The sequence below is a fragment of the Pectinophora gossypiella genome, chromosome 18 (genome assembly GCF_024362695.1).
Source record: "Pectinophora gossypiella chromosome 18, ilPecGoss1.1, whole genome shotgun sequence".
Classification (NCBI taxonomy): Eukaryota; Metazoa; Arthropoda; class Insecta; order Lepidoptera; family Gelechiidae; genus Pectinophora; species Pectinophora gossypiella.
This window is the reverse complement of record NC_065421.1, coordinates 7,409,171-7,697,528: the sequence shown is the minus strand read 5'-3', so window position 1 is coordinate 7,697,528 and position 288,358 is coordinate 7,409,171. Positions and strand designations below refer to the sequence as shown.

At 37.1% G+C, this 288,358-nt stretch overlaps 1 protein-coding gene, 2 long non-coding RNA genes and 2 other non-coding genes across 6 annotated transcripts; 3 read left to right on the top strand and 2 right to left on the bottom strand.

The window, feature by feature from the left end:
- The first annotated feature begins 50,927 nt into the window (after positions 1-50,927).
- Trnav-uac (transfer RNA valine (anticodon UAC)) lies at positions 50,928-50,999 on the top strand. Its single transcript has one exon. It is a non-coding gene; the product is annotated as a tRNA-Val (tRNA).
- A 15,932-nt stretch (positions 51,000-66,931) lies between these two features.
- Positions 66,932-68,793, top strand: LOC126374819 (uncharacterized). 2 transcript variants are annotated; one of them, XR_007567494.1, is made up of 5 exons: positions 66,932-67,087; positions 67,204-67,402; positions 67,762-67,898; positions 68,005-68,092; positions 68,393-68,793. It is a non-coding gene; the product is annotated as an uncharacterized LOC126374819 (long non-coding RNA). The 2 variants fall into 2 exon arrangements; XR_007567493.1 differs by having other exon boundaries at positions 66,940-67,402.
- A 426-nt stretch (positions 68,794-69,219) lies between these two features.
- LOC126374820 (uncharacterized) lies at positions 69,220-70,397 on the bottom strand. The gene is made up of 4 exons (XR_007567495.1): positions 70,233-70,397; positions 69,959-70,150; positions 69,461-69,526; positions 69,220-69,381 (listed from the first exon to the last, which is right to left on the bottom strand). It is a non-coding gene; the product is annotated as an uncharacterized LOC126374820 (long non-coding RNA).
- A 58,842-nt stretch (positions 70,398-129,239) lies between these two features.
- Positions 129,240-242,909, top strand: LOC126374782 (hemicentin-1-like). The gene is made up of 18 exons (XM_050021495.1): positions 129,240-129,353; positions 154,396-154,656; positions 165,003-165,144; positions 177,269-177,477; positions 186,754-186,864; positions 194,262-194,468; positions 195,763-195,908; positions 196,787-196,937; positions 206,576-206,706; positions 211,001-211,160; positions 220,766-220,927; positions 226,350-226,484; positions 232,203-232,382; positions 236,388-236,549; positions 239,408-239,665; positions 240,085-240,156; positions 240,238-240,311; positions 240,589-242,909. Exons 2-18 carry the CDS (start codon positions 154,566-154,568, stop codon positions 240,898-240,900), a joined length of 2,703 nt encoding a protein of 900 aa, XP_049877452.1. The 5' UTR covers positions 129,240-129,353; positions 154,396-154,565; the 3' UTR covers positions 240,901-242,909.
- Positions 202,005-202,076, bottom strand: Trnam-cau (transfer RNA methionine (anticodon CAU)). Its single transcript has one exon. It is a non-coding gene; the product is annotated as a tRNA-Met (tRNA).
- Positions 242,910-288,358: the final 45,449 nt, after the last annotated feature.

Below are 288,358 nucleotides of genomic sequence, written 5' to 3'. Positions count from 1 at the left end.
GTAATATTATGTATATTTCACATACAGAAAAATGTAATGTTGCTGATTCCTGTACACATCATCTAATTTCATTTTAAGTTATACCTGTCATTTTCTTATCCATCGAAAAGTAAAGAGGGACGGGTAATCGATAAGCATAAAATATTTTATATAGAACGCAAAATCTGACATTGGCCAATAACTCGACAAAATTAAGTTCTCAGCACACGTCAAACGGATTGTACTCGTAAATACCCAAGCGCGATGATTGTTTGATTTTCCCGCGTTATTCATTCCTTCACTCATTCATTTTATATAGCTGTCAATCATCCGTCCCTTTCCCTTTCAGCGGGTAAGAAAATGACAGGTAAAACTTAAAATAAACATATTATGTGTCTGTTGGGGTCGGGGCAAATATGTAACTATTTTCCATTTATATCAGAATAATTTTAAAGTGAACATTTGCCGTCAGTTTTGTGATTACCTAAACTATTTTATTGTTATTGGGAAACACTTTACGTCGGAGAGAAAAAATGTGGTTTTTTTCAACAAAACACGTTGTTTTTTTACCTGGAATAAAAGTAGCGTGTTCATAAACATAATTATGTTACAAAAAACTGTCATCATAAATGTTTACCTGAATTGAAACCAGCATATCTTTTGCGAGGTTTTATTAATATTAAATGACATCTGAGTCTGATTTTTGAAAAAGAAACGTGTTTTTCACCATAAGTCCGCGATATATGTATCATAATGTCCTTTTCTAAACTCTTACTCACATAACCTCAACAATTTTCCTACTTTTAATAAATCCAATAATTTCAGTCGTACAAAATAGATTATATTTTGATGCCCGCCAGTTTAATATTAACCGTGCGAAATGAGACACGTCGATGTACCCACGTCCGTTAAAATACATGAATCGATCGTGGAAGGTAAGTGCGCCTGGGGCGAGAGATTAGCAAATTTTACCCGGACAGCTATAACGTACCATGTCCGTGATTAACTACGATGATTGAGTGCGCGTCCCGGGTACCACTATTACATACATTAATGCTTTCGAGATTGAGCTGTTAATATCATGTTTGTTGGAGTCGAGTTATAGAAACTTTGTGGATGCTGGTCGCGGATGAGGTTAGGTTAGATTAGGTTATTATTTATCTATCTTAGTTCTGTAACTTTTAAATTAAGAATAAAATAGTGTTGTTATTTTTATTTCGGGTTGCTGTTATTCAGTTCGTAAATGTGGCACATTTACAAGGCACAAACGTGGCTGGATCAAACTAATCTATAGTTAATACGAAAGAAGAAGAAGTAAGTGATAGCTGTAATTTTGGCTTTTAGTAAATACCTCGAGTTTAGGAATAAGTGAATAAACTATGTAGGTAAATAGCGACACACCTAATTGTGTTTTCATTACCAACATTCCACAGAAATAACAGATTCCAATATTTGAACATTTTCTTTTGATAGATCTTAGGTAGGTATTATCAAAAAATAATATCATCGACAAACGCTAAAAGATGAATATACAAATCGTCTTCATATCTTAAAAAACTCCAATGTAAAGATCTTTCAAAATCATTTCGCCTTTTGTGCACGTTAATCTGTACTTTTACAGAGGCTGCTTTGAAACGTAATAAAAATCGGCTTACTCACGTATGAGGATACTAGTGAATGAGAAAAATACGACAACATTTTTTCATCCTTTTACAATTCTCAACTTTCCCACTTGCACGTAAGTGTCAGTTTTAAAAAGCGTTGGAAATGTCAAATTCTAAGTCACGTTTCGCAAATACGTTTTGAATATGCTCGCTGTTTCATTCCACCTCTAAGTAAACATGTTCACAGACCTTCAAAGATGAATTTCTTGCTTGTCATACGAGATGCAGTTTTTTAATATTTTCCTATTCGTCTGGCGGAGTGAAGGCATGTCTATATATAGGAACATTTTATTATACACTTACTACACATTTGTCAAGAAATGTGGTTCTACTTTATGATTTCGTCTGACAAAACGACAATTTAAATTGCTTTGTAGAATAGCAAAGGTAACGTGTTGTCGAGCAAAACAAAAACGAGTTAATTAACATAATTTGTTTTGTTTTGTTGTCAAGAATGAAATCTTGTTTCTGTAATTTATTTACATTCTTCATAAGTGTAAAACATCTGGTATAATCTTGAACAGAAGGTTGGAAAGCAAATTAAAATGAAATTAGGATACAAGAAATGGTCCTGTTATACCTCCGTACCGTCCACAATATTCTGAACAATCTGCGAATAAAAACCGTGATCAGAAAACCCATATTTTACGTAGTTCTTGAAAAATAACAGATGTTTATTTTGCCTTGCCAATAAGAAGTTCAAGAGTAAATTGCGCGTAAATCGAAAATAAAGACACACAGTTACATCATTCAGAAATCAGAATAATTTATCCAAAGTAAGTAGTTATCATAGATAAACTTTTGGTTTCTTAAAGGTACCTTGTTTTTCCATCATCGCATTGGGCTTGCCTGTAATGGTGATGTGTTTGTACTATTAGATATAAGTATAAATAAATAAATAAATAAATTTGTTTCGCAAGGTGTTATGGGTGAGGAGAAGAAATGACACTAAACTGCAACAGCAACACATCTTTGAAATCAGTGTAGGTTACATTATAAGTTATTTAATAACTAGAGGAACACATTGAATACCAGGCATTTGTTCCTTGTATCATCACTTCACACCCCAAACACAACAGCAGTACATCAATCCCCTCCTAAACCCTGTACATTATGACGTTATTCCCGCAGCGTCACAGTAACATGGGCAACAAAAACAGGCTATTTGTGAGGGCATACCTCATTACCGTTGTCAAAGCAAGAACAAGGGAGGACAGAAGACGTATGAGAGGAGGACGTGCCCTCCTCATCACTCAAGACACTGCGACTTCCGAAGCGGATATTATACACTGACCGGACTATGTCTGCTTAGTGGTATACTTAACTCGGACACGGATCTATGACGCATAAATTATGTTAAAACTGGATGTGGCTCAAGAAGAAAACAAAAGTGTTAGGACGTAAGTAGGTAAAGATCCTCGATAGACTGCTTAACACTTTCAAGGACAGAAGGTCTAATGACGTACTAACCTATCTAACGGGTGTTCATACCTATTATGAACATGGTCTCTTTCCGTGAAAGGGTTAACAAAAGAAGTTAAGGCAAAAACAAAAGCATCAGTAGAAATACTGCTGGTCTAATCGATAGTAATATTATTACGTGACATACCAATTTGAAGTCTTCGCGAATAAGCGATGGTTTTGTATCATCTTTACATTTTGGACATCAATGCCAAAAAGTTTCAGCAGATTGCGTGATAGTGATTTGTGACTGGCGTATGGCAACATAATGGGGGGGGGGGGTTGATGATTTCACCTCAGAGTAGAGTCACATATTGTGTTTTTCTTTTTTTGTTAATGATTTTTGATCTTGGTGTTCTTTTTGTTTTCGTTTTTTTTTGTGTATTGATTTCCGTGTGGTTTCTGTCCTGTGTTGAATGTAATTAACCTGTCTGTGTCTGTGGTGTCCGGGAGTAATAAATATTTCTTTCTTTCTATATTATATCCAACAAGTCACTTCTAGTTCCGTACTTCCCTACAAACTTGCCTTTTACAAAGAGACTATGTTTCGCAAGTTTTGGTCATGATAATACTCTCGCAGTTTCAAAACAAGGTTATGAATATACTACAATATAATATATTCATATTGCATACTTAATTAAAATTACGGCTTCGGCACCACTATGAAATATTCTGTCTAGAATGTAGAAAATGCAACGTTAGTCGGGAACAAGTCTCATTTGACTACGTGGTGGGGTAATAATGTCAGGCATCTTGCAAAAGAATTCAAAGTAGATGGTATAGAAATAAGGTTTTCAACGACGGTTCTTATTGGCGTTATTGTTTTTCTAGCTCTTAGCAGGCCATACGGCGTATTTATTACTAAACTAGCTTTTGCCGGCAGCTTCGCTTGCGTTAAATTAACAAATATCCTTACTCGTAATTATCGTTATACGCTCTTGTCGGCGTTGCATTCTCCATGCTACTTTTTTAGGGAAAAATAGGGCAGTGGTTTCCCTCTTGCCTTCCGCCCCATGTATATACTAACCTATTATCACATAATATTTTAATTTATATGTTATTTTATAATATTTATAACGGCCTCTGTGGTCCAGTGGTCGAACGTTGGGCTCATGACCCGGAGACCCCGGGTTCGGAGGGGACATATCACAAAAATCACTTTGTGATCCCTTGTTTGGTTAGGACATTACTGGCTGATCACCTGATTGTCCGTTGATCCCGGTTACTACTTACTGATGTAAGTATATAGTCGTTACATGAGCCATGTGACGGCCCTTTGGCGGCCCAGTAATAACCCTGACACTAGGGTTGATGAGGTTGGTATTCCACCTCACAACCCATACGAACAAAAAGAATAATGTTTATTACTTAAATAATTTAAATATTATGATATAAGATAGCAACTGAATTCGCAAACCTAATTATGATATTTTATCACAATATTGAAGACGAGTGCTAGATAGTTCCCCAGAAACCCAGTTACCTCAATTAAGTTCTATTTATATATTATATTTTACAACTCAAGAGTTAAAGGCTACACATGAGCAGCAATTACGGTTCATTAGGAGCTGTATTTGCGAGTAGCTATAATATGTGTACAAAACATTAAATATAATGTTTTCTAGTTGTCAGGTTTCGTGTGGGAATGGAATGATTACGATAATTCTTTATGTTATTATTTTTTCATTTATCTTTAAATCTATAGCAAATTTGCAGTTACTAGGTAAGCACGTACCACCTTAGGTCACATCTTCACTTACTATCAGGTGAGATTGAAGTATAACGTTGTCACTTCGCGAAGTAAAATAAATGTATACAATATAATGCATATCAATTTAAAAAGGGCGTATATTTTTTTAACGTGATTTATTGTAGATTCGCCACAAACAGCATTAATTACTTGGCCGGGCAAATGAGAGCGCTGAGGGCTCTCACACGGTATAAAAATTAAAACAACAGGCCTGAGGGACTTTTGTTATTCTGTTTAATGCAACTAAACCAGCGTTGCAGCGTGTAGCAGCGTAGTCCACTACGCTAAAACCACCTCTGCTCCGGTTGTTTGAGAGAACGCATGTACCCAGCAGTGGGATATATTTAGGCTGTTAATGTTTATTACTTATAGCAATTTATGAAGTATTACCCTAGCTGTAGAGGCGGCCACTAGCCATAGACGCGGCCAATCAACTCGCGACACCAAACACTTCAAAACCCCGATACCGACCCCGCTGGCGCGGTCGATGATTTCCCTCATTCAGCGCTTATGGCTGTCGACCCACTAGGATCGATTAATTCTTTAAAATATTTTTCCTCTCAGATGACGCCCTGAGCCGAGCTTTGCGACCAACTGGGCACCCTCAGGCCTGTTGTCTTAAATTTTGTACTGGGTGAGAGCACTCAGCGCTCCTCATTTGTCCGGCAAGTAGTTAATGCTATCTGCGGCAAATTTACAAGAAAAGTGAAGTATTTTCGGCGCCAAAGGGTCAGTGAAAGTTAACGGACAACTCAAATAAAATAATTCAATTAAAAACGCTATATTGTTATTTGACATTTGACGACATTACGAATTTTCTTTTATCTGCAAACATGTCAAATTTTAATACTGCTTTTTTAGATGATTTACTTCAATGTAGCCTTTTTAACCCCTCTGGTAAAGTAATGAGTCATAATACCCATTTAAGGAAAAGATACAAGCAACAAAAATATTACGAGAGCAAGACGTGACGATACGGGTCATATCCGGGTGGCTGAGCGACGGAATATTCAGCCCTGCACCGACTGGGACTTTGTTAGCGATGATTCATGGTTTTCTGGTACTCCGTGACTGATATTCTATGCGTTTCCTTCCATAAATGTGTTCCTTTCCCTTACTTTTTAGTTTTAACATAAACACGGGAGATATCCCGACTCGGAGGTAGAGCATTGGTAGCCCGGTTTGTAGAACGCTTGTACTTTGAGGTCGCATTCGCATTGATTCATTGGTTTAGACCAATGATTGTCGAATTTGTTTTGGCATTCATGTTTGGATCATTAAACACACTTTCCCAAGAAATGCATTTTCGGGGGTATGTGACCAACCAGTATTAGGCTATTTCTACAATCAATCTACAATAAATGACGTCAAAAAATATGTATTGGGTTGGTTTTCCCTTCGCGGGTTGAAAGGTCAGACAGGCAGTTGCTTCTGTAAAAAAACTGTACCTGTCAAATCTTCAAGTTAGGTAAGCGGACCCTGTGAAAAAACGGGAATAATGCTAGGAAGATGATGGGGTAGTCAGAAGTACATCGCAAGATGAACTAAGTACCTACACCTTATCGAGCTTCGAAACGGCGCTCCGAAGCAAGTCGCTGTTTCACAGGACCGCAGTGTTCGTTTTTACATAATCTCATAAAAGATTTACACGCCACACGCCCACTAATTCAATCACGCCTGTAAGATGGTAAAAGTCACAAGTCATCAATAACCGGCAGACGTTTCCGATTTTCGTTATAAAATTAATAGAAACATATATTATAAATAAATATTTTAATTTTAGTGCGCCCACTCAAATTCAAATCTTGTCGCTCGTGTAAGATACCTTTAAATAGACTCACTTAAAATACTTATGTAAGTAAGTTTAATTTTAAAAGGGCAGTGTGCAACGTAAAAGAATAACATTGTAAAGTGGAGCAGCAATATCACAGAATAACATTCAGTGGAGAGAGCTATGTCTCTTGACCACAAGTAATATTAAAGGTATATAGGTAGGTACTTACCTTCTTATTTTCTTCCTCGAGATATCTACTTACAGGTAATGTCACTATCGTAATGAGACATTGCGGTGGTACTTCGTTACAATACATTTAATTGTTATTTGTTTTTTTTTAAACAGGAGACATTTCTTGTTATGTCTTCTGCTAACTGTAAATTAAACTTGACTACAGAAAAGTAAAGTTTTATTTTATGTGAATTTTTCATCATTATTTGTTTATAGAACAAAAAACGTTCACTTTTTTCAGCTTTACGATACTTTTATCTCCCCAATCAAAATGCGTCTATTATGATATCACTCGATAATTGTCGTTTGACTTCAATCCGAACGGGCAGGTATACGTAAACGGCTCTATTGAAAAGTTCCCTTACATATTGTGAATTGGCAAAGAGCCAGAAGATTATCCCGGCTTCCCAGCAATATTTGTGTCTCACGTACTATTCAGGGGATCGAAAAACTTTTCTAATATTCTGGTCGCTACGAAAATAGTTTCGATTGAGATTTGCTTGCTGATCAGCGTGCTTTCCATTTCAGTTCGAGTTTGATGTTTGAAACTATCTGATCAATCGGCTGCAAGTTGGCAAGTATGCGGGTGGATATTCAAATGAATATAATGGATTTGTTAACAGTCCGGATAGTGGAATTGTGGGTCAGGTAAGTTTTGTAATTACGAAAACAAAGTTCGATTCCCCAGAATAGAATATTGTTATTCTGGAGAGACTATAGTGTCCAGTTTTGGACATGGCGTTTCTGTTCTCAATCCGGAAGGATAAATAACTACTTACAAAACAGACACAACTCTATCACAACCGTAATCCCTTTAGGACTGAGCGACGACATTTCCCTTTACATAGAAGACCATCAGGAATGACAGTCGCTATTCCTCCTGGGTATCCTCAGGCCTGTTGTCCTAAACTTTGTACCGATTGCTCCCAGCGCTTTGAGGTAAACATTTATTTTTTTCTTCTTCTGTCATGCAGGTTATGAGGTGAGAACGACAAACCCATCAACCCTGATGTCAGGTTTACTGACCCACCAAACGCGATGGTTCATGTAATGGCCTAACGCTCAACCACTAAACTAAGACGCCTACTGTAGGTACATACCTATAAGATAACTAGATGTTGCGTGGCGGGCTCGCTGCTAAATCCTAAAGCAGCTTCGCGTGTCCTGTGTTTGTTCGAAAGTGACCAACCTACTTCTAACGGTTAAAAAAGCAAATATAGAACACTTTGAATGGCGGCCATCTTGTTTTACACCGGCGATTAAATTTGACAAAGATTTCAATAGTTCTTGTAAAAAGAAAAGTTCCAGGTGAGATCGATTTGCAGGGCCGTAGGGTGTCTCCCTGATGCGGAGCAGTTTTTTAAGATCAGAAAGTATTTACGTACTATATATTGTAACTTTTGGCCTTATATGAAGTGATTACAAACAGCTACCCGCTGATAATTAATTTTCAGACTTGCAATGACTGATGCCGCCGACAAGGTCGTCGACATTTATGTCGCCAGGCTTAATACTAACCCGTATGACTATTCTCATTGTTATAAATTATCAACAGACTCGTACATTTATCCAATCTCTGAAAAGCCTTTGTGTAGTGTGTAAATTGCGTTGGAATTAACAATTAAAATAAACATTTATCTTTCCATAAAATTGCAGTTTGCGTTCGTTTCGCGTTGGGAGTTGAAAACCTTTTTGGGATTTATACAAACAGTTCATTTTGATGAGTGACTTGATGGGATAAAATGAAAGTACATTATGGTTCTGTTTGTTAACATAAGTGTTTTTGGTTACGATTCGTTTAAAATTCGAGTTCTCGACGGTGCATCAGCTTTTAAATTTCCATGTATACCATCCACTTGATGGCCTACAAACACATAAATTCCTTCCAAATACATGACCTTTGGCTTGTCTTCTAAGGCTATAACATAAGGTTTTGATTTTTTAATATAAGTAATATTTAAAGATAAGGTGAACGTCGTTTCTTATAAGGAAGTGAAAGAATTGGCCTTTGATTGACAAGAATGGAGAATGCTACACCGACAAGAGCGTGGCTCTTAAATTAGAGATCATAATTATATAACGAGTTTACATAAATTCTTTATTAAGTAAAATATTATATAGTATACCTTTATGTAGGTACATCAAATCAAATGTCAAATCTCCAAACACAGAGATAGATCGGAAAACCTATTGATAACATATTGCGATATCTTAATTATCAAACATTTGTAATTAAAACGAACATTGCGATGTCAATCTAATATCCATTGCAACATAGCTGAATTTACCCCATCAACACATGTTTATCTTTTATGCGTTTATTTAAGTACGTTGATTGTGCTGCAATTATTTATTGACTGGCCGCGATAGCCGCTTAATTAACTAATATACCGTAGTAAAACAGACTCCAGTTAATTCTGTTTCATTTTCACGCCTGATAAATTGGCTGGAGGGAGCCTGGCGAGGGCGCCCAATATTTTTCATTACTATGCTAATTCCATTGTCCCAATAAACGGGGCTCGGGCTGTACCGCAAAGAGGTTAGCCAGTTGCGAACAGTTTTACCCTGTCCACCGAAAAATTTGAATACGCCCGAAAAGCTTGCTTAATTTTAACAAGCGGACATTTTTTGCTTGTGGATCGAAAATATTCGATGTGGGACGACAGGTGGGGCTGGAAAAGATTTCTACAAAAAAATAAGCTGAAGCATTTCATTGTTTTGTGTGTAGGTACGTACCTAACAAATGTATAAGAATTTGGTACATAGCTACTCTCTTTATTTTTTGTCGTATATATGTACAATAAATTGTTGATTATAATGAATAAATATATAGACAAGTGTCAAAAGCAATCATCATCACTAATTTCAGAGCCACGCTCTTATCGGTGTAGCATTCTCCATGCTACTTTTTAGGGAAAAATAGGGCAGCGGCTTCCCTCTTGCCTTCGGCCCCCAAAGGGCTGCAAAGGGGTACCATTTGTTAAGATAATATTGTACAATTTAACACGCAGTAAGAACGTTATTAAACTTAATGAGTCATTTCACACTATTTAGAGTTATAGCCTGTCGCAAGTGTGCATATGCGCATATTGTGGTTAAGAGTATTGTGTGAGGATGTGAGTGTGTGTGTGCGTGTGTAGGTGCATTCGTGGATGCGTGAAAACACACAAGAAACATAACATATTTCTGGGACGGTCTCGAAAAAAAATGCGTATCATCTTTCTGTGGTAAAAAAAAATAAAAAAAAATAGTGACGTCGTAACGAATACTGAGGGGGATGATTCAGACCATTTTTTGATTTTGATGATGGAAAATTCCACTTGATATTTACTCAGAATACTGAGCTGAAACATCTCTCTCAGTATTCGTTGCGATGTCACTTACACCTCATACAAGTACATACAGATGTCCATACAAGTAGGTATGGGTGTTAGTGAGAACATAACGAATAGTGAGAGGGATAGTTCAGACCATGACTCTGAGTTAATCAAGTGGAATTTTCCGTCGTAAAATTTATGATTTTTTTTTGTGTTTTTTGAAATTATTTTCTGTTCTATAGTTTTGCGACGGAAAATTCCACTTGATGTCAACTCAAAATCATGGTCTGAATCATCCCTCAAAGTTTTCGTTAACACCCTGTATACTATCTACTAAAGGACACCATTATTCCATACAGCATCTACGAGTATTTGAAAGATCAATAGTGGCGAAATTTACCGCAGTAGAATCACGTATTGCCTAGAGCGGTCTGTCCGCGGTGTTTGCTCAATATAATGTACTATCCTCTTTTACCCTATGAAACCTAATAATGATGATTATTGAATTGACTCTTGCAATTAGTAGTCTTTATTATTATTTACTCGTAATACTGTTTGCCACATGAGGAATTGGCTCGTGTACTATGGTTGACTAGTTGGAATCTAGCCTTATTGTGCAATCTTTGATCTATAAGAGAGAAATTGTACGTTATAAGTACAATAATTTCTTCACCGCGAACTCAAAAAATATTCATGAGCTAACAAATCTCCTGTCCTTCTAAAAAAAAAAAACTCGGATGTTTTCCTAGCTAATGATGCTTAGCTTAACATTTTATTTAACCGTGTTCAGTTTCCTACATTGCGCGTCTCTCGAGCTACGAATTTACTGAAGTTGATTTACTTTATTAAGTTTTTTAACTTGATGTTTTGTCAGTCACCGTTCAATGTCTGACCGGCACATGATATTGTGTTGATTCTTTGCTTACCTTGAGAGTGAGATTTGCTTCGAAAACAATTCTGCATTTGTCACTCTGATTTCAAAAGGGCCCTATCTTACTGGAGACCATGGTTACGCCTCAGCAGTAGAGCTAAGAGTCGTATCTCATTTGACACCACGGATACGGTAAATTATTTCAATCAAAGAGTTTTTTGAAGAAATTTCTGTTACACAACCACAGATTACATAACATAACATATACTCACGAGCACGACTATATCCCAATTGGTGTAGTCAGGGATACATCCATCGTAAGGTGAACTAAGTACCCATGCCTCACCAAGCTTTCTGTTAAACCAAGTATAATTGTCGAGCGAACTGTTTGCTAATTTATTAAGCAATAAAGCCGTTGATTGAACTTCGGTTGACAATTTCTAATAGTCATTTATGAGTGAGTATGTTATGTAAAGTGTAATAAAGGTTTTTTGATTGAGTTTTGTCTAAGTAGTTCGTCCTTTTTTTTAATCTTTATTTATTTTAAGGGGTTTTATCTATGTGAACATGCCAACCCCATCGTAACTAAAATTATTACAATAGCAACTACAACTAGACATTATTACTAAGTAATTATACACTCACTATGAAAGGGGTCCCTGAAAATATTTTATTACCAAGTTGTAACAAGCCAATGCCACCTCAGAAGTTGAAGCACTAAGGTGGGTTTTTATGTAACCTACGTCTAATAGGTTTAATTTAGAATATTTCATTAGCGACTCCCTTTCATTCCGATTCTTGACATCATCATCACCAGCCCATTAACGTCCCCACTGCTGGGGCACGGGCCTTCCCCATGGATGGATAGGGAGATCGGGCCTTAAACCACCACGCAGGCCCAGTGCGGATTGGTGGTTATTAACGACTGCTAATGCAGCCGGGACCAACGGCTTAACGTGCCTTCCGAAGCACGGAGGAGTTCGAGATGAAAACTTTTTTTTTGTCACCCATCCTAAGACCGGCCTTTGCGAAAATCGCTTAACTTCAACAATCGCAGACCGAGCGCGTTTACCGCTGCGCCACCGAGCTCCTCAACACATATTACACATATGACACACATATACACTATTATGACACATACGGTATGACATTATACACATATGACATATTCTATCAAAATATGCGCCACATCTTCAACCCTATCACAAACATTATAGTTCGTCCTCTAAAATTATTCGCAGCTCCACAGAGATAAGGCTACCCTGACACGTCCAACAGCGCCCTCGGGCATACGGTGCACCTCACATGTATTTATATGCTCCATATGCTTTTATTTTAAACTTTTATTAACTGCACGTGCTTTTTATACTGTCAGCTCGGAACCCTGACGAGAATAAACGATTCAGTTTTATTTGATTGTCGATCCTGTAATTTTACGAGTAATATTTTAAAAGTAGACGATGATTTATTTTTTTATTTAATCTGTTTGTCGGATGGATATTTTTAAAATGTAATAATGCTTTGTCCCCACTAAAACGTCGAGCGACGTGCATGACATTTTATCTCGTGATTTTCGTAATTTTGTCATATAGTTGGAGGGAGGTAGTCGTCTCGAGTGAAGTCTGGCAACATCGTACGAAATCGCGCGTTGACACATATCGCTCCACTTTATGTCCTAGGGGACAAAGTGTCCCCACCCTAGTGGGCCCGAAGCATTAATTAATACAATTAAAATATATATTTACGTCAAATGTGTGCATTTGTTATAAATAAAAAACGTTATTTAATTAATTATTCGTAAAAATACAGGAGTAATATAAAGAAAACTATGTATTGGAAAATATAATTATACCTATAAATATAATATTATGAGCAAAAAATACTTATAAGTACCATAAAAATATAATACAAGTACTTAAATGGGATTTATTTATTATTTTCGTCTACTTAATTGTATTTTTCCCTTTGTTTCATGTTTATTGTAAGTAATACAGTTTTATTATAGTTACTAACAGATATTTTCCCAATCATACACGTTTTGCTTTCAAACTAATACCTGTAAAGTCCATTATTCTATTGATTTGTCGAAACAGACTAAGCCTTGTAAGAGAAAGCCCATACGGGATTCTAGTCCGTTGCGTCGTCGCAACACTTTGCTTTCAATGTTCTGAGTGCTACATCGGCGTCGGAATTGTATGTACAACAGATTCGCTATATGCGTCGCCGCACAATCAACGCAGTGATGTATCGTATGGCTTCACTATTAGAAACTTTCCTAACAACGTAATTCGAAATAGCATATCAGGACAAGAGTGCCATTATTAGAACACAAACTAAAGTAACAAGAGTTCGACGTTTGACCACAAATTAAACATCTAGGTTGTCATCTACCCAATATAACAACGCACTATGAGGCAAGTCGCTTACTGGTATCGAATTTCGCCAGAATTACACGTGTATTATAATCCTAAGAATCATTACCTACTGTAATATATTATTTTTGTCTGTATTTTTATGAAAGTTTTTACTTAGATAGACACAAAGTAAGTCATAATTAACACCATAACCATGGCACAGTATACGTCCTATATGTAGGTACTTTACTCACACTATTTTCAATTAAATGGAGGGCGAAGCGCGCGCTATTTAGTACATCATAAAAATGTTTATTATGAATCCACATAACTTATTGCCTACCGAGGATGTCCTGAAGATTTGATATTGCACCCATTTTTTTCGTTTTATCAATGTAAATTGAATGTATTTTACGTCTGTATTTCGTGTTTGTGATGGACGTATTTTGTTTTGCGTATTTATTTCAATTCTGAAAATCGACACTGTATTAGAATTCACTGTATCAAAACACGAAAACAAACATGACCGATTTTTTTTTAATTACCTCTAACATACATACATACATAAACTCACGCCTATTTCCCACCGGGGTAAGCAGAGACTATAGAATTCCATTTGCTTCGATCCTGACACACTTCTCTTACTTCCTCCACATTCATCAATCGCTTCATACACGCACGCCGGTTCAGAGTAGATCGTATTGAACCTTTTCTAAGGACATCTCCAATTTGATCATCGTAAGTCCTTCTCGGTCTTCCTCTGCCAGCCCTACCATCAACTTTCGCTTTATATACCGCTTTTGCAATTCTATTATCCTTCATCCGCTCAACGTGTCCAAACCAACCTAACATTCCCTTCTCAATCCTAGTCACTACATCATCTTTTACACCACATCTACAATACAATACAATACAAAGACTCTTTATTGCACTTGAATCACATTAAGAATACATCACACACACACACACACACCTCTGACACACACACACACACATCTCTCACACCTCTCACATCTCTGTCTTATCACACTGTTTCTCACTCTATCACTCAAAATTACCTCTAAACCTGCTGAAAAACAAAATCTCATATTGTATAGCGCCATAAGAACCAGTGCATCACCTGATATCAATCAGGATGACATCGCAGGTAACAAGAACCCGGCAAGATCACGTCCCTTGTACGACATCACGCATAATCCGCCGCTTTAACAATGACTTTCATAACAGCTATTTAGTTATTGTAAACAAGGTAAGAATTCATTAGCACACCTTGCTACGTGACTCACAAGTGATAAAACGAAAAGACACCGTTTAAGGGCCTCTCCTCGGCTTAAATTATTAAACCAGGGGAACTTTCTCATCTCGTGCAATTTAATGCCACGCAGACATTTTTTTTTTAAATTTAGATCTGTGCTGAGCACGCGTTCAGCTATGTCGCGCATTCCATGCCGTGAAACATGCTATCGGTAACGGCCCAATTCCAAATATTCCAAGAATTGTTTCTTATACCCGTTCACGACTCACAAATAAACTCGCAATCTTTTCCGCTTCACTCAAATTGAATTTATAGTCAACAAAGCTGTTCCCACCGCGAAAAGATAAACTGAGATTTGCCAGAGAGCAATTAAAACTTTACCTTAGAACTAACTTCGTTAGCAGCTAGTGTTTCCCGGCGAGGGATTATAAACGCAGTAGAGAAATATGTCTGCTCTTACTTTTCAAAGGGAAAGTCGTGAATCGAAGCGGCCAACTGGCAAATTAAAGCGGAGAGTTAGTAGTGTAATGAAAGAGCCTTACGTGAAACAAACTTCCTGCGAGATGAATGACATACTGGTGGAAATTAATGAATACATAGTTAACAGGGAACTTCTACCGTGACACGTGGTTACACAAACAAAGTTAAGACGCAAACTAATTATATCGTAATCATATTACAAAGGGAGTAGGTTGAAAACTTTATTAACTAAACCAAATTATAGCCTAGAAACATCTCGACTTGAAGTTGTTAAATAAATCAGTTTCACAAAAGATACATAATAAATATTTTTATTATGATTAGTTTTAGTATAATAATCTATCTATAATATTTATTTATATCAATTACAATATAATATTTTCAAATTATCAAAATATTAATCTGTTATTATTATGACTGAAGAAATTGTTGGAGTGTAATCAGTCTTGTAATGATTATTGTAATCATGTAAGTAATGTAATAAATCAATCTTTGTAATCATTTGAAAATTCATGCAAAAATATCAATCAGATCGATATTGTAAGACAATCGAAAGAGGTTAGAAACGACATAGGATACTAAGTGACCTATGCCAAAGAAGAAAACATCGACACAAATCTGTTTTGGTTTAGTAATTTTATAATCCAATTTATGTGAAACTAATGAAGTGTTTTAAATAAGTTAAAAAAGTACTTTCTTTAAATCACGCAACAAAGAAAAAGGCTTGATATCTCTCTCATCTCAAATATAACGCACTGTCCATCCATTTAACATCAGACTGCGTAGTAAAGTATTATAATTATTGTGCTAGAAAAGATGCCTACATGATCGCCTATCAATATTGCAGCTTTAGCGATATTTTCACTAAGTATACCTAGCAGATTTTTGTTGTATTCATCAACTTCTTTTGTTTGTCTATTTTGCAACTTTATCTAAAAAAAATAAAAATTGTCTTATGTTAATAAAAAAAACAACTTTCTTCTTTGATCTAAAAATTCTAAAAAAGTCAGTTAAAATGAAAGTAATCTGTATTATTATTCCTGAATCTCTCGTTTAAGTAGGTAAAAATACATTTGCCGACTATAGACACAAAACAAAGTGAGTCTATTGATTTGTTCTTGTTTAACAAAACAACAAAGCAATGGTACTCTTGAATTATCCTATAGTCACTCACGCATTTGCCAGGATTCAATAGTCATATATCCCAGGCAAATACACGATCCCTATGGGACATAACATAACATAACATAACAAAATACTTTATTGCACAAACAGGAAAAAACAAAACACAAAACAAAAAATAAAACAAACAAAACAAATAATATTATTATTATTATAAATTCATGCATTTTCATGGTAAAACTTGATGATATTATGTTTCATTACCACGAAAACTACGGTCTATCGCTCTATCGATTTACGGTCTGTCATGAAGCCAACATTAATTAAAATCTGGCCTATATTGTAACTAAATTATTTTGTAAGCCTAAACATAAAATAAACGTAATCGTACTAAAAGGATTAAGTATTCGGAATTTATATAAAGTGTTTCGCTTTTTTATAAAGTAGCTCAAATCAATCTTGGAAATGTTTTACTTTAGTAATCCCTAGGTGTAAGCAAATACTGATTATCTAAGTATTTAGAATTGGTTTGACCTTCTCCAAGATAAGATTTATAACTAGTCTCATCATAAATGAAACTCACTTTGAACCCGAAATGACATACGTACTCTTGGAACCTAAAACATTTTCTGCTCCCTGGAGATTTACTCTAAGAAAATAGCGTTCCATGTTTCTCAACTAGGCACTAAAGTCGATTCCCCTTTGCCACCTCACTTCCGAACATAATTCAAAGAAAAATCCAGGATTAAAAATCACCAGGAGAGAGCGCTTGAATTTATTTCATGCGACGAAATTGGTGGCGGTTGGCCTTCCTTCCGCCACCTTCCTAGTAGGGATATAAATAGCATGAAATTTCTCCCAGGCACCTCGATTTCATGAATTTTTGCAGCTTCATATTTCGCGGCAAATTGTTAAGTGTGGCTTCTGCAGTCCTGTGCCAAGATTGGATTTGGCGAGCTTTGTGAAGAAGATGAAGTTGTATAAAAATATCTGCTGCATGTCTCCAAGTGAGGACTTGAACTTGTTTCATTTCGTGCCACTTGAGATTCTTTCAAAGCACAAAGATGTTGAAAACTTTAATATTTTAAAAATCTGTTTCAATTTTAATTATTTGTATTTAAAAATATATTTTTGTAAGAAGGTTGATTTACCGAAGTCAATATAATATTGTTTAAAGGCACTCGCTTTTTAATTTGTTTCCGGTTTTATATCTTCGATAAGTATCTACACTTACGAATTTCTTTTTGAAATTACTTACCTTTTTTTTCTGAATAATTCTAGTACTAGGACCGAAAAAGTTGTTAGTTATACAACAACAAAACAATTTATCCCGCATCCAAGTTGTTTGTAAATGTTTATTTCCTTTTGGTAGTTGCCTGGAAGAAATTGCTCTAGAGCAATAAGGCCGCCCAAATTGTACTGTATTCATGTGTTATATCTGTTTGTTGAAATTTAGTTCTGTGCAATATAGTATATTTTGATTTGATTTGATTTATCGCGTTAACACGCTCTCTTGGATCTGTTTTGGATATTGGTGTAAATTAGATATAAGAACTTGTTCTAATGTCTGTCTACTGTCTTGTTGTTTTAAACGTTGTATCGGGTGAGAGCCTTCAGCGCTCCCCATTTGTCCGGCCAAGTAGTTAATACCACCTGCGGCAAATCTACAATAAAAAAATGTCTTGTTGTTTTAATAAATAAATACCAGTTAAATGAAGAGCCCGTCCAAATAATACTAATACTTATGTAATAATGCAACAGATTGCGATGTGGCGGCGAGTGACGCGTGCGCGGACGAGCCTCCAATATCAATGATTTATGGCAACGTGCGTAATTGTCCACTACGTGACGCTGATTATTGATGAGGGAATCCACTGTGCGGCGATGGTACAGTGATTCTACAATACAATACAAACAATTTAGCAACTAAGCTTAGCAAACCCGGCAAAAGTGTGATTAAAGAATATATTTCAACTATCGTAAAACATGACCAGGGGGGTTAAAATGGCCACATCGAAGTAATTCATCTAAGAAAGCAATATTGCTATTTGACATTTGTTTGCATTGCACACTTACTTTTACATGAGCAAATGTCAAATTGCAATATTGCTCTTATTCTTATCGTGTGGGTTGTGAGGTGGAATACCAGCCTCATCAACCCTGGTGTCAGGGTTATGATTGAGCCGCCAAAGACTGACATGGCTCACTCCTTCATGGCTCATTTTTTTCATGGCTCATTGCTTTTTTGGATGAATTGCTTCGATGTGGCCTTATTAACCCCCCTGCACCCATACTTGATAATAACATTCCAAGATTTATAGGCCATTGATGGACCGTTTTAAAAGTCGAACCATTTTAAATGCTCTTACCTACAAATTGACATCTACTTACGCAAAAGTTACTAAACGGTCACCTATACGAAACCGATACCAAATTAATCAATTCAACTACTACCTAAAATTGACTCTTCCTTTGCTAACAGCGGTGTAATCAAAATATGACATGGAGACAGCGTTAAAGTTCGTCTAAACATGAAACTCCGCAAAGTCTAGGTTATTTCCGTTGTAAGCTATTTTGAATTCGATACAAACCACTATTGTTAAGACTCAAGCTTTAAAAACACTCCGCAATACGAGCAAAGCGGCTTTATATACTGCTATTCAACCCGGTTTTATAGAAATATCCAGCTGAACTCGGCCCATTTGACGCAAAAACTCTAACGGAAATATATAGCAAATTCAAAATATATCCTAGGAAGTAAAATCCAATTTAAAACATGAAAAATGAAATAACTATTTGCCATATTCCGATTCGCAATATTCACAGGTAGGTTTGCGTAATCGTTAAAAACTGAAATTTAATTTCGGTTCCATGTATATTTATATTCAGCTGGTAAAAACTTTTTTTTTTTAAACTACCCGTTTTAGGAAGTATAAAGGCTTAATGATTGAAAGTTTTAAAATTTCAATTAACTGTAAAGCGATAAACCATTTTGGATTATAACGTACGAGTGTATTGCATGTTTACGGTATAATATTACTAGATTTTACAGTATTAGAGTCTGAAATCTGGGCAGTTAAAAATACCACATCAAAGCAATTCATCTAAAAAAGCACTATTTTAATTTGACATAATTTGTGCGTATAAAAATAAGTGCGCAATGCAAACAAATGTCAAATAGCAATATTGCTTTTTAGATGAATTGCTTTGATGTGGCCTTTTTAACAACTCTGTTTGTCAATCTTAAATCGTTTTCCGAATTGAGAATTAGATCATCGCTGAGGAATGAATTTAGGCTAAAACCTTTTTAAATGTGTTCTAAAATCCTTGAAATCTGAATACGTAGCGTCGCGTCTCCATTAGTCACCCAACCTGTACGTAAATCAACGTCTATTTCATCTGAATCCGTTTCAAGCAACTGAGGTAGCAATAAAAGAGGAAAAATTAAACCTAGAAAAACTTTATTATGAGTTCAACTCCTCTCTCCCTAAGCTTGTAAAGTGCCTGTGGTTATAAGAAAAATTCGAGCCAAGAATACTGGAACACTCCTTGAATTTATAGTGCTACAAGAACTCAGGAAGGAACTGTATCCTAGATTTTTATAGTTTATAATAAAAGAAATATAGAAGTGGTGTCAGCAGGATGACTTCCAACCTGTAATGGAATCCACGTTCGCTGAGAAGTTTCATAAAGAATACCGAAGGTGAGACCGCCTTTTATTAAAGCTGAAAAGGATACCTTCTAATTCTAAAGGGAAACCAAGACGCTCAAAAAAATATGCATCAGAAATTACACGACATCCAGTCTTATTTTGATTTAAATATTTTTTGTTTTTATTATAGCACTTACCCGTGCTCTTTATTGAAACTCACAAAGAGAAAATTAAATCGAAAAAAAAACTCTTACTCGGACGGGACTTGAACGCACAGCTCTTGTCAAGTCGGGACGAGCGTGTTAACCATTACACCACCGGGTTCTCCTCCGGTTCTTACTAAATTATTTCGATCTATGTATCATTAAGCCGACGCCAAAAAAACGATGCGCGACGGTATTATTTTATTTATTTAACTTTCTCTTTATTTTGATTTCTGAAAAAAAGCTATTTTTTATTTCATTTATCTAATCAATGCTCAAACACAAATTAATTTTCACTTGCTACTATTGGTAACGACTTGCTAAGTGCTACGACATTTGCTACAGACTACGATATCTGCTACGAACTACTATTCGGACAAATTGACGGTCCTGACGTTTACCCATTTTATGGATGTTATTGCGAATAACTGCACTTATACATTTAAGTTTTATATTCCTTTCTTTTTATAGAATTCAATTTAAAATTATACTTTCTACATATATATTCTACACGATTTTTAAAAGCAAACTGTACCTAATTATAACGTAAATAAATGCTAACTCGATGATTTTTAAAATGCAATAATTTAAAATAATAATAATATTAAAATATTTTTTTTTTTTAATTTTTCTATAGTCTCTGCTTACCCCGGTGGGAAATAGGCGTGAGTTTATGTATGTATGTGTATGTAATAATTTAAACATATAACCACTACCACGTATCACAGCTCATCACCTATCACGTTGGCCTAACAGGAAACTCGGTGAGGTCTGGGTAGGTACTTACTTCATCTTCCGATAGTACCTCTGATTACCCCAATCGGGATATAGTCGTGAGCTTATGTTATTTATACCTACTTGTTTATGTGTTTCACAAAAATTTAAACGGCTGTATGTATTTTACTCACGATTTGTGGCTTTGCTCGGAGGTAGGGATTACGGAAGTATTACGAAACTTATGTGAATAGTTTTAGACTTATAAAGAATAATACTACGTATACAATGGACACTCTTCGCCCCGAGCTAGATTTACCTCACCCCCTTGTCAAGGCCCGCCTCAACCGCTCTGCCGACGCTCTCCTCTGGCTCCGCAGGGAAGAGTCGCTGCCGCAGCTTCTTTTTTTGGGTTCTTTATGAAGTAAAGGCGCCGGTATCAACTTTATATAATTATAATCCTACTAAGTTAATATTCACAAGGAAGTCACAACGTCTGACTCCTAGCACAGAGTAAACAAGAGTGATTGTAGATGGCGTCTCGATCGTACATACTCGATTTCATTATAGAATTGGCAACATACAATTACTAAATCAGTTTTTTGTACTTTTATTTAAATATAAATCCAATAGCTAATATTTAAAATCAGTTTCTTTAATTAAATCACATAATAACGGCTTCTTGCCGCGTAAAAGGGTAAACAGATATGTCTGCCCGTAGAAAATTATGGATCTACCAACTCCACTCCAATCTCATCAGTCATCCCGTGATCATGGTACTTGCAACAGTGTTGAAATATCGAGAGTCTCATATCCTGTTATTATGTGTTTTAATTATGATAATGGTGCTTATTAACACCTTCTCATTATAAACTCCATCTAATTTTGTTTTAAGTTATATGTGTCATTTTCTGATCCGCCGAAAAGGAAAGGGACGGGTAATCGACAAGCATAAAATTTATGGAACACACGTCAATTTTAAGCACAAATCTAAAACAACCATCTAAAAATTTTACACCGGCCAATAACCCGACATAATTATGTTGACAGCACACGTCAAACGGTTTGCATACCAGCGAGATACCTTTTTGATTCGACCGGGTTATACATTAATTTACTCATTCTTCCTAAAATTAAGAGCTGTCAATCATCCGTCCCTTTCCTTTTCGGTGGATAAGAAAATGACAGGTATAACTTAAAGTAAAATTAGGAGATGTCTATAGGAATCGGGGCTAATAACCGCGTAAACTTAAAACAGTTTCTTTAACATAACTTGTTCCGTATATTCGCCTCGGAGCAAGGAATATTCTTTCAGCCACTATTTTTCCAAAAAGCAAACTCACTCAGTACACAATCGGATGTCATTAGTGTTATTTATGTGTGTGTCGTGCATCGGACACGCCGGAACGAAAACGTGACTGTAATTCACAACACATACACACAGAGGGATAGGCACATTTATACGTTTTTCATATTGATTGCTTCGTACATGCGTTTGACCACTCTATTCATCTCTACATTTGGAGTGAATAAAAATAAAAAATGTAAATGTATCTTCCCAGGCATGTTATAAAACCAAAGAGATTGTCCTTTCGTACATGAATGTTAAATATTCTCATCATCAACAGTTTTATTACAAAGTATTTACTATTACTTACTACTATTTCTAGTCTACGTACACTATCTCACTGGAGGGCAAAGACATCTTCCCGTTTCTTCCACTTCTCCCGATCTTCTTCTATCGTGTGGGTTGTGAGGTGAATTACCAACCCCATCAAAAAAATGGTAGGTATTCTACTTCTATCGTGTGAGTTGTGCGGTGGAGTACCCATCAACCCTGGTGTCAGGGTTACTATTGAGCCGCCAAACGCCCCTGACATGGCTCATGTAACGACTACTTACTTACATCAGTAAGTAGTAACCGCGACCAACGGCTTAACGTGCCTTCCGATACAGATCATCTTGCTTTCGGACAAACAGGTGATCAGCCTGAAATGTCCTAACAGAACTTGGGATCACAAAGTGATTTTTTTGATATGAACCCGGGACCTCCGGATCGTAAGCCCAACGCTCAACCACTGGACCACGGTGGTCGCGAGACACAATAGTTAAACAGTGAGTTTTGGATTTTAAAAGGCAACTGGGCCTTACAACCTTATGAAATACATAAATATATATAAATAATAGATTATTTTCAAAGGACGAATAAAAACTGTATTATGCTTGGTGCAACGCGTACCCATTTTATGGATGGTATTGTGAAAAACTGCATTTATAAAGCATCTCTCCGTTTCTTCCACTTCTCCCGATCTTCTTCTTTTGTGGATTGTGAGGTAGATTACCAACCTCATCAACCCCGGTGTCAGGGTTACTATTGAGCCGCCAAAGGCCCCTGACATGGCTCATGTAACGACTACTTACTTACATCAGTAAGTAGTAACCGGGACCAACGGCTTAACGTGCCTTCCGATACGGATCATTTTGCTTTCGGACAATCAGGTGATCAGTCTGTAATGTCCTAACCAAACTAGGGACCACAATACCACAGACCACTAATAGAAAGTTCGGTGAGGTGTGGGTACTTAGTTCATCTTTCGATGGATCTGACTACCCAATTTGGGGGGTCACTAATATAGTAGTGAGCTCATGATCATCATCATCAGCCCATTGTAGTTCACTGCTGGACATAGGCCTGACCCAAAGCGTTCCACAAAGCCCTATCAAACTTTAAAACTTAAAACCTTCACGATTCAAGACTAAAGTATGTCAAAGGGGGGTGAGGTAAACTTAACTGAGACGTTGGTGGGGAGCGGAGAGTTGCCGTACTATACGTACGAGTAGTATTATTCCTTATTTTTCTAAGATATGAGCTCATGTTATGTTACTCGTATATATAACAAGCGTTTAGCTTACGATGTGAAAGTCTGTTATACCTCTAATAATATTAGCTATATTTTTTAATTCAACATAATATGTAATGAATATAATATACATATGTCGAGATAATAAATTCACCAACCACCCAATATAACATACAGCAACCGATGAAAAGTGAAATTCATACAACATAATTATGAAGTTTCTCAGTGAAAGAAAATGGGAGTAATTAGCTTGTTATAATGGAATCTTCATTATCAACTGATAATTACTTTTTAATGAGGCTCGTGCAATCATTTCACATACTGTAAACAACCACTTTTGATACGTAACCTACTTGAAATAATAATTATTCTCGTGGTTCTATTTTTTTTTTTGTTATTATGTAGTATTCTCCTAACAACTTCGTAGTGTCGCTACACTAACTCAACTAAACTCAGCATTTAGATTAAAAATGTTGTGTTCAATATAATCCCTAAAAAGGCCAATTTGCCATATTTCTGTGGCCTTTTCAGTCTCTCAGCTTATAGTGAAACAAGTATCAAAATGCTGTAGCGAAGAGTGTTGTGATCGACAAAGGCTAGTAATCCGCTGGACAAATGTTTGCGGTGCACAGCCACTTTGTGTTCCTATAATCTCCGCCTCTGATATAGGTACAAACAACGAGAACACTCTGTCTTGAAATGGACTTTTATTTAAGTCGGCCTCCGTAGTCTATTAGTATGAGCATATTCTCTCAATCTGGAAGTTCCTAGTTCGATTCCTTGTTGGGGATCGCTAGTTTGGATAGAACGTTGCAGGTTGATCACTCGATTGTCTGAAAGAAAGATAATCCGGGTTGTTAAGCGATCCGGTAACCCAGACACCATACACGTATTTAAATCCTGTTCAATGGATGTTATCAATATGATGTGATGGTGAGAATTGAGTCAATACAACCTGCAAACTACTTAACCGCGAACCGTGTTTTGCAGTGTCGTGAGAGAATCACCTAAGTAACTATCCCGGAACTCGGAAACCAATATTAAAACTACTTTGAAAGCTTAAATAGTATTCTAAAAATAACATGATCAAAGTGCCAAATGCAGTCTATCTGTTCAGCGAAATAACATAAATAAAATAAAATCCATCTTTGATTACTTGCAATCGACCACCAGTTGGAAATACTAAAGAGATTCATTTGAGTCCGCTTCGAAATATTTTAAAACATCAACTAGCGCTTCCCTTCACATTGGCTGAAATATATTTAATACCTTCATCGGTAAATACTATCAGACCAGTTTTAATCGGTTTCGCTAAAATTGGTGCAATCATTGAAAATAAAATCGTTTCTCTGTCACAAAGCGAGGGTGGCTCACCAATTTATGTCTCAACTCGCAAATGGAGGTGACTATTATGCAACTATTGTAATTATTACTAAGCTTGAGTACATCATATCCATCTTAGAGAATTCAAATTATTTTATGGTGCTTTGTATTTTTTAGCAACCTCAATAAAAAATGAGTCTTCTTCTTCTTCAAGTGCCAGCTCTATCTTAAAGGTCGACACCCATTTGTTCATTATGTTGTTTTGTCTGTAGTCCTGCGAATTAGTTAATGTGCTAGCTATCGCACGAGTAACCGGCGAGTACCAACCAGGTTCTCGACAGCGGGACTTTAAAAATTTGCATATACACACACGCACAGTACATACAGTAGTATATACGCGACAGTTTTGAGGTGATATAACATAAGGGGTTCACCTCCCTGATGTGGCGAGTGCGGGATAGGACAAGCGGGCTCCTGGAATCCATACCTGGTAGGATGGATTACACATTAGTGAAACACTGGAATGGGATACATTATGGGTTCCAGAACAGTAATGGTGGTGTATATAGTGTCGGTGTGTTAGAAAGGGAAAGGTGAGTGGAGTCAATCCGTCACTGTCGTATTGAGTAATCTTGTAAAGCGGGTGGTAAATCCGCGAGGCGATGACTTTACCATGATTTTTGCGTTTCCCATTATTCCCGTAAACACTTTCTAATTTTATTTTTAGTTATATCTGTCATTTTCTTATCCGCCGAAAAGGAAAGGGACGGGTAATTGACAAGCATAAAATTTATGGAACACACGTCAATTTTAAGCACAAATCTAAAACAACCGTCTAAAAATTTTACATTTGCCAATAACCCGACAGAATCAAGTTGACACCACACGTTAAACTGTTTACATACCAGCGAGATACCTTTTTGATTCGCCCGGGTTATTCATACATTTACTCATTCTTCCTAAAATTAAGAGCTGTCAATCATCCGTCCCTTTCCTTTTCGGCGGATAAGAAAATGACAGGTATAACTTAAAGTAAAATTAAAAGGTGTTTGCAGGAATCGGGGCCAATTTGTAATTAATATAATATTATGGTCCTTAAACTGAAATAAATGTTTTTATTAATACCAATACCAATATACCAATTTATGGTACCGCAGTGTGGTGAAGATTATTCCAAACGGTACGCGGGAGTTCCTACATTGCAGCTGCCATATAGGCAGACAAATTAATCAAATGTATACATGTTATGTTTTCTGAGAAAACAAATAGTGTGCGCATACCTTTGATGTGTATGTCGGATAAGACAGAATAATAAATACGATCACGGTCGATGTAATCAGTAGGTCTAAGAAACCAATACCTTGAATAAACAAATAATGTCATATCTACCATGCCAATGCTCACTTTAGAATGAGTTTTTTTACTGTAAATTTTGTATAAATTTGTATACAATAAAGTATTTTCATGGTCGACGTTATCATTAGGCAGAGTACCAGTATCATAAATATACAAATATCATACCTACTGTGCCCTTTCCCCACCTTTGGCGGCTCAACAGTAACCCTGACACCAGGGTTGATGAGGTTGGTACTCCACCTCACAACCCACACGATAGAAGAAGAAGAAGCAAAGATTTCATGGATGGTCGCCGGTTTAGAATTCTCTCGATCTGCCCTTTCTTTTTTAATTTATTTATTTATAAAAGGTACACCAACAGCTTATGTAATAAAACATTAAATAAATTAAGTTACTACAGGAATTAGACTGTTACATAAGTCAATTATAGGTGCACATAACATTTGCAGTGGTTCTTTAAAACATCCTGGATCTGATCGCGGTACTGCAACTAGGACTAAAACAAAAAGCAGCTAAGTATAATTTATATACAGCGTCAAGAGAAATAATAACATAAATAGTACCAAAAAAGTACGCATAAAACATTACAACAACGCAATTCCGCAGAAATCTCAAATAAACCAGATTTTTCTGGTACATATTCATCAATCTTGCTGCATTAACATCCGTCTAGATAGAGTCTCGCCACTATCCCGTGACCTGAACAAATGCAGGTGCTGGCTAATTACCTACACGAAAGAAAGAAATGGGTGTATATAGTGTCGGTGTGTTAGAAAGGGAAAGGTGAGTGGAGTCAATCCGTCACTGTCGTATTGAGTAATCTTGTAAAGCGGGTGGTAAATCCGCGAGGCGATGACTTTACCATGATTTTTGCGTTTCCCATTATTAAATCGGGACTAAGAAGCCTGATTCATTAACTTTGGTGGACCTGACATGTATAAATAAAGGATGACTTGTGATGGACGTACCTATTAGATAGAAAATGAACAGAGACTCACAAGAAGAGTTTGTGTGTGTCTGTGTTTGTACGTGTATGTGTCGAATATGATAGTGCGACAGGGTTCTAAAGTGGGTACATGATAGTACTCATGACTGTACGTGTGTGCTTGCGTGTGTGCGTGCGTGTGTACGTGCGTGTGTGCGTGCGTGAATGCGTACGAGCGTGCGTGCGTGCGTGCGTGTGTGTGTGTGAAAGAAAAAGAGAGAGATAGATAGAAGGAAAAAGGGAGATCTCCACAAGTAAATAGACTCTTCTTTGCGTATAATTTACGTTAGGTGCTCTCTCCACCATACTGAACTATTTGAACTGATAAGGAGAAGGAATAAAGTCAAACTGTTGTGCATACTTTTTTCGCCCCCGCCCGTCTTTTGTTTTTCATCTTGTCTCTGCAGTGTACGATGTCGTTTGTCTAATGTCGCAGTAAACAAGGCGAACTAGTGTAAACTTACAAAGGAACGCTTTTCTACAACAAACACTTTCATATTTGTTTCGACGAGAACTGTATTTTAGTGGGAAAATGGGACCTTTGTATGCAAACATTACATTATAATTTTGTACGTATATTTGTGAAATGTCAATAAAAATAATATTAAAATAAAGTATAACTTACTAGGCACAGGAATCCTATTGTCAGAAAGGGTAAGCACAATATTCCACTAAATAAGCATCTTGGTAAGTACCTTTTATTAAATAAATACCATATTTATAAAATACACATTTACGCTTCCAACTTACTTCCAAAATTAATTATACATTTGTTTCGATTAACTAACAATTATCTTTCAATATTTATTCAATACAAATAATTATAATGAAATATCTGTAGTTCAGCAACGACGGACCTTCGCTTCCGATTGTCAACTGTATTCTTTGTTTTCTTTTTGAATATTATCATCTCCCTAGCACTATCCCGATTTTTCACAGGGTCCGCTTACCTAACCTGAAGATTTAACAGGTCCGGTATTTTTACAGAAGCGACTGCCTGTCTGACCTAAGGGAATACCAGCCCAATACAGGTTAGCACATACCTCCGAAAATGCATTTATCGGGAATGTGGGTTTCCTCACGATGTTGTCTTTCACTTTCGACAATCATTGGTTTAAGCCTGTGCTGGATTCGAACCTGTGACCTCAAAGTGAGATGCAAGCGCTCTACCAACTGGGCTACCACGGCCCGTTCTTTCGTCTGTTTTCTTTTTGAATCGGACATATTCATTACAATACAATACGCTTTTTGAAGGATCGGGGATATAATGTATGCGCCGCCTCACCGTACCAATTAGCTATGCTCGTTAACAAACTAGCCTTTACGAGTTTCGAACGGTTAATTCGTACTTCTAAATACTACAACTGGAAATAATTTTGACCAAAGGAGTATTTACTTCATTCGAACGGCAGTATATAACAACATAAATAAAAAATAAGTGATGAAGCGTTCACATAGAAGTGACGCACCGTGAGTCTTGCCGCCGCGCCTCCCTGAACGAGTCCTAATCGCCTTATGCCTACTTAAAATGAAAACAGAAGACTTTTGACATCAACAGTATATTCACCTTTAATTAAAGCTATGCATGCACCGAAGCGTTTCCTAAATCAAGTTAATGCCTATGAAGATGTTTACAGAAGAGTCGTTGCGTAAGTACAATCTGATTGGCCGTATTAAGGCAATCTGATTTGAGAACCAGCTGTGAACACTCCATGTGAGAAGGGAGGGGTTTTGTTTACCTAAATTTAAAAAGGTGTAGATACGCGCGTCCTTTAAATTCACGTTGAGATTTTGACGCAGAAGTCGGTGGCACTTACGATTATTTAATATGAAAACGCCACATCAAAGCAATTCACCTAAACAAGCAACTTGACATTTACGCATTATAAAAGTAAGTGCGCAATGCAAACAAATGTCAAATAGCAATATTGCTTTCTTAGATGAATTGCAACAATGTGACCTGTGTAATAAAAGTAAATCGAATAAAACAAAATGGATAAATGTTTAATCTCAATGTAATTACGAACCGAACTTTCTCAGATCACGATAAGCGAAGGGAAAAAATAAAAATAATATTAGAATTGCTTTTTATTGTTTATCTCGGGTTATTCGAGACAGCGTCGTCCAATTTTAAGATAAGCGTAATCTCAGTGTTTCAGGCAGTTTCAGGACAAGAATTTGCCGCAATGCGCATGGATACTTTTGTTTTTTTTTGTGTCCAAATTACCTTCACTTGTAAAGATCTACAACCTAACGGTCTCCGTGGTCCAGTGTTTGAGCGTTACGGTCACGATCCGAAGGTTCCGGGTTCGAATCCCGGTGGAGACAAATCACAAAAAATCACTTTGTGATTCAAATTCAAAATCAAAAATATCTTTATACAGTAGGTAACATAGTTACACTTTGAATCGTCAATTTTTACATAACGAACGTCTCATCCGCCTAAAACTACTGCAGCTTCTCACAACCTGTATAGCCGGGGAAAAGAAGCTGCAAGAAAAACCTCGGCACATGGCCCTAGACGTTCTTTAAAAAAATAAAAATAAACATCAAATATTGATATACAATTGAGTAATTTAGCTGCCTAATATCAGTTCTTTAGTTTGATTAGAACATTACATGTAGATCACGTGATTGTCCAAAAGTAAGATGATCCAGGCTTCGAAAGGCACGTTAAGCCGTTTTCTGGTTATTACTTACTGATGTAAGTACGTAATCGTTACATGAGTCATGTCAGGGGCCTATGGCGGCTCAATTATAACCCTGACACCAGGGTTGATGGGGTTGGCAATCCACCTTACCACCCACACGATAGAAGAAGACCTACAACTTTAGAGGAAATGTAGTTGTTCTGCGAATAAGTTAAATTTCAAATGGTCAATGTGAGTTTCTGATTCTTGATACGTGCTATGTGACACCATCGGGGATCTGGGTTATCTTCCGAGACATGTCGTACCTACATATCGACGAAGAAGTCATAGTCATGAGCCATCATGACTAGTAAAAAAATAGTCAGACGGTAAAAAAATACTCATTGTTAATTTTTTATCCGACTACAAAAAAGGAGGCGGTTCTCAATTTATCGGGATCTTTTTTATGTTTGTTTCTCGATTATTCACTAATAATTGTATTCGTGTTTAATTTGTAATTATATCTATTATTCACTAATGGCATTGGATCAGTCATTATAGACGGCGATACTGGTCACCACCTATCACGGTGTGTTAATAGAAAGCATGATGAGGTGTGGGTACTTAGTTCATCTCTCAGTCTCAATTATGTTACGTTATTTTTTATCAGTTCACTTATACCAAAGCTTTAACCGCATTACTAACCCTTTAGACTTTTTGTTCCTGTGCTATAATCTCTTTCATCATCATCAGCCCATAAACGTCTCCACTGCTGGGGCACGGGCCTTCCCTATGGATGGATAGGGAGATCGGGCCTTAAACCATCACGCGGGCCCAGTGCGGATTGATGGTTATTAACGACTGCTAATGCAGCCGACTTTTTTTGTGGTCACATCCTATGACCGGCCTTAGTGAAAGTTGCTTAACTTCAACAATCGCAGACCGAGCGCGTTTACCGCTGCGCCACCGAGCTCCTCAATAATCTCTTTATATGTACTTAACTTTATACATATTCAGTACGGACTCAATTGTATGCATATGATGTTATATATATACGTCCTTAGACGATTCCTTCGCAAAAGTCGGCCGATGTGTAACTTGCAAAGTATTGATAACTTGAGCAAGGCAAACAGCCACCGCCGCTATACGGACCATGAAAGTTGCATCTCATTTCAACTTTCACCACTATATTAATTTATGGAACACAGTTTGATGTTCCATCGATTCTTGACACGACTCGCTATAATTATTCTTGTGTTTACTTATGGTTTAAATTCAAGAAGGTAATAACAAAATCATTTTGAAGTATTTTAATGTGTTAATGATCCCGATTTCAGCAGACATATCCTAATTATATTTTAGTTTATACTTACCTGTTATTTTCTTATCCTCCGAAAAGGACAGGGACAGATTATTGATTATTGATTCATTTTAAAATGAATGAATAACCCGGGCAAATAAAATAGGAATCTCGCTCATACGCAACCCAATTGATTTGTGCTGTCAACTTAATTCTGTCGAGTTATTGGAAGGGTTTTTTAAATTTCTGCCTAATAAAAATTATGCCTGTCGTTTACCCGTTTCTTTCTTTTTTAATGGATAAGAAAATGACAGGTATAACTTAAAATAAAATTAGATGATAGTACAGAAATCAGCACCACTATATTATATCTAGGCTAAGATATTTTCAGTGTTAAATTCACCTATCGTACAGAAATGATCATTAGCAGTCGATAGTTGCATGAAATATACACTACATAGTGTAACCTCGATTATCAATCATTCTGTATCATTAAATTGATGGTATCCTATGTTACGAAACATTTTATATGTCAATAATGATAATAATGATACAGGTGATTAAATATTTAGTAGCATTTTGCACATTAATGATATCACACAAAAAAACATTTACAATGATGTCACATCTAAGACAACGACACGACAAAGAGTTGAACATAAAGAGATTTTAAACAAAAACAGATTGCTAACTAATATTTAGAACACACTTTTTAGCACGAGTTGTTACATGGCCATGTCAGGGGGCCTTTGGCGGTTCAATCATAACCCTGGTGGGTAGATGAAGTTAGTAATCCACCTCACAACCCACACGATAGAAGAAGAAGAAGCACGATGAAAAGGCGAAGTTAGAATTAATCAACAATATCAGTTATAAACTGCAAACTAATTGGTTAAAATTTCGCAAACGCTTTGTTTTTGACAATGAAAAATTACATTTCGCTGTTCATAAAAGACAATTAACAATAACAAATTGAGTTGTTCATTTAAACGCAGTACCTACTTAATCAAAACTTATCAGGCTTGTGATAAAAATATTGAATAGCGTGTCACTCTTTTAAAATCTTCTTAAAACTTGTCACATTATAATCAAACTCAAGAGCTCAGACTAAGCCAACTTCACCCAGCCAGAATGGCATACTAATCGGGCCCGAATCGAACTGAAACGTCTTTTCAACTTTAAAACAGTTTAATAAAGAGACGATAAATTAAGCGGTTCATTTGAACAAACGAATGGTGCCGTAATAGAGTGCGAAATGTCGCCAGGCCTCCCCACAAAAGAAAGAAAGGAGAAAGGAAGAGACGGGAAGCCTTTCCTTTGTTCTTAGTAAATCGAGTACCACTAGAAGTCGTTTGTCGGCCCTATATCACGCTGATTCGACGTTTATAGCCGCCCTGCAGCGTCCAACTGTTACTCTTGATTTGGACGTACTTACGTTGTTATTATTATAAATCCTACCGGATGAAGGCCTGCGTTGTTTATCTACTTGTTGAGCTAACTATGTTAAATGGGGCTAGGTATTTTTTGCGAAAACATATTGGTAATCCCGCTTCATTTCTTTATTTCTTAAGACACTTAAATCAAGTCACCAATTTCCGCCCTACTTGTTTTGATATCTTTACTTAAGTAAACGTAATATATTACGTAATTCATAAAAAATATAAGATGTTTGTGGCAGTCTGAAATCATTGTCTGACATTAATAGTCCTAGTTTCGATATTGATATTTGGAAATTAGCACATAGAACATCCAAAGTAGCACTCTGGTTTTCTTTAACGTCTTTGCAAATCTTCTTCGATAACTTAATAGCAAAAATATTCTACTTCTCTACGCTGTACGGTCACGAGCATTAATATGTATACACTTTGGTACCATGTCACATTAACTTTTTTGACAAATTGAACTAAAAGTCTCACTAAATGTCAAATATGTTAGTACGACAGAGTCCTAAAGTGGGTAAATTATATTGCTCATGACTGTACATTCTGATGTTTACGTCACTACACAGAACAACACTGGTAACTTTATCGAAAAACAAACACTTCTATCGACTCTTGACATATTGCCCAAACTGTGTCAAGCAATTCGCTGTTTTTGTACTCATTCGTCTGTTTGTCGCCGTGGGTCTTCGGATAGTTTCGTAGCTTTAGAATTGAAATCAAAACAACGTTAGGTAAGACATGTTTTGTTAGTGTCTTATGACCGTCAATCGATGGTATTGAATGTTAACAAAACTTTGGGGCGAAGACGAGTCATTTCCTAATTCACTTATAATTTACTGCCATAACATAACATACATAACATAAACAGCCTTATACGTCCCACTGCTGGGTACAGAAAGGGTAAGGAGCATACTCCACCACGCTGCTCCACTGGGGGTGGTGTGCCACTAAATATAAAATCTTACATATAATTAGCTGGGTGAATTAGTGCCACCAGAATAGCCAACATTTGGGTAGCGCGTTTTTTGCATAATATTTCTAAAGTGAATTTAAACCATCGAAATTACATGTATTTCGGTAAATTCACCTAGGTGCAGTCCGATTTCTATAGTGCAGTGTATTAATAAAAAAGCAAAAGGAGTACCAGTATTTTATATGTGATCTATGAGCTACTTTAACGATATTACTTTTATATCATTATAAATAAAACTGGCGAGCATGCATGAAGCGAAAGTGGTGTGTCAGGGAAATAAGCGTCATCTTATGTACTTACTTATGTATCATTATAAATGTGCTGTAACTCCAAAACTAAAATGAAACCATGCTGAAATCTAAAATGAAATATGAGATTGATAACAAAAAGTAATATTTAGAATAGGTAATTGACTAATTTGTACCTCATTTAAACGATCTGGCCTAGGTTAGTTTGGACACGTACAGAGGATGAAGCATAATAGAATTGCGAAAGCGGTGTACAAAGCGAAAGTTGATAAGAGCTGGCAAAGAAAGACAAGAATATGATTTACACTGAACCGGCGTGCGTGTATGAAGCGATCGATGAATGTGGGGGAGGCAAGAGAAGTGTGTCAGGAAGCAAATGGAATTTTATAGTCTCTGCTTACCCCGGTGGGAAATAGGCGTGAGTTTATGTATGTATAGACGACCTGCCGATTGCTGCACGGGTACCACAGAGGTCGTTACATATGAGAGCATCGATATAGTATCTATTAATCTAACAGACACAGATATTTTTTCATTCAAATTATATCTTCGATATGCAGGGCAATGCACCGACACAATACGGGTGGCCGGGAGAGATAGCTATGATAAATTACTCTTTTGACACACTACGCTACGTTCGGCTACGATCGATTGTTTCGATAAAACACACTTCATAAATCAATTTCTAACTTCGTACCGGATTAAACTAAACCTAACGCTTGTTTTAATAAGATAAGCGATCCTTTCAGTTCGTGTAAATAAGCTCCAATTAGTTTTAGAACACCGAACTCTTGTAAATTGGGTTACGATCAGTATGTATCAGTGGATCCCTTTTGTAAGTTTACTTAGTAAAATTCCTTGTACGAGTACATGTATTATTCCATGTAATGGTTGATGGTTGCGATGATTGCGAGTGTGGAGTATCACCACAAACTATGGCTCACCTTTTGTGCTGTCCTAAGTGCCCTAACATATGCACTATTAAAGACCTGTACGAAGCCACTGACAATGCCGTAAGCGTGGCCAATTATTGGTCAGCAAAAATTTTGTTTCGATCGCCATCGACTCGCAAAGAAGAAGAATGTTCGGTTTCGGAACGGAAAGAAAATAGTCTATTTTCTCGTACAAGGGTAAAGTTCGATGCTCATTAATATAACGTGTTGGTATGTCATAGACTAAGATCACAAAATTTATCCTCTCAGACGTCGCCCCGTGGTGAGATTCGCGTTCAACTGGGCACCCTCAGGCCTCATCATTTACCTAGCTTTACCTAGCTTTAGGAGGAGCTCGGTGGCGCAGCGGTAAACGCGCTCGGTCTGCGATTGTTGACGTAAAGCAACTTTCGCAGAGGCCGGTCATAGGATGGGTGACCACAAAAGAAAAAGTTTTCATCTCGAGCTCCTCCGTGCTTCGGAAGGCACGTTAAGCCGTTGGTCCCGGCTGCATTAGCAGTCGTTAATAACCACCAATCCGCACTGGGCCCGCGTGGTGGTTTAAGGCCCGATCTCCCTATCCATCTATAGGGAAGGCCCGTGCCCCAGCAGTGGGGACGTTAATGGGCTGGTGATGATGATGATGAAATGCTATCCGAGGCAAAACAACGAAAAAACATGCCTGTCAAAAATAAAATTCTTGGCAGTTTTCTTCCGGAAAAATACCGTTGATATCTGTTCTAAAGTAATGATTAGCCATTATACTGACAATAAATAAGTTGGTCGGTAATCCACATAAAACTAATGGGGTGAACGGCGTCAACTGGAGTGAAAACTTGCGATAAAAGTAATCAAAGAGCCGTTAAATAATTTTAGCGCCAATAGCCGCCCCATTCAACTCAGAATAATTGATTCACTAACTTATTTATTGCGCAGGAATTGCTATAATTTGAATCGCGTTTGGTAAGTAGTAAGGTTTTCTTGCAGAGTACTACGGAGACAAAAGGATGGCGTCGAATTTCATTGATTTTTTTTTTATTCAAACGTGGCTGACGGAAAAAGAACAATCGTAATTTAAACAAATAACAATAAATCAAATGAATAGTCTACAACAATTTTAAGACGAGTATTTAAGGTCTCATGACCCAAAAACTTACCTGTGTTGAAACTACTAAACCTATATGCCGTGTCAGGAATAGATCCCAACACTCTTTGTTCAGGAGATGGCAAAATTTCCGAGTAAACTTATTATAATAATACTTAATTAACTTTTACTTCTATAAACAGAGTAATAAAGCAACATGAAACACTGTTTAATATTAATTTGTAATATCAAAATATGAATTCAGAATGTAAATTTATCGAAAGTCCGTGCAATGAAAAGGGGATGCACTGATAAAATTGGAAAAATATTAAGTCCAATTTTCTGTTAATTTGTTTTTCAGACAATATGAAACGATTGTTAACAAGTGTGAAAGTCACTACCGTAGCTTTATTTTACATGTAGGTAATAAAATGATGAAATGTTGACTGTTACGATAGTCTACACACGGGACAAGCGAACTATGGCGTGGGCGGGGTTTAATACAAAATTCAAAAGCAAATTATATCATTGAATACAATAAAAATACATAATATTTATTTAGTTATTATATTTATTTATTTTCCATATATTTTTTTTCATTATATCCTTGATCTAAATACGAGTACGTGGTTTGAATGATGCCGTTAAACCACAGAGGTTTGTCTCGGCACCCATTCGTCGCATTAAAACAGAAAAAAAAAAAATAATACAGAAAACATTGAAAGGAGTATCTTTTTTTTTTTGACGTGACTTATTGTAGATTTGCCGCAGATGGCATTAACTACTTGGCCGGACAAATGGGGAGCGCTGAAGGCTCTCACCCGGTACAACGTTTAAGACAACAGGCCTGAGGGTGCCCAGTTGGGCGCGAACCTCGGCTCAGGGCGTCGTCTGAGAGGAAAAATATTTGAAAGAATTAATCGACCCTAGTGGGTCGATAGCGATAAGCGCTTAATGAGGGAAATCGTCGACCACGCCGGCGGGGTCGGTATCGGGGTCCTGAAGTGTTTGATGTCGCGAGCTGATTGGCTGCCTCTATGGCTAGAGTAATCGGATCGTCGGGATCGTATATTACGTCCTTCGGACGCCGATACTTTTCAGTACCGTCCCTAAGCGGGATGTAATCGGAAGCCGCAACTACCAGGGGATTCGGGTGGTGCGGAGCAGAATCGAAAAAACGTTTGGAAGCTAATTTGAGCCATTGGGCAATGGTTGGCAGACCTAGGTCAATGTGCAGATTTTCATTGCGAAGGAACCACGGAGCTCCCGTGGCTTTCCGCATGAAACGATTTTGTATTACCTGTAGACGGTGGATTTGAGAGGGACTCGCATGAGCGAAAACTACCCCTGCATAGGTCATGATCGGACGGATGCAAGTCGTGTAGATTTTCACCTTATTCCTAAGGGACAATTTACTTCGCTTGTTAAGAAGACAATGAAGACGGCCCATTACAAACGCGGCGCGATCGCGCACACGTTTGATATGGGCCTTGAAAGTAAGACGTCTATCTAAGACTACGCCGAGATATTTGACTTGCTCTTCCCAAGGGATCGGCTTGCCAAACATCTTAATGATTTTAAGTTGACGGCGTGACCGTGGCGTGTTATAATAGCCCTTTGAAAAGTACACCGCTGCACTTTTCTCCGGGTTTACCTCGATTCTCCCTTTGCGAAACCACTTGCCCAAGGCATTGGCCGCGCGTTGGAGGATTCCGGTCATCATAACTCGACCGCGGCACGAAGAATAGATGGCTGTCATCATCATCATCAATTTAAGAGCCACGCTCTTGTCGGTGTAGCATTTTCCATTCCAGTCTATCAAAGGCCATTCATCATCCGCAAATAAAGCTAATTCGGTTTTAGGGGATTTGGGAATGTCACTAGTATACAATGAAAATAGTAAAGGGGAGAGAACGGAGTCCCTTCCACGCGGTAGCGAAAGGTTCGATTTGAGAGGAAGTCTCGTATGATGTGCACGAGACGGTCTGGCACTCCCAGTGAATAAAGCTTGTAGATCAAGCCGTTGTGCCAGACTTTGTCGAACGCTTTCGCCACATCGAAGAAGAGCGCTCCCGTAGCGACAGGTTTTTTTAAGTTTAATCTACTAGAGATATGTTCAACAATACGGTGCACTTGTTGAACGCAGGAGTGTTTGGTTCTAAAACCAAACTGCTCTGGTGGAATAAGACTATTGGATTCGGCGTAGTCCCGTAATCTAGCAAATATGAGCCGCTCATAAATCTTCCCCATGGTATTGAGGAGACTTATAGGGCGGTAACTGGAAGGTTCGTTTTTAGGTTTCCCAGGCTTTGGTATACCAATTACAATTGCTTCTTTCCACTGCTGTGGAAAGACGCAGTTGCTCATGGCGACGTTGAATATTGCCGTTAGTAAGCAGATGAGGGGAGCACCGAAGTTTTTAAGGACACGATTCGTGATACCGTCTGAGCCAGGGGCTTTTCGGGTATGAAATCTTTTGATGATACCTAGTACCTCTTCCTCAGTAACCTGTGGAAGAGGAGGATCGGTGGGAGGTACAGAAGCCCTACGCTGAACTTCAGAGTTCACCGTCGAGAGGTGCCTACGATCGATAGGGAGAGTACTGGGCGAACATTGGGCTTCGAGACTGTCGGCAAGGCATTCGGCTTTTTCGTCATCGTCAAAAGCGGGGGGTTGGTTAGGCCTATTGAGAGGAGGAGTAGGAACAACCGTATCCTTTTGAAGAGACCTAGACAGCTGCCAGATGGCCTGGTGGTGGGGCTCAATGCCGCTCAAAAGATTATCCCACCGATTCTGTCGCATGTCATTAATACGTTTTCTTACAGTATGCTGCAAGAGACGCAAATGACGGCGACATTCCTCGGTGCGATTGGAATCATATGCGCGGGTGGCTGCGTTTTTCTCCGTTAGCAGATCACGGATGTCGGTAGGCAGTTTCCAGCGATGGTCTTCCATCTCCGGAACCTGTTTTGAACTTTCATTCAAAACCGACCTCACGTGATCCGTGAGGGAGTTAATAGCTGTCGAGGCCTCCTCTAAGGAGGCTATTTCTACTGGGAAAAGGAGTATCGACAATCCACAAATGAACTCAAAAAACACACACAGCGCACTGTCGTACCGAGTAGGCATAAATGCCAATCAATGCGGCGAATATTATTGTATCTACATTGTATTGAATACAATATTAGATACTTCTGTCTCTTTATTTAAGAGCTGCGCTCTTGTCGGTGGAGTAATTTGTCATTCCTCTCTTCTTCCCGCCAAATCCTTCACCTCCTGATACGACATGACCTGCACCTTCTCTTTTATTTGTTTCATAAATGTTCTCCTAGGTCTACCCTTTCCTCTCTTCCCTTCAATTTTTCCTTCTATAATGTTTGTTATAAATGAATCGTGTCGTATCAGGAGGCCAATCATATTAGATACTTACACCTTAAAATACAATTCATCATTATGTTGAGCAGAAACTTCTATTAAATAATCGTCTGTTTTAGTGCGCATTTTTACTGTTTCCTTCTTTCGCGACTGTGTGCAGCGTCCTTTGCAGTTTTATACTATAGTATATTTTTTTAAATCGCCATTGTGACATACATCTCACACATAACTCACTCGTAAGTCGTAAACCTTAGTAGGGCACCACTCGCCCATATAATCGAAGATCGGTCCAGAGTGAACGTCAAAATATTTGTTTCATTTTTTCGCTTCCTCGAAACAGTTTTCAAATTTATGACACTCTACTCGTCTAGTGTTTGGGCCCAAGGGGCTTAACCTGAAATGGACGCGCGGCCGGCGAGAAAATATATTTTCGAGTTACTGGTTCATAAATAACTGTGGAGTGACGGGGCGATGATAAACTCAGGCCAGGGTTCATCGCACGTCGCTTACTCACTGTTGGCGAATGCGAAACTCTAATGTAATTTTCCGGCTTATAAATTCCTAGTGAATTTAATGGGTTTCTAATATTCACAGCGTCTAGGGGAATATACTTTCACTAAAGTTTCATTACTACTATTAGTGGTTGTGATAAAGATATTTAGGTAAGTAAACTGAAATTGCTGATAAAATTAATACATATTAATTAAACTTCTCTTGTCGCTTTGTGAGTACTTAAATGTTGTATTTGTACCCGGGTAGTGGCAACAGGCTTACCCCCTATGGAACTTTAAACATAGTGAGTTTAGTATATACATCTGCCTTCCCCTTACGAGGTAAAAGCATGATTATTATTGCGTATGGCAAAAAGCATGATGTTATATTATAACGCTATATTTTATCTGTTGTGCAACTAAACGCTTTGTATTGAATTGTAAATATTTTTTTTTTATATTATAACAGTTGTCAATGTCCTGCACGATCCAAAAAGTCGATTTTATCTTTCACTGTTCGCAAATATAACTGCGCTTTCAATCCAATAACAAACAAAGTCCTCGTTCAGCAAAACTTAACCCACGTTTCATTGGACTTTAGTATTTTGTAGAGAACTCTGGACTAGCACTAAATACTGTTTTCGAACTTCTTTGTCCTTTGTTTACTAGAAAAAGATCAGAATTTCTCTAACTGCAGGCGAGTAGAAGTTTTAATTGCTTTGGAGTAAGTCCTCCACACCTCGCCGGGATTGGCCAACTTATTCGGAATCTAGATTGACTCTCATTTGCCTAAAAGGTTGGAATGTTTACAAGCAGCTTAGGATTTAAGGAGTCGGATTGTCTTAGTTGCACGATTGGATCCGAGAAAGCCATTCCTGAACTATTTGTTTGGGGTTAACAAATCTATTTCTGGAAATGGTAGTGATTTAATTGTATTCATCAGGGTCCCGTGGTAGCATTGTGAGGTCGCAGTTTGCAATCCACGAGCTTAAACCAATGATATTCGAATTTCTTTTCGAATTCAAATTTAGATCGTTCTTAATTATCGCTCATTAATTCATGTTTGGATCGTAGAGAGTTGATATCACGTGGTTTTCAGGATTTGTGCCCTGTTAAAGGCAATGACCTCTCCCCGTATTACATGAGGCTTAAACATAGCTGGCGAGAGGATGGGTGTACTATATACCTCCGCTTACCCCTTCGGGGATAAAGGCGTGATGCTGTACTTGAGGAAACCCCCATACCAGAGAAATGTGTTTTTGGAGGTAAGTTACCTAAATTTTCAGACAGGCAACTAGTTTCTTTGAACTTTATAGTAACTCATTAAGTATTACTCCCAGAAACTTTGCAATATTTATTGCTCATTAGGCGTATGTAAAGAGTTTACTGAAATAAATGTACGTAAACAAACAATAACATAAAGCCACGGTTCGTACCGCCTCGCACATTCAAGTCAAACCCCGCGCAACAGCGAAAGGGAAGTATTTGTGACTAAGTTTACGATTCGCCGCAGGTGTGCGCGAGCTATAAATTGTCAAGCGAATAACGAGTGCATTTATTAACACTAATAAAGTAGAACGTGTTACCTTTAGAAGTATTGTTTAACTTTTGTAAGTTGAGGACTTCGGTATAGGTACAGGGACTAACACATTGAGTCGGAAAACTTTGACGCGTCAATTTATAAAAGGTTTTACGTAAGTACCTACCTATAATTTATGCTTTGTTGCATTTTTCAATTATGCCGTGTTGTGATTAAAATAATTGTGTGTTTAACATTAACCTACCGCTGCCGGGTCTGCATGACAATTGCGCCGCGCGCGGCGCGAATTATATCAAAGCCTTCGACTAATAGCCGTTTGACGGTAGATAGCATTCGTATCGTTTATTGGTCGAAGCGCTCAATATAATTCGCGCCGCGCGCGACCCGTTTGTCATGCAGACCCGGCTGGAAAACATACGGCATTTTTTATTAATAGGTAAGTATAATACAAATAAGCGGATATTTAGAGAAAAGCAATGTAAGTACTAATACTTACAATTAATAAAACGTGAACTCTGATAAATTAATTTCACAGAGAGTAATTGTATTATGATTAAAATTTGTGATAGATGCCGTTATCATAAGTTTTTAACTTTTATTCTTTGTCATGTATAGTATGCGGCATCCGTGTTAGAATCGGGTACCGTAAAATTTTTCTTAGGAAGAAAATTGGGTAAGTAAACAGGTAGGTACAACACTAAGGTGGTTACGAGGCAATACTAGGAGGTAGGACTAACAGTTGTGCCAAATTCACACGTCGCCGAGAAATACGACGTGCCTTATTAGTCCGCTTGTACGGCGGTACACGACGCGATACGACGTCTTACGGTGCCACGACGTTTAGCGGGAAAAGTATGTGGGACAGAAAACTGGGGTAAGCAGAGATGCACTTACGTAGATAGTTTGTGTTGGTATTCTTCGGCTTAAAAGTTTCTTGACGTTAACATGCATAAACTCAGCCTGTATTCTTTCATGGAGTGGGCAGAGCCACAAATAATCAGAGATAACTTACCACTGCCTTTAAGTACAGCAGTTGAATAAATAAACATAAAATGAGTCTACACGTAAATGTCCCACTGCTGAACACAGGTTCCTTAACATGTGTCGTTACTGCACTAGTTATTATTTATATATTTATTTATACTTTAAATACTTTCCCTAAAATAAATAAATAAATTATTCAACTTCTTCTATCGTGTGAGTTATGAGGTGAGTTACCAACCTCATCAACCCTGGTGTCAGGGTTATTATTGAACCGCCAAAGGCCCCTGACAACTAGGATTGATTCATCAACTAGATAGTTATTGTACACCTCTACCTACTCCTTCGGTGTGTACATATGTGTGTGTGAGTGTGTGTGTGGGTGTGTGTGGATGTGTGTATATAAATACTACATGGCACGCTACATCCCTTCCCAACCCCCACCACATGCCAATACTACGACTATATATGTATCAGTGATAATCAAGAGTCAATCATTCTTAGTGTATCCTCGCATAGCCTCGCAGGTAACAGGAAAACATATAATGTAAAATATTAGTGCTGAGTCATGCAAATACTAAATGCTATGAGACTAACAAAATGGTTCACTAATAACCGCGTGTAGACGAGCTTCCAAAACGAACATCGTAACAGTTATTAAAAAATAAATAACATAATACTTATAGAAAAATTTGATGAATTCAGTACATGTCGAACGTTGGTAATGAACAAAAGAAGAGGCAAATCGGCAACAAATACAGGAAGTAGTACATACATCGTCAAGTTAACAGCCACGCTTTTGTCGGTGTAGCATTTTCCATTCCAGTATATCAAAGGCCAATTCCTTGACTATAAGACACGACGTTACCTTTTCTTTAATCTGTTCCATGTAAGCTCTTCATGGTTTTCCCCTTCCACATAACATACTTAAGCTAAATAGCCTATATATTATACGTACATCTCACTGCTGTACCTATAATATATAGGCTATTTAGCTTAAGTGCAAAAGCCTCCAATCAACCGGAAGGGGTATACTCTACTATGGTGGAGTATACTCCGCTATACAATAGCCACGTTGCTTGACTGTTGATTGGTGGTGTCTGGTGGTCTTCTTCTTCTGATCCTTTTGTCCCCTGTTGAGATGTAGACCTTGAATAAAAGATTTCCACTACTGACTGTCTGGATCTGTATCTGGTTGGTAGAAGTGTTTGATTCGAAATAAATAATCGCAATAAACGTGTGAGCGACCAGTCGCCCGTCTGCGCAGTGAGATGACACTGCACAAGCACCCACTCGACCCTTATCACCATTTAATCAGATGACAAAGCATCGGAATTGCCCAAGCTCCGCCGAAGTCGGGTACCCGCAAATTCTATTACTACACTTACCTTAGATTCGGATGTCAGCTACGGAATTAGTTAGAGATAACTTTGAGTAACATTTCTATTGTCTATGACTCAGTAAGACCTTGGAAGCTCTCCATTTTGTCGGATTATAATAGGAGTAGGTACCTATTTACTTAAAATAATAGCATTTGCCACAAATACCTATGACTATAGTGGACGTCAAATTATTGTTTACTATCTCTCTCTCTATTTAAGAGCTGCGCTTTTGTCGGTGGAGTAATCGCCATTCCTCTCTTCTTCCCGCCAAAACCTTCACCTCCCGATACGACACGTCCTGCACCTTCTCTTTTATTTGTTTCATAATTGTTATCCTAGGTCTACCCCTTCCTCTCTTCCTTTAAATTTTTCCTTCTATAATGTTTGTTATAAATTAATCGTGTCGTATCAGGTGGCCAATCATATTTCCTCTCCGGTTCTCTATAGTCTTCAATATGGTTCTCTTTTCTTCAACTCTTTCCAGCACTTTTGTTTACTATAAAATGTAATAATTATTTACTATAAGACGATGTGTGCCTTATCTTTGATTTGATCTCTTCTTGGCCTTCCCCTTCCTCTCATTTCTTCTATGATGTTTTTATTAAGTACTGTTGTTAGGCAGACAGCTTGATTGTCACAGTTAAATACAGGGTATTAGTGACATCGTAACGAAAACTTTGAGGGATGATTCAGGACATGATTATAAGTTGATATCAAGTAGGATATTCCGTCGCAAAAGTATAGAACTGAAAATATCTAAAAAAACACACAAATTTTCATGAATTTTCCGACAGGAAATTCTACTTGATATCAATTCGGAATCATGGTCTGAATCATCCCCCTTAGTATACGTTACGAAGTCACTAACACCCATACCTACTTGTATGGCTATCTGTATGTACTTGCACGGGGTGTTGGTGACATCGTAACAAATATTGAGAGGAATGATTCAGCTCATTATTCTGAGTTAATATTAAGTGGAATTTTCCACCGCAAAAGTATAGAATTCAAAATAATTAAAAAAAAAACTAAAATATAAATCATGAATTTTGCGACGGAAAATTCCACTTGATATTAACTCAGAATCATGGCCTGAATCATCCCCCTTAGTATTCGTTGCGGTATCACTAACACCCTGTATAAAGTAAAATAAATAAAGCAACCTCGCTCGGCGCGTTGCTGTGGGCGCAGTAATGTTCCGTGTTTTAGCACCTCCAATAGCAAAGCTAGTTGACTCTTGTGCGAAACTTGTGCAACTTACGACTTCCTGCCCGACACATATGCGGTACCTATTTTACTGGCAACTTAATGTCTGTCGACATATACGCAGGTAATATACAGCTTTTTAAACATATAAATACATTTATGTACTTAATATACTCACACATCCCTCACGCTTGTAATAATACTAAATGGTGGACATAAAAATCAAATATAGAAGTAGTTCGGACAGGGATTTTACCGTACGTCAAGGTTATCCCCCTAACATAATTCCGGTCCGCTTAGGTACCTAACCTGGAGATTTGACAGGTCCGGTTTTTTACAGAAGCGACTGCCTGTCTGACCTTCCAACCCGTGAAGGGAAAACCAGCCCAATACAGGTTATGTCACATACCTCCGAAAATGTTGTGTTTTAGGTATAAATGATGACCCTTTTCATTACACCCAGGTACAACTACATCTTCCACTCATTATTATTCCGATCAAAATAAAGAAAAGCAATATAGGTAACAACATAACTCTATACATAATGTGATATACCTAAATATCAAGCTACAATTATTTTGATATATGCTTCTGCAATTACATTGTATTTTGAATAAATATGTAAGTACCCCAGGTAATGACAAAACAGGTAATTATCACGTTAAATCTCAACAGCGCTATGTACGTCAGCGCCAGGAACGTAGCCTGGAAGTCTCTCATTAAGGCGCGCGGGCATACGACCGCGCCAGGCTCGGTCGGAAATCTGTTGTACGGTCACGAGCATTAATAAGTACGTATACACTTTGGTACCATGTCACATTGACTTTTTTGACATATTGAACTGTAAGTCTCATCATCATCAGCCCATTAACGTCCCCACTGCTGGGGCACGGGCCTTCCCTATGGATGGATAGGGAGATCGGGCCTTAAACCATCACGCGGGCCCAGTGCGGATTGATTGGCACGGAGGAGCTCGAGATGAAAACTTTTTTTTTGTGGTCACCCATCCTATGGCCGGCCTTTGCGAAAGTTGCTTTACTTCAACAATCGCAGACCGAGCGCAAGTCTGTAAGTCTCACTAAATGTCAAATATGTTAGTGCGACAGAGTCCTAAAGTGGGTACATTATATTGCTCATGACTGTACTTACCGTACTGTGTGGGTTGCTGTATTTTTTTAACAATTTGGTTACTAGCAAATGGCCCCGATTCCTGCAGACACCTCCCAATTTTATTTTAAACTATACCCGTCATTTTCTTATCCGACCAAAATAAGGGTAAGGGTAAGGGGTAAGGGACGAATGATTCACAACTGTTAATTTTAAAATGAAGCATCTCGCTCATATGCAATCCGATTGACATGTGCTGTCAATTTAATTCTGTCGGGTTATTGGGGTATTTTAAATTCTTCCTATTTACATGTGTTCCATAAGTTTTATGCGTGTCAATTACCCGTCCCTTTCCTTTTCGGCGGATAAGTAAATGACAAGTATGACTTAAAGTAAAATAAGATGGTGTGTACAGTCATGAGCAATATCATGTACTCACTTTAGAACCTTGTCGCACTAACATATTTGACATTTAATGAGACTTACGGTTACATTTCTCAAAAAGTTAATGAGACATGGTATCAAAGTATATACATAGTACTAGTGACTGTACTTGAATCGGCACCATGATACACTACGTATTTAATATAGGAACATATTATTTTCCAGGTAAGAAAGTGCTTGACTCTCCATTTTAGTTTCTAATAAGCTTTGAAAATAATTGAGACAGTTTAATAACTTGAAGATGTCTACCTGTCTAGACTACATCTTGAACTTGAGTTAATGAAGTCATCTGAAACCACTGTCAATATTACCATGACTTTCCTTTGATGTAATTTTTAAGATGTAAATAAGTTTTGTAGTAAAGAGATGAACATAGATCATAAATTAAATAAATGAACCGACCCAATCATTTGACAACATGCCATGAATAAAATTATAGTTGTATTATAATTAAGGAAAACATGAAACAGTAGGACTCGGGCCCTGTGCTGGGAGGTTTTCAGGCCACGTCTTTCCCTCAGCGTTACAGAATCCGATGTGGTAGTAGTTTTACAGCTAGTTACATAATATGTAATTTATTTATTTTTTTGACGTTCAAAAAGCGCTAACTTTGTAAGCCAATAAAACTTTGAAAACTAAATATATATATATATTTAGATATTAAATTCAATATAATACAACTATAATTTTACTTACCTAGAAATTGCCTTTAAAATAATAGAGGTTATACTTTGTAATAAAGCCGTTTACTATGCTATGATTTTAGTTCTTTGTTACTAAATAGGTAGCTGATTAAGTTTTCTTAGTATGCAATAAATTCTTATTTCTAAAGTAAATAGTAAATAAAATATTGTATGAAGGCATATAGGGTAACTGCACCAGAATATGGTGCTTAGTATATAATAAATCGCATGCATAAAGATTACAAATTCTTCTGAAAATTCAATAAATTTATCGGTGTCTGGCGTATCACACGCGGAAACCTCGTATCATAGGAAATTGGAAATGAATTCCTTTAAGCCTCCAATTACATCAATCGAGAATATCGAATTTTCGCCGGCGTAGGAGTACGTTTCACGTTGGTCTTTTTTTTCGTCTGCTCGTACTTTATGTCTTCGTTAGCTGGTATCTAATGTTTGACGTAGCTACACATGCATTTATTATTATTGTATACTTGTATTTGTGATGATGATGATGATACTTGTAATTAGGATAGAGTGATTGCACCCTTTCGCAGATGATGGACAATTGTTATATACCATGGGCTGATCCCTTGTCACCATACATTTCACAATATATATCGTCACTGGAAAGGCAACTTTACGTAAGCGCCAAAAGGCCATTTCGAGAAAAGGCCGTTTAAAGTTTTTCTTTTTCGTTTTTTTTTATCATAACTTTTTATCCAATTATCCAATTTAGATAACGTCAAAATAAGGTAACATTCTTTTTTTTAATTTTCTATGTCCAGCAATACATATTATCATAACAGTTGGATTGCTATTTTGGGATATAGTGTCGCTTACGTAAAAATGACCTCAGTTTACAGTAAAGCAAATTTACTTAACCGCCATCAGTTCTGCCCGCCCCGTTAGGGATTACGGGCGTGAGTTTATGTAAGTAGAACTGGGGGGTTAAAAAGGCCTCATCAAAGCAATTTCTAAAAAAACAATATTGCTTTTTCACATTTGTTGGCATTGCGCAATTACTTTTAATAATAATAATATCGTTAATTGAACATAGAATTACAATTTTACAATATTAAAATACAGACAACTATAATATGATATGCTCTAGATATGCGCCGGTCCCTGCACTAAGCATTGTATCGCAGGGGCCACATTACGAATTCGTATGTTAGGATTTATATCTATAATATATTTTCTAGTTTTAATAGCCTCCATGGTTGCGTTTTTAGACCGTAGGGCTTACGATCTGGAGGCGCGGGTTCAATTCCCGATGGAGACATTGTTGAAATTACTCTGTGACGTCCTTTCTTTGGTAAGGACATTGTAGTCATCTGATTGTCCGAAAGAATAAAATGATTCTGTACTTTGGAGGGCACGATAAGCCGTTGGCCGTGGCTATTGCCTGTAAGAACACCTCAACTAACCCGCAATGAAGCAGCGTGGCGAAGTATGCATACTCACTGCAGTCTCACCGGTCGGTTGAGGGGAAATCTTTTCCCAGACGGGTGTACGCTGTATATGTATCAGAGTTGGAACCTTGAATATGAAAATAACACACTGTAATAAAGTTCTAAGTATCTCTATACTTAGAACATTATTACAGCGTTTTTTCTTTTAAAAATAAGTTTCAGCAATACTACGTGTACTTACTTTAATTTCTTTTTCTAAACTATACAAGTTAAAGATTATAAAGGTATATATAAAAAAAAACGTTTTATAGATAATTTTATCAGCATTCTTTCATTAAACTATACATTAGTAACATTTAGGGTTGATGGGTTCGGTAATTCACCTCACAATCCACACGATAGAAGAAGAGGGTAACATTTTGAGTCCTTTTTATTAGTTCGAAAGTTTACCGTGTACTTGAAAAGTTATTATTTTAAAAGTGTACCTAGTTTTGCAGACTTATGTTTTTATTATATTCAAAGAAATCAGTCTACTACATAAACTGCCTATATACGTCCCACTGCTGGGCACAGGCCTCCCCTCAATCAACCGGAGGGGGTATGGAGCATACTCCACCACGCTGCTCCACTGCGGGTTGGTGGAGGTGTTTTTACGGCTAATAGCCGGGACCAACGGCTTAACGTGCCCTCCGAAGCACGGAATCATCTTACTTTTTCAGACAATCAGGTGATTCAAGCCTGAAAAGTCCTTACCAAACAAAGGACAGTCTCACAAAGTGATTTCTACAATGTCCCCATCGGGAATCGAACCCGGACCTCCAGATCGTGAGCCTAACGCTCTAACCACTAGACCACGGAGGCTGTTAGCCCACGGAGGCGGTCTACTACTTAGCCTGTATCCACTCACTGCTGGGTATAGGCCTCCTTTGCTTCCCGCCCCCCTTTCCAGTCCTGTGCAAGTCTCATCCATTGCTTACCGGCATAAGTGACAGCAATATCACTTAGTATTATTGTATAACCGTATTTTATATATTTTTTTAAATAACGTCTAGGGCCTGGAGCCGAAGTTTTTTTTGCAGCTTCTTTTCCTTGGCTATACAGGTTGTGAGAAGCTGCAATAGTTTTAGGCGGATGAGATGTTCGTTATGTAAAAATTGACGATTCAAAGTGTAACTATGTTATCTATTGAATAAAGATATTTTTGAATTTGAAAGTCACCGAGTTAACCTCATCTGCACGCGGCGCATCCTGCTGTACAACAAACGAGGCTCTGATGGAAAACTCACCTAAACACCCTGGCTAGCGAGGTGTTTTATGGCTAATAATCCTCTCATGATTTAGACGTCGCGACGATGCTCGAAAGACGCTAGTGTGAGGGGGGTCCCTAAATATTATTAATAGTCAATATATTACGTTATATGTTTCAATATAACGTATAAAAGAGATTTTTATATAGAAAGCAATAATGCTTCAACCGTCAACGGTGAGCTCCAGAAATAGCAATTCTTTATAGCCTTCATAAAAATCACCATAATATTCGACAGCTAAGGCAATCCGAATGATTTTATTGTCAGATCGCCATTAAACTGTAATAAATAAATGTCTGTCAGAGTTGTAATTTCGCTACATAATCATTTTCATAATAATAAAGTAAGTAAGAATCTATTGTAAATTAACGGTTTTTAGTTCTGATAGACTGTAGTATTATTCCTTATTCTATGGTTCTGGGTGGTAAAATAACCACATTGACGCAATTTGCCTAAGAAAGCAGTATTGCTATTTGACTTTTGTTTGATGACATTACCCTGTTACTTTTTAATGCGCTAAATGTAACAGTACAAGCTCATCTTGGCGGGGGTACTCCCGTGCCCCAAGACATTGCTTTTTAGATGAATTGTTTCAAAATATAGCCCCGCACACGTTTTCATCACCTATCATATATCACTATATTCATCATCACCAGCCCATTAACGTCCCCACTGCTGGAGCACGGGCCTTCCCTATGGATGGATAGGGAGATCGGGCCTTAAACCACCACGCGGGCCCAGTGCGGATTGGTGGTTATTAACGACTGCTAATGCAGCCGGGACCAACGGCTTAACGTGCCTTCCGAAGCACGGAGGAGCTCGAGATGAAAACTTTTTTTTTATTGTGGTCACCCATCCTATGACCGGCCTTTGCGAAAGTTGCCTAACTTCAACAATCGCAGACCGAGCGCGTTTACCGCTGCGCCACCGAGCTCCTCACTATATTATTATACACTAAATAACGTTCGTGATCTGGAATAGGGTGGGTCAAGGACAACTTGCAGTCTCTAAGGGCCCTATTACGACGGCCCTACGACGGCCTCCGTGGTCCAGTGGTTGAGCGTTGGGCTTACGATCCGGAGGTCCCGGGTTCGAATCCCGGTGGGGACATATCACAAAAATCACTTTGTGATCCCTAGTGTGGTTAGGACATTACAGGCTGATCACCTGATTGTCCAAAAAGTAAGATGATCCGTGCTTCGGAAGGCACGTTAAGCCGTTGGTCCCGGTTATTACTTACTGATGTAAGTAAGTAGTCGTTACATGAGGCATGTCGGGGGCCTTTGGCGGCTCAATAGTAACCCTAACACCAGGGTTGATGAGGTTGGTACTCCACCTCACAACCCACACGATAGAAGAAGAAGAGGGGCCCTATTTCAGTAGCACACCGCGGTGGCGCAACTGCGGTCACGCCAACGTTAAAATGTATTCAGATGTACAGTCATGAGCAATATAATGTACCCACTTTAGGACTCTGTCGCACTAACATATTTGACATTTAGTGAGATTTAGAGTTCAATTTGTCAAAAAAGTTAATGTGACATGGTACCAAAGTGTATACATATTAATGCTCGTGACCGTACACTACCTCACGTGGTTTGGTTAGGACATTGTAGGCTGATCACCCGAGTATTTGACTGGGTCAATTTTTTTTTTATTTTTTTTTAATAGAAACCAGTCTAAGATGATCGAAAATCAATCTCATTTTACTTTCCGATTTATTTTCGAATTTTATTTATGAATTAAGTAACAATGAGTACGACGTTTGACCGCTTTTATTGATGACGTCACAGGACAGTATTTTCATGCAAACTATAAAGAAAACTTTCGTTTTACATTTCGTAAAAAGTAGCCTATTGACCAAAAGTAAGATGATCCGTGCTTTGGAGGGCACGTTGGTGATACGTTCTTTGATGTTCGTACAATAAAGTATATTTGTATTGTATAGGTGGTAACAGTCAGTACCGGCTTCTATTTACCTAAGTTAGTATGTAGTCGTTATAGGAGCCATTTGAGGGGTCCTTGTCGGCTCAATAGCAACCCTGACACCAGGGTTGTTAAAAAAGTCAAACAGTGACCTCACAACAGACACGAGAAAAAAAGATTACCTACCAACCCAGTATATACGCAACACTGGAAACAATGACAATGATATTCACCTAGAGGTACATTATACAGAGTGCTCATGACGTCATAACAAACACTTTGAAGAATTATTCAGACCATGATTTCGAGTTGGTGTAAAGTGGTTCATCGCAAAAGTATGGGATGTAAAATAATTAAAAAAAGAAACACTTAAGTTGACGTGACTTTTCCGATATGAAATTTCACTAAGTATCAACTCTGGATTATGGTCTGAATCATTCCCCAAAGTTTTCGTTACGGTGTCACTAACACCCGTAAGTGTAAGTGACATCGTAGCAAATACTAAAAGAGATGATTCGGCTTATGATTCTGAGTTAATATCTGGAGAAATTTTAAATGGCAAAAGTGTAGAATTGAAAACACTTAATTAAAAAAATAAGAAATACATGAATTTTGCGTCAGAAAATTCCACCTGATATTAACTCAGAATCATTTTGACTTTCAACAAGTTTATCCATGATAATTACGTCGTCAAAATGATTCAGATTTCTGATTTCATGGCCTGAATCACCCTTAAAGTTTGCGTTGGGATGTAACTGCACCCTGTATACCTATAAGCCGATCCGAACCCAAGTTGGGTCGTATCGATCTTATACTATATGGTACCAATATGTGTCCGGGATAGACTGCACTTGGCATAGTAGAATTATTAATCACACTTCGTAACTTATCGGCCAGGACTTACCGCAGGTAGGTACTCGGTTGTACAATAGTTCAAATCAAATACTTACCCATTATTATACAGAACTTATTTCAATAATCAGACATAACACATGAATGCAGTTGAAGTTGGGCGGCCTTATTGCTCTAGAGCAATTTCTTCCAGGAGCCCACTACCAGGAAACAAACATTTACTAAACTTGGATGCGGGATGCTGCAATTAGAAATAGGTAATAGTGTGTTGTCCTAAGTGCCCTAAAGTATCGATCGCCATCGACTCGCAAAGAAGAAGAAGTAAGTAATTCCTCAGCGACCTGCAGAGATGGGAGCCATCGGTACGGCAATGCAGGACAGAAGAGACAAGTCACAAGGACTGTAACCTGACAGAGGGCAGCAGTAACTGTCAGTACTATTCAAATATACTACTCTGGGCGCCATCCCACCCACGTCAGACAGAGAACTGCGGGGCGGAAGGCAAGACAGAAACGACTGCCCTATGTTTCCTTAAAAAGTAGCATGGAGAATGCTATACCGCCAAGAGCCTCTTAAATTAAGGATGTGATGAAGTTTCGGTGAGAAATAAGCTGAGCCGTTTGTGTCTTGTGTGTAAACAACTTGTCTTTATATTCTTGTTTCCGTGAACAATAAACTGTTAAATATACAAATACATAGTTTTCAATTTTTTCTTTAGTTTCAGTTACTAATAGGGTAGTTATCAAATTTTCAAAATTATGCAACTTTATCGAAATCGTTACAAAGTATTTGTACACTTACATTAAAATGATTCAGGTTGTTGTTAATTGTGTGGCATGTAGAATGGTAATAAAATACAAAGTTGTTGTTGAAAACCTCCTCGTTTTTGAAGTAGATTAAAAGTTTAATGTAATTAATGAATATAAATTACCCAATATATGATTTAGTAATTTGTGTTCCCTACTGAGAAACTAGCATTCGGGCAGTTGTAGGTATTCTTTCTTTTCGCTTTATATTCCACACTAGATCGGGCACTGTAAACAAGTTAGCTCACCTCAAACTTGCCATTCAAAGTTACGCAAAAGGAGGGGCGGGTCGTATACTGTTCTACTGTGGACCCATTTCAAGGGGTCACTAAATAGGAAAATGTCAAAACCACGCATCAATATTCAGCCATTAATGTGGGTGGGTATGTTTGTTGTACTTGCCAAGGTCCATTGGCTAGTTTACTTGAAAATTACTTAGGTTCACGGCTGATCGCATTTTCGAGAAACTCGGCTCGATTTGTCTACAAAAACAATTTATAAGGCACAAACTTCTTAGCTAGAGTAGGCTCTACAACTTCAACAAAGACCCCTAGGCTAGCGGTATTTAAATAAGCACTTAATATTGAATATAAAAAAATAAGATTAGATTTCTTCTGTTCAATATTATTATTATTATTATTAATTATTGCGATTAGTGTATTATTAAGTATGTATTAATGTGTATGCTTGTACACGATATCTGTCCTCTCCCCGTTAATATTTCACTCGCACAGGCCTACTGGAAGAAATTTCTGTTAGAAATAAGTTGTGCCTTTTGTCTCTCCTCATGTTGTCATATTGTGTTTCTGTATTATCCTGAAAACAATTGTTATCTTTGTTATCTTTGTTCAGTTTGAGAAGTGTGTCAGGATGAAGCAAATAGAATTCCATAGTCTCTGCTTACTCCGGTGCGAAAAGGCGTTAGTTTATGTATGCACGTATACAGTTCTCATTAAAAGAAATATTATGTTTTATGACTGGCATAAGCCGCATTGCCAGCGGGTATTTGATCCATCCGCCATTTTTTCTTTATCAATGTTTTATGCTTGCTTGGGACGTAATTTTTGACATATTTCCACAAAGAGAATCGGATCAAAATTCTGATGGTAGGGAGTACTATTTCATACGAGTTTATTGACATTAGTTACAAACTGAAGTATGCAAGCGTTCCCCAGATAATAGGTATTTTCAAAACGTCAAGCCAGCGGGATCAAAGAACTGTCTTTATAACTTTTGAACCGCTGAACTACTAATTTCGGTATTTTGCAGGGGGTGAGTACTATTTCGGTACTAATTTTTGGCGTTTAAATCAAAGCGAAAGACCTTGTCATTAACTTTCGCCAAATTTCGCTCACCGTCAAGCTAGCAAGTGCAATAAAACATGGCTATAAATCCAGAACCGTGATGGTACTAATTTTTTTTTTGAGGCCGCTAGTTTGACGCACACTTGATATCTTAATTAATTTATGACTAACACAAGACAGTTAAACCGTTTGGATCAGCTTATTTCTAAAATAAATCTCTTCCAGCAAACCGGGAAAAAGACAAACCTAGAACGAGGACTATAAGTTTTACCTGATTTGTTAATTTTATGTTTAATACTTGCTTTGAAAATACATTTACCTACAGGATATTATTCTGGTTGAGGAACAGAGGCCTACGAAAACATTGCAACTCACCTAATTCGGCAGTGAAGAAACCCGGATGACCTTAATTTGTCCGATAATGAAGTTAAAGGGAAAGATAGCTGATTACTGTTCGTTATAGACCTGCAATTGGGCCTGCTCCCTTCTGCAAACAGATTTTATGAAGCCAAATCAGCGATTGTAATCAGAATGGAGCTGATATTTGAATGGGCGCCGACGCGTCATTGCTAAAGGCAATTTAGCTTCCAAATGTACAGATTGGCGCTAAAATTAAGTTATGAACAGCTGATTTCCTACTATCTAATTCGAATAATCTACGACTATTTTGGCGAAATATCATTGAATCTGTCATAATTACGTGGTAAACTAAAACTGTAATAGAAAACAGCTTTTCATAATTTAATTTTCCAAATAATTTTAGACACGCAGTGAAACTATTTTATGAGCTTTTTTTTATTGGTTATCCATTTTTTCGGCCAAGTACCGAATGTCATTTGACGCCAATCTATTAAATTATAAGTCATGTCAACAAAAAAAATATACAATTTCGATAGAGTTTAATATTCCGTCCATCGGGAAGAGTACGAACGAATAGAATTGCTTCCTTTATAATTGTTACTCGTCACTCTACAGATGATGTTCTGTTCCAATCTCACGTTCCTTTCGGCCGGGATGTAGCCAAAAAATTGTTTGAAATATGCAACCTTCCAATTTTCCTGATTGTATCCGGAACAACTATTCACGGCTCGACGGAAAAATCGTTGTACGCCCGTAACTGTTATATTCTATGTTTGGTATTTTAAATTCCAGAAATAAAGCCTGTTCAAAGATTTTGTGAAACGGCGTGTTTTCATTTTTTAATTCATAAATTTTAAAAATATACTTCGATATTATCGGTAAATATCACTTTTATTCCATACTTTTACAGTTTGTTTTTACAGATTTCTGCTCATTTAATTCTAATCTTTTTATAATTTATCTACTTAACTTATATTTTTTCTTATTTTTAGAGTTCAGTACCTCAAAAGGAAAAACGGAACTTTATAAGGATCACTTTGTTGCCCTTCCATGTATTTGTAAAATTAAACCGTTTTTCTTGGAAACGCGTGGAGGTATCTAGTCAAAATTCAAATCTAATACGCGGTGTCTGGAAGCTGCAAAAAAAAACGAAATTGTAAATCAACTCTCATTTGAGCCTTATTTTCTAACATTTCAATCACTTTCCTGTGTGTTTATTTATGTACACCCACAATCTGGAAGAGAGCGCCGGTGCCTGTAATACAGGTTCTCCTAGCACGGGCACCAACGCACCTACCATTTGCAATGTAAATTCTTAATTTACAACCTTGCTGTGTAAACATCATGTGTTCCACATTATGAACAATGTGATTTTTTGATTATTTTTTTAAAAATCTAGGATACTTATCAGTGAAATTTTGACAAAAAGAAAAGTTTAATAAACAAGTAAAGGAAAATATCCGAAATTCTTGATATTAGTTGCTGTGCTTTGTAACGTCCTCCGTGGTCGCAATTGAGCGTTCTGGTCACGATCCGGAGGTCTCGGGTTCGAATCCCGCATGTTAAGCTGCCGGTCCCGGTTACTACTTACTGATGTAAGTAAGTCGTTACATGAGTCATGTCAGGGACTTTGGCGGCTCAATAGTAACCCTGACACCAGGGTTGATGGGGTTGATAATCCACCTCACAACCCACACGGTAGAAGAAGTGAGCCTTATTTTCTAACATTTCAATCAAATCTAAGGTACTTCCGATATAGAACTGGGATCATGAAATTGAACAAGAAGAATAGTCTTACAACGCTAGTCAAGGACAAAATCGTATACTTACGTATATTTATTTGTTTTTAATAAAAATTATACTGTACATAATCAAGTTAGTCAAGTTAATAATGCCGACAAATTATTCAGAAAAATACAGGACTCCACGCAAAAATATCTAGGTTACAGCAATGTGACGTCAGTCGCTAAGCCAAACTGCTAGCTTTGGACGGCTTGACAAGTTTGACAACTATGTTGGCTACTAGCCTACATGCCTCCGTCAAACCGCAGTGACTGAGCAACGCAAAGGGTACCTGTGCTATCTAGTTGATAATGTAAGGTCAGTTTCAGTGATAGCATAATGACGATCCTTCATCAACCAATCAATCAATCAGTTTCGGTTGTTATGTTTTTGTCCGACCAAGTAGTTAATGCCATCTGCGACAAATCTACAATAAGTCACGTCAAAAAAAAAGGTTGTTATGTTCAGTACCGGATGCAGTCTAATTTTGTCTTATTAGATTGGCTCTGATTCAAACTGAACTGTTAAAACTTGTTCTATAGGTCGATTAGTGATGTACCGAAAAAACACACATCTCTGTGATGTCATTTGCCTACAATTAGTTCATTATTTAATTTACATAAACATAAACAGCCTATATAAGTTCCTTTTGGGGGGTATGCAGCATACTCCACCACGCTGCTCCGCTGCGGATCGGTGGAGTTTATTTAATTTATCTTGTTTTATTTTGAGTTCCATACTCCCCGGTTGATTGAGAGGAGGCCTGTGCCTAGCATTAGGACATACAATCAAAGAGCAAAAGTGCAGTTACTGAGCCTAGCGAATTATTTGTAAACAGTGGTGAAATTATGAACCATTAGTTGTCATAATTATAAAATATATGTTTTTGTAGGGGTTTTTGGTCCATTACAGAAACAACATGTAACCAGAAGGTTTTAAGTGCAACCAGTTAATTTATTACTTTGCAAGAAACTGATTGGACTTTTGCTCCTTATCGTATATAGGCTGTTTATGTATGTTATTTTGTCTTATAACCCTAACGGAATTACCGATACTTTGTTAGATGAGTTTAACATCATAACCGTACTGTAAATACTTAAAAAACTATTGTGGACAAAACAATCGGACTACTGAGATAAAGTCATTGTTTTTTAAAGTTCTATCGCCATGATTCCCAGGAAGAAATTGCTGTTTAATAATAAAGCCATAAATTGTGTTTTTTTTTCTATTTATACCTAATTTTCTTCTTCTTCTATCACGTGGCTTAAGAGGCAAATTCTACCGCTCACTCGCTGTTTGTCTTTCCATGTTATAGGCATGTGATAATAATTGGTGTGTAGTGTGCTCGAAGTCTTCCGTCACTGACAGAATATCAATGACATGTCCCTAAGTTACCATATCACTGCCAATTCATAAAATTTATGACGACTACTATTATTAGGTATAAACCGGCCTCTGTGGTGAGCGTTGGGCTCACGATCCGGAGGTCCTGGGTTCGAATCCCGGTAGGGAAATATCATAAAAAATAAGTTGTGATCATTTCATTTCATTTTCATTTATTTATTTCGGTAACAATAACAATATTGTGTTCGAACACATCTAGCAGATTTTACATACTTACAAATTATAAAAACAGATCCCTTGTTTGGTTAGGACATTACAAGCTGATTTCCTAATTGTCCTAAACTAAGATGATCTGGAAGGCACGTTAAGCAGTTGGTCCCGGTTATTACTTACTGATATAAGAATGTAGTCCTTACATGAGCCATGTCAGGGGCCTTTGGCTGCTCAATAACAATCTTAACAACAGGGACAACAGGGTCGATGAGGTTGGTAATCCACCTCACAACCCACATATATAGATCATGATCATATTACATACATAAACTTACGCCTATTTTTCACCGGGGTAAGCAGAAACTATAGAATTCCATTTGCTTCGATCCTGACACACTTCTCTAGCTTCCTCCACATTCATCAATCGCTTCATACCCGCACGCCGGTTAAGAGTAGATCGTATTAAACCTTTTCTAAGGACATCTCCAATCACAACCCACACGATAAAAGAAGAAAAGCAACAACATCAATTTTGTTGTCAGCCGATGGAAAACTTTTACCGCCACACGGCAGTATAGCATGGCGATTGCCAGAAACGAAAACAAGGTGTCTCGTAGATTTGGCACTGGAGACTGAGCATTGTCTCTAATTAAACGGGGATCTGTTGTAGCCACTCGATGCCACGCTTTTGGTTTCGAGCCAACACGCGCGCCGCTTCTTGTCCAAATGATTCGTTGGTTAAGCTCGATGTTTTTATTTCCGCCCAATGTTGCTTTCTGAACTTTCCTGGACGGGCCTCTGACTTTTTAAAGTAGTGTGTGTGTACGTAATGTTCTGACCTACTTTTGTTGACAGGCTACGCTCCCGTAACTTTGCCTGGCGGAAAATATGTCGTAGACAGAAGTCTTCGAAAGTTATACCCATTATGTTATTCTAGACTTCATCATCAGCCGTACCACGCCCACTGCTGGGCATAGGCCTCCCCCAAGGATCTCCACGACGATCGGTTCTAGACCTATATACATTTAATTTAAATAATTGGTAAATATAGCTGTGTAAAATAACTACCTGCAAGTTGCTTTCTTATTGTGTTCTTGTCCACCCAATTGAGGATAAAGGGCGAGAGGATTAGTTTGTGCACGTATTTCAAGAAAAAAAATTAAATGTCTGTCTGATACCTGAAATTTGTCTGTCTCGTGTGTAGTATTGGTCTGTGTACAATATCATACGATCATGTTATATAGATCATGATCATAATTATATACATAAGCTGACGCCTATTTCCCACCGGGGTAAGCAGAGACTATGGAATTCCGTTTGCTTCGATTCTGACACACTTCTCTTGCTTCCTCCACATGTATCCATCCTTTCATACACACACGCCGGTTCATAGTAGATCATGATCACGACCTTGTTATGACGCCTATTTCCCAACGGGTTAGCCAGAGACCACGGGATTTAACTTACTACAATCCCGGCATACCAATTTCGATTCTTCCACTCCCTTATAAGACAATAAACTGTTAAATAAATAACAAAAAGTAATAAATACTTAAGTAAATACTTATTTATGGTCCGCGTATGATTAGGAGCCGTGGTAGCCCAGTTGGTAGAACGCTTGCCTCTCACTTTGAGGTCACAGGTTCGAATCTAAACCAATGATTGTCAAATTTGTTTCCGAATTCACGTGCTCGGCGGTGAAGGATTTCCGAGAAATGCATTTTCGGGGGAATGTGACCTAACCTGTATTGGGCTGGTTTTCCCTTCGCGGGTTGGAAGGTCAGACAGGCAGTTGCTTCTGTAGAAAACCGAACCTGTCAAATCTTCAGATTAGGTAAGTTGTAAAAAACAGGATAATGCTAAGTAGATGATGATGAGTAGCGGAAGTGGGCAGTCCAAAGAGACCTGGAGACGTTCAGTTTACCGAGACCTAAAACGTTCGGCATGTCATGGGAGCAAGCTGCAGACGCCGCGAATGATCGCGAAGAGCCTGATAATGTACTTTCTTCTAATGATGTATAGTATGTACTTTCTTCCCGCATGTATTGGTATTATTATTGGTGTTTTGGTTGCTTTTTATTATTTAGTAGTCGTTTATTGTAGTTTATCAGTATCCTATAGATTATCGGCCTTCACCAACACAGGTGCAGGCTGAAAACCAGCGTCGAGATATTACATCTCGGCATATGCTGAGCTTGTTACCTTTTGTGATGGAAAACTTTATTTTATAATTGTGTTATGTAAACCTGTGTATCACAATAAACATTATTTTATTTTATTATTTTATTTAAGAGTGGAAGTCTGTTAAGAACGACATTGTATTGTAAGATTAGGAGTGTAGGTACACAGCGTATATATCAGAGAAAATGATCGAAAAAAACAACATTAACAACATACTTTTGAATTTTCCCAGTACATCTATTGTAAGTATTTTCCATCACTCAATCCGTAATAAAAATTGATGGAACCTTAGAACAACAACAAGGGTTATTATGCTACAATCAATACAAAACCCGGAACGAAATCTATTTAGATTATTTGATATAACACTCGAGTAATTTCATGTTTCCCTATAATAATGGCTGACATAAAGAAAAAGCTCTTAAATTCAGAAGGAACTCTATTGTACGTTATTATTAGTATTTATTTTTGTTAGTATTCTATATGGACTCGGCTTTCATCCATTTAATTATTCTGACGCCATGACTTTATTCGTGTTGTAAAAATAGAATAAAAAAATCATAAAAAATATGTTGATCTGTACTACTTACACTTAAGTTATGTTTACTCGTAGTAAAACTTAAGTAAGTAGATATACAAAGTGTTAGTGACATCGCAACAAAAACATTGATAGGTCATTCAGACTCTGATTCTGAGTTGATATCAAGCGGAATTTACTGTCGCAAAAGCATGGGACTGGCAATAATTAAAACTAAAAACAGGAAAACTTTCGTAACAAATACTGAAGGAAATGATGCGGCTCATTATTCCGAGTTAATATCAAATGAAATTTTTCCTCACAAAAGCGTTATAATTTAAAAAAAGAAACACAAAAATAATCTTGAATTTTGTGACAGAAAATTTCACTTGACATTCACCCAGAGTCATGGCCTGAATCATTCCCCTCAGTATTCAGTACGATGTCACTAACACTCTGTATAAATAGCTAATACAATGATACTGATTCCATAACACACCATCTAATTTTAAGTGATACCTGTCATTTTCTTATCCGCTGAAAAGGAAAGGGACGGGTAATAGACAGGCATAAAATTTATAAAACACATCAATTTTCGGCAGAAATTTAAAAAACCCTCCCAAAATGTTATATTCGCCAATATCACGTCAAACGTGTTGCATAATCAAAACCCTAGCCATAGAGGCAGCCCCTAGCCATAGAGGCAGCCAATCAGCTCGCGACACCAAACACTTCAGGACCCCGATACCGACCCCGCCGGCGTGGTCGACGATTTCCCTCATTCAGCGCTTATCGCTATCGACCCACTAGGGTCGATTAATTCTTTCAAATATTTTTCCTCTCAGACGACGCCCTGAGCCGAGGTTCGCGCCCAACTGGGCACCCTCAGGCCTGTTGTCTTAAACGTTGTACCGGGTGAGAGCCTTCAGCGCTCCCCATTTGTCCGGCCAAGTAGTTAATGCCATCTGCGGCAAATCTACAATAAGTCACGTAAAAAAAAAAAAAAAAAAGCATAATCAAAAAGATGCCTATTTTATTTGCCCGGGTTATTCATTCATTTTAAAATTAACAGTTGTCAATCAGTTGTCCCTCTCCTTTTTGGAGGATAAGAAAATGATGAGTTATACTAAAAATAAAATTGGGATGTGTCTGCAGGAATGGAGACAATAACTAAATATTACTCAGTAAGCTAATTTAGGCCTGTGCTTGATTCGAACCTGCGACCTCAAAGTAAGAGGCAAGCTTTCTACAACTGGGCTACCACGGCTTCCTATCATACTGCACTCTACTATTATTACACTATTATATCTAATTGTAAAAGATGGATGGGTATCTTACCCAGGATGATAAGTGGCATAAAGCAAACAACCAAAGATGGTTTTTGTTGCACTGTCAACTGTAAAAAATTGTATTAAGTACAGTACTTATTTTTTATAAATAATAATAATAATAATAATAAGCGTTTTAACATCATTTTTAGACAAGCGAACTGACCCTCAAAAGGAAAACCGGAACACTTATAATGTCCGTCCGTATGTCCGTCTGTCTTATGGAGACATCAACCTTCTGTGCGCGAGTCGAATTCAAACTTGACCGGTTTTACTCATACTTGAACAAGCGTATACTCCGTGCGTACTAACCACGCAACGAACAAAAACAACGTACTTAGTATCGAACACGCGTTTAGTTGGTTCTACATCAGGCCTATTTGCCCATAATGGTAAGTAGTAACATCTTCCAGGCAGCCCAATGTGTTCAGTAAAACAACTTACCTCTAGCCATTGGTGTTTCGACCTCGTTCTAGCCTTTAACTAGGACCTAAAAGTGCGGCGGTGCTATTAAAACTTGGAGCCAGCTACGGTCGTTAGAGCCGTACTTTTGCTCCCGGAGCGATGCAACACCCCTGACACACTGCTGGCGCGTTTCGTGAGCTTTGAAATGCATTCATATATACACTCACGCCCGTAATATCTAAAGGAGTAAGCAGAACTACAAGTAATCAAAGACAACTTGCAGCTACTATGTTGATATTAAATCCTAAGATTGATATAATCGCCCTTTTTCGATGTCAAGAAATTAGCTTATCGCAATTTGTCTATCATGTTAAGAAGGACAAAATCCGTTTGTCGGATTTTACGATTTATCTGGGAAGATAAGCGGCTGAACGCGCTTTATGTTTTTTATTCTCTCCTAGAACAACATAAAAAATACCTTAAAAAAAGAAAGCGCGACGGTCTATATAATGCCTTCTGCTCAGGGTCTTATAATGGGATTTTTGTAAAAACTTCGAACAATTTTATTTTGTTTTGGACAGAACAACGCCTCAAGTTGGCTAGTAACTATTTTGTGTAGTATTAAAAAGATGTAGGTACTCGTTTTTAAAGTTCTAAATTCAAAATGTACAAGTATTATTCTCATTCATGCTGGTTAAGTTTTTTTTTTGTCGTGACATATTGTAGATTTGCCGCAGATGGCATTAACTACTTGACCGGAACTGGTTAAGTAGGTAGTACGTGTTGTGTTTGAAAAGAGCTGCACAACCGTCGTGTACGTGTGTCTCATGGCCACGCAGCTTCTTGGTACCAACAACGACTTGTTTTGTTTTCTATTATGTTACTCGGTAGTCTACTAAGTTTAACTTAAGTGTAGTATTGGATACTTAAATATAGCATTAAACTTATCATCGTTTTGGGTACAAAACAGATATTATTTATTGCACGTACTCATCGTCACAAGTAATAAAATGTAATTGTATTAGATTTAAGGTTTCTTTTAATCGATAATAAAAAAAGATATCTCTGTTAGTTTGCTAAAACGTGTTGCTGAAGATCAGAATAATTAAATCAACATAATTACTATGAATAAACTTGTTGATGGTAATTTACCATTTCTGAATCTGCTGAGAAGGAATGACAAGAAACTGCAACAGCAGCACATGTTTTAAATCAATATAAGTATTAATTACTTACAAGTAATTTAATAATTAGAGGAACAATCATATTTATTACCAGGCATTTTTATCGTTTAGATAATCCTTAGTTTAATAATCTATTTAGTCGTGCGGCTGACTGGGAGCGTGCTTTTCGTATACAAAAACGAGCCGTGCGTATTATCGCGCGTATTCGTAGCGATGTGTCTGCGCGTCCGTACTTTATAAAATTTAAAATAATGACCTTTCCGTGCTTACTAATATACCAGACTGCTCTTTATGCGTACAACAATAGAGAGTTGTACAGTTGCAGAGGTGACAGACGAGGACACGATGCTCGGCACGCGCATATACTCGACGGGGTGCCTCATAGGCTCCGGAGGAGCGCGAAAACTGTGCATGTCATGGCCCCGGGAGTGTACAACAAACTGCCTGACCATATCATACAAGCAAAGAATTGTACTATATTTAAACTTAAACTTGAAAAATGGCTTATTGAGCAGGCATTCTATAGTTTTGACGACCTGTAATTAATAATATATTTTAATGTAATTGAATTCCGTAGTAATATTTAATTTCATTGAATTTTGTAATATCTGTGACGTGTAATTATTATTATCAATAAATGACTATGCCCATTGTTAGAGCCAGGCTATGCGATACGTTGTCGGTAGAATCCTATTTCGGCGTTTCTACATATTTCATTTATCTTAAGTATATTTATCTCGATGTCTTTCACTACTTCGTTGAGATTGTTAAAAATAAAACACCTCCTTGGAAAGTCCTTTTTTTGAAAATGGGGCAAAAACGGTATTACTGTCATACAAATATTGTGTCCGTCAGAATTGCCGATCGGATGATTTTTATCGTTATACTACGTGTATTAAGTTGAAATTGTGTTCAATAATTACTGCCTACTTAATCCTGCCCAGACATTTGCTTCCAATGTATTTTATAAGGATTGTCAGGAGCTTCTGTAGTACTATGTACTCTCAGATCATTCCTTTGGTAAACAATGTTATATGTCATCTTTGCCTCTTCCGCCATATAGATAATATCACTGTAAACTATAAGCTACCCTTGAAAGACAGTACTTAGTTAAACAGAAACTTTACAAAAAAAGGTTATTATAAAGTGAGTGATTATTTAGAAGATATGAATGCATGGGATTAACTGTCTGAGAACTGATATAAGGCAGCTACATTACTCAATTGTTTAACAATATTTTTTGTTTATTTATTTTTTTAAAGAACGTCTAGGGCCCTGTGCCGAGGTTTTTCTTGCAGCTTCTTTTCCCCGCCTATACAGGTTGTGAGAAGCTGGAGTAGTTTTAGGCGGATGAGACGTTCGTTATGTAAAAATTGACGATTCAAAGTGTAACTATGTTACCTACTGAATAAAGATATTTTTGAATTTGAAAAACACTGCTGGCTTAATAGTGAATGCCCACCCGAGGAATACACACTGGCAACAGGCCTCACTTCTCCCTTAAGCGTATTATTACACTAACTAATCCGTCGGGCCCAATGCGTCAAGGATGCGACAGTAATAAGCCCTTTAATAGAGGTCCGTGGTTAGTAATACATTGGTATTCGATAAACCAGCCACTTGAATATATAATTTCGTTAGAGTATTTATTCCCGATGCAAAATCAAAACTACAAATACAAATATACTTTATTCCGCCAAAAGAGTAAGAAATAGTAATTACAAAACTAGGTACATGGCAAAAGGCGGCCTTATCGCTTAAAGCGATTTCTTCCAGACAACCATAAGGCGAGGTAAAATGTAAAAATTGTAATTGAAAGATTGCGGGTACAAACTTTAAGTATAACTAACCAATAAATACATGCAAATAAATATATTATATAACATACATACGCAGCCTCCGTGGTCTAGTGGTTAGAGCGTTAGGCTCACGATCTGGAGGTCCGGGTTCGATTCCCGATGGGGACATTGTCGAAATCACTTTGTGAGACTGTCCTTTGTTTGGTAAGGACTTTTCAGGCTTGAATCACCTGATTATCCGAAAAAAGTAAGATGATTCCGTGCTTCGGAGGGCACGTTAAGCCGTTGGTCCCGGCTATTAGCCGTAAAAACACCTCCACCAACCCGCACTGGAGCAGCGTGGTGGAGTATGCTCCATACCCCCTCCGGTTGATTGAGGGGAGGCCTGTGCCCAACAGTGGGACGTATACAGGGTGTTAGTGACGTCGTAACGAAAACTTTGAGGGATGATTGAGACCATGATTCTGAGATGATATCAAGTGAAATTTTCCGTCGCAAAAGTATGGAACAGAAAAAAATTAAAAAAATAACAAAAAATTTCATGAATTTTCCGACTGAAAATTCCACTTGATATCAACTCAGAATCATGGTCTGAATCATCCCCCTCAGTATTCGTTACGATGTCACTAACACCCATACCTACTTGTATGGGTACAGTATGTACTTGTGTGGGGTGTAAGTGACATCGTAAGGAATACTGAGGGGGATTCAACAGTTGATTATTCTGAGTTAATATCAAGTGGAATTTTTCATTGCAAAAGTATAGAATTGAAAATAATTTAAAAAAACTAAAAATAAAACATGAATTTTGCGACGGAAAATTCCACTTGATATTAACTCAGCAGTGCAATTCTGTAAGGTAATTTTTGAAACTCGCATCTGAATCCGCGGTGAGTTTTTGTTTTGGCATTCTGTAAGACATGTACTTAAGTTGAATGCACACTAGCGTCACAGTTGCGAGTACGGCAGCGAGTCGAACTAAAGTTGATGCGAGATTTTGACGTTTTTAGTATGAGATGACAGATGTATCCGCATTCTGTAAGGGTGATTCCCCGTTCACTTCGCTATTCACTTCACTTACGAACTCGATTTGATCTGTCAAATAAAAAGTTGATGTTCGTCGAGTGAAATCTATACGTTTATTAGTTATTTGCTAGTGATATCGTGTCTAATAAGACTCAATAAGTTTCAATTAAGGTAATTTAACAGATTAATGTTTAAAAAACTTTAGTGTAGTATTTTATCTGGTGCTAGTGTACATGTTTCTTCTGTTGAAAATCGCTCAAATGTTTTTATTAAAGTGTTTATTAGAGGAAGCTCATACTTTGGACAATTTTGAGTTGCGTCGACAAGCCTATGAAATTCGTAGTTTGTCTCTATTGGCCCGAGATGATAACTATGTCAGCGTATATAGTCTTTCGAAGCAATTAATCGACCAACTCGAGCTTGAGTTGCTCCCTATAATAAAAAAGTACCAAACGTCGAAGAAAAGGACTTACAACTCGTATTAAGGTGAGAAAATTACCTATCTATCTAATACCTACTACCTTATCGTTATTTTGTTAAAATAGATTGATAGCATACTATTCCACACATATTGTGTACCTTGTCATTTTTGGCTAGTGGCAGCTACTAAAACATTATAAAAGAAAATGTTCGGACCTATTTGTCCCAAACATCTGCATCCTGCTGCATAAACAAAGTGGTTAAGGTACTCAACAATCCGAACATGTTGAAAAAGTATATAAGGTTTCCCCAAAATATATAAGAAAGACAAATATTAAAGAGGAGATTTATATTTGAAGATTTTTGTGATAAAACATGCGATGAAACCCTAATACGAGTACCCACTTTCTTGTATTAAATTACAGGTTTCAAGAAAAATTCATCATTGGCAGCATTGATGGCACTCTCGTAACTTAAAAAGACCGGCTGAGCATGAAGACTTCTTCTGTCGTAAGAATTATCATGCTAGGATGTGCAATTGAAAAAATATCATGTGCAATTGGTAAGTGAATTAGAATCTCTTGTCCCGCTTGATCAAACATCTTAGAGGTACTCAAATTATTATTTGATGATCATCTCCCTAATCATATTAAGTACCTATTTTTTAGATTACAGATGACAGTTTTATTTTTAATGAAGATGTAAGAGATCACTTAGAGGCTTTGACAAATGCTGGTGAAGAAATTGTTTTGTTCGGTAAGTTTTTCTTTAGTAAAGATATAATATATTTATAAAAGTGATAAAAATAATTATAAGTTGGCCCTTAACAAATCTATTAAAAAGTTTTTAGATTTATTTAATAGGATACAGAGTATCTAACTGAAATTCTTTTCTAGACCATTCATCAGCTATCTAAATGCAACATTTCTCGTGGTCTATTGTATAATTCTGTAAAAGCAGCAACAAACTTACGTTTCAGTTTTATTAGTAAGGAATTCCTTACTAACAATTGGTTTAAATATTTAGTAATAAAGTTGTATTCTTCATATATTTCAGGTGGTTCTGGATATGCTGAGCGGGCTAACCTTATGACACCTATAAATAATGCCCCAGACAATACTCCTGAAACATATTATAACATGCTTACGCAACTCCGTAGAACGCCAAATGGTTTGTTGAAGACGCTTCAGGTGTTTGTTAGTACACAGGGTCCTAGACTATCATCCTGATAAAGTTGCAATGCATGTTGTATTCTGCATAACGTGTTCAACCGGGCTGGAATGGAGGTAGTTAATTTGACTGAAGATGAAAACCTAGAGGAAGCTCAGGTGGCAGCCGAGACACAGAGAAGGCAACGTGCCAAATCATGATGATTTAAATGTTGGACGGTCGCAAAGGCCTCAAAGGACAAAGAAAAAAAAAGTCAAAGATCTTGTGAATAGATTGTGGTGATCGCGTCGACGTTAACTCCATCTCAGTGTGAGATGTTAAACCTTAGGACTAAATATTTTAATTATCTATGTAGATCTAGTTATAGCACATACTAAGGAATAATAGGTAATTTAGAGGTATAGGTATTAGTGAGTGTGTTGTTATCATACAGAATTACCTACTTTGTGTAATGTTATACAATAAAATTGTATATAATAAGCTATTATTACTTTAGGGTCTGCTATTAACTTCAAAATTGTATTTTATGAATAAATAACGGTTTTTTTATTATTATTTATATTTAGTACATAAGAACATTGAAAAAAAAAAGATTGTAATATAAGCAAAACCAGAAAAGAAACAACGAATAATAATAATATAACGTATAATAATCTACTTTAAAACTTGAAAATATAAATTTTCAATTTAAATACTTATTTATTTGACCCCAGTTCAACCTAATAGCTTCTGCTAGCGCATTTAATCCTTCCTCCACTGCCGCCACAGCGTTAGCGGCAATTCCGTCTCTCTCAATGCTGCGCTTCATCATGGTCGCCTTGACCGGTGCATTGGGCCGCTGAATTTCTAACTGCTGCTCTTCAACTCACTGAAATCTGTAAGAGTAATAGTAGTTTATTTCAGCACATAAATGTAGTCAAAATAACATTAGATCAAATAAACTGAAATACGTACTTCTGAATGTCCACTGCTTTGTATTAAAGAGGGAGGCTGGGGAACCAATTGTATTGGGTCTGATTGCTGAAAATAAAATCATGTACTTTATTATTATTATTTTAGTATAATAACGATGAACACACCTAATTTAATAAAACTCTGACTAAAAATAGCTGGATTCCCAGTGGGCATCTCCAGTACCAAACCCTGAACCCCTATACAAAGCCACTATCCGTTCCTCCAATGCAAGTTCAGCTACATCCTCCACCCCACCACCAGTCCTACGTCTAGCTGCAGCCTGTGCTGCTACTTTTTTAACGGCACGTTTTTACTCAGACAGATAATATATAAGTTTAAGTGTTTAGAATGCGTTAGTAGGTACATTGTTAATGAATAAATTGCAGAGAGATTGACAAACTCAATAAACAAGCTAGGTTGAAATTCAATTTTTTTTAACATTTGAAATGCTTCAAGAATAGTATTTCGGACAAGAAATATTAATATTAACATACTCACTTTGGTCCACTGCTTGTATGTTTTAATCGTCCCACCCATATTATTGAGCCGCTATGACAAAACTTGCTAGTGCTCCACTCTCTGGCATATTGAGTTTTTGAAAAACCCTTTGCCAAATCTGGGTTTCTTTCCAGGAAGTCAATCATTGCTTCTATTAGGGCAAAGGACAGATGGGATGAGCGCTCGCTTACACTGAAAAGATTTTTGTTTTTGTTACAAAACAAAATAATTCCAGTCAGTAAGAGATTAATTTTAAGTAAAGGAATAAACTTACTTCATTATCCCGTTTCAAAATATGTCCACACGCAGCCAAAACACCACAATCTATGCACCAAACCACTTAAAAACATATAAATGCACTTGAAATTCCTCAACTTTGTTTTCAAACATTCGTACAAAACTTTTTTTTAGCTTTGAGTTATAAAAATGTAAGCATAGACTCAATGCTTATTCATCCAAAAGAATTAAGTTTATGATTAAAAGCATTATAATTTAACTTATTAAGGCTTGAGTAATTTAAATTCGAGTACAGAAACGTGAATAAAATCATCCAAATTATAGTTCTTTGGCAGAATTTCATTATTTTAGCTAAAAACAATAAATCGGTAATTACCGATTGGTATCTTCTCATTAAGCGCCAATCACTAGTAACTCGAAAGATATATCGAAGCTCACTTCACTTCGCAAGTGAGCTAGTGATGTTTACAGAATACCAAATCAAGGTCAGGTGAGATCGAATGCGAAGTGTAAGTGAGCGTCGAAGTGATAAGCGAGTTATTGTTCGAGATCTACAGAATCGACATACAGAATCATGGTCTGAATCATCCCCCTCAGTATTCGTTACGATGTCACTAACACCCTGTATAGGCAGTTTATGTATAACATACATACAAAAATTTCCATCCTACTTTAAAAAAAATAAAAAATAATGCTGCTCCGAGAGCGTGGCTCTTAAATTGATAATGATACAAAAATAAATAATATACCGATATAAATAGTACACACAAAAAACCTAAAAATAAACAACTCAAGCCACACTGACGTTCATAATAATAACATACTTACGTACATTGAATTGTGATTGTTGAATGACGATTCAAGTATTTGATCACTATACCACAGACGTCCGCATCAAATATGTAAATCTGAAATTCAATTAATACCATATTTATACAGAACTGATTACACTGTATTTACTAATCGGCGACTATGTTTGTGTATTATAGAGTGGTGTAGTACTTGGAGCGTTTAACAAGCTGAAAGTACGGGGTTCGATGCCTGAGACTGCTCTCAATTTGGTTACTCATGTCGAGTACTCTGATTGTCTGCAAGTAATGATTCTTACCGATCATGGCGGTTTGGAAGGTGCGTCACACCCTTGGACTCGGCTACGACTTACTCAAATAAATACTATTCGTTACATAAACCATAAATCTTTTATGTTTTTACAGTTATCCAGTTAGAACTCTTACGTAAATCTCTCTCTCATTATTTAAGAGCTGCGATCTTGTCGGTGGAGTAATCCTTCATTACTCCATAGATAGGGCGTGTAGAATGGTGGTTGCCCCAATCGCCTTCCGTTCCGCAGTACACCGATCAATTTCTCAATCCGTGATGTTCTAGCTAGAGCCATACCAGAATCCATTTCCTCGGCCTCCAACCAGTACTGATACCGCTGCTGCCCGGCATCGTTTTTGAAGTATCGGCGCCTACTCGCTACGTCACAAGATCGTCATAGAAATAATGTAACGTAACGTAAATCTACTTACCTAAAAAAGATAGAAAGATATTTTTGCGTAAGTAAAAATATAGACTTTCGGTATTCGAAGAATTTCCCTGTTATACTCAAAGACAAATCACGACGAACTTATGAGTGCTAAGGCCATCGCTTACAATCTGTACTCACCCACTTCACACTAGACACGTGTGGGTCGAGCCTTATAATATGTAATCTGTGCCAATGCGCTACAAAATTATTCCGTTCATCACATAACATGCCAAAACTCAGTTTGACAAAACTAATGAAACGTAAACAAAAAGTTATCTACCTAAATGTTTGAGCACAAGATTAACAATGTCGAGACCACTAGAAGATTAAAGTGCATTCTAAATATTTGGCAACTTGTTTGAATGTACACAACTCATAACGAACGTGAAACTGTTCGCGTTAGACAAAGTTATGCGAAGTAAAGTAGCTGGAGTGTATACGTTCGTGTAAATTATGTGCCGGCCTATTCGCGCTTCCACCGCGCATCGTTATTAGACAATGCCTTTTAAAATCTATTACTCATTTTTTTTAAATTTTGTATATATGTATTTTTTACGAAAATTCCCTATGTGTAAGTACAACCTTTTTGTTTTTTTTTTCTTTTTTATAAAAAAGTCAGAATCATTTATTCAACGTAAATATAAACGTTTTGAAGGTCAATTTAACATTTTTGAAACTACTACTCCATTTCGCAAGGTGTTATATATAGCTGAGGAGAAGAAATGACAAGAAACTGCAACAGCAACATATCTTTTAAATCAATGTAAGTATACATTACAAGTTACCTAATGACTAGAGAAATACAATTTATAGGTACCATTTATTACTTTTATTCTTTTTTAAGTTTTTCTACATAAAGTAGGTAAGCTTCGACAAATTCAAAGTACTGTCTGGTATTTTATTGTAAAAACGTATACGTAACCCCAAAAAAGATGAGTTTAATTTACTTAGCCTAAAATTTTGGACAGCAATTTTATTTTTGTTTCTTGTATTGTATGTATGTCTTTCACAGTTTCTATAAAACAGTCTTCTTCTTATGTCAGGTTCTTCTGGTGTCAGGGTTATGATTGAGCCGCCAAAGGCCCCTGACATGTCTCATGTAACGACTACTCACTTACATCAGTAAATAGTAACCGGGACGGATGGCTTAACGTGCCTTCCGAAGCATGGATCATCTAACTTTCGGACAATCAGGTGATCAGGCTGTAATGTCCTAAATAAACTAAAGAACACAAAGTAAATTTTGTGATATGTCCCCATTTGGATTCGAACTCGGGGCCTCCGGATCATGAGTCTAACGCTCAACCACTGGCCACAGAGGCCGTTAAACTGTGATAGCTATCAAAAGCTATTGTGACTGGAAATTCGCGCCTTAGGAGACTAAATAAATAAGGGCGCTGCCGAGATTTAAGGTGATAATTTAATTACCTATTTTCTCATTACTCGGGTATATTTTACGTATAGAATTATGTTACCTATATTACATCCCTTTATTTTGACCAAAATAACAATGGATGGAAGATGTGTTGTGCCTAAATGTACTAAAAAGGGTTATCATTTATACCCATAAACAAAAATAAAAGATGCATACGTCTATTATCTCCAGGAGCTCGGTGGCGCAGCGGTAAACGCGCTCGGTCTGCGATTGTTGAAGTTAAGCAACTTTCGCATAGGATGAGTGACCACAAAAAAAAAATGTTTTCATCTCGAGCTCCTCCGTGCTTCGGAAGGCACGTTAAGCCATTGGTCCCGGCTGCATTAGCAGTCGTTAATAACCACCAATCCGCATTGGGCCCGCGTGGTGGTTTAAGGCCCGATCTCCCTATCCATCCATAGGGAAGGCCCGTGCCCCAGCAGTGGGGACGTTAATGGGCTGATAGTGATGATAGTGACGTCTATTATCAATGAAATTAGAAGGATAAACGAAGGAAAATCTTTACAGCCCCATCTATATTGTTTTTGAGGAACGTAGCCTGGAGAGTCCCTCATTAACATTTTCATTACGGCCGAATATGTTGATCTCAAATGTAAATAATTTATCTACATAATGGCCCCGATTCCTGCAGACACCGCCTAATTTTATTTTAAGTTATATCCGTCATTTTCATATCCGTCGAAAAGGAAAGGGACGGATGATTCACAACTCTTAATTTTAGGAAGAATGAGTAAATGAATGAATAACCCGGGCGAATCAAAAGGTACGTCGTTGGTATGCAATCCGTTTGACGTGCTGTCTACTTAACTGTGTCGGGTTATTGACGAATGTAAAATTTTTAGACGGTTGGTTTAGATTTGTGCTTAAAATTGACGTGTGTTCCATAAATTTTATGCTTGTCGATTACCCGTCCCTTTCCTTTTCGGCGGATAAGAAAATGACAGATATAACTTAAAATAAAATTAGATGGTATTTACAGGAAATAGCACCAATATAATACCTACCATAAACGACCTCTGTGGTACAGTGGTTGAGCGTTGGGCTCACGATCCTGAGGTCCTAGATTAAATTCCCGGTGGGGACATATCACAAAAATTACTTTGGTTGTCCCTAGTTTGGTTAGGGCATTACAGGCCGATCACCTGATTGTCCGAAAGTAAAATGATCCGTGCTTCAGAAGGCACGTTAAGACACTGGTCCCGGTTACTACTAACTGATGTAAGTAAGTAGTCGTTACATGAGCCATGTCAGGGGCCTTCGGCGGATCAATAGTAACCCTGTCACAAAGGTTGTTGGGTACTCCACCGCACAACCCACACGACAGAAGAAGAATACCTACCATTTTCTCTCTCTTTATTTAAGAGCTGCGCTCTTGTCGGTGGAGTAGTCGCCTTCATTACTCCATAGATAGGGCGTGTAGAACGGTGATTGCCATAATCGCCTTCCGTTCCGCAGTACACCGACCAATTTCTCAATCGGTGATGTTCTAGCTAGAGCCCAACCAGAATCCATTTCCTCGGCCTCCAACCAGTACTGATACCGCTGCTGCCCGGCATCAGGGGTGCGCTTTTGAAGTAGCGGCGCCTACTCGCTACGTTTCAAGATCGTCATAGAACCATCATCATCAGCCGTATGACGCCCACTGCTGGGCATAGGCCTCCCCCAAGGATCTCCACGACGATCGGTCCTGCGCTGCCCGCATCCAGCGGCTTCCCGCGACCTTCACCACCATAGAACCTAAGTAGCATTTTATGAAAAATAAAAAAGAACTTTAAAAATAAAAGCGCAAGCGCGAGTTCTCTGAGCCAAACGTGACGTGCGCCTCGTTTACAGTGATGTCATGGCAGAATTAATTAAATCTGTGTGTACACTAAAGATTACCGTCGTGTTTGTTGCAGGTTAATCTATTATTAAAATGCAGCTGCTCTGCACCCGCCCAGTAACCCGCCATTATGTCCGGTGTATACAGCTTTAACAATAAATACAATGTTCTAATATGTTTTTTTGTAAATATTCTGTAGTCACGCATGCTGGGAGTAAATAAAAAAAACATAAGTAGATCGAATTTAACAGCTAGTTTTCCCAATTATGTCGTAAAAACCGACATAGGGATTTTGTCGTCTTCATTTATTCATTCACTTCAATCAACGGAGGCCCACACAGTAACCCATGAATATTATGTTAATGCGGCGAATAATTTCGATAGTCCATAGGCAGTTAGGCTTAAGTGGAGATGGGCAGGACACTTCGCAAGACGGGAGGACAACAGATGGACTAAGGCTGTTACTGAATAGTGGCCAAGGGGTGGTATTCGATATCGAGGCAGACCACTAGCCGGTCGGATGACATTGTGAGGTAAGCCGGAAAGCAATGGATGAGACTTGCCCAGGACCGGAAAGGACGGCCTGAAAGAGAGGAGGCCTATACCCAGCAGTGGGTGGATACGGGCTGAGTATTTAGTCAGCATCAAAATCAAGATAGATAGAACGGCAGTTCACATGCTTTTTTATACACTTAGGACTTCGTATAAGTCACTGCTAGTTATCTTTTGATCGTTTGCGGCTCTGGCCACCCCTTTAAGTACGATAGGCTTGAATATGTATCCATTGTTTAGCAAAAGAGTGGTGATATTGATTGAGTGCTCGTGGGCATCATTCTGCTTCATTGTTTCAAATGTAAACAGCTAACAAATACATTATATGTGAATGCAAAATTTTGAAGTTCCTATTTCATCATCATGTTTTACAACATTAACAATGAAAATGTAATTAATCAAAACCAATCACAATTTAAATAACGTAGAACAGTATACTTACTTACCTAAGCAATTTGAATTGCTTAAAAAATCCTCGCTTAAAAAAGTCTAAATCAACGCAATCCAAAAACGGCCTTTTAGGAACAAAAACTTATTAGACCTAGACTCATGAAAGGACATTGAATAAGTTGTATGGAACTTGGTTAAATATCCACCACTCTGAAGACCTGTGTACCGAAATATACCACTAAATACTGAGTCATCATCATCATCAGCCCATTAACGTCCCCACTGCTGGGGCACGGGCTTTCCCTATGAATGGATAGGGAGGTCGGGCCTTAAACCATCACGCGAGCCCACACGCGGGGCGGGGCGGATTGATGGTTATTAACGACTGCTACTGCAGCCGGGACCAACGGCTTAACGTGCCTTCCGAAGCACGGAGGAGCTCGAGATGAAAACTTTTTTTTTTGTGGTCACCCATCCTATGACCGGCCTTTGCGAAAGTTGCTTTACTTCAACAATCGCAGACCGAGCGCGTTTACCGCTGCGCCACTGAGCTCCTCAAATGGAAATACTTGAAAATGGAAATAATTGAAATAATTGGAAATACTGAGTAATAAATACTAAACCACAGTCAAACATATCCTGTCAGGATGGTTTTATAACAGAGTTCCTTTGACCACCTTCCCGCTCTTTATTTAGACCCTGGATATCACGTAGGACCAGAAAGCATGTCAAGACAAATCAAACAACCCCTGAATCAGTTAAAAATGTGGGTTCGTAAAAATATTTTTCCATGAAAATATTAAAAAACGCTATTATTCATTTAGCCATAACTTGTTACTGACAGTATATTTTTGATTGCGGTTTGGTATTTATTAATTAGTATTTAGTGGTCTATTTTGATAAATAGGTCTCGTTGGCGGTGGACATTTGGACCACTTTAAATCAATCTCCTTTGGCGAGATGGAAGGTATTATAATACAAGGTAAAGAGAAAATTCCAAAAATCGTAAATTTGATTTTTTATCCTAAAAAACGTACGTTTTTCCAATTACAAACTTATTTTGCAGTCAGCACCACAATCGCGATGTGTCGAAGTATGAAAACAACATGTTTTCAACAGCAAATAAATGTTTTTGCGAATATAAACTTTTTGCAGATGGTAACTAAAGGTTGCCTGAAAGAGATTTCTACCTTAGCAATAAGGCCGCCTGTTGTACTACCTATCTAATTATAATACCTAATGTATTTTTAATAAGATTTAAGAGCAATAAAGAGTTTTTGTATTGTATTGTATTGTAAACTAATCACGGCCTATGTCGATGTATGGAGACAATAGTCAACGGCAAAGACAAAGCCTCGGAGCTCTCGGTGCTCGAGTTAGACTCGCTCTTGACCGGTTTTTCATCCAATGTGTATGCAAATATAAAATTTACTCAGCTAACCGACTATTAAACCCCTCTCCGGGTGTTTTGTAAATTATTAGCGTCTTACGCGACCGACACTGCACACATAAATAATGGCGACCCGAACAAACAAAAATATTAATTTGCGTGTGTATTATACACTGCATTATCTTAGTACAAAGATGTAACTGGATACTGGATGAGTATAATTTTGTTCAAAATCAAAGCCAATAAAAAAAAACTGTAAATACAATACAATAAAAATACCCTTTATTGTACCAAAATAAAAATAAATAATTACAAAAAGACTCAAAAAAAAAATACAAAGATAAAATACTTTTACGATACAAGATGTGATGATTGATGGTTGTTGTTTGATGGTTGGTTGTGTGTCGGCGACAGGCGCACCTGGTCAATATAGACCGAGCGCCGCCTTGACCGCCGCCGCCCACAACATAGGTCCCGTGCCGGAGGGCTCCCCAGTGTTCCGGGGCAGCCCTCGGCGGAGGGGGAGGCGCTAGACGCGCTCCCATGGGCGTTGGGCCCTAACGGGCATCCGCCGGCGGGGACGCGGTTGTGTGCAACTGCGTTCCCGTGTCCTCGCCACATGGCGGCAAGGAGGAACACCGTTGGTTTTTAGTGGGTATACCGGGTGGCGACATCCGGGGAGTCCCACATAACCACGTCGTCGTCCCGGGCGGCGTGGTATGCGTAACGCATTTTCCAACGTTAAAAAAAAAATAAAATGGTTGGTTGTGTGTGATGTGATTCAAGTGCAATAAAGAGTTTTTGTATTGTATTGTATACAATACAAAACAATACTACACTAACTACACTAAAAACAATAACTAAAGTAGAAGGGGTGGTAGTAGTAGGGGTAGTAGTGTAGTAATTTGTAGTAGTTGTAAAGTAAGTAGACTTTTTCGCCTGCATAATTGGTATTGGATAAAACAATATTATTATTGATAGTGTTCATGTCCACATGCGATCTGAAACACGCTCTCAATAACATTAAAAGGGGACTAGCTCATGGTAAAGGAAGAAAGAAGAAAGCAATAAAAAAGAACAAAAAACAATCACGAATTTTGCGACGGAAAATTCTATTTGTTTCTCAGAATTATGAGCTGAATCACTCCCCTCAGTATTCAGTACGGTGTCACTAACACCCTATAAAATATGTGATGATGATGATCTCCGACCGATTTCGGCCATGTTGACCACTTCGGCTCCTAGTCGGCACGACGCTGATGCGCCCGATGATGGCTTATGTAGCCTATCTTTATATCCGTAGAAATCAGACAAAGCCTAGGCTGCATCAAGCCAGACCTCTCTACGTCACGTGCCATGTGCCATGTATGCATTCCAAAAATATCTGCTGATACCATTTAAAATTTACTTATTTATAAAAGTAACGCGCCTAACGGCTAGAGTGATATGGTCTGAGAAGACCACATCGCTACAGCACCTACATTGTTGAATTCAAACTTTATAACAAGTACATTGTTTTAAGTTTACGCGGTTATTATAATAATTAAAACACATTAGGGGAAAGTCTCCCTATTTTAAACGCGGTAAGAATCCGTTATTATGTGTTTTTATAACAAGTAAGTAATGTCGTTTCCAGCGTGCACGCGGTCTGTGTGCAACCCTCGTCCTAGCTATGTACACAGGGAGCTAATTGTTCACGATGAGCCACCAAACAAAATGCCGCGAAAACACGTTTGTTTATTTTTATTTAATCCCCTATCAAAAGGCTTTAAATAAAGCGTACTACGTTATGCTTACGGCTTATGACAGGATTGTGAATAATTAAAAAAAAAATGAACTCTTATTAATTATAATTCCAGGCAAAAACCAAAGTATCTTCTGATGGTTAACAGGGGCTTTCATATTGGATTACAAGTGTTAATCATTTTCCAAATCATTCACGATAAAAAAAAATATTTTTTAATATTACGTACTACACTCGCATTATCCCAAATGTTAAGCGCCAAAATGGCGGGACCACTGTTTACTGCGTATATCTTTTGAAGGAGATTTGAGGAGCTCGGTGGCGCAGCGGTAAACGCGCTCGGTCTGCGATTGTTGAAGTTAAGCAACTTTCGCAAAGGCCGGTCATAGGATGGGTGACCACAAAAATAAAATTTCATCTCGAGCTTCTCCGTGCTTCGGAAGGCACGTTAAGCTGTTGGTCCCGGCTGCATTAGCAGTCGTTAATAACCACCAATCCGCACTGGGCCCGCGTGATGGTTTAAGGCCCGATCCCGCGCCCCCGCAGTGGGGACGTTAATGAGCTGATGATGATGATCTTTTGAATGAGAGAGACACTAGATTTTGTAGTTTAGGTACCAAATTGTACTGAATCATTACTATATAATAATATGTAACACTACGGAATTTCAGCATTAAACAATAATTCTCGTCATTTTGACGCAAATTCCCAAATGGGATAAGAGGATTAAGGAACAAGAAGATATCTTGCAGAGACTTTTTACCCAGGAAGTTCTAAGAGAAATATGATGAAGTTTTTGGCGATAGTATCTTCAGATTATCATTGTAATGGTAGAAAGAACAATGGCTGTGTCGGTTTCAACGGCTTATCCGGGGGAAAAAGGAGCTGAACGCGTTCTATGTGCTTTGTTCGTTCCCAGTCCAGCATAGCAAAAAACAACAATTTCTAATCATTTACAGCTCTACATATTATTCGTAGTGTATCGATATTCCAGCGCTTGGCACAAAGCAAAGAAAATATAATATTTCTACCTACAGAAGCCGTTGCAAACTTTCCAATATTTATAATACCGCTGTGAAAATTTTCCATAATGGTGTTATTGTTGCGACTTCAAAGCCAAGCCTCGGAAAACAACCAGGATAACATGTAGGTCCACTCTAGGTGTAGATGTAGTCGGTAATTTGTTATATTTTTGATAGTACTTTGTAAGACTTGACTCTTAGTAAGGAAAAGACAATGCGTTCAGCTGTCTCTTAGTCCGCTTACCTAGGCTTTATCACCCCAAACATAACGTAGAAATCAGCTAAAATGGTGACCTCTCCAACATAATACAGTCAGTAGGCTGGCCTGACAGCATACGCTTCATCATAACATAAGCTCACTGTAATATAATTGAGATGGTCAGAGGTAAATCCATCGCAAGATGGGCTAAGTACCCCCTTCACGTCAAATAACCCTTCACCTTAATACCAAGTATCTGCGCTGGAAGTTGTGTGTGTTTTAGCTCTTTACGCCAGGGCCGGGGTTTATCATAATTATCATCAACAGCCTATATACGTCCCACTGCTAGGCACAGGCCTCCCCTCAATCAACCGGAGGGGATATGGAGCATACTCCACCACGCTGCTCCAATGCGGATTGGTGGAGGTGTTTTTACGGCTAATAGCCGGGACCAACGGCTTAACGTGCCCTCCGAAGCACGGAATCATCTTACTTTTTCGGACAATCAGGTGATTCAAGCCTGAAAAGTCCTTACCAAACAAAGGACAGTCTCACAAAGTGATTTCGACCATGTCCCCATCGGGAATCGAACCCGGACCTCCAGATCGTGAGCCTAACGCTCTAACCACTAGACCACGGAGGCTGTTATCATAATATACCTAAAATTTATACAACCTACTCTAGGGCCTTAGAGTATTACCCCACTAAAAATGTCCCCGCCAACTTTCCCTACGTGACAATTCAACAGGAAATCCAAACTTATGATAAAGTTTTGAAACAGGTAAACGGAATTTATCCAACGGGTTATAACTGAATCATAATTTTAACTTTCAACTTAGGGGTCTGCGAGCACGATAAATTTTCATCACATAATTAAGGTAAAGAAAGACAAATTACTCTCTGGTCAGGGTTGTTTCAGGTTTGTCATCAACCCCGGGGTCCGGGTTTGAACCCTTGGTTTTCACCGTCTTTTACTCTTCTTCTTCTTCTATCGTGTGGGTTTTGAGGCGAATTACTAACCTCATCAACCCTGGTGTCAGGGTTACTATTGAGCCGCCAAAGGCCCCTGACATGACTCATTTATAACGACTACGTACTTACACAGTAAGTAGTAACCGGGACCAACGGCTTAACGTGCCTTCCGAAGCACGGATCGTCTTACTTTCGGACAATCAGGTGATCAGCCTGTAATGTCCTAACCAAACTAGGGACCACAAAGTAATTTTTGTGATATGTCCCCACTGGGAATCGAACCCAGAACCTCCGGATCGTGAGTCCAACGCTCAACCACTGGACCACGGAGGCCGTTACCGTCTTTTACTTACACCCCCAGATGCTCATATTTTCGTATATTTGTATCCTAAATGAGTATGAATAATTCTAATGTAAATTTGCATATTTTGATGTAACGTATGGTTTCTTAAAATTAATATAATTATCACCATCCCTGTTTTGCACTCTTACATTGGCGATTTGATTCTACCTATAATATTTTTCTCAACGGTCTACACGCAAAGTCACGCAATGCTGAAGACGCAAGAATTCGAATAACAAAAGACCTAAGAATGTTTAAAAAAAACCTCAACCACTTCTATCTATCTACTCAGCCTGTATCCACCCACTGCTGGGTATAGGCCTCCTCTCTTTCACGCCATCCTTTCCGGTCCTGTGCAATTCTCATCCATTGCTTTCCCGCATACCTCACAATGTCATCCGACCATCGGGCATCGCATACCATCTCTTGGCCACCATTTATTAACAGATTTAGTCCATCTATTATCTTCCCGTGTTGCCAAGTGTCCTGCCTATCTCCAATTAAGCCTAGCGAATCCTATACTTACATCTTCGACTTTAGTGTTCGACGTTTGATCTACCAGGTAGATGCTTAACATGGCGCGCTCCATAGCCCGTTGTACCACTTTAATTTTACTTTTAAATGTGCTCTTTCGTGAAAGGCCATGTTTCGGCGCCGTAAGTGAGTATGGGCAGCACACATTAGTTAAATACCCTGGTTTTCAGATATTGCGAATTTTTTTGATGCGAAAACATCCTTCACATTGAATCATGTAATTATTATACAGAATGTCAAAAAGTTATTCTGGAAACGTGTTCACTTTAGGAGTCACCGTAGAGGCTGTTTATTGCTGCCAAGAGGGGATCAACTCGTAACGCTGCCAAGGTTGAATTATTATTATTATTATACGTAAGATGTGTTTTCAGTTCATGAAACTTCGTTCGATCCATGGAATTTTGACTAGGTTATATAATATTTCATTTTTAGCACTTGACAATAATTTCTGATAATAATTAATAAGCTATAGATTCAGCGGTACTTACCTATGATTCATTATTTATATATCAGTTTAGAGATATTTAAATATTTTTTAACCCAGACTGAAAACCGTCCTCACTATCCTAATATACCTATGAAATTTACACATTTTTAAATTTATTTAAACAGATACATATACTAACAAAATAGAGATACAAAAAATATATACAATGTTACACTTATAACAATTGAAACCTAATTCCTTTTATCGGAACGCTTCCCAAAGGCTGAAGATAATAATGTATTGCGCGAGATTTGAAATCGATCGCGGGAATGCCGACATGTCGTTACGTAGGGGGCCTACTAAGGGTCTGTTTCGTTAGCAAGCTGTCTATAACCTCTGTAGAGCCTTTTGTATTCATAGCTACGAACGCGACGGATCGGGATAAGCCGATCTAAATGGTAACTGCGCGTACACTGCATTGTGGGATAGGGCATGAAGGAAACGATTATTTTTTCTTTACCTTTGTTTATTTTAAACGTTTTATAATTTTCTACGTTTTCCTTTTTAAAAACAACCGTCCGCCATTTCCCTGTCATTCCGCAATTCTTTTTTCTCTCTCGCTCACTCCTCGCTCTCTCCTTCACACACCTTTGCGTTACGTTTCATTCAACCTACCATTCCTACACTTGCTAGTGAAAGGTTTAAGTACGTAAGAATTTTGTAAGTAGGCGTAATTTTATTTATTTACTAGCTTTTGCCCGCGACTCCGTCCGCGTGGCGTGTTATAAAAGAAAGATCTTTGTGTGTGTGGGAGAAAGGTTAAAAAATGCTTAATTTCATTATTTTTAAATGAGGTTATAGTATAAGTAGCTCAGTTAAATAATGAATTGTTATTAATTTCTAGATTATTAGTTTATGATTTGGTTTGATATTTTAGGAAAATACGATCAGTTTCGAAAATTTAAACAAAATTCTGAAATTACAACAGAAAAACACCGTGAAACGTCCGTTTGGAAAATTTAACAGAAAACTACCTACGAAAGATTTGAACCATCCAAGAATAGTGAAAAGTTCGCCCGCAAAATTCAATATTTGACACGACCATCAACGACGTCTGCCCTCACGCGTCTGCCGCGTTCCGGTTGCTCACTCGGGTATCTGCCCCCACCCTCCGCGCCTCGGCACCGCTGACGCCGCCCCACAAACGTCGCCGCGGTCGCGACGTTTCTTGGTTGCCACTACCGCGAGCTATAAATTTCTAGCCTCTAACTCGCTTCCCGTTCCCAGCGGAATTTTTAACTTTGCATTTCAAGCATCTTACTTATGCAGTTTAGATTTTTTCATAAAAAATATTTACAAAGGACATAAACATACGAATAAAAACATAAGTACAATAGGCGGCCATATTGCTAAATAGCAATTTCTGCCAGGCAACCTTAGGGTGAAATCATCTATCTTACGCGGTTTACATTTTTTCATACAAATGTTTTTTCCCGCTAACTCCCGTTCCCGTGGGAATTTTGCAATATCCTGTTGCAACTAAGCTTTAAGTTAACTATGGTACCTGCATGCCAAATTTCAAGCGTCTAACTTAAGCGGTTTAGATTTTTTATACAAAAGGGTTTTCCGGCTAATTCCCGTTCCCGTGGGAATTTCGGGAATTCCTTTCTTAGTGCACCTCTACGGTAGCTAAGCTACGTTTTTTCCAAATTTCAAGTGCCTACGTTTAGCCGCTTAGGCTGTGCGTTGATATGTCAGTCAGTCAGTTTCTCCTTTTATATATTAAGATATTTCCGTCATACATGATTTCTATGTAAATTTAACCATTAAGGCTGCTCACGCGACGGAAGTTTAAAAAATGGAGTAACTTCTCCCGTTTTCCCAAAATTTCCCTTCACTACTCTGCTCCTATTGATTGTAGCGTGATGAAAAGTATACTATAACCTGCCCAGGAGTATGAAGAATAATTGTACCAAGTTTCATTAAAATCCGTCCAGTAGTTTTTGTTTCTATAAGGAACATACAGACAGACAGACAGACAGACAGACAGACAGACAGAGAGACAGACAAAAATTTTACTGATTGAATTTTTGGCATCAGTATCGATCACTAATCACCCTGATAATTATTTTGAAAATATATTTAATGTACAGAATTGACCTCTCTACAGATTTATTATACGTAAGTATAGATTTAACGGTTTATTTTACCCATAACAGACTATAAAAACAATTAGACTAACTCAAGACGGACAAACAGTTCAGCTTATTTCTAGTTAAAATCTCTTCTAACGGAGCGGATTTTTATTAACTTATACCGCCAGTCTTCTTATCACGTCCGCAGCATTTTTCAAGTAAACAAAACATAAATCGACCTTGTCTGTTTTGTTGTATATAATATTATAATTCCACATAACACCTAGTGGACTACACAAGGATATGCTTGTTAGATCTAAAATAAAATATATTAAACAAGCTTTGTCTGAGAGCTTTTAAAAAAATACTCAATGGCCCCGATTCCTGGAGACACCGCCTAATTTTATTTTAAGTTATATCCGTCATTTTCATATACGTCGAAAAGGAAAGGGACGGATGATTCACAGCTCTTAATTTTAGGAAGAATGAGTAAATGAATGTGTCGGGTTATTGACTGATGTAAAATTTTTAGACGGTTGGTTTAGATTTGTGCTTCAAATTGACGTGTGTTCCATAAATTTTATGCTTGTCGATTACCCGTCCCTTTCCTTTTCGGCGGATAAGAAAATGACAGATATAACTTAAAATAAAATTAGATGGTGTTTACAGGAATTAGCACCATTGTGTACTATAAGCGTAAGATATTTATATTTCCTTATTAATTTAGGTAAACCTGTAATTGGCATATGAACTACGTAATATATATAACAATAATGTAACCTGTCTTATAAAAGACGCTGCTGTTTTTTTTTTAGAAGAGCGTCTTATCCTTAAGGCGATAACGATCTTTTTTTCAAATATTGAATTAATAAATAAGAGAAATACGTTACTTAGGCGACATAAATATATAAAGAAATAATGAAAAGTCTGTCTCAATCACGTAAGCAGTGTACCCCACCTAAATAAGCTCACGTGTGAGATCGTCCTCGCACAGTAGAGGTAACTAACTACACTGTAATGAATGCTTCGTTTAGCTAATACCCTATATTGCACGAACTAAATAATTGACCGCCAGTCCAAAAGAAGAGAGATTGCAAAAACCATGAAACACGGTAATGAGAATTTTTATGGGTTTATTTTATACTTCCTCATAGAATAAGGAATAATACTAGGTATACCTCACTCACACATAGTTTAGACTTGAATCGTATGGTGTCAGGTGTCACACACACAGACGCGCGTGTACGATAATACGTCAATGTGTGGTGTCTGTGTAAAACGAGGTTGTTTGTATGAAGTGTCCGAGGTGTGCTTGTATTAAGAAGAATTTCCTGGACCGCAATGAGATTCAATGAGTCCATTCTATAAGAGCTCAACATTATCAAACTGCTTTCATCCGTCTGTAATTAGGAAGATCTCAGTTTCTTCGGTCACATAATGCGGTCTCCCAAACATAGCGTGGTATTAATAAACGAATCTCAGCTGAGACTGCCCTCAAGATCATGCTCAAGTCTCTGTTTTTATATGAGAACTGTCACATTGACATGAACTTGAGATCAGTCTCGAAGCTAAGATTAGTTTATTAATACCACACATAGTCTGGAGAGGCTTATAATCGTAAGGCCATAAGTACCAACGAGATGGTCCGATGCAGTGAGGATGACAGTTGCCCATGCAGCTGAGAAACGCGAATGAAATGGATTCGTGGTCACGATCTTCAGCAATGAGGGAACGATGAAGAAGTATTAAGATTAAACTGGTGCAGTCTGGATTAATTCAAACACGAAATCTAATTAGGCGATTCTTACGCGACTGTGACGTGACAGAATGGTGGTGAAGCTGTCGGCAAGGTCGCATTGACTTGTATGCAATCCGCTGATGCCTCACCGAAACTGCCTCGACGAACGATGCACCTCTACAAAATCCGCGTCGTGTGAGAATCGCCTTAGTGTGCTAAAATTGATTATAATATAGATACTTACACAACTTATGGCCATAACCACTCTATAGGGTGGGCATGTAACGCATAACCAGAAGATAACCTGCAGCCACTTTTGATATGAGTCTAATAGATAGTACGATGAATTAAAACATACAAAAGAAAGATTATACAGCACACACACAAGACTATACAGTATATATATACGATACAAGATATTATACAAGGGGTTAAGAAGGCCATATCGGAGAAATTTATTTAAAAAAGCAATAATTTTAACCCCCCAGTACATGATACACAATTTTATTTGAATTTGAACAATTTTTCGGGTGTGGTACCTACCGTAACAGGACCCTCTTACATAGCCTACGCTGCTTATCTCTTCGTCCGTCCGTATTATTATATAATGGATGAAAATAAATTGCTACTTACCTGCTTACTTATTTTTTTTATGGAACCTAACGATATCTCCTTGCTAACTGCAGAATTGTGACGATATTATATAAGTTGTCATAAGTCTTCATACGTCCTATAATTGACCTCTAAATGAGTTTCGTTTCAGACCTAAGTATTTCAGGCTTTAGAATAAGCTTTAACATTATAAGGGTTCGCTCGTGAAACGAATTGCTTCAGACAAGTGTTTTGATCTCGAAAATATATTTTATGGCGAAGTATTTTTTGAAGTAAGTACCTAATAAGTACATTTTTTTAATTGATTTCAGTCTGCAATTTATACTTTTGTATGTAGGTCGATAACTGCGTACGAAAGTGTAATACAGATATTTTTATTTAATTATATTTTTGAGTCACACTAATAGTCTATACGCTTTTTTCTGTTCTAGTAGTTCTAGTTAGGAAATTATACTTCAATTAGTGACGCCAAATGTCTATTTTCAAAAATAACCATATTTCACCAAGTTTTACACTTTTTCCAGGCTTCCACTTTTAATCTCACGACACACTTAGCTACTATTTTCCCCGAGGGTCTCATAAAACACCTTGCTGAAAACTTTTAAAAGGCACGTCTAAATATAAGCGGAAGTTTTGAGCTTAGGAACTGTTTATCAGTTTTTTCTTTATAAACGTAACCTGATATTGTTGTCTTTACTTAAGACTTCGTGTCTTGGCCGTCATTACTCTAACGAAGCGGGAACTGAGGTTACTTTGTTCTAATCAAGCCGTTCGTAAGCCTTCAGACGACGTGTATTATGTATTATAACAAGATCTTATTTCTGATCTTCGGGGATTTCGCGGGTCTGTAAGTTTCTTCTGTGCTTGTGTAAATAGAGCGAGCTGGTTATTATTAAAAATATTTTATAGTGAAAGTATGCATATTTTTAGAACGGCAAAATTTAAATACTTAACCAGATTATAAATACATAACAAAATTTAAATTCATAACCTAATTATATCGAGGGCTTCGACCAATTAACGCAGCAAATGCTGTCTACGTAGATATAGTACGGCTATTGGTCGAAACTCTCGATACAATTCCCGTCGCGCGCGGCGTGGATGCCATGCCGCGAGAGCTGAAATTACACTGGTGGACTAAAATCGACTCAAGTTCTGTTGGCAGGATTTTATTAACTGTCAACAAAAAAAATATTTGCCATAAGGTATAGGTTACGAAGAACGTACATTGACCAAATTGAAGATGTCCTTAGAAAAGGTTCAGTACGACCTACTCTGAATCGGCGTACTTATATGAAACGTTTGATGAATGTTGTGGAAGCAAGAGGAATATGTCAGGATCGAAGCAAATGGAATTCTATAGTCTCTGCTTACCCCAGTGCGAAATAGGTGTGAGTTTATGTATTGTAGGGGAAGGTATCCAGAGCGTAGAGTCTATTTTTCGATAACAAAACTTGGGTTGATTTTTTTGTCCACCAGTGTGTACTTATAGACATTGTCACTCCTTCATTTCGGATAAAAATTGCATTCATTTTGTATTCCGCACACGCCATACCGAAAAACGTTTCCAAACCCTAATAGGACCCAATATTGTCACGTAACAATTACAAAATATGTATCGATATACTCGAAATAAAGCGGAAAGATAGTCCAATAAAAGTATGTATAGTACATAGGCGGGCAACTATTTCTATCATCGTCCACATACTATTGGAAAAGTTTTTCGATCTACTGAATAGTGCTTGCTACGTGGGACATAAACGGTGCAGATGGTCTCTTTATTATTCCACACACAATTCCGACGAACAATTCTATTGTTTCATCTAATTGATGACTGTTGGCTAGTTACGAAATGACAGTTTTTAACTGTTGCTATGGGCTAGGATTTTCCGTCAAATAGATGTGTAAGCCGTGGTCGAACGCTTGCCTCTCACTTTGAGGTCGCAGGTTCGAATCCAGCACAGACCTAAACCAATGATTGTCGAATTTGTTTTTGAATTCATGTTTGATTAATAAATGATTTTCACGTGCTCAGTGGTGAAGGAAAACATCACCAGGAAGCCCACACTCTCGAGAAATGCATTTGGAGATATGTGACCTAACCTGTACTGGGCTAGTTTTCCCTTCGCGGACTGAAAAGTTGGACAGACAGTCGCTTTTGTGAAAAACTGGATCTGTCAAATCTTCAGGTTAGTTTACCTAATCCTGTGAAAAACGGGTAATGCTAGGGAGATGATGAGATGTGTGCCGCTATCTAGCCAGACCATTAAGCACACAATTTCTAATTATATCAATAAAGTCTACATAATCTCTAATTTTACGTGTACATTAAGAAAAAAATAGTACATCAAGAAAATGAATATTATTAGGGTATTTCCCCCCAGCCGCGACACCGTGCGTGGGTCACAGAGATTATAGTATGTAATCAAGTAATAAGAACGTAGAAAAAAATGTGGAAATTTTACGCCTTTACGAAATATCTCCTATGCTCCTATCTTGTTTATCCATGCTTTAAATAAGGAGTTGTTTTTTCTAACCTAACCCTCATTATTACAAACAAAACCTAATATTGTTTGTGTATTAAAATAAATCTACTGTTTCAGTACCTTCTATTTTATTTAAAAATAAACAAATCAAAGAGTCCGACCAGGGAGTATCCGATTAAAAATAATCCGTTTACAAAGAAAGGTAAAATGGTAAACAAGAATGCAAACTTTTTTAAGTTATTTATATATAAATATCTATCAATTATAATTAAAATAAGATATTTATGTACTGAATAGTGATTCGGCCAAGGAGCATTACACAGCATTACACAAATAGATAGAAATATAAAGTTATACATACGTAGTTTTATGTAACAGATTTGTTATGTAAGTGCCTACTTGACGGACAAGGGACACCCTACAGGGACACATAGTCTCGCGTCATATTGATTTCTACACAAATCTGAAAGTTACATTAGCATATTGAATAAAGTAAGATAGAGCATAGTAGTAGTATCTAAATTTGTTCAATATTGGTGCTAATTCCTGTAAATACCATCTAATTTTATTTTAAGTTATATCTGTCATTTTCTTATCCGCCGAAAAGGAAAGGGACGGGTAATCGACAAGCATAAAATTTATGGAACACACGTCAATTTTAAGCACAAATCTAAACCAACCGTCTAAAAATTTTACGTCAGTCAATAACCCCACACATTAATTTACTCATTCTTCCTAAAATTAAGAGCTGTGAATCATCCGTCCCTTTCCTTTTCGACGGATATGAAAATGACGGATATAACTTAAAATAAAATTAGGCGGTGTCTCCAGGAATCGGGGCCATTGTTGACTTATAGTGAGAATCTTGAAAGCGCCTTTTTAAAAATAATATACATATCTTGTATTAATAAAACCTCGCAACAGACACTTTAGTAATTAAAACACATAATAACGGGTTCTTACCGCGTTTAAATGGGGATATGAGACTCCCGATATTATGTGTTTTAATTATGATAATAACCGCGTAAACTTAAAACAATGTATAGACCCTTTAGTATTAATCCAGGTAAAAGTTTGTAGTTTCTTTATATATTGTCCATCTTCTTCTTATCGTGTGGGTTGATGAGGTTGTTATTCCATCATCAACTCTGGTGTCAATGTTATTATTGAGCCACCAAAGGCCCCTGGCGTGACTCGTGTAACGACTACATATTTACATCAGTAAGTAGTAACCGAGACCAACGGCCTAACGTGCCTTCAGCACGAATCATCTTACTTTCGGACAATCAGGTGATCAGCCTGTAATGTCCTAACCAAACTAGGGATCACAAAGTGATTTTTGTGACATGCCATCGGGATTCGAACCCGGGGCCTCCGGATTGTGAGCCCACCGCTCAACCACTGGACACACGGATGTCTTTATTTTATTGTCCGTTTACGACTTACATTCAGAAATCACTAAAAATATGCTAAGTATTAAAGCGAATAAATCCAGAATTCTTAATCAAACAACTTACAATCCGAAACCAAAAAATCTCTTCACAACAGGATTACAGACTAAGAGAGGGTACGCGTTTTGTTACGCGAACCTTAAGAGGATGGCGTTCCGTAGTGGCTCCGTTCTGAACCCACCAGCCAAATAACATTAGCATAGTTATCGAACGCGTCGGGATGAGACCTTCGTAAAGGTCCCACAGGGGCCGGGACGGCTCTTAAACCCGCTTTCCGATAATGACTATCGATGATTCTACCCCGAATGCGGGCCCCAGCACAATATTATTACGTAGTTTAGCCGTTGTGGGGAATTGCGAAATATAACATGCCTCCTGGTATTCAGTTATTTGCGTTAAGGAATTCGACGAACTTGTAAGAATATTTCGGTTTGGGTTGCTGGGGTGGATTTTGTGGTTGATCTTGCTGTTTTCTTAGGTTATTTTAGGTGGGCCGACGTTAAGCGGTTGGCTACTAGCTGTAAGAAATACCTCCACCAACCCGCAGTAAATTGGAATATTGGATTGGTGAATATTGGAATAGATAATTTTTGTTCTAAAATAGAAAACACAAAATCTTTTTTTTTATTTATTATTTTATTTTCATTTTCAGCTATTACACAAGGTAGGTACTCAACGTGAATATTATACAACTCTCCGTTTTCAGCGCAAAAAAAACAGCGGTAGTAAAAACACAGACACAAGCACAACACACAAATACCTATATACAACACACAAACACACATACACGCACAGATCACAGATTTAAACAAGTAAACCGGTATACGAGTAGATATTGGCTTCCCTATTAGAACGCGTTTCCCTCCCGTCTTTCGTCATAGCATCTCAATTCCTAACAAGTTGAGTTAAAATGATACCCTCATACTATTGAAAGGGCACGATGGGAAGTCAAACACAACACTTAGCCGAAACAAACACTTGTCTCACGCGTGCAAATATTTATATGCAACATCAACCCTGGATTTGCATATGACGAAGGCAATTCTTGGACGGGAGTGACCGGGTTCATACGAATAGAGTGTGAAGTTAGTGTGTATAATTCGTCGCTGACGTCGTTAACTGATGTATCTGAAATGTTTATCGAATCTGAATTGCACCTTTTGCCATTTTCAATAAGAAACAAATTATTTTACCCAAAAATTGCAGATACGACAGTTTGCAAAGTCAGCCACAAATTGAGTCGTGTTCTAGGTTTAAGATAAATTATAAAATTCTGATTACTAAATAAAGACAGATCTAAAACTAATGAAAAACATTTCCTTTTTTCTGTTTAACTTATTTATGAATTTTAATCAAGAAAAACATTATAATAATAAGTCCGACATTTTATCACGTATTTCTATGACGTCTCAGTGTGCTTTTTCATACAAATTCCATAGTAATTTCGTGTTTTGACGTTTAGTAATCCCGCTTAAGGACGGTACTGAAAAGTATCGGCGTCCAAAGGACGATATACGATCCCGACGATCCGATTACTCTAGCCAATCAGCTCGCGACACCAAACACTTCAGGACCCCGATACCGACCCCGTCGGCGTGGTCGACGATTTCCCCCAATCAGCGCTTTTCTCTATCGACCCCCTAGGGTCGATTAATTCTTTCAAATATTTTTCCTCTCAGACGACGCCCTGAGCCGAGGTTCGCGCCCAACTGGGCACCCTTAGGCCTGTTGTCTTAAACGTTATACCGGGTGAGAGCCTTCAGCGCTCCCCATTTGTCCGGCCAAGTGGTTAATGCCATCTGCGGCTTATCTACAATAAGTCACGTCATAAAAAGACGTTTAGTAAAAAGTAACTAATTTGGCTAGTTGTAAACTAGCTTATGATAAGATATGTTATAATTTTACTATTCAATATGTCACTAGGGTGGTTGCCAAATGGCTAAAAGTAATATAGAGTGCAGTGTCCAGTCCGTGATAGCTCTGTTCGGAGAACGCGTGACTTACATCGAAGTGCCACGGGTTCGAATCCTAACTCGGGCTCTAAACTACTGAATTCGACTTTATGTGTTTGAATTCACGTTTGTAACAAATAGGATTATATTCATATTCATATAATTTATTGGTAATAATTCATATTACACGTCAAGATCAAAATTACAATCAAATTAATAAGTCACAAATTCCAATATTAAAAATTGAAATAAAATTGTTAAATCAATACATTCATAAAAATATACAGTGTTTGACTAATGCGAAGTTCTCCAGTAGTGTATTTGATTACGTATTTATGAAATAAACATAATATATTTTTATTTATTTATTTACAAGTTTATAATAGGGTGATAATAAACTATATAACGTAGAAGTAATATATTTATGTAAATAATATAAAATATGGACGTAAACAACATTTATAAAATATAATTATTATACCTTTATTATCACCAATGGAGACTCTTGACCTTGGCTACATCATTAGGACTGTTCCTAAGGAAAAGAACAATCTCGCCAATGATGGAAAGAACTCGTCCAGATGAATCGTCAATAATTTGTTAAAAAATATATCAGGAAAAATATCTGAACAAATAACAATAAGTACTTCACATTTTGATTATTTTTCTTTTTTTTATAAAGTAATAACACAAAACTTTTTTATGCAAAGTAACTCGAGTAATACGAAGATTTTAAGGTGCAAACTTTCTTTGTCTCACAAAAGAGACAGTCCATTTCGTCGAATTCGCAAAGTTATGAAAACAAAAGTAATCCCTTAAACATCATGAGTTAAGATTCGTTTTCTTAACAATCCAAACAGGCGGGTCTAAATATTTCAGGTAAAATGGAAAATTTTCGATTAATAATCTTTTGGACGCATTAAGGGGAGGCGATGAAATAAAGGATTGAGCTGGCGTGAGATTCAATTTGTTACAATCCTCAAGAAAAGGCTTTCAGTCGAAACATTTTGTGTTGCTTGAGGAAGTTAAATTGTATTTCTTGCTGGATCTGCCCGGCTTGTTTGCTTCGCGGATAAAACTTAACGTAAACCCTTTTAATACCGAATAAATACTTAGAACATTTTTTTCGTAGTAAATTTATAAGGTCCCGTTATTGAACCCTTCGCGTTCCACTTCATAGCTGATTTTATTATTAAATATTACTTACAATTCAACGATATTATATTCTATAATAATATGTACCGTAGTAAGGAATTTAAATACAAAACGAACATGTTTTCACTTTTCGTACAAGTTTTCCTGGTAAGTAAGATATATTTTTTCTTTTATATTAAAAAAAAGCAATATCACATAAATATAATAACATTTTTAAAGAATTATTAAGCGGAAATTTCGTTATTTACGTGAAATCGTAAGACAAAATACGCGAGCATATTCTACTGGTATTTGATTAAAATGCGAACACATTTGCGATTCAAATCTTTCTTTTTACTGATCATAAAGTATTCAAATTCTCAAGTTAATATTTCCGACACGTCGGCAAGCGGCGCGGTGGCATTTTTTTTATTTTTTATGCTTTTTTATACTTTTTATACCGTCCGGGGTGGGACTAACAGCCGTGCGAGATTTATTCTTGCATTAAGCTTCATTTATCCGTCATTCTATTGTAATAGCGAGTATATTTTCTGAAATTACTCTACGTATATTTATTCAAGTGACGTTTACTGTTTGTTTTAAGTAAGATTATTTATAATATTATTGAATACTTAATTTGATGACGGCATTAAGAAAATTAAATTGTTAAATACGTGTAGTAAAGAGTACATTTAGTCTGTATAAAAGGCTTATTCATATCGCTTTATATACCAATAAAACTGTATAAATTATTCCTTATTTGTTACTGAATACAATCCTTAATCCACTCTCGCGGACGCGACGAAACAGATCAAGGGTAATATAACAGTATTGAGAGCAACAAATGCAATACCTCTCAAGTAAGCACGCACTCGGAGGTTATTGCCGCCCCGCACACTTGCCCCCTTTACTTGCCCCCTCGCAAGATGCCCCCTGTCTTAGCCCACCCAGGCATCGGATGGATATGACCCGCAGGAAATGATGAGAGTGCTCCGCTGTTTTACCTGTCGCTTAGATATGTTTTATTTAGTATATTGACTTTGGTTTCTTGTACAACATGTCAGAAACTTGAATCGGATTGATTTATCAAGATCTCTGCTTACATCAACGGGACATAGGCGTGAACTTATGTATACAGGGTGTTAGTAACATCGTAACGAAAACTTTAAGGGGTTGACACACGATTTACTGACAATTATTATACATTTTTATTATTATTATATGTATAAATTTATGGACTCAATATATATAGATTTATAGATTTTAACTGTTTACTTTTTAAAATTATTGTTGTTTTAATTACGAATAATTATTTGCATGCCTATTGTTACATTAATAACACAAATGATGATTGATTTATTGATATCAAGTGGTATTTTCCGTTGCAAATTTGATGATATTTTTTGTATGTTTTCTTAATTGTATTAGTTACGATGTCACTAACACCTTATACAGGGTGGCCCAGAAGTTCAGGTTCAAAATGAAAAATTAGTTAGAAGGGCTCATTAGCTACCAGAAACACCCCCATGTATGTTCAGCAATTATTTACGGTTTAGGAGATATGACCCATTTTGTACCTTTTTCTAGATTTTCTACCTTACTTCAGAAATAATCATTTTGTCGCTATCCCTTTGTTACTAATTATTTTATTTTACTTCACAACTATGCCTAAGGCTGTGTACCGCTCAATCAAAGATAAATCAAAGTCAAATCAAAGATAAAAAAAAAGTTATCGGAAGTCAAAGTGAGAATTCGACCAAAATTGTTACAGTTGTTAATACTTCGCCGAAGAATAATAAACACATGAGATTGTCGTGGACCCTAAAAGTATTTCTTAAAACTGCTCCATTTAATAGGCTTTTAGAAACATCCAAAAAAAATACCCTTAATAAGGGCATAAAACTAAGTAATTAGCCCTCAAAGATTGCAAGACAGACAGATTTGAAGGAAAATTTGACATTCTCATACAATGTAGCTTCTTCTTTCTAACGTTGTTAAAGGTGCTCAAAGACAGATTTTATTTTAGTATCCAATAGTATGAAATACCAACAGTGTTTGGGGATAACTTTTTCCTTGAAATCTATGTACCTTCATTAAAATACGAATACCAAAAGTGACTGCAAGTTTTGTCTTCGGATTGTTGCTATGTCTACCCTGTTAGCGATTATAAGCGTGATTTTTATTTACTTTTAACTGAAAATGTGTCTTTGAGCACCTTTAACAACGTTACAAACAACGTTAAAAAGAAGCAGCTACATTGTATGAGAATGTCAAATTTTCCTTCAAATCTGTCTGTCTTGCAATATTTGAGGTCAAATTACTTAGTTTTTTGCCCATATTAAGGGTACTTTTTTTGGATGTTTCTAAAAGCCTATTAAATGGAGCAGTTTTTAGAAATACTTTCAGGGTCCACGACAATCTCATGTGTTTATTATTCTTCGGCGAAGTATTAACAACTGTAACAATTTTGGTCGAATTCTCACTTTGACTTCCGATAACTTTTTTTTTATCTTTGATTTGACTTTGATTTATCTTTAATTGAGCGGTACACAGCCTTAGGCATAGTTGTGAAGTTAAATAAAATAATTATTAAGAAAGGGATAGCGACAAAATGATTATTTCTAAAGTAAGGTAGAAAATCTAGAAAAAGGTACAAAATGGGTCATATCTCCTAAACCGTAAATAATTGCTGAACATACATGGGGGTGTTTCTGGTAGCTCATGAGCCCCTCTATCTAATTTTTCATTTTGAACCTGAACTTCTGGGCCACCCTGTATATGTATTTTGAGTATTTTTGATATTAGTTTCATAATTTTATTTTAATCTTTCGTAATTAGCGAAACCGTAGTCTACGCCGTAGCTTATATCTACTGTGTGCTACGTGGTGCTACTAAACTGCAACGATACTGCTACGCCCATGCATCTTTTTTAATAAAAACATAAATCAATAAACTCAATATGAGCTTTAAAAGCCGTAATTAGTTAAACTTTTATAATTATGTTTAATATGTTACTCAACGCATCAAATACTTAATTATAAAGAATCCAAAATTTTATCACTAATTGGTTAAGACTTTGTAAAGTTTTCTCTTTTATATTATAGAGATAGATTTTACCTTGAAATAATGTAAAAGTAATTATTTTCTTGGATATTCAAAACTGTATTGAAAAGTTTGTTTAAAATTTTAATTAAAAGAGGCTATCTGAAATGTTAGTTAATTAAATCATACAATAAACATTTAATTATGTTTTTTTTTAATAATTTCTAAAGTCAATTTGGAAAATAATATTTTTTAAATTTCGATCATAAACTTAGCTGTCGGTAGGTATACCTGTAATGAGCTCTATGTTGATTCTTACCGACGGGACCGAGACCGTTTCGCTGTGCGAGATTTCATGAAAGTTTCCACTTTGTATGGACCCGACCATACAGAAATCCGATTCGACGCACGGTACGAGGAATTATACAAATTCTAGGCAAACCTACTTGTACCGTTTCTGTGTGACTTCATCTTTTCACATATCACCAACTCTTCTTCTTCTATCGTGTGGGTTGTAAGGTGAATTACTAACCTCATCAACACTGGTGTCAGGGTTACTATTGAGCCGCCAAAAGCCCTAACTTATTAGGTCACAAAACAACTGTAGCTAATAAACCGACTGTTAAATAATAAATTACAGCTTAAAGATCTAAAACCTTTTTTACTTGTTGCTATTGAAGACTATTCAAATCTAATATTAATTTATTTTCACTAAAATTTTAATGCCATCCCTCACTCCTATGAATTCTGGAACGAGTCGATGAGCTGAATTTCAAAATCAATATACTTAATATGTTACAAATTAATGTAAATGATAAATAAATAATAATAATAATTCATCTTCGTCTTATCGTGTGGGTTGTGAGGTGGAATACCAACCTCATCAACCCATAATCCCCACCCACCCATCATAATAATTCATAAATAACAATAACAATTATATCATTATAATTCAAATATGTACATATTACTAGCTTTTATTTGCGGGTTTCTTTGTTTTTTTAATATATTCGATAATAGCTCTTATTTAATGTATAAATCAACAAACGTCAACATTATAAATATAAATATATTATATAAAAAACTTAGTAATTAAATAACCCGCCCCTAACTGTTTCCGGTGCGAAGGTGCCGTAACGCTCGCCGCATTACCCCCATTAATAGCGATGACAAACCTTTACCCCAAGAACGAACCGGAGCGGGAGTTACCTGCTTTTTCCCTGAGCCTGCGACCTAACTCTGAAATGAGGATTCTGGTGTCTTCAGGTTAGGTAAGCGGCTCGGTGAAAATGGAATAACCTAGGGGGCTGTAATGAAATTGTGACACAATTCAGTTTTTTTGAGATACCAAGTTGCTAAGTCGCATTCGTATGTCTCCTTTTACAAATTTGATACACAACAAGACGAACTGAGTATAAAATATTGTAAGTTTTTGTTTCTTTCTACTAATAGTAAGGGCGTAGCAGTAATATAATGAAGGTATTTTTCGTCCATTCTATACATGAAGCGTAATGTGCCTACATAATAATCACTATATTCCTATTAACGGTATAACTAATATGTCGATAATGTAGTCAAATTCCGCTGTTAATACAGTTCAGTGCTAGCAATGTACAGATATACCCTACATAGGTAAATTAGTGAACTTCGCGCCATAATTACACTGTGTAGGTAAGTGAGCGAGGCGTTTGACTTGTTCAAATTAAACTAAGTTATCGACAAGGAATTAAGTTGTGCAACTAGTTGTGTCAATGGAACTTTACCTTTGACTGCTGTTTATTGGCACGCGACAAATTGGTGCGACTATGATGACACAACAAAAGTTGTTGGCGTGAAAGTTTGGAAAGTTAGCTCGAGTTGTTGACTTTAATTTGTGTTTCAAAACAGTTTGGCTTTCAGGTTCGCAGGTGAGCAGCCCATCGTTCGTGTACATTTATCTCTATAAACTCTATTTTTTCAACATGCTTGAAGTAATAACCACAGAACACACTTCATGTTTCCATTCCCAGTCTTTTAAGCAAAAAAGCGGTTAACGAGTACATTGCAAAAGTTCTCTAGAATAACAGGAATAAACGACCGAGGAAGGCACTCAAAGAAGATCAATTAGACAAATAGCCGCGTCAGGCAGCGATTGTTTCCCGACAAATATTTAACTACGGTAAATAACGAGCACCCTTATAATTCGATTCATTTGAACGCCTTGATTTCGAACGCTGGTTCACGACCTCGATCGAAGGTTCGACGATTTTTAGCTAAATACTTATAGAGGAATAATAGTTTTGGATATTGTCTAATTTTTAATTGTACAAACCTATACATAGTTAAGATTGTGATTTGTAATCCTTGTACGAGGAGCCAAAAGTTATCAAAAAACAGTTTATCGCCAATTATAAGCCGATCACTTTAAACAGGACTTGATCACTGAAATACCATAATTTATACGGGGTTCAAAGTTTCTGATATTAGATACCCGACAACAAAGTCCATGTAGTGCCTCAACCAGAGAGCAATTTGCAGGCACTGAGCGTTGATTGTCAATCGACAGGGTTCTAATTAAAATTCATAAGACTACTACAAACGGGAACACAAAAGACAACGACACATCTTTAATTAACTTTGATCAAAATTTTAGTGTAATCATGGCACCAAAATTGTTTGATCGATCTTTGGAATCCTGTCTTCGAAAAGAGGGGTTCAAATAGCTTTTATGTTCCTATTTTAATTATAAAATAATAACGTGTTATTTGCCTTTGTCTTTTCATTCTATGTAGGTTATATTTTAATATTTCAAATTCAAATTCAAAAATATCTTTATTCAGTAGGTAACATAGTTACCCTTTGAATCGTCAATTTTTACATAACGAACGTCTCATCCGCCTAAAACTACTGCAGCTTCTCACAACATGTATAGCCGGGGAAAAGAAGCTAGAAGAAAAACCTCGGCACGGGGCCCTAGACGTTCTTAAAAAAAAAGTAAACATAAAATATTGTTATAAAATTGAGTAATTTAGCTGCCTAATATCAGTTCTCAGACAGTTAATCCCATGCATTCATGTCTTCTAAATAATCACTAACTTTATAATAACCTTTTTGATATTTATTTATTAGTATTTTGTATACAGGACAACACAGTACTTAATGTGTTATGTGTAAATAATATAAAAATTATAGACAAATTAATTAGACATAAAAATATTGTCTTTACTTATTAAATAATCTTAGAACATTAAAACGTTCTACGGCTTAAAGCCAGGACTAGCTAATTTTAGGAAACGAATCTTCTTCTTCCTCTTTCCCTCACTGCTGAGGATCGACTCAGCACGCAGCATATGGCTATGCTATCGAACGAAACGGAATGAATGACTGCAACATTATTATTTTTTTCATTATTCATTGAATCAGTAAGGTGTGGGTACTTAGTTCGTCTTGAGAATGGTCCGTATACGTGCAGCGAGAGACACAAACCACAAAAGTTGTTGTTTCTCTTCTACCTTGTACCCAAGTGGCTAAGGAACTCCTTTTGCACGAAATTAAATCACAGCAACAACTAAACTCATCGGTCATCCTAATAACTGATAGTGAGGCTTTACTCAGGCCTACCCATAGCTATAACAAGGTCACAGGAGTCAGCGGAGCGGAACAGTTTAGGAAGTTCTCATCCAATCTTGGCGAGCGGAGTCGAGCGGTTGACCTAGTCAAAGGCTCTTTGATAACATTTGCTGGTGACGACTTGCAAACTTAATCTGAATAAATCAAGTTACAGTTATACTACACTGAATTCGAATTGGTGGGCAAACCACTGCGCCCCACCTGAACAAAATGGGCCGAATTATCACAAACTTACTGACATATAATTTTGACAGAATGAAAGTGTTTGGGATTTATTTGGAAATTGGTAAGTATCCTTTGAATTACAAAGTAACACGAAAACAGTGATCTTTGCGTGAAAAGGTTAATTTAATAATTAAAGGCCAAAATACTCGTAGATGAAATGGAACATTGAAAGGTAGATACCACAGAATTATTATCACAGGGAGATGCCGCGTAAGCATAGCCGGTGGCACCGAAATATGCACAAAACGAAATGTTCTACTTCTGTTCCACGTCAGTTATTGCTTCTTTACTATCGCGCATCCACAACTAGCGCGTATGTTACTACGCAATGAACAGCGGGTAAGTCGATGGTCGCTTCGTACGCTTACATAAGGTAACAATCAACATGCGTACTCATGTAATTTAGTCCCATGTCTCCCTTGTTTTTATGATTTGTGGTTGGATTTTTCCGTATCTGATGTCAGACGTAATTGAACTATAATGGGTATTAAATATCATAAGTCATGTATACATAACTGTAGCAATGCATATATTCAAACGTGTAAAGTTCAAGTAAGCACTTTGACTTTAGGTAACAAAGCAGTTTGTTATAGTTCAATGCTGCACATAGCCCTTTAAGACGTAACTAGGGTGCGTATCGAGGTAAATAACATTTTATTTTTATCCTTAAAGCTAAAACCATTTCATACAATGATGAGAAAAGAAAATGCAAATGTGATTTGAGCTGGTTTATATTACGATGAAAGCACATTAGGGTTCATTCACATCGTACGCGTGTCATAATTTTCCGTTTTGTAATTGTAACCACTTTTATTCCAGAACAGATAAGGTCGACTTTCATTTTTTATATTTTGAAAAATTCGGGTGCTACCCAGCGACATTTTACGAGACGAATTCTTTCTAAAATATTATAAATTGATATTTTTGTCGCGTGAATGGAGTTGACCAATTTCAGGCTTTCTTTCTTTTTCAGGTCTGTTTTTCCAACTTGTTATAATCTGTGAGTCTTCAAGCCCAGAGTGAATAGGCATTTGCTAGGCGAGCGTGTTCCACCCTAGACCACATCGTTACTTACCATCAGGTGAGTGGCCCAACGCGAGCCTATTTTATTTAAAAAAAATGTAGCCTTTTATTGCCATGAAAATAAATTAAATAAACAGATTGCTTGATAGCTAATCTTTAGCTGGAAATGTAAGGGCAATAGCCTAGTTTCCAACTAGTCAAATTAGTTACTTTTTACTAAACATCAAAACACGAAATTACTATGGAAATTGTATAAAAAAGCACACTGTGACGTCATCTAAAATGTGATAAAATGTCGGACTTATTATTAAGTTTTTCTTGATTAAAATCTTAAATTTGTTAAATAGAAAAAAGGAAATTTTGTCGTTAGTTTTAGATCTGTCTTTATTATGTAAAATCAAAATTTCATAATTTATCTTAAACATAGTACACGACCCAATTAAAGAGATAGATAGGTTCCTCAATGACGTCACACTGCAGGTGCTCAGTGCTCACTCACCCGCCTGTGTACCATAGCGAGACACGTTCGACAAAATCATATTTTACGTGACTCCATTCCAACCAGTTTTGTGTCTGGCACATCCTTTCTTGAAGCTTCACTTTGTTTCATTCTGTACAGGTAATCTTACTTACACCATACTTTGTCTAGTTTTTTTTTTCTGCCCAACTGGGCACCCTCAGGCCTGTTGTCTTAAACGTTGTACCGGGTGAGAGCCTTCAGCGCTCCCCATTTGTCCGGCCAAGTAGTTAATGCCATCTGCGGCAAATCTACAATAAGTCACGTCAAAAAAAAAAATAAAAAAAAAATAAAAAAAAAATAGTTTTTGAGCTCTTTTACCTACTTTGCTCTTTGGAAGTCTTACGAAGGTTTCTGTCAGACCAAGATACTTAATATCCGTGTCTTTGATGTACCAAATAAGTAGTAACACCCTTATTACTCCGGTTTCAGAGGCGGCCAATCAGTTCGCGATATCAAACATCTCAGGCCCCACCAACTATCCCACCGATGTGGTTGATGTTTTATCCTTCAGCATTAATCGCTATTGAGGCACTCCGAGCTCTTGTCGTATAATATCCCCTCAGACAACACCCTGAGCCGACGTTAGCACCCACCTCAGCACTCTTAGGGTAGTATTAATAAACTAATCTCAGCTTTGAGACTGCCCTCAAGATCATGTCAATGTGACAGTTCTTATATAAAAACAGAGACTTGAGCATGATCTCGAGGGCATTCTCAGTTGAGATTAGTTTATTAATACCACCCTTAGGTATCTTGTGTCAACATTTTAAAGAGTCCTGAGCGCTCCTAAGCATGTAGTTGTTACATGAGCCATGTCAGGGGACTTAGGCGTCTCAATCGACCCTGACACCAGGGTTGTTGAGGTCGGTCATTCATCTCACAATTCACTAAGTTGACGATTTCAATCAGTAAGTGATTACCGGGACCAGCGGTTTAACGTGCCTTCCGAAGCACGAATCACCTTACTTTTGGACAATCAGATGATCAGCCTGTAATGTCCTAACCAAACTAAGGATCACAAAGTGTTTTTTGTGATTTGTCCCCACCGGGATACGAACCCGGGACCTCCAGATCGTGAGCACAACGTTCAACCACTGGACCACGGAGGCCGTTATTTGCTCCCCGAACAGCGTAGAAGCAAAAATTAGAGTCAGTGTACGGTGGTCCCTCAATTGAGCATATCTAAAAGTAGGCGACAATATCACATAGTCCAATATAGGTAGTATCCCCCATTCTAAGTTTATAGTAGGTATAATCTAAGTACATAACTAATAACTAGAACATGACCGAAATGCACATTCCGAAGCTTAAGATTATATCGACAATGGCCATACTACTAGATAATACCAAGTTGTAACATTCTTGGAACAATTATCAAGGGGAAGTCGGGTTAAACATTAAACAGGATTGTTTGTAAGTGTTAATTGGAACCCTGGCACTTGGCCCCAACATTGAATAGAACCTACGATAGCACATTCGGAATGTGCTTGAACTATAAACGACGGGAAAAGTTTACTATATCACTGTACACGTTGTTCGTGAACTAGGTTTAGTAGTTGTAATGGTACATAATATTTATTGTATTTCAGATAATAAGGGGCTTATCAGAACCTAGATCTTCTCTTCTATCGTGTGAGTTCTGAGGTGGAGTACCACCCTTATCAACCCTGGTGTCAGGGTTACTATTGAGCCGCCAAAGGCCCCTGACATGACTCATGTAACGACTACTTACAATATAATTAGGGTCCGCTTACCTAATCTGAAGATTTGACGGGATCGGTTTTTACAGTAGCGACTGTCTGTCTGACCTTCCAACGCGCGAAGGGATAACCAGCCCAATACAGGTTAGGTCACATACCTCCGAAAATTCATTTCTCGGAAATGTGGGTCTCCTCACAATGTTTTCCTTCACCGCTGAACACGTGATAATCATTTATGATCCAAACATGAATTCGACAATCATTGGTTTAGGCTTGTGCTGGATTCGAAACTGCGACATCAAATTGAGAGGCAAACATTCTACCAACTGGGCTATCACGGCTTCTAATTATTAAACGCGATATTAATGTAAAACATCCAGCAGAATTCATATAAAGTTACTTACTAAAACAATGAATAATTATAACCTAATCTAACCACGTCTAAAGATACACGAAAACAAACACTTTCAACAGTGAACACATTTTCAAAACAAACCCGCCAGGCGTAATATCTAATTACGAAAAAGTAAAGTGTGTAATATTTCTTTCCACTCCTCTGAAAACTTAGCTAATTCGGAAACTCTGACAATAAAGTCTTTATGTGGCTAAATGTGAGAACATAATGGACAGCAGAGAACTTCCTTGGGTCCGGTAAAAATGCGTATTGTCATAATATAGCCTCCTACCGGATAAAGGCAACCGCTTCCAGACACTTCCACCATAAGAAATCCAATTTAACTTTGTCGCCGAACAAAATGTTCCAATAGAAATAATTTCGTCAAGGAGCCCTGTAGCTGTACAATTCAATCAGAAAGACTTCTGCGTGTTTTTTTTTCCAAAGCTGTATTTTAACGTAAAAGTTGCTTAATGTTGTCAATACTTTTAACATCTGTCAACAAAAGAAACAATTTACGTTTAAAGTACCTATCTGAGGTATTCTTTGGGCGCGATTTTCCTGTTTTGGATTTGGTTTTCTTTCTTCTTCTTCTTCTTCCAGTGCGGCCAATGTCCATTACTGGACGTTGGCCGTCAGCTTAGAGAAATCTTCTCTGTCAAAAGAAAGACGAAACAGCTTCTCCACGTCTCCATGTAACGCCGGTCTATTCGCGGACAGCGTGGTTTTCTTAAAACCATAATATTAAGACACTTCTATAACTGATGATTTTTTTTTAAATGTATATATTTGCAACTAAAACGAACATTGCAGCCTGTATAAAAAATGATTAGATACAGATCTCAATAAACGAAATATGTGTAAATACTGCTAAATAAGGTATTATATGGTACTATATAACTACTGAAAAGGCCCTGAGGCTTTTTTCCATTTAATTGGTTAAATAAAATAAATTTTAATAAGAAAATACTAACTGCACTATTCCTTTACCGAAGCGCCAGGAACATTCTTTAACCTTGAAGCCGGAAAGACGTCACCCGATTGTGGGAGTTCCCGGAAATCAATATCGTAGAAACATTAATTTATTACGAGTGAATTACTCTTCATATATTTATTGGCAGGTATAATTACTATACATAATTATACCTGCCAATGTATATTTAAGTAAGGTATATCACGTTTGGTACAATTTTAGCATGCCTGACAATTTAGGGTTCCGAACCAAAATGGTAAAACAACACCCTTATGGCGGGATTTAGCGATTACTCCACCGACAAGAGCGCAGCTCTTACATAAAGAGAGAAATGGCGAGAGTAAGTCCATTCGGTCAAAATACTAACTCCAAAATTATTGAACGGAAACATCGGATAATTTTATATGTTTGTGCACTCCAAGTCTACAATTAAAAAAGTTTTCTTTATAATAAATCGATGACATATTGTTAGAAGTTTTTCAAACATATTCATGTAGTACCTAATACAAAAGGCCCGAGTCACATAGTCTAGACTGTGAAATTAAACGTCATGAAGTCAAAGCGAAAGTGAAGAAGTAATTAAAAGTTAAAAGTTATAGCGTTCACAGACGTTTATTTAATTTTACCCGATAGCTCAATGAGGAACTTTCCATCTTACGATCTTTAAAAATAACATAGATGGTGTTGTTCAGTTTAGGAAGTTGTATTGTTATAAACCATTTTTTTTGTTATTGTGTCCGTCTGTAAGGCAAAGAGAACGTAGTCTATACAGCCAGTAAACCATGACCTGAAAATGAATCATAGTAAAAAAAAAGTTTGTGGCACTCTGATCTTCGAGAGCGGTAAACAGAGTTCAAAACTTCAAAGTCCATTAAAAAACCAATACTTTATAGCCAAAAAGAATATCAATCTTCATCGGTTTTTTTTTTACTTTGGTCCGCTAGCCGTATTGTCAGCATTCCAAACTCAACAACGCCATCTATGTCATTTTCAAAGAACTTCATCTAGAAAGTCCCTCATTGTAAAGTGAACCATTGCATATGAGATTCTCTTATATTAGAGGGCTTTCCTGACGATCATAATATTTAAAACTTATTAAATAAAACTATTTCTATTCTATTTTCTTTGTTTGTGGCTGCATCGTTCAGAAACGCTGATTCTGCCAACGTCAAATAAAACTATTTAAATTTTATTTCCTTTAAAATCAGAAATCAGAATCATTTACTCAACGTCATCATGGACCATGATATTATCATGATATTATCATGGATAAACTTGTTGAAGGTCAATTTAAAATTTTTGAATCTACGTCGTGATGGAGCACATCTTTTAAATCAATGTACATACATACATTATACGTTAATTAATAACAAGAGGAATACATTTAATACCAGGCATCGTTACCATTTAGGTAATCTTATAAATAGCTTTTTTACATAAAGTATAATATTCAACTTTTAAATATATTACTTTATTTAAATTTAAATACTTACTGAATATTAAATGGCGAAATAGTGTTATCGACGCGCGACGTGATGAACACAAATAGTACAGCTGCGAAGCTACTTGTATCGGTAGTAATGACTACAATTATAAACTATTTTTTCTAGATACGTAACCTATTAGAAGCCTCACTCTTAAAATAACTTGGTACCTCTAGCCCCGAGTAGGATATACCACACTACTCACAAAGCAAGAACAACAACAATTCAGTTATAATGATAAAGATAATTTATTTGATAACATTCGTTACAGGTCATATTAGTTCACAACCTATCATAAGTAGGTATTTATTATAATTATTCTATTACCTATTCCAACGTCAACGTAATAAACCATTAAAAGTAATTATTTATTTGAAACGCTAAAATAAATTGTATAATACCGTTAATACACTAGCTAAAAATAAAAATAATATAGCTTTATAGTTTGAGAAGAATGCTTAGTCAGCTTCTAGGATATGATGTAACTTATTATTTTTGAACTACCTACCACAGAAATATACGTATAAGTAGCAGTACAATTAGTCATAACTATTAGTTTATCATTGATACAACAAGTATTTATGGTACTTAGTAAAATAGACCATTTCCAATTCAAAGTTATTCGAATAACTTATTGTAAACGCGCTATGACCAACAAACATCTAAATACCGATTCAATTCATAGACATTTGCTTGCTTCACAGTAAATACATCAGGAACAAAAGTCATTCGTGAAATTCCAGTCGAGAAATTCTAATTAAATTACGAGCCCTGATACAGTTGAGTGTGGCCCTTAGAACGTTTGTCTTTCTATGAGCGATAAAGCGAGAGGCGGGAAATTATAGAAAACGAATAAAAAGAAAGAAGGTGAGAAATGGCGGGATAGGAAAAATGGCTTTGTAGATTAGCATTTTACAATTTATCTTTGTTAAATGACTGGGCATTTATGCTATTTTCAACAGGCCTTTGTGGATCATGTGTGTCTCCCCCCGTAGTGTAGAATGTACAACGTTAGGGTTACGTCTGCAATTTCAGCAGGGTTAACATGCGCATAGTGACAAAATTACTGATTAGGTTTTTTTTTTCGAAAGTGATAAGTTTGTTTTTTCCGTAACATGCGTGCACGTGATTTTGTTCGTATTTTGACAGAACGACATGACTTATTTGGGTTCGTAATATATTACCACCAATTGACAAAACGACTTAATTACATCGTCACAATCGATAAAATAATCGTGATAAAACTTTATCATGTTGCACACGTTAGCCCTACTGGGTTCGTTTATAATAATTATATTGATATTAGGGTTAGTAGGGTCAGTCATTGAGGTCGCAAATCAAATGACAGAGGAAGAACAATACCGTCTTTGTTAAACATCGCACATTTTGTTTAACCATTTATTATTGTAGAATCGAATATCATCGGTCTATTATTGAATCCTCCATTTTTATTTCAATATTGTATCGCTTCTACATGTCATACCTAATTACGGTTGATGTGTTAGTGTTTAGTAGGTAACACGTATAATCAGAGTTGTGGCAGCTTGAGAAATTGAACACCTGTGTTGGATAGTTGCCTAATCTACATCTACACAAAATATATAAAACTATAGAATGAAAATATGTAATTCAAAAACTATGTCAGTAGGTTTTACACGGATATAAAGTCCCCTGCAATCATTTTCGTTTACATACAATCAATATTTTATTTAATTTTAACAAACTATGCAGGCTCTCTCAGAACCAAGTCCTTCGATTATATGTAGCAACATTTTTTTTTATTTTTAGAGAGGTACGCTATCCTAGAGTAGGTAAAAAAAAATATATATAATTCATTCATAAATGAATATTTACGCGGATCTACATCCGTGGGCGGAAAAGATAATTTCGTGTAGAAAATAGCACCGCTGAGTTTGGTCTATTTATTAATGTCGTCGGTTTCAACAAATATTGGATCCGATTCCTGCAGCCACTTCGTAATGTTATTTTAAGTTAAATCCGTCATTTTCTTATTCGCCGAAACAGAAAGCGACGGATGATTGACAACTGTTAATTTGTTAATTTGCGTTTAACGTGTGCTGACAACTTAATTCTGTCGGGTTATTGGTCAATACACAATTAAAATTCTACCTAAAATTGACGTGTGTTCTAAAAAAAATATGCTTGTCGATTACCCTCTCCTTTTGGGCGGATAAGGAAATATATCTGTATATTTATAATCACCATTGTTACACAAATTTTAAAGCACTAGTTTTCAAGTAGTCATTTAAAAAAAGATGTTCTTGAACTCCAACAAAAAAAAATACAGACTCTGCGCCATTTTGTAATTCGCTTAACGCTATCACCCGGCCAGCAGTCAAAACTTGTGAGTTCAGAAGCTGGTGAGCGGTTGTTGGGAAGTCACCCGGATTGTATTAATTCCGGGCCACGCATATTAACGGATTTAATTTTACATGTCGACCAACGACTGGGATGTTTGAGTGTTCGAGTATTGACTTAGGATTAAATAAGCGGTATTGGCTTTGCTGTTTATGGGGTTGTCTTGTTGTCTTAATAAGGGTCTTGGATTGTTACGCTAATTGACATGTTTGAAAGGTTCAGCGCAGACAGAGTTGTTGATTGCTCGGCACATCTCTCCCCTCAAGCAACCGGAGAAGGTGTGGAGCATACTCCACCACTCTGCTCTATTTCGGGTTGGTGAAAGATTTGTACGGTAAACAGCCGGGGCTAAAGGCGTAATGTGCCCTCTGAAGCATGAAATCATCTTACTTTTTCGGGCATTCACGAGCTGCCATGTCCTTACCAAATAAAGGACAGTGTCACAAAGTGATTTCGACAATATCCTCATTGGACCCGGATCTTCAAGCCGTGAGCCCAATGCCTTAACGACTAAACTACGAAAAGGGTGTATGAGGCTGGCAAAATAATCTGTCTTTAGAAAGTGCACCACCCACAATTGTTTAACCCTGGCCCAAAATTGTTCATACATCACTAAGATAAAATGAAAATTAAATGCAGCTTTATAACCAGCCTATATACGTCCCACTGCTGGGCACAGGCCTCCCCTCAATCAACCGGAGGGGGTATGGAGCATACTCCACCACGCTGCTCTAATGCGGGTTGTTTTTACGGCTAATAGCCGGGACCAACGGCTTAACGTGCCCTCCGAAGCACGGAATCATCTTACTTTTTCGGACAATCAGGTGATTCAAGCCTGAAAAGTCCTTAAACAAAGGACAGTGATTTCGACAATGTCCCCATCGGGAATCGAACCCGGACCTCCGGATCGTGAGCCTAACGCTCTAACCACTAGACCACGGAGGCTGTTAATGCAGCTTATCTTAAACCTATCGTAAAAGTGTCAAATTACCAGATTATTAGACTATCACATTGACTCGTGTGGTAACAAGCAATAAGGTAAGTTCAAAGATTTTGTTAGTTTCCAACACCAAGTATGACACAACAAGAAACTTATTAGGAGTATGAAACTTCATATTCTCTACAGCACAAATAAGAAATTGCAGCAATTTCTTTTTTAATAAATGAAATTGCCACCTTTTCAGTTTTTCTCAGAAACGCCAGTCTGTCTGCAAAACGCAATCCAGTAGCTGTCAGAATTCATATTCTAGTTAAAGTTAAAGCTCATTAGTGGGTTATTAAAAATTCCATTTACCTAAAGAACACTTAAAATAGTTTTCAGTGAAAACGTATTATATTTACGTGAAGTAAGGAAAAATCGTACGTGTTGTGAATTTATCCAAAAAAATATTCAAAGAAAAAACCATCTCAAAAGTATAATACATACTCACATCGACTCATCGCCCGTTATCTTTAAATCGGTGGGCAAGTTATCAGAACAAACATGCAGCTTACAGTCACTTTTAGAGTCATCATCACCAGCCCATTAACGTCCCCACTACTGGGGCACGGGCCTTCCCTATGGATGGATAGGGAGATCGGGCCTTAAACCACCACGCGGGCCCAGTGCGGATTGGTGATTATTAACGACTGCTAATGCAGCCGGGACCAACGACTTAACGTGCCTTCCGAAGCACGGAGAAGTTCGAGATGAAAACTTTTATTTTTTGTGGTCACACATCCTAAGACCGGCCTTTGCGAAAGTTGCTTAACTTCAACAATCGCAGACCGAGCGCGTTTACAGCTGCGCCACCGAGCTCCTCAGAGTCATATGAACACTCATCTCACAAGTAAAACCTGTATTATGAAATATCATCATAATAACAAAAGATAAGCGGATTATAAGGCAGGCGATTCTAGTAGGTAATCCAAAAGTACGTGCGCGGATTGTCTGCTAGATAAATCACGAGCGAGTAGCACAACCATTCATCTAGGGAACGTCGTAGTGACAGAGTCGTGCCGTATCTCCATCGCATCTCGAACGACGCCGCGCTGAGTGACCGCCTCTTGTGATGTCCCTGGTACTCGCTCCCGCTATAGCTCAGCCCTAAAGGCTAATTGAGAAATGAAATGCTTTTTCTCGACCTCTATTAGAGTTGGCTGCAGTTGCAGTTTCAGTGTTTTATTTCTTGTTATGCTGTGTTGTTATGATGAAGCTTTTTGATTTGTATTTTTCATTAAATGAATTATACTTTATATTTTATTTTAATCAAAAAGATACAGTCGGCTGTATGTAAGTATGTCTTAAACAACGTCCACGGTCGAGCGTGGTTTGTAGCGAAACAAGCAGTGGAGGCCATAGGGCGCTGCGAGGTGTGCCACCGAACCGGTGGGGGGGTTGTCAAAATCAACCAAGACTGTTAACCCTGGCCGCAAACTAATTTCATCGGGTTAGATTGCGGCCACATTGAAAGTCATACCGGGTGGTTGTAAACTAATCGAAACATTTTGTATTTTAAGGGGCTACGAGGCCGTTGTGAGGTGGATTACCACCCTCATCAACCCTGGTGTTAGGGTTATTATTACGACTACGTTCTTACATCAATAAGTAGTAACCAGAACCAACGGCTTAACGTGCATTCCGAAGCACGGATCATCTTACTTTTGGACAATCAGGTGATCGGCCTGTAATTTGTCCCCACCGGGATTCGAACCCGGGACCTCCGGATCGTGAGCACAACGCTCAACCACTGGACCACGGAGGCCGCTGAAGATGATTCCTAGTGATCATGAAGATGATTCGTAATGACGTCATTAAGCTTTTGGGTTTTGGCAGAGATCGGGAATTCTCCAAAATCTTTAACACGTTCAACGCCACGCAAAAACGTTGGTTGTTTCATTCAAGCAATGGGGGACACGGGTGAGCCAAACTGTACTGACCCATTCGGCGGGAGTCACCCGTGAACCAATAGAAGGTTTCAATTTAAACACGATTTATAGGCTACAATGCAGAGTTTCACGTAAAACTGTTAGAAGACAGTTAGATGAATGAGTATTCTCTCTTGGCCCACCTGTGGGCCGTGTGGCATTGAACGTGTAAACCGTGGAGACGACAAAAGTCAGGTGTTTGTTTGAAATTGTGTTATGTCTACAGTACGAGTACTCATAAAGGATAATGCCTAAAGCTAGGTAAAACAACAAGGTGAAAATCTAAATAGAAAAGTCACAAAATACCTAGCTCTGGAAACTAACATATTACATGTACTTAAACAATGGTACAAACCGGAGTCTATTCTTATTATTTTTTCTTGTGCAATTATACTTAAGTTTATATTATTATGTATGATTAATGTATTTATTACTAAATATGTAATACATAACATATATGTTTATTATGTTATGTATTAATGATAATAATTAAAAACAAAACAAAATGTCATAAATTTTGCAACGGAAAATACAACATACATACATACAAAAACAGCCTATATACGTCCCACTGCTGGGCACAGGCCTCCCCTCAATCAAACGAAGGGGGTATGGAGCATACTCCACCACGCTGTTCCAATGCGGATTGGTGGAGGTGATTTTACGGCTAATAGCCTGGACCTACGGCTTAACGTGCCCTTCGAAGCACGGAATCATCTTACTTTTTCGGACAATCAGGTGATTCAAGCCTGAAAAGTCCTTACCAAACAAAGGACAGTCTCACAAAGTGATTTCGACAATGTCCCCATCGGGAATCGAATCCGGACCTCCAGATCGTGAGCCTATTAGACCACGGAAGCTGTTAATGTACGGAACGAAACGGAAAATACACTTGATATTAACTCAGGATTATGAGCTGAATCATCCCACTCAGTATTTGGTAAAGTTTTAGTAACAACCTGTATAATATTATATATCTTGACACATACAAATAAATGTCTCTATTAATAATAACACATTTCATTCTAAGTGATCGCAACATAAAGTTTTCGCTGGAGCTGAAAATAAATTGTCGACCTAATGGATATTTTTCCACATATCCGGGACCTTAAGGTCATTTCCATGTGAAAGGGTTAAGGTGGAAGGTCTTGAGGTGGATGTCGTGACCTGCCGTGTTTTCACATTAGGCCCTGGAAATATCCTTAGCTAAATATACGGCATGACGATTTTCGGGCCCTCGCAATTGTTACCCAGAATGTGGGCGAATAATATATATTTTTCGCACGGCTTTTATTGTGGGTGTTATTCCAAATATAGACTTATAAAAAATGTATTTGATGGGTACTTAACATGTTACAGCATCAAATTAAATAGAACATATTTTTGTCTAGACCAATAACATAATCATAACTCAGCCTAACGCCTTTATTCCCGAAGGGGCGGCAGAGGTGTGTATAATTTATGCATCCACGTACCACGTCCCATGATTTCGTGGGAAACCTACGACCATGAACCGGGCACAAATTCTGGAAACCACTTGATATCAATTATCTATGATCTAAAAATTAATGTCGGTCTTAATAGTTCAGAGCCCACGTCGGGATTCTAACCTGTGTGTCACTACGAAATATACGCGATCCTCGAACAGGGTTTTCATGGATTTTCCGTCTAGACCAAACATAGAAAAAGTAAGTAGAAAACTGAGAACTTAACTTACTTACTTGTGTATTCCTCTCACACAATGAGAAAGAGCATGTATTCTGCTACATACATTCTGCAAAATCAGCCGTCTGCTGTCGAACAATCGGTTTTGCTGCAACATGTCCATCTCAATTAATCGCCAGGACAATTAACTGAAACTTTTTCTCTTCTTTGTATCACGTCAGCAAGTCTGTGAGCCAAAGATAAAATGTGTTGCATTTATATTATACTCTAATTTTATTAGTCTCGGACAGATTATCCTGCGAAAATATTTTGAGGTCGGTGGCTGGGAGGTATTTGACATTATTAAATGTCAGCTTCTGTACTTCAGTGCAACACAGAATTCCAAACACTTTTCGACACGGTTTAATGTTTTTCAAAAGTACGCGGCAATAGAAATTTCCATACAAAATAACACTACTGCCTTACCACCTACACCTAACTACAGCTTACTAACGGTTCCCTAGTTTTGTTATTACAGGCTGATCACCTGATTGTCCAAAAGTAAGATAATCCGTGCTTCGGAAGGCACGTTAAGCCGTTGGTCCCGGTTACTACTTACTGATGTACTTAAGTACGTAGTCATTACAGGAGTCATGTCAGGGGCCTATGACGGCTCACTAATAACCCTGATACCAGGGTTAATGGGGTTGGTAATCCACCTCACAACCCACACAACTGATTTCGGCCAAGTAGTTAATGTCATTTGCGGAAAATCTACAATAAGTCACGTCAAAGAAAAAGTTGAACTCATTTACTGTTTGTGCCGATGCCAGCAACGACTTATTAACGTAGTTTTTACAGCAGTGTACGTTAGAACAAATAGAAATAATAATAATAATAACGGTGTACCCGTCGCTTAATAGCGAAAACCTCGTAAACTTTTTTTTTAAATCACATCAGAATGTGTTATTCAAAAAAACCTCGGTTTCTTTTAATTATTTATTTTTCCGGGTAAAAATTAACAAAACCAATGTTTACCTGGATTGAAACTTACTTGTGTATATTGTGTGGTTTTGATAACAAGAATCGTCCGAATATGATTTCTCAAAAACGCGTTTACGTTGTTTTAACTAGAAGGCGACGAAACAGCGTATCTGTATTATGCCGTACTGTATTTTTTTACCTCCATAATAACGGTCATATCCGTTACTGCGCTGGAACGTGTTAACAAAATCTTTGGAAATTGATCTTTTCTGTTCTATGCATTCAACTGTTAAGTGGAATAAAGTCCTCTCATAAATAAGTACCACAACGTTCTTATTATAGAGAGAATCCGCAGGAGCATAGAAAATCGGACCGAAATATGCACAAAATGAGCATATTATATTATATGTATATGCTCATTTTGTGCATATTCGATTCAACGGTCCAGCCAGAAATGTCTTGGTGCGGCCTTCGTTTTTAGTGCTGAGGGCATATCTCCCTTGTTTCTATAATCTGTGGCGGTCAAGAAACGTAATGCTCACCTGAAATTAGGTCTAAGCCTATTCCATTATACCTTACTGTAACGTTTCCTAGAGAAGCTCATAATTTCTAATACTAAACTGTGCAAGCTAATTATATGGGGTAATTAGAACCTCGATAATAGCGTTCGACATGGTATGTTCTCATGTAGTAATGTGTTCATTAAGCTCGTGTAAGTAATGAAATTGTTTATTCATCACTTACATGTTATTTATGGTGTAGGATGAAAATAAATACAATATTAAAGGAGATAAATCATTTATAAGACAATTTATATTTGTTTGGTGAAGCGTGCGAACTTAGTTCATCATGCGATGGTTATATTAGAAATTTTAGTCGTGAGCTTATAGGTATGTGATAATGATTTAATTGTCAACAAATATAATAATGCTCATCATCAATAATTTAAGAGCCACACTCTTGTCGGTGTAGCATTCTCCTTGCTAATTTTGTAGGGCAAAATAGGACAGTGGTTTCCCTCTTGCCTTCCACCCCGCAGTACTCTGTTTGACGCGAGTGGGATGGCGCCCAGAGAAGTCTATTAATTTCAAAGTCGTACCAGGACTCCATCATAAAGCTACTAGAATAATATTTGTTTAGTTTAGTTCAAACTCTTCAAGAATTAAAGGCGGTGAAATGCTAACGAATTTAGCGAAAACAAAACTGGTTCCTTATTAGACCCTACTAAACGAAAAACGCTTTTTACAAAATTCTCACATTATAATAAATGATGATGTTGCCTAATAGGAAATACGTTTGCCTAGTATACAGGGTGCTAACACCCTGTCACTAATGACATCGTCAGGAATACTGAGGGGGATGATTCAGACCATGATTCCGAGTTAATAATTATAAAGTACAATATAAAGCAAAATTCATGATTTTTTTTCGTCTTCATAAATATTTTCAATTCTATACGTTTACAATGGAAAATTCCACACACACACACACCACAGTCTTGATATAAACTCAGAATAATAAGCTGAATCATACCTCTCAATATTCGTTACGTGTCATTTATACCCCGTACAAGTGCATACGGTAGCCAAACAAGTAGGTATGGGTGTAAGTGACACTGTAACAGTACTGAATGGGATGATACAGAGCATATTTATGATTCTGAGTTGATATCAAAATGGAATTTCCTGTCGGAAAATTCATGAAAACTTTAGTGTATTTAAAATTATATTATGTTTCATAATTTTGCAAAAAAATCCACTTAATATCAACTCAGAATCATGGTCTGAATGATCCCTCAAAGTTTTCGTTACAATGTCGCTAATACCCTGAATAAGCACTGTAATAGTCCTTTGCAATGAAAGGCGTGTCAGGTACTAGGGATTGTAAGTTTTGTTCACATACTTCCAAAGTATACCGTGACGTCATGTCGATAAAATATTATACGAAGCAGCAGAGATTGTGCTATTGTACATGTGCACCAAAGGTTATTTTAGTCTGTAGACTACATTCTAACTTTGGCACAGTAACATACTTTAGAGGTGGCAGAATTACTATACAGTTGTTGTGCAGTGCACACAACTGCACGTTTACCCTCGAGTTGCGTTATTAGCTTGAATTCAGCTTTTTACAGTTAGCAGTGGGCGCTAATCTAGGTTTTTGCCTCAGCAAACCATACAAATATAAATATAATTGCAACATTGTGGACCTATACTTTAACACTTTGGTTTTTCATATCTAGAAAGCGATCATTTAATAACATAGTAATCTAAGTATATGTAAATGTTCGCATAGCCGTGCAGTATGAAAATAATCTTGCGTGTTGTAAACTTACAACTCCTTCGGACGCAATCCTATGAATTAAGGCATTTTCAGTTACAAATTACTTACTTACTAGCTTTTGCCCGCGACTTCGTCCGCGTGGCGTGTTATATAAGAGAGAGATCTTTGTGTGTGTGGGAGTGCATATCAAATTTCAAGCATCTAACTTATGCAGTTTAGATTTTTTCATACAATTTTTTTTCCAATAACTCCCATTTTTCAAAATGCAGCCAAAAATAAACTTATATTTACTAAGGTATGCATGCATGCTAGATTGAATCAATTGATTGAATTGATTTTTTTTTAATTGATTGTTCATTGAGTTTTAATTTTAATACACACTTCCTCTCTTCCCTTCAACGTTGCTGTGCCCTACAGGGTCCATGTTTTAGTTCCTATGCCTATGTAACACCCCATTGTACTACATGGAATGCAATAAATAATTTAATTGAATCGAATTGAAAACATCTATCTTACGCAAATTTTCATACAAATGTTTTTTTCCCGCTAACTCCCGTTTCCGTGGGAATTTTGCAATATCCTGTTGCAACTAAGCTTTAAGTTAACTAAGGTACCTGCATGCCAAATTTCAAGCGTCTAACTTAAGCGGTTTAGATTTTTCATACAAAAGGATTTTCCCGCTAATTTCCGTTCCCGTGGGAATTCCGGGAATTCCTTTCTTAGTGCACCTCTACGGTACCTAAACTATGTCCCTTCCAAATTTCAAATGCCTACGTTTAGCCGTTCAGGCTATGCGTTGATATGTCAGTCACTGAGTCAGTCAGTTTCTCCTTTTATTTAGATTTGATTTTTTCATACAAATGTTTTTTCCCGCTAACTACCGTTCCCGTGGGAATTTCGGGAATTCCTTTCTTAGTGCACCTCTACGGTATCTAAGGTACCTGCGTGCCAAATTTCAAACATCTAACTTGAATGGTTTAGATTTTTCATACAAAAGGATTTTCCCGTTAATTCCCGTTCCCGTGAGAATTTTGGGAATTCCTTTCTTAGTGCACCTCCACGGTACCTAAGGTACCTGCATGACAAATTTCAAACGTCTAACTTGAGTGGTTTAGATTTTTCATACAAAAGGATTTTCCCGCTAATTCTCGTTCCCGTGGGAATTTCACGAATTCCTTTCTTAGTACACCTCTACGGTATCTAAGGTACCTGCATGACAAATTTCAAACATCTAATTTGAATGGTTTAGATTTTTCATACAAAAGGATTTTCCCGCTAATTCCCGTTCCCGTGAGAATTTTGGGAATTCCTTTCTTAGTGCACCTCTACGGTACCTATGGTACCTGCATGCCAAATTTCAAACGTCTAACTTGAGTGGTTTGGATTTTTCATACAAAAGGATTTTCCCGCTAATTCCCGTTCCCGTGGGAATTTCGGAAATTCCTTTCTTAGTACACCTCTACGGTATCTATGGTACCTGCATGCTAAATTTCAAACGTCTAACTTGAGTGGTTTGGATTTTTCATACAAAAGGATTTTCCCGCTAATTCCCGTTCCCGTGGGAATTTCGGGAATTCCTTTCTTAGTACACCTCTACGGTATCTAAGGTACCTGCATGACAAATTTCAAACATCTAACTTGAATGGTTTGGATTTTTCATACAAAAGGATTTTCCCGCTAATTCCCGTTCTCGTGGGAACTTCGGGAATTCCTTTCTTAATGCTCCTCTATGGTACCTAAGGTACCTACATAACAAATTTCAAACGTCTAACTTGAGTGGTTTAGATTTTTCATACAAAAGGATTTTCCCGCTAATTCTCGTTCCCGTGGGAATTTCGGGAATTCCTTTCCTAGTACACTTCTACGGTATCTAAGGTACCTGCATGACAAATTTCAAACATCTAATTTGAATGGTTTAGAATTTTCATACAAAAGGATTTTCCCGCTAATTCCCGTTCCCGTGAGAATTTTGGGAATTCCTTTCTTAGTGCACCTCTACGGTACTTATGGTACCTGCATGCCAAATTTCAAACGTCTAACTTGAGTGGTTTGGATTTTTCATACAAAAGGATTTTCCCGCTAATTCCCGTTCCCGTGGGAATTTCGGAAATTCCTTTCTTAGTACACCTCTACGGTATCTATGGTACCTGCATGCTAAATTTCAAACGTCTAACTTGAGTGGTTTGGATTTTTCATACAAAAGGATTTTCCCGCTAATTCCCGTTCCCGTGGGAATTTCGGGAATTCCTTTCTTAGTACACCTCTACGGTATCTAAGGTACCTGCATGACAAATTTCAAACATCTAACTTGAATGGTTTGGATTTTTCATACAAAAGGATTTTCCCGCTAATTCCCGTTCTCGTGGGAACTTCGGGAATTCCTTTCTTAATGCACCTCTATGGTACCTAAGGTACCTACATAACAAATTTCAAACGTCTAACTTGAGTGGTTTAGATTTTTCATACAAAAGGATTTTCCCGCTAATTCCCGTTCTCGTGGGAATTTCGGGAATTCCTTTCTTAGTGCACCTCTACGGTACCTAAGCTACGTCCCTTCCAAATTTCAAGTGCCTACGTTTAGCCGTTTAAAGGCTGTGCGTTGATATGTTAGTCAGTCAGTTTCTCCTTTTATATATTTAGATAATTATAAGTCCAGTATTTAATTCAAAAAGTACCTACGTTAATGTTGTATAGCGCTCTCTTACATTTCTTTAATTGCGGTACCCTTCCTGGGTGTCACATGCATGTACGTACTTATATTATAACAAACGTAATAATGTGACTTGCAAAATAAACAAATAAATCCATAATATCGAAATATCTCACATATAGCCAACATAAGCGAGCAATTCGTCTTAAATTTATATCCCGTATTTTGAAAAATGGGAGTTAGCGGGGAAAAAAATTTGTATGAAAAAGTCTAAACTGCATAAGTTAGATGCTTGAAATTTGATATGCACTGCCTCACACACAAAGATCTCTTTTTTATAACACGCCACGCGGACGAAGTCTCGGGCAAAAGCTAGTATTTTTATAAATTAAAAAAGAGCCATTGAGAAACTTAATAAATCAATCAAAAAAGCGCTTGATAAATTATCGAAACTTGAATCCAAGGACCTACTTAAAAGAAAAAAGTACCTTTTTGTAGGCGTAGTATTATATGCAAAATGGTAGCATGTCTACTTATATGAACCACTCTATCGACACGGTGAGGAATGGTTAAATATTTACCTAGACCTATTTACGTCCCACTGGTGGGCAAAGGCTTCCCCTCAATCAACCGGAGGGGATATGAAGCATACTCCACGACACTGTTCCAGTTTGGGATGGTTGAGGCATTTGTGATATTAGCCACCGGCGGCTTAACCTGCTAAGCTTTTTCGGACAGCCAGGTGATCCAGTCTGCAATGTCCTAGCCAAACAAAGCACAGTTTAAAAAAGTGATCAACTGAACAAGTTTAAATTGGGGCCTAATATCAAAAATGCGGTGCGAAGTTTTACATTAGTTAATGTTACTTTTAAACAAATGTGTATTTTATGCCACAACTATATAAAGCTAGAATTAAATTAAAAATAAAATAAATAATAATAATAAATAAAAAATAAATAAATAAAATAAAAAAAGAATAATAAAATTATAATTATTTGAAATTGTTTACTAACATGCAAATGAATGTAAGTACATTAAACAATCAGTATGTAAAGCGGCTGAATGTCTACACAAGTGTACCAGTTTCTCGACACAGCCGGGAGAGGAATGGCTCCCGCGTGTGATGTCACAGTCCCTCTGATTTTTCTCCCGAGATAGGCCGCCCCTGTATATCTCAGGCTTGAGATAACGCCGGCAGCTGTTACTAATGCACGGATTATGCTATTGTCATAGGATCCAAGAATTCTGTAATGATTATGCTTAGTAACTTCTGACACGCGTTTTAAATACATTTGAATGTTCATTCTTCTTATCGTGTGAGTTGTGAGGTGGAATACCAACCTCATCAGCCCTGGTGTCAGGGTTATTACTTAGCCGCCAAAGGCCCCAAACGTTCATTAAAAGTCCCACAATTAAAAAAAACACACACTTGACAATAATGAAGGACTTTCCGGGCTACGTTCCCTAAAAAGAATATACGAGGGGAGGTCAAAAAGTTCGCGGAATGGAGGGGTTGGAGGGGGTTGGTTTGCTCGTATAGGTAGCCGCTAGTTGCACACCTCATTAACAGTATATGTACCAAGTTTGAAGCAAAACGGGTCATTAACGTTTGAACTATCGACCAGCAAACAAGTGAATCGGGAAGAACTCAGCGAATGTGGAGAAAATTGAACACCGCGCCGTCATTAAGTTCCTCACCAAGCAAGGAAAATCCGCTCAGACGATTTTTCAAGAGCTGTTAGCAGTTTACGCGGACTCTGCCCCTGGTAAAACCATGGTTTACAAGTGGCATAGTCTTTTCAAGCAAGGAAGAGAGTCGATTGAAGATGACCCCCGCTCCGGACGGCCCATTGAGGCCACCACACCGGAAATCATCGAAAAAGTAGAGAAACTTGTATTAGAAGATACCCGCTTGAAGAAGAAGCAGCTTGCAGCAATGGTCGGTGTATCCGAAACAAGTATTTTAAATATCCTACATCAACATCTTGGGATGACTAAGGTCAGCGCAAGATGGGTTCCAAGAATGCTCACGCCACTTCAAAAAAGCGAGCGTGTCGAGTGTTCTCGCCAGTTTTTAGAGCTCTGTGGAGAGAATAAGGAAGAAGTTATGGCCCGGATTGTTACTGGAGATAAAATCTGGGTTCACCACTATGAACCTGAGTCGAAGCAAGAGTCGATGCAGTGGCATAAAAAAGGCACACCTCCTCCAAAGAAGTTTAAGGTGTCACAATCGGCCGGAAAGATCATGGCCACTATTTTTTGGGATACAGAAGGTATTTTGCTGATTGATTATAAAGATCGTGGTGTGACTATAACGGGACATTACTACGCTTCTTTACTGGATAGATTGAAAGAGGCTATCAAGGAAAAAAGAAGAGGAAAGCTGTCAAGAGGTGTGCTCCTTTTGCACGACAACGCACCCGTCCACACGTGCCATGTTGCGACGGCTGCCATTCACCGATGCGGGTTCGAAAAATTAAACCACCCGCCTTACAGTCCAGACTTGGCCCCCAGCGATTATTATTTGTTCCCAAAAATGAAAAAGGAACTGCGTGGACGAAAATTTGGCGATGATGAAGAAGTCAAGTCTGCAATTTCGGCCTATTTTGACAGCAAAGAGAAATCTTTTTTTTATGATGGAATAAACAAATTATTTAATAGATCCGGAAAATGTGTTAAGGTTAAGGGAGAATATATTGAAAAGGAAAAATAGTTTCGTGTTTAATTTCGACCCCCTTCCCCCTCATTCCGCGAACTTTTTGACCTCCCCTCGTAGATGGTGCTGTCAAGATTTAACGTGATAATTATCTATTTTCTCATTACTCGGGTACATAATTATTCAAAAATACAATATAATGGCAGAAGCATATATAAAAGTAATTGTTGCTTGATATTTGGATCACGTATAGAATTATGTTGCTAACTATATTGCTAATTTGTTGCTAATTATTCAAAAATACAATGTAATGTAAAAATCAGAAGCATTTATAATAATAATTGTTACTTGATCCCCCCTCCGGTTGATTGAGGGGAGGCCTGTGCCCAGCAGTGGGACGTATTATAGGCAGTTTATGTTATGTTACTTGATATATGGATCACATTATGTATAGAATTATGTTGCTAACTATATTGCTTCTCTTTATTTTGATCAGAATTATAATTGGTGAAAGATGTAATTATGCCTGGGTGTAATAAAAATGGTCATCATTTATAAGTACCCGTAAACAAAGAGAAAACATGTTTGGCGGTGAAGATGTTAGAGTGACTAGGGATCGACAATCCAACGCGGTGTTATGTTAGAAGTTGTATATATCCCTTTCCAACCGAAGAAACGAAATCTTTCGTAGGCCTATAAAATGTTAGTGACAGCTTTTTATGCCATGCAAAGACCCCGGGAAAAATACAAAAAAAAATCCCAGCTTAGCTGGTCTTCAGCAATCAGACCCTCACGATTGTGAGCCGTAGGAATAATTTGTAAGTCGCACGATCGTGAGTCTATGCGACTTGCATAATATTTTATCCTATTTGTGGAAATAAAACACATTTGGTATGAGAGAATTGTTTTATAGTTATAGTAAATGAGTCTTAGACCACTTCTTATTAAGAAAAATGTAACACAATACAGGTCTTCGTGTAACATTTTTGAATTTATGTTATTTCGCAAAGTGTTATGGCTGAGGAGAAGAAATGACAAAAAACTGCAACAGCAACACATCTTTTAAAAACCAATGAGGGTATAGGTATATACATTACAAGTTATTTAATAACTAGAGGAACACATTCAATACCAGACATTTATATCATTTAGGTAGTCATTAATATTATAATAAGCTTTTTTACATAAAGTAAGCTTCACATGAGCTTTAAAATTTTCTGACTTTAAAATATTATCTTGTATTTTATTGTAAAAACGTGTACATAACCCCAAAAAAGATGAATTTAATTTACTTAATCTAGAAATTTGAATAGCAGTTTTATTTTTGCTTCTTGTATTGCTTTGCGGAGTGTTAAAAATCGATCCCTGGTCATTACGCCGCTATAACTAATTCAAGTTTGATACCAGCTCTCCAAAGCCACGCCAATCTAGGGTAGGGAATGCTGCCCACGATTATATGAATCGACAATAGCTTTGCTATCTCAACGACAGTAGTTTTTAGTTCACGCCCATTAGAACGTAAATAATAGATAAGTATTTGTACAGCTACTAATCTCCTCCAGAAAGTCCTCATTGAAATATTCGTAAAAATAATCAATGGATCGCTTTACTGGTTCTATTGGCAGAGTCGGATAGTCATGGGATTTATCCTGGAACTGAGCTTCCTTCCACAATCTTTTTCGCAACGTAGACCTACCCCGTAGAACTGTAGGTATAATAGATGCAGACCTTCCTCTTTCTCCTCTTAGTGCACGCGTGGACATTCCTCCTCTTGTTGTTGATGCAGGCCTTCTTCCTCGTAATACGGATGCTGACACGCTTGCTCGTGCACTTGCAATAGATGGGCACAGACTAATTGGGCTCATATGGCTCGGTGCGAAGGCTGACTCTTTTTGACGAAAATTTCTTGTTGGTCTAGCTGATGACCCTGGTAAAATTGGAGAACTCGGCTTCGATAGATACTGTTGAAATATTTTCCGGTTCAGGCGATCGTTCTACTACCACTTACTCTTCAGGGTCCTCGTCTGTTAGATCTAAGTTATCCATTTCCCTAAAGAGATGGTTTTGTACTAAATCGAGGTCATCATCATCTAAATCTTCGTTCTCCGAAAGGTTTTCGTTTTCTAATACTGCCGCTATCAGTTTGTCAGTTATATGACCCCCTTAAAAAACAAAAAAATGTATTTTGTAAGCCTTATAACCATAAAAAGGTCATACACATAACCAAATATGCACCTAACAACCGAAGCCACATGATCGTGCGAGTGCATTTTTAAACTCGATTTGTCTTATATTATACCACAAAATGTACGTAAATAAGCATGTTTCTATATACAGGCATGATTAATAAGTGCATTTTATGTAAAAACAACACAAAAATGTATATAATTTCACAATTTGTGTAAACTTCGATATCGCGTTTCACGACTGCTTAAAGATTGCATTATTGAATGTGGCGCCATCTGTTGCATGTGGGCGGAACTAGTTGGGTCCGCCACAGATGCATATGTCTGTTCACCATAAAAATCTTTACAGCAGCGTCACCTATATTGCTTTTGAGGAATGTAGCCTAAAAAGTTCCTTATTAGATCAATAATAGAAACAATAGGTAATTAACAGAAATTTTAAACAACACTAGTAGTTTATATCGTCGTTGCCAATTTAAAAGCTCTTATGTGTCGCCTTCACCAAATTTCTTCAGGATCGAAAAGTATTTTGCTCCTAAAATATTCAGTACAAACATTTATTTAAGTATGTAAATATCAATTATCTTTTAATATTTTTTAACACAGTCATACATTTTTTTTTTAATTTCCGTAAAATTAACCCGATTGCATATTATATAATAAATGTTAAATTAGCAACGAATATTATACTAGTTGTTAGTAGTTCCCTAGTACTAAGTAACATTTTAAAAAATTCTTAAAAATCAAAAAACGACTTTCACAATTATAAGTGCCTCTAAAATGTGCTACTTACACCAGTTTAAAATAAACGAAATCTCACAAGGTCGCAGCCACCGTGCCTTATCTCACCGCGGACCTTAGGCTGATGTTACAGGCAGCTATCTTGTAATTTATTACCGACAACTTTTGTTTGATCAAGTCCCGTTAGTTAAGTACAGTATACATAGTAACTAACCATATTTAAAGTAAGTAAAACCTTTACATTCGATACAGCCAGTAAAGTCCTTAAAAAACGACAGACAGTCTCACAAAGTGATTTCGATAATATCATCATCGGGAATCAACCGGATAGATCACTTGGACCTCTAAATTATTGTGACCCCAATGCCCTACCCATCAGATTGGTCCAGTAGAAAGCTGTGGTGGCAGACTATTTAACTTGTCAAGTCGTTGGTCCAGAATACTATCAGATAACACTTCTACCAACCCGTATTAGAACAGCGTGGTGGAATATGCTCCACAATCCAAATGTCTGAAATTCTAAATTCCTTTGACCCAGCACAAAAGCAATAACATATTGTTTGTTCACAACTGATTCACATTACCAAACACGATTGGAATTCTATTAAACGTTCGGATCCATTTATTGCAAGAACCCGAATCTTTGCGGTTGCAACCACTACACGATTTACATCAAATGTTTGGGAAGCGATGGAATTGGAAAAGTTAACGAACCAACGTTTGGTTGTGAACAAATTAGAATGTTTTTCAACAACTTGCGCCTGTAAAGTAATTATATCCACGGAATAGAAAAAAGAGGTTAGGAGGGCCAAGTGAAAGCGAAACGCGCGCCGTACAAGTATGAGCAAATAGTTTTTTCAACTTTGCACTCCACTCGTTCGCAAACTTTACTACGCACGGAATTCCACGAAGGTCGTCTTTTATGCATTATAACCTGCAGGCAAAAAGAACTAACCTTAGTATGCTGAGAAGTATTATTTGTAGTAGGCTGAGCTGTAGGCCATCTACGGGGTCCACATGTAGCGGATAGTGGAACGGCCATCAGATATGATGGTTAGCTTCGAATATAAAAATAAGCAGTCCCCGACCAAACAGCGGCAGGATTAGCAGAACGTAGTGGGTAGCTCACTGGGACGGGCTAACCTATAAAATGCTACTTAAGTTCTATGACGATCTTGTGACATAGCGAGTAGGCGCCGCTAATTCAAAAGCGCACCCCTGATGCCGGGCAGCAGCGGTATCAGTACTGGTTGGAGGCCGAGCTCTTAAATAAAGAGAGAGAACCTTAGTATTATCGGTTATTTATCAAAATACTTTTTACACAGTATCTTACGAAAAGTAATTATAAAAATTGCAGCCTATGGAGCCTCATCATCATCATCACCAGCCCATTAACGTCCCCACTGCTGGGGCACGGGCCTTCCCTATGGATGGATAGGGAGATCGGGCCTTAAACCACCACGCGGGCCCAGTGCGAATTGGTGGTTATTAACGACTGCTAATGCAGCCGGAACCAACGGCTTAACGTGCCTTCCGAAACACGGAGGAGCTCGACCGAGCGCATTTACCGCTACGCCACCGAGCTCCTCATGGAACCTACTGCTTCTCTAATTCTATAGCTCTAGATATAGTAGTTATCTGTTAACAGAAGTACATAGTATTAGAAGAGAGTGGGGTTGAACCGGCGACAGCAGTTCTCATACAAAATGCGCGTTAGTGTCTTTCCAATGTCTTTCTTATATTCCGTGATTGTGTCAAAGGATTACTTACTTACCTAAGCAAAATCTAGAGCTACTTTGATCCTATTATAGTTTTATAGAATTTGTTTATAGAAGCACAAATAATTATTAACATATTTCAAAAACTTCACCGTATACATAATATTTTCTAGAAAAAGCATTTCCTACAAAATTCACCTAAGCTTAAGCTATAAGACCGCCATTTGTCACGTACCTAGTAAAGTCTCTTTTGTAAATATTTTCGTTTATTTTGGTGCAATATACTTGTATTTGTATCTATGGTGGAATGAGTCACTCAACAAAGCATATTTGTTCGACAAATTAAAAACCCTTTTTGATTAAAATTTCATTAGACTTCACCGCGTAATAATCTTCCATACACATGGTAGAGTAAAATCAGTAAAAATTACACGACTCGTGTTAAACAAACAAGCACAAATCGCACCCTGTTTATATTCTCTTGAGTTTGTTTAATGTGAAAATATTAAGTAAGCAAGTAAATGCTTATATTTTGAACAATAATAACTCCGACACCAGGGATAGTGAGGTCAGTCATTGACCTTACTAGTATAAAAAAAAAAACAGAAACATCATAAATTTATAGGTATTTAATATAGCTCGTAGTTTTCACAAAGCGTTGACAAATTGTCCTTTTAACAATTTATGTCTGTCAAACGGATATTGCCGTCCTTTTAATAGTACTTGAATGGAATGCTTTGAATAGAATACGAAATGAGGCACGGCAACTTTGTATTGAATCAACTGGTTATATCAATAGTTTATTGGGTGAATTGTCCTTTGAGGTAGCAACGTGTTAATTTACGTGTATAATTTAGGTCGTGGGTTGCCTCAAATTTGACTCATAAATGTTTTATTTTTGTATATGTTTAAATAGTATACTGAAATGTGGAAGGATCCCGGGGAGGCTGAAGTGGGATTTGGACCAAAGGTTTGCAACAGTGTCCTTTCCTTATTAGTTGACATCCTACATCAACAAAATTGACGTCCTGGCTGGTTATAATTTCACGTTGAAACCCTTGACGTGTTCCATGACACTCAGACAAATTTTATGAGTAATGTCCTAAAATATGTACTTAAGTTCTAATCCTAAACTATGATAAAGTAATAAGTAAATTCATATATCTTATTTTTATTTTATTCTATTTTAATTTAATATTTTATTCATATTTGTCAGTTAAGGATAAACAGAGACTGCTTTGTTAACAAAATTACTAATTTGTAGATGCATTTTAGTAATTGTCTTATAATGATGTAGTATGTACTTAATAAATAAATAAAAATAATCAAATAAATTAATTCAAATTATTATAAAATTTTCAATTCCCACCGGTTACTGTCGTCTCTCATTCCATTAGAGAGAAGTGTATGTTCCATGCAATCTATTCCACTTTCTATTCGAGTCGAGTCAAAGTAACAGTTTAACATTTATAAATAATAATTACACACAACTTCAAGAGCGCTATTTAACATAATGTGATACTGGCGCCCAACGTGGGACATGACGGAAATTGTCATTTTTACAGGCTAGTAAGATAAGATTAGATTAAAAATAAAAAGTACGTATAATGTATTTCTACATATAAATATACTTTTAAAAAAAAACTTGTAGTTATCAAAGTGCTGAAACTATTTAATAAGTCAATAATTTAAACATTAACGTGCGTGATTTAATAAAAAACAGCTATGTAAGAAGAGTGAAAAATAAGATAAGAATGTAAGTGAGTGAGGCAAGTATCTTAGTAGGTTATAAAATCTATACCTATCTCAATTAATTTGTCAACCATGTCATCAAAATTGATTAATTAAATAGTACCCACAACACTCCTGATGTTGCCGCACCTTTAATTTAGGAAAAGTAGGTATTTCCAGAAAAACCTGTGTTGCTCTACTGCATGAAATATGAAATTCTTTTTTCACAATCGAATCGAGATGAGAGCCGATGGTGGCCGAAGGTTCCCGAGAAGAGCCGAACTCCTCACCTTTGGAAAATATCCTCCAATGCCGAATCAGTGCTTCGTCGGAGCTCACCGCGGGAGGTTGTCTCTCGGACGGTCTCGATAAATACGCACGTGTGCTCACAGACTATAATAAACCGATAGTGCCCGTGACATGTAAACTGACTTAATAACACGGTAATAAATTAAATCGCTGCCAACAAAGTGTAATTTTGAATCGAAAATATTTTAAGTGGAATAATAACATGCTGTTTTTCAATTGAGTAAGGCTCTGTTTATAATTAATTAACGCTAATAAAATGTAACGTACAATCAATCAAATTTGGAAAAATCATTCTTCCTGTATTTTTATTCGTAAGTATGGTCTTAGTAGATTAAATAAAAACTGATATTTTGTTTTGATTTCGTTATAAGTACTTTCATTTCTCACAGATTTCAACTGTTTTGTTTTTCTTGTATCTTACTTGTAGACTATAATGATTTAATTAATTAACAATTTATAATTTTACACGAACGGGCTTTGAACAGGGAGGTGTGGAAGAAAGGAAAAAGGCCTTTGCCCTAAAGTGGGACACAGATGGCTATTTATAATAATGAAGTCCGGGACTCCACAGTTACGAGATATGTAAACTACATAAGTACAAAATATAATCATAATTTTATTTGCATTTCTACGAATTAATTAATTACACATCGCAAATTCTAAGCTAATACCTACCTACTTTCTAAAGTCAATAAAGCCGTAAGATTGTTGTATTGTTGTTATATAGGTGTAACAAAATTTATTCATTTACATCTAAGTGTCACGGATTCGAATCCCGGCTCATAGGTCCCCGATACCGACCCCACCGGCGTGGTCGACGATTTCCCTCATTCAGCGCTTATCGCTATCGACCCACTAGGGTCGATTAATTCTTTCAAATATTTTTCCTCTCAGACGACGCCCTGAGCCGAGGTTCGGGCCCAACTGGGCACCCTCAGGCCTGTTGTCTTAAACGTTGTACCGGGTGAGAGCCTTCAGCGCTCCCCATTTGTCCGGCCAAGTAGTTAATGCCATCTGCGGCAAATCTACAATAAGTCACGTCAAAAAAAAAAAGAAATCCGGCTCGGAAATTTAAACCATTACATTCGACTTTGTAGCGTTGAATTCATGTTTGGATTATTGATAATTCTGTCACGTGGTTTCTAGGATTTTTTCCCGATGGCAACAGACTCGCCTCTTTTTGAAACATTAAATCCAGCGAGGAGTGGGTGCCTTTGCTATACACCTCTGCCTCCCCCTTTGGGGATACAGGCGTGATGTTATGTTTATGTATTCATTAAGCTAATAATCACTTTTACGAAATCTGGCGCAAAGTGCCGAACTTATCTATAATGTCGGTCGTCACGGAAGGGTTACTGCGATTATGCCAAGCAAAACAAACAAAGACACGAAATTAATTAAAGACATTTTTTATCATTTTCCTTGGATAAAGGCCGTGGAATTGCCTGCGTTTAATTTAAAGAGACTCTTTATGTTGCCTGTTTATGTTTCATAATAGGAGATAAACGTCTTGGAATATAGGGGATGATCCGTGACAATATTCATAAGGGTTCTCGGGCCCGTCCGTCTTGCCGACTGTCTGTTGATAGTATTTACACAATGGATCTTGTGTCTTCAACCCAATTTAGCTAACAACCATGTACGAGAAATGAGTATATATTATCATACATTTGAATACCCGTCTACCTGCTTTCTTGGGTCCTTGTGTCACTGAAATAGGGATGTGTCTGAATGGTATACGCTTCATCATCATCAGCCCATAAACGTCCCCACTGCTGGGGCACGGGCCTTCCCTATGGATGGATAAGGAGATCGGGCCTTAAACCATCACGCGGGCCAAGTGCGGATTGATGGTTATTAACGACTGCTAATGCAGCCGGGACCAACGGCTTAACGTGCCCTCCGAAGCACGGAATCATCTTACTTTTTCGGACAATCAGGTGATTCAAACAAAGGACAGTTTCACAAAGTGATTTCGACAATGTCCCCATCGGGAATCGAACCCGGACCTCCAGATCGTGAGCCTAACGCTAACTCGCAGTGGAGCAGCGTGGTGGAGTATGCTCCATACCCCCTCCGGTTGATTGAGGGGAGGCCTGTGCCCAGCAGTGGGACGTATATTGGCTGTTTATGTATATAAATACAAATATAATACATACATACATATTATAATATACGGTGGTATTGGTATTATATATATTTTTTAAGACAGTAGTTAAACAATAAACTTTACAAAAAAGGTTATTATAAAGTTAGTGATTATTTAGAAGATATGAATGCATGGGATTAACTGTCTGAGAACTGATATTAGGCAGCTAAATTACTCAATTGTATACCAATATTTTATGTTTATTTTTATTTTTTTAAAGAACGTCTAGGGCCCTGTGCCGAGGTTTTTCTTGCAGCTTCTTTTCCCTGGCTATACAGGTTGTGAGAAGCTGCAGTAGTTTTAGGCGGATGAGACGTTCGTTATGTAAAATTGACGATTCAAAGTGTAACTATGTTACCTACTGAATAAAGATATTTTTGAATTTGAATTTGAATATTATAGACGGTGATACGTTTCACCACGTATCACTTTGGTGTAATACAAAACTCAGTGAGGTGAGGGTACTTAATTCACCTCGCGATGGATTTATCTCTGACTACCCGATTTGGAATATAGTCGTGAGCTTTAGATAAAATACACGGTAAGTATAACATAATCCATTCATTCGCGTCCTTCCTATCAGTGCTCGATCAAAATATATTTTAATAAACGCTATTAATCTCTTCTTTATTAATCAAGTCTTCTTTGCATTCAGTTAATATTATACAAAACGTCAAACTTTTCTTAGACGTTTATGGAACTCTCTAAAAATGTGAATTTTGGAAATATATATAGTAAGGGTAAACAAAAAACAAACGAAATAAGAATACAAAAATATATATATAAATACTACAGCTCCACAACACCTTTTCAGAAAAAAATGATACCAAAATTCTCGTTTGATCACCCAACTGTAAACTTATGTACATCGGGGGCGGGAAAGCGGATCGCTTGAATAGTTCAATGGAAAGGATTTGAACCCGCGACCTTTTTGTAACGAACCAACCCAAGTGTGAATTTTGGCATACACGTGTGAATGTAGTTACATGTTTTTTCATGTTTTGTCCGTTACGATGAATACAAAATATGTTTCTTATGGACACTTTAATATTCTTAATGCAGAAAACCGTGTAAATGGCTTTTTGAAAAATCACATTGATCAATGTGATTATTTGAAAAGGCGCTCACGCGGTTTTCACTATCATCCCCCTAGCATTATCCCGTTTTTACAGGGTCCGCTTACCTAACCTGAAGATTTGACAGGTCCGGTTTTTACAGAAGCGACTGTCTGTCTGACCTTCTAAACGGCAAAGGGAAAACCAGCCCAATACAGATTAGGTCACATACTTCCAAAAATGCATTTCTCGGGAATGTGGGTGTGTGCGTGGTTTTCACTATACGGTAACTAAATTATGGATTTGGTAGTCAAAAGCCAAAATACTTATTACAAAAAATTAGGATGAAAAAGCATTATTCAATTATAAGTAAAGTAAGCAAGTACTTAAATATTTAAATTGTTCCATTATAACCACAAAATGCAGGACCAGAAGTAATCAGAAGGCAACTTGCATACGAAGCGTGTGTGTATCGTTTTTAACAATAGATTACTATTATAAAATATTTGTGAAATGATTATTGGAGACGACTAAATTGGACATGTCCTTAGGTTTAGTACGATCTACTCTGAACCGGCGCGGCGTGCGTGTATGAAGCTATTGATGAAATGAAGAAGCAAGAGAAGTGTGTCAGGATCGAAGCAAATGGAATTATAATATAGTCTCTGCTTACCCCGGTGGGAAATAAGCGTTAGTTTATATATGTATGAAATGATTATTCATACTCAATAATGAGCGCTTACTAAGGAAGTGTCGGCGCAAGCCGGCCACCTACCACAATCGCCAGTGGCCAGCGACAAGCAGTTGACACTGTTTGTTGTATTATTTAAAAAATATTGTTTTAAAGTCTACGCTGCGGCGCACACAAGTTGTCGACATTGTCATTTGAAAATAAATTTGTAAATACTTATCTCAAAACCAAAAAAAGAAGTGTTTGGTGTCGCGAGGTGATTGGCCGCCTCTATGGCTAGAGTAATCGGGTCATCGGGATCGTATATATCGCACCCCCCGTGGAAAAACGCAGTAAGTGGACTAGCGACATTTTTTTTTTATTGCACCATTCAATTCAGCGTACACGAATACACCTTCTCACAAATTTTCATTAAGATATCAGTAAAAATGAAGAAATTATTACAAAAACAATGAAATTGTGCAACATTGATAAAAATATTTTTCCCCCATAATAAGAAAGTAAGTATAAATACGTGATTTTTTTTTGTAATTTTCCCATATAGTAAAGTCATAATAACACTTACGTCGATTTTACACGAAAGTTTTTTAGGATGGTCGAGTCGTAAGTAAACGTACTAACATGTTTCACGACATTATACGACACGACAGTGGTTGTACGTCTAGTTACTTCGTTATTCCACGAATCTTTTAGCGTTACTATTTGGTGTAACTCCAGCTACTTGCCTATTCTGCGAATCTTTTAGCGTAACGGTTTGGTGTAAATATAATCACGTTTTTTTTTCCAAGCAAGATTTGATATTACTATTACGTTATTTCATTTAACTTCATTTTTCGATGACATATTTTATACTACACTCTTCGTAAATATGAATACAACTCTTTTAAAGGCAATAATTTGAATCATTTGTCGTGTTATTCTAATTACTGTACTTACGCCGCGCCGGCGGCGGCGGGCTGCACACTCAAAGAGAGGTATTAGAAAGATATTAGAGAGGTATTACATCTATCCACCAATTTTTCGTCAATCTCGACTTTATATTCAACCAAAAATCGACCCTATTATTACTGTACTGTGATCGTTATTTGTAGGGTCGTATGCTGATTGTGCTTTTACCACGGTAAAACCAAGATCACCCATAGACAAAATTATAGCCGACGAAGTTTATAAAAAACGACCTTATTATTATCGCACTGTGATCGTTATTTGTAGAGTGAAAGCTGATTGTCTATTTGTGATCGTAGTTTTACCACGGTATTCCGTCAGTCAGCATACGACCCTACAAATAACGATCGCATTGCAGTAATAATAAGGTCGATTTTTGTTAGAATAAAAAGTCATGATTGACGAATGTTGGATAGATGTAATAATTATCTCTCTATTTAATTTGTTCATGGTGGCTACTCGAAGCGTACATATCTTTGTGTGGAAGTAAAAAACCCAAGGATTATACGTATGCTCAACTTGGACAAAATCGAAGATGGTGAGTTATTTACTTATAAATAGACTAGCTAGATTTTAGGTACCTATTACCTTACCTACTTAGTATATTACTATTTATTAGACTATTAATATTATAAATATTTTGTTTTGTAAGGTTTACACAGAAGCAGATACCTACCTACTTGACGTAAGTTGGTTTGGTTAATGCGTGATGATGATTGCACTGCTCTGTACTAATTATTAAAGTATACTAAGCATGCCTAGGTGCCTATTCGGTGCTTTTAATCTATAAACTAACTACCTATTTAAATTAGGGTGTGCCGTTTTTATACATTCGCTATCACCTGGCATAGCACCTGGTATATAAATAAAATAAAGATATTTTAACAAAAAAACTGTTACGTGATCAACTGTAGTATTTCGGCTTGGTTGTGAATTATCTACCTAGGTATATAAGTTAACTTTTGCAAAAACACCCTTGATTTTGTTATTTGTTCGCTTGAGTTTGATATGCATTTTATTATTAACGCATTGGTACTAACCTTCTATTTAATCTATACTTATAATAAATCTGTAGAGAGGTCAATTCTGTACATTAAATATTTTTTCAAAATAACTATCAGGGGGTGATAAGTGGTCGATACTGATGCCAAAAATGCAATCAGTAAAATTTTTGTCTGTCTGTCTGTCTGTCTGTCTGTCTGTCTGTCTGTATGTTCCTTATAGAAACAAAACCTACTGGACGGATTTTAATGAAACTTGGTACAATTATTCTTCACACTCCTGGACAGGTTATAGTATACTTTTCATCACGCTACAATCAATAGGAGCAGAGTAGTGAAGGGAAATTCTTTTGTATGAAAAATCTAAACCACTCAAGTTAGACGTTTGAAATTTGGCATGCAGGTACCTTAGATACCGTAGAGGTATACTAAGAAAGGAATTCCCGAAAATCCTACGGGAACGGGAATTAGCGGGAAAATCCTTTTGTATGAAAAATCTAAACCACTCAAGTTAGACGTTTGAAATTTGGCATGCAGGTACCTTAGATACCGTAGAGGTGTACTAAGAAAGGAATTCCCGAAATTCCCACGGGAACGGGAATTAGCGGGAAAATCCTTTTGTATGAAAAATCTAAACCACTCAAGTTAGACAACTGAAATTTGGCATGCAGGTACCTGAAGTACCGTAGAGGTGCACTAAGAAAGGAATTCCCAAAATTCTCACGGGAACGGGAATTAGCGGGAAAATCCTTTTGTATGAAAAATCTAAACCACTCAAGTTAGACGTTTGAAATTTGGCATGCAGATACCTTAAGTACCGTAGTGGTGCACTAAGAAAGGAATTCCCGAAATTCCCACGAGAACGGGAATTAGCGGGAAAATCCTTTTGTATGAAAAATCTAAACCACTCAAGTTAGACCTTTGAAATTTGTCATGCAGGTACCTTAGGTACCGTGGAGGTGCACTAAGAAAGGAATTCCCGAAATTCCCACGGGAACGCGAATTAACGGGAAAATCCTTTTGTATGAAAAATCTAAACCACTCAAGTTAGACGTTTGAAATTTGGCATGCAGGTACTTTAGTAAACTTAAAGCTTAGTTGCAACAGGATATTACAAAATTCCCACGGGAACGGTAGTTAGCGGGAAAATCCTTTTGTATGAAAAATCTAAACCACTCAAGTTAGACAATTGAAATTTGGCATGCAAGTACCTTAAGTACCGTGGAGGTGCACTAAGAAAGGAATTCCCAAATTCCCACGGGAACGCGAATTAACGGGAAAATCCTTTTGTATGAAAAATCTAAACCACTCAAGTTAGACGTTTGAAATTTGGCATGCAGGTACTTTAGTAAACTTAAAGCTTAGTTGCAACAGGATATTACAAAATTCCCACGGGAACGGTAGTTAGCGGGAAAAAACATTTGTATGAAAAAATCAAATCTAAATAAAAGGAGAAACTGACTGACTCAGTGACTGACATATATCAACGCATAGCCTGAACGGCTAAACGTAGGCATTTGAAATTTGGAAGGGACATAGCTTAGGTACCGTAGAGGTGCACTAAGAAAGAAATTCCCGGAATTCCCACGGCAACGGAAATTAGCGGGAAAATCTTTTTGTATGAAAAATCTAAACCGCTTAAGTTAGACGCTTGAAATTTGGCATGCAGGTACCTTAGTTAACTTAAAGCTTAGTTGCAACAGGATATTGCAAAATTCCCACGGAAACGGGAGTTAGTGGGAAAAAACATTTGTATGAAAAAATCGAAACCGCGTAAGATAGATATTTTCAATTCAATTCAATTAAATTATTTATTGCATTCCATGTAGTACAATAGGGTGTTACATAGGCATAGGAACTAAAACATGGACCCTATAGGGCACAGCAACGTTGAAGGGAAGAGAGGAAGTGTGTATTAAAATTAAAACTCAATGAACAATCAATTAAAAAAAAACAATTCAATCAATTGATTCAATCTAGCACGCATGCATACCTTAGTAAATATAAAGTTTATTTTTGGCTGTAATTTGAAAAATGGGAGTTATTGGGAAAAAAAAATGTACTTATGAAAAAATCTAAACTGCATAAGTATGCACTCCCACACACACAAAGATCTCTCTCTTATATAACACGCCACGCGGACGAAGTCGCGGGCAAAAGCTAGTACCTAAATAACGATAAAATATCTAGGTTTGTGTCTAATTATTAGGGTGATTTGGTAATAGGTCATTTTTATTGCTTAACGTCTATTATGTACCTACCTACAAACAATGTATTTAAACCATTATGTTACAATTAACAGATTCCATTAATACTGCAACCCAATCCAGTACAACCCAGTGGAAGAATGACCAGAAATGCAAAAATATTTCAAGAAACTATGGGATATCTTCTCGTCGTAGTCAACATGAGACACATTCTCTTGAAGGTTCGTATGTACCTATCCGTATCCTACTAAAGTCGAGTAAACTTCTTCTTCTCTCGTGTGGGTTGAGACAATAATTGACTGACCTCATCAACCCTAGTATCAGGGTTACTACTGAGCCGCCATAGGTCCTTGATATGCCTCATGTAACGACGACATACCTGCATACTTAATTAAGCCGCAACCAACTGCCTAACGTGCTCTCCGACGCACAGATCATCTTACTTTTGGGCCATCCGGTAACCAGACTGCAATGTCCTAGTGATCTCGCCGCTCGGCTACGATATGGGTGTCACTTTGACTACTTATGTATGTCGGTAATTAGGAAATAGTACTAATATTAAATATTAAAATGAATATTAGTACCATTTCTGATTTACGACTTGGCCGGGAAGCTAAGCAGCTGAAAACGTTCCCTGTTTTGTATGCCGAAATATCCTTTCAGTATTTGTATTCTAGATTGATATAGTTATTTACCTACTAACCTGGAAGCGGCGCGTGGTAAAGTTTCTCTGAAATAGTCAGTGCCTGTGTATTTGTGGTATAATTATTCTGTCATTTTCCTCTTATCATAACAACCACAGATATATTTTTGATTTGCTTAATGTAGTTTTTTCTAGAGTTATCTCTTATGCAAACCAACTGGCTTTTATAGGGTTTTAGCCAAGTTGCAACGATTAAGTACGTAAAACGACAGTGACAGTGATTTGAGAGATTGACATGTAACCTTATGTCAATCACATACATTTTTATCACTGACTCTGTCGCTTTTCGGATACGTTGGAAAATTGGCTCATCTCTAAGCTTACTATAATAGGTATTAATGGTTGTTTTTCTTTTTAGTAATTTATTATCATACTGAATAGTTTTTATATTTTGTCATTTGCAGGTTCTACCGAAAAGCAAAGAGGGGGTGATCGGAAAGGAGCAAAATGTTCAAGAAAACTCTTAATGATTAACTGTAATAACTGAAAATGAAGGTTTTTTCTAATGAAGGCAAGTGCCATACCGTATTAATATTATTTTGTGATTATGCATGTAATAATTAATAAACGTTTTAAAATTAAAAGTTGGATTTTAATTACAAATAGAAATAACTCCCTGAAAACTGAAAACCCATGCGGGTCAAACGAGTTTTGGCACAGCTAGTAAATAAATATTCATGTTTTTAATACAAATTAGAATAAACACTTAATTTAACACTGATTTAATTTATTTCAATATACATGGTGGCCCAAAAATTCACGTTCAAAATGAAAAATTTGATAGAGGGGCTCATTAGCTACCAGAAACACCCCCATATATGTTCAGCGATTATTTACGGTTTAGGAGATATGACCCATTTTACACCTTTTTCTTGATTTTCTATCTTACTTCAGAAATCATCATTTTGTCGCTATCCCTTTCTTAATAATTCTAATTTTTTCTTTTTAATTTCTAATTATTTTGCTTCATAACTATGCCTAAGGATGTGTATCGCTAGGTGAAAAAATAAAAACAGTCGAATGAAAGATAAAAAAGTCATTGGAAGTTGGAAGTCAAAGTGAGAATTCGTCTAAAATTGTTACAGTTGTTAAAACTTCGCCGAAGAATAATAAACACATGAGATTTTCATGAACCCTGAAAGTGTTTTTAAAAACTGCTCCATTTAATAGGCTTTTAGACACATCAAAAAAAGTACCCTTAATAGGGGCATAAAACTAGTAATTAGCCCTCAAAGATTGCAAGACAGACAGATTTTATTTTAGTATCTCATAGTATGAATCACCAACAGTGTTTGGGGATAACTTTTACCTTCATTACAATATGAATACCAAAAGTGACTGCAAGTTTTGTCTTCAGACTGTTGCTATGTCTACCCTGTTAGCGATTATGAGCGTGATTCTTTTTATTGAAAATGTGTCTTTGAGCACCTTTAACAACGTTAGAAAGAAGCAGCTACCTACATTGTATGAGAATGTAATTTTTTCCTTCAAATCTGTCTATCTTGCCATCTTTGAGGTCTAATTACTTAGTTTATTGCTTCTATTAAGGGTACTTTTTTTGGATGTGTCTAAAAGCCTATTAAATGGAGCAGTTTTTTAGAGATACCTACTGTCAGCGTCCATGCCAATCTCATGTGTTAATTATTCTTCAGCGAAGTTTTAACAACTGTGACAATTTTGGTCCAATTCTCACTTTGACTTCCAATAACTTTTTTTTTGTCTTTGATTTGACTGTTTTTATTTTTTTACCTAGCGGTATATATCTTTAGACGTAGTTGTGAAGTAAAATAAAATAATTATTAAGAAAGGGATAGCGACAAAATGATTATTTCTGAAGTAAGGTAGAAAATCTAGAAAAAGGTACAAAATAGGTCATATCTCCTAAACTATAAATAATAATAAATTATGGCTGAACATACATGGGGGTGTTTCTAGTAGCCAATGAGCCACTCTATCAAATTTTTCATTTTGAACTTGAAGTTCTGGGCCACCCTGTATAATGTATGAGCATACATACTTCTACATTCTAGACTAACCCCTGCAACAAACAAGTATTTAAAGATACATACAATTATTTTGAGATATTTCCTTATTAAAAAAGCAATTTCTATAGTTACACTATCTAAGATCATTTACTTTCACGTGGAACAAATAGGTTTCTCAACTTACGCAAAATATTTTGTTAAAATTTTTCGTGTAAGAACGAAGTAACTAATACTTACAACATCCGAGTAAGGCGAAATCGGAAGGTGAACAACGTTGTAGGTAAAGTTACAACTGTCAATGTTGTTTGCACTACGTAATAATAAAGCAGTGTCTGTACTTACAACGGAACGTTTGATTATAGTTTCGTGGAATATCTACGCAATCGTGTTTTTTTATTTTTTTTTCAAATATACACTATTAATTAAAAATTAATAAATGTGGGTCAATCCGGGCTACATTTTGCTATTATTTTCTCTTTGAAGGTTATTTCCAGGACTTATACCTAATTAGTAGGACAGTTTTTTTTAGCTCCTGAAAAGTTGATAAAATCAACTTACTGCGTTTTTCCACGAAGGGTGCGATATTACGTCCTTCGGACGCCGATATTTTTCAGTACCGTCCCTGAGCGGGATGTATTCGGAAGCCGCAACTACTAGGGGAATCGTCTTAGCCTAATTTCTATTTCTATCTAAATAATAATATATGATTATTTTGTCTATGATCCAGCCATCTACCCTACACAAAGGTCAATGACCTATAAGAGACAGGCACATAAACCCTCTATTCTAGACAGTCAGCAAGGGTCCTAATTTGCAGAGGGTCGTTTTGCAAGGGTCTGGTTTATGAAGATCATATTTTATGAAACTACCCGCTTTTGTCTCTGGAGGTTCATTAATAAATTAGAATCAAAAAGACTTCTGGAACACTCTTCAAATATTCAAATGGTCGACACGCCTTTAAGTGCGATTGGAAAGTTTCCATATGAGTTTTGATGACTTTTTATTTATATGTGATCTAACGTGGGTATAAAATTGTAAGGGGATGTTCCATGATAGAACCAACATGTAGGCGATGATAATGATGAATTAATTATGATCGTAACACATATTTAACATCAACTAAACTAGTAATTCGGTTATTTTTATTACTGTTTTCCGAAATTAATTTCAATGCAAATTATTATTATAATAATTTGTATAAAAAGTTAGTAACTATAAAGTATAAATATTATTGATTTATTTTCACACAATAAAACAGAAGAAGCTAACACGTCAACGTATCCAAATACTAATTATTATATTGAAGCAATATTCACAACTTTTAAAACAATAAACAGAAAATTAAATCGAAAAAATCTGATTTGTACGGGATTTAAACCTGCAGCTTTTGTCAAGCCGGGTCGAGCGTATTAACCATTTACACTAACGGATAGTCGTCCTGTTCATGTGAATTTTTAGTATATATAACGTCATTCTTTATCTATCAAAAGAAAAAAAAAAACTTAATAGGTAGAAAAAAGTAGAAATTGTAAAATCTTTACGTTGGAGCACTATATGCTTGTCATAAATTTTCGGTTTTTTTTTTCCTCTAATTGTATGAGTTGCTTTTCTTTGAATACCCAATAGCAGGTATTATTCTTTGGTGAAAACTTGATTGGCTATTGTACTACTTATATGTGTTATATTTATAATGTGTTATAAAAGCTGTATGTTTTCCTTAAATAAATAAAAATAAAAAATAAAAATAAAATAAAAAAAAAATATATACTGACACCAACGCAATCTATTGGAAATATGTATTAAGAATTAAAACAAAAATCCTTTAAATTCCAAACAACTTTCTGTCCAAAATCTGTGCTACAATTTTTCAAGTTAAAAAAAGCTTTCGCACATTGTACCACAATATATAAAATTATCTCGTCATAACATACAATAGAAAAATACCGAGTAGAGTAATTTATTAGGGTATTATTTGATTTTATCTTGTCCGTAATTAATATGTGATGTAATAGGTACTAACGACGCTCTTAGCCCTCAGGAGAAGGTTGTAGGAAGATAATATTATAGTATTAGACGCTGTGGTTATAATAATGTGATATTAAAGTAAGGAAATTTTATTAAATGACTTGTTAACTTTGTGTTTAATATATATATTATAATACATGCACACAACATATATTATAAACTCACGCAATATATGGGTTAAGTCACAAATTATCATAGAACAAGTTGTAGACACTTTTATTATCATAAATAGTCCATCATAAACAGCCTATATACTGCTGGGTACAGGCTTCCCCTCAATCAAACGGAGGGAGTATAGGGAATACATACTCCTCCATGGTGCTCCGCTGCAGGTTGGTGGATGCTTTCATCGTATTAACCAAAAACTTTGACAGCACAGATTTTTGTACAATTTGAGGCAAAGTCCCGCATGAGTTTAGAAAGAGAGAAAACACTTAATGTTGCCAAAACAATGAAATTTTGTCCTTAAAAATAATAATGACTCGCTTTTGACCACAATCTCACCTGATAAGTGACCATGTGGTCTGGGGTGGATCACGCTTACCTAGCAGGGCCCCGATACCGACCCCGCCGGCGTGGTCGACGATTTCCCTCATTCAGCGCTTATCGCTATCGACCCACTAGGGTCAATTAATTCTTTCAAATATTTTTCCTCTCAGACGACGCCCTGAGCCGAGGTTCGCGCCCAACTGGGCACCCGCAGGCCTGTTGTCTTAAACTTTGTACCGGGTGAGAGCCTTCAGCGCTCCCCATTTGTCCGGCCAAGTAGTTAATGCCATCTGCGGCAAATCTACAATAAGTCAAGTCAAAAAAAAAAGGTTACCTAGCAAATGCCTATTCACTCTAGCCTAGCGCGCTCTCTAGCCTGGGTGCGAATAGGAATAGAGCACAATTGATTTAAAACTACTTATAATAAATAAATAAATTATATAAATATATAAATTGATAAATATTTCAGATACTACTCTTCACTCTTTACACTTCTTATGACTAGTTAATACAAAGCTCTATAGGCACCCGTGATCGAAATCCGACCAATAAGTCAGTTACCTAACAAAATAAGTCCGTTACACGGTCTTTGGCGACATTGGAAACTAATCAGTGAACAAAGGCCTGAATGACACGAGGTCGACAGATTGACGTTCTAATACTCGATTCGATAGGCCGATGACACTCTATAATGGAAACATAATCCTCTTTACAGGCCCTACAACAATTAAAATGACAGCCATGTTGTAACTTTCGACTTTATGCCTGTACAATAGCTTTTATGAATTTTAATCCTTTTGTTCATAAATGAAAGATGTCGTAGAAGTTAACTGAGAGTTTCCGTTTTATTGTGATGGACTTTAAGGCAATAAATAAACTGGAAATTATTGTATACACAGTTCATTATATTTATTTATCTTAGACGCTAATTACAGGCTTGAAAATGTTTGCTATAGTTATCATAGCATATAAAATTATTTTTTTTTTAAATAAAATAAATTAAATTATTTTTTTTAAATTAAGTAAATTGATTTATTTATAAAAATTGATTTGTACAATTTTAGGTTTACAATTTGGGTTTACACGTGATTGCACAAATTAATTGTTAAACCCTGAGTCCCAAACTAAGCTTAAGCCTGTATCTTGGGAATCAGTGTCTTACATCAGCTAATTATGAGACAGGAAGTGTGATTGACCATTTGAACACTAAAAAGTACAAACCAGAAAAAAAAAGGAATAAAAAAACAAGATACATTAGAAATACAAAAATCATCATCATCATCAAGAAGCTCGCGTTTGACTACAATCTCAGCTGATGGTAAGTGACGATGTGGTTAAGGTTGGATTACGCTTACCTAGCAAACGCCTATTCACTCTAGCCTTAAAGACTCCCAGAATATAACGAGTTGGAAAAACAGACGACGGCAGACAGTTCAGGTCCTTTGCCGTTCGCATCAAAACGAAAGAGTCTTACACATTTTTCTTACCTGACTAATTGTAGATTTGCCACAGATGGCATTAACTACTTGGCCGGACAAACGGGGAGCGCTGAAGGCTCTGAAGGTACAACGTTTAAGACAACAGGCCTGAGGGTGCCCAGTTGGGCGCGAACCTCGGCTCAGGGCGTCGTCTAAAAGAAGAAATATTTGAAAGAATTAATCGACCCTAGTGGATCGATAGCGATAAGCGCTGATTGAGGGAAATCGTCGACCATGCCGGCGGGGTCAGTATCGGGGTCCTGAAGTGTTTGGTGTCGTGAGCTGATTGGCCGCCTCTATGGCAAGAGTAATCGGGTCGTCGGGATCATATATTCCTTCGGACGCCGATACTTTTCAGTAACTTCCCTAAGCGGGATGTATACCATACCACCGTGTGGCTGTAAGCTGTAGGTGTTCTATAGAGTTGGGACTCGGGATTATGTCCACCCGGGATTATGAGCATGGATTGTATTCATATCTGTGGGCCCGTCCTTTGTATTGGGACACGATGGGATGCGTATTGTGATCACCCGTATATCTGTCTTTGACAGATTTATTTCAATGAAACTATTGTATTATGCCGTGGTCATATTATACAAATGTTTTATATACTTACCTAAATAAGTATACCTAAAGGTTATTTACAATACAATACAAACACACTTTATTGCACCAAAATAAAAAGAAATAATTACAAAAAAGATTTCTGATTTCAAAAATACAAAACTAAGTGCATGGCAAATGGCGGCCTTATCGCTTAAGCGATTACAAAAAAATACTCTTACAATGCAATAAAATATATTGTTTTTTTTCACACAAAATACCGCATACATTGATAATTACAAAGAGATAAGAGGTACAAAAGGCAGCCTCATTGCTAAGGTAGCAATCTCCCCCAGGCAACCTTTCCAACCCGCGAAGGGAAGACCAGCCCAATACAGGCATTCATTACGCTAGCATAAAATGCATAAATCACAAAAACACCAAAAAAGCATACATAAAACAAAATAAGCGAAGGAAACAGTTTTTTTGTCATTCTCATTTATTTAAAATTCACCCCAACGTACACAAATGTCAAAATGATATGGTTTTAAAGCACGTTACAGGACATTAATGCATGGAACTGTGTCCACACAAGTAGAAACAAGCAAACAGCATTTATGTAACACACCTGCCGCGGTTGATAGCCGACGATTGCCGCTCTGTAAAAGCTATTTTCATAGTAAATAAATAAAAGTGCACCTTACCATTGGTTCTCGTTTCGAAGCAAAAAAAAAGAAATCTTCGTGCCTTCGTTCAGTTTCGATACTAGGAAAGAAACCGTATTTTAAATTACAGTTTATTTTTTCTGTCGACTGTATTTCGTCGTATTCCCCGGTCGATTTCCAAAACACGCTAATATTTTGTGTAAAGTACAAAAGCTTGTTCATGGTTTGAAAGAAAATATGTTTATGCTTATAAAAAATTGTGCTAAGACCTTCTAACGTAGAGCGTTTGGTGTTTTACCCGTACCGTATTGATTTATTGATAGTCATTTGACATACATACATACATACATAAACTCACGCCCGTAATCCCAAATGGGGTGGGCAGAGCCACAAGTAATCAAAGACAACTTGCAGCCACTGTTGATACGAAGTCCTAAGATGGATATAGTCATTTGAACTTTAGATATATGTCCTTCATTAGATAATACTTATCTACGTCTTCAGAAAAAAAATGATGTTGTTATAAAAAAACTGTCTGGTACATAATACAATAAAATAACATAACTAATACTTTATTGCAGACGCAGGAAATACAAAACAAAAGAGGCGGCCTTATTGCTAAGCAACAATTTCAACATTCAAGTATCGTCTTAATCAAGTCTTGAAAGATTCTACATTACTGTGCCATTTTATAACAAATACCTATAAATATAAAAGAAACAAAAATAAGTATTGATATTATATCCTATTCCGAAAAAAAAACATTCCTTATCCGTATTCCACAAAAAAACCCGACCACTGAACGTAATCACTAGATAATCTAGTCAATTCGAATTTCAGTAACAATTCTCTTAAAAAAGGTCCGTTGCCGTTGGTAGGATAAAAGACAATTACGCTTTGGGCCGCACACGCCACTGTTTGCTCCTGTGTCGAGACACGCTTCTTTCAATCGACATTTCCCGATACCACTCGAGACTGTTGACAATTGAACGAGGCATGTAGCTACTTAGCTAACCCACAAATAGTACTTTTTTAGACAGTCTATTTATTGGGCGATAGTTTGCTAGATTTAAAGAATGCAGTAAGTATCTATAGTTATGCTCCCAAACAACATAATAGATGTTGCTTACAGTTGTAACAATAAAATATGTCGGATATGGTAGTGTTGCGAACTCTTCGCAGATTTTATAATCAATTTATAATGTTTATTTTATATTTCTTCTTTTTTGACAACGTTTTATATCTTTGTTTTGTTTCTTGCTTACGTCTTGTTCATGTTGGTGAAAATACAATAAAAAACTCTCTCTTAAGCTAAGTATTTGTTTTTCATTTATATAGTAATACAGTCGACATTATACAGGGTGGCCCAGAAGTTCAGGTTCAAAATGAAAAATTAGATAGAGGGGCTCATTAGCTACCAGAAACACCCCCATGTATGTTCAGCAATTATTTACGGTTTAGGAGATATGACCCATTTTGTACCTTTTTCTAGATTTTCTACCTTACTTCAGAAATAATCATTTTGTCGCTATCCCTTTCTTAATAATTATTTTATTTTACTTCACAACTATGCCTAAGGCTATGTACCGCTCAATCAAAGATAAATCAAAGTCAAATCAAGTATAAAAAAAGTTATCGGAAGTATATATTAGCTACCCTCGTAGCTCACAGGTAGTTTAGATCATTTAACTAAAATTATCCAATATTCCATTTTATTCAGATCCTTTTTTAATATTTTATTTTTAAAAATAATTGCGTACACGTTACGTGTCGGTGTATCATAATATAAAAAAAAACATACAGATTACTACATTTACGACGTATCCAAATAAGGATTTCTTAACTGTATTATACATATAAGCACGATATGCTGGCTCGTGTACGCAAGGGCTGAATTGCGCACATACTTAGTTACTGAGCTATTTAGTACGAATAGCTAACATAATATATATATAACTTGTCTGTGAAAGAAACTACCACGGATTATTACCGAAGGCCGCCCATGTTTTATAAATAAATGTTTACGTGTTTTGTTTGTTTGCGATAAAGTATATTTGATCTGATTTGATTTGAAATTATATCCGAATTCAATTTAGACTTACAAGAAATTTTCTCTTATCCAATTATTTCCAAGATACACGATTCTAAATTCTTAAGGTTATATTAAATTGTTTAAAAAAAACAATAAATCAAATTTTATTAAAATAAAACCGTCACCAAAGGCACCTTAATAAGCCAAGGTTTTAAACGAAACCCTGTGAGTTTTTCCTAAAATGAAATTAGCCGAAAAAACCGGTGCCATTAAAATTACATTAGCATAAATAAGAGGAATGCTAATCTAAGGAAAATAAATCTCGGCTACGAAATAAAAATAATCCTTGCGGCCGGCCATTCAAACCCCGTGACAGATTTGCTCGCGGCCGACCTGTAGTATTCTCAAGGTTATTATACGGATAATTCCCCACACAGGACCTTGCAAGGATTCCTACATTTTCCCTATAGACGTCGCTTTAGATAGGTTTTATATCCCGTACAAATTAATTAAATACGATACAAAGAACAAAATATTCATGTTGTCGCAATATTGCGTGTCTCCTGAGGCAAAAATGTTGCCAACCTCTGCCCAACTCGTCCATCAGTTACGAGGAAGTTTAACACTCTTTTATTCTAATTAGTCCTTGGAGGGAAAACTCAGAGGGTCTCCGGGAGACAGGATAGGAAATGTTGCCTCCGCGGCCCACGGGAACCTTGTTTCACTCCGAGGGTTATCTACACCGCCAATTTGCCAACTTCAGAGTACAATTTAAACAAATGAATACACAATTTCAGTTATAAATTATGTGCATATATTAAGGCGTAATTTCGATTCGATTGTTAAACAATTTGGTTTGAGACACTCGCAAGGTTGACTTGGAGTCTGTCTTCTATTTACTTTATGATTGAACGAACTAAAGGCTTACTTCGATAAGTTTAATATCTGACAAATATTATGAAAGTTTGAACCCTCAATATTAATTCGTTGATAAACTTCAGGTCGGTAAGTACGGAAAATAAATAAACTCGCTCGCCAACTACTTTCAACTTTAGGCTCGTAGCACTAGCTAGCGAAACTGGATTAATTCGGGTTACTAACTTCCTCTGCGCCTAAAATACACCGCTCCTAAACGAGCACTACAACGGGCAGATTCGCAGACGTCGTATATTTGCAGAGGCCAGCACTCTCTCACTCCACGTACCCTCGAATTGAATTCTGGCCCTCAAATATTCCACGTGGCACAAAAATAGTGAATACGGCCGGGATCGATGGGCGTGGACGCTATGGCGTAATATCACAACAGATGTCGACGACGGTTATGTCAACTGGCCGTCCATTCACGAAACTAATAAAAGATTCAGCATTGTCGTTTGGGCAAAGAGGGTCTTTCCAGAGCATTTGCGCCGGTTCGAGCGGAGGTACCCGGGGTACGTCGCGTTTGAGGTCGGGCTGACCTTCGGCCCCATTATCGCGGGATACAGCTTTCACAACGAACACGACTCGTAATCTCGCGTTATTCACTTGTTTTTTCCAAACACACCTGGGTTTTAATACGAGTATTATGTTGCCGGGTCATAGCATACGGGCTTCTCAGAATCAAAACGCTTTTATTCCTTGCCTATATTAAATTCCACATATAATGAGTTTAAAACTGAAAATCTCCTCTGCCTTTCTTTGTTACGGCCTTCATTATGGATACGTACACATAATCATACAATATTATATTTGCCGTAACATAATATATATGTAAATAATATTTGGGGAATGTTGTATTACACATCCCACGCCTATATTATTATAACAATACATAGCCAAAGGGTTAAAGGCATGTAAGCCACTGTAAGCACGTCCCGCAGAATCCATCGAAATATTCGTAAAAAGATAGTCTTACAAAAAAGGAATGTCCGTATAAATAATCCTATGATACGTACCCTTTCTCTCGGACCTTTATTTATACAAAACACAATTCAAACAGGTAAAATAAGTCCATAAGTCACCCAGAAACCGATTAGCATATAAAAACACAACTCACAGTCACGTAGAGAGAAAAAATCCAAGAAATATGAGATCGGAAAGTTACAGAATAAAGTATATATCAAACAGCAATTGCCAATTCGGGGATAGAAAGGTTCGCCCTATAAAGTACGTGAGGCGGTCAAAAACAAACTTGTGCAATAAATATCCCGATCGGATAAGAGAAAGGTACGCACTCAGCCATTTTATATTCAATAAAAAATAAGATAAACTAAATTGTCTTACGATATGGTCGCGCTGTTTATGGAACGTAAACTTTTTAATAAAAATGAAATGCTGTGTTAAACACAGCACTCATGTAGTAAATATTCAAACAATAACTTATTACATTGTATTATAATTGGTAAATGTTCACGCATTCTCCGGCGTAGATGATGTGTCAAGCTAGCTTAACACGATACTTCAAAATACAAACAAGTAACTAATTCCTTGTGTACTAACTTAAAGTAATCGTCCACACTATTGTACTGCAAATGCCATAATCATCATCATCATCTCCCTAGCATTTAAGTTTTTCAAGGGGTCCGCTTACCAAACCTAAAGATTTGACAGGTCCGGTTTTTAACAGAAGCGACTGCCTATCTGACCTTCCAACCCACGATGGGAAAACCAGCCCAATACAGGTTACGTCACATACCTCTGAAAATGCATTTCTCGGGAATGTGGGTTTCCTCACGATGTTTTCCTTCACCGCTGAACAAGTGGTAATCATTTATAATCCAAACATGAATTCGAAAACAAATTCGACATTAATTGGTTCAGGCCTGTGCCGGATTCCAACCTGCGCGGCCTTAAAATGAGAGGTAAGCGTTCTACCAACAGAGCTACCACGGCTCACGTACTGCTATTGTACTACAAACAATTAGCTATAATGTTATTTGACTTTAATATCACAATATCTATTCCGGCATTTGCGTGTCTGTCCATACGAATTACCAAACAGCAAGACCGACCATGTGTACCATTTGGACATCCTGTATCCCCTACAAATAAAAAAAACAATATTCATTTTTAAACAAATATTAGTTCACCTTATCGCTTTACACAAATTATAACTTTTAAATCCTTTTTCTTCTTGCAAAATACACAATTTACCGAAGTAATGAATCAAAAAAAGGAAGGGAACAAACTTTCGAACTCTTTATCGTCTTAGATATAACAAACCGTTCGGGCGAGACATTACATTGTTCGCATCCTTATCAAATGCCCGCGAACCCCTTCCATCCGACCTAATATTACACAACATAATCGAAAAATAAATTTCCCGTTACTGTTCCTAAAGTTTTTATTCCCCGGATAAGGGTCAGGTTTCGTACAGATTAAAAGACATTATTTACCCGTGTACGCATACAACCAAGCGTCTAACTTTTATATTTCTGACATGGGATTGAAAGCGAGCCCTATGGACATGTGTTCTGGTGGTTACAGCGGGTTTATATGCTTGGCTTGGTGATGTAGGCCAATATAATCTAATTAATTAAGACATCACATAAAATGGTATGTTACGCCGATGAGCACTCGCCGTGACTTTCGCCGCGGGGAATGTAAACACACTTACAGGATTACTTGGAGACTTGAAAGCGCCAATGGCTTATGTTTCAATGCGAATTGTCTCACTAATTAAGTAATGCTAAATTACGTACGAGAATTTCCCATATAAATTAACACGTTTCGCGTTCAACTTACCGAAATGCCATAGCTACGTCGACGGCAACGTCGCCAAACAATTTACATCGAAATGACTTAAGTTGCCAAGGCATCGCCAAGTTAAGTAGGCGTCGCCAAGTGAGTTGCCATATTTATTTTAATATGAATTGCTTGGCGACCGTCGCCGGCGACGTTTCGGTGAGTTATGGCCCTTATCGCAGCGCCAACTTTTGTTTATTCTAGAGGTACATTGAGATTAATTAATGTTTATTTTACATTGTATTCTCCCATTATTGTATTATCTAATCCCATACATGTTACCTTGGTTAATTCAGCAAATACACGTTCTATTGTTTAATCTTTTCCTGAAACAAAGGGTGGCAAAACTCAGCCGCTGTATTAAAATCAGTTGCGAACTAGCATTAAATGGGTAGGAAAAGATGTGAAAATTTAATAGGACATGAAATTACGGATTAGGGGAACAAAGCTGTGTGTTTAACAATAGTTCCGCCTCACGTATACACGTGCGGAACCCTAAAAACCCAATGAAAGTCAATTTCCTTTTGGAAATGATGTCCGACGTCTTGTTCCGACCGGCATTAGGAGAGACTGACATTTGGAATGGAGAGAATAAATACCCCTGCACGCGTCCCGGCTAGCGGTTTGATTAAACGCCATACATACATACATACATAAACAGCCTATATACGTCCCACTACTAAGCACAGGCCTCCCCTCAATCAACCGGAGGGGGTATGGAGCATACTCCACCACGCTGCTCCACTGTGGGTTGGTGGAGGTGTTTTTACGGCTAATAGCCGGGACCAACGGCTTAACGTGCCCTCCGAAGCACGGAATAATCTTACTTTTTCGGACAATCAGGTGATTCATGCCTGAAAAGTCCTTACCAAACAAAGGACAGTCTCACAACGTGATTTCGACAATGTCCCCATCGGGAATCGAACCCGGCCCTCCAGATCGTGAGCCTAACGCTCTAACCACTAGACCATTGAGGCTGTTGTTGATTAAATGCCAGTCGATGTTAATTTTTTTTTACTAATTGTACCCTGCGACGACATCCAGCAGACCTAACATTCGCAACGTGATAAAATTGTCGACCAATTCAATAAATTTTGTCGAAATCGTGATTTTGTTCATATTTTGACAGAACGACATGACTTATTTGGGTTCACATATTAGTACCAATCGACAAATAGACGTAATTATATCGTCCAATCGATAAAATGTCCGTGACAAAATTTTATCACGTTGCGCATGTTATCCCTACTGGCTAAGATCCTCAAAAACAATATAGATGGCGCTGTAAAGATTTTCCCTCTTTTAACCTTCTAATTTCATGGATAACAGACATGCATCTTTTATCTATGTTTTTGGGTATAAATGATGACATTCTTTATTACACCCAGACACAATTGCATGTTCCATCCATTATTATTCTGATCAAAATAAAGAGATCCAATCAAAAACATAAATGTAAAATGACAGCCAAGTCCAATACAATGATAAATGCCTTGGTTGTTGACTTCAACGACATATGAAGTGAGATCTAAATGGGTGCCAAGTTCAATGGTCAGTCCTGAATTTATTTATAAGTAATAGTATAACATAAAATATCTTGTTATAACATAAGATAATGTATTGTAGCCTAAGCTCTGTCTTGGCTAGTTTTCATATATGAATTATAGCCTTCGCAAGTTCTAAACCTACAAGTATTTGTCGGTTCTTATTTTATAATTCCGAAAATTCGGATTGTTGGTAGAAACTAACGATCGAACATAATAATTCGTTGGTAGGTTTATAAAAACTAGCCAAGACAGAGCTTAAGCTACAATACATTATCTTATGTTATAACAAGATATTTTATGTTATACTATTACTTATAAATTACACCCAGACACAATTGCATGTTCCATCCATTATTATTCTGATCAAAATAAAGAGATGTAATAAAGGTAGGAACATTATTCTTTACATAATGTGATCCAGATATCAAGTAACAATTATTATTATAAATGCTTCTGATTTTTACATTATATTGTACTTATTATATAAATTTATGAATAATTATGTACTCGAGTAGTGAGAAAATAGGTAATTATCACGTTCAATCTCGACAGCGCCATCTATATAATTTTACAGGAATGTAGCTTGGACCACTGCCCTATTTTTCCCAAAAAAAGTAGCATGGAAAATGCTGCACCGACAAGAGCGTGGCTCTTAAATTGATGATGATGAGCTTCGAAAGTCCGTCATTATCGCGATAAGTAGTCTGTCACTGGAATCTATCTATCTATCTCTGTGTAAATTTTCATCTACACACCGGTTTAGCAATTTAAAGGATGAAAAGCGGAAAGAATAATTTTCGCATTTATACAGAGTGTTAGTGACATCGTAACGAATACTGAGGACGATGATTCAGACCATGATTCTGAGTTAATATCAAGTGGAATTTTCCATCGCAAAATTCATGTTTTTTTTTGATGTTTTTTGTTTTTGGGGCGGAAGGCAAGAGGGAAACCACTGCCCTATTTTTCCCTAAGAAAGTAGCATTGAAAATGCTGCACCGACAAGAGCGTGGCCCTTAAATTGATGATGATGATGAAATTATTTTCAATTATATACTTTTGCGATGAAAACTTCCAGTTTATATTAATTCTGAATAATCAGCTGAATCATCCCTCTTAGTATCCGTTATGATGTCACTTACACCCCGTACAAGTACATATGGTACAAGTAGGTATGGGTGTTAGTGACACCGTAACGAATATTTAGGGGAATGATTCAGACGATGATTCTGAGTTGATATCAAGTGGAATTTCCTGACAAAAAAAAATCATGAAAATGTTTGTGTTTATTTTAAATTATTTTCCGTTTTTTTAATACTTTTGCGACGGAGAATTCCACTTGATATCAACTCAGAATCATGGTCTGAATCATCCCTCAAAGTTTTCGTTACGATATCACTAACACCCGGTATATTAAGACGGCACTATGGATGTAGTTACGCAGATTGTTATTGTTCTCTCATTTGTCCGCTATCTCACAGGATAAGTTGTGATACGGTCTAAACTAGAACGCGATTACCTAGAAAACGCATGAGCAAAGTTCCTTAGCCTGAACATAAATGTTGAAAAGACAAGTAGGTAATACCGTCGTCAAGCATCGGTTATATTTGTATTATAGAACCACAATAAAAAATAATTTCCGGAACAATTTCCCTTGAGAAATTGGTAATAGTAATTCGCCGTCGAAACAGAATCCTTAAAGGACAGCACAGAATATTAATAATGCTAACTATTTTATTTTCTCTGCCTACTTTAAAAATCTGATTTATAGGCTTTGTTTTTAACACCCAAAAAATCGCTCTAAAATATTCCTTCCTAATTAACACTTTGTTGGCAGCAATCACAAAATTTCCTTACCCAAAATAATGTCCCAAAGCAGCCACTATTCATAAAAATATGACAACTTCATCCTTTCCTGCAATCTCACCGGAATTTCAGGGTAAAAACGTCAGCTCGGCAGTCCCCGAGGATTATAATGGAAAAAAATGGCAACACCGTTGACGTTATTAAAAAATAAAAATACTGTGACGTGAATGCGATGGTATAGTGTGGTGTGTGACGTCGTAGTGAGTGTGTGTGACGTCATAATGTAGGTAGAGTCAGTGACAATGTGGACAGTTAAGTGGATTCGGTTGCTGGTGATGTTGGCGGCGTGTGGTGCGCAGGAGGGGGAGTGGAGTGAAGATGCTGAAGACCTGGGTAAGTTTATTACTTTTATGAATAATAATATATTATTATTATTAATAATAATAATAATATAAGTAACAAAAAATCTTAGTGTAAATACTATCACGCAAGCCGTCATTTACGTTACAGGTACTTAATTATGTTAGTTTGAATAATTTAACAACTACTTTGTGGTGCTTACTTCTTTCAATCAGGCAGATTGTTTAATAGAGTATGAACTCTATTGCTCCACTGCTATTTGGTGGTCAATTTCACCAACCGATAAACACCACCACCGGTTTTACCACGATGATTTTCTGAAGAAAATCATCTTCAAAAAAGTAGCCCGCATCAAATATCAAACCAAATCAAATCAAATATCAAAAAAGTAGCCCGTTAACCACGCTGTGACAACTATTATTAATCATAATATTAATGAAAGTCGAGTATAATGTTTGTACAAATATTGTTGAAGTTTACCTTTTTCATTGGTAAGGTTTTTCGTACAAATAAGATTTTTATAAATCCATTTATGTTCCATGTTTGTTAAAATATTGATATATAACTTTGTTGACGGAAGGAAAAGCGTTATTTTTGTTCGCTTATCAATAAGCAATAATTCATCGTCATTAATTTGAGAGCCACGCTCTTGTCGGTGTAGCATTCTCGATGCTACTTTTCCAGAGAAAAATAGGGCAGTGGTTTCCCTCTTGCCTTCCGCCCCGCAGTACTCTCTCTGGCGCGAGTTTAATGGTGATTACTGTTTTAAAGCTGTACTAAGACTCCTGTTCTCCGCCTCTGAATAGTACTTACTGACAGTAACTGCTGCCCTCTGACAGGTACCAGGTTACAGTCCTTGTGACTTGCCTGCATTGCCGTACCGATGGCGGTGAGGTTTTCACCCGTATCCCAGAGCAAGGGTTTTAAGTTATACCCCGTAGGTCTGGGTCCTATCCGAACTCAGCCACGATCTCACTCCGGCCTACTGAAGTAAGAGGCGCCCACCCCCTCGGCAAGGACGCGCCGAACCGAAATTGCCCCAGTGGAGGACAGAGAAGATGACTCTGTGCCCTCTGGGCCGGCTTAGGTCTTGTATGAAACCAAAACTAAAGGCAGTAATTAAATATAAATTCTTAATTAATTTAATTACAACTATAAGGTAACAAACAGGCCCAGGCCCAAGGCGGTAACTTAGACACATTAATTTAAATTATGATAAATATTTACAGTAGGTACTAAACTTATCAAATATCCTTTATTATCATTGTAATAATTTATTAACACATAATAAATCCTCCATGTAATCAGGATATCTTTCTCTTTCCTACCATTGATAGTGTTACATCGCTATGTGCCTTTGCATGTGTAATCTCACTATACGCCAAACTAACGTATGATATCTGGAAGACATAATATGTTCTAGTGATATTCGCCTTATGTTTCGACTCTATTGTTGTAGGTATGTATCTGTGTGTATTTATAGAATAAATATTCTATTATTAATTAAACTGTTAGCTCGAACTTTATAGATGGCGATACGGCTCACCACTTATCACGTTGATCTAACAGAAGCCCGATGAGTCGTGGGTGTTTAATTCATTTTGCGATGGATGTGCCTCTGACTACCTCATTAGGAACATACTCGTGAGTTTATGTATTGTTGTTATGTTATCAACTGGAATGTTATCCGAAGAAATATGTGCCTGATGATGTGATCTGTCTTATAAACTTACCATGATGATTTCACACCAGTCAGATGTCTAATAGACATAAGATAGCAACGTTGTGTTTTACAACTTCGAAAACACCCTGAGTCCAGTTCTCATATTTATGAACGCTCACAAGCATGTTGCCCTTTTTTAAACGAGTAAGAGTCCTCAGTACTCAGTTCTCCCCAATTTCCCAACCAAGCATAAATGCCGCCAGGGTCTTTGCAGAAAAACAATAGTCAATACAAACCAGTAATCGTATTTAGTACACGTGCAAATGTAATAAATGTCACAACTGTTCCCAAAACACATAATTTTATTACATCAGTACACCTCGAGCGAAGCGGGAGAATGAAACAAAATCGAACAAACTCAAGTGGGAATCGAGCTCAACCCATTAAACGCGATTGCTTGTCGAAAATGAAAATGGGAGAATATATTTTCGTTTGTTCAGAGGTTATTCCGTGTTTTTTGTCTGATTCCATGCAATCCATCGGGAGCTGCGTTCACACACAACAAATTGCTCACTTTTGATCGTACATCGAATGTGTGTTTTAAACCAGTTGTATACAAAAAAAATATTCACCAGACCGGGAATTCGCTTGCAAAAACAAACATCTGTCTAACTATAAGCTAGCTTCTAGCTTTTATCCGCATTTTATCCAATACTTTTTTTGTTTTGACTGGCAATACCACAACCGTTTACTGTGTTAAAAATAAACGTCGAAGCCAACAATTTATTTACATCAGTCCCTTAGAGTATAGTTAACAATCAAAAGCAATGAATAACAAGTTCAGTTATTATTACAAGTAAATGCGATTACCCAGGAAATCGAGTAGCGCCTTAGATACGTCTACTGGAAATGGCAGACTTGCTCAAGTTCGATTTCTCGTTTGGATGGCTACGAAAGGAGCAAAAAGAGCGGCCCAATTAAAAAGTGTTCATGCATGGGCGGCTCTATTCGGCTCCAATTTTATTGGAACGATTAATTTTATTGCAAAAATTTCTGGACAGCGGAACGAATGGAAACGAGAGTTGGCCGACGTGGCTTCACCGACCTTTTGTGGTCGCGGGATGGATGGGTTTGTTCAGGACCGGATCTAATCAAAGAGTGAAAACCAGAAAGCTTTGGTTATAAGCGTGATGAATGAACAGCTGAAATTTTAATATAATTGGAACGTTGATGGGTTTCTCAATACGTACCTGAAAACATAAATGATACGACGGTAATAAATAACGACCCGCGGGCATTGGATAAAATATATTGGGTTACCTATTTCGGCTTGTTTCTTTATTTTCGTCCCCATACGTATGCTTAGTCAGCTTTTCTGGTCTATTGATTCAGTGGGGCGTTCGGCGAAAGTTTTTTCTATTCGTAGCGCAAAATGACTATGACTTCAGGGCGCTCGAGGTCATTAAGAATCACTTTTATCGTTCTGACATTTTGTTAGGTTAGGTTAACGAGGTAAAGTACTTCTCTAGACATTACAAGCGATAACGAAAGCCGTAAGAGGCCATTATGCTTCCACCTCCAACATTATAATACATTTTCTTCGCCAACTAATGTATTAACAACATAATAATTATATTTCTTACGTCAAAACGCTTAGTACTAAGCGTGTTAATGAAGTATAAATTTCGTTATTTTAATTCATTTTATACGTTTTAAACGTGGGTAGTATCATAAAGATTAGAGATTTGTGGTGTTAAGTTTTAAATAGTTTCAAGCATGGTTTCGGGCGATAAGAAAAACATCCCAAGCAAGCAGGTAATAAAAGGTCCTTAATTTGAAGGACTAAGCAATAAACAGGTGCACATTACCTGACTGAAAGCAAAATTAAGTACTACTTTCATCTCCAAAATGTCACGCTACATCATTCGAATTTTTCCACGGAACTTGATTTTTACAAAGCTATAATTTACGTATAGATATATAGGTTCAGTAAAATTACTCTGAACCGGCGTGCGTGTATGGAACGATTAATGAATGTGGAGGAACCAAGGAAAGTGTGTCAGGATCAATGCAAATGGAATTCCATAGTCTCTGCTTACCTCGGTGGGAAATAGGCGTGAGTTTATGTATGTATGTATAATATAGATGAGAAAAGATTACATCAATTTAAAAAAGTAACTGTTTGTGTATCTGTTAAACAAATCTCGTGGTTAAGGGTATAGGGACTCTAGTTTAGTTCCTATCCGTTACCTAGATGGCGTACATATAGCGGATTCAGTGTAAAACGTAAATTTTATTTTATTTTATTTTTAAATTTTAAATAAATGAGTCTTTTTCTCATTTATCATTATTTCTGAAGATTCATTTTATTTGTGCCACAAGAGCTAAAATAATAATGTGTTTTCTTTATATTATTGATAAAACATATATTTCCATACAAAAATGTTTACTAAATGTCTGTATTTTATGTTTCAAATAACGTATAATAATCCTTTAAGAAACTTTTTTTATAAATAATTTCTAATAATAAGTAATAAAAAGAACATTTAAATAGTAAGTTGTCAATAGCTTCAAACCCAGGGTATACTTGAAGAATAGAAAGATACTATTTTTTATTGTTTGTACCTACAAACAACCTTCTAGACCTTCTCTAGACTTTCAAGTAAGCAGTAGCAAAAAATTCCAAAAAACCCCCGACCAAAAAAGTACTCAATGATTATGACAAAAGGTTAAAAATGCTAAACTCTATAAAAAGCAAAAATAATTATGCTTGTAAGCAAACTGAGCGTGTAACATTCTTATCACACTTAACAAACGACCTGATGACCTTGAAGACCTGAACCGATTTCCACCAAACATAGCTAAGAACACTTTCGACTGATATACCTTTCAAACAAAAAAAAAACCGCATTAAAATCGGATCATCCGTTTGGGAGCTACGATGCCACAGACAGACACATACACATTTTTAAACCCCGTCGTTTTTGTGTCGGGGGTTAAAAAGGTGTAGAGCTCATTTAGCTTAGTTTATCTATGACGAAAAATATATTTCGTATACGGAATGGTGTGCCTACACTCACGCCATCTATTGTCGCCGAAAATTATACATATAGCGAGCATCCCAACACCCTTAATGAGATCACGCAGTATTACCCGCGACACGTTGCGGCGCCAGAACACGGGTCATTTATACACTTTCAATCACTCAAGTCCATAATGACAGGACCGTAGAGTTGATCCGTAACACAGGCATTCCGTCTAGTATGGACACCAGTCTCTCTCACAATAGAGACATGTTCACTATGAGTAGTACTATGTTAAGTTTTACTGTAATTGTGAGTGAGAAATAAACTTTTTATTATTATTATTATTATGTTTGTCATTTCCATATCTCGGGACTATGGAGTCCCGGACTTTGGAAAGCGTGCGTGGGGCCGAAGCCAACACGTTAAACTATAGTTTATCTCCTCTTTCGGAGGGTATTTACCAGAGACACGGGTCACAGACCAAGTGCTACTGGAAGGAGTTATTATTTTTATATACTAAAATTTCAATATTTGATGTGTTCTGTGAACATTCTGTGTTGTTTCTAACATGATAGAGTATTACAAATAAAAGAGAAGGTGCAGGTCGTGTCGTATCAGGAGGTGAACGATTTGACGGAGAGAAGAGAGGAATGGCGATTACTCCACCGACAAGAGCGCGGCTCTAAAATAATGAGAGAGAGAGAGAGAGAATTAGGATGGGCTGATTACTTATTTTTAGTTGTTATTCTTACGACACAGTACGCATGGTTTGAATTATCCCTCAAAGTTTTCGTTACGATGTCATTAACATCCTGTAAGTACATCACAATAAAATAAAGGCCAATTACAAGCTACCACCTGTAAAGTCCAAATTACCTTTCACACCCAATACATTACACCACATCGAACCGAAGACTTCGTATTAAAAGTGTCTGCAAGTTATCTTATGATTACATGTGGCTTTGTTTACTCCTTTAGATTTGAAGGTGAAGATAGATCAAAATTCCGTATTTCAATATCTCACCTAATACTGGTAACAAACTGGTAAAAGTCTATGTTGGGGAAATCCATCCCGTTCTATGGCACTAACAACATGTGACGTCATGAATTCCTGTTGCCATTTCTTACTAGCTCCCAGATGTGTGTTTAATTGTCTGTGATTGTTTAATTTTTCAACAAAATTTGATTATCTTATTTTAGAACTATAATAAATAACATTTATCAATTACCGTATCTTCGATGACTTCGATGAAAGTTATTGCTATGGAAGCAAAACATGTAGTGCTGTCAAGCAAGTCAAACTTAACCTAATTTGTCGTTACACAGAACTTGATATCGTAGACTGCCTCGCCTTAAGATCAACAACCCGCCTCAGTGTTCTTCAATACATTTATAGTGACACTGAAGATAACGCATTTTCATTTTTAGGAAAATAATAATGAATAAAGTATTTTTTAATTTTATAATTTAGTAACTTATTTTTGTAAACTTAACAATATAAAATTAATTTAATCAGAATAGTCGTTATCGCGGGACCCAGGGAAATAAGGATTTATTTTTGTTTATAAATTATATACGTATAGACAAAACAAAGAAAAGGCTTATCTCTTAATTGTCCTACAAAATGAAGCGAATACTTACACGTGCGTAGATTGGCCGCCTGTCGTAATGAGTTTCACGAGGGTTCTCTAGCTCAGCAGATCAAAGGCAATATATCTCCAAAGTAATTTGATTACGGAAACCAATAATTACCAAATACAAGGAATCACTCATTAATATCAATGTACTCGTGACACGACGCTCTACTGCGAAATTGTGACAAGCAGTAGGTCAGGCAAGCTCGCGACGTGTCTCCACAATAATTTTATTAATATTACCCCCGGAAGGCTGTCACGCGCGAAACCGCCCTCGTATATCTTCAGAGTCGGGAAAAAATATGATATATTGAGAGAACGAGAGACGTAAGAGCTTTTCTTAGCTTCCCTTCGCAGTTTAGCGTCTTTTTAGTGTCGTCAAACCTCCCTCTTATGTCAGGACGAGGTAAGTGAAATGGTTTTACAGAAAAGATTGTATGGTCCACTATTGTTTGAAATTCTAAATATAAGACTATGCGTCAATAGGCGTCAATTGGAGATGTCATTAGAAAAGGTTTAGTACGATCTACTCTGAACATGCGTGCGTGTATGAAGCGATTGATGAATGTGAAGGAAGCAAGAGAAGTGTGTCAGGATCGAAGCAAATAGAATTCTATAGTCTCTGTTTACCCCAGTGGGAAATAGCCGTGAGTTTATATATGTATGTATTTATAACTATGCGTTTCTTTAAAATAAGTATTGTCTGTGTCCTTTTTCTGTCATAACAAAAGTAAGGTATGACACGGTACCTATGATATTAAATTATGAAAAAGGGGCGTGACACTAGGACCCTTACCTTTCTTAGAGATATATTTCCTGCTTACGTCTACCTAAGCAACAAAATACTCGAATTCTAAAAATACAACGAAGAATATTCTTATACAAATACCGGTCAAAATATCTCTTGAAGTTGGCAAAATTTGGGATTGATCAAAGGACGAAAGAATGGAGGTGGTTGTTGCGGGCACGAGGGACTTCGATAGCTCATTCCGAACCCTTCCTGACACGTGACGGATACTTGCGACTACCCACGATATTTCCATGTAATATTCAGAGCGATTCGCCGGAATATCTTACGTGATATTATGTTAAACTGCGGCGCTGTCACGGTATCGATTTTATTGTGCAAAATCTTTGCGAATTCTCACATTGAGCCCAGACGTGCTTATTGTACAATTGTACTCGTTTTATGGAAAAGAAAATAGATAGGGATTAAATGAGCTCTGAATATGTTATCACGTACAATATATCTACTAATGAATGTCAATAATTCAATAATAGTAGGTTACATGCGGTATAAATGGAAAGATAGTATGCCTCGGCCCCGGAGGCGTATCGCAAACAGTCCCCCCAGCGAGGTTTGGTCACGCGCCTGCTTTCATTACGATTTGATTGCTCGCTTTTTTGGTCGCCGGTACACAATACACATTAGGCGGGTCGCACAACGACGCCGACACGTATGACCCACGAATATTGCATGTCGTGACACACCGCCACCACTCACGAGCCACGTTCGGCACCGCTGTAATGAGTGGCGCGATTCTTTAGTGCCCTCCAACACGACACATCTCTGCGGCTCCACTATAACCGCCCATTACACGAGCGAACCGCCAATCTAATATAATTTATATTTCCGATACATTATGCGTGACATTCACCGACGAAACTCGAGGCTTTGTCAGAACAGCTTTATTGTGGAATTATTCTGACTCAAACGCGGCGGTGACATCGAAATAAAGGGGCGGGACCGATTTGGAATTTCATTTCTCTGCTCTTATCTTAATGCGAGTTGGCGCTGTGTCGTGCTACGTGGGATTTCAGCTTTCTTTTTTATTTTCATCGAGGCGTTTGCAGCGCACTGTTGTTTGTTTATGTCGCTCGTGCATTACTATCACAATTTTCACGATTCAAATTTGCATTTTGCTCACGAAATTTACAAACATTATCATAACACGTCACAAAATCTAAGAGCTTATGAATTTTCATTATATGAGAATAGCCGGCATAAATAAAAACATGGTTAAATTGGATGTGTGAAAATGTGTTTTGTGGACGATGAGACTTTTAGCTGACAAGCGAAAAAGACCAATTAGCTACAATAACAGGGTTTTTCGCAGTCGTAAAACGGAGTATGTTTTATTATACAACTAAGTTTCATAATAAAATCTAAGTTGCGTAATTATGTGAGCGAATGTTTAACGGTTTAATTTATCTTTTTTAACTACGTAGAGGAGTAGAGAGCCTATGTCGCAGAATTTAGTGGAAATTGGCCGCATGTACAGCCAACAGGGTTGGAGACCAAATTGATACGTGCCGACCGAGGTACGGGAGTAATCCGTCTTTATTACGGGTAGTCTTCACAGCGAGTAAATTGAAAATTCCTCCTAAGTATGACTGATGTTGCACATTACTTGGCCCCAACACGGTGACAGTTTTTTTCCTTAAAGAAAAGAGGATTATTTCATGCGCAGCGAAAACGGTTTTAATATTACGTCTATTTATATTCATGGGCTTTTGTCGGGGAAAAGAAAGCTAGGAGTCATAACGGTGTAAATACAGAAAACAGAGATATTCACTTAGTCATTCCTGTTCTCGATTATGCGGAGTGGAGGGTTGCTCGAAGACTTGTAGCTTTTGAGGGTAGCGTGCCCCGTCTGGGTTTTGCTGAATAAAATTAAATTCCTCCGTTGCACCGCTCGTCGGAATGTGTTTATTTCTTGCCGTTGCAATAGTAATTGCGAATGCAAGGAGCATATGAAGAATGGAACTCATAGTTTCTTTGCAAAGTTTTATAGCTACATTGTAACGTAGCGTTTAAGGCTATTGTAGATGGCTGTGCAAATGCAAGTTTAGAAATTAACTTACCTTAATTTATATCTGCTCTAGTACCTTAAGCATTGTTGTCTATAAAGTAACTATAAGATTTTCTCGTGGAAAATTTTACAGTCGTTTCAGAAAATAATGTCTTTAGAAATTTTTCCTTTATCAAACTGAGACGTATTATGATGCCACATTATGTTAAGAATTTTACTGGTTGAAATGTAGTACTCGTAGAAACAATCTATGTATATTTGACATATTTTTATTAGATGCGATTTTAAATTCAAATATTCTTTATTAAGTATACATGAATTCACGCCGATTTCCCACGGTGGTACGCAGAGACTTAGAAATTCCATTTGCAAACATATTACTTACACTGCTACTGAATAGCACAACTGAAGGTCTTAATCCTTATGTAGAAAATCTTCCAGTTAAACTTTGAGTACAGGGGAAAAAAAGGACAATAGTTCATCGGTATTTCAGATTAATGGTTACCTAAATGATAAAAATGCCTAATATTAAATATGCTCCTTTAGTTTTTAAATAAGTTGTAACGTATACCTACATTTATTTAAAAGAGGTGTTGCTGTTGCAGTTTCTTGTCATTTCTTTTCCTCAGCCATAACACTTTGCGAAATGACGTCGACTCAAAAATGTTACATTGAACTAGTTTCTTCATCATTAATTTAAGAGCCACGCTGTTGTCGGTATAGCATTCTCTGTGCTACTTTTTTAGGGAAAAATCGGGCATTGTCTATTCAGACAAGAGAGACATCTTACATGCGTCAGACAGAACATGTAAGATGGTGGCCGGAGTAGTATATTTCAAAGCCGTACTAGGACTCCTGTTCTCCGCCTCTGGATAGTACTTACTGACACTAACTGCTGCCCTCTGTCAGGTTCTAGTTTACAGTCCCTGTGACTTGCCCCATCCGTCCTGCATTGCCGTACCAATGGCGGTGAGGTGTTCACCCCGTATCCCAGGGCAAGGGTTCTGTTATACCCCCTATATCTGGGTCCCTATCTGAACTCAGCCACCATCTCACTCCGGCCTACTGAAGTAAGAGGCACCCAGTCCCTGTGACTCGCCCCTTCCGACCTGCATTTTCTGCATTGCATTCAACAAGTTTATCCATGATAATAACGTTGAATACGTTATTCACTTTTACTCTTTAGTAATAAAGAGTTTTTGTATTGTATTGAATAAATGATTCTGATTTCTGGTTTCTGCAGTATCGACAGTGGACGTGGACGCTGTGCTGGGGCGCACGGCGTCGCTGCCGTGTGACGTAACACCCGACACCAACGAGGACCGCGTCTACATGGTGCTCTGGTTCCGCGCCGGGAAGGGCACCGGCGGCAAACCTATATACAGGTAACTACCTTTTTAATATTTCTTACTTATAGTCAATACTGATGATGATGTCCTCCCAGACGTATCTGTCGACGGCGACACCCTTGGCTAGCGTGACTAGCAAAACCAAATATAGTATTGAAAGTCCTGTTGCAGGAAGCACAATATAGAGACCCACTTGAGTTATAAGTGTAGTGGTAGTCTTGATGGTGGTCTTAGGTCGAGTTTTTCGGATCTGGCGTTTGGCGTCAAGATCTTCAAGACGGGCTCTTTCAAAGTTTTCAAATCCCAATTTGACAGCAGATCGCCAGTCCGATTTCTGATTGGCAAGCATCTCCCACGATTCACTAGACGTGCCAATAGCAGTCAGGAGACGTTTCAAGACATCCTGTAAACGCAAGCCGGGAGTCTTCTCCTTCTTCGGGAGGTGGAATACCAACCTCATCAACCCTGGTGTCAGGGTTATTACTGAGCCGCCAAAGGCCCCTGGCCGGGAGTAAATACTACTGTCTAGGTGGCCGGCGCGGTTATCAGGTGACATTTGTTGCAACGGTAGAAAAACTGTAGATGAGGGCGCAGGGCCGGAAAGGTTGCAAACCCTTTGGTATAAGTACAGTATTCTCGTTGTATTCCAGCAATGTGGTAAAAAATCAATAGTACCATATGCGACGAAACATACTGTAATAAAGCCGTGTCAAATCCTTTCAAGGCCAAAAGAACTTCAAACAAAAAATCAAGTTCATGCCCCTTTTGCTACGCGACTACGGTGTAGCTGAGCGACACATTCCGTAGCACATTCACGTAGTCACAGCTACGAAGACATTATCGACTCCTCCGCACGCATGCAAATTCGCTATGATAAATATTTATGTGCTTATCATATGAAATAAGATAATGGGTGGTTTATGGGTGAGAATTATTGTGCACACATTTTTATTTATTTGTAATAATCCTATTTATTATAGAAAGTATTTAACGCCTTAATATTTAGTGGGAACCTACAACATTTGTTAATAATGGTTGTTTCTTACAAATTAAATCATTTAACATAACATATAATTATAACTTCGAAGGAAGGTTTTAAAGTAAATGCAGGCTTAAAGTGATCTTTTCGAGACAACCTGAACGATTAGATCAAGCATTCTAAATATTTTTTTTCTTCTAAGACTACGTATTTTTGGACAGATTTGTCTTTGTTTTTAATCTGAGGTTCGTTTATTTATTAGCTCCATATACATCAATTTATTATCTAAAGCCTGCACTAAACACTTATTACAGCATATCTACCTACAATAAATAATACTATCAATACAAAAGCATTTACGAAACAATTGAAATTCCATAGCAGTTCTAAACGTCTATGACACAACCAATACATCAGGGAGGTACAAATTGGCGTCCTTTATATCTGAATGATTAAAGTCCGCCTGAGGGCTGCAGCGGAAGATAACGCGGTATCTCCAGACATTAATCATCTGGTGACAAATTTATGTGTTCCCGACTCTATCTTGCTGGTGGACAGCGGATGACCGAGTGACCACTGACTACAAAGTTGGGTTTGTGTGACTTTGGCAACAGAAACAATATCACAAATTTCATTAAGTTACAAAAGGAGAGCTTAGGCTACGTTCACATGGAATTTTATTTCCCGTATGACGTATACGAGGTTTTATACAATTTAGCTGTGGTAATATAAACCTTATTACCTATAATATTGTTCACTGTGCATGAATATCCCGCGAAATCCGTAAACGTGAAAAAAAAGATTCCAATTAGCGCTGTGTTAACGTAGGTTTCTTTGTCTTAAAATTTGAAAAAGAAATCAATTTTTGTCATCTACTTGTTAACAAAACGTATTTCTAACTCGAAAAAGTAAATAATATTTTATCAATTAATCATGATTGGCCTTATACGTCTGTTTCAGACGATTTATGACGTCATTGTCTCGAAGAAATGCACTTTCTTAAAAACCAATAACAACAACAAAACAATCAATAAAAAACTAGAAAATTACAAAATATACTTTATTTTGTTTACTTTTTAATACAGTTTAAATTTTTATGCTATAGCATTATTTTTTATTATTAAGTTACAAGAAGACTAAAAATTGAGTTACTATAATTATTCTCCTTCTATCCAACCATACTACATGTAAATACTGGCATCGAATAAGATTATGAGAAAAAAGTTAATTGATATCGCTGATCCTGCCTGATACCACGCCAATAAGCCTTTGCTAGACGTTTAAATCTTAAAAGTAATTTAACTTTTAAGTCGTTTGATCTGAAATATCTAAATTGATATTCTAGTTGACTACTGGATTGGTTCCTACTTTGTCATCTTCTAATTACGTCTGTGTCAAAGAAAATCAGAGTTTTGCGGAGATTTTATCCATCGTATTTTGTGTCTAGAATTCCCCCCAGAAAATATTTCTAATGATGATATTGCGATTTGGTATATTTTCTTATAACGAGAATGTATATAGACATACTTCAGTCCCAAGTGAATCTTCTAATTCCCGCTAATACATACAAACATAAACTCTCGTCTGTTTCCCACCGGGATGAGCAGAGACTGGAATTGCATTTGCTTCGATCCTGACTCTCTTGTTTTCTCTTGCTTCCTCCACATTCATCAATCGTTTCATACTCACACACTGGTTCAGAGTAACCCTTCTCTGTTTAGTACGATCCCGCTAATAATAATAATGATAAAATTGCTCTTTAAGATGCGGGTTGGTGGAGGTGTTTTTACAGCTAATAGCCGGGACCAACGGCTAAACGTGCCCTTAGAAGCACGGGATCATCTTACTTTTTTGGACAATCAGGTGATTCAAGCCTGAAAAGTCCTTACCAAACAAAGGATAGTCTCACAAAGCGATGTCGACAATGTCTCCATTGGAAATCTTACCAGGACCAGATCATGAGCCTAACGCTCTAACCACTACACCACGGAGGCTGGTAAGATAAAATACCCGGATGGCATAAAATAAAAAATAAAACTGGGTATCAACATAACATAAGCTCACGACTTTATCCCAATTGAGGTTGTCAGAGGTACACCCTTCGCAAGATGAACTAAGTGCCCACACCTCGCCGAGCTTTCTGTTAGATCAACGTATATATAGATAGGTGGTGAGCCGTATCGCCGTCTAGAATAAACTGCGTACTGGTGGACAAAAATATATCGTTTACTCGAATATTTCTTTGTTTTTTTAAAAATAAGACAGACTTTTATAATAAGACCGATTTTTATTATATATATATATATATATATATAAACTGTCACTATAGAAATTGCTTTCCTTAATTATTATTCCATAGCTGCTGTGAAGGTAATGAACACTAGTTGTAAAAAAACGACTCAAGTTTTGTTGCCGGACATTTGGGAACATAACTCGGTCAAAAACGGTCAAAAGAAAGTTTTAAGCAAAAAAACAAACAAATATTCGAGTAAACGATATATTTTGTCCACCAGTACGCAGTTTATTCTAGACGGCGATACGGCTCACCACCTATCTATACATACGTTGATCTAACAGAAAGCTCGGCGAGGTGTGGTGATTCGGTGATTCATTACAAAGGATATTATAAAATTCTTACATAACGACACTGAAACCCATAATGGGTTTAAGATGTGTCAAATTCACGTCAGGCAGTTATCAGATCTTATTATCACATGAATGATTTTAATTGTAAACATTAAAAATATGAAAACTCAAACACTAAAGCTTGCCTACCAAAGCACTAGCGTCCGGCACAAAAATGGCGGAATGATTTACCGTAACCACCGTACCGGATACTGAAGATACGAACTTCCGTATTACATCTACACTTCTAACCATTACCGACAGCCCTTTTCCATTCTTATCACACTTACTATTAAGTCTGAAATCCTTTGCGGACAGCGCCAGGATAGGATGGCAGTCATAATCGTAAAACAACGTATTGTCTGTCTTTTTCTGTCGATAGCTGCTAATACATTGGGTAGTAGGGAAGTGTTGGGGAAAGCTCATAAAATGTTCATTTACTTTCTTATCGAAGTTGTATTAGCTTCGGATGTATTCATTATTAATATTACGTCTGCTCAAGGGATTCATGTTTTCGTTATAATACGTAATCATTCTACTGGCGCAGAAGTGTGATAGTAATATAAACGATTTGTAATCTAAAAAAACAAAAAGACACACAAATACAAAATTAATAAATAAAAATAAATAAATAAATAAAAAATAAATTATTTTTTTGTAATACAAAAAGATTGCAGGCTTAGCAATTCATCATCATCATCATCACCAGCCCATTAAAGTCCCCACTGCTGGGGCACGGGCCTTCCTTATGGATGGATAGGGTGAACGGGCCTTAAACCACCACGCGGGCCCAGTGCGGATTGGTGGTTATTAACGACTACTAATGCAGCCCAGACCAACGGCTTAACGCGCCTTCCGAAGCACGGAGGAGCAATTCGCTTTTGTATTTTTTCATTCATTCACTCCTAGGATGTAGTAAAATGCTTAAATAATATTTGAATACAATTTACAACCGCACCTTACACAATCTGAACAAACTAGGTCATTTATATAATGTATTTCATCAGTGATAGTACAAATGTAAAGCTTTGTTTTATGTTAATATATATTAATTACAAGTCCGTACAAAGAAATTGTTAAAGAAAGTCAACTTTTAAGTAAATTTAACCTATCCCGAGATTGTAATGCGTTACTGACAGAAACTTTATAAAACCAGCCTTAACAATACTATATGTGGGATATAGAAATAACACAGGATATTTTAAATATCTTTACTCCTTATATTTAACAAAATCCTATAACTCCCTTTCTTACTTTTTAAAACTGCCTTACGTCCCATTCATTAACCATCCTCCTTTCATATCATCATCACGATCAGCCCATTAACGTCCCCGCTGCTGGGGCAAGGGCCTTCCCTATGGATGGATAAGGAGATCGGGCCTTAAACCATCACGCGGGCCCAGTGCGGATTGATGGTTATTAACAACTGCTAATGCAGCCGGGACCAACGGCTTAACGTGCCTTCCGAAGCACGGAGGAGTTCGAGATGAAAACTTTTATTTTTTGTGGCCACCCATCCTATGACCGGCCTTTGCGAAAGTTGCTTAACTTCAACGATCGCAGACTGAGCGCATTTACCGCTTTCATACCATAAACCATCAAATTCCCATTTATTATCCGTCCATAGTATTCTCACTTTCCTACATATATATGCAGATAAACATAGCATAGTAATGCAATTCAGAAAGATGAGCGCAAAACATCCCCTCAGGCGTTGAAAAAAACGTTTAGAAAAAATAGTAGGGTATGCAAAAAGGAGACGAATTAAAATAATGTGACGCGGCGGAGTGATTACGCAAGCACTACTGGGAAATCTCCCGTAGAACAATAAGGAAAATAACAATGTAACATACCACACCACAGCACACTAATCACGCGAGACAGCGCATAAAAATATCGTTATGACATCCATCTTTCATAACATGGGCGTATCTCTCTCACGCATTGCTTTTATCGCGTATTTATTAATTTTATCACGCATTCTGTTTATGCGTGTTTGAGAAAACTGTATAAATGCAGTTTTGATGATAATAGTTTATGTAGTGCGTATAGATAAATGACAGTCACATACAATGACAGACATATTTATATACGTTTACAAGTTTTTGGGAAACACATGTAGACAGGTATTGGGTTTTTCCGGTCTTTATGTCTTTCTAGTAAATTCATCATATTATATAAAGAATTGTGGTTGTGAAAGATCTTATTATTCGACATATTTTTATTATATATTTATATAATTACAAACTGATGAATGTGGAGGAAGCAAGAGAAGTATGTCAGGATCTAAGCAAATAGAATTCCATAGTCTCTGCTTAACCCGGTTGAAAATAGGTGTAAGTTTTTGTATGTGTATGTATAATTATAAATACTTAATAAAGACACGGTAGTAAGTAATTCGATTTAAATTGCAATCAAATACTTACTTCTGCTCCTTACCAGTTTTTAGTGTGGATTATAATTATATGTATATTTAAAACTATATTAAATACAGATACAAAAATTGTGAACGTTTTTCTGTAATGTTCTTCTCCTCTAGATATTGGAGAGAAAAAGCATATTCCACACACAAGTCCCTTGTGTGTTAGTTGAAGTTCCAGAAGCTAATCCAGTTTGCAAATAATTAAAACAGAAATATTTTATAATTAAAGTCATTTCGTACATAATAGCATAGCAAACATTTTCTAATATAATTACTTAGCGAAGGAAAAGTCGCTACAAAATAATTACCAAGGAACATAACTAGTGCTGAATTTATTTGAAAAACTTGATTTATTCGCGGCTATAAATTTCAGTAGGGTATTATCAGATCACAGTTTACGACGTGCGTGCTTCGGAAGCCACGGTGCCGGGGTATGTGCCGCGGAAAAATAAAAACGCTACGGTTTATTTAGATTCGCCATGGCACCGTGGGAAATCGTGTCTGTTTTGAAAGAAATATGAATGCATATGAACTTTTATGTGTGTTTTTGAATTCGTTCCGTATTTTGTACTTCGTTGCAGAAGAAGTTGACTCGAGAGATAATAAAATAAAAAATAGTTTATTTTCCAAATCAACATAACAATATTTGAATAAGTCTTCATTAAGTACTAAAAAGACTAGTGTCGCGAATGAGTCGCTTGCTTCCATCCTTATTTATATAAATAAATGAATGATTTAGAAATTCACACTAATGAACTTAACCAGATTTATAAAAAAGATGGATGAAAAAAAAAAACAAATTAAATAATAACAATGGGGTAAATTAGTAGTTACCTACTTAAGGTATTACTAATGTAAACTTAACCGTAGCTACAAACGCAGCAGAGATACTACGTACTACCCAACCTATGAGGGAAGGCTGTGTCTTAAGGCAATATAAACATATTATTTATGTCTATTACTAATTATTATATAAATAGTCTATGAATATAATGTAATGACTCCGTAAATAATTAAGTATTTTGTTTTATAAATTCAAATAATTATAATTTAAAAATATCTTTATTCTAATTAACATATTTAGTTGCACTTTGAATCGTCAATTTTTACATAACGAACATCTTATCTACCGCAGCTTCTCACAACCTGTATAGCCGAGGAAAAGTAGCTGCAAGTAACACCTCGGCACGGAGCCCTAAACGTTCTTAAAACATGAAAATATTGTTATACAATTCAATGGTTTGACTGCCTAATACTCATATCGGCAGTATTACTGCGGCAATGGTATTTATTTTTTATTTATTTAGATAGGTATACCAACAGTACACATATTGTAAAGTTATAAAATGCAAGTGTTAAATTAGTTTTTGTATATGTGCCCTAAGTTTAGGTACACACTGCATTCATAATTACAATATTGGTATTCTAAAAATAAAAAACACCACCCACATGTAATATACGAGTACTTACCCAACAGGCCAAATACGTTAGGAATGCTAATATTATTTTTACAACATGTTTCTTACAAGTTCCGAACCAGGGTTCCGTGGCAGTAAATTTGAGTTACTTACGGTAATTCCGCTTCTAGTTAGTTCCCTGTACTTAACTAATTAAAATGTAGCGATTAGCATATTAATAACAATTTTAATATATACGAATATTTATGGATTTCTGTTTTTTGCTTTATTATGAACTCTGAAAGAATGACGAGCAAAGGGGTGTAGCGTATACTCAGCAGTGGACGGCATAGAATGGAAAATATAAAACCAAATTAGTATAATATTTTATATTATTATATTAAAGGAAAAATAGTATCGAGTTTGAATAACTAGTTGTGATCTGTGATCACATGAAACTATCGGGACGTACCGTGATCTTATCATGTGCACATGTGACGTGGTAAAATGAGTTATGTATAAAGAAAACAAAGTTCAAAAAGTCAGTATTACAATTTTAGAAATGTACTTTTAACAAAGTTTTATGCACAGCCATAACTATACCTGTTTTCAGTTTTGTGTAAGTACGTGAATTTAAATTCGGTTTTAATTATTTTTAGGTCTATAAAACTACCGAGAACCTTTTTTAACAGTTTTTGGTGGGTTGTAAATATCACCAGAGAGACATACATACAAATTGCAGCCATGTCTGATTATCAAAGTCCGAAGATATACCTACGACGAACCGTAATGTACATGTCACGTCAAAAAAAAAACCTAATACCAAATGTAGCTGTAGTATTAATTATTTATATCACCGAGCTTTCTGTTAGACCAACGCATTGATGTAATTGATGTAATAAACAAAAATAATATTAAATTTAATGTACATGAACAGCTTAATGCTACGGATTTAAAACACCTGCGGTGATAATAATTAATAGCTGATTTCAGCGTTGTGGCTTATTGAAACATTGAAAACCATGTGTCATATTATTCGCTATTTAAAGTGAATAAAACTTGAATACCAGTCGTTTATTAACGTTACATAATTGATAATAATATCAATTATGTACTAATTACTTCATGTAATTGTTACCTTAAATAATGATGTTGTTAAAAATCATTTTGAAACGTAGTAAAAAAATGCTTACGTCCATTTAAATATTAGCTTTGCGCACGCGTGGACTAGGGTTTTTAAATAATTTTAATATTCAAGAATACCTTACGTAGCTTTCTACTGATGAAATCATTTCAATATAGGTTCAGTAGTTCCAGAGACTTCTTCCTACAAACAAGTTTACCTCTTTTTAATATTAGTAAAGATGTGTTTTTTGGTTGTTGACTATTTTTATTTATTTGCTCGGTGATGTGTGAGTACTTAGTTGATCGTGCGATGGATTTACCTTTAGCTACCCCAATTGAGATATAGTTATGGGAAAGTAAGTAGAAAGGAAGAAAGAATACTATAGAAGGATAATTAATGGGGATTTGTTTGTTTATGGTATGAATTTAGGATGGTGGATAATGAATAGGACGGAAGAAAGACTTTTAAATATAAAATGGTTGTCTATTATTACATTGGGGTCGAAATGCAAGGGGCATTTGTTTTTTGTCAAGACAAATAAATATTACTTTTAGTCGTGAACTTTTTTTATGTTAGATTATTTATATGGTTTGAATATTATTTTTTTTGTGGTCACCTATCCTATGACCGGCCTTTGCGAAAGTTGCTTAACTTCAACAATCGCAGACCGAGCGCGTTTACCGCTGCGCCACCGAGCTCCTCAAATATAGATAGGCTGAGCCACAAATAATCAGAAGACAACCAGAAGCCACTTTGAAGATGGATAAGATGAACCTACGCAAAAGCTCATCGCAAATATAATGGTTGAATCGTTCCATTCAATCTACTAAGAAAACTTTTCTTTTAGACGTAACTAAGCGTATCTTAAGTCATGGTGAAACCACCACAGTCGCACCACCGATAAAATGTCGCACTACCATGAAGTCCTAGAGAGATAGGGCCTTGTGACCCCGTTCGAAGGGAATCTAAGCATCAATATGTTAAACAGCTAAAGTACCTTTTACATATAATTCTGTATAGAACGGGTTATAGGAAAACCCTTTTTATACCAACCACAAATTTCGAAGCCTTAGAAACAGTTCAATCCACGAGTTATAGTTCCACCAATAATAGGTTTATAGCGGAGGGTGGATATTTAAAGCCGTTGGCGGCTACCCTAATAATAGGGCGAGCGATGGCTGGTGATAAATGACCCGGCTTACAAATAGTTTGTACCGGCAACGTAGCTGCGAACTTGAGGAAGAACAAAGTCGACCTTTAAAGACTTTGACGAAAAGTGTCGGCCGACCTTGAAAGGGGAACAAACTACCAACATGTATCTATTCAAAGGATTTTTGATTTTCAGCACTCGTTCGCTTAGGGTAACTCATCATCATTAATTTAAGAGCCACGCTCTTGCCGGTGTAGCATTCTCCATTCTTGTCTTATGAATGTTCTTATAAGACGTGATGTTCGCCTTCTCTTCAATTTGTTTCAGTATAATTATTATTATCATGTGTTTAATTTGTTAATTTAGGGAAAATCACGGAAAGAAATTTAAATGGAAAAATATTATTTCACCAACATCTGTCTCTCTGATGATCCCTATTACCAAGGTCCGCGCGCACCTGGCTAGCATGTTCTCATACTTTTTTACACAAGACATAGAAAGACAACTTCTAGTCCCACTGCATTGGAGTCCTTAGATGGATACTTATGGTAAATCATTATCTGCTCAGCGTCTATATAGACATAGTTGTTTATGTTGGAGAGGCTACAGTGCTTTATATAATAAAGTCTGTTCAGGCGCACACTCCGTTAGCGCCTTGTCAATATTTAAGAGCAACGCTAATCACAAAAACATCGCGTTACTTTGCATCAGGAGCAAAAACTGCATAACGACACATCTCATTCGACCGTCATTGTGATAGGACTTACAACAAAGTAAACTTATTTCAATCGCATTATATAGTTTTAATTGCCTCCACTTATGTTCTAAAACATAAATTGGTGGCCCATGAGGGGAACTAAAAAGTAAAATCAAAAAATATTTATCTTTTTATTTCCTCACAATTTACTGTGCACAAGTTTTCATTTCGAAAATCAAAAGTTCACTGCAAGATTTTTCTCTTCAATTTTTCTGTACCTACTTAAAGTTTGTTAACACAATATCGACTTAATGCCGAGTCATAGAGGAAATGATCATTCCGTCATCACTTGCGTGATTAATGATGTACATGCTCCTTGTTACGTTACCTAGTTAGGGGAGCTCTTTGTCTTATAAAAAAAGGAAAAATGTACTATTAAGTATGCCATTAAGAGATTTAAAGAGACGCTAGGAATCATGAGCTTTACCAATAAAAAATAAACAAGCGACGAACGTGTGTTTATATATTTGACAGCCAAGAGAAATTGAATCCAAGTAGCAAATATATTTGTTAATTTTCTATTTTTATTATATTGAATGCTATTGTAATTTATTTAATAATTTTATTTGTAATTTAATAATCTGTTATGTTTTAAATTCGTATTCCGAAAGGTGCGACATAGTGCGACATATATTATATTGTAACAACTCTTTTACCTATGTTGACGAATAAATGAATTTGAATTTGAAATAATTCGATCGAACTTTGCTTGACTGTCAAACTGACTGACTGACTGACTGTCACACCTACACACGTTCAGCGCTTGTTCATTTTTAACTAACGACCTGCCCCGGCTTCGCTCGGGTGCAATGCTGAGGAAAAAATGTAATTATTTACGACATCACATTAAAAACCTCAAAAATAACAGTATTTTACCACTAATTAACGAATGTTATTATAAATATAAACCTTCCTCTTGAATCACTCTATCTATTAAAAAAAACCGCATCAAAATCCGTTGCGTTGCTTTAAAGATTTAAGCGTACATAGGGATATAGGGACAGAAAAAGCGACTTTGTTTTATACTATGTAATGATTGGTAAAGCTACTCGTTTCGAACTTGTGTATGTTTAAACTGGTTAATCTATAAAAGAAAAAGACGTGTGTTAGCTAAGGTTTTATGAAAAACGTTGTCCAACAAATGTGACCAACACGCTCGCAACATTACCCGGTAATGCCCGGACCGGGAGTCGACACTTTGCTCTCTTAGCTGATGCCCACCTATTTCAAATTACAGTTCTATCCATGCATTATTTACTTAATAAAACTATAACTGAAGAGTGAAGAAACAATATAATTTTCGTATAAACTTTTGACATTAACCCAAGTATACTAATATTTTATCACAACTTTCCGTTAGTTCTTAAACAAAAAGTATAACTATCCATCAATCAAAGTTATTAATTATCTGTGTGTCTGTGGTAGAAGGATCGTAAAAGTTTTGGACTGATATCCCATTGTTATTTTTAGTAATTATTCGTTAAATATAGCCACACTTCGGACACTTCGTATAAAAGACCTCGTTTTACACAGACACTGCACATTGACGTTATCGTACACGCGCATCTGTGTATGTGACGTATGACGCCCTTACGATGGAAGACTAAAGTAAGACCATGGGAAGCGGAGAGTTGACGTTCTATACGTAGTATTATTCATCTACCAGATTGTCTGAATAATCATTCTCCTTTTTTCTCCCGACAGCTTCGATGTCCGCGGCCGGTCGTTCAACAAAGCTCTGCAGTGGTCGGACCCCAACGCCTTCGGGCCGCGAGCCTATTTCGCGACCGTGGCTCGCCCCGCATCCCTCACTCTTGACACCGTACAACTCGATGATGAGGGCGTCTACCGCTGCAGGGTCGACTTCAAGAACTCACCCACCAGGAACTTCCAGATACGTCTCTCTGTTATTGGTAAGTTTCATCCTCATCATCTCCCTAGCGTCATCCCGTTTTTCACGGGGTCTTTTTAAACCTGTGTATTTACTTAGATACAGGTACCTCCTGCAGTACAAAAACCTAGTACCTACCTAGATACCTACTATGTTTTTGGTTACATTAAGACTTCAAAGATACAACCCAAAATACAGGAAATGCATGTAAAAAACCAAGCGCGCACAGGTATTTCTTTACACAGTAAGTACTAAAATTAAAACCGGACTTGTTAAATTTTTGAGGTCCGGTAAGCGGACCCCGTGCAAACGGGTTAATGCTAGGGAGAAGACGTCTTTGTGGTATTACAGATTGCATTTCGGTGTGAGTGCTCAGGAATTGCACGAACTGATTCCACCTACACCTTTCCACCATCGGACAATACGGCGCGGGGATGGATTCCATCCATATGTGGTCGACATTCCTCCCGCTAGATTCGCTTTTTCCTTCATTATGCGAACTGCTAAAGAATGGAATTCTCTTCCTGCGTCAGTATTCCCCGATACTTACATAAAATTTGGGGATTTACAAGGCAAGAGTTCCGGCCAAGCAGATAATGCCATTTGCGGCAAATCTACAATAAGTCACATCAAAAAGGCACTACCTATTTTAGTTAGCGTTCTCCACTTTAGACCACATCGCTGCTGTAAGCTGAATTGTGGTCAAACACACTCACATATTCTAATAAAAAAAAGGAAAAAAAATATGAATTATAACATCTCGAAATCTATTAAACTTTTACGTACCCGCATTTAGTAGGTAATGGTGGAAAAGGTTGTTATTAACATGTAAGTATATAGGTTATAATAACCTGACGTTGCACACTAACTTTTGCACCTCCATATCGCCAAAAAAATAACCTCATTTCGAATTAGACGTAATTTTCAACGCAAATTAAGTTCTAACGTGAATTACACTAGAAGGATAATAATTAGCTCATTACCTCGGATTTAGAGTGGGAGCAGGCTGTTAACTGTAGCTGATTAAACAAAGGAGATTCAAAATACATTCGGAAACGTACATACTTTAAACGCCATAATGCATTTTAATAACGAATATATAAAGAGAATAGCTCATTTGAACGCTTGACTCTCACTGTAAGGTCGCAGGTTCGAATCTTAGCACGGGCCTAAACTACTGATTTACGAATTTGTTTTCGAATTCATATTTTTCTGGATCTATGATGAAGGTGCTCAGTGGTAAAGGAAAACACCGGTAACCCACATTCCGTAGAAATGTGTTTTCGGAGATATGTAATTGAGCTGGTTTTCCCTTCGGGTTGGAAAGACAAACAAGCAGTCGCTTTTGTAAAAAAACAGATCTGTCAAGTCTTCAGGTTAGGTAAACGGACCCCGTGAAATAAGGATAACGCTAGACTGGAATGAGGTATAAAGCACACGCCCAAACCCTTAATAATTCTTCCACAATTTACGTTTCTGTTTACAAACTGCGGTAGTCGAACCAACCTTTTAATTCCATCTCATTATTTCAACTACAATTGCCCCAAACGAGTAAAACGGTTTCGCAAATAACTTCCTCACAAAACGCCGACCCTCCAAACTAGAATGGGGAAAGCTGCAGCTGTTCGCATTCCCACACTGAAAAAGTTTAGCGGCTGAATGTCTGCCCTATGCTGAAAATTTATAAGAGAACCTTATCTAAAAAGCCAGCCTTTCACCGGCTTGCGCGCGGGCGATGCAAAACAAAGCTTTGTTAGAGCTCCTTTGAATTTCGGTAAGGAAAATGAGAGGTTACACACGACCGTAGCCCCCGTCAAAGAAGCAGAGTGCTGTTATTACAATAATGTACTGCGATATCACGTTTGGAGTGGCGGCCGCTTTCAGCTACGAGCCAGATATGAGCGCCAATTCGGGAACTCACGAGAGAGGCGAATAAACACATCAAGCCGTCAACAAGCTGGTTTCGTACGCGATTCCTGCGAGTGTGCCAGTTACTCAGACAAAATTGATCGATGAACAAACACTCGGGATTCGAGTGTCAAACATTGAATTATGCAATGTTTTTGCGCTTTTACAGCTTTATCATTACGCGTCAGAATTTGTCTTCATAAAATTACGAGACCAGGTATATTCCATTAATCATTGTAACTCGTGCACGAGTTTAATGAATACGCTCTCACTCTTTACGGAAGCTCAGACAAAACTGTTCGTCAAGAGGCTTTATAAATGAGTAAGAGGAATGAAACCCTTTCAGGAGTACGAGCTATAACCCTAGAATCGCCTGTGAGTGATTTTATTAACTTGGCGGCCTCGACGCGGGCAGCTGCCTCGTTGCCTCACTGCCTCGCTGCCGCGCCCCACGATTTATTACGCCTCCCTTATCTACATATGTTTATCGCGGAATTTTAAATTGTAAACGAGCCCCGCTTGAAATACCAGTCAGTTCATGCACTACATTTACTGTACGGAGTTGAATGTAACTTGTAAATTACTCATAATTCCGTTATATTTCATCAGGATTTTCGTTCTATTTTGGGAAGCGAATGACCTACTGAAATACGAACTCATTTTTCGCTATCACAAATTTGGCACGACCTATTCATTTGTATGCGACTTCACTTTATTAGTTGCCGTTTAGCGAGCTGTGCCATTTGTTTGGGTTGTAGTGTAATGTATCTGGGTTGGTACGTCCGCGGCTAGTGCACTACTTCCGTAAATAATTCTTTGCCGGGGGTTTGAGTTAAGTGAAGCAATATGTAACGGTTAAGTGGGGGTTGCAGTGGGGCATCGTAAGTCATCGCCTAGCCACGCCACGCCACGGCACTGCACAACAAACCTATACATCATATTGTTTAAACAGGCGCGGTTACCACTATGAGAGCTCAAGCAACATATAAGTAGTACCTACATACTTCAGACTATAAAGTTACAGCGTTGTTTGGTCGATGCCTCCATTTCTCTATTGATTTTACATTGACTGCAAGTGTGAATATACTGAATTAATTATATTGTTTTAGAGTACCTAATTTTGTATGAACTTTAATAATACCTGCTGGAAACTTGCCTGGCGTATACAAGCCTACTAATGCCTGACCTATCTCCCGTCTCCGGGTAGTGTCTAGCATCTTCAAACGCCTCTTAATCTCGAAAGAATAAAGAGCACTTGAGAGTCTCCTCATCTTCGAATATTCATTAAGAATGTTAATGAAAATCCATTTGGGAGGTAGCAAGAATTAGTGCCAACAAAGTATCTGTTTCCTAGATTTTCGTGAAGAGTTCCCGACACCCCAACAACCCGCCAAACTTTCATCCTCTACAAATGTGATTATGTAAGTAACTGTAAGTGAATTGCTTAAAGTGAATTTAGGAAACTTAATTGTTCTAATATAGCTAAACGGCTTAGCAGTAACTTTGCTTTTATAGCATCTCGCGAGGAATTTGATGAAAGCAAACAAGTCAAGTCAAATACGAGAGAGGTCTATTTCGAGCAGCCACTTGCTTGCGTACGTCCAAATTGTAAAATTGTCGAAACTTGTCAATTAATCCCAATCTCGCGGAACCCTTCCCGAGTGCTTTCGGAATTCTCGACAACTTCCTTCGAGGAGGCGAGGAGAATAAAAAGCACCCGCTACAAGTCGCGACGTGCGCGGAAAACGCTCCGCTGAATTAATAAGTACAACACGAAATTTGAATTTAATGAAACAAGTTGGCTGCTAGCAGCTGAGCGTATATCGATCTGTGCTTATAAGAAATGAACCGCCAAGAATACACCCACCGCGCCGACGCCCGCCTAAATTTACACAACCTCGATTTTAAGTAACAACGTACATGCGGTGTCAATTTTAATTTTAAATCAGCCCATTTTAAGATATTGCTTGCCCCGACTCCTTCAGTGCATGTTCCCAGGTTCATAATAGAAGAGAACGTTCAAAATATACTTTACACGTTCTCTTTTGTAAAGCCGACACGAGCTATAACAAGCTAAACTATCGGATGTCATAAAGTCCGCGCACGAAGTATGGACAAATTTTCCAGCCGCACAAGAAGTGAGTGTCGAAAACTCGTAAAATGTCGTGCATAAACGACAAGTTGCAATAAACTAGAACAATTTGTGCGAGGAGTGGGCCAGTCGCCGGCGGACCGCGCGTTCAGTTTTACAGCCTCTACCGTATAACGTTAATGCATTATTCAAAAGCCATAATTCCAACTGTAGTCTCAGCTATGCGATTTATCGTTACATCAAATGCGTGTTATGTACTACTGTGGAACGCGTAAACGACCCTAAATTCTAATAGCTATTATTATCCTACCAGCTAGTAAATTCAAATGATATATCCACGTAATACTTGCTGTGAATGCCAAATATTATAGCTCTGCACTGAGCGATCCGTAGCTAAATTCGACCTCCGTTTAAAAGTATTCACAATCTCTTGCTGGAACTTTTTGACAGGGAAAAATGGGAAGTGTCAATCATTGTCATTTTTAATTTTGTTTGGACGTAATATTTTTTTTGTAAATATTTATAAAAGTTTTTAAAAAGATAAATCAAACACCAAATGCATTTAATAGATTTGCCGACTGAAGTAGGAATAATAATCTATAATTACTTGGATACAAAGGCAAAAATCAATGTTTATAATAGCTGTAGTGAGCTCAGAAACTTTTTTGCACCATGTCATTTGAAAAGAGTGATTTTATCGAGAAGCACTGTAGCGACAGTGAAGACTTTAGACCATGATTTCTTCGGCAATCTAGGGCAACATATTCAAGATCTTAACTTCAGTGGAGTTTCTGATTTGACGGCTGAAACTTTAAAGCCTCACATTAATCAATTCGTACAGCTCAAAACTTTAGACGTGTCTTTCACCAATATTTATCTATCTAATCTTGGAGATATATGCTCAGACGGCTTAAAGAATCTTAGTATTAACTTCTTCAAGTGCCCAAGAAAATGCATACGGGACGGTATTTGGGATAAATGCAGAACCATATTCCGTGAAAAGGAATTCCAAAGTGTGCATTTTATAATATTTGAATTCCTCGACTCAGACACGCCATTATTATTCCTGAAGGGTCTTCCTATTACGAATGATCTAAAAATAACCGTCGCTGACAATTATAAAGATTTTTGGGAATTGGAAGACGTGCCCCTGAGTCTCGATCACGATGTTGAGATTACATTTTCGAAGCTGTCCTACATATTTCGAGACTGCCGCGTTACACACAAGACTTCGCGTTGTTTGAAAGGTGTTTCTAACTTGGACTTCAAAAAACTGGAATATATATTCATCATGTATTTAGAGAAAATAATAATTTACATTTCTCCTATATTTAGGACAACTTTTTTAGTCAATTGTAGTGATTTACGTGTCGAAGTCTGTCCACATTTACCTCTAGACTTTATGCTCGACGGCAATATAATCTTCAAAGCATGGAATAGGGACAATAACAAATTCGACGATTCATTTTTCAGAAACTTACAAATAGAATTGAAGGATTATTTTCCGACTTATGTCTGCATGCATACTAAGATTAAAATGGCCGTGACGCATTCTTTAAGTGACTGGTATTGCATTGATGCCTGTGACGGTTTCGAAAAGAGCTTAGACTATCTACCAGAAAAAGTAACGTTAACCGATTTCTGCAGAAAAGATGGAGCAGTAATACGAAGTAATCGCCCTATAACTTTAACGCCATCGTCGAAAACTTTGCAAAATATCACTTTTCTGAGACTGAGTAACATTTGCATCAAAGAAGACTTCTTTTCCATATTATTTGGCGAATGTCCTAAACTTGATACATTGGACATTTACGTGGAGAAACGAGGCCGCCTGGGTATGTTCCGTGGTTATACATTTTCTCTGTCAAAATCAATACATCTCACGAACAGCCTCAAGAATTTCAAATTGACGTCTGAAGATATTGAATATGAGATTATTTTCGAAACTTTAAGTCAGTGTCGGACATTGGAGAATATTCATATTTGTGAATATGAAAGAGCCTTAGGAGATGGAGACGTCGACGTGGACAATATAATGCTTTTGATTGAGAAATGCGACAACTTGTATAGCTTGTTTATTGAGGCTGATATGTCCCCTGAGTCTCTTACATTAATGATATCTCCTCTAAGAGATACTGCACAGAAATGCGGGAGAGATCACTTGTGTATAGAAGTGTGTGACTGTTATCGCGGATGGAATCCATTCGCCGATGTTTTTAACCCTAGTCCTTTACATATTCTTGATTGATATTTGTACATGACGAAACAATTTTTTTTATTTTGTCTCATTAAATTTATTATTATTATGGTGAGTTTGATAGTTTTCCTAATCACATTTTTATATGAAGAACATTTTCTTATATCGCCCAAAATTTTAGAGCCGTGGTCCTTTACTAGCAAAGACTCAATGATATAAGTTGTTTTATACGAGTTTTCTTATTATTTCGTATCGTACCTTTAAAATTATCGACTGTACCACAAAACGATTTTAATTTTAGAATTTAAACACTGTTTAAGAAGAATGAAAACCAAGCAAAGTTCAAGCGAATTATTTGGAAATTGAGTTGTGTTTTTACCTAACAAACACAGTTTTGTGGTTAAACCATGTTAGCTCTATCTGGCTCTGCGTCATCGTAGACATAGTCGGAGAGCAAACAGTGTCACTGACTACATATAAGTTTGAAATCAAGATTTACCTACTCTTTGCATCATTTGCCACAACGATTTCTAAGAATCTGTTTCTATTTTTAAGGTTCTGAACGTCAAAAGGAAAAACAAACTTTATAGGATTACTGAGTTGTCCGTCCATCTGTAGTCATCGTCATCATTAGGAATCCTCCGTTAGGTTAATATTTTTGTGTGCTTTAACTTCCGTTAACTAGAAAAAAGCTGGAAAATATTTTGAATTGTGAAGTTTAATTTCACTCATTACTGCACCCACTTACAGCTTACAAGCACTCCGTCGTTATAATAATAATATACTTAATAGGATACTTAAAACCGTAAGAAAATTAAAAATAAAATTCGAATTAAAACCTTATTTCAGTTGAAATATTTTTACTACTACGGATAGGTACTACGCGGGCTGAAGTTTTGACGAACGACCGCACTAATTGAGTTTTAATCACAATACCCATTAAAGCTTTTAATTGAAAGAGGCAAAGAAAAAAAACAATTATGAAAACAATGAATCAAACGCAAATTGGCAGAAGCAGTTAGCGGCACAAAACAAACGTCATATCGCGCAGAACAGGGCGTTTAATTGCCGGCGTCGACTATGAAATTCCCTTTAAATTGGACGTTGTTTTGTCAGCCGCTGATTCCGCTCGGAGCTTGCAAGTCCCGCAATGACTACCAACTAGCAAGCCTCACTCGACTCACCACACATACTACCCGGGTCTTTCTCTTACCAATACTGGGAAGGCTGAACTGCGTAATTCGGTTTTGCGGTCGCCCCCGGCTACGTGCCCGCAAACTATTGTTTTGTTTGTGCGACCGTAATTAGTGCCGTTTGTCATCCAGCGATAGTGGTTGCTGAAGTATAAGGACCGCCCATCTTTAGTCATCGATGATGATTGATGCTCGACTGTACTACCCGGCGGTATCAGGATGAGCACTGCCGCTTGTTCGCGCCGTGACAATACTCGCGGCGATGTCAGCCGCCATGTTTTTGCAACAAAGCAAAAACCCGTTCAAAGTGAGGTCTCCGAAGGCCTCTATTGTGTTGTCACAGAACGTTGCATTATTCAATTGTCGACACGATAGTATATTGTGGAGGAGGGATCTGAGCGCGGTATGTGTAATACAAAGCATTTACAAGTGATGGGGGACGCGCTGTAAGCGGTTCTTGTTTCACTAAGTGGGGGCGAGCGGTGCTTCCGTCCTGTCTCTCATACTAGATGTGTGTTTGTTCCCGAGAAATGTTCTATTAACGTTTGCATAATGTATATTACGCCACATTATTAAGTATCGCGTTATAACTTACCCTGTTGTGTACCCTGCTAGTTATCAGAGCGTCTTTGTGTGGTTGTTGCTTTCGTTCTCTTACAAGTTTCGTGTTCTCGACACGTGCTCGGGTTCCCAGCCACAGTTTTTCAGGTCACCATATACCTTTTCTTAAATCGTGATTAGAGGGTGGCTTCACAATACATTTCCTATGCTTTCAAATGGGGTTAACTTTTAACATTTTCTTTACGTTTCTACCAAAAAAGCGCAATGAAAACTATGTCAGTAGCAATGTTAACTGTTGAAACAGTTTTCGAATTTTAAATGAAATTGTTTTATTCTAAATATAAAATTCAAATGAATAACATATTTCTCAGGATAAACTTTTGTGATTCGTAACATTTCAGTTACTTATTGCCAGAATTCATTAGACCGACTACCGACCACGAGTAGCACTAAGCTACCATTACATTAAGCAATCCGGATGGTAAGAGCCACTAAAACGGATAGATACTGAGAAGATCGCATTTTCAACGGTCGACTACGGTAGCGAATTCAAGACTTTGGACAGTTGGTTAAACAGTAAAACGAAAGCGTTGGTTCGGTATTTATTTGTATAGCTTTTCAAGGAAGAATTTAAATAGCCTATGGAAGAAAATTGTTTCACTAAGGTATTCAAGTGAGCATAATTGTTGTATATTACGTAGACTGACCACTTATTAATGTAGATAGAACATCATGTATATTGGTATACCTACTTAACTTTTTGATCGTAATTACGAAAGGATTAGCCAATAAAGTGATTTTTGAATAAAAAGGTCCTCTCGTTTGGGTACATTACGGTCTGATTGGTTGGTTCGTCTGTTATGGTCGGCGATACGGTCTATACGGTCTAACAGACAGCTCAGGTAAAGTGTGGGTGTTCAGTTTATCTTGCGATGGATGAACCTCTGACTAGCACAATTGCATATACAGGCATACGTATATACTATATATTATGTATTTGCATAGCTACCTGTATGTACTTGAAGGGGTGTTACAGACCATGATTCTTAGTTGATATCAAGTGGATTATTCCGTTAGAAAATTCAGGATAATTTTAGTTATTTTTGTAATTATTTTCAGTTCCATACTTTTGCGACGGAAAATTCCACTTGATATCAACTTAGAATCACTGTACTGAATCATCCCTCAAAGTTTTCGTTACGTCGTGAGCGTATGTTACGTGTACAAAGTTCTGATTCTAAAATACATAGAGCTAAAACTTTTAAATTACCTACTTACGAAGACTTTACCACTATATACACTGTCTACCTAATACTTGAGAAGCTTTAAACAAAGTTGTTGTTACAGTGCCTCCACACCAACTAATCTTATACGACAAGTCCGGTCGCGACGTGTCGGGGGTGGTCGGGCCGCTGGAAGAAGGCAACGAACTGGTCCTAGTCTGCGAGGTGCGAGGAGGTAAGATCTACGATTTAAATCATCTATTATATATACATATAAACATAAATGTTCTATAACCCGTGCGAATTAAATAGATATCTTGTATAAAGTGGGTTGTATACCAGTGATGTGTCTAGTTGATTCCTTAGATCAATACTGTGAAAGAAGTAGCTGAAAATCAGCGTTGTGGCACTCCCTCAATGTCGGAGTGTCACAACATATTGCTGAACTGACGTCCCTTTTTAGAAATAAGTTTTTAATTACACGATTTTTAGTTTTTAAGTTCACTCCTACTGTGTACCAATACCTACTTATATCTAAAATAAATGATTTCTATTCTATTCTATATGCAGATGTTCTTCTTAGGCGAAGTGTTTGCACATTTTGTAAAAACCTAAACTATTTTGTATCCTAGCCCGTGTTGATTTATGAGTTGATTAGCATGAGTTACACGAGTACGAAACAAAATTGACATATTTTTATGCCTCGTTTACGATTATTTCCGCTTAACACTTTAATATGAGAAAATTTCCCTTTCCCTTTCAGCGAATCAGAAAATTATAGACTAAAAATTAAATTACAATGTAGGTATTTCCCAGATTTCTCTGGAAGGACGTACATTGACCAAATTGGAGACGTTCTTAGAAAAGGTTTAGTACGATCTACTTTGAACCGGCGTGAGTGTATGAAACGATTGATGAATGTGGAGGAAGCAAGAGAAGTGTGCCAGACGACGCAAATGGAATTCCATAGTCTCTGTTTACCCCGGTGGGAAACAAGCGTTTATGTATGTGTGTATTGTATTTCCCCGATTTTACTTGCGCCAAGATAGTAGGTAAGGAGATTATCAGCGTAGAGAGTTTCAAGAGAACTATGTTGAAAATTGTGTGCGAGGCAAACTGATGCCTGTCAGTCCTGCAATCAATACATCCAAGTTTCTAATCAGCTTTCGACTTAGCTAGTCAATCAGAGGAATGCTCCATTTGTGTATGAATACAGCGGCTGCTTCAAGAGCTTCGTAGAAATGATGTACCTCAGAAATGTTCACAAAGTGAGAATGTTATTATTATAATAGCTCTTCAATAGTAAGTACACTGGCTGGTTGCTTATCTGACTGTTCTTTCTTGTACTCTGATGTTATCTGCCTAAAGGCTAGGTAATAAAACTCTTTTTACATAACTTTTGCGCCTTTTACTGCCGAGATTGTTCCCACTGGGGGAACATATTCAGGAACGACATGTACCATAGGTAACCAAAAATAGATTTTAAATATGATATACCAAACAATCAACAATTGCAATGTCGTTAAAATAGTCAGAAGGATTGTATTCTTTAAAGCATGATGGTCAATTACTTAAGGTGATGAGCCGATTAGAATACAATAGAAATTCTTTATTATAAAAATAGGCCACACATAAGATCAAGACAAAAACATAATTGTAAATTTTCAATAAATAATAATAAAACGTAGATGTTCATCGAAACAATCATAAGGTGGTGGTGGATGTCTTGAAATAAAAGGGCTTATGGCAATGGATTTTATACCATACAATTCGTCATCGATCTTAGAACTGGGTCTTCAAAGTGGCTGCATTTTGTCTTTTGGTAACTTGTGGCTCTGTTTACTGCCCAGCTTAGAGATTACGGCCACGAATTTATGATGTATGTGCACATATGAAATATCCCCATTAGCTTTGATTTCAAACGCGAGAGTCGTAATTGCGGGCGATCTATCAATTAAACTACGCGTGTTTGACTGTGTAATTACCGCTCGTAAATAGTGGCTTGTAAACACGCAGACATCAGCCGCACCAATAAACCACTTCATCATAAATCACGACAGTATCAGTCAGAATGAGCGTAAGTTCTCCCCCAAGTGGGAGATGAGAAATTAAACCGATTACTTTGATATATTGCCCTTAAACTTACCGATAAGTCACTCTGTGAGAGATCGGCTCCAAATGGCACCCGGTGTAAAGTTATCCATCGCCTCGAGATACGAGGAGGGAGGCAAACACAAAATTAGACGCTCAACTAGGGACGTCTGAACATTTTACGAAGTTTACCGTCCTTAACATTTTGTTTGCCGATCCTCACGTCTCTCACAATTTTTGTCAAAGGTCCGTTTTTGAAATCTGGGATAGCTCATGCAACGAGATCCTGTAACGGTATTGAAGATGAAGACTTCATTGCATGACACATAATCTGATGACAGTTCTGTATTTTGAAGTAGATACGTACTATCTCCGTAGTCCAGTGGTTGAGCGTCCAACGCTCAACACGATCCGGATGTCTCAGATCCGAATCCCAGTGGAGAGACATCACAGAAATCACTTTGTGATCGCTACTTTGGTTAGGACATTGCAGCCTGATCAGTGCCTCAAAGGAAAAGTTACACCGTTACATGAGCCATTTTAGGGGCTTTTGGCGGCTCAATAGCTACCCTGACATCAGGGTTGTTAAGTCGATCACTGATTCCACAACCCACTGTAGAGAAGAATATCTGAACAAAGAGTAATAAATAGGTAATATGGAAGTATGTGAGTGAACAACTCACTAATGAAATTATACAATATGTAATTTCACAAATCAATGATTACAAATTAATAATACATAATTACAAGACAATAAATAATAATTATTACCTATAATTTATTTCATCAAACGTGGAATTTATTAAAAAATCCACGCAGCCTTGATATTATTATACGAAATACCTACGTAACTATGAAAGTACGTTTAATTATGAAATTATGATTACTAAATAAAGACAGATCTAAAACTGACGAAAAACTATTCCTTTTTTCTATTTAATTTATGTATGATTTTAATCGGCAAAAAATAAAGAAAACAGATTTTGTCACGTTATTCTATGACGTCGCAGTGTGCTTTTTCAAATAAATTCCATAGTAATTTAGTGTTTTGACGTTTAGAAAAAAGTTGACTAATTGGAAACTAGTCTATTATGTACAATGGCCCCGATCCTGCAGACCCATCCTAATTTTTTTTTAAGTTACACCTGTCATTTTCTTATCCGCGATAAAGGAAAGGGACGAATGATTGACAACTGTTAATGTTAAAATAAAAAAGGAGCTCGGTGGCGCAGCGATTAACGCGCTCACTCTGCGATTGTTGAAGTTAAGCAACTTTCGCAAAGGCCGGGTGACCACAAAAAAAAGGTTTTCATCTCGAGCTCCTCCGTGTTTCGGAAGGCACGTTAAGCCGTTGGTTCCCGCTGCATTAGCAATCCTATCAATTCGCACTGGACCCGCGTGATGGTTTAGGGCCCGTTCTCCCTATCCATCCATACGGAAGGCCCGTGCCCCAGCAGTGAGGCCGTTAATGGGCTGATGATGATGAATGTTAAAATGAATTAATAACCCTGACGAATTATATAGGCATCTCACTGTTATGCAACCCGTTTCACGTGTGCTGTCAACTTAATTCTGTCGGGTTTTTGGCCAATATAAAATTTTGGGAGGGATTTTTAAATTTGTGCTTAAAATTGACGTGTGTTCCATAAATTTTATGCCTGTCTGATGCGTGATGCGTGTTCTTCCGTTGCTTGTAAGTATCTCCGGTCTAACATACAGAAAATGCATCCAATCGCGTTCATGCGGATGTATTTTCTGTGTGTTAGACTGTGCGTGTTTTTTATACAAACGGAAATACTTACAAGCAACGGTCTACACGCATCTATGCGCTACGCTGCATCATGCGGGGCAGTGTGAGAATCGCCTTATACAACACACCATACATGCTATAGACATACACATACACACACACTAACACAACAAATATAGATCGTATAAGCTTATACACACATCCACATGTTTTTAATATTCCTCTCTATTTTTATTTTATTATTTATTCATTTTGTACTTCTTTTGCGTTTGCTTTCGATTATTTCGTATTAACTGCGAATTAACTATTATGTATTTACCTAGCACATACCAATGTATTACATAGAAGAGCTGTGCTATTATATACTCGAGTAAATATCAAACATGAGGATTGTATAAATTTCTAGCATAATTAAATGATTCGTAGATTGAAACTTAACCATTATATTAAAAAAAAAATAACTTGACAGACATGATTAATTTTATCGTGGATATTGTTTCCCAAATCAACTATTTCATAGTCTCCGGGTAATACTTGTAAATCATATTATTGTGTTAACATAAGCGAATAGGCATTTGGGTCACCAGTGCAAAAAGACGTTACCAAAAACCTTGAAAGATCGTCCAAGTTTTAGCGAAAAATATAAAATATTAAAATGACTTTTCGAGACATAAATCACTTGAAACTTTGTAAGCACCTTCTCTACGGATTACAAAGGAAGTAGGAAGGTATGTGGTACGTATTATAAATGAAGTTTACTTGCTTTTACTTCGGGCTTTTAAAAGAATTTGACGTGATAAAAATAAATTCAATGCTAACGTCGCAAAAGAAAATTCTTAACTTTATTAACATTTTTCCTGTTACTTATTGAAGTTCTTTAACCTTTAGAAGTTAACCAACCGCGCATTTATTTATATGCAATCGTAAAAATATGTTTTAGAAGCATACGGTTTATATAAAATGTCTTACATTATACTTAACACAAGTCTGCATGTCCCCTACCCGCACCAATACATTTCTCGCTGGGCCATAATACGATCGCTTTGTGCATATTTCGGGTGCATACCCGGGAGCATTCCCGTGGTACCTATCTAATAATAAGAATCATGTGGCCTTGTCCGTGACAATATTCCGTCCACACGATCCTTTGAAGCTGAAAGCGTGTTAATATATATTACACGGTCAATTATAGGTAATCCCAAATGACACAAAACCCACAAGGAAGATTCTATTGTCTGAACCGTGAAATTGTCTTTGCTAAGCCGTCTTCCACGTGCAGGATATTTTCAAGTTTTGTAAATGTGACGAAGTTGGAGGCAGCCCGTGTAAACAGTTGGTAATCCAGACGCTTAATGTTTTGAGTTGGTATTATGCATAACCCGAGGATTAGCGGTTTGGAAAATGTTGTCTTCCCGAAACGTGGCTACACTTTCCGAGTTACTTGTCAATGTTGTAGCTCATTAAGAAACAGATATATGATCGTATATTTTGTGAATTAACTTGAAGATTGAGATCGGATTAGTTGTATCAGAGTGTAGGTATAAGGACGGACGAGAAGGTCACATTGGGTTTGCTAACAGCAATCAGAATAATAATAATTAGGTTTAATGTTTGTTTGATTAAGAGGAGGCACGTTCTCAACTGTGGAATTAATATACTTACAGTTCATTTTAAATATATAACCATCCGAAGTTGTTTATGAAAATACAGACATCAAGCTTATTTTACGTGAAAGGGCGTATAAATTTAATCTAATATTTATGAATATTTCCAAAAGCAATTCAAAGATCAAGTTACATTTCTTATCCAGTTAATGTGAAATAGTCTGTCCACTAATTGGAAATGTTACTGTTTCACTATTCAGTTATTACGATTTGGAAACACTTGCAAATCAACAACAATTTCAAATTCTGAATATAATTTTTGCGAAAATAGTTATAGTATTGAGTTGAAAGCGAAGAAATTATATATTTACACTTCGCAGGTTTCTAAAAAGGTTCCTTTAGGCTGTGAAATCACTCTTCTTGTCGATTTCATATTTGCTTTATTCCGTCTGCAAAGTTTATTTTATCCCAAGATACCTAGTATTAGGTACTACGTCACAACATTATTACTGTCCCGACGGTTAGTCCCGTCTACGAAGTTTTCACTCTTAATATAATAGTAATAGGTACAAATCAAACCTTTTTGATTCGTAGATATATGCGCAATTACTATCCCCAAACCATCATAATATCTGTCTATATGTCAAAGAAATGCAACTCATAAACACAATAACTTATGATTTAGAATAAGACCACGTAACATAATAATTTCGAAATATTTTATTTTTGCACCATCAACTTTAACCTTCTGCGAAGCCTCATTTGCACATTATCTGTTTTAACCGCAGTTTTAACAGCCTGAAGAGATTATGTTACATTCAGAACTACCTACTCCAAATCCAAAACATTGTTTTAAAATGACCTACTATTACTAAAATCATTACGAAACCAAAATGATAAAGTTCAGAAGACCATGTCGAAGGCAACAACCAATGAACGATGTCGAATGATCAATATGGGGTAAAGTCGACCGCGATAACGTAATTACGAACGAGCCGCTCCCAATCGCCACCAAAGTTGTGCCCTGATCCATTAGCTTGAAATACTGCCATAATCGGTCGATTGGATGATAAGCGTATCGATTGCTGTATGTAGTTCCTTGGAAGAGTCAAAACCGATACATAGTGAAAGGAAATTTATTATAATAGACGCCTTTACGCGTATTAATGTCAGTAGTCCATTATCCATGCAACACAATCGTTTGTGACCATTACCTCACAATTCTTTTCACATTTATGAGAAGGTATACTCCTGTACCAGCCTAAAACCGATTTAGATGACTTAATAATCTAATGTCGATATAGAAACTGAGTTACACAATTAGGCCTCTGATGCGTGCAAACTGCCACCTTCCGGGAGTTCCAATTAATCCTCAATATTTCTATTTAATAGCATGGAGAGTATTTTACAGAAATGCTGCACCGACAAGAGCGTGGCTCTTAAATTGATGTTGTTGTTGATTTCTATTTAAATGTTATATTAATCATACTCGTAATTAATAATTAATTATCAAGAACATCCATCGTTCCAAGAAGCAGTACCTTTGGTAGCAGCGTTGAACAAAATATATCCCAGAACTAATCAATATGGACCATCCAATTAATTTATACTAAACTTGTTAAACTTCCACGAGCGGTATTTCTGGATAAGTAAGCCCAAGTTGCTGAGTTATAACTTATAGGCCTATGTAAGTTAGCTGTATATCCTTCTAGGGAATAGGAGCCCTTTCGATTTATGACACCGCATATTATTATTATGGTAACAGATCGAACGTCTAACGCCTCGGTACCCCACAAATTTTCATTTCTCTATTTACAATATCTAATAACCCAAATGTGATGTGCCCCTAAAGTAATGAAGGCGTTAAACGTGTCGAGTTTTTTATCAGTGACTTTAATATCAGCAATCAAGTATATTACAAGCTTTTTGTTTCTAGATAAGATATAAACTAGATACTAAACCTTTACTTCTATATAGGTTCTAATGTTTAGGTATGTTTTGATTATATATTATATTATATACTTATGTCACCTGTCTAACCTAACCTAACATCATTAGAATCCGAAATAAGTAGCAAAACTTATAATCCGTGCCTATGGAAACTCAAAGAGCGAAATCTGAGCCTAATTTTTTTTGAAAATGTTCGCTCTTTTATATAGCCTAATCTTCTTTTTGTTTCTTCATCAGGTCGCCCTGCACCCACAGTAATGTGGCTAATCGACGGTGCACCCGCTCCTCAATACATCGGAGAGAAGACCGACACCCATGTGGTGGTCAACCGTCTGGAGCTTCCCCACGTGAGGAGGAGTCATCTGAACACCACCTTCAAGTGCCGCGCCTCCAACACCAACCTTGTTAGCCCTCAAGAGAAGACTGTTAGGCTAGAAATGAACTGTAAGTGTGCATTCTGATTTATAAGTTATGAAGCTCCTATAATATTATTTTCTTGATATTCTTTACGCTACATACCAACAAGAGCTTTGGCTATCCAGATGGCGCAATGCACGAACGTGTTTACTACAGGGTTCTTTCATGTCACAGTTGTGCATCGATGACGCATAATAAAAGTATTAAATTTGACTACGGTCCACCTCACAACTAACACGATAAGAAGGAGAGACTATGGTAATATTCAAATATTTCGCGCCACGTAGACAGGCTAAATCTATTGTCATCTATCTGCATCTCTTAAGTTGCCCAAATATTTGAATCCGTTAAATACATTAAAATCTAACAATGGCGAGTTGACTTTGACCTTGATACACCAGTTTCATGGGTTACGCGGTTTGAATAACACGACCGAAACTATATTGCTGGAATGGCAGACTCTATTTATCTGAAGGATAAAGGCTGTAAATGTAATCGTAAAACAGTGAGTGTTTACGTGACTATTTTACAATAGTATCACTAGGCACAGCCAGAAATGTTCGCTAGATAAGCTTTACAAAGCAAACACGAACAAAGGTTCGTTTCCTAGATATATGACATTTTTAATGTTATTAAATAATTTAATGACTATTTTAATCAGTTACCAGAGTAGAAAATAAGATTATTATGAAAATGATGAATAATTGTTATTAGACTGTATTATTATGTTTTTCAAGTTAACAAATGGATCTCTATAAAACATGACAATCAGTATTGTGTTAGATCACTTTGACTTATGTTATTAAATTAATTTGCATAACTCTAGTGTAATCTCTGAATTTGAAGATTTAAAGAATACTGTTTCAAATTTTTATCTTGTACTATATTTTACGAATATACATAAATTACCTTATCTAATCTAGCCTACAAGATCCCACTGCTGGGCAAAGGCCTCCTCTTTCTCTTTCCATTTTTCGCGGTCCTTTGCGTACTCCGGCCAGTCCCTCCGGTAAGCGTCCAAGTCGTCACGCCATCTCTTTCGAGGTCTACCACGACGCCTGTACCCGTCATCAGGCACCCAATGCGTGACGATCCGTGCCCACCGCTCAGGGTGCATGCAACAAATATGTCCGGCCCAATCCCATTTGAGTCTGGCGGGTTGAACGCAGTGTTCTGTTTCGGACTCGATCAATTCAAATTACCTATGTTTATTAAATTAATTTTATATTAAATGTCTCCAGAAGTCTCTTTACAATAATATTAAACAACAAGTGTATCTTATTTATTTTGTTGTCTGCTATAACTTTATCTTTTGTTACAGTGAGACCGAACCTAGTAGAAATTTTGAACAAGCCTTTGACATTGTCATCGGAGAAACACGTCAGCTTAATGTGCGTATCTGAAGGTAGCCGACCACCTGCGCAGCTCACATGGTTCAAGGATAATAGAAAATTTAAAAGGGGCAAGGTAAAAACTACTATTTGTATCAACAACGCAATTATCTATCCAATAATGAGTCCCTCAAGGTACTGTTTGTTATAACTTAGCCTACTATTCATGGCCTACTCACATTATCATTAGAATTTTAATTTTAGTTCCTTAACAAAAGATGTATGAAGCTATTATCTATAACATAACATAACAAATACTTTATTGCACAAACAGGAAAAAACAAAATACAAAACAAAAGAGAAATCTATATTCTAAAGAATTACCGAAAAAGTATAAGTGACATTGAAAACTAATTACCCTATTTAAAATATATGTTTTTTTTTATATTACTATTTAACGGCCTCCGTGGTCCAGTGGTTGAGCGTTGGGCTCACGATCCGGAGGTCCTGGGTTCGAATCCCCATGGGGACATATCACAAAAATCACTTTGTGATCCCTAGTTTGGTTAGGACATGACATCACCTGATTGTCCAAAAAGTAAGATGATCCGTGCTTCGGAAGGCACGTTAAACCGTTTTTCCCGGTTTACTACTTACTGATGTAAGTAAGTCGTTACATGAGTCATGTCAGGGGCCTTTGGTGGCTCAATAGTAACCCTGACGCCAGGGTTAATGAGGTTGGTAATTCACCTCACAACCCACACGATAGAAGAACATTACTATTTAACTTTGAATGTAAAAACCTATTTCAGGGGCCTGTTAAACAAAACTTACAATTGTAAATATCAACGACAATTTCGTGTTCATTACGTAGCTAATTTGAAACTGCAAAATATTTGTGATCACACACTCCGCAAAGTACATCAAATTGTCATTGTAATTTACAATTGTAAGTTTTATTAAACAGGCTCCTGGTGTACGTTTCTAGATTGTAAGAAAGTGTTATCTTCATAGTTAGTGGAAGCAGTGAACGAGACGTGGGTGAGCAGTTCTCTGCAGTTCACCCCGCTGCCGGAAGATGACGGGGTGCAGTTGAAATGCCAAGCAGACAACAATGCACTGCCGGGCCAGACTATTGAAGACTCGTTCAAATTGGACGTTGTATGTAAGTATCTATATATATATATATATATATATATATATATATATATATTGCTTTTACTGTTCATAACATTATAATATAATAATATGTATCAATAACAGAACATAATATTATATCACACGTATACATTTTCGGGCATACACATATTATCTCTATGTTATAAGTTGGACAGAAAGGCTTACAAATGAGGAAGTACTAGCAAGAGTAAGAGAAAAAAGACAAATACTGAGAATTATTGAGAACAGAAGAGGCAAGATGATTGGACACATAATAAGACACGACGAATTGATTAAAAACATCATAGAAGGAAAGCTAGAAGGAATGAGAGGAAGGGGAAGACCAAGAAAAGCTTATATCGAACAGATTAAAGAAAAGATTTGTGTCGTGTAAGGAAGTCAAGGAATTGGCCTTTGATAGACTGGAATGGAAAATGCTACACCGACAAGAGCGTGGCTCTTAAATTGATGATGACGACATATTATTATCTCTCCCACAGTTTATACCTTCAACAATTTATTATTTCCATTTCTCAAGCAAGCAGTAAAAGCTATGTTCAAGGAAATATACCGACGTTATAGCGGACATAATGTAAAATGTTTTCGAGTAAAAAATATTTAAGCTTCAGTAAACCAATAACGCTGTGGTTTATAGCACTTACCCAAGTACAACATTCGAAGAATCGTTTAAAAATAGTCGAGAATTTAATATTTTAGCTGGCATGAAAATTAAATATCTCAGCAAGGTAGGTAATTATTATATTCATTATCAATATTGCTGAATATAAAGAGAGAATGTGTGCATTAAATTTTCTGGTTGTATTAAGAGAGAGATTGTTAATCATGTACTTAACAAGAATTTGTACATTTGTTACAAATTAATACACCGAGTACTTTAAATACTTTCTATAGCTTGCGATAATTTGAATAGACTGAATAAAATCAAGAGCTGTATTCACAGAACTGCTGGGAAAGCACTTTTAACCCAACATTTCCAGCGCTCTTGTAACCCTCTGAACCGAAATAAGTTTCAAATTGCTCACAAATACAGCTTAAGGAGTCTCTTTATATACCGATATAATCCTTGTCTCTTCTTACCTCGCCTTGGATGACACAATTAGCGTTACTTCTTAATTTCCCGGACTCTAAACGAATATTGCCACGAAATACGCAATAAAGGGGCTTTGGCTCCGTTTGCACATCTCTAACATCGTTAAGCTTAATTATCGTTGCTACTTAAGCACTTGCTCAGCGCTACACACGGTCGTCTCCAGAATGGATACAACAGTCGCAGGTTGAGAGCCGCCTCTTGACTCGAATCCTGTCTAAAGTTAATTACCTTCTAGTGAATTTAACACTAGTAATAGTATGGTATAGTGTAGGTAAGTTGCAGAATGATAGAAAACAACAAACAGAAAAAAAGCGAATAATCACTGTATAATAGGAATAAAGTTTAAAGGTTTCTAGTTGTTTAAAAACACAAAATAAAATATCTTATATGTTTAGACTATTAAAAAGCTTGGTTTCGGTATAACATACAATAAAAAGAAATTAAAATCGAAAGCCAAATCAGGAGTTGAGTTTCCTTAAGCACGAGCGAGTTACTTAAAAAACCAAAAATTCTTTTCATACAATACTCAGTGAACGGCCTCTGTGGTCCAGTGGTTAAGCGTTGGAAACCCCAGGTAACCCAGGTTCGAATCCCGGTGGGGAGATATCACAAAAAATCACTTTGTGATCCCTAGTTTGGTTAGGCCATCACAGGGTGATCACCTGATTGTCCGAAAGTAAGACGATCCGTACTTCGGACAGCACATTAAGCCGTTGGTCCCGGTTACTATTTACTAATGTAAGTGAGTAATCCTTACATGAGCCATGTCAGGGGCCTTTGGCGGCTCAATCATAACCCTGACACCAGGGTTGATGAGGCTTGCATTCCACCTCACAACCCACACGACAAGAAGAAGAATACTCATTGAAAACCTCGACGCTGCGTACTGTGAGCTAGCTTCGTAATAATATTCTGACCGTGTGTCAAGAAAGATAACAAAAGATGTGTGCAGCAAAATCTGAGTCATCGTTAGAATTTTCGCCCCGACCATTTTGCGGCGTTGAAATGTAGCATCCTGTACACAAAAGCACCCAACATGGAACAGTAAACGGGAACACGCTGTATATTTAATTAAATCGGCTTTACCTGCACAACTGCAATTAAATTTTATTTAACTTTGTTTGGACTGGCAAACAGGCGTTTATAGGAGAGCGAACCCAAATTACATAGCAAATTAGTGAAATATTTCGGTTATATATAATACAATAATGGTTATTGTTTACATATATACAATTGACTTATGATTACATAAAATAACAAGGCTCAAGTATTACTTTGGTTTCCTATTTTCATAGTAACACTCAAATCTTGCGCTGGTAATTACGGATTACCTCTACAAAAATATGCAAAATAATAATTGTCATTCAAAGAACACATTACAAATAATGTCATTTATACGTGTGCAATCATTTGAAAAGTTTGAAAAGTAAAAATTAAAAAGAAAAGAAAACACTGTTGTTACGTCAAAATAATTGAACATACTCACGCCTATTTCCCACCGGGGTAAGCAGAGACTATAGAATTCCATTTGCTTCGATCCTGACACACTTTTCTTGCTTCCTCCACATTCATCAATCGCTTCATACACGCACGCCGGTAATAATAATTGAAACAGAAGACAAACTTCTTCTTCGTCGTTCCCTCACTGCTGAGGATCGCGACCACAGGTTATGGTTTTCCACTCGGTACGGCTATATGCTGTGTATTCTGCCGCCCACCGTCTTCTTGAGGATGTCACAACCTCATAGGTGCCCTTCCTAGCGCACGTTTGCCATCCATTTGCCCAACGATGAAGACAAACTAGGTACAAAGAAATCCAATATATACCTACTAAAGCGGCGTGACTCCGCCTGGAATGAAACTCGTGACCAAAAGAGGAAACTTTAGAGCATGATGCGTTAGAACTTGCACACTGACAGTTTACTCGACGACCCAACTTGTTCAGAACTAATTCTGTCTAATTTCGTCTGCGGCTAGAAGCTTCCAGTGTACGCCAGTGATGTATTCTAACCGTTCTAAGCTGAACTGGGAGCGAGTATAAATATATAACAAAGAACGCGCTCAGCTGTATACCTTCCCGGACATACATACATACATAAACTCGCGCCTATTTCCCACCAGGGTAAGCAGAGACTATAGAATTCCATTAGTTTCGATCCTGACACACTTCTCTTACTTCCTCCAAATTCATCCATCGCTTCATACACGCACGCCGGTTCAGAGTAGATCGTATTAAACCTTTTCTAAGGACATCTCCAATCCCGGAAATATCATAAAATTGATTTAATCAATAGGTGGATTGTGTCCTTTCTGACTCAATGGACCTTATGGGCCACGGTGTCACTTGTCATCACATCCATCTTGAGACTTCAAATAAAACATAGTTTTTTTTTAATTTATTTATTTCATTAAAGTATTACATAGTTAGGTAATCAACTGATACCGTTAAACCACAATACGGCCTCCATGGGCCAGTGGTTGAGCATTGTACTCACGATCCGGAGGTCCCGGGTTCGTATCCCGGTGGGGACTAATCACAAATATCACTTTGTGATCCTTAGTTTAGTTAGGACATTACAGACTGATCACCTGATTGTCCAATCCATTGGTTCTGGTTACTACTTACTGATGTAAGTACGTAGTCGTTACATGAGTCATGTGGCCTATGGCGGCTCAATAATAACCCTGACACCAGGTTTGATGGGGTTGGTAATCCACCTCACAACCCACACGATAGAAAAAGGAGAAAGCCACAATACGGTTTGTCTCGGTACCAGTCTCCTCAGTTCGTTCATTTGACAAACAGCAGTAAGTTTGATTACATAAATAATAAGGAGTTGTTATATGCATCGTAATGATCGTTCGACAAAAGAATGCTAGGATAGTTGAAAATAGTCTTCTGATTGACTCTGATTACAGGCGCGTTTACTCGTACATAATATGTATGTTTTGTATTGTAATTAAATATGACATATATTTAATAAATCCATTCTATCCATATTTACTCAATATTTTTTTATCTTTTGCACTATATAGGGACTAGTTCTATTAAATACTCCTACGTAAAGAACGGCAACTCTCCGTGCCCTACCAGCGGCTGAGCTAGGTTTACTTCCCCCCCCCCTCTCCCCTCGGTCTTACTTTAGTCTACAATCGTATGGGCATCGAACGTCATACACCCAGATGCGCGTGAACGATAACGTCATTGTTTTGTATCTGTGCAAAACGAGGCTTTTTGTATGAAGTGTCCAGAGTGTGTTTAGGTGGCAACTGGCACTTTTCTTGTTGTCACATACGCTGGAAAGTATTTGTTATATCAGAGTTTCGCCTTTCCAAAAACTACGTTTTCTCTCGCTAAACCTAGCCAGTTACCTTCCTTATCTCTTAAATCTGCAACCCTATTATAAATCCTCACATCCCAAACGCTATCATTCGCTTCGCACTCAACACTATCCCGGCTGTGTAAATTACCCGACGCAAAATGACTTTGGCGGATCTGTTTTCAGAGCCCAAAACTTGTAGTTGAGGCCGAACCCAAGCCACGGAGTCCCGTGACACCTCCGTGTCCTGGGATTAATGCGGCTTTGTCCGTCTTAATTCGGCCCTGCTCCTGACATGCCCCATGCAATCGTGACGAATTGACAAGCACTCGGCTAAATTAAAACTGTTCATACCAATCGTGTGGCTTGAGAATATATATACATTCGTTGAATATATATATAGGTCGCCCCACTGCTGGGCACAGGCCTCCCCTCCATCAACCGAAGGGGGGTATGGAGCATACTCCACCACGCTGCTCCAATGCGGGTTGGTGGAGGTGTTTTTTACGGCTAATAGCCGGGACCAACGACTTAACGTGCCCTCCGAAGCACGGAATCATCTTACTTTTTCGGACAATCAGGTGATTCAAGCCTGAAAAGTCCTTACCAAACAAAGGACAGTCTCACAAAGTGTTTTCGACAATGTCCCCATCGGGAATCGAACCCGGACCTCTAGATCATGAGCCTAACGCTCTAACCACTGAACTACGGAGGCTGTTGATTTGATCAATAAGCTTGAGAATACGTATACATATTGATTTTGACCGCGTCAAAGTTTTTGATTGATGTCGAAGTACGTTTACTTATTACGCGTCAAAAATTGAATGGATTATTACGTCTGTGGTTATATTAACCGTCGTATCTGTTTATATTTTGCTTAAGTAATTTGTGTTTTATTAACAAGTAGATAAGGTGAGAATCAGATTCGCCAAAAATTCAGATAAGTACGGACGATAAGCGATATGGAGCTTATTACACGGGAACTTATTTCAACCGGACTTAATCTCTAAACAAAAAGATCAGTATTGAATTCTAAACTCAACATTTAAAAAACATTCTTATCGTATTTTTGAAAGTGGTAATTAGATTGTTCGGCTCTTGGTTTGTGTGGACTGTATATGTAGATGGTGAGAGGTCGAGGGTTCTAAATCCAACTGCAGCAAAACACCAGATTGTTACTTTTCACTGTTTAATTAAATTGTTAATAAAAATACACTTTTACTTTACACTTTCGCGGGAGGCGTCGGCCATTCGAGTCTAAACATTGCCATACCAAAAAATATTAATTAATTTTCTTTATACTTGTGTTGCCAGCAACATAGATTATTTATGACTGTAATTTCGTAGTTATTCGAACTTTTGAGGCTACAATAAGCATAAAGCTTTGATACGAACGGTATAATGTAGGTGTGCCTTTCAATTGGAATTAAGCTAGACAACATAATTTCAGGTAACGCTGACCGTATCTTGTAATCAAAGTCCTGCTAAATTGCTTTGCTCTCCACATACGCGGAAATTTAGTTAGTCCTGCGTGGTTAAACTAAGATAAATCGTTCAAATTTCTAATGAGCGAGTAGGTAATAAAACACAAACTAATCTGTACGCTAAACTCAAAGCCGTTAACATACTAATAAACCTACGGACAATTTTCAAAACAAGGATAAACACTAGTAATAAAATTACCTTAATAAACAAGTCATATCTACTTAAACACGGTGCGAACAGTAATATAGCAGACACCGTTAGAGAAATTGTCAACTGCGCTGGCCCAACGTGATATTAAAAGCTTGCATTAACAAGAGAAACTCAGTTTAGCGTAATTAAAATCTTGTTAGTGTTGGTAAACGTACAACATCAACAGTTAACATCCGGTAAGGACTGCCCAAAAACTAATTCTGAGAGTAGTGTAGCGCCCGCATCCGCCCGCCGCCCGCCAACCGCCGGATCACACACATTCTCCAGGGATTAAACTGGGTTTAACTGTACGCTTATACGCCTACACCTTGCAAGCTACTCTCCAGCATCCTAAATAATATTCACCCCAACATTCTACTGAATAAAGTCTGCCTTTGACCAATATAATTTCTAATGATCCAACCCCTATTCCTCCCACGACCGATTTCACTAACAAAACAGCTTAATTCCTCAACGGGCCGGTCACTTCAAAAAGAGCAAGGAAACACGCTGACTCTATTACGAGGGAGGAAATTAATTTCCAAATATAAATAAATTCTATTTACTTCTGCTCGGCGAACCGTAACGCATTTAAGACGGGGGAATGTCGCAGCTCTCGGCGCGAATCGTTCTGCCAACAATTTAAACGGAGGCATCGTAAATGTTTATTTGGAGGACGAACGTTTCCGGAGGCCGCGGGGCGACGTCGTTATAGGTCTTTAATGGCCAATAAAGTGTCAACGCCCGCGCCCCGCGCAGATAAGTGTTACCTGAAGTGGCAGGCAACCGCTGCTTCTACCAATAAAACGAACCAAAAATAATCCTTTGGGGCCGTGGGGAGCAGCTCATTTACGCCGCTAGTAGAGCTTATTAGGACGCAATGACAGTATGTGCCGAGACGCCTAGGGAGAGTAAAGGCAAACTAGCAGGTTTTATGATAGGAACATCAGCCCCGGTGCAAAATATGAACGAACTATGCACTCACTCATTATAGATATTATCACCACCACATTTCATTGATTTTGTGGCCGCTACGATCTTGTTTACTTTCTTGATGCAGTTTCCTAAGTTTGTGACCAATCGCTATAGTGCGTGGTGCAACACTCTCTAGACTTAAAAACTCGAACCATAACGTCTATTACTGTTCGCATCACATAGAAGGAAGCAGAGTATTTCGTATTTCTACTAGAAATAAGTATACAAAGTTATTGCCGATATGTTGTCTACAGATGAAAATTCGTAGTAATATTGTGTAGACGATTTCACATACGTCATAATATATATCTGTTGGTAGTCTCCATTTTCGTGGAAATCAGTGTTCTGGCTTAAACATCGACCGAGTAAATCCATTTATGGATTATTCTAAGATAGCTTTTCAGGTAAAACTGACTTTAAGAATAAATAATTATTCGTTATAAGTAAATATAGTAGATATAAATGCTAGTAGAGCAAATGGAATTCTATAGTCTCTGCTTACCCCGGTGGGAAATAGGCGTGAGTTTATGTATGTATGTTTGTATAAATGCTAGTCTAGTCTGTCCAAAAAATATTAGATCTATTAGTCTTTCAAATTCAAATTCGTTTATTGCAAAAAAATGTGGTACATATATATATGGTAGTAAAAGTAAATATTCACCATTCTCATCATCCCTGGTGTCAGGCTTATTATTGAGCCGCCAAAGGCCCCTGACATGACTCATATAACGACTACGCACTTACCAGTAATTAGTAACCGGGAACAACGGCTTAACGGATCATCTTACCTTTGGACAATCAGGTGATCAGCCTGTAATGTCCTAACCAAACTAGGGATCACAAAGTGATTTTCGTGATTTGTCCCCACCGGGATTCGAACCCGGGACCTCCAGATCGTGAGCACAACGGTCAACCACTGGAACACAAAGGTCGTTATTTATACCATCGCAAAAATATTTTGAGGAAATCCAACATAAATATAGCGTCGGCACGGAAAGAGTTATTTTTAACCGCACACCTACAAACCTGTTTACAAAATGCGCGGGCTACTTCGTTTATTTTTCGTTTCGACGAGTGTCCTCATAAATTTTCACATCCCCTAGTTAATAGTGGGGTGGTTTACCGCACCACCGCTCCGGCTTTTATGTAGCCACAGTAGTACGAATTGACGGTTCAACGTAAAAGGGTAATTGGTAGCCAATGTCAGCTGTTCTGTACCATTCAAACGCTATAAATACTTTGAAAGCTCTGGTGATTCTTTTCTGAAGCACTAGATGATGGAGAATATTAGAGCTGTATTGCGATAGTGTGGGTATATGGGAGCAATGAGCGGGCATCTACAATGAAAACGGAGTTCAAATGTCCTTTGACAAGCGACTATTTTAATTTCTACTTCGCATTTTATACATGAAAATATAGCCATGTAAAAGATAATTAATCAAGAATTATTAGCATGTTTTTTAGAATAAACTATAAATAGTATTACTAATAGTAACATATTACCAATGATAATAATCTTATACCAATAAATCAATAGTTAGATGACCTTTATTGTGATCCAATACTAATTACAGACACTTTTATGTATTAAATATAACATGAATCGACGCAAATTATATCTAAATCTTGATTAAGTAGATATAACAAAGTATTTTTACATCTACGTGTGGAAGTCCGTAGTATATGGGAGTATATTACTTATACTTGGAATTTTCATACAATGTTAATTTTCATAAAGTGTAATATAGAGAGTATATTGATATAATTTGGTACACGTGCCATGTTTGTGGTCACAGAGAGATGTGACACTCGGATAGGCGGATCGGCCTTTGAGTCGTTGCCTAGAGGACACCCTTTAATCACTCACAAAATATAAGCTGGTAACCCAGGAATATTGGCGATCAAAGACAGATTACTTCCTCCAACAGTAATCATTACTGTATGCTTAGCCCTACTGTGTTTTCTTCCTGTTACCCACACATTAAACAATGCAATACAGCAATTATTATTTAAAAAAAACTACAAAAATTAAAAGTAATTTACGTACGTAGAATTCAAGCGAATAAAACCATATTAAAAATATGGCGCTAATTTTCCTAATTGGCAATATTTCCCGAGGCAAAAGTATATGATTCTTAATTCCTATTTATTTTCCAGGACTTTTTCTTTATTTTTATAACTTTACCTTATCTTATAATAACTTTTTTTTTTTCGAATATACTCTCTTGAATAAATACAGAATTATGGAAAACAATACAAACATAAACATCTTAGACGTTCCACGGCCGGGCAAAAAATGTCTATTACTTACCTTTCTTAAAAAAAATTAAAACGGAAGCGAAAAAATATATTTGATTATTATTTTTAATTACAGTTTCTTTCACCTTAAGGTTGCTTGAAAAAAAAATGCTTTTTAGCCGCGTAATGTACTTACTTTTATTGACTGTTTGACTGCTATTTTCCTTACGTTTTTATGCAATAAAGTGTTATATTTTGATAAATATTTTTTAAAAGAACTGTCTCTCATTAAAAAAGCGAGTATTTAATCACTGCCCTTTCCTGCAGATCCACCAGTGGTGTCCCTATCGCTGGGCAGCACGCTAAATCCCAACGACATCAAGGAAGGCGATGACGTATACTTCGAGTGCTCAGTGCGCGCCAACCCTAAAGAACATCGGATATCTTGGTACCACAATGTAAGTATACCTATTCGTATTTTTATGAAGACACACTTAGGGGTGCCACTCTTAGTCTCGACCAATCATCGGTCTAGAAAACCCATCAAGTATTATTTTTATGCTATTTTTGTTCACCTTTGCATTGTTGTTGCCTCTTGTATCTGTATTGGATTTCGTTATAATAAAAATGTATACATCTATATAGCACACGCTTTCAATATACCAATTATGGAGTAATACTCGCAACTCAAGCAATTCGCAACTATACCAATCATTGTTATAGCCCAATCACATGCCCGATGCATCACGTATTCATCATGTCGTGCATGTGATTGGCTGAGACGATTCCATAGGAAAGAAATTGAATGCTTATTGGATTATTAGGATGATATCCTAGTCGTAATCGAATAAGAAAATAGGGAAAACGAAAGAATAATGCTGCAATGCTAGCATTTAGGTACCTACATAAGTATCTATAGAATGTTACTACGTCGTTTCTTGTTAGAGATTTCCTATTTCTTATAAATATATAATATATTATCTTTATCTTGCTTGCTTGAACTACTAAATCGCAGAAAGAGTACAAAATACGATATTTAATTCAGTTATGTGTTTTCCGATGAACTCTAGATACTTATAACATAAAGGAAGAAAAGAAGCTGGATGCTAAAAAAGCATTTTGAAAATCTTGTGATTAGTGTTGGGTTGGTAAGTAAGTAGTAAACCATTTATTATTACCATATTACTAAAAGAGTTTATAATATGTTGATTTAATATTCTTCCACCTTCTGCTGCGTCAAACTGCCGGACACTTTAGTGGTGATTACAGAAGTGCTTTTTCATAAAGTTAATTTAAAAAAAAATATTCTAAAATGTCAATAAAAAATACTAACTGTAAAACGAATTCTAGAAAATTAGGTTCAGAATTTTATTTCGAGATGTTCTTGTACTTAAGAAACTTTCTATCGACATGAACTTTATTTAATAAAGTAACTAGTGGTTACTAAAAACTGTGATATTTTATAAGCAAAACAGATACGGACAGTCATGAGCAATATAATGTACCCACTTTAGGACTCTGTCGCACTAACATATTTGACATTTAGTGAGACTTACAGTTCAATTTGTCATTTAAGTTAATGTGACATGGTACCAAAGTGTATACATATTAATACTTGTGACCGGACATTGAAACAGATTTTATATAGGGAATGTTCTTTTATATCTCCACTGAAACAGTATTTTATTGAAACGCTACTCTAGTCCACTTTATTCTTTCAAAAATTCCATTCGTAATTTCTTTATCATGGAACTTTCGTGACCTTATCACGATTCCACGAAGGCTATTCGGCTACACGAAGGCTCTTACGTCGATCAAAACACATTATTTGAACAAGTATATTGGGGTACATTAGTAATCGTAAAATCATCCAATTTTGTATTAAGCCGTCAAATGTCAAAGTCCTAAATGTCCTTTGTACCACTTTAAGAAATTAGTATCTAGATTTGGTCTCGTAATAGCTCCGAGAAAGTTTTCAAATTATTTTAGTATCTAAGTAGTTTCGATGTGGCGTCATTTGATTTATGTAGGATAGTATGATATATGATGTAAATAAAACAACAATAAAAACATAGTATAATATAAATATAGGCGTACATAGGCGTAGGCGTTACTAATGAGAAAGTGCTAATAAGAATAAGGGAAAATAGGCAAATATTGAGAGTTCTTGAGGACAGAAGAGGCAAGATGATTGGACACTTAATAAGACATGACAAATTTATTAAAAACATCATAGAAGGGAAGCTACAAGGAAAGAGGGGAAGGGGAAGACCAAGAAGAGCTTACATAGAATTAAAGAGAAGGCAAACGTCGTGTCTTATAAGGAGGTGAAGGAATTGGTCTTTGATAGACAATAATGGAGAATACTACACCGACAAGAGCGTGCCTCGTAAATTAGTGATTATTTATATTATATGTATATTACATACATATACATAATATAATAATTATGTAATATATATATATACAGGGTGTTAGTGACATCGTAACGAAAACTTTGAGGGATGATTCAGGCCATGATTCTGAGTTGATATCAAGTGGAATTTTCCGTCGCAAAAGTATGGAATGGAAAATAATTTAAGAAAACACAAAAAATTTCATGAATTTTCCGACAGGAAATTCCACTTAATATCAACTCAGAATCATGGTCTGAATCATCCCCCTCAGTATTCGTTACGGTGTAACTAACACCCATACCTACTTGTATGGCTACCTGTATGTACTGGTGCGAGGTGTAAGTGACATCGTAACGAATACTGAGGGGGCTGATTTAGCTCATTAATCTGAGTTAATATCAAGTGGAATTTTTGATCGCAAAATTAAAGAATTGAAAATAATTAAAAAAAATATTAAAAAAATCATGAATTTTGCGACGGAAAATTCCACTTGATTTTAACTCAGAATCATGGTCTGAATCATCCCCCTCAGTATTCGTTACGATGTCACTAACACCCAGTATATATATATATATATATCTTCACTGCTGAGAATCGTGATTATGTAATTGTCCTCCACTGGGTTCGATCCTACAGCTCTTCGTATAGGGCCCTCTGCCACCTGCATGACCTGGTCAACCTACCTAATCGGTGCTCTTCCTCTACACGGTCACTCTCAATCTGTCTCAGAATTGTGTGTTTCTCTAGACAGTCCAATGAGGATCGCATTATGTACCCAAAGAAACTCAGGACTCTCTCCTGGCTTATCACATAATAATCTCAATCAATATAATATCTGTATCTATCACCCATTTGTGTAAATTTGTTTTGTGTGTTGTGTGCAATAAAGTATATTTGATTGATTAATTGATAAGCAGACGCTGACCTTAATCTCATAGAGAATGGAGACGTTGTTATCATAGATGTCCGAGGAATGCGTAGCAGCTTTCTCCAACACCACATTTCAAAAAAATGGATCTTATCGCTATAATACAGAAAAGAGTCGTACACTGATCAAATTGGACATGTTCTCAGAAAAGGTTTAGTATGATCTACTCTGAACCGGCGTGCGTGTATGAAACGACTAGGACAGTAGGACTAGGGCCCTGTGCTGGGAGGTTTTCTGGCCACGTCTTTCCCTCAGTGTTACAGATTCCAGGTAGTAGTTTTACAGCTAGTTACATAATATGTAATTTAATTTTTTGACCTTCAAAAAGCGCTAACTTTGTAAGCCAATTTTGAAAAATAAATATTTTTTTTTTTTGAACGATTGATGAATGTGGAGGAAGCAAGAGAAGTTTATCAGGATACAAGCAAACGGAATTCCATAGTCTCTGCTTATCCCGGTAAGAAATAGAGCGTGAGAAAAAAGTCGTATATACCTACGTCGGTACGCTCCTAGAATGCTACTTTGGAAATTATACTGTTTACCAAATACTCGTATAAAACGTCCGATATACTTATGTTTACTCTGAAAACTTCGAAACAAATATATATATATTTTTATTTATAGAATCCTCTTATCTTTATAACTGTTTTCCTTATAACACAATAAGTCAATCATGTTTTCGTGTCCCAAACAAACACAATTTTCGACTCCATTTATTTCACATGTGAAACCATTTCGAAAGCAATATTATATCAATGCAGTGATCCAATCATAAAAATGCTTTATATAATAATTATGTATCAGGGGGTTAAAAAGGTCACATCAAAGCAATTCATCTAAAAAAGCAATATTGCAATTTGACATTTGTGCATATAAAAGTAAGTGCGCAATGCAATCAAATGTCAAATAGCAATATTGCTTTTTTAGATGAATTGCTTCGATGTGGACATTTTAACCCCCCCCCCCCCCCCCGTCACCTATTAAATCTAGACTTTTACTTTCCTACTTTTGGAAATGATTCAGACCATGATTCGGAGTTAATGTCAAGTGTAATTCTGAGTTACGTAATATCAAGTGTAAATCCATCGCAAAACTCATGATATTTTTGTGTTTTTCTAGGTCATTTTCTGTCCCATACTTTTGCGACGGAAAATTCCACTTGATATCAACTCAGAATCATGGCCTGAATCATCCCTCAAAGTTTTCGTTACGATGTCACTTACACCCTATATACATAAACAATACTACTTTAAATAACGGCCGAATAGTAGACACTACAAACATGAATAGGTTTCTGTATGTACTTAGTTGAATTAAACATTTCAAAATAGCAATTGCAATTATTGTAAACATTTATTCACGTGATAACTGCTTCATGGTAAATATAAAAAAAACTCATAATTAATTTCAAAAAATGTTTGGCCCCAGGATAAGCCGGTCCTACACAACGTGATGGCGGGAGTGATAGTGAGCACCAAGTCGCTGGTCCTTCAGAAGGTGACCAGGGATCACGGTGGAGACTACTCATGTCGAGCCACCAACTCCCTCGGAGAGACGCCGAGCCAGTCCACGCATTTAAGTATACAATGTAAGTATTTACTCTTAATAAGGACGCAATATACGATCCCGACGACCCGATTACTCTAGCCATAGAGGCGGCCAATCAGCTCGCGACACCAAACACTTTAGAATCCCGTGGTCGACGATTTCCCTCATTCAGCGCTTATCGCTATCGACCCACTGAGGTCGATTAATTCTTTCAAATATTCTTCCACTCATACGACGTCTTGAGCCGAGGTTCGCGCCCAACTGGGCACCCTCAGCCCTGTTGTTTTAAATTTGTACCGAGTGAGAACCCTCAGCGCTCCCCATTTGTCCGGTCAAGTAGTTATTGCCATCTGCGGTAAATCTACAATAAGTCACGTCAAAAAAAAAATCTTAATAAGGGGTCGTCCATTCATCATGTGAAGTTTTTTTTGGAATTTTCGATTTTCGAAAAAATAATTGCACGAAACGCCGCTTTTCGGTTCAGTATTGCCGAAAAACTAAATACTCCTGATATATTACTACACCCCCCCTCCCCCTTATGATTTTTCGTGATTTTTTCATGGACCCCTCCCTCCCTCTCGAGGCCTCGCATGATTAATGGACGGCCCCTAAGTTATCATGCCAAAGCCGCAAAAGCGCCAAGACGGCGACCTGCCAGGCGGCTTAGTTTCCATGGTATGGACTAACCAGCAGCGGTCGGCTTCGGCCTTTTTTTGGTAAAGCTATTTTATTTCCACAATCCCCTGGCACCATTATATAATACAACGTGACCAATTTTCATTCACTATTCCCCTTTTCTTATTCATTAGTAATTGTAAATATTTTTCACAAAATTTTTTAAAGAATATTATCTTTATCACTTTTTCGTTTTTTATCATATTTCTAAGAACTCAAATAATTATTTTACTTGGAATGAAATTTTATTACTTACTTACAATCTTCTTAAAAACTATTAAAAAGTAAAACTCCACGGCAAGTAAAAAACGTGAAAACACCGCAATTACAAATTAAATTATAAATAAACAAGTTACAAAAGGAATTATTAATGGCTTTTAGCTGTTAAACAGCAATCTTTGTTACCTATTATCAACAGATTGCTAATAAATTTCATTTCGTCCTGAAAGGGAGTTAAATCGTTAACTTACAGCAATATCAATCATTGTAGAAGAGATTTGTAACATTCAACGAGTGAGACGGCGAAATATATTGAATTGAGGGCGTCATTTGTTTCACTTACAAACAAATAATATATTTTCATCAGTGTTCGGCAGCACTATTTTACTTGAACAGAGATTTGTTGCCAAAATACCATCTGGTTTGGAAAACAACACATTTCCCGCGTTTATTTCAATTCGGCGGCTCTCTGTGTGTATTATTATGAAAGGCGTTGTGAATTTAGGTATTTTTTTCTTGCTTCTGTAGTATTTGTTTCTTACTTTTATTAACTCGTATATTTCGATGATGGTTGATGATGAGACGAATGACTTCGTGTAAAAACGCACATACCTAGCTTTTAAATCTCTAAGTTATTTTTAATCAACAAACAGGCAAGCAAGTTTTTCCTTTGTTAGCATAAGCATAGGTACTAAAACTAACAATATCGCCATCTCCCTGACATTATCCCGTTTTTCACATGGTCCGCTTACCTAACCTGAAGATTTGGTAGGTCCTGTTTTTTTAACTAAAACTAAGTACCGGTCTCACTTTTCAAATATTTAATTTATCTAAAGTTGTTGTCGTTTCTTCCATACCTAATGAAGAACTTTCCAGGCTGCGTTCCCTCAAAAAATATAGATGGAGCTATTCAGTGTCGCTTTCGTTTATCCTTCTAATTACATGGATAACAGACATATGCATCTTTTATTTTTGTTTTTGGGTAAAAATGATCATCCTTGTTATATACCCGATTTATAAGTCACCCAGGCACAACACAATCTTCCACTTATAACAATAAACAAACAATATATATATATAGGTAGCAACACAATTCTGTACGTATCTGATCTAAATATCTAGCAACCATTATTTTATACAGGGTATTATTAACACTTTCAAGGACAGAACGTCTAATGACGTTCCGATTTCAAGGTGTCATACTATCTATTATGAACCATCGATGGCCCATCTCTGCCCGTGAAAGGGTTAACACCGTAACGACTACTGAGGGAAATGATTCGGACCATGATTCTTAGTTGATATCAAGTGGAATTTTGCGTCGCAAAAGTACGGAACTAAAAAAAAATTAAAAATACACTAAAATTTTCATGATTTTTTATACAGGAAATTACACTTGATGTCAACTCGGAATCATAGTCTGAATCATCCCCCTAAGTATTCGTTACGGTGTCACTGAAAACCTGTTTATGCCTCTGCCACTACATTATATTTTTGAATAATTATATTTATACCCAAATAATGAGAATATAGGTAATTATCAAATTAAAATCTGGACAACGCCATCTATATATTTTTCGGGGAACGTAGCCTCGAATGTCCCTCATTATAAATTAATTAGCTTACTAATGAATTCAACTAATTAAGACCGCAAAATTAATAAGTCTGACTTTCAATTCTTTTCAAAGTCAAGCTAATTTTAGAATAACTTTTGTTAAAATTGGGTAGGTGTGGATTTGAATCTTCACAATGTTAACAGTTTCCGCAACCTGTTATAACTTTGGTGGAAAAGCGGCGTTATTTTTATAATTTAGCGAGCTTGTTAAACAGAATCATGAAACTAATTAAACACGATTGACACCCAAAATCCTGAACCAATAAAATCAAAGGTAACAACATCGAAAGAACAATCAAATTGCAATCAATCAACACACATGATGAAGTTCAGAATTAGCTCGGGACTAATTTTGTGGCACTGATCAATGCGGGCGAAGTCTTATTAGCAGAGCCCCAGTCACCGGGCGCACATCAATCATGGTCGAACAGCCGTGGTTTATGGGGCACCCACACTATTGTGTTGGGTATACACGGGTGGGTGGCTATGGTGGCAACGGAAACTTTAGCCATAGTTGTGTTCTGTGCGAAATTCGGTCTGTTGAATATGGAACGCTTATTTGGTTAGCCTTTTGAAGGAAATACATGTTTTATTACTTACAACAATCTACTTTTGAATACTCTTCGCATGGCTATCCTATTTTTTTATATGTTTAATATGGTAAAACGTGTTTTTATTCATAATACTCATCATCATCAATTTAGGAGCCACGCTCTTGTCGGTGCAGCATTTTCCATGCTACTTTTTTAGTGAAAAATAGAAAAAATATATATAATAAAACAATAAAAATAATAAAAAGTTATATAATAAAATAATAATATATATAATAAATATTCATAAGAGTAAAATGACTTATTTATTTTATTATTTTCGGAACACCAACAGCTTAAATACTGCTACGCTATTACGCTGCTGTGACTTGCTAGCCTAAGACAAGAGTAATAACGGGACTGTATTGTAAGCCCTCCTGTTTGAAAAAGAGAAACACATTCACATTGAAATACTGGTATTGTGCACTAAAAATATGAATGCAGCTTAAAGCTAGTTCGAGAGGCTTGAGATATCTACTCTGCAGATAGCAACGATATGTCAACAGACAAAACTCCAGCAACCCACAGTGCAGCAACATTTTGATTAACCCGTCATGAGTCAAGATGCCAGATACAGTTATTTTATTTATTTATTAAAAATAAGTACAGTACTTAATATTTTTTTTTACAATTGACGATGCAACAAAAACCAACTTCGGTTTGTCCGTACACCGACATTCACCATCGTCGCTTCCAATTTGCAACATAATATTATCATGCTCGAACAAATAGGTACAATAAATAAAGAACATGTAGTTAAATGTTTAATGCATCTTATGCAAACTTCTAAGTGTCAAAAGAGACCTGATGCTTGTTCAAATGCTAATAAAATGATAAGCTAATAAAATACTGTCTGATTTTAACAAAAAAATCAATATGGATAGGAGTTAGTTCGTCAGTATTCCGTTCAAATACAATGAATCTAGTGAATTCAATCCGACAAGCCGCCAACACGTCCCCGTACCGTGATCTGTGGCAGCAGCGGAAAGATTTACGTCGTCAACGTCAGTCTGTACGACAAATGTACGACATCCTGCCTCTACAGGGTTGTGTTGGGGTTATTCTCTGAGGGCTGTTTGCGACGACTACGTTACCTCCTAAGTTTATTGTCGCATAAGTTGGAATAAAATTATAATGGGAAGAAAAATTATAATGTTCAACGGAGCAAAATGGATTGACTGGAAGCATCACTAATTTTGAGCCAGTGATTTAACAATGAGCCACATCGTTTATTTAATGTTATGCTACACATACAATCTCTTCCTTTCGATGATATTTTTTTTTCGGCCCATTATTGTGCCACCCAGACATCATTTTCGGTAGCATTCATAAGTTCCTCCCACGTACAGGTGTCAGGGCACGCGAGGCAAGACGTCATGTGAGCCATAGTCTGTGGCGTAACCCTACAATACAATTATATTTAGACTATTAAGGTGGGTATATTTAGACTATTGATTGATAATATTATGGGGTGCAATGTACCATTGTCAGCGAGCATGAAATATGTCTAAAATCACGGCCAATCACGCATACATACCACAGAATAGGAGAAAGAGGTCGGAAGGCCCAAGTGAGCGCGAAATGTGCGCCTTATAAGTATGAGCAAATAGTACGTAGTATTATTTCTTATTCTATGGTTTAAGTCCCTTGTAAAGTTATTTTTTATCTCATAATGATAAGTTTTTATAAAAATATTCAAATTTTAAAACAAATAAAACTCTTGCATTTTTACAAAAACCTGATATTTCATCATTATACCTTTTAACATTTTCCCGTAAGTATATACCTATTTGTTACCAATAACAATAGTTCGTTTATTATTTTTTAGGACTGTTATCTTTTTTTGTTTCCTATCGCCAAATATTAAAAACATACTACGTAGGCTTAACGTGTCATCATCACTAATTTAAGAGCCACTACTTTTAGGGGAAAATAGGGCATTGGTTTCTCTCTTGCCTTCCGCCCCGCAGTACTTTGTCTGACGCGAGTGGCATCATCCCAATGCCCAGAGAAGTCTATTCACTGAATAGTACTGACAGTCACTGCTGCTATATGTCAGGTTCTAGGTTACAGTGCCTGTAACTTGCCCCTTCCGTCCTGCATTAGCGTACCGATAACTTAACGTGTAAACAGCTGTTTACTTTAAATTGTTTGCACCGTTTTTCTAATCTTCCGCTAAAAAAACACGCAAGTAATCCTAATGAGTAAATCCAGCTATTGAAATACCCAGCCAATAAAATCCGTTCTGTTGACAGTTATAATTTTGGCTGTTCGTGGGCATGCCATAACTTTAAACTTGATATCGATGTCATCGGCGTGGCACCAATTTATTCTGTGCAGACTTGGTGTCACCTTGTAACATCACTAGATCTCATCAGTACCCGACCATAGCCAGGGTCAAGGTAGAACGGCTGAAAACCGTCTCTACCATGCATAACTCTTCATCATGTGCGACATAAGTAATACAATTAGCGGTCTTAAGAATGCCGCCTTCTTATTAAATAGCAATTCCAGCTTTTAGTAGAAAACTTACAATGTATCAAAGCCGTGTTATCTAATATGTCTATTGAAAGCCCAATGAAAACAAAGGCGGTACGACGGAAAATTCCACTCGATATCAACTCAGAATCATGGTCTGAATCATCCCTCAAAGTTTTCGTTACGGTGTCACTAACAGCCTATATATGAAACGGCGGGGAATTCAACCACTTCCTCGGACTCTCCATACAAAAATCACATTCTTAACGTGTTCTGCTTAACGCCTAAGTGCAAGGGAGATACAGACTTAGCGCTCTCCCCCTTACTCTTTAGCGGCTTACGGCCATTAAAGACTAAAGTACTACCCTGAGAGGGGAGTTCGTCGCCCGATACAAACGGGTGCGGAGCGGAGAGTTATCGTTCTGTACTTCCAAGAAAACACTGCAATTGGGTGACTTTATCGACTATTTAATTTCCATCGTAATTCTTTCCACAATAAACGTCTCCTAGAAAAGTCGGGGAACCAATCCAACCCCGTTCTTCATTTGTTTCTTTCGCCGCGTAATTCTCACTTCCGTTCCCACCTTTTCTGTTTACTTACTTTTTAAATTAATTAATTATTTGTATAACATTTTCAATTATAAATAATTTATATTAATTCCATTTACTAATATTTTAAATCATTAAAATACTTTTAAATTTTAGGCCCATTTGCTTGGACGATAGTGCAGGTAAATTAATAGTCTTTATAAATTCCATCGTTTCGCAACTTTCAACTTTAGTTAATATTCATGTTAGATATTGAAATATCTACTTGCAGATAATTAAACTTCTTTTAAAATATGAGAGATCATGACAGTACGTAGTGTTATTCTTTATTCTATGCCGAAAAGCTCACGGTACTTTAAATTTAAACCGTATACCGTCGCCCTAAGTACCTACCTACTCATACTTAGATATCTACGTAAATGAATCACAGTCGCCGCCTGCGCTGGGAGCAGTTAGGCGATAAAATTTATATATCGTCTAACTTCTGTTATGATTTAACGAACTGAAGTCGGGTCTCTTTGAGATCTTTGTGTTAATTATTGCATTCCTCCTTTTGTAATTGAAACAATGCTTGAAGACGAGGGCAGACACCAGCCTAGAAATGGCGACGTTCGTGTTTGTTTTTGTTAATAAATTGTTGTAATCAAATTCATTGTATGTGATTTTTCAAGCGAAATAATTCATAACTTTATATTTGCTGCGTTCTTGTGTTGTCAAACAAATTTTATACACGAATTATTTACATGAATATTATCAAACACCTTTATCGAAATATTTGGATGTATCCAAACATTTTTTGCCAGATAATACATACTGAATCTGGAATAACCATGTACAAAGCAGAGCTGTCATTTGGGACTGCGGCGCGAATCGACTAACAGAAGTTTTCTATAATGTATCTATCCATAGTGTTCGCTTACTAAAGTAACTTTTATTTTAATAGCACAGTTATTGTAATACAAAGTAGTGGTACGTCAAAATAAGTGCCAAGGCTACTTTAGTAAGCGAAAACCATGGACACATAATGGTCGTTTCGCACAACTGCAGGTTTTTTGGAATGGGTTATTTTTTATAAAAAATGACATAAGTGAATCGACACAGTCCAAAAGAAACCTGGGGAGAGTCGCATCGCCCCGACAGCGGTGCGAAACGTTTTAAACTCAACACTATAATCGATTCACATCACAGTCCGAATCGCTTGTGGTCCGAAATGAATAAAGACCCACCGTAGCACGAATTACATTGCGGAGTAAAAGGAAAAGTCCTTATTATTTATATTGCAGGTTGTAAGGTGGATTTCCTGGCAGCATAGCATTTCTTGGCATTTCCAGTAATAAAGATGGTGTATGTATACACCCAGGTTTCTATTAATACCTACCTACCTACATGGAGAATTGGGGACTACGTAAATGATCTTATAAAAGTAACCTTATTCAAAACAGTTACCATTTGTTACATAAATAATGTATATTTTAACGAGCAATGCTTTAAGCCTCTTGATAAACCTCCATTTATAAAGAAAAGAAATAGATAAATTAAGCCAAGGTTTCTTCATTGGCCGTAAATACAGTGTAAGAGTTGTACAAATAATAATGACCGTGCATTTAACTTATAAAATCATACAAAAAATATAAAAAATATCAATTAATACAATGTTTATTTATACGGCAATACACCACAATTATATTCACATTTTCTTCTTTTAATTTCATAAATAAATAAATTCATAAAAGCAAATAATTTAATAGTATCGAACAATATTAATAATTATCATCAATATTTTGTAAAAGCAAATGTAGCCTCGAATGAACATTCATTTAGGCTTACTTTCGGCATCACTAAATGAGTTTGCATGCGGCTTTTGCAATACTATCATGGTACTTATGTATTTCTCTAAGTCTCATTATCATGCTATCCCTAGCGTTACCCCATTTTTGAGGGTCGGGGGGGGAAGTCATATTGTGACTAGGCGAAGCCTGGTGATTTTCTTTTTAAATAATATTATAGGCTCGCGTTTGACCACAATCTCACCTGATGGTAAGTGACGATATGGTCTAGGGTGGATCACGGTTAAGAAGCAAATGCCTATTCACTCTAGCCTTGAAGACTCCCAGATTATAACGAGTTGGAAAAACAGACAACGGCAGACAGTTCCAGTCCTTTGCTGTTCGCATCAAAAAGGAAGAGGCAAAACGTTTAGTGCGGATTGGTGATATATCCACAACATAAGGATGAAATGCCTGCCGACGTCTAGTTGTCCGTAGATGGACTGGAGTGGGTGGAATCAACTCGTGAAGTTCCTGCACACACTCACCGAAGTGTATCCTTCACCGACAGACAAGCTACCCTTTCCGATTAATATGGGTAATCTTTCCTAATTTTACACTGGCAACACTGCACTACCCCATTAGGATTGAACAGTCTGAAATTTAAGCTTTTAATTGTATCACAGCTTTTTATTTGGTGCATTACCATATTTTCAAAATATCTACTAAATATTCGTGTTGAGTACCTTTGTTTTTGTCAGATCCATCTTAAGCCTTCGAGCAGAGTGTGAAGAAAGTTCAAAATTGACAAACCACCCATTGAGGTGATTGTCACCTGTCATTGATTGATTGATTGACAAACGACAGTGTATAGGATTGATATGATGTCAATTCTATACATTTTATTCGACACTGTCGGTCGTCTTCGGCCAAGTAGATAAAGCCATTTGCGGGAAATCTACAATAAGTCGCGTTATAAAAAAACTGTCGCTTTTCGTGATTGTTTGCAACTTACCAGAGTTTACAGGTTCCCTTGTTTATTGCTTTTATCATAACATAAGCTCATAACTATATCCCATTCGTGGTACTCAGAGGTACATCGTAAGATGAACTAAGTACCCACACTTCACCAAGCTTTCTGCTAGACCAACGTGATAGGTGGTGTACCGTACCTCAAAGACGGTACTGAAAAGTATCGGCGCGGGCGTCCGAATGGCGTAATATACGATCCCGACGACCCGATTACTCTAGCCATAGAGGCGGCCAATCAGCTCGCGACACCAAACACTTCAGAACCCCGATACCGACGCCGCCAGCGTGGTCGACGATTTCCATCAGCGCTTATAGCTAATGACCCTCTAGGGTCGATTAATTCTTTCAAATATTCTTATTATTATTATTAAAAATAAGTACAGTACTTAATACATTTTTTTACAATTGACGGTGCAACAGAAACCAACTTTGGTTTGTCCGTACACCGACATTCTCCATCGTCGCTTCCAATTTGCAACATAATATCATGCTCGAACAAATAGGTACAATAAATAAAGAACATGTCTTCCTCTCTTGTCTTAAATTTTGTACCGGGTGAGAGCCCTCAGCGCTCCCCATTTGTCTAGCCAATAAGTCACGTAAAAAAAGGTGTGCCGTCCCGCTGTCTATAATGGTGGAGCCAACTGTATTATTGTTTTTTAATGCTATAAAAATACATAAATTTTTAGTGACATTTATCCTACTCTATCTCTTCCAACAGACGCTCCAGTGTGCGCTCACACATCGCCACAAGTACTAGGCGCGCAGATCGACGAGGTGCTGCGTGTGCGATGCTCCGTCACCGCCAACCCGCCTGACGTCACGTTCTTCTGGCAATTCAACAACAGCGGCGAGAGTCTTGATGTCTCACCTACTAAGTTTGGTAAGTAGTTATTGAAATACTCATTTATTATAAATGTATTTTTAATACCTGTAGAATTTAAATCTTTTCGACTCGGACAGGATTCAAACCCTCAGCTCTTGTTAAGCTGAAACTATGTTCAAATTCCGTCCAAGTCAGAATCATTCGATCTACTCTCTGTCCACATGAATCTCGTTTCACGTGTCGATTTCAAGGTCAATAACACTATATTTATGTATATATAGCAGATAGGCTCCCTAAACCTGCAAGTGCGTACAAATGGATGAGTCAGTTTATTATTTTCAAATTCTTTGGAAGTTTTGTACAACTTTCTTTCAAGTCCTCTTTTACCACTATAAACTGAAATCCCGTTCTAGATGCATTTAAACAAGTTAGGATTCACTTTATTTTGGTAATGTACGGTTAGCTAGCATTGAAATCCGACACTAGCTGTAAATTTAGTTCCATCCAAAAGTCGCGAGCATTTGCATTTTACAACGAAAAAGCCTTGAACAAATAGTAAGATATTAAACCAACAGCGAAAATCTTTATTTACTTGTTTCCATTTACACTGGATTGGAGTTTTACTGTATTTGACAATTCAAATCGCAATTGCTTCGGTCAGTTCACATTGTTATTTCCTGCTACTAGAGTGACTGTAAAAGTTTTATTTTTTAATTGGTACGTCGCTGATAAGTTACTACGGGGCGGGTAAAAAGTTACTCAAATGAGTTCTTAGTAATAAAATTGTTGGCCTAGCGTGTGTTGAAGGCTCGAAGCCTTTGCCAAAATTGCCTTTGCCTGATTACCTAGGCTTCAAATTAAAAATAAATTGCACATCACATTTTTGGAAGTTTCATGCTAATTAGGGAGTCATGCCATCTACGGCGAATATACAATAAGTCACGTTAAAAAAACATGATAGTAATGGCATTTTAACATAGCGTCACGCCTGTATCCCGAAGGGGTTGGCAGAGGTGTAAACACTCCTCTTCAGCTATGTTTAAGTCAATAGGGGGCGAGCCTATTGCCATCAACTGGGCACAAATGAAAATCATGTGGTATTAATTATCTACGATCCAAACATAAATTTAAACTTATAAAGTTGTAAATAAAAGAAATAAGAAGAAATCAAAAAAAGAAAAAAAGTTGAAAGTTGTTGTTGTTGTTGAGTTGAAGTTGAAATTGTTCGGTGTACTGCGGAACGGAAGGCGATTGAGGCAATCACCGTTCTACGCGCCCTATCTATGGAGTAATGGCGATTACTCCACCGACAAGAGAGCAGCTCTTAAATAAAGAGAGAGAGAAAGTTGAATTCAGTGGGATACTACTAACCCGGGACTTAATGAGCCGGGATTCGAAACCGTGATACTACAATGTAAGTCACTCATTCTCTGAACAGATTATACCATTTCGGCATTTTGCGATTTCAATTTTGCAATTCAACGAAAGAAGTGCCGAGATAATCACATAATGCACGTCTATCTAGTAATACTCTAGCACGCCCCGGACACTTCATACAAACAACTTCGTTTTACACATGAACCACACATTGACGTTATCGTAGACGAATATCTGTGTGTGTGACGTCTGACGCCTTACGATTCAAGTTAAAATTATGTTCGATGAGGGTTGAGGTAAACCTAGCTCAGACGCTGGTGGGGAGCGGAGAGTTGCCGTTCTATACGTAGTATTATTCCTTATTCTATGACTCTGGTTTCTAATCCCACTGCTCATTAATCTGTATTCTATCAGATGAGACTATGTTCAATCTATACTAATATACATACAAGTAATGCGTCTACCGAGTTCACTACAGTAGTAACAGAAATTCCAGTTCCAAATGAACACACCTCGTTGGTATACAACCCCCTGACACAGGATATCTATTTAATACACACGGATAATTTTACAGTGCCTCTAGCGGTAACTTACATAACATAACAAAACATCCCACTGTTACGCACAGGCCTCCCCTCAATCACTCTGGGTGTATGGAGCATACTCCACCACGCTGCTCTTTTTTGTACATTCAATAGATTCAAGCCTGCAATCCTTACCAAACAAAGGACAGTCTCGCAAAGTGATTTCGGCAATGTCCCCATCGGGAATCGAACCCAGACCTCCATATCGTGAGCTCAAACGATCTAACCACTAGACCATGGAGGCTGTTTGAGTGGTCAATTTAGGGACTTTTTACGCAGTCGCTATCGAGTATGGTTTCTGATAGTTTTCATACCTGTTTTCTCATTATTCGTAGTAGTAGTAGTGGCAGAGGCATATACAGGGTGTTAATGACATCGTAACCAATACTCAGGGGGATGATTCAGACTACAAATCTGAGTTAATATCAAGTGAAAATTTCCGTCGCAAAATTCGTGATTTTTTTTAGTTTTTTTTTTTAATTCTATACTTTTGCAAATTCTTTTGTTTTTTTTTGAAAATTCCACTTGATATTAACTCAGAATAATCACCTGAATCATCAACCTCAGTATTCGTTACGATGTCTCTTACACCCCGTACAAGTACATACGGTAGCCGTTTCATGAAATGGTCGTATTTCATGAAATAGAACAACATTCGTTGGCCACATCATGATGTGGTTTGGCCAGATCAATGAACACAAAACGTTTAACGATATGACCAACTAAATGCATGATTACTTCATGATATGGCCAAACGTTAGCGATCATATCGTAAAATAGTAACATTATCCACCGGTAGTGGCGCTGGTGTCGCTTTGTTTATGTTTTGCATAATGGCGGCGGACAATAATTATTCTTGTGTGAACGCGAATAATACGAATAATAATGAGCAAATACAAGATAAAAGTGCATTGAAGCAATGTTTTGACACTAAGGTGAAAAGAAAAACTCGTATTAACAGTAGACAGCAACTTTATTTATATTTTTAGGTTATATGGCAAATAATGAAGGTCGAGTGACCACGCTACGTAAATCAATGGACTATTATTGGATTTCAAAATATGATATAATTAAAACTGCGAATGAAGAGATATTAATTTAAAAAAAGAAAAATATTGACGATCCTACTGTCCGTAAAGTTTCTTTTTTTGACGTGACTTATTGTAGATATGCCGCAGATGGCATTAACTACTTGAAACAGGATTCTATTAAAACGCATAAATGTTTTTGTCATAATTTAAATTATCATAATCCTTTTTTTATAATTTTTACAAGGCATAACAGTAGGTTAGGGTGCGGCGGGGGTGGCCCTTGGGCCACCCCTACGCCGCCAGTATGTTTATCTTACACACGAAAAGTATACTGAATGATGACCAATGGCATGAAATAGTGTCAAAAAATATGACGACGACTTCAAAGCGAGATGCAGTTACGGCGTATATGTCAACTACATCAACACTCCGTTAATCGAAAATGACTTTTTAATTTTTAATTGACTTTTAAACATTTTTGTACTTTGTACTAGAGTAATACATTATTTCCTACTTTATTTCGCGTTTTTATTACACCACTTATCATGGACACCCTACATTAATGATATGGCCAAACGTGGATGGAAATATCATTAAACGCTGACGTTTAAACGATATGGTCAGTTGAAGTTGGCCATTTCATGAAATACGACCATTTCATGAAATGGTCGATCATTTCATGAAATGGTCAATTCTATGATCTGGCCACGACAGATATCGTAACGAATACTGAGGGGGATGATTCAGACCATGATTCTATGTTTATATCAATTGGAATTTTCTGTCGGAAAATTCATGACAATTTTAGTGTTTTTATATTTATTTTCCGTTCCATACCTACTTATGCGATACCATACCTACCATACATACCTACTCAGAATCATGGTCTGAATCTGCCCTCAAAGTTTTAGTTACATTGTCACTAACAACCTGTATTTAGAGCGAAATATATTTCACGAATCCAAGAACTATTTTAGTCAAGCTATTTTTGATAGTCGGAGAATTTATCTAGTTAATATTGCGCTGTTTAGGTCTCGAATTCAATTCATCAGCGATCGGAGCAAACGTTTGCAGTAGTACAAATATTTGGCATAGGTTTGGGTGCGTTTGTATTTCTCTTTGTGCTTCTCTGAATATGCGATTGTAGTCGACTGTTGAATGCGCTGTACGACAAAATAAGTATGTTATTATTATTTCAATGACAAAATAATGCATTCTACACATTTACGCCTTCGATGTCAGAACACTCCTGTACAACACGCTGCCTGTCGACATACGTCAGGAGTGCAATAAAAGTAAATTCTGTAAATCTTTATTTAAACATTTTATGCAAAAGATCTCTTAGTTATAAATTAACTGTATTTATTATTACGTGATATTTTTAAGCGAACTCGAGGAATTGTTTTTTTGGGGTTTTTGTTGTAACAATATATTTTGTGCCTTTATGAAAAAGAAACATTTTACTTACTTACTTAAGTACTTACTATTATTTCAGCAGCATTTTCTAACTATAAGTTGTTAAAGGGCACAAAGTGTTTAACATATTTAAAGGCAAATTTAAAATCTATCTAAGATCAATGTTTTTATCTGAACAGGATTTGAAGTTATGAAAAATATTTCTAATAAGATATCCTGATTTTATTTTAGTGATTTTGATACCTATATTGTATAGGGTTGTCGTTGAGACCTTATCCACAGCACCTCGGTACTTTGTGCATGTGTTGTAGCGAAAAGCTACTTAAACAATTATAAATGTGATATTCATAAAAATATTTACACTCGAAACTCGTATTGAAAGCTGTGTGGGCGCCAGCGGGGGTGTAGCTTAGGTGTTTCAAAAAAAAAAAGAGCGGTCTTACTCGATCCACTCATCACCTCTTTATGAATATTTCAATTATAAATAAGTACTAAATAACATGCATAGATATATATCGTATTGAAAGCTTTAAATAAACACAAATGGCCATTATCTCATAAACGGGCTATTATGGACTGTAGGCTATTTTATGAGATCAAAATTTTACAACTTTGTCAAATAAGATACTTTTTACAAAAGGTCTAAATGAAAATTTTCTATTAGATTTGTATGAAATTACTGTCCTTATGACATCATCAATAAAAACGATTGACAATGGTTGATTGGTTGGTTGGTTGATTGACATTGTAATTAAAATTTATAAATAAGTCAGCAAAGCAACACAGTTTTTTTATAGTCTTAGACTAGCTTTTATCTTTTTAGACTAGCTTCTATTTCAAGATTAACATTTTATAATTAGGTTTTTTTGACGTGACTTATTGTAAATTTAGCGCAGATGGCATTAACTACATGATCGGAGGTGATTTTCACGTAATTTGTCTTTGCACCCACTCAAATACCCTATTTCATGTAAAATCGTTTGATATTTCCAAATTATTATTTATTGAATACGAGTAGATGTTTTAGATATATACGTATAACATCGCTAACGAAGAATATTATTTCGATAGGTACAGCCAATGGGAGCACGAGTGAACTCAGTTACAAACCGCAGAGTGAGCGAGACTACGGGGCGCTCAGCTGCCGAGGTCGCAACACTGTCGGGGGGCAGGCTGAGCCCTGCATATTCCAGATTGTTCCTGCTGGTAAGTCATAATATCATCAATTCAAATTCAACTTCAATCCTCACCTTTACCTTTCAACTATTTCAGTGTAAACAAACTTAAAAGAAAAGACGAGTAAGAAAAAGTGGTTACTAGATTACTAAATTGCACATATACATACATACATAAACTCACGCCTATTTCCCACCGGGGTAAGCAGAGACTATAGAATTCCTGTTGCTTCGATCCTGACACACTTCTCTTGCTTCCTCCACATTCATCAATCGCTTCATAGACGCACGCCGGTTAATAGATCGTACCAAACCTTTTCTAAGGACATCTCCAATTTGGCCAATGTAAGTCCTTCTAGTTCTTCCCCTGCGACCTAGGGCTTACTGATGATAGGTCATCAACTTAACTAAATTGTATAAAAGTATTATTATTTTTTTAAAAAAGAACGTCTAAAGTCCTGTGCCGAAGTTTTTCTTGCAGCTTCTTTTCCCCGGCTATACAGGTTGTGAGAAGCTGCAGTAGTTTTAGGCGGATGAGACGTTCGTTATGTAAAAATGACGATTCAAAGTGTAACTATGTTACCTACTGAATAAAGATATTTTTGAATTTGAATTTAAAGGTTCTTCTTCTTTTATCGTGTGGGTTGTAAGTTGAATTACCAACCTCATCAACCCTGGTGTCAGGGTTACCATTGAGCCGCCAAAGGCCAAAAAGTTTGAAGGTTGATTGCCAGCGAAGTGTCTAATTGATTCACACGAGTTACCTACACTACAGCTTGACGTCACTGACACTACGGAACCAAGGGGATCAGCCAAGTTGCAAACGATTATAAAATACGACAGTGACAGTGATTAAAATGTACGGGATTGACGTAAGGTAGTGCCAATCACGCCCCGGGTCGTTAGTTCTCGTACACTTGCTAACAGACTTCTTACACATATTGTCTTGTCTTTATCCATAGGTCTTAATCTATGTTTGCCAAGTCGTGGTTTAACTAAAAAGCATATTTCCTCTAAAGATTATTGATTCTGCGGCAAATTAGACTGACTTAATACCACTTCAAACTACTAATCCTTTGAGCAACGTCGCGTCGACTTTAGTTCTCTGCCAAGCATAGCTTACTGAGCTGACTTAAGTACAAGTTACCACGCACAGACATAGTTTGTTAAAGATTCATACAAGGTTCACATCACAAATTTAAGAGCCACGCTCTTGTCGATGTAGCATTCTCTATGCTAGTTTTTTAGGGAAAAAATAGGGCAGTGTTTTCTCTTTTGTCTTCCGCCCACAAAACATAGGTATACATTACTATATATATTTTCTATTGTTGTTGGTGATGGAGTATACTCCATACACGATCCGATTGAAGACGTATTGTTAATGGCATCACCTGAGCCTCCCAAATGATAAAACGTACAAGGGTGTTAGTAACACCGTAACGAAAAAAATTAGATGATTGTACTAAACACGATGGTAGGTGCACTATTCCTTATCAAATATCTTATATCTAATATCTTTAAAGAAAACCAAGTTTATTCAGGTGTTGTGTTATGTTATCCTTAATGATCTAATTATCCTATCTCGAATGTTGTGAGTAAAAGTCACGGTGCCAAAATAATGCCTTATGAACTGTGTTTTTATGAGCAAAATATATCATATTTGGAAGTAATAAAATAGCCCCCGACTGTGTTCATACAAACAGAATCTCCCTACAATTTATAGGGTGTGGCAAGCCGAGTTCGCGTAAATCATAACGGGTATTTATAGCTGCTTAATCTTCAATTGATTCACTGAACCGAACCCATTGTTACAACCATGTCAAAACCTTATCGCTACCATTGTGTGACTGTGTTGCTATATTTAACTACAGACATAATCATAAATAGAGTTTTTAAAATTTATTTAAAGAACTTCATGTTCTTTTCAATATTCCAAAACCAACTTCAAAACTAGACAGATGCCTCAAAGTTTGTGCTGTACCAAACATACATCCAATCTTCACGGAATGCCAAAGCAAAGAGAACCAAAAATGAAATTTTGTCTGTCACTCCGTTATGGCTAAGCTAAAGCCTATCAGAGAGATTCGAAATTTAGGACGACACGCCAAACTGTGTAAAAGCACACAAATAGGATGTCACAGTGAATAGAAAAATCTACAAAAGACCCGAGCAAATTGAATACCCAATAAGAGCGATAAAGTTGAATTTCGTGCGTTCTGTAAAGGCTCTGACTGTAGGAATTTAGCAGGGGATTTTACTTTTATTTGGTTATGTATATGTAAAGATCAAAGACAATATTTTTAGCAGTGAGAACACGAATCTGTAGCGAAACGTGCTGGTTAAAAACATTACATAAGCCGTGGGCATCTACTACTGACTATAATTCCTATACATAACATAAATTGCCTAAACACGTCCCACAATAGGCTTGTTTCCAACTAGTCGAGTCAGTTACTTTTTACAAAACGTCGAAACGAAAAATTACTATAATATTAAAATGAAAAAGCATACTGTGACGTCATAGAAAAACGTGACAGAATGTCGCACTTATTAGTATGGATTTCTTGATTAAAATTTATAAATAAGTTTAATAGAGAAAAGAAACTCTTCTCTTTATTTAGTAATCATAATTTCATAATTTATCGTAAACCTAGTACATGACCCAACTGGCCATGGGCCAAACCTCAATCAACCAGAGGGGTAAATGTTATATATATGTGGGATCGTCGGGCGAGAATTAAACACGTTAGCACCTTTAACACTTTTTTTTATTGTTTTCTTCTTAATAAGCGCGCAGACATTACACTTTTTTAATTGAAAATATTAACAATTAACGCAGATCAAAAAATAACACCCTTCCACCTCGACTCTCACCCAACGTCTCTTTTTAAAAATCAGTCAGTCATCTCAATCCGTTCACACCGTTCATTTCAAGTCACTCATCCATCTTTTCTTTATTCGTCTTCGTTCAGAAATCAACATTCAGCCTCTTACTTATCTATACTGGTGCTAATTCCAGTACTTACATACCATCTAATTTTATTTTAAGTTATATTCGTCTTATCCGCCGAAAAGGAAAGGGACAGGTAATCGACTGGCATAAAATTTATGGATCACATGTCAATTTTAGGCAGAGAATTAAAAACCCCTCCCAAAATTTTGTATTGGGCAATAACCCGACAGAATTAAGTTGACAACACATGTTATACAGGGTGAATAGCAGCGGGATGCCTAGTTTATTCACCTGGGTTATTCATTTATTTTCAAATTAACAGTTGTTAATCATCCGTCCCTTTCCTTTTCGGCGGGTAAGAAAATGATGGGTATAACTTAAAATAAAATTAGGCGGTGTCTGCGGGAATTGGGCCAATGTGTATCTTATACGGCGCTGTTCGAGTCAACACTATGTGAAATACAGAGCTCACGTTTCATAATTTCTCTGCGGCTTTTAGTCGCATACATTGAACCTTACTCTAGCTCATAGATATTATGACGCTACTAGAAGTAACTACAATAAATTATTTAAATATTAAAAGCATTGAAAATTTGTTTACTAAAACCGAATAACATGTTATCAGAGTAAGTGTTTGAGACAAAATAAATATTAAGAATTCATACTTCTGAAAATGACAGTCATTCCAAGGATCGACATCCTCAAAAAGTATAAGTAATAGACATCAAAATGTTATACTTAAGTGACTTCTTCTTCTTCGACAGTTCACACGTCCGCTTTTCATCCCCAATGAACATGCCTGAAATTTAATATACTTACTATTTCAATTTGCATAAAAAGAATGCTTCAATTCAAATAAATGCAACTGCACAAAATTATCAATTCAATAGCGGTTTACCACTATTACCTGTGATGTGGAAACGCTCTAAATTTTGTAATGCGATAGTTTTCAAATAATTTCCATTTATACGGAAGCCAACCACCATTAATGGTGCTTAGTGGAATACGTTTAGTAGGTATCGTGGGTTGTGGCTACTGCGCCAAATGTGAAAGCTGGTTTATTATTTAGTACTGTAAATACGGCTTTTACAGTAAGTAGTAAGTATCGGCCTCCGTGGTCCAGTGGTTGAGCGTTGGGCTCATAATCCTTAGGTCCCGGGTTCGAATCCCGATGGGGACATATCACAAAAATCACCTTGTGATCCCTAGTTTGATTAGGACATTACAGGCTGGTCACCTGATTGTCCAAAAAGTAAGATGATGCTGCTTCAGAAGGCACGTTAAGCCGTTGGTCCCGGTTACTACTTACTGATGTAAGTAAGTAGTCGTTACATGAGCCATGTCAGGGGCGTTTGACGGCTCAATAATAACCCTGACACCAGGGTTGATGAGGTTGGTAATTCACCTCACAACCCACACGATAGAAGAAGAAGTAAGTAGTTATGTTTTTATCGTACATTTCATTCCGGACGTAAATTGAGAACAATTTTTTACCTGGATTGAAACTAGCGTGTCTATAGCGAGGTTTTAATTGGAGAAAATGACATCAGAATAACTTTGGAAAATTTTGCTGATGAGATTTTCGACAGCAAAACTGACAACATTAAACGTAGGCACCTACATCAACTATCTCCTACTACTTAAATATATATACATGTACAGCCTTTCATTGTACTGAACCCATGAAATTTAAAATAAAAATGTGTACCTACTTATACGAAATTGAGTACACCGATTTTCCATATCATAAAGCCCAGTTACAGGTAAAATGACCACAGCTTAGTGACTTTATTTAATTTAACGAAAATAACACAGCTTTAAATTCAAATTGTATTGTCACAATAAAACTCATTAGCAAAGTTTATTTGTTGAGGTGAAATCTCGAAATGAGTTCACGGCGATATTCTTGGACATTTCTGTTGAGTAAGTAACAGAAATAAACTGCACTTTGGAAACACTTCTAAAGCTTTATTATGGCTATATGACATGGTTGCACTGGAAATATGAGTTAGCGGGAGGTGCAGCGAAATACGCCGCCCGCCGCAACGTTTAATATCCCGCAGTTTGTTATAATATATAACTCGTTAAATTGTCACCCGACGCCATAAGTCAAGGGAAATTAGTGAGTTTAGCCGTGCACTTAATTTTCATTTCAACGCACGCACCTTGTGGAATAATTTCTTAGTAGATTTGAGTGATTTACGCGCCACGAATACGTTCAGGCGCCTGACAAAAACGTTAGATTTAATTATTTGTGTTGAATTTTGTTTTAGAGCACTCAAATTTATTAAGCGACAGGGGTGGGTACACATTGTTTTATTACTTTGTTCCATTGTTTTATTGTTTGTTAAGTTATAATAAGATATTTAACAAAAGACTTTAACGTTTGAAGATAAACAACGTATATTTAAATAAACAGTAAAAATGTTGCAGTTTTTAAGAAACGGAAGCGGTAAAGGAAAACATCGTGAGGAAACCCACATACCCTAGAAATGCGCTTCGGAGGTATGTTACCTAACGTGTATTAGGCTGGTTTTCCCTTCGCGGGTTGGAAAGTCAGACAGACAGTCGCTTGTGTAAAATAGCGGACCTGCCAAATCTTCAGGTTAGGTAAGCGGACCCTGTGAAAACGAGATAATGCTAGGAACATGATGCTGCAGTTTTTAAGAACATTTAAGGCCCTGTGCCATAGTTGTAGGTGGACGAGACATTCGACAAAATTATTGTATACAAAAATTTACTGTATCAAAGGTATATTATATTTTGAATTGAATTAAAAGTGAACTTTGTCACCAGCCCGACCGACCGCGCCTCGTAACTGCTCGCTACATGCCGGCAACGTGACGACGGAGGCGAGCTGGCTGCGCGTGCGCTGCGTGGCCGGCTACGACGGCGGACTGCCGCAGACCTTCGTGTTGGAGGCCTTGGACCCGGTCACCGGCAGGGCCCGGTTCAACAGCAGTGTTAATGAGACTGGTAAGTGTAGTATCCATCACTAATTTAAGAGCCACGCTCTTATCGTTGTAACATTCTACATGCTACTTTTTAGGGAAAAATAGGGTAGTGGTTTCCCTCTGGCCTTCCGCCCCGCAGTTCTTTGTCTGACGCGAGTGGGGGGATGGCGCCCAGAGTAGTTTATTTCAAAGCCGTACTAGGACTCCTGTCCTCCACCTCTGAATAGTACTGACAGTTACTGCTGCCCTCTGTCAAGTTCCAGGTTTCAGGTTAGTGTATTATTACGCAATGAAATATAACATAAACTTTTTCTCGTGCATAAATCTCAAATACAAAATGTTGTAATTGTAACGCTGATACTCTCAATTTGTTGATTTTTAAATGGATAGCTTTTTTGCCAATAATTGTAATCTCATTATGCTGTCGTTGTCCCAAATAAATAAGTGACATAACAGCATCACGCCTATATTGTCGACTCTGGGTTTGACTAACTATTTATTTATTTATTTAAACTTCTAGCAAAACATTGTCACATCAAAAATTCAAACATCCCATCAATATACCTGTTCTGCATTTCTTATATGTTTCATATTTTCTGTACCTTAAGTTCTTTGAGCTCTATAAAGTATATATTTTGTAACTTATCCCACTAACTCCTCTTATTACTAAAAATCTAATCTAATCTAGCCTACAAGATCCCACTGCTGGGCAAAGGCCTCCCATTCCTCTTTCCATTTTTTGCGGTCCTGTGCGTACTCCGGCCAGTCCCTCCGGCAAGCGTCCAAGTGTTACGCCATCTCTTTCTTTCTTTAAATCTCAAATGGGATTGGGCCGAACATGTTTTTCGCATACATCCTGAGCGGTGGGCACGGATCGTCACGCATTGGGTGCCTCATGACGGGTACAGGCGTCGTGGTAGTAGACTCCTTATATAAGAAGATAAATTAAAACACATCATACCGCGTTAAAATCAGGGATCCGTGATCATGGCACTTGCATCAATGTTGTAATATCGGAAGTCTCATATCCCTGATTTTAACGCGGTAAAAACCCGGTATTATGAGTTTTAATTATGATAATAACCGCGTAAACCTCAAATCTTCTTCTTCTATCGTGTGGGTTGTAAGGTGAATTACCAACTTCATTAACCCTGGTGTCAGGGTTACTATTACCCCAAATAATGATAAATTAGTAATTTTACTCGAAAAGTGAAACAATAAATTAATTTTAAAATATCTCAAAAAGCTTATGAATTAAGACATCAAGCACAGAAAACTTCTTATTAGGTAGGAGCGTAGCTATAATATGAGCATATCTCCATATAAGGTTTTAACGTGGTTAGAGCTGTTTTGAATAGGAAACCCGAGCTGTATAATTGATGTTCTCGTATGCAAAGGCGCTGCGAGATCTCTCTCACAGTTAATACTTAGTTGACCCAGTACCTGCGAGTTAAAGCGATACACAAATATTTTTTCGTCTAAAAATCCTCTGTAGGTACTCTTTTGCGGTCTATCAATGCAGACGCGACAAAATAGAATGCATGTAACGTATATATAGACAACTGTAGCAGATAACTTGTTCATTTTAGGTATTTACCTATTTGAATTCAATAGTATATAAATAGGTGTTAGATATAATCGTATGCCATAGTAAGTAAACACAGAACAGATTTTCATACGACCACGGCATATCTTCTGAACATCGCTCTATCTAATACCTACCAACTGAATTCAAATAGTTACGTAAGTATATAAAATAAACAACTTTTCTACTTATAAGATAAGTATACATATATTTTTTTTTTTGTAGGGAAGTTTTAAACTTGTTATCCGTGTAGGTTAAAAATAAATTAGGATTCATATTAAAATGTAACTATACACACGAGCATAATGCAGCAGTTGTCCTCGGGTTTCATACCAACCTAAACGCACCTAGGTACTTACCTATAAGTTGCTTTAGTCAACTGTGCAACTTGATCCTCGCTAACAGAACTACTGCTCCTACATATGGGCCTTAATCTGTTAAGCGTATTTCATGATATGCTTCGAGCATGCTCATGCGCTTAGATTCAGTTTGAGCGGAATGGAAACCAACACCTATTGATTGGAGTGCCGTCTTCAAATTAAAATCGTTTATTTCGGATATTTTTTATATCCATTATTATCACTTATTTAAGAGCCACTCTCTTGTCGGTGTAGCATTCTTCATGCTACTTTTTAGGGAAAAGTAGGGCAGTGGTTTCCCTCTTGCCTTCCGCCTCGCAGTACTCTGTCTGACGCGAGTGAGATGGCGCCCAGAGTAGTCTATTTCAAAGCCGTACTAGTACTCCTGTTCTCTACTTTTAAATACTACTGACAGTTACTGCTGCCCTCTGTCAGGTTCCAGGTTACAGTCCCTGTAAATCGCCTCTTCCGTCTTGCATTGCCGTACCGGCATCCATAGTTGTTAGTAAATAATTGCAGTTAATAAACGTCATATTAGTAACATAAAATGACGTTTAGTATCTGCATTTTTAGGTGCAAAAAATATTAAAAACGTAGTTCCTGAAATGTAAACGAAGCCTTAGAGATGATTCGTAATAATCATGTATTACCCAAATATGAATTCGAAATTCTTTTCGAAAACAATTCGAAATTCTTTTCGAAAACAATTCGAAATTTCGAATTAAGAATTAAGAATTGTTTTCGAATTCATATTTGGGTAATGCATGATTATTACGTGCCAAGCGATGCAGAAAAACCGTGAGGAAACTCACTTTCCCAAGAAATGCGTGTCGGAGGTATATACGTATAAGACCCTTATCATTGAATCTTACACTGAAAAATTGGTTGGTTTTTGTATTCAAAACAATAGTGACTACACAACCGTGTATACTAGTAATTTTATAATTTTAAGTACACACGGTTGTAATATTTTGTAATATTCATCATAAAGTTTATTATTTCTTATGTACACAGTTTTGTTACTAGTTGTAAACAATGGGATAATAGTGTTCGTATTGTAGGGTAATCATGTGTTCCTAGTATAGACTATGGAACACCGAAAAGCAGTAAATCCATTTTTTTTTAAATAACAAAATTAGCCCAATTGGTAGAACGCTTGCCTCTCACTTTGAGGTCGCAGGTTCGAATCCAGCGCAGGTCTAAATCACAAATCGCAGGTCAGAGAATCATTTCTTTTTTGTATATCAATTACAACCTATACTATTGTTTTTTTCTTTCGCTGCAGTTATTTGTAATAAATAAATTATTATTATTATATTATTTGATATCAACTCAGAATAATGAGCTGAATCATCCTCGTCAGTATTTGTTAGGATGTCACTTACACCCCATACAAGTACTTACAGGTAGCCATACAAGTACATATAAACACCGTAAAGAATACTGAGGGGAATGATTCAGACCATGATTCTGAGTTTATAACAAGTGGAATTCATGATATTTTTTGTTTTCTTAAATTATTTGCAGTTATATACTTTTGCGACGGAAAATAAATTACGCTTGATATCAACTCAAAATCATAGTCTGAATCACCTATCAGTTTTCGTTACGGTGTCACTAACACCCTGTATAGGTAGTTTACACTCACATTGGTGCTAATTCCTGTACACACATATAATTATATTTTTTCTTTCATCAACCCTGGTGTCACGGTGTTTATTGAGCCACCAAAGGCCCTGTAGGCTCATGGAACGCTAACATAAGTAATTAGTATCTGAGACCAACGGCATAACGTTAAAAAGGAGCTACTTTGTTTTAAGTTTACGCGGTTATTATCATAATTAAAACACATAATAACGGGTTGACTGATGTGATTGGAGTGGAGTAGGTAGATCCATAATTTCTCATCAGTCATCCCGTGATCATGGCACTTGCAACAATGTCGAAATATCAGGAGTCTCATATCCCTACTTTAAACGCGGTAAGAACCCGTTATTATGTGTTTTAAGGAGCTACATTGTGGGTTATGACAACTTGTTAGGTCAACAGTGACGAAGACTTGAAAACATATTGTTTTGTCCAGATGGCCTGGTGACCTTCAGACTGGACCTGACGCAAGTGTCTTCTCCCAACGATGTGGAAGGCGCCACCTTCAACCTCTTGATCTACGCGAGGAACTTGAAGGGGGAGTCCGAGAAGACATTACTTGAGAATATTGCCTTCAATGATGCTGCCAGGAGAACCGGTATGTTTTACCTTTGTAGATAATTGTGCTAATAAAATATCTTACCTACTTCAATGTAGCGGGGAGGTCCCATTATATCATTATAATAGGTATAGTATGGAATGGAATTCTATAGTCTCTGCTTACCCCGGTAGGAAATAGGCGTGAGTTTATGTATGTATGTATGTATAGTTATATCTATAGATATCCTCTTTGCGCCTAGCACCTTCGTCTTCACTTGTCTCAATATTAAAATCAGCTTTTTCACGTAAATACATACACATACATAACACGCCTATTTCCCATTACGGTAGACAGAGACTATGGAATTCCACTTACTGCGATCCTGATACACTATTTTCTCTTCTTCCACTCTCATCAAAGACTTCATGCATGCTCGCCGGTTTAGAATTCTTGACCTAGCCTTTCTTAAAAATATCCTGGATCTGTATAAACCTAAATAAACAGAATAATTGTTTTAGGAAGGTTATTTACCAAGAATTAAAAGGCAAACTGTGTGAAACTGAGTATTAGTATACTGTAACCAAGCTCATTATTGCATTATATTAAAGCTATAGAAATACAGGTTTAGAGAAAGCTTGGTGAGATGGGGGTACTTAGCTCATCTTGCAATGGATGTACCTCTGACTACCCCAATTGGGATATAGCTTATGTAGCTGTTATGTTTAAGTAAGTAACTTTCGAGTTCAAATCTTTTCAATTTACATCCTCGTCTCTGTAATTGCTAGAACTAATAAATCCGTCAAAGTATTATCTTTGTTTTAACCTCTGTAAATATTTACTCTCAAAAACAATTATGAAACTCCCAAACTCAAGATTACCACTGTCAGATAACAATCCTTTTGAAAATAAGTCAATGTTTGCAGGTCTCGCTTGCAACCCAAATTATCAATGGGTAAACTTCAGAGTTCATTGTAATGGAGATAGTGATATTGGCCAGAAAGCCAAGTTTCTATTAGTTTCATTAGTTACTTCCAATTCAAACTGAGGGCTAGTCAAATTAGTTCGTGCTATTTAAAGACATATAAACCTCTGACATATACGTTTATAGCAATAAACTTATTAGTTTTTTACTCAAGTACTTGATACTGTAGATTATGTTATATCGTTAGGGAAGTGGGTTTCGGAATTGGAAGGAAACCCACTAAGTCCAAGAAGAATCAAATCGCAGTACAACGCTTACACAGAGCCACGTTCAACTCCGATAGTGTCACTTCACTTTATTTCGCACTTGACGCGACACTTGAACACTACGCAAAACACTGCACTAACACTATTTAAAACACTTTTACCTCACTTTCATTATTGCTACTTTCACTTTACCACTTCTTCTTCCTGCTTCGATTGCTTTAAAAACTGAACGGGCTCTCCAACAGCAATTTCTTCTCGACTTTTTCTGACTCTACTTCCTCTTCGCGCTCCTTTTATACCCTATGGTCACATCAGGTAGAACCTCCATGACTATTCCAGTACAGAAAGATAAGGACGCTGATATGCGTCAGAAAAGGATGCCGCTAAGCGAAAAAGAGAATTTTATGTCAACATTCGTGAACTCTCTAGTTACAAAGTTTGGCTGAGAAGTTTGGTATGTTTGTTGTGAAAGATGTGCCGTTGTCAATCCATCACAATATTAAAAAAAGGTCTACATACCCATAAATTTAATAATTTACCATTATACTGAGTGAATAAAAATGTAAAGAATTCTCCAAAGAAATAAGAAATTATAATTTCGCTTCGCTAAAAGAACCTCGATTTAAATATTTGTCCATTTGAATTTCTAAACAATTTTTATATTATGCAATTTTTCCCCTTTTTCCTTATCCTATACTTATAATGGTATTACTCGAGAAATATTTTACGTAATAGCGATAAGCTAAATAATAATTATACCGGCCTTTTGAAAAGCTTTTTTGTAAAATTTTGCTCTATTTATTAGAACGTTGTTTTCTTTTATATTGGTATTATTATATATTAGGTAAATTCTTCACTCAACTTCCTGAACCAGAAAGACTTCCTGACGTGTTAACAACTTTACATTATATATGTCGTATATATAAATTAGAATGGAGGGAGAAGGTAGGTAGGAAATTTATACCGAGCAAGGTGGTCTAACTGAACTCTATTCTTTATCGTATGATTTTCCATCTTCAATGTGGGCGTTAGAAGACAATAATGGCCATCATTAGTATCACAATCATTTTATTTACTTCCACATAGTTTTTGTATCACGATTAGATACAGTTACAGCATAAGGTCCACACTCGCGGCAACGGCACGGTATTCGTAACGGTTACACAGTCTCTCGTAATCTAGTGCACCTCAGGACGTTAGCGAGAAGGGGCCCTCCATCACCCATGGTTCCTATATTCGGACCGAATCATCGGGACATGTGAACGTACTTGCTAGGTGCTCTTTTCCGATCACACTTTCTTGACGTTCCTACAAGTTATAGGTGAGCGACTTTAGCACTCCACTCTCCGATCGGAATTATTCGACACCACCGACTAGAACGGCAGTGCACGTCCGCTCGACACGATGACTCTGTAGTGACTGCCCGACTTCACCCAGCTCTGGCCGTACGCCACCTGTCGTCGGAGCGTTGCAACTTCATTTCCGATTTGATCAATTTCTCTTCTTAATTCATAACTAACTCCGACATATACATATACATACATACATAAACTCATGCCTGTTTCCCACCGGGGTAAGCACGGAAAACATTTTTAGCGTCAAATAGATCAAATGCACAAATCAGTTTTTCAGTTACTTAATCTTCTCGACATTTCTTTTAAACTAATTTATCCAAAACCTTCAGTTATACCATGACAATGATATCTAACCTTAATCCTTTGAAACAGATGGCAAAGGATCAATGGGAGGCGTAACATTAGGTGTGATGGTGGCAACAGCACTGGCCGCAACGGTAGCAGCTGGCGGCATAGCGCTGGCGGCGCTGTGTGCCCGGCGCAGGCGCACGCAGCCACCTCACAAACACCCCCCGGGTGACATGCTAGAGCTGAGTGATGGCGGGAGACGGTACGTCGTCGCGTACACCATCAAACCCTCCCCGGATCTGAAGACGCCGGATCCTCAGCCGGACATTTTGAATGCGCCAGGTAAGAATCAGTTAGTCTCATCATCGTCAATTTAAGAGACTTGACTTCCCTATAAGACACGACGTTAACCTTTTCTTTAATCTGTTCCATGTAAGCTCTTCTTGGTCTTCCCCTTCCTCTCTTTCCTTCTAGCTTTCCTTCTATGATGTTTTTAATAAATTCGTCGTGTCTTAATATTAGGTGTCCAATCATCTTGCCTCTTCTGTCCTCAATAATTCTCAGTATCAGTAGTTAGTCTATACGCTCCTATTGTAATTTTGAATTTCTTTTATAATCGTATCGTATTCGCCTAATTAATCCAAATTACTTACTAACTTACCCTGAGGTTATTAAGAGAAATAACTTTTTATTTCAAAGTAACAATTCGTACATATTTCAAACCGAATGAGCTATGATAATAACTACCGATATGTACACAGATGGCGATAATCAAACTGTACAACCGATAGCAGATGAGGCGGATGAATGGCCTAGCATACAAGAAGTCAGAGGTAAGATGGTCTTCTTGACGTTGCATTCTTACTTTAATGTCTCATCTTGTATGTATACTGAAGCTATGTGCTTCTTCATAGGAGACTGGAGTCAGACTGGAGCAGTGTTCTCAGCAGAAGACTTGGCTTTACTTGACTCTGCGGGAAGACCACAGGTAAACTTAAAAGAGTCAATCACCAATTATTATTTTTTGGTTTATATTCTGTTTGTGTTTTTTTTTGTGTTTTGGGAGAAGAAATGCTCTTCCTCATATTTAGCGTGTACCTCTGCCCGACTTAACAGACTAAAACCCTACCCTTTTCACAAACATGGCGTCCGTGCCTTTGTTTGTCGACATTTTTTGACATTGTTTGTTTTTCTTATATTGAATCCTATAGGTATTATTTCTGTCAAATCTTGAAAGAACTTCAAAGACATTTTTGGTCCCGCAGCTCTCACCGTGTGATATGGTACCTAGCAGTAGACAAGAAGATGTCCTGAACCAGAACTTGGCACATACAATGAACTTTAGACCAAGTTATCCTGTCACTAGCAGCCCAACTTTGGGGAGCCCAAACTTTGTGTGCCCAAACGGCAACGTGAGTTCCCCTCTTGGCAGCCAAAACCTGACCCTCACAGGGCCAACTTTAAGTTCTGGAAGTCTAGCAACTTCAACTCTGCATAGGACCAAAGGGAAAGGCAACGCGAGAAGAAGAGAACACGTTTTAGCTGAAAATTTGCCCGGACCTGAAAGTTGTGTATAGAGTGGTGAGACCCGATGAAGTGATATCAGTTATTTTGAATAAGTGCTTTTCAGATCTTGTATGCGTTTTGTTAGAGTATGTGATGAAGTAAGACATCTTGTGTAATTATTGGCAACTTACATTTATTATTTTAAATGATGTCACAATGTTCAAATACGACAAACGAATATTTCTTACTGCTAGCAAATTTGGTTATATTTGACTATTCATAAATTATTGTAGGCGTTTATTTGCCAAATATTCCATTGTTTGATAAGACAATATATATTGTAAATAAATGTAGACACTAAGTAAACCGTGTTTACCTAAATAAACATTTACAGTGAATTGAAGACTTAGAGTTTGAACTATTATTAGTTGATCTATGTAAAGAGCCCTCCTAAAATACACAAACACATATAATGTGTTGCTCAAAAGCGAAATTAGGCATGGTTTACGTTAAGTAATTAATTATTTTTGATTGTTGAAAAGTTAAAAAATGCAACATGATAACGAAAGGTATTTCTGGGGAATGCCCCAAGGCAAAAGTAGCAAATGATGACAAAAACGTCAGTGTGATCGATTGAAATAATGCTTTGTTTGTTTGAACTTGGCTAAGGCCCCTGATACTATTTACTAGTATTACTATTATTAGTATTGTTTTTAGTAGTGGTTTTATTTTGCGTTCTAAACTTGAAATAAGAATATGTATTTTTACAGCACTAGCTCCTGTAAAACATTGACCTTTGTTTTCTTTGAAAAATCGACAGTTTTATACACGAAATTCGTAACGTTAAAAAAATATTTTATAAATTATATTATTGCAGTGCGCCTTTAAAATACGATGTCGATGATACTCGTACATCGTGACTACCTAACTGTGCAGCATACTATAAAAATAAACAGGAGACAGAGTGGAACCGAGTTTAAAGTCGTTCATTTGTTTCGATCAGAAATATCTTTCATTAGCTAATATATCATGTTGCATATTTTTAAGTTTGACTAGTTTTAGTGCAAGGCAGAATAATAAGTACATTCTGAGTGTATAACTATTAATGTATATAATGGTATCTGTACCCTTCCTGCCACTGTACTCAAGTACTATTAGATAATTTAGCTAAATAAATAAACGACTTACTGGCCTATGACTACAATGAACGAAGACTATTTTGTAAATAAGTACATATTTCTACTTATTTTAAACGAATCGGTTGTGTGGCTGTAAATATTATAGAAAAGTAGATTACTATAGAGAAATGCTTTTATTATCTTATTGTTTTGTATCTACCGATAGGGGTGGTCGTGAACTATAATGAGCAAGATCAAAATTTCTGGCGGCATATTTCCATTTATTACTAATTTATGTGAATATCGATCGTCGTGGAGATCCTTGGGGGAGGCCTATACCCAGCAGTGGGCGTCGTACGGCTGATGATGATGATGATAATGAATACGAGCTTTATACCATAATCACAAATTGAAGACTATTAAATATTAGTTATAATATCATTTGTTTATTATTTTAAGAGTTGTACCTGTCATTTTCTTATCCGACGAAAAGGAAAGGGACGGATGATTGACAACTAATAATTTTAAAATGAATGAAAACCCGGGCGAAATAGGCATCGCGCTCATATACAACCCGTTTAACGTGTGCTGTCAACCTAATTCTGTCGTATTATTGGCCAATATAAAATTTTAGAAAGGTTTTTAAATTTCTGCCTAAAATTGATGTGTGCTCCATAAATTTATGTGTGTCGATTACCCGTCCCTTTCCTTTACAGTGGATAAGAAAATGACAGGTATAACTTAAAATAAAATTAGATGGTATATTGTACAGGAATCAGCACCAGTGTTTCTATCAAGCAGAAGACATAATGGTTAACTTATGACAGGCGAATGGGAAACTCTTTCAGCGGTCTTGGTCTTGATTTATGTGCACGGCCACCCTAAGAATATATATATATATATATTTGTATAAATATACGGTAAATATATATGTAGTGCCATTCAATGAGGTAATGTTCTAAATGTTTCCTTTTTGTTGATTCTATTGTATAGAGTTTAAATTTGAAAACTGATTTATAATTTATATAAAAATTACGCTGAAACTGTTGTAGATGTAACGATTCTCAGTGGTCCTAACGATGTAAGACAATTTTATATTTAATAAATAAATAATGATTTATATAAATACCGTCTTTTATTTATTCACTTTATTGTGATAAAGCTATTGCTAAAGCAATGAGAAATAATAACTCATATTTTTGCTACAAAAATATTGGAAGCAACATTGTTATTAATTACTTTAAAGTTATTATGATAACATATATTTGCACTTAAAGTCGAAAGTAAGATTTATTAACATTAACATACGTACACTGCAAAGACCCATTTATTTTTAGTTACTTGATAAAAAAAATAATGATTATTAAACACTCGTATAATTGTTTGACCTACTTTTAAACTCAACTCCAATAGTTCTAAATGATGACAAATCTGTGATAAATATTTTAGAAAACGTTTAATTATTAAAACACATAATAACGGGTTCCCGGGTTCGGGGTAACGGGTAACGGGAATATCGAGAGTCTCATATCCCTGCTTTAAACGCGGTAAGAACCCGTTATTATGTGTTTTTCGATTTTTTTTATATTAAAAGATTTAAGTGCGTTTGACCACGATCCAGCCTGGTATTAAGCAGCGATGTGGTTTAAGGTGGAGCATGCAAACTTAAATAGTGCCTATTCACTCTTACCTTAAAAATTCTCAAATTATATGTATCGGAGAACAATAATAATGGGGCGGAAAGGTTCTGGAGTGGCGACCACGTGTCGGACGACGCTCAATGGGTAGGCCCGCTACAAGGTGGACCGACGATCTGGTGAAGGTCGCGGGAAGCCGCTGGATGCGGGCAGCGCAGGCCGATCGTCGTGGAGATCCTTGGGGGAGGCCTATGCCCAGCAGTGGGCGTCATACGGCTGATGATGATGGAGAACAATAACGCAGGGTTGATGAAGTTGGTGCTCCACCTCACAACCCACACGATAGAAGAAGAAGAATGTACGAAGAGAAAATTCCGTTCTTTAGCAGTTCGCATAATAAAGGAGGAAGCGAACCTAGCGGTTCGAAGGGAAGGAATTCCGACCACATATGCGCCATGTTGCGCGTTGGTGGCAAGGTGCAGGTTGAATCAGTTCGTGCAATTTCTGATCCCACTAACTATTGTACCATTAGTTACAAATATTTACTGTGGGTACTACATATTAAAACCGAAATTCGCAGGTACAGTATCATGTTTTTAGTACGTTTTTATTATTACATATATTAAAAATAAATAGCTTAGAGTTATTTCGGTCTCACCCATGCATTTCAAAAATCCGCTCACCACTGTCCCTTGATATGGAAAGAACTTTTTTTATTACCATACAAATATTCTAATTCTTATTCAGTAATACAGTTTTGAGGTTTATATCCTGCAGCTCTATTTGAACGTCTCTCCATTTAATTTACCTCAGTTCAGTCTTTTCGCTTAATTTCAAGGTCAGAGTCCGATGTCTTCTCAGAAAAGACTAGTCTAACAAATTGTCTGTCAAACTGAAGGTTGCTCACAGTATAGCTAATTAGACGCGAGCTGAATATTCATAAATAATTGAACCTAATTAAATCTCCGTGAGAAAAACGACCTCAGAAACTTAATTTCTAAATCAAGGTTTCTTGTGTGAAAATGTATTCTGTCGGGAAATTGCATGCTTCAGTTGCTTGGTGTTGTAGAGCCGTGGTAGCGCAGTTGGTAGAACGCTTGCCTCTCATTTTGAGGTCGCAGGTTTGACCCCAGCACAGGCCGAAAGGCGCTTATCCACTACGGTCTATGAATCATTTTAAATACAATCCTTCCAGACGACGCTCAGAGCCGAGGTTCGCGCCCAACTGGGCACCCTCAAATCCTCAGTGCTCCCCTTTAGTGCAGCCAAATCTAACGTCATAGAAAATCTACAATATGTCACATCAAAAAAACGTGCTAAAGTCAATTAACTCGAAAACTTACAATCCTTCCAGAAGGATTCTTCTAAGCCGCAATTTTGCAGTTGGCAGCCAGTTCAAATACAGTCTGACTATTGTAGTCCTAAGAAAACATAACATAAGCTCTCAACTATATCCCAATTGTGATTATCAGAGGTACATCCATCGCAAGATGAACTAAGTTCGCAAGCCTCACCAGCTTTCTGTTAGACCAACTTGATAGGTGGTGAACCGTATCACTGTCGTTACCTAATGGAAATGGTCTAGGCAAACATTTTTGTGTTTTACATAAAAGTCAGTCTAGACCGTTTTTAACATTTCATAAAGGCCACAGAGACAAACTTTATATTCTATAACAAACATAACATAACAAATACTTTATTGCACAAACAGGAAAAAACAAAATACAAAACAAAAGAGAAATAGAATTAGTACAATAGGCGGCCTTATTGCTAAGTAGCATAATAATTCTATGTTAGCACAAGTCTCTCAAATTATTTGTAGTCGTCGTAATAAGGAGTGATATTAAATTATATTGAATATTCATGAATTTCGTCTGGAAAATCTTCGTACATGTCTCGAGATAAAAGCGAATACCTTTATACAGTTACCTGTATGAAAAACAATATACGTCTGTATCTAATACAAATTGTAAGAAGATAACTTGCACCCATGCATCGCTCGCGACGCTATAACGTACGATGTCTATCTACACGGTAGAATGCGCGTTATTTGCGATTCGAGCGCGAAATTATAACCCATGCAGCAGCGGGTGCGATGGATAAACCTGGCAACATTAAGCCATATTAAAAATCCGCATAACAAGCTCACGACTACATCCCAATAGGGGTAGTCAGAGGTACATCTGCCTCACCAAGCTTAGAGCTGTCAGACCAACGTGGTGAGCCTTATCGCCGTCTATAATGGTCCAGGCAACTGTGTGGAGCAAGTCCGCAGTGAGCCACAGGGCTACAGCAACTAAAAACGTATTCAAAATTAAGAAACAAAACAACAACAAAATATTTAGTGGGATCTCCAGAAACCATTAAAAAAATCAAATCAAGATTTGACCATTGTTCCATACTATAATCCTACCACTACATCGCTATACTTCGCGATAGTTCGTCAGGGTAACCATTGTTTGCCCGCCTTAGTTCCGGAGATAGCACAAGTCTATCGACTATATATTGCAGTTGTGCGAGTACTGTACAGCTTCTGTGGTGCATTCACAAGCGAGCAACCGTATATTCCGCACCACTGCACTTCGAACTTCGGCACATTCAATTGGTGTACTATACAATGATCTGAAAGCATGAACGCGATAGGTAGAACCTCAATGAATGATGGCGAGTTCTTTATCAGTATCACTACTCAGGGTTCAGAGTTATTATTTGTTCACCTCTTTCAAGAATCGATGTGCCTTCAACATCATCACAAATTTAAGAGCCACGCTCTTGTTGGTGTAGCATTCCCCATTCTTGTCTATCAAAGACCAATTCCTTCACCTCCTTACAAGACACGACGTTCGCGTTCTCTTTAATCCGTTCCATGTAAGCTCTTCTTGGTCTTCACATTCCTCTCTTTCCTTGTAGCTTCCCTTGTATGATGTTTTTAATAAATTCGTCGTGTCTTATTCTTGTTTCCCAAAAAACAAATTCGATGTCTAATCCTTTGTAAAAAACGATTATGTGAAAACGAGTCACTTAAATCGTAGTATCGTGAGTTCGAACTGAATTTGACTTTATGACGTTGAATGCAGACTTGGATCATATATAATAATTGATGTCGCGTGGTTCTTCTTCTATCATGTGAGTTGTGAGGTGGATTACCAACCTCAGCAACCCTGGTGTCAGAGTTATTATTGAGCCGCCAAAGGCCCCTGACATGGCTCATGTAACGATTACTCACTTACATCAGTAAGTAGTAACTGGGACCAACAGCTTAACGTGTCTTCCAAAGCACGGATCATCTTACTTTCAAACAATCAGGTGAACAACCTGTAATGTCCTAACCAAACTAGGGATCACAAAGTGAATTTTGTGATATGTCCCCACCGGAATTCGAACCAGGGACCTCCGGATCGTGAGCCCAACGCTCAACCACTGGATCACAGAGGACGTCGCGTGGTTTCCAGGATAGACTCGCCTCTCTGGCGAGGATGCGTATATATTTATTTATTTACATTTATACACTTCTGGCTACCCCTCCGATGATATTAAACGCAATGCTGTTATGTTATTTAATTTGTAAAAAATATTCTAAGTAATGGCGAATGAATTAGGTTTTAATTCTCTGATTTGATGATTCATTCTTATAAGGAGTATAATCTTAATTAAGACAATTATGAAAACGTAAAGTGTTTGGGTATTATACATGCGTAACATTTTAATAAGTGGGTAGATACCTATACTATAATAACTCGCAACTAACGAGCGGGGTAAAAGTGACATCATAGTGGTATCGGCGCCATATTGGCTCATCCACGCGATTGATATGGACAATTTATAAAATTCGTTTGCGGTGTTTTTCGTGCATAGTTTGGAAAAATATTTGTTTAGTTTTGTGTGTATGTTAACACGTTCACTGTGTAACTAAAAATTTGATATCTACACGAGCAAAGTTATTTTTCGATAAACACATTGAAATTTACATAGACACACTAGGATAAAACAAAATGTGCCCCACATATGGGCCATGCACGTATGAGTTTAAAATTTATTGCCTCATATGTGGTTCATACACAGTGAATGTGTTAAGTGACATGAAAATTGACTTGCAAAACTTAGTGATTAGTGGAATATCGGACATACTGCTGGTGGTTATTTCAACTGTAACTCAACATCAGTCAAGGTGAGTACATAATATCTTATTTATTTATTGAAATAATGACTACTCCGGTTTTATTTATTATCTTTAGCACATTATTAATTGTCTTCAGGCATTAGAGGTTTTTGCTCGGACTATCAGTGTTAAACAAACAACTTGTTCACAATGAAGAACTTCCGTGATGAACGGGAGTGAATATGGGATAAATTATATTTCAAAGATAATATATTATAGAAATAAAGAGAAGAGAAGGCAGTAAAGCGGTACTAACTCATCATGAGCATTATTATGAGACTTCTTCCATCTCCTGAAAACGATTTAACCCCTTAAACGCCGGAACGCGGATCTCGACCAGACACAATGTAAAATCTATTGTGTCTGTTATCTCGGCATATGAGAGGTTAAGCAGTATGCGCGAGGTACTTTTGTTTGTGGATGTACAGTCCGATACGGAAGCGGCCAGGTTTATTTACCGCAAAGAACTACGCCCTTCGATCATAGTCACAATAAAAAAAAAAGTTACTTTTAAATAAAAATTTGAATGCCATACATGCGAGTTGATAACCTGTTTCTTTTTTTAAGCCGGTTAAAAATATACGTAGACATTACACAATAGCGTAACGCTGTTACGCCGTAGACCTGGTGCTACACAATGCCACGACGTCAAATACGACTGACGCAGAAATCCGGTCGTCATTCAGAGCACTATAGTTTTTTTTTAACATTATCATTATAATACAGCTAAAACGATACTAGTTTCTTCGTATCTACGTCATAGCAATTATCCTCGTACGAGCACGTGAAATAGTTGGTCGCGGATACTATTTTCTTAAGTTTTAAATACGCGTTACATGAGCCTTATCAGGGGCCCAAGATTAACCCTGAAACCAGGATTTGTGCGGTCTGGATGAGAGACCGCTCCTCATGCGGAAATAAAAAGTTTGTGTAGTCGATCATCGACCCACCACCCACCCGACAGAAGAGGACAAAAAACAAAATTCCCTAAGCCGTGTGGGATGTTTTCGCAATTTCTGCTCTGGACTAATAATATTGAAACTTTTCTTTCTTGAGCTTCATCTGTTAACAAGAACAAATCAAATAATTAAAATTACTCAATTATATTTTTATAACAGTAGGAAGGTACTAAAACTAAAATAACTATGTAGGTAGTTATTACATTACACATCCTACTAATATTTTATGTTTTCTCTTGTATAAATACAGGGTGTTAGTGACATCGTAATGAAAACTTTGAGAGATGATTCAGGCTACGATTCTGAGTTGATATCAAGTGGAATTTTCCGTCGCAAAATTTATGTTTTTTTTTTTAGTTTTTTTAAATTATATTCAATTCTACATTTTGCTATGGAAAATTCCACTTGATATTAACTCAGAATAATCAGATAAGGGTTTTTAAGATAATTGTTTTCTTTTTAATTACTTTCCGATCCATACTTTTGCGACGGAAAATTCCTCTTGATATCAACTCAGAATCGTGGTCTGAATCATCCCTCAAAGTTTTCGATACGATGTCACTAACACCCTATATATTAAATATGGCACGTGTAGGGAGAGTAGACGCGAGTGAGACAAATATATTGTATTATATAACAATATATTTCTATACCTACCTGGGTAGATTCCGTCCGCCTGCCATATGTTCACGAGCTCCTCTTATTTCATTTACATGATTTGCTGTTACTAAGCAGATAAATGTATGTACTGTTAGATAGAAACTAAAAAAAAATAATTTTCTCCAAGCGTTTTGGAATAATCGGGGAACATACATAAACAAGATCCCGACGAATTGAGAACCTCCTTTTTTGAAGTTAGTTAAGAATCGATCCCCGTAATATCGACTGATACATCACTATGCTAATGAAAATCACAACAGTGGCTTCTAGATTCAACGATTTTTTTGCTTAGCGAAGAAAATTCTTTTTTCATAACTAGTTATGAAACTTTGGTTACGAACGTGGACGATGGGAAAAGATGTACTACGATCTACTCGTATCCGGCATGCTAGTATGAAACTATTGATGAACGTGTAAGAAGAGTTAGGATCCGGCAAATGGACTTCCATAGTCTCTGCTTACCCCATTGGGAAATATTATGTCAATACTTCCTGCCTCTTGTCGCCTGGGAGACATTGCTGTAGAGCAATAGGGCTCCAATGTGCTGTAATCTTTCTTGTGTTTATTTTACAACGTATCGTATGTAGAATATTTGATTTTATGTATGTAAATACGAAAATAAACACAAGTGTATACAATTAAGTATCCAATTATACAACTGGTAAATGGTTTGCAATTTCACATTATTAAATCAAAGTAAAGAATAATACCTAAGCTGGCAAGTAGATTTATATTAGTTAATTAAGTACCTACTTATCTCCTAAATTTTCACATGCTTATATCTAGCGGATCATGAGATACTTATAACATAAAACCTACCAACTGTTTGATAAAACCATGAATCCTATACGAATAAGTGATTTGACTTGATTTTTGTTTTTAATATTTATGTTAGGTATTCTAGCAAATAGTTCGGAAAATACCGTTTTATTTTCCACCTCCTCTCACAACTCTCAAGGATTGTGAAAAAATGGAATTTTTAGCTAAAATGCACGTCATGCTACAACCGCGATTTACTAAACAATATTAATAAAATAAACCTGTATCTTACTCAACTCACTGAAAACGTAGGCTAACCTAAAGTCTTAAATGAAATTAGCGAGAGAAATAGCCTGAATAAGCCGTCTTTTCTCCCGTGATTATGCGCTATTAACAACTCGAAATAAAGTGTCGTCCGATGCATACAGAATACATAATTTTCTCCGCTCCAAACTTCATTTTGCGGGATAATATTATTTCGTTACACAATCTTCTTATGTTCCATTATTTAGGTATTTTTTTCTTATATTTGTATTTTTTTCTGTACACTACATAACACAATATAAGCTCAATACTATATCCCAATTGGGGTAGTCAGAAGTACAATCGTCGCAAAATGTACTGAAGTACCGACACGTCGCTGTCCTTTCTATCCACTAGTTACTCCAATATCATTATACGACTATTATGAATTTGAATTGGGCTAATTATCTATCATCATAAGAAAGACATTTAATCACCACAATTAAAAACAAAAGAAACACATCTTATAAATAAAACACCTCCTCCAATGTGTCACATCGAGGCAAGGTGCCCAACAGGCTGGCAGCATTACCCTTCTGAATCACCAGACTAATTCTCTGACAGAAATAACTACCAGCCCTAGCATCCCCCGAAGCCCCGATAAGACGCATTGAGAGATATCATCATTATAATCACTATTTATATCTCCTGAATAAAAGAAAGAAAGAAAATATTTATTATTACAGGATCCTACAGCAACAATACAAGTCAGCCGTGGTAGCCCAGTTGATAGAACGCTTGCCTCTCAGTTTGAGGTCGCAGGTTCGAATTTAGCACAGGCTTAATCCAATGATTGTCGATTTTGTTTTCAAATTCATGTTTAGATCATAAATGATTATCACGTGCTCAGCAGTGAAGGAAAACATCGTAAGGATACCCACTTTCCCGAGAAATACATTCGGAAGTATATGACTTAACCTGTATTGGGCTGACTTTCCCTTGGCGGGTTGGAAGGTCAGACAGGCGACGTTGAGACGCGTTGGTTTGCTCGCGCTAGAGATGTGACTGACCATAAATGGTAGACTATTAGGTATGTCCCATACACTTACGTAGTCTCCAAACCAAGAACACACTCCAGACACTCCATTCAAAAATATAAATCTTATCGTGTGCTCATGTGTGTGGTTGTGTGCTGATAACTCTTGTAGCAACAAACAAAATGAAAACGTCGTTCCGTTGGAACAAAATAGTATATTTCTAGTGCCCTGCAACGAGAAAGAAATATTGGAAATAATTCGATCTTTGAATAATACCAAAGCCGTAGGTCACGATTGTATTTCAACTCCAATAATTAAATATTGCGCTCTCCTATTGGCGCCTGTATTATGTCATTTAATTAACGAGTCTTTGATGCAAGGCATATTCCCTTCTAAATTAAAAATCTCCATTATAAAACCACTTTATAAGAAAAATTATAGGCACGATTTGAAAAACTACCGTCCCATAACTCTGGTTTCAGTGATATCAAAAATATTCGAAAAAGTTATGCATGTCAGGATTACAAAATTTATGGACAAATATGAAATTATAAATAACGAACAAAATGGTTTCCGGAAGAACAGATCTACTAGCTTAACTTGCTACTCGCTTATTCAAAAGGTAACTGAATTAATAGACATTAAAAGGCCAGTAGTCGCTGTGTTTTTCGATCTGTCAAAAGCGTTTGATTTTGTCAATCACAATATATTACTCTCAAAATGCGAAAAGTACGGAATTAGAGGACCTGCTTGGGAATGGCTCAAAAGCTACTTATCTGATCGCCGACAATGTGTAGAATTAAACAGGCTAAACGACAAAAATGAGATGATATCCTATAGATCACAGTACAAAAACACCTTTTTCGGTGTTCCACAAGGTAGCATTTTAGGTCCACTATTATTTATCATATATATTAATGACCTACCTAAGGTTACAACACACAAAACCATTTTGTATGCAGATGATATTTCCGTTGTTATCCCACACGATCCTAGATTTATATTCTCAGATTTGATAAATGATACAATAGAAAAAATAAACAAATGGACAGAATGCAATAATTTAAATATTAATATTGATAAAACCAGTTATATTCAATTTAGTAATCATAAGGCTCAGCGTTTTCACTTTGATATAAAATGTAAAGGTCAGGTGGTGCAACAAACTGATCAGACTAAGTTTATGGGACTTTATTTAGATCAACACTGCAAATGGAAAAATCACATTGAACAAATTTGCAATAGGCTTGGAAAGTTTACATTTGCTTTGAAGTGTCTTAGACGTACTACGGGCCTCAATGCTGCTCTTACCGCTTATCATGGCTACGTTGCTTGTGTTTTAAGATATGGCCTCGTTCTGTGGGGGAATTCAACTGACATTGAAAAAGTTTTCATCACTCAAAAGAAATGTATCAGAGCCATTATTGGAGTTGGACCACTGGAAAGTTGCCGTCCATTGTTTAAACAATTACGCATCCTTACATTAACATGTTTATACATCTATGAGGTGGGTGTCTTTGTCAGAGCGAATCGACACCTTTTCCCATTAAGACCAAAGCACGACACTAGATTGCGACCAAGGGATCCAACGCTATTACAGAAGCCAAACTGTAACAGCGCTTTCTACAGTAAAAGTTGTCATATAATGTCCGTACAAATTTACAATCATATTCCCAGATACATTAAAGAATTGCAAACAAATTATTTTAAATCTGAACTGTATATTTGGCTATGTGATAAATGTTATTATTGTATAAAAGATTATTTTGAAGATGCTAAGAAGTTTAATATTAATAATGTTTAGAGAATTTTGAGGCTATATATTTATTTTTGTTAATTATTGTAAGCTTGTTTTCTTTAATTATTATGTTAGGTTATTATATTAGATTTATGTTAGGTTAGTTAAGTTAGTAAGTAGATTTAATTAGTTAATTAAGTACTCACCTACTTACCTCCTAAATTTTCGCATGCTTACATCTAGCGGATCATGTGATACTTGAAACATAAAACCCATCAACTGTTATACAAAACCATGAAACCTACGCGAATAAATGATTTGATTTGATTTGATTTGATGGGGTTGGTACTCCACCTCACAAGCCACACGATAGAAGAAGATCGTGTGCTACCTAACGAGAGCGAGACAGAGTCCGTGCGCTCTCTTTAGTGGCTTATGACACAAGGAGTTTAAAACGATAATCGCTAATTAGGACACTAACAGATGGAAAATTCCAATTGATATTAACTCAGAATAATGAGCCGAATCATCCTCCTCAGTATTTGTCACGATGTCACTAACAGCCTACCTACTTGTATGGATATTTGTACTTGTACTGGGTGTAACTGACATCGTAACAAATACTGAGGGGGTCATCCCCCTCAGTAAAGAATGTGAATGTGAGAATCATTTCTCACCATGATTTTGAGTTGATGTCAAGTGGATTTACCTGTTGGAAAATTCAAGAAAATTCTAGTGCTTTTTAAATCATTTTCCATTCCATACTTTTGCACCGGAAAATTCCACTTCATATCAACTCAGAATAATGGCCTGAATCATCTCTCGAAGTTTTCGTTACGATATCACTTACACTCTGTATAATGTACGTATGTATAACAAAAATAAACATTTCTTTCGTTGACGTTACAATAATATTTTCTGTACATCTTCCATCTATTTCTCTATGGGTCTATTAGAGACGAAAACGTCTATTGGTTCTCAAGGAAAATTGCCTATTAAGCCATTATGTTGATAAAAGGAAGCCTGGTAGCATTATTCAGCTTCAATGGACGCGGTTCGCGGTTCCATCCCACGGCTTTATATTATTATTCTCGATTACAATCAATGCAAATTGAATAATTGCGCGCTATTTTAAGGATGGTCGTTTGATACCTCGAACAAAGCCGCATGATGCAGATGTTATTTACTACCTAAGTAAAACTTCTGTCATACACGAGGGGCCTAAGCCAAGTTACAATCGATTATGAAAAAAAAAATAGAAGAAAGAAATGATTATTATAAAGGGACACCACAGAACAGATAAAAAACAAAACACGTCATAAAAACAACTTACACAGGAGAGTACTTACAAATAAATAGACAGTGGAGATCCTTGGGGGAGGCCTATGCCCAGCAGTGGGCGTCGTACGGCTGATGATAATGATGAAACATTAAGGCATTAAGGTTTTTAAAAATACTTATTTGAATCAATCACACCAAATTAAAGACGCCACGTAAATAAAACGTGCGCGGATACTAAAACAGAAACCGCAATCTTTTTAATTTGTCTAACAAAACAGGATTGTTTTATTTAAAAAAAAACACAACACGAAGTCAAGCAATCAGCCAGGCTACTTAACCACTAATGAAAATATGTAAATACCAACATCTGTAGCTAAAAGCAAATAACAAGATCTTAGTAGGCTCTTTACACACTGCGATTTTGAAACGATAACTACTGTCGCGATTCGGTCGCGATATAGTATGGATACAACCGCAAAACTTTAACTTGTACACACACGCGCTTCTAGAAGTCGTAGAAGACCAGCCCGCACCTAAACGTAGGCGGTCCACTGGGCCTCCCCCAACGGGGTCTCACCCGGTGGGCTATACCGCGAAGGCGGGACCAATACCCGAGGACCCTCCCGTAGCCAAGGGAGACGAAGATTACAACCTGAAGGGGCTCATACACCAGAAGGTTTTTCCAAACGCACAGCAGTGTGTGTGTGAGAAGGCAACATGTGTTCTAAAAGTAGCGATACAAGTGCGATGCAGTCGCGACATAGGATCGCTTTCAGTAACGAATGCGTGTACTTTCCCTCTCTACCTCCGCGTACATTTTTTTTTAATTTGTAACACCGTGGCACGTTATAACTAGTTGGACACAAATTAATAGCTGCTGTTGCGATACAGTCGCGCTTGCATCGCTGCTAAAGGTAGTAGTGTATAAAACCTTGTTGACCCCGCATTTCTCTCTGCAAAGTTTTTCGGTCGAAATTAGTTCTGAAGTCGGCCTTCAATTTACACTCCGATGACGCAAGTGTAAACTTTGAATACAAATTTTAGTTAAAACCGACCCAATCAAAAGTTTGGCAAGGATGGCCCTAACCTGTTGATGGCTTGATCACGACACCAACCCTATTCGTGTTTATCTTTTTGTCAATGCGAAACTTTCCCGCTCGAAAATACGTTCCCCATCCGTTTATTATGTCAAGTTATTTACCAACCCACAGTGTATAAGTAGTTTGGTCTATAAATAATATTGTTATTTACGAATTAATGAATGTTATCTTGACTGTACTTCGGGCATTTATCAGCCAGAAAACAGCAAAAAATGTTGTACTACGGCTACACTGGCATTTTCTTACCCAACTGCGGTGACGAAAAAGGAGGTTTATGTGTTTGACCCCTTTGTATGTATGTGTGTTTGCATGTTCCGACCTAAATTCTGAACCACCTATCAGAATTTAACAAATGAAGTGTCACAAGAAGCGTCTTGATTATCCGGTGATTATGGGCTATGTTTGTGACGTCTCAATGCGGTGCCCTCTAGGACATACTCTGAGGACAAAATGTTCTTTTTTCGAATTTGTATATTTTAAATATTATTTATTTTTATTATTTGTTTTTAAATCAAATAAATATGTACATATTACTAGCTTTTGTTTGCGGGTTTCCTTGTATTAGACAATAATTACGTTCAATCGACCCGGTTAGGTTTTATCTCCTAAATCTTACATAAAACACGTATTGGAAATAAATAAATAAATACTCCAAAATAATATACTTAAATAAAAATATAAGTTTAAAAACTAAAACCCGACTACGGGAAAAGTATGAAACACTAAAAATCATCAGAAAAACGATTTTTAGAAGATAGCCGTGGTCGTAAGCAAACTTTTTGGACAAGTTGGCATACGACCACGTGTTTAAACCACTTTATTTTTATTCAAATATCTGGGGGGGTTAAAATGGCCACATATAAGCAATTCATCTAAGAAAGCAATATTGCTATTTGATTTGTTTGCATTGCGCACTTACTTTTATATGCGCAAATGACAAATTGCAATATTGCTTTTATGTATGTGTGTTTGCATGTTCCGACCTAACTTCTAAACCACCAATCAGAATTTAACAAATGATGTGTCATAAGAAGCGTCTTGATTATCCGGTGATTACGGGCTATGTTTGTGACGTCAATTCGGTGCTCTCTAGGACATACACTGAGGACACTGAGGACTGAAGCAATATTGCTTTCTTAGATGAATTGCTTCGATGTGGCCATTTTAAACCCCCTGACTCGTCTCCTTTGACTTTGACTATTAATATATAATTATTAAGAATATTGTTCTTAGATGTTATCTCATAGTTTCAAAACTCACATGAAAATCAATATCTAACAGACATAAATTAAAACTTGCCTTAGCACAGTCGCTGTCGTCGATTCCACGTCTTTGATATTGCTAACACAATTAATAATCTATTCCATTACCCTCAGCCAATGAATATCATCAACATAATAGCTTCTCAAACAAAGTTTATTATCTCCAAATTCTCTAAAGTTTTCATTTGTTTTGTAACAAATTTTGTCAATCTACCCTTAGTTATTAGAGAACGTCCATCAGTTGCTTCTATCAAAGCTTCCAAAGAGCATTATCTACCACACCATGCCTAATACAGGATGTTAGTGACATCATCATCATCACCAGCCCATTAACGTCCCCACTGCTGAGGCATGGGCCTTCCCTATGGATGGATAGCGAGATCGGGCCTTAAACCACCACGCGGGCCCAGTGCGGATTGGTGGTTATTAACGACTGCTAATGCAACCGGGACCAACAGCTTAACGTGCCTTCCGAAGCACGGAGGAGCTCGAGATGAAAACTTATTTTTTGTGGTCACCCATCCCATGACCGGCCTTGAAGTTGCTTAACTTCAACAATCGCAGACCGAGCGCGTTTACCGCTGCGCCACCGAGCTCCTCGGATGTTAGTGACATCGTAACGAATACTGTCGGGGGAGATATAGCCCATGATACTGATAATGGATTCGGGCGACGAGCTAAAAATTATGGAAGACACGCTTCCCATATTACAATATTTGATCTATATTTTCCAAGGCTTAAAAAGCTTTATAGAAGGTAATGAATAGATTTTTAGGAAATACTATATCGCTTATCTACATACTTTTATCGCTTTCGGTAAGTATATATGGAAATTCATCTTATTGATTCCATAATACACTTACTTAAATAATACTACCGAAAACGATATACTTTATTTTTATTTGGTTGTATAAGAGTTATTGCTTTAAAATACAAAGAAAATTTACGTATGATTTATCATTACATAAAGCATAGGCGAGCTTATCCCTAATTGGGATTTCACGCTATAAATAAGTATTTTTCTTAGGAAAAAACAATATCTTAGGCGGTATCTTTTCATTTTGTATTCAGACAATCCTGTTCTATTTTTACAGAAAACAAACAAAACAATATTTGACCTTAACACAGTCAATTATCGACAGTTGTAACGTTATCATTACAGGAAAGTGGAATTTATTTTTAGTCATCAATGTCATAATAATCCCTTGAAACTAGATATTCTCATTTATCTGTTTATCCGTTACGCATACATAACAAGTTACATTATACTACACGTTGACAGTCCCCATACAAAATGTTTTGACTTCCTTCTAAGTCCCTCATATTACTTCAGTTTTATACGTCCTGTTAAAAATGTAAATAATAAGTGGAGCACCCGCCCTTAGTGCATACAGCATCACAAACCTTAGCTAATTTACCCGGGATCCAAGTGTAGCAAATGGTGCTTACCTGGCCGTTTCTTAGTGACGCAGGTATGGGTCACGGACGTATGGAGCTAGTCCGTCATGACCCATATATGGATCACTGGACTGTCAACGTGTTAATTGAACATTATAGTATAAATTGGCTTAGATTATAGATTGGCTTAGTTCCGTAGTAAACATGTAGCCAACTTCAATATAGGAAACTTCAATATCGACTAATACCATCCAATACATGAAAAGATCAGAATGTGATAAAGTATTAAAAAAAAGCGTTTATGCGGTTTTCTGTAGAAAAGCTACTTGTTGACTACAGATTGTGTAATACTTATTCGAGAAATACTTAATGAGACCCCCTTCTCCACATCTCCACATTCGCCTGTCTCCACATTCTCAGATTCTCAGATCTCCACATTATTACTCCTGACCTACGTACCGGATAGGTCACAACTACAAAACAGGCGAAGGAGTAATAAATAATCGATCTTATCAGTCACAGCGTTGTATCTCACTGTTATTAAAATGAAGTGCAAATAGGCGCTGATGCAGGCATTTGAGATTAATCATCAAATAAGTCAATTAATGGTTTCTGACGACACCTTCTAATTTTATTGTAAGTTATACCTGTCTCTTACTTATCCGCCGAAAAGGAAAGAGATAAATAATTACCAGATGTCAATTTCAAAATGAATGAATAACTCGCGAATCAAATAGGTATCTCGCTAATATGCTCTAATATGCAAGTTATGCAACCCGTATGACGTGTATACACTTTGATACCATGTCACATTAACTTTTTTGACAAATTAAACTGTAATTCTCACTAAATGTCAAATATGATAGTGCGACAGGGTTCTAGAGTGGTTACATGATATTGCTCATGACTGTACATAAACGGTCCATAGGTAATCCTTTCAAATCATTTTTACAAGTGTGTTAACACACCACTACATTTACCGGTCAAGATTGTTTTCACAGAGGACGACTTAAGTTTAGTAAGGCGACTGAGTTGGCTCAGACAAAGGCTTGGCTCGGCTTGGTCTTTATTGTGACTGCCTAAGCCGATTGCAGGTAAACTACTGCGGGACTTGAATTAAGGCCTAGCGCAGTAAGTTCAACTTATGACACAGAATAAGGAATAATATTACTTATAGAAGGACAACTCTCCGCTCCCCACCAGCAGCTGAGCTAGATTTACCTCACCCCCTCGGTCTTACTTTAGTCTTCGATCGTATGGGCGTCAGACGTCACACACGCAGGCGCGTGTACGATAACGTCAATGTTTAGTGTCTGTGTAAAACCAGATGTATTGTATGTGTAAATGTCCGGGATGTGGCTTGGTCCCTATTGTGACTGCTAAGCCGAGTGAACTAAGACAATATAAATGATAAAAAACACAATATAAATGATGGCGCAGTCTGCCGAAAAAAGGCCATGGTTCAGTGATTATTTGCCCAGAGTGCAACACTAATTTTCAACCCATGCCCACACTGATTTTGAACTTATTCTAGGTTTTGTTTTCCAACGCTACATAGAACTTATTCTATCTACATAGAACTTATCTCCCTATCCATCCATAGGGAAGGCCCGAGCCCCTGCAGTGGGGACGTTAACGGGCTGGTGATGATGACATAGAACTTACCTTTCTAGACGTGACTTATTGTAGATTTGCTGCAAATGGCATCAACTATTCTGCTGGACAAATGAGGAGGGCTCTCACCCAGTACAAAATTTAAGACAACAGGTCTGGGTGCCCAGATAGTCACAAACCTTGGTTCAGGACGTCTTTGAAAGAATTAATCAACACTATCGGGCCGATAGCGATAACCCCGAATGAGGTACAATATGGTTACTTCTGCCAGGGCCGACCTCTATACGTATAGATGGGTACTTACACCAATAATAAACATTTCAAAAGCTAAATAACAGAGACACCGCTAGATCCCTACTGACGCGTGACGTCGAAGCAGAGGGTTCTCAGTGAATATTTAAGAAGCGTTTCAGAGGTCATTTAATACCAAGCGCCTCACGCATGAAAATCGCTTTTAAGTGGACCCTTTTAATATGTTAACCGCGGAGTTTTTCCACATTTGAGCCTGTCTACGAATGCCACGTTTAAATTTAAAGGTGCTAAACGACCCGCTTTGTAATTCCGGTACTTGTATTTTAATTTAATTAGGTACCTCCGGTCCTTTTTTTGTTTGAAGGTGAAAATTTACTGTTAAAAAACCTTTTTTTGCTAATGCAGAGCATTCAAAACATGAAATGGATGAGCATATCTTATGAATATAGGAGGAGTAATTATTTTTAATGGGTTACGTTATGTAGGATTATTCCACGATATATACCTAAATAAGTATATATGTAGACCTATTTTTTGTCTAATATTCAACTTCACTGATTCTGGCTTTTACTAATACATTTTATTGAATTTAGTCTTCTTATTATAAATTCTTAACATTCTCTATCGTACTAAATGTAGAAAACTAAACTTGTTCTCTCTCTCTCTTGGTCGGTCCCTCATATCTGAGGATCGTGGTCAGCATCAGGGTTGCACCTGGAGCGTGTGATCTGCCTCCACCGGTTCCTGTCCAGCGCTTCCCTTACTACTGTGTAGAACTTGGATGACGACGAGTCTTTCACTTGATCAGTCCATCTAGTCGGTGAAACTTGTTCTAGACTATATGCAAGAAAATAATAGTGTTACAGACTAGGTACCTTTAATACATAGTGAAAACTACAAAAAAAAAGGGAAATACTTCTAAGAGAGCGCAATTATCGTCCGATTTTGAATACATTACCATGTTTGACTATTTATCTAAGTATTAGAATATGACGCATGTTGCACCGAGCAGGTGCAAAGGTCAATAAAAAGTAAACTTTATTTTTATACATACATACACACATACACCAAACGCCCGCAATTCCTAATAAGATAGGTAGAGCTACAAGTTCCCAAAGACACCTTGCAACCAAAGTTGAAACGAAGTCTTAAGATATGATGAACCTAATGGTGACAAGAAGTCGGTCTATCGCTCACAACAATATAATTTTATTTTCATAACGGGTAGAATAAAGGAACGAAATACGGAAACTCACACAGAAGGCTTAGGCCGGGTCTCCACAGACGCGGAGAAGAGCGGAGATGTGTGGATTTGACCAATCACAGCGTTCGACAGAGCGAAAAACGAAGACGCTCTGTCACTCTCTCCCTCACGGTGATTGGTCGATTCCTGTACATCTTCGCTCCTCTCCGCCCAGCTCCGCGTCAATGGAAACGCAGCCTTAAATGGGGCACAGACACGACATGGACGCGGCACAGATGATGCTTTGGAGGGCTTTGGCATCCAGAATGTTGCAGGATCAAAGAATGGCCCACCTCTACATAACATACATTATTCTCCAAATAATACCCTTACACGACAGCGAGTGCTACCCTCTCCCAGCCGCAGCCCAAACCAAACAAGCGATCGAACAACAAAGCACAATCGACTGTGACGCCACGACTCTTATCTTTTAATTGACGCTACAGAATCCTGACAAACGGGAGAATTCTCCCATTTCCTGGATAGCAGCGGTATCTGATAAACAAGCCTGTCCGTACACGAACACTTGTTTGATTTGCACGCACAAACCAAGTAGCAACTAGACTCTTTAGTAGGGTTTTCGCCTGCGCAGCTCTTCAACAATCAACAAACACAACTGCTAAATTAAAAAGAAAAGAAAGGTGGATAGACCTTTTTTGTCATCTATGACGTTATGCGTTCGTTTGACGTTGGTCGTTGACAGAAAGCTCGGTGAGGTGTGAATAGTTAGTTCATCTTGTGATGGATGTACCTTTGACTACTCTTAATATCGATGAAGACGTATGATGCTTGTTAGCCGTGGTACCCAGTTGGAAGAACGCTTGACTGTATGGTTCCTGGGTCGAACCCAGCACGACCCTAAACCTATGATTTTCGAAGTCGTTTCTCGGATTCACATTTGGATCATAAATGATTATCACGTTTTCAGCAGTGAAGGAAAACATCGTGATAAAACCCACATACCCAAAAAGAGGGGAGGTATGTGACCTACCTAAGGTTAAAGGATTAAGTTTTATGATTGTACTTGAAACGTACCGGGAACATTTTATGATTTTATCTTACCTTACGGTCAATAACAATCCTTGATTTTTGTTAACAGTTATTTAAAAAGCCGGCAAGAGAATTTAAGTAGATCTTTGTATCCACGAGTATATTTAATTTTTCTAGTAACAAAAATATTTCAGACATCTTTTTTACATAAAGACGTATTGGCACAAAACAAATGTGGCGTCTCAGGAGATACGACACATTTGTTTTGTGAAAAATTAAGATCGATGTCTAGTGTAGTTTGCTCACAGCCTCACAGGTCTAAGTTTGCAGGCTTTAGATTGAAGCTCACAAGCCGCTCGCCTGTAGTTGGCTACTGTAGGAATTGCTTTCTCTTCTATTGAACATCTTGTTTCCTAAAAGGTTTGCGTTTGCCTGTATTTTTTCACTTTACACTACAGACTGTCATTTGTTTATTTGATACGCTGAGAACCTGTTGCAGTTGAGAAGTGTACTGAGAGTTCCGTTTTTGAAATGTTGTTTCGTTCGTAACTAAAAACTCCTTTCGAAATAGCCTAAGTTAATTTCTTTGCAACGCACACTCAAACTTAATAATTTATTAATGCTGCTAGTCGAAAGTAACTCACGAAGCATTATAAGTTTAAGATCATGTCTAGTTCTAATAATCGTTTAACAAATACATCGTTTCATGGTAACAATATCATCGAGCGTATTATACAGCTTTTATATAGCTACCTAAGTATGTGTATACGAAATTGGGACTTCCTTATAGTATCATCAGTAGGTTCATTGAAATAGAACAAGCAGGGTGTATTGGTCCGGCTCCCGAGAGCTCGTAATGGACTACTGAGATAACAGATATAATAACTGACGTCGTGGTTGGGGAAGGGCGGCTGCACACTACACCACAGTATAAAAATATTATTTCGAAACACAAAAAAAAACGAAAATAGTTTTGTACTATTAGTGAATAAAGTTGTAGTTCCGTTGCAACTAGGTCTGCAACCATACATAAGATCCCGCTGGAGGCTGGGATCTTACACACTTTCATTTGTTTCACCGTCATCAAAATCTCCATACATGCATGATTACAGAAATAGGTATTTAATATTTATATCATTATTTGTATGTAATTGGCATCCTACGACTGAATGACGAACAGAATCGCAACGAACTCAATTCATAATGCGGAACAATTTTCCCTGAAACAAGTGCCAAAAATGCCGATTCACAGACGGAAAAACTAAGTGAAAAACTCTTGGCTTCCGTGAGTGTGTCTTCAGCCGAGCTGGCAAGACAAGACCGTCGTAATGTCTGCCGAGGCCAACAGATGGTCTCGCTTCCGAGCGTCATTACCCTCTGTGTTGCCAGCTGGAAATATTCATATTTATTGGCGGAATAGAAAATATAGAGTGGTATTAATTCTACTTTACAATTGCGAGCGGACATAATGAGGTAGTACAATTCTGTATATTACGAACAAAAGAAATAAACACTTATGCTTGTTGTCACCCCGTATGCATAAAAGCAAACGTAAAATTTGTATTTTTTTTTCTCTTATTTTTTGTTTTACCTCTATTTATTTGTCACACCTCTGGCCACCCCGATGCTTTTAGCCCAGCTCATAATGAACTCTATTCAACAGCAACAAAGCTCGTTGTCCATTAGAATTTTTTCTATTATTTCAAGAAAGAAAGTTCTATTATTCAAAACGGTTTGAATTTCTTCATTCCAAAGTGGTATATTTAAAATTTGCTGGTTCCAAAGTCATGTAGTTCAAATCGAATGATTCAATTTTTTTGTTTGGTTTTACATGAAGTCGTTGCATTACATATTACATATTTTTAAAAGAGTTAATGACGTGTCATAGATACATAGTACAAAAACATGTGTTCTGTCTGATTAGATTTATTTATATTGGGTAATTAATATTGGGAAAGATTACGGGGTAAAAAATGTACAGTGTCGAAACTGGGTTTGATCGTTAGTACCTACTTTTTCGATATGATTTAAAATTCTGATATAATGAACTTCCTTTTAATCAGGCACCAATCACTCAAGGTTTTCTTTTAAAGCAGTCATTATCCTCGTTAAATATAGTTTTAATTACTAAATTACTTTTAATTTACGAATATGACACAGAATAACACGACGTTTCTAGCGAGGTATCTGTGAGTAATAGGTAATCGATATCATCTGCATAATTGATGGAACCCTTTATAAATAATTAGAGGCTTCAAGCTTGACGTAAGTGTCTATACTGTCCATGCACCGAACTATTTTAAAAAGTAAGTTGTTTGTTTTGATCACAGAAGAGATAAGGTCGTCACGACATTGTTCCTTTGGTAAATAAGAATTATATTTATGACGTTAATATATTGTATGATCTTCAAAATAGCCGCTTATTATAGCTCTGCAGCCGCAACTTATTAAATATTTTTGATGGATTTACCGAATAGCACATCATAAAATAAATAATTTGAACGCCTCAAACTCACGTTTTCGGATCCAGAGGCATGAATCAACTATCGCAAGGCTGTGTTTACAAACGAATGTATCACACAAACTCCTTTCAACAGAGGAGTCATGCTTTTGGACTCGGGGGCCTGACAAAAAACCTAAAGTGTGTTGCCTCTCTTGATACCTTTACGGCGGGCGCACCCTTGGCAAACTTGGGAAACATCCCAATTAGATTGGCGGATTCCTTCATCTTGATGGCAAGTCAAATCCAAAATAAATCGTAGTAAATAGCACGAACAGCCTCCACAGTCTAGTGGTTACAGCTTTGGGTTCACGATCTGGAGGTCCGGGTTCGATTCCCGATAGGGACATTGTCGAAATCACTTTGTGAGACTGTCCTTTGTTTGGTAAGGACATTGCAGGCTTGAATCACTTGATTGTCCGAAAATGTAACATGATTCCGTGCTTCGGAAGGCACGCTAAACCGTTGGTCCCGGGCTACTAGCCCAAACACCTCTACCAACCCACAATGGGGCATCGTGCAGTGTCCATACCCCATCCGGTTAATTAAGGAGAGGCCTGTGCCCAGCAGTGGGACGTGTATAGGCTATTTATGTAAATAGCACAAAGATGAAGAAATACAAACAAAACAGTGCCTAGACCGTGATCTTCAGAGACTATTTACGAAGGTCCTTCCAAATTTCGAGCGCTGACTGTATCACCGAAATTGGTCTAATCTTTAGTTATGGCCTCTTGCAAGAATTTACTTTTCAACGCTCGTAAAAATCGCTCCAAGAAACTGAAACTTTAGTCGGTCCCAGAAATAAAATGGCCCATAAAGTGTACTCTAGACGCTGAGTAGTGTTGAAGATTTTAGAAGACTACATTTTTTTGTATAAATCACAGTACTTGCTCGTATAAACATACTCGTATCTCAGCTGATATAGCTAAATGTCTAAAAGCCTGAAGATGAAAACGACTTTCAGTAGTTCAATCAGTACGGTGATAAGCGTTCTTCGAAGAGGCAAAGCTTTTCGTACTACTCAGAAATGGATCCTATAACTTACAAAAAATATTAAAACATACATTCGATTGGTATATTATATAGTACATACATACTTACATATATAAACTCACGCCTATTTCCCACTGGGGTAAACAGAGACTATGGACTTTTGCTTCGATCCTAACACACTTCTCTTGTTTCCTCCACATTCATCAATCGTTTCATATACGGACGCTGGTTCAGAGTAGATCGTACAAAACCTTTTGTAAGGATATATGAACCAACAACCTTCGCTTTGCATACCGCTTTCGAAATCCTACATACTTCTTCTCCTATCGTGTGGGATGTGAGGTAGATTACCAACCCCATCAACCCTAGTGTCAGGGTTACTATTGAACCGCTTTTTTTGACGTGACTTATTGTAGATTTGCCGCAGATGGCATTAATACTTGGCCGGACAAATGGGGAGCGCTGAAGGCTCTCACCCGGTACCACCGTTTAAGAAAATAGGCCTGAGGGTGTCCAGTGGGGCGCGGACTTCGGCTTAGGGCGTCATCTCATTGAATCGACCCTAGTGAGTCGACAGCGATAAGCGCTGATTGAGGGAAATCGTCGACCACGGCGGCGGGGTGGTATCGGGGTTATTGAACCGACAAAGGTCCTACATACTACGGTATATAGAAAAATAACATTGTTATTAATATCGTAGGGAATCTCAAAAAAATGCTATCTTATAATAAAAACGTTACGTACAATGAAAGGGCTGACATAGTTTTATTATCTCACTAACATTGTATAAGCAGATACAATAAAAACTGTGTTCCACGTCTGTGCCCAATGTCTCCCTGGAGGCCCGGGACTCGGCGATCTCTGTCACATTCGGATTGCTAAAGATACATTCTAAGAATACTTTTTAGCACAAAAGGTACGTTTATTATACTAGGTACATTAGGTATGTATGTATTTTAAATATCTTTACTCCTTATATTTTAATTATTATTAACAAAATCCTCTAACCCGACCGACATCGCACCATCGACTCGCCTTTCTTACTTTTTAAAACTGCCTTACGTCCCATTCGTTAACCATCCTCCATTCATACCATAAACAATCAACTTCCTATTCATTATCCTTCCATAGTATTCTCACTTTCCTACATATATCTATTAAAAAAAAACATTTGACTAAGTGTCTATCAAGCCAACCTAAGCTACTTAAAGATTACCCTAGATTATATTACCTATTGCTAAATAAATAATTTATCTTTTGGAGCGAAACATCTAATCTGCAATATGTCCCACTGCTGGGCAAAAGCCTCCTCTCACACCGGAGAAAGTGCGGAGTATATTCCACCATGCGAGTTGATAAAAGTGTTTGGGTTTGTAGCGCGTAATAAGCGCCATATGTTCACGACACTAACATACAGTATTATGATACCCTTGTTCTATCATACAATAGGACATCTTATACAATTTGAAGTATTGTCTACGCGATCTTAAACTTGTCAGCGCTCCCCGTTAGTCCGGCCAAGTAATGAATGCCATCTGAGGCTAGTCTACAATGAGTCACGCCAACTACATATTACCCTCATTTGTCGGAATTCTTCAAGAAGTACTTCGTTATTGGTATGACTTTGAATGTACTAATAAAACTATTTTTAAACTTTCGTGTAAAGATCTACATCATAACACAAAAGTCAGGGACGCAATTCTCATTTAAAACTTCATATATCCTCACTAGACTTTAGTGGTGTCAGGGTTATTTAGTTATTGGGCCTAAGGCGGCTCAATAATAACCCTGACACCAGGGTTGATGGGGTTGGTAATCTACCTCACAACCCACACGATAGAAGAAGACTAGACTTTATTCTAAATTATCTTTTCCACGAAGAAAACTTAAGGTTACTAACATAAGTGATTCTATCTATAACATAATCTCTTAAACGACTAACTTCTTTATTTACCTCTTGGGAAATCAGTAAAAAACAGGATAAGTATGTGTTAAATACAGTTATATCTAGAATAGCTTCAGTAGGATTCTGAAAGTTTTATAACTATATTTGGAACTCTGTAATTAATTCGACTATCCGAATATACTAAATAAAATTAAACACTCTCGATTTTAACTCATACGTCACGTTATATAACTTATATAAGTACATTTTGAAGTTGATCAAAAATATATTATGTAATCATGAGGTAGACTCTAACATTTTTAATTATCTGTTCGTTTATATAAAGCCCAAAGCACTTGCCAGAGTAAATTCAAACATAAATTCACAAGCAGTGTAACTATATTTTTTAAAACGGTGTCATTCGAATATTATATTTTTTAGTAATCATGGACAAAAAAGTATGTAGACTGGTTTTGCATTTTGGCTATGGAACTCTGAAAACCGATAACTCTTTTATAAACGATCTATCCTTATCTTATATGTGACAAGTAAAGCTTTTTGTCAATCTAATCGATTGATTGGAAATGTAGTCGGCTTGAAGAAAATAGAATAAGTAGTATTTTGTTTACAAACGTTGACATATAAGACAGTCTCTTAGAATTTTATGCCTGCATTTATAGTGGAACGGGACAGTGTAAAAAGGGAATCCTTTTAGAGATTTAAAACCATTGTGTTGAAGTGAAAACGTAGAAATGTACCATGTATGTTTTGCACAGCATTATGACTTTGAAGATAAACGATTCGAATATGTATTGGACATTTTATCATAGAATAAAGAATTACAGCGTATATATAGAACGGTAACTCTCCGCTCCCTCTGGGTCTTTAGCCACACCCTGGACACTTCATACAAACGGCCTTGTTTTACACACACACTACACATTGACGTTATCGTACACGCGCAACTGTGTGTGTGACATCTTACGGTTGCCAACTACAATACCTATTTTAACCGTCATTACTTACTTAGGTAGGTAGTACTACTTACGAAAGAAGCTTTTCTAATCATCAGTTAATATTTATTTATTTACCACACAAATCACAACCAAAAAAAATTAATAATGAAAGTTCACAATTTATGTAAGTAGGCTTTACATTTGACTTAAAAAATCACTAAACTAATTAATTGCATTCGTATTATTTTAACATTAAGCACTTAGCCTAGGTTTAATTTTATTGCAAATTTTTTGAAGAACAATCACCGTGAGATATAAATATTCGCGGGCGATTACTGTGAGATCAACTATTCATTTTAAACGAAAGAATATCGCCGTCCGATATAAAAAATCGAATAAGTATATAAACTTACACTAATAAAAAATAAAATTAACTGTCCGCGTGCATCTTTCACAATTCAAGACTAAAGTGAAACCTATCTCAAACGCTGGTGGGGAGTAGAAAGTTGCCGTTCTATACGTAGTATTATTCCTTATTCTATGCCTTAGTTTTAAATAGCCGTAAATCACTAAGGAGTAAGGGAGATAGAGCGGGAACAGTGTCTCGCTCACGCTTGTGCGTTAGGAGGCACACGGTAACAGTGAGATTTTTGTATGGAGTGTCCGGGTTGAAACCTAGCCAAATCAATTTATGCCTAAATCGAAGAATGATAAGTCACTAAACATATCATCATCATCATCATCATCAGCCCATTAACGTGCTGGGGCACGGGCCTTCCCTATGGATGGATAGGGAGATCGGGCCTTAAACCACCACGCGGGCCCAGTGCGGATTGGTGGTTATTAACGACTGCTAATGCAGCCGGGACCAACGGCTTAACGTGCCTTCCGAAGCACGGAGTTAGTTAGACTAAACACATAATCGCGTAGAATACGTCCTTCACTACAACAATGTACTCATTCATAAACTATTCATAAAGTAAGGTCACAAACTACTTTACGCATTAGATAAACAACCTACAAAATGGCGGTCCCCCATTACGTATATGAAAGAAACTTGGCGAAAACCAATTTAGTCCGCTAAATGATTACACGCTTAGCAAACTTTCGAAATTTCAAAGTATTTGTAAGTTTAAAGTGGCAGTCGCGGGGAGGCACATGGGAAATGATTACCATATTCACAGGGGCTGCCTGTAGGCTTCCAGGAAATTATTTGTCATATTAACGTCACTCGAGAGTTTCGACGAAGATGTTAATATATTAAATTATTCCCAAAGGTGCGCGCGGATTCGATACTGATACAGCCGGAATTTCGCGGCTTGACTCTCGGGTTTTGATGTTAGTCATTCTCATACGTAGTGCTATTTATTATTCACGATATGTTAAAGGTTACCGGTGCTAAATGTCCCGAACTAAATATTTACCAGAAAATAAGAATGGTTGTTAGTTTGAACAAGCTACTGAAACTGAAATCGATTCCAAAAGAACTTATTGATTGAACGATCTTAACTTCTCCTGTTTTTTTTTATTTTTTTTTTTTTTTTTTTTATTTTTTTTTTTTTTTTTTTGACGTGACTTATTGTAGATTTGCCGCAGATGGCATTAACTACTTGGCCGGACAAATGGGGAGCGCTGAAGGCTCTCACCCGGTACAACGTTTAAGACAACAGGCCTGGAGGGTGCCCAGTTGGGCGCGAACCTCGGCTCAGGGCGTCGTCTGAGAGGAAAAATATTTGAAAGAATTAATCGACCCTAGTGGGTCGATAGCGATAAGCGCTGAATGAGGGAAATCGTCGACCACGCCGGCGGGGTCGGTATCGGGGTCCTGAAGTGTTTGGTGTCGCGAGCTGATTGGCTGCCTCTATGGCTAGGGTAATCGGGTCGTCGGGATCGTATATTACGTCCTTCGGACGCCGATACTTTTCAGTACCGTCCCTAAGCGGGATGTATTCGGAAGCCGCAACTACCAAGGGATTTGGGTGGTGCGGAGCAGAATCGAAAAAACGTTTGGAAGCTAATTTGAGCCATTGGGCAATGGTTGGCAGACCTAGGTCAATGTGCAAATTTTCATTGCGAAGGAACCACGGAGCTCCCGTGGCTTTCCGCATGAAACGATTTTGTATTACCTGTAGACGGTGAATTTGAGAGGGGCTCGCGTGAGCGAAAACTACCCCTGCATAGGTCATGATCGGACGGATGCAAGTCGTGTAGATTTTCACCTTATTCCTAAGGGACAATTTACTTCGCTTGTTAAGGAGACAATGAAGACGGCCCATTACAAACGCGGCGCGATCGCGCACTCGTTTGATATGGGCCTTGAAAGTAAGACGTCTATCTAAGACTACGCCGAGGTACTTACTATATTTCTTATCCTACAAAATATTATGTTGATTTTGGCCAAATATAAACTTAGAATTTACTTAACAATTAAGTATATTATCGAGAAAACCCAGCCTTCTTGCTCGTCTTCAAACACGCCACAATAAACCGCAATAAATACGAAAAGAAAGTGTTTTCTTCAAAGTCTTACTAATAAAAGAAGTCCGAAAGGTACGGATACGTCAGGTATTCAAATAGACGAGGATAAAATTGCGCACAACATCACTTTGTGCTAAGAAACGTATAGCTAAAGTTAAGCGCCTCTCTCGAATAGCCATTCGTTGTAATTTTGATAAATGGCTGCCGGCCGCTAAGCGAGCGCAATTCTATAGGACACTACAGCCACAATAGATCTTTTCAGGACGCAGGGACTGCTGGGCCAAGTCCCAAGCCTTCAATTTCAAATCGGGCCTTTACCAGACCAAAATACCTTTGATATTCAGTCGCTATAGTGTTTTCAATTGGGTATCTCGCCTATGAGCTACGTTTACAACCATGATTGTTTACAGCGCGTCCCCCGTCACTTGTAAATGCTTTGTATTACACATACCGCGCTGATCCCTCCTCCACAATATACTATCGTCGACAATAGGGTATTTGAGCGGGTCAGAGATAAATTATAAAATGCTAATCGAGAAATAGAAAAACCAATCTCAATTAACTTTTCGACTTATTTTCGATTTTTTTTATGAATTACTAGCGACCCGCCCCGGCTTCGCTCGGGTGCAATGCTGAGGAAACAATGAAATTATTTACGACATCACATTAAAAATCTCAAAAATGACAGTATTTATCCACTATTTAATGGATATTTTTATACATCCCTCTTGAATCACTCTATCTATTAAAAAAAAACTGCATCAAAATCCGTTGCGTAGTTTTAAAGATTTAAGCGTAAGTACATAGGGATATAGGGACAGAAAAAGCGACTTTGTTTTATACTAGTGAAGCAACAATGCTTTTATTGATGACGTCACAGGAAAGTATTTCCATACAAATACCAAAGGAAACTTTCGTTTTGACGTTTCATAAAAAGTATCTCATTTTACTAGATTCTCAAGTAGCCTATTGAATAAAGCAACGTTCTGTGAATTGTTCACAGAACAACGTTCTCTGAATTGTTCACAGAACATGTGGTTCGGTGATCTCACTTTGAACGGGTTTTTGATTTGTTGCAAAAACATGGCGCCTGAAATCACCGCGACGATTGTGCGCGTCGTTACCCGCAGTGTACTGCTCATCCTGATATAGCCAGGTAGTACGTCAGCGTCATCGATGACTAAAGATGGGCTGTCCTTGTACTTTAGCAGCCACTATCCCCGGATGACAAACGGCACTAATTACGGTCGCACAAACAAAACAATAGTTTGCGGGCACGTAGCCGGGGGCGACCGCAAAACCGAATTACGCAGTTCAGCCTTCCTAGTATTGGTAACAGATTCAAGTGGCCACTGACCTATTCCTATTGTAAACCACTTACTTATTATAATTTCAAGATTGTGCAAAATCTGCGACCAATCGGAGGGGATGTAGGAGACCCACGCTTCACCACTCTGTATCACTGTGAGTCAAAGGAGTATTCTGCAAACCACGATGGATTTCTAAATTCCAACAACCCTCCGAAGACGTGATTTCAACTATTGGGTCATCACAGACAATTGGTAGTCACTGCAGGACTCGCAGGCCCGCAGCGGAATCAGCGGCTGACAAAACAACGTCCAATTTAAAGGGAATTTCATAGTCGACGCCGGCAATTAAATGCCCTGTTCTGCGCGATATGACGTTTGTTTTGTGCCGCTAACTGCTTCTGCCAATTTGCTTTCTATTCAATATTTTGGTTGCTTTTTATTATTATTTGTTATTTTTTTTTCTACGTCTCTTTCAACTTTATCTATCGTTAATATTATGAAAGGCAGTAAAAAGCTTTTAAAAGTACGGTAGTCAACATTCTTTCTTACTGCAGTTATTGCTACAATATGTCAGTGTTGTTAACACGTTCGCAGTTCTATATAACACGCATTTGATGTAACGATAAATCGCATAGCTGAGACTACAGTTGGAATTATGGCTTTTGAATAATGCATTAACGTTATACGGTAGGGGCTGTAAAACTGAACGCGCGGTCCGCCGGCGACTGGCCCACTCCTCGCACAAATTGTTCTAGTTTATTGCAACTTGTCGTTTATGCACGACATTTTACGAGTTTTCGACACTCACTTCTTGTGCGGCTGGAAAATTTGTCCATACTTCGTGCGCGGACTTTATGACATCCGACAGTTTAGTAGACGTGAGCGACGCATTTGGAAATACTATTTTCCGACTCTATCTCAGTTAACACGTTCAGCTTTTAATCAAAGAATTTAATACCTCATCAACTCCCTAGCGTTTATCTCGTTTATTCCGGGGTTCGTTTACCTAGGCTAAAATTATTTTACTCGAGCTCCTTTCTGAGTTCAATGTGCCTCAATAACGAATAGATAAGTGGCCTTATTTACAGGCTAGATCGCATCAAATGGGAACAATTAATCAAATCGCAATTATTATTAATAGTTTACGCACGTACCTACCTATCATGATTCTTTATATTAAACCCCTCCTCATCTTGTATCACTTCTTAATACTTTATGTTATCCTACCAGTAATGACTTAAACTATTTATTTTATTTACTCATCACAACTGTTATTTACCCGTACTAAAATAACATTAATATTGATGTACTGTATTCGATGTTTACTGAACCACTTATAAATCGACAGCGGCGTAACAATAATATTGCCTGAAAACATAAAAGAAAATAAACGAAATGTGGGTATGAAAATATTCCACACATCAATGCATAGTCAAAGAATACATAGCTGTATTTATTTTTTTAATTAAACCACAGTCGCCGGCAAACAAAAACCACGGAGCCAACAAATCAATTTTGCGTCAGGAAATTACTTTGTAAAGTTGAAAAGGGTTGCACGATACGGAACCAAATTGAAATTCTTTTGTAGCCGCCTTTACATGTCCGAAATGCTACCTGACTCGAATCATAGCAGAACATTTTTCAATCAAATTTTTTACAACTACCTGAGAGAAACGTCTGCAATCCGAGAAGTTAGAATGTTCGCATTCAGCTAGCTCTTGGAGCTGTCTGATTGTATTTGTTGTTTGTATTACGGTTCGTAGTTTGTAACACATATATTTACTACATTAGAATGATATTTTGAAAGCATTTACCACTGTGAAACAAGCTAATAGAAACAAATGTAGGAAATTATTTCTAATTGTTGTTTGGTGACAGCGAAGTAGATTTGTAGATTGATGTTTAAACAAAAGTAGTAAACAAATTGACACTTTAGGAAAACTAATCAAAAAGAAAAACTTAAAGCACATCGTGAATACCTAATTGATTTTTATAAAACGCCTCTCCCGTTGCCTCGGGATCAAAAGGTTTGGACTCCAATTTACATTTGATTCTCTACCTTTCACACACTTTCTTTGATCTACAACATATTTGGTTACGGAACACAACACCCTGTTACACGGTACAATAGTCCACACAGGAATTTCAGATGTCTTAGTTTCACGTAGATCAACACAACAACTTGCTTTAGTCACGTACAGTCACGTCTAGCTTTAAAGCAATCTGCCTTGTTGACTAAAACTCTCAGGATCGAAAGTCGATGCGAAAAACATTTATAATAAGTCAAATTAAAAACAAATCAATAAATAAAAGTGAAGTGACCAGTGGTTCTACGTGGTATGGTGGCCTATCCACACCTTAAGAAAAAAACATTTATTCATTTATTTAAACACACTGGAATATTTATGTCTAAACACATCTTTTTTATTACTCTACGGATAAAGTAAAAAACGTTCAATCCAAAAGTGTCAAAACCCGGATGAAAACTCTCTTTGTTCCCCATTTGTCTGATCAAGCAGTTTAAGTCCATTTCAATTTCAGAAAAATGTATAATAAGCCTTGTCAAAAAAATAAAACAAACGACGCAGCCGAACAAATGATAAGCTTTTATCCCAATTACAGTCAAATCATAATCGCGGTCGGCATAGACTGTCGCTAAATCATTTTATTCCGCTCAAAAGATAATCTCGGGCTATTAAAGAGGCTGTAGGAAAGCAAAAAGTTTTTGAAGGCTTCAAGTTCATTAACAAAATAAGCAATCTGACTAAAAGCATGGACCCATCGAGGTAAAAAGCAATTACCAAGTTATGGAGAGTTCTTGACGATTATTTACGTATTATAGAGTAGAACCGTCGAACCCGGCCGGCCATTAAGGAGGAATTTCCCTTTAAACTTGTAGCCCTGAGAAAATTCACTAGACAACGTTGTTAGGGTGGGATTGTTCTGTTTATTTGTGTGCGGCGACATACGGGTCTGGTGACAATTTAACTAGTGACCCGTATCTTCTTACCTTTTGTTCTGGGAAATTAAAATAAATACATAATTCTAGCCATAACAATTGTGCTTGCTGCGCAAATTCTTTCTTACTAATTAGTATCATGTTGGCCGTGGTAGTCCAATTGGTAGGCCTGCCTCTCTAAAGTTGCAGGTTCAAACCCAGCACAGGCCTAAACCAATGATGTTTTCGAATTCTTGTTTGGATCATAAATGATTATCACGTGCTCAGCGATGAAGGGAAATATCACGAGGAAACCCACATTCCCGAGAAATAGTTTTTCGGAGGTATGTGACCTAACCTGTATTGGGCTGGTTATCCCTTCGCGGTTGGAAGGTCAAACAGGCAGTCGCTTCTGTAAAAAACCGGACCTATCAAATCTTCAGATTAGGTAAGCGGACTGAATTGTGACATAACTTTACTTATGTAAGTAATCGGAAATAAATTTTCTTTTTTACAATCTACACACACTTTTATCGTAGCCAAGTAAACAAGTATTGAAGTAGTAATAAGAGCTAAGCATCTGTTCGTAATACCGCCCGTCAATAATTGAAAAATATCGCCGACTGAGTTTACGAGGGTCCTTAGTGGCCGCGCGGGTAATATTCCTCGTATCTATATTTTTTATTTACTTTGTAAGCAATGGATAACCCTTCCTTACAGCCAATGGTGCAATATTCGCCTTCTTCGTATCCTCCCTTATCCTATGGAATTTTGAATATCAAATATTAACATATCGCAATATATTGATGTTTTTTTATGTATTTACCTATTACGCACATTATAATAATCAAGTTCGTAATGCCTAATATACCAATGCATTATTATGCATAAAATAGTCCTCAGCAAATGGACGGTTCACTGTCTTTGGATGTTAATACTAGAGTGGCTACAAACAAGTCATCATCTAATAACTTATTTTTCCTATCCCAATAGGGATATGCCTAATATACCAATGCATAATAATGTATTGTATCCCTTTTGGGATAGTAAAAATAAGTTTTTAGATGATGACTTGTTTGTAGCAACTCTAGTATTAACATCCAAAGACAGTGAACCGTCCATTTGCTGAGGATTATTTTAACTTCCACGTGTTGGAATTAAACAAATACTTGGGCAGATCGGAGCAAAACAAGGTGGCAAAAACCTTTTCTGTCATTGACCTTCACCCGTCGGACATTTAAGCCAGGGAAAACTGACTATTCCGCATTATAAATTCACCAGTAGACTAAAGAAATATAAACTTTATTTCTGCGCGTAACAGATCCAGACACGTAAACGACGCGTGCACAGACTTACGCTTTAAATTTTAAATAAATAATCCCTTTCCTACATTACACGGAGTAAACAGTTTGAAAATGAGTAATTAAAACAAAGGGCTCGCAAATTTGCTTACTTCTTGCATATTAAGCGGCGTCACTTACGTTAAAAGCTCCCACTTGACAAATACGAGCGAGCTTTGTGCGTGTACTGGGGTTATAACAATGCAGATTACCGTCTCGAGCTTTGCTTTAGTACAACTTAAAGTAAGCTGACTTGTCTTGCCGGACTGGCCTTTTCACTTTTTATGGAAAATAATTTTCCTTTATTTCGCTCATAGGGGACTTACCGAACGTTACTTCACAGTCTTCGTACTTCACAGCTCTCGACTGATAAAAACCTACTGTCATGCATGTGTGTGCTCATTTCAGGCTCATGGTATGTCTGAGGTGATTGTATTGTAAAGAAGGGACCCGAAGTCAACCGGAAGCTAAAATCTCTAGAGAAGAAAAACGTTGTCCTTACAGGCGAAATCAGTGTCTAAAAGCTAAAGTGTTTACTGTCGCGGTTTATCGACAAAATCCACAAGCTAATTATATGTGCAATCAGCTCGGTACCACTACACTCTTTACTTGCAAATAAAGTGTACCGTGTTACGAATTCGTAAAGTTATTTAAATTCATATCAATATCTTATTGCTATTTTAGGAATACGTTCGTCTTTTGTAACTCTTTCTGTCTGTTATGTATATTATGTACTATTTGTCATGTTTACCTTTGTGCATTAGCCTTTTGTACTTGTAAATTGTAATATCATAAGTATTAAATACGAAAGCAACTGTATCTGTTTTCATGGGTATAATTATCGCGAAAACCATTGTCTGAAAGCCAGTGTACGTTGAACAAAACCTTTTTTTCTTATTGTATTTTTTATTTACAATGCCATTCTTTCAATTGACAAGTTATTTATGTCAAGATATCGATTTTCATAAAATGTACTTACTAATGTTATTTTGTTTATTGTTCCAATCTAAGTAATCTAATCCTACATTAAAAGGACTGTATTATAAAACAGCTATTCTTTTTAATAAAGCAAAACAACATAATTTGTTTCGCTTTGTACAATGCGTCTGTAAAGTAGTACCTATTTACTACGTCTAACGCAGTTCTTTTAAGCATTTAATAACGGCCACACCTGTTTGGCGTAAACATTGGATATGAAGAATATGTTTTTGTTTTCCATTTCCATTTTATACGTTCTATAAACAACATTGAAAATGAGATTTGGGGACCAATTCAGTAATCCGTTCAACGTGTGATTTTAGAATTCATGGTCGACGTAAAAAGAGAAATGTGGACAGGATACTGCTGATTATAAAGGAGGTGTCATAGAAATCGAAAACACGACGCACTTCTCTGATGAACTGGCCCAAGTAGCAATCAAGAATTGTGATTAAGTCATATATGTCTAAACTTTAGCTAAAGTGAGATTTATCCAAATCAAATAGGACTTATTAGGACTTCATAAATTCATTTCCTTCTTTAATTCTATATAGTTTTCAACAAATCCTACTTTAGATAATTTAGAATACACAAAACCAAGTTAAGTATTCACAAAACTATTTAGTCTTATCTCAGCCTACTGTTAAGTCTACAAGTATTCTTTTACTTTACTCAGATTATTTGAAGGCTCACTTAACACTAAATTGATTTAGTGAAGTATCAGTTTAGTCTTGTAAAGTAAAAATTGATTGCCTAGATATACTTAAGGCAATTTTTATTATTTGTTGCTCCTATACAAGACTGTTTTATTCGTTTTTGACTACAATAAGTAAAACATAAGAAAAGTCTATTCAATGGACGATAAAATCGAAATAGAAGCAAGCAGAAAGATGGATGAAGTCCAAATAATAAAATGATCTGGTGATTTTCGAAGGCAGAATATTAAATACTTACAGAAAATTAACCTGTGATAATGCACATCCCACTGTTTTTGTTAGCGATGCGATATCTTCTTCATTGCCATCATTTTTTTATATCGATTGGTATAACACAATCATTTAATTTTGGCAAAAAAATCGTAAGTTCCTGTTTTTCAAATCCGATCCAGCGTGTGGCGGCCCAGGTACCTACGTCTCGCACAAATCTTCTCAAAAATGACTAAGCTAGTCTAACCTAATCTAAGCGCACGGCAACACTAAACCATGAAAAATCGAGTTTTATAGTAAAACCTGCTAAGTTCAAATATAAAATTAGGTACCTATTAGTCTAATAATAAATAAATCCAATCAAAAACATAAATGTGAAATGAGAGCCAAGTTCAATATTATGCAATGCTTTGGTTGTTGACTTCAACGACAAAAGAAGTGAGATCTAAATGGGTGCCAAGTTCAATGGTCAGTCCTGAAATTTATTTATAAGTAACAGTATAACATATCATATCTTCTTATAACATAAATATATTATAGCCTAAGGTCTGTCTTATTGTAGGTAAGTACATATCCTCGTAACGCGTGGGTCCTTTTAAAAGGACAAATTCAAAACTAAAAGTCGACTTTATAGATATAATACATTTGAATACCTATTAAACTCGTTTAAGATTCACGTTAAGTTAAAAAAAATAAAAAGCCAGTAAAATGGATGTGAGTTGTGTTGTATCGTGGGCGAAAAGCTGACAACCTATCACCGCTAAACACATGTTCCAACTTGCTTACCTACCCTTAAAGTACTTGTCGAATATGGCATCAAGTGGTTTTATGATCACTTAGTGCTCTGCCTACCCCGATATAGGCGTGATTGTATGTTATGTTAAGTTAATCCACATACCTACCACAAAAAGACCGGCTGTCATGAGTTTTGATTACTTACTGATTCTTACATCTATAGTTAGGTACAGGCACTAATTAGGTATTTATGTTAAGCGTTCATAATAGAATCTAATAATTAAAAATTTGCCAGTTTATTATTTTTTCCTTTATAATCTAATTACCTATCTTACCAAATACCAAATTTTAACTCTCTAGGATCATCTGGAACTGGGTTAGACTTTTGATTTATAGGTCAGTCAGTCAGTCAGTCAGTCAATGATAAAAATGAGGATTTTTGTACATTAATATCTAAATAACCGTTTGAGATAAGCTTATGAAATTTAGAACACTTATATGTATCTCACAAGTCTCAATATATGAGCCAAATTTACGATACGATACGATACGATTTGATACGTTTATGTAAAATAGTTTTTGATTTATGAGGGGGTCAAAAGTGGCTGCAAATGGTTCGTGTAATATTACACACGGTGCGGCTCGCCAGTTCTATTTCTTGAACTTGGCTTGATACGCTACCGATACTTTTCTTTCTTCTTTCATTCTTTCTTTTAATAATTTTAAAAATGTACCTATTTTTAACTAAGCTTTATTCACAATCATAAACAAAACATATCTATTTTAAGTTTTGTGTATGGTTAAATGCATTTAAAGTGGGCATTAGATTCGATTCCTTTATTTTTTTAGCTTGATAAAGTCATCGGGAGTTACATAGATGATTCTGGCCTTTTTTAACAATAATGTTTTTGGTGGGCTTAGAAACTACCGCGCACACACACGACGTTAATCAAATTGCAAGGGTTCTTCGTATATATAAATTTTTACAATAATCACATTGTTTCCGTTGGCAATTAGAAGCGCGGTGATCGTACCTACTTTGCGTCAGCGAACCATGTAGGTACCTATGAGAATGTATGCGCGGAGACTCATTAGCAAATTGAGTTTATGTTTGTTAGTTCCAATTGCGATAAATATTAAATAATTAAGTAAATCACATTCCTATCCAAGTAAGAACTCAGCATAACAATATTTTTTATCTTCCACGAGTCGAAAAACTTACCTCTCAAACAAACATACTTTCCATAGGTTTTAAAAGCTTGTTCGATTTTAATTGTTACTTGTTACATAGATGATTCTGGCACAAAATAAACAAACATGATTTTACGACATTACTTTACTAAATCAAAATAGAGGATCACTTTAGACATAAGAGTTTTAAGTAGGAATTCACTAAATACTTTTTGTCTTAAGTTGGTATACTCCTAGACAATTGAAGTAAAATTTATCTTAACTAGTACTTGATGAAGTGCAACTTGACTTTACTTTTCTAAACTGATTCTTACGAAATCAATTGTTTCTAAAGTCTTACTTCATTTAGAAAAATATTACTTAACGCCATTTTGCACTTACAGGAAGAAAACATGTAATATTTTTTTGACAATATTATCGTCAAAAACTGAAGTAAATTAATATATATCTCTGTTGTAGTAACAATTACTGCGTTCAGCTGTCACATATTAATACAAAATGAATTTCTCTATACTATATGTCACCATTTTTTTTATTTGCTGAATAATCAATCCAAATTTTATTATTATTTTTCTGGTATATTAAAGGCCCTTCTGTTTTTTAACACTTTCTATCGATTTTACACGAGAAACAATCATGCGTTTATAATTTCCTGTATGTGAAACGGCAGAATAACCTTTTGTTAAAACAACTTAACAAATATTTTAGACGCCATTTTCTTACAGACTTCATTTCTTGTGTTAATGTAAATGTTCGCCATTATATTCTAAAATAAAGACGCGTGAAGTAAAAATCGTTTTAGTATGACCTGAAGTTTTACTTCGTTAAGTTACAATTGACTCAGTGCAATTCAATCCTATAGTCTTAACTAAGTATTGTAGATATCTTCAAGTATACATTTTTGGTATTAAGTGATACTACAAGAATTCTAAGTTTAGAATACGCAAGAACATTGTCTAAAGTAGGGTTTAAGTCTGACTTAACGTTGTCTTAAGTCTGTCTTGTATAAGAGTTAAAGTATGTGCCCACTTTTACTAAACTGTATCTACAAGACATCTTGAGGGATATCTTGGAGACATATAAGACTTATCCAAGACAAGGGCTTGATTTAGTCTACTTGCCTTCAAGATATCTACAATTCTCTTTTAAGACAATCGGTTGCTACTTGGGGGGAGTACCTGGTAAAGAAAAAACATAGCACGCTTTCAGCTGCTTATCATACCGGCCATGTCGTGAAAGTTGACGTAGAGGACACGCTTTCCTACGAAAAGTCTATTTAATTTGACTCCAGTCTTAGTTTTAGATTTTGAGTGCTTTCATAAAAATCGTAACGCTCTAGTGTTGTGAAACCAACCCGATGAACTTGCTCTCGGAATTCTGATTTACGAGTATGTCCCAGCTTAGCTCGTTTGCGACACTCGTACAGCTTCCATAATCGCCCCCTATACACTCGTAAACCGTCACAACTTGGCTTAATGTGAATCTCGAACGCATGCGATAAAATTTTCAAATCTCTCAGTTTGTGACGTCATCGAGTTCCCGTTAATTTCGCCTTGAGCCATCTCTCAGTTTATGCGCTATCAAATCACGAAACTCATTTAAATTGCTCTTTTTATGATGACAGTTGAGAGTTATTTCTTTATGTACACCTACATATGTACATAAATATAAAAGTATAATGATATTAAGAAAAGTTACAGCCAGGTTAACTGTATGGAATGACAGATAACGTACTTGGCTATTGCCTAATAAGGCTCGGCACACCAAAAGTAGTAGCAGCGCAGGCGCGGCGCAGTGCATTCCTTGATGCACATCGGTCCCGGGAATGTTACCAAAGTGGAAATGTTCGTGCTGTAAAACCTCTTTATTAATAATGAATACAGGCAGTTTTATTTTCAAACTGTTCTTTCTTATACTCTGAACGTATGTTGTACTTTTTTGCATAATTTTTGCGCCCTTTTGCTGTCAGGCATATTCCCAAAGTGGACACACACCCGAATATAGTTTTTCAAAAAAGCGCTTGCATGATTTTCACTATAATAAAGCGACGTTATAAATATATTATTAATAGCCAAAACCCGTACGGAGTGTAAGTGACATCGTATGAAAATTGAAAATAAAGTAAAAACAGAAAAAAAACATGAATTTACACTGTTATGCAGTTTTATTTTTTCTTTGACTGACATATTATAGATTTTCCGCGGAAAGCTACTTGGCCGGAAACTGTTATGCAGGTACTAAACAATATTAACATTACGTATATTATGAGTATTTCTACGTCGCAAATAGAATAACCGCTTATACTGCACGTTAACAATACTTAGTGGGTATCCTGAGTATAATCCACAAAAGCAATGTTCGCTAACAAGCTTGAGCAAGTTGGGGCAAGTCAGCGGTGCTGTCCACTTGCAGACAACTACGAGTAGCATTGTATGTGGTTACGACCAGCTAGTGCGGTCAACTGAAGTTTTTGATGCTATTCCGTTTGGCGGTTAATTCTATGTCTTATGTAATATATGTATCTATCTTGAAAAATATTTCGTATACCTACTTACGAAAAAGGATGTTTTTTTAAAGTGCATATTCTCTTTGGTTAGGACATTACAGGCTGATAACCTGATTGTCCAAAAGTAAGATGATCCGTGCAAGCCACGTTGGGAAGGCACGTGAAGCCGTTGGTCCCGATCACTACTTACTGATGTAAGTATGTAGTCGTTACATGAGTCATGTCAGGGGCCTTTGGCGGCTTAATAATAACCCTAACAGGGTTGATGAGTATGGTATTGCACTTCACAACCCACACGATTAGAAGAAGATTAAGATACGTAGGTTGTACCTACCTACATCATCATCATCAGCCCATTAACGTCCCCACTGCTGGGGCACGGGCCTTCCCTATGGATGGATAGGGAGATCGGGCCTTAAACCATCACGCGGGCCCAATGCGGATTGATTGACCTACCTACATAGCACATACATTATAGATACATGGGTTAGAATGAACCAACGAGTGAAAAACGGCTGTAGCGCGACGCAGTCGCTACTTAGTTACAATGCAAGTAACTTGTAGGCGCTAAAACTTACTGAAAAAAAGGACAAAAATTGAATAACTTTTCTATCAAGTCAGTATTTTTAAAATAGTAGAACTATCTATAGTAATCGCTAACAAGCTCGAACAAGTCGGAGACAAGTCAGCAATGTCGCTGTCCTCTTGCAGAGAACTCGCATTGTCCCCCTTGTGGTTACGAGCTACTGTGGTCAACTCTACAAATAAGACTTGCATGCATGGTTTTGTTGTTTTTCTTTACAAAAATATTTTCGCTTTAAGTATAGAAACTTTTTGTACGTACTGTTTTCTGTGCGGAGTTTATAACTATAATAGTCGAAATATATCACACAAAACTACAATACTTTACAAAAGGAACATACAACGCAGGAATACAAATTAAACAAAAATAGAGAAGGCGAACTTATTGTTAAGGTAGCAATTTCTTCCGGGCAACCTTTGAGTGATAGTATATAATTAGTTAAACAACAATAGCAGAGCGGACAGTGCTAAAAATCTCTTGACAATACTTCACTTATTATCACATATTGTGTATCTACATAAAGGATATAAAATGCATCTATTTGTATAAAATATCTCTGAATATAGCTTAGCGAATCCTAAACAAAAGCAGTCTTGGGGCAAGTTTAAACAAGGTAGCCGAGTTGTTTGAAGCACGGTGAATGAAGTCAGGTCCAAGAGTCCTCGAGATGGACACAGACGTCCAAGATAGCTTTATTCAGACGAAAAGGTCTTGCAAATGCACTTTATGAGTGCCCATTCTTCTATCTGTCTGAAAAATGTCTACGCTTTAGAATATTCGCGATGATTTATTTTTTAAAGTAAGATTTGTGTTGTATTCTAGCCGGTATAACTTACACTGTATGATAAAATTCAAAGTGAGGATTATAAAGAATATGGGGTGAGGATTTTGCTTTCAAACCACGTTATGTCGGTTATACTAACGACCCGCCCCGGCTTCGCACGGGTGGCCAGAGCATATGCCTACACTATTATTTCAGTCGTAGTGTCGAATCATTTGACAATCGATACAGTGTTAAAATAATTATCAATATTGTGTCAATCTCATACATTTTTATCACTGTCACTGTCGATAAATTCACTAAATCCTTTAAGGGTCAATGTATACGTTTTTACAGAATTTACCTTTGAACAGTATTAAGGTTGTAAAAAAGGTTATTGTAAGGTTAGTGATTAACTGTCTGGAAACTGATATTAGGCGACCAAATTACTAAATTGTTTACTTAAATGGATAAATACACCCCGTACAAGTACGTATGGGTAGTAGTAACACCGTAGCGAATACTGAGGGATTCCGACCACGATTCTGAGTTAATATCAATTGGACATAGGACAGTCCCTCTTGCTTTTCGCCCTGCTGTACTCTGTCTGACGCGAGTGGGATGGCGCCCAGAGTAGTCTATTTTAAAGCCGTACTAGGTAGCTAGGTAGTCGTTTGGTAGTTTTTGAAATAATCGCAAACAGACAGACAAACGCAGCTGGAAATGTTTTATAATATATGTTGATTTTTAACTATCGCGCTAAGTTTAGTTTATCAGACTATTTTCTTGCAAGCTTAAGGAGGCTTAGTTTCGTTACGTAACAGTTATAACAAGTTACGGACGTATATCTTGCTATGCTACCAAGAATATCAAGCGTCAACTGACCAAACTCAACGCGACCAATCGATTAGTCCAAATCGAAAACTTTTACGCTCCTCACCAAAATCCGTATCCAGGAATCAATATCATTAATAACAGAGCATGCCCATGTCTGCCACTGCTTAATTAAACTTGTCTCCTCGAACACCACTCCAATTACTTTTTCTAGTTTCTTAATCGAGTTTCTTATCCTACCTGAAGACAGTCGCAAGTTTGTTGTGGCCGGTATAACTTTTATCTACGGAGTCCGCTAAACAAGGCTTTCGTTTCTCGCCACTGCACCGTTGTGATGAAACTTGGCTAAACTTAAATTAGTTGTATGGCGCCATCGATGGACTCGACAAATACAATGTAATCTCGTTTGCATGGCTTAGCTGAAGCTTCAACTTGTTGGCAGTCTATTGGTGGAATTAGTGCGGATTATACGGATAAATGATTCCGTGCTTCGGAGGGCACGTTAAGCCGTTGGTCCCGGCTAAAAAACAACTCCACCAACCCCCATTGGAGCAGCGTGGTGGAGTATGCTCCATACCCCCTCCGGTTGATTGAGGGGAGACCTGTGCCCAGCAGTGGGACGTATATAGACTGATAAATATTTATTTTACACTATATTTTAGGCTAGCGAGATCGATGACCTGGCAGGCATTGGTGGCAAGAGGAAAGCCAAGAATCAATACACCAGCTGGCGTTGTTGCCACGTCTTATTATGTTAGACATTTTACAGACTGAAATCTAAATACTGATGTCTACTTCTAAACCTACATATCTTCCTTTTCATATAAGCACAGAAGGTGATGGAGTCGCTTTCAATATCGAAGCTTTTAATAACCCGCATAATAAATACATTTCATCGTCAGAAATCTTCTCATAACCCTAATAAACAGATCGCGACGTACTCAAATGGATTAAACTAAGATATGTACATAGTACATTTATATTAACTTGAATATTTCAGCGCAAATTATTACAGCCCAATGAAATGGAACTGAAGACCGAATACTCTGAATTTTAATCAGCGTTCTCGCATAAAGATAATCTTACAGAATGTGCGTGCAAATATGAACGGGCCCTCCCAGAACGCGCTAAGAAAACTGGAATATTTGTGCGGCAAACTGACTAGTCTAAGAAGCTTTGGAGGAATATCTAAGAATATTTTGAGGGTGAATCGGTCTCGGCTCCAATCTGAGCCTCGCTCTACCTTAACACACCTTAATACTCTAGAGAATACTGGTAAGCTAACTGTATACATTGCAATGGACAAATCGAATAAAAATAAGCAACACGGAGATTGCGAAATGGGTTTTTTCAAATCGCATAGCTTTTCACGAATTTATGAATATCGCCTTTCATACATTTTTCTTTGAGCTGATCCCGGTCCGGCGACCTTTATGTGCGATCGGGCGCACACAATGTCTGTAATGGCTGCCATTAGGGACATCAATTTGTTCAACCGTGACGGTACACTTGTCCCACTAGTTCTTTCTTTTACATGCTCTGTTTAGCACGTCTAACAATTTTCCGCAGCATTTGTGCACAGGTGGATATGTCCGAGCTTTGTATTGGGATCAATTTAGTAGACCGCACGTGTTACGGCCGATATTCTCTTTTACGAAGCGTATATAAAGCCTTGTCAATCAACATAGATATGTGCCTTGTGAAGGTTGCTGATCTATTTGATACAAATTCTATAGAATCTGAATAGAATAGAAACAATTCAAACTGCCACGATTAGACTGGCGAAATCTTGAAATATACAAATATTGAATTTAATTCCAGATTGTACTGTATCTTTCGTGTATGTTTTCTGTAAAACCTGTTTTATATGTTGTGTGCAATAGATCATCATCAGCCGTACGACGCCCACTGCTGGGCATAGGCCTCCCCCAAGGATCTCCACGACGATCAGTTCATAATAGGTACTGAAATTAATCAACTTGGCCCAGGCCCAGGTTTCTTTCTCTTTACATGATAAAACCATGCGTATTGCCCATTAGGGTGGGCTGGGAATTCCAATAAGGTACTACGATAACAAAAATAAGAAATAAATCAAAATAAATAAAATCCGCCTATTTCCCACTGGGGTAAGCCGAGACTATGGAATTCCATTTTGCTTCGATCCTGACATACTTCTCTTGCTTCCTCCACATTCATCAATCGTTTCATACACTCCCACCGGTTCAGAGTAGATCTTACAGAACCTTTTCTAGGGACATCTCCAATTTGGTGAATGTACGTCTTTCTTGGTCTTCCTCTGCCAGCCCAACCACCAACCTTCGCTTTATATACTGCTTTCGTAATCCTATTATCCAAACCAACTTTTAATTCCCTTCTCAATCTTAGCCATTATATCGGATTTTTACACCGCATCTCTCTCTTATCACATCTTCTCCTATTGTGTGGGTTGTGAGGTGGATTACCAACCTCATAAACTCCTCTTATTCTTATAAAAAAAACATCAACCAAATAAAGAAGAAACATCTATATTAATAAGTAGGTATTAGGTACAGTCATAAGCAATATCATGTACCCACTTTAGAACCCCGTCGCACTATCATACTTGACATTTAATGAGACTTACGGTTTAATTTGTCAAAAAAGTTAATGTGACATGGTTTCAAAGTGTATACATATTAGCACTCGTGCCCGTACATGCAGGTAGGATGAACTTCCTTCACACGTCCTATACTTACAAAAAAAATAACTTTAAACACGAGCCATATGGGTGAAAATGCGGAAACATAACAGTTAGTGAACAGGTGGATGTACAGGGTGTAAAGTAAACCACGCCATCTGCTTAAGGAGGTGAAAGTGCTCATTAAGGGAGCAAGTTGTTCAGCGGCTTGCACAACTTTGTGAAAATAACTCCGCTCTGGCGCAAAATTATGAAGTGACCTCCAAAACTTGTGTGGGTTTTTCCCTTCTCCCGAGTCGAAAAACGGGAATCATTTATAAGACACGACTCTAAAAATACGCCGCTTTGACTCGAGTATCCATGAGGATAATAGTCATTGTATTGATTAAATTATTAAAATACACATCCCACATTTTGTTTTGTTTTAGCAACTGATAAATATTTTGTAAGTATTCGATTTTTATGTTATTTTGGTTGAAATAAATAGGG

Coding starts and splice junctions, on each gene's coding strand:
- LOC126374782 (XM_050021495.1), top strand. CDS start 154,566: ATGTGGACAGTTAAGTGGATTCGGTTGCTGGTGATGTTGGCGGCGTGT. Junction 211,161..220,765: donor CACGCATTTAAGTATACAAT/GTAAGTATTTAC, acceptor CTCTTCCAACAG/ACGCTCCAGTGTGCGCTCAC. Junction 232,383..236,387: donor CAGCAGTGTTAATGAGACTG/GTAAGTGTAGTA, acceptor TGTTTTGTCCAG/ATGGCCTGGTGACCTTCAGA.